We start from the raw sequence: 288,358 nt of genomic DNA on the forward strand, positions 1-288,358 counted from the left end.
CTGGTCCTGGACTTTTGTTTGCTGGAAGATCTTTAATCACAGTTTCAGCTTCATTACTTGTGATTGGTCTGTTCATATTTTCTATGGTCCATTCTTGGAAGGTTATACCTTCTTAAGGATTTGTCCATTTCTTCCAGGTTGTCCATTTTATTGGCATAGAGTTGCTTTAGTAGTCTCTTAGGATGCTTTGTATTTCTGCGGTGTCTGTTGTAACGTTTCCTTTTTCATTTCTAATTTTATCGATTTGAGTCTTCTCCCTTTTTGTCTTGATGAGTCTGGCTAATGGTTTACCAATTTTGTTTATCTTCTCAAAGTACCAGCTTTTAGTTTTATTGATCTTGCCTATTGTTTTCTTTGTTTCTATTTCATTTATTTCTGCTCTGATCTTTATGATTTCTTTACTTTTGCTAACTTTGGGTTTTGTTTGTTCTTCTTTCTGTAGTTCCTTTAGGTGTAACGTTCAATTATTTATTTTAGATGTTTCTTGTTTCCTGAGGTAGGCTTGTATAGCTATAAACTTCCCTCTTAGAACTGCTTTTGTTGCATCCCATAGGTTTTGGGTTGTCATGTTTCATTGTCATTTGTCTCTAGGTATTTTTTTGATTTCCTCTGATTTCTTCAGTGATCTCTTGGTTATTTAGTAATGCACTGTTCGGCCTCCATGTGTTTGTGTTTTTTATGTTTTTTTCCCCCTGTAATTGATATCTAATCTCATAGCGCTGTGGTCAGAAAAGATGCTTGATACGATTTCAATTTTCTTAAATTTACTGAGGCTTGATTTGTGGCCCAAGATATGATCTATCCTGGAGAGTGTTCCTTGTGCACTTGAGAAGAAAGTGTAATCTGCTGTTTTAGGATAGAATGCCCTATAAATATCAATTAAATCTACCTGGTCTGTTGTGTCATTTAAAGCTTGTGTTTCCTTATTAATTTTCTGTCCACTGGTGTAAGTGAGGTGTTAAAAGTCACCCACTATTACTGTGTTACTGTCGATTTCCTCTTTTATAGCTGTTAGCATTTGCGTTATGTATTGAGGTGCTCCTGTGTTGGGTGCATATATAATTGTTATGTTTTCTTCTTGGATTGATCCCTTGATCATTATGTAGTGTCCTTCCTTGTCTCTTGTAACATTCTTTATTTGGAAGTCTATTTTATCTGATATGAGTATAGCTACTCCAGCTTTCTTTTGATGTCCGTTTGCCTGGAATATCTTTTTCCATCCCCTCACTTTGTCTTTATGTGTCCCTAGGTCTGAAGTGGGCCTCTTGTAGACAGCATATATATGGGTCTTGTTTTTGTATCTATTCAGCGAGCCTGTGTCTTTTGGTTGGAGCAATTAATCCATTCACACTTAAGGTAATTATCGATACGTATGTTCCTATTACCATTTTCTTCATTGTTTTGGGTTTGTTTTTGTAGGTCCGTTTCTTCTCTTGTGTTTCCCACTTAGAGAAGTTCCTTTAGCATTTGTTGTGGAGCTGGTTTGGTGGTGCTGAATTCTTTTAGCTTTTGCTTGTTTGTAAAGCTTCTGATTTCTCCGTCAAGTTTGAATGAAATCTTTGCTGATCTTGGTTGTAGGTTCTTCCCTTTCATCACTTTAAATGTATCCTGCCACTCCCTTCTGGTTTGTAGAGTTTCTGCTGAGAAATCAGGGGGTAACCTTATGGGACTCCTCTTGTATGTTGTCATTTTCCCCTTGTTGCTTTTAATAATTTTTCTTTAATTCTTGTCAGTCTGATTACTGTGTGTCTCAGCATGTTTCTCTTTGGGTTTGTCCTGCCTGGGACTCTGCGCTTCCTGGACTTGGGTGGCTGTTTCCTTTCCCAAGTTAGGGAAGTTTTTGACTATAATCTCTTCAAATCCCTCTCCCTCTCCCTCTCCCCCTCTCCCCCTCTCTCCCTCTTCTCCCTCTCTCCCCTCCTCCTCTGGGACCCCTATAATGCGAATATTGGTACATTTAATATTGTCCTAGAGGTTTCTCACGCGGTCATTTCTTCTCATTCTTTTTTCTCTATTCTGTTCTGCGGCAGTGTTTTCCACCATTCTGTCTTCCAGGTCACTTATCCTTTCTTCTGCCTCAGTTATTCTGCTGTTGATTCCTTCTAGTGTAGTTTTCAGTTATTGTACTGTTCATCTCTGTTTGTTTGTTCTTTAATTCTTCTAGGTCTTTGTTAAACATTTCTTGCATCTTCTTGATCTTTGCCTCCATTCTTTTTCCGAGGTCCTGGATCATCTTCACTATCATTATTCTGAATTCTTTTTCTGAAAGGTTGCCTATCTCCACTTCATTTAGCTGTTTTCTGGGGTTTTGTCTTGTTCCTTCATCTGGTACATAGCCCTCTGCCTTTTCATCTTGTCTGTCTTTCTGTGAATGTGGTTTTTGTTCCACAGGCTGCAGGATTGTAGTTCTTCTTACTTCTGCCGTCTGCCCTCTGGTGGGTGAGGCTATCTAAGAGGCTTTTGCCAGCTTCCTGATGGGAGGGACTGGTGGTGGGTAGAGCTGGGTGTTGCCCTGGTGGGCAGAGCTCAGTAAAACTTTAATACCCCTGTCTGCTGATGGGTGGGGCTGGGTTCCCTCGCTTTTGGTTGATTGGCCTGAGGTGACCCAGCACTGGAGCCTAGGCTCTTCGGTGGGGCTAATGGTGGACTCTGGGAGGGCTCATGCCAAGGAGTACTTCCCAGAACTTCTGCCGCCAGTGTCCTTGTCCCCACAGTGAGCCACAGCCACCCCCCGCCTCTGCAGGAGACCCTCCAACACTAGCAGGTAGGTCTGGTTCAGTCTCCCCCAGGGTCACTGCTCCTTCCCCTGGGTCCCGATGCGCACACTACTTTGTGTGAGCCCTCCACGAGTGGAGTCTCTGTTTCCCCCAGTCCTGTTGAAGTCCTGCAATCAAATTCCGCGAACCTTCGAAGTCTGATTCTCTGAGAAATCCTCCTCCTGGTGCTGGACCCCCAGGTTGGGAAGCCTGATGTGGGGCTCAGAACCTTCACTCCAGTGGGTGGACTTCTGTGGTCTAAGTGTTCTCCAGTTGGTGAGTTGCCCACCCAGCAGTTATGGGATTTCATTTTATCATGATTGCACCCCTCCTACCGTCTCACTGCAGCTTCTCCTTTGTCTTTGGATGTGGGGTATCTTTTTTGGTGAGTTCCAGCGTCTTCCTGTCGATGATTGTTCAGCAGTTAGTTGTGATTCCGGTGCTCTCGTGAGAGTGAGTGCGCGTGCGTCCTTCTACTCTGCCATCTTGAACCAATCTCTGTTAGCATTCTTGTTCTTGATGCATTGAATCCTTGCTCTTTCTTTCAACTGAGATAAACTCTTCTGCTCATTTTGCTCATCTCTCTCTGTCTCTGTTAAATTAGGTGAAACGGTTGCCTCTGGCGGTCTTGAAGAGGTGTCTTTATGTGGGACGCGCCCCTGGTACAGTTTGTGTGTGTCCAGTGGCTTTGGTGGGGGAGCTGAATTTGACTGGAACCTAAGCCATGTACTCTCTCACCGTGTGCTTAGCAGCTGTCAACTTGGTAGGTGGTGGGGCTTGAGACAGAGGAGCTGGAGCTGGAGCCAGGGGTGGGGTGAGGCCTGCGCTGGCTCAGCTCCCACTGAGTGCTCTTTCCCCTCCCAGTATTGGTACCCTCAGTCCCGGAGGGGACCAGTGTGGACCAAGCGGGGCTGGTGTGTGTGTGTGTGGCGGGGGGGCGGGGGAGCGGTTGGCAAGGGCCAGGGCATGGGGTGTGTGGTCTGGCTGCCGTCAGAGATCTGGTCTGCGTCTGATGCGCTGCCTTGTGCAATTGCCAGTAATGGCTGCCCCTTCCCTGCTCAGATGCCACGTAGGGTTCGAGCCACCACAGCAGTTTGTGGCCAGGCTTCTTCCTTGGTCATGGCAGCGCTCACTCCATTGTGGAGCTGCAACACATGCAGATGCTACTGGAGTGTTAGCTTGGTTCAGGCTGGGGTGCACACTGGGTTGGTCACAGGAAACCAGTCAGCCAGCAGTGCAGTTTCAATCTGCCGTCTCTGCCCAGCTTTGGGAGCCAGTAAAAATCCATGCACTCCGTACCAGCAGAGTTCCAGGCTTCCCACAGCCTTCCAGCCAGCCAAGGAGACTCGTCTTCCTGTTGCTGGACCCCAGGGCTGGGCACCCAATAGGTGGCTCCAACTTCCCACTCCCCAGGGAGGGTGTCTGCCCGAGTGAATCTCCCTTTTCCTCTGAGTCCCCTCCCACGGGCACAGGTCACCTGATCACGTCTCTTCCCTTCCCACCTGAAGAGTCATGGGGATCTTTCTTACAGACTTGGGTTGCACAGGAGTCTTTCTGCCAGTCTCCAGCTAGTTTTCAGTGACAGCTGTTCCACATGTAGATGCATTTTTGATGTGTTCATGAGGGGAGCGGAGCTCTGTGTCCTCCTCGTTCAGCATCTTGATTCGAGTCACTAGTATCAGCTTAAAATGTACTGTTCTACCTCTGAGATGTTTTATGTAAGCCCCATGGTAACCACAAAAGACAAAGAAAGAAAGGGGAAACAGAATATACCACCACAGAGAATAACAAATTTACAAAGGTAGGCAGAGGTGGGGGGGGGGGTGCGTGGGGCACCGGGAGAGAAGCAACAGAAATACAAATCAACCAGAAAGCAAATGTTAAGGTGGCAGGAGTTAAGTCCTTACATATCAACAAATACTCTAAATGCAGATGGGCTGAACTCACCAATCAAAAGGCACCGAGTGGCTGGATATATTTTTAAAAAGACTCAACTGTATGCTGCCTACAAGAGTCCACTTGAGCCTTCAGGACGCATGTAGACTCAAAGTGACAGGACAGGAAGACGTATTCTGTGCAAGTGGAAACCAAAAGAAAACAAGGGTATCTATACTCTTATCAGACAAAACACTTACTTTATGACAAAATGGTAACAAGAGTCAAAGAAGGTCATCATTGTAAATGCTGTAAAGAGATCAATCCATCAAGTAGATGTAACAGTCATAAGCATAAAGTATGTACGCACCCAGCATGGGAGGACCTGAATATGTTAGGCAAATACTAACAGAAATGAAGGGAAACCAGACAATAATACAATAATCATAGGAGACCTCAGTACCACACTTTGAACAAAGGATAGATAACCCAGAAAGAAATTCAACAAGGAAATAATGGACTTGAACCAAACATTAAGCCAAATGGACCTAAGAGAAAGATAGATACCTCTAGAATATTCCATCCAACAGCAGCAGGATACGTTCTTATCAATGGCACATGGTACCCTCTCAAGGACATCATGTGACAGGGCATAAAACAAGTCTTAGAAAACCTACGATGACTGAAATCACATGAAGTATGTTTTCTGACCACCATGGTATGAAACTAGAAATCGAAAACATGAGAAAAGCTGAAAAATCTAGAAATATGTAGAAACTAAACAACACACTCCTGAACAAAGATTATCTCAAAGCAAACGAAAATGGAAACAGCATACCCAAACGCACGGGACACCGCCAAAGCAGTTCAGTGAGGGAAGTTTAGTTAAAAATGCATATATTAACATTTTAACATCACAAATAAACAGTACAACTTTATACCTTAAAGAATTAGAAAAAGAAGAATAAGAGCAAAGTTAACATAAGGAAGGAAATAATAAAGATCACAGCCAAGATAAAAGAAATAGAAATGAGTAAAATGATAGAAAAGATCAATAAGAGCTGGTTTTCCAAAAAGATAAAATTGACAAATCCTTAGTGAAACTAAGAAAAAAAGGGAGAAGACTCAAAATCAGAAATGTAAGAGAAGAAATTCAAATGGACACTAAAGAAATACACAGGATCATAAGGGACTACTAAGAACAAGTATACACCAACAAATTGGACAACCTAGAAGAAACCGGTGAGTTCCTAGATTGATTCAACTTCTCAAGACTGAACCAGAAAGAAAAAGTCTGAACAAGCCAATAATGAGTAAGGAGCTTGTATGAGTAATCAGAAATCTCCCAATACAGAAAACACCAGGACCAGATGGTTTCATTGGAGAATTCTACCAAACGTTTAGCGAAGAATTACCACCTACCATTCTCAAACGCTCCTGAAAAACTGAAGAGCAGGGAGCACTTCCAAACACATTCTACGAGGCCCAGCATTGCTCTGATACCATAGCCAGATAAGGACACTTCAAGAAAAGAGAACTCTAGACTAATACTCCTGATGAACACAGATGCAAAATTCCTCAACAAAATATTAGCAAACCAAATTCAAGAACTTATTAAAAGGATTATAAACCATGATCAAGTGAGATTTTTCCCTAGGATACAGGGCTGGTTCAACATACACAAATCAATAAATGTGATAAAACCACATTAACAGAATGAAAGGGAACAGTCACACGATCATCTCAACAGGTGTAGATAGTGCACTTAACAAAATATAGCATCATTTTAGCATCATTTTATAATAGTAAACAGCTTCAGCATATTGGGGGTAGAAGGAAAATACGTCAACCTAATAAAAGCCATATGCAGTAAACCCACAGCTAAAATTATGCTCAATGCATAAAAAAAAATTAAAGCCTTTAAGATCAGTAACAAGACAAGGGTATTCACTCTCACAAATTGTTCAACGCAGTCCTAGCAGTCCTAGCTAGAGGAATCAAGCAAGACCAAGAAAAGCTATCCAAATCTGAAAGAGAGCAGCAAAATTGTCACTGTTTGCAGGTGATATAATCTTATCTATTAAAAACCCCACAGACTCAACTTTAGAAACTACTGATATAATAAATGAACTCAGTAAATTTGCAAGATATAAAAATCAATACATAGAAATAAGCTTCATTTCTATACACTGAGAATGAAACATCAAAAACAATAAAATGCCTAGGAATAAATTTAACCAAGGAAGTGAATGAAAGATGTACAATGAAAATGAAAATTATAACTTTGTGAAAGAAACCGAAGAAGACACGAACAAGTGGAGGGACATCCTGTGTTCATTCATCAGTTGGAAGAGTTCATATCGTTAGAATTTTCACGCTACCCAAAGCCGTCCATTCATTCAATGCAATCTCTATACAAATCTCGATGGCATTTTTCACAGAAAAAGGAAAAGATCCTAAAATTTGTATGAAACCACAAAAGACCCCAAATAGTGAAAGCAGTGATGAGAAAGAAAAACAAAACCAGATGTATCACACTTCCTGATTTCAAAGTATACTAGAAAGCAACAGTAAGTAAAACACTATGGGACTGGCATAAAAAGAGACACACAGACCAGTGGAACACAACAGTGACCTCAGAATTAACCCCCCACATATATGGTCAACTAATATTTGATAAGGGAGCCAAGAATGTCCAATGGGAAAAGGAAAGTCTTTTCAACAAATAGTGTTGAGAAAAGTTAACAAACACATAAGAAAAATGAAATGGGACACCTATCTTACGCCACTCACAAAAATTAACTTGAAGTAGATTGAATACTCAAATATTAAGACCTAAAATCATAAAACACTTAGAAGAAAACATAGGTGGTAAGCTCCTTGACAGCAGTCTTGGATTTGGCGACAAAAGCAAAAATAAACAGGTGAAACTACATTAAACTAAAAAGCTTCTGCACAGCAAAGGAAACCATCAACAAAAAAAGAGGCAACCTACCAAATGGGAGAAGTTATTTGCAAATTATATATTTGATCAGGGGCTAACATCCATAATATGTAAAGAACTCATACAATTCAACAGCAGAAGAACAAACAATACAGTTTAAAGTGGGCAGAGGGAACCCTTGTGCACTGCTGGTGGGAATGTAAATTGGTGCAGCCACTGTAGAAAACACTATGGAGCTTCCTCAAATAACTAAAAACAGAACTACCATACGATCCAGCAATTCAATTCTGGGTATTTATTAAAAGGAAATAAAACATTACCTTGAAAAGACGTACACACCCCCGTGTTTATCGTAGCATTATTTACAATAGCCAACACATGGAATATCCCATTAATGGACAAATGGATAAAGAAAAAGTGGTACAGGTACTCCCTGCTTTCCAAAAGTTTGCATTATACCACTTTGCTTTTACAAAAGACTTACATCAGTACAGTAATGGCTTTTTTCATAAAGGCGAAAATCTTCTTTGGATTTCTTTTGGTTAGTGAAAATGGGTACTAATGTGGGACTTCTGTAAAAGCGGCATAATTTGAACTTCAGAAAAGCGGGGGATGCTCTTCTCTTTATACCATTTTGCTTAGGAAAGTTTTCACAGGAACGCTCTACTTTCGGATAGCAGGGCAAACTGTGTGTGTGCACGAATGTTATTCAGCTATAAAAAAGGAAATCTTGCCATTTGCGACAACACGGATGGACCTTGAGGGCATTACACTAAGTGAAGTAAGTCAGACGTGGAAAGACAACCGTGTGACCTCACTTACATGTGGCATGTAAAACGAACAAACTCATATGTCAAACACACACAGATCTGTGGCTGCCAGAGGTGGGGATCAAGGGATGGGCAAAATGGGTGAGTGGTCAAAAGGTACAAACTTCCAGTTATAAAGTCAGTCAGTCCTAGGGATGTAATACATAGCACGACAATAAATAACACACGTAAAACAAGGTTATGTACTGATCAGTCAATGAAACTATTGTGACCAGAGGCCCCCAATAATCTAAATTATTTCCCCCTGGAGCACTGGTTCAGTATTCACCAGTTCAGTGTCTGTGTTGATGTTACAGAACGTCACTGATGTGAAGAACAAGAATCAACTATAATTTAAATAACTTAAAATCCAGGTGTTCAGTCACATTAGCCACATCTAAAGGGCTTGATGGCCAATGTGGCTGCCACACTGAACAGATTTAGCACATTTCCATCACTGCACGAAGTGGGTATCAAGCAGTGCTGTTGTAGCGCATTACTCCTCTGGGCCTGGCCACAGGCAGCCTCTTCCTAGCGCCCTGGGGGGCTGTTTCTCTCACTGTACACTGTGGACCTTTATATACAAACATCGCCTTCCCTTCTCAGCTGGAAAGTCCTCGTGGTTGGCCTCTCATACAGTGCACGTCTGTGCCTTGCCCAGGGATCTGCAAATAGTAGTTCCACACAGGAGCTCTACAAGTTCCTGACAACCATGAGTCAGAGGAGATCATCTGAGCCATGTCATGGAGAAGGCAGAGTAGGGCCCTCTGAGAATCAGTACCTCCACTGAAGCTACCAACAAGCTGGCAGAATAATGGCAGAACCAACGTCTTTGGAATGCTGGATTCAGATCAGATACTTACAGAAACCAGGGGAAGATGCTGGGAAAACTCGGTGAGTGCAGTACCACTGTTCTGTGCTTGCCTGCCACCCCAGCTCCCAGCTGCCAGCAGAGACCATGCCCCTAGTGTGGGTTGCCGGTTCTGGGCACAAGGGGTGGGGTGGCCATAGGGACCTTGCTCTTCTAAATGCACAAATGTCGTTGTGCATTTGACCTGTCTGGTAGTGACCTGAGGGGCCGGCACAGAGCCTTCCCTTGCTTTGCTCTTTCAGCTCCAGCCACTTCCAGGAGGCACGAATCAAAAGCATTTAAAGACTACCCATGCTATCCACGGGCAGCTGGGGCGAGCAGCAGACGGAACAACAACCTAGACGGGAGGAGGCTACGGAGGAGGGTCCTTGGGGGAACGAGGGCTTCAAAGGCTGCCTAGTGCATTTGCACGCCAAACCCTGACACGAGCTCAGAAGAGAACTGACAACACTGACACTTACACCACTCCTTGGGCTCCAAGGTGAAAGCTGGAGTGGAGTCGCAGGCAGCCTGGCTGAGCACTGAAGGAGCAGCCCAAAACCAACCTGCAAAGTGTGGGAGGAGATCTTTTTGGTGCTGGGTGTTTAAGGAAATCTCGTAACTATATAAATAAATCTTGGTGTGTTACTCCTCTTTTTATTTATATGATTTAAAAGACAAGTGCATAAAACTAATTATAAATCTAATGTTAATGGGGATACAGTATTCTAAGATGTAACTTGTGATGGCAACAATAACAGCATCAAGTGGGAGAGAGGACAGAGCTGTACAGGAGCAGGGTTTTTGCGAAGCTGTTGGAACCAGTATCAATTCAAACTATATTGTTATCAATTCAGGATGTTAATTATAGTCATCAGAATAACCACTAAGAAAAAACTTAAAAACACACAGAAAAGGAAAGAAGGTGGGAATTGAAATGATACATTAGCAAAACCAAATCAAACACAAAAGGAAACAGTTTTGGAAAAAATTGGGGGGAAAAGATGAAACTCGTAGAAAACAAATGGAAATAAGATAGAAATAGGTACTCCCTAATTTAGAAGTTGCTTTATATTTAAGCAGATTAAATTCACCAGAGGTACTGGCAACATGGATTATAAAAGCATAAGCCAATTATATACTATCTACAAGCGACTCATTTTAGAGCCAAAGTCACAAACAGATTGAAAGTACGGAAACATGTTTTCCACGCATTAATAACCAGTAGAAAGCTGGCATGATATGTATATAGCTGATTCACTGTTATACAGCAGAAACTAACAAACACACCATTGTAAAGCAATTATACTCTAATAAAGATGTTTAAAAAACTAATAAAATAAAATGAAAACAAAACAAAAAAAGAAAGCTGGCATGGCTACTAGTATCAGGAAATAGACTCTTAAGTCACAACCTGTTACAGGAGACCAAAAAGGGGCATTATATACTGATAAAGTCAATCCATTAAAAAGACATCGCAATTATAAAGATGCACACACCAAACAGCAGGACCCACCCCCACCCAAATCCAGGAAGCAAAGCTTGACAGAACTGAAGGGAGAAACAGACCTACATTAACAGCTGAAGACCTCAACACCCCAATTTTTAATACTGGGCACACAGAACATCTAGACAGAAGAATAAGGAAACAGAGGACCTGAACCCCACATACCAGCCAGACCTAACAGACACGCACAGAACTCTCCACCCACGACCACAGAGCACACTCCTCTCAGTGCACTGGAACATTCTCCAGGACAGACCACATGTTAGGCCACCAAACAAGTCTCCATAAATTAAGAAAGATTAAAATCTTACGAAATATCTTCTCTAACCAAATGCAATAAAGCTAGAGATCCATAAAGAAGGAAAAGTGAAAGATTCCAAATGTGTGGAAATTAAACAACATAGTCTTAAGACACCCAAATCAAAAATGAAATCACGAGGAAAATTAGAAAACACTTTGAGACAAAGGAAAACAAAAACACAGCATACCAAAATTTAAGGAATGTAGCAAAAACAATGGTCAGACTTGTTGACAAAAATTCAATCAACAATCAAATGAAGAAAGAAAAAAGGGAATTTTATTCAAGCCAAACTGAGGATTCTGAGAACTGTTCCACCTGTTTAGAAATCCAAGGCACAGTCAGACATTTTTGAGATGAAGGATCGTGTATATAACAATGACATACTGGTATTTTATAGAAACGTCACCACAATACATAGTCCAGGTAAGCACGTACAAAGGAGCAGCGTGTCACCGTGACCCCAACAGAGCTGGGAAAGAGTGCTATTCTTTCAAGAAGTTACACTGCTAGCATCAGAAGGAAAGGAACAGTGATCTTTGTGGTTGAGCGGCCGCTCCACCTTTGAGGAGCTCTGGTTAATGTGCAATGCGACACACACTGCACGTTAGGGGGGCATGGAGGAGACCCGGACACACACACAAGAAGAATTTTTACATCTTTCTTGTCCTGCCTTAAAATATAAATTTCATTTCACCACACTTTAGTGCCTACATTAAAAAAGAAAGATTGCAAATGAGTAACCTAACGCTACCCCTTTAGGAACTAAGGAAAGGAAGAGCAAACTCAACTCAATGCCAGTAAACTGAGAAAATAGTCAAGATTAGAAGCACAGATAAAACAGAGCACAGAAAAAGAGATGCAACAAAACCAAACACTGGTGCCTTGAAGGGCTCAACAAAATTGACACACCTCTTTCCAGACTGATTCAGAAAAAAAGAAAAAAACCTCAAATAACTAGTATCAAAAATGAAAGTGGTTGAGGGTCCGCCTGCCGATGCAGGGGACACGGGTTCGTGCCCTGGTCCGGGAGGATCCCGCATGCCGCGGAGCGGCTGGGCCCGTGAGCCATGGCCGCTGAGCCTGCGCGTCTGGAGCCTGTGCTCCGCAACGGGAGAGGCCACAACGGTGAGAGGCCCGCGTACCGCCAAAAAAAAAAAAAAAAAAAAAAAAGTGGGGACATCATCTACCTTACAGAAATAAAAATGCCAACTTATCAAAAGTTCCTAGAAACATAAATTACCAAAACTGTCTCAAGTAATAGAAAATCTGAAGAGATCTGCAACAAGAGACTTCATCAGTAATAGAAAAAACCTCCCCAAAAGAAAAGGATGGCTTTACTGGTGAACTGTACCAAACCCTGAAAGAATTAACACCAATCCTTCTCAAACTCTTCCAGAAAATATCAGAGAAGGGAACACTCCCGAACTCGTTCTATGAACCCAGCATTACCCTGATACCAAAGCCAGACAGAGAGGCCCCATAAGAGAATTATAGACTAATAACCCTTATGGGCACTGATGCAAAGATCCTCAACAAAATACGAGGAAATGGAATCCAACCTCAGAGTAAAAGGATTTCTCACCATGGCCAGGTGGGATTTGTCCCAGCACTGCAAGGGTGATTCAACATCTAGCATCAGGCTTCCCTGGTGGCGCAGTGGTTAAGAAACTGCCTGCCAATGCAGGGGACGCGGGTTCGAGCCCTGGCCTGGAAAGATCCAACATGCCACGGAGCAACTAAGCCCCTGCGCCACAACTACTGAGCCTGCGCTCTAGAGCCCACGAGCCCATGTGCCTAGAGCCCATGCTCCGCAACAAAGAGTAGCCCCTGCTCGCCACAACCAGAGAAAAGCCCACGTGCAGCAACGAAGACCCAACGCGGCCAAAGATTAAATTAAAAAGAAAATCTAGTATCGAATGTTGTAATATACAACTTTAACAAAGGAGAAAAAACACAGGTTCATCTCAACTGATGCAAAAAAAGTATTTGACAAAATTCAACACCATTTCACGATAAAAACACACAGCAAACTAAGACTAGAAGGGAACTTCTTCAGCACGACAAAGGACATTGCTGAAAACCCACAGATGACATCACACTCACTGGTGAAAGGTGAAAACGTTCCCCTGAGATCAGAAACAAGACAAGGATGCCCTCTTTCACCACTGCTATTCAACACTGTACTGGATGTTCTAGCCAGATCAATCAGGCAAGAAAAGAAGAAAAAATATTCAAATTGGAAAAGCAGAAGTAAAACCGTCTCTATCACAGACAACATGATCCTGTATACGAAAAGTCCCAAAGATAACACAAAATAAGTACTAGAGCTAATAAATTAATCCAGCAAAGTTTCAAGAGAAAAGATCACCACACAAAGGCAGCTGTGTTCCTCTACACCAGCAATGACAATCCAAAACGGAAACTGGGAAACTCTGTAAATACATAATATCTACAAATATACAGCAGCATCCAAAAGAATACTAAGAATAAATTTAAACAAGGAAACTGAAAAGTAGAAACATCAAAAACCAGTAAAAATGACAAAACACTGCTGAAAGAAATTAAAGACAAATAAAAGGAAAGACACTGTGTTCATGGACTGGAAGCCTTAATATTGTTAAATAGCAAAACTACCTAAAGCCATCTACAGATTCAGTGCAATCCCTATCAAAATTCCAATGGCCTTTGCTTTTTTGAAAAGCCAGTCCTTAAATTCTTCAATTTCATGATGTTCAAAGAGAATAAGTACAAACCCCACAGCTGTGCTGTCACTTCAATATACAGACAATATTTCAAAGTTCACAAACACCTATCTTAGTGGAAGTTACTGGTCATCAACAGCACTTCAAAAATTCTTGCAAGTTGATGAAATAATTTTTATTTTAGAAAGTGTTTACAGTTTACATCTTTACTCTTTCCCCACGATTTTATTTTGTCGATTGGAAGCTGTGTGTAGGCGTCCCGTCCTAAGGGAACTTGGAATTTTTTTGTTTTTTTTTTCTTTAAATGTTTCAGCCACGCTGCACAGCATGCTGGACGTCTCAGTTCCCTGACCAGGGATCGAACCCAAGCCCCCTGCAGTGGAAGCATGGAGTCTTAACCACTGGACCACTGGGGAAGTCCCCATAAACGTTTCTTATTAATGCCATAATGCATTCAACCTGTATCTATCAGAATAAGTTTGTCAAGCAATACAATGAAATAATTATAAGATGAAGTGTTTGCTTGTGAAACTGCATAAAAGCTATACACTACTTTGGGAAAAAAACTTTTAATGTTCCTTAGTCTTAAGACTTACTATTTCCCAAAATCATACAAGAGTTTCTAACTAGAAATGTTTGAAAAAACAGTAACAAAAAGCTCAAAGCCCACCTGAAATCGGCTCCGGGTGGGGACAGAGGCCCTTCGAGTGCAGAGGAAGCTGCTTCTGTAACTTGGTCTGGCTGCTCTAGAACGCATGTTTTATCTCCAAATAAGGATTCATTTCAAACAGGGATTTCTTTTATTTTCCTAGAACCCGAATGCTTAGTGCTATCCCTACTTTCATACTTGGAATTTCTGAAGCTTTCCTGAGTCTGGGATGCAAAGCTCTTTCATCCACCTTCCCGTTGTGATCAGAGTAGCAAAAGTGAGTGCTGAGACCAAGGTTTTTCCCTCTCCTAAACACTTTCCCTTCTAGAGAACAGTTCTGTCATAAAATGTCAAAACTAGAAGAGAAAAATGTGAAAGGGAAAAACCTACAAAAATATCCTAAAATGTCAAATACAATCATTTCTAAATGTAATAAGCCATAATCATAGCCTGACCTTATTCCTGTGCTGCTAATATGACTCTCACAGAGTCTCCGGGACGAAGTCTTCCGGGTGTGATTTCCATGGTGCCGTGAGGCAGGTCGCAGAACGCTCACGTGCACAATGAACTACCACAGCTCTTGGTCCGCTCACAGCACTCGCGATCTGCTCCGGTCTTGATTCCGTGCTCTGCACGAGTCTGCCCTTCTACATCCATTTTAACCCTAACCTGATCTATGATTATGGCCTAGTCATTCACCCATGCCAGCATTCACTTCTTCATCATGACCTAGATTAAACTCGGGATACAACTCTGGTGCTTCGGGACGATGAGCCCACTGATTGCCTGCATCAAAGTTTAGGACACTTTCTCCACACGCATGCCCCTTCTCTGCTGACTCCCCAGGACCTCACATCCAGGGCTCCCACCCTTCCCAAGTTCTGCCAAGGATGTTGGGGTCTGTTGCCTGGTCAATCAAGCACTTCACCTGGGCCTCTTCTGAAAGTCCACTGCCTGGCTCCTGGGCACGGATGTTGTGATCTCTGCTTCCTTGCGCTACAGCGATGTAATGCTCAAAGGCAGGCACCTTCTCATGGCCCAGAAGTAACTCATCACTGGAAAAAAGATTAAACAAACATGAAGACACAAACCACACACGATTTTTCCTGTCCAAACCAGACATTCCCTCTCACCACGCAGAATATTTTGTTGCTCATAACCTTAAAGCCAAGAGATTCGATCTGCAGGAAACCAGAACATGATGGATGCTGGGAACGCCTGTCTTCACGTGTCTGTGTGGACTCACTTTTACTTCGCTTGGGTTAGTACCCAGAATGGAACGCAGGGTCCTATGGTACCCCACGTTTAACTCTTTGAGGAACTGCCACACCTCCCCACAGTGGCTGCAGCATTTTACCTTCCCAGCAGAAACACCGAGGGCTTCGACTTCTCCAGCCCTCAGAACAACTCGCTATGTTCCATTTTTTGATTCCAACAGTTCTAGTGGGTGTGAAGTGGAGTCCCACTGCATTTATCTGATGACTAATGATGGTCAGCATCTTGCCATGTGCTTGTTGGCCATCTGTGTGTCTTCTTTAGAGCAACGTCCGTTCAGGTACTATGGTCATTTTTTAATTGGGTGGTCTTTTTATTATTCAGCGGTAAGGGTTTTTTATGTATTCTGTACACAAGTCCCTTAGCAGCTGTATGACTTTCAAATGTTTTCTCCCATTCTGTGGGCTGTATTTTTACTTTCCTGATGGTAAGCACTAAAGTTTTCAATTTTGATTAATTTATCTGTTTTTTCCTTTTCTTGTTTGTGCTTTTCCTGTTATACTTAAGAGTGCCAAATTGTCACTGCCAAATCCCAGGTCCTAAAGATTTACCCGTGTTTCTTCCTAAGTATTTTACAGTTTTAGCTCTTACAGTTAGCTCTTTGATCCACTTTGAATTAACTTTGTATGTGGTGGGAGGTGGAGGTTCCACCTTCATTCCTTTGCCATTTGTTGGAAAGACCACCGAATGGTCTCGGCACCTTTGTCGAAAAACAACTGACCACAGACAGCCTTTTATTGTTAATTAAATGGGAAAGTCCAACTCTTTTTCCTTCTTGTGAATCATTTCTACAAATTCCTGTTTGTTTTAGACCTCAACCAGAAAAATGTGAAAGCTGTGTTAAAGGTAACCCGATTTGCACACTTGTTAATGAGCCGCCACCGTGCTCTCCGCACCTCGGGGCTATGCCGCCAGGGTCCCATTTGTCCTGAAAAAGGACAAGAGTAAGTTTAAAACCTAAACCTCCTCGGGCAGGTAAAGATATTCATGCAACAGTCTAGGAATGCGGTGCAGGGACCCCAGGCAGACTGGGAAGGGCTCCAGAGTTAGGACCTTGCAGGGCGGTGGAGAGGCCGCCCTCCTCAGGCCGTGGCCCTCCATCTGTCAGTGCCGACACCACAGGCCGAGGATAAACATATGGTGTTCATTGGTTCTTCCGGAAACGCCAGTGTGTTGGTGTGTGTTTGTTTCTTCCACAAATAACGTCTTACCAGGTAATAACTGCTGGATTGGCACCTGCTAACTTTCTCTTAGCATGATGTATCTTCTGCCGGGGATACCAGTTTTTTTCAGTTACATTTATTTCTTGAATCCATGATCCTCCTTTTCTTAGCATTTTCTGTTCAAAATTCTAAAGGAAAGGAACATGATTTTTTTTTCTCTGCTTAACAGTATACATGATCACATTCACACAGATTCAACAAGTAACGATCTTAAAATAAACAGAATCTCTGACTGGGGAGGGCGCCGCAGCTTTTTACGCACTCTCACGGCAGCACAGATAACAGTGACCACGACCGTGAGGGTCTTACCCTTAGGCTTAAAGGATCCCTCCCTGTGGAGGCTGCCATTGCTGTGCTCCCTTTTGGGGGGCAGTATCGTGAAGAACCCTTGAGATTTAAGAAAGCACGATCTGTCTTTATGATCAAGGAGGACTGTGTGTGGAACAGATTTTAAACTAAAACTTGTCTCAGAAAAACCAAACCCACCATCACCAAAGGGTTAAAAATACTCTCAAGTCAGTTTCCTCCAAACAAAAGGAACGTCTCATCTGCTTTTCAAGCCAAGCCAATGATCCCAAGTGTTCATTCTGAGAAAGTGCTGTACAAAATAGTAAGTATTTTAGTAATCAACACAACGCGACACATTCCCACCAGGTAACAGGAGATGTGGGTCAATCACAGGCACGCTGTAACAAAGGCACAAAGTGCGAAGAGACCACCGCACCTTCCAGTCAAAGGACGGCTCCTTCACAAACACGTCCATGGCGGTGGTGAGCAGGTCTGGGCGCGAGCGGAAAGCCCTCAGCGCACACACCATGGTGCTGCCCACGAGCCCCGTTTCTTTCAGTGGTAGCATCAGGGTGATAAACTGGCGAGTCAGACGGAAAGGCATCAGCTCAGGGACCGGCAGAAACTACAGAGAAAAGGACGTGTGAGAAGCAGTGGATGCGAGGGAGGGCCCTTCCACGGCTGTCGCTCACGCGTGGGGAGCACACCAGCTCCTGCCACACGGATGTGAAGTCACTGTGCCCACGAGCAATGACACGGCCATGGAGACGGAGACTCGGAGCTTGATGTCAGGGAGGGTGTGCTTCACATCCACGCAGGATGTTTCCATGACGGGGCTTCATAGAACCTCCTACCTTTTTACAGGATCACGTTTCTCTTAGCTCCGATTATCTAATCTATCAGCACACCTTCCACAACCTGTCTGCACAAGGCTGAAACACAGCTGAGATTTTCCCTTTCCACAAGAATGACAACGTCAACGACCATGCAAACCGACTGTATGCAGAGCGGTCGCGGTCGCAAAGCCCCAGGGCAACTCCAGCCCAGAGCGGAGAAGGGCACACTCACCTGGGTGGCTGATCCGAAAGCATGTCCGAAGTCGATCCCGATCACGCCGCCCGTCTCCAAGCTCACCATGAAGTTGTTCAGGTGCCTGTCTCCGATGCCCAAGATCCAGTGGCTGACGCACAGGAGAGCGTGGGAGCTGGCAAAGTGGTTGCGGAGAGCCAGGAAGGCCTCGGGGCCGGTGCTCATTTTCAGGAAGGCCCGCCTGCAGGGGGACAGCCGTGTGGCCTCTGCCCTCTGCCCTCTGCCCCCAGCCCCCGTGAGCAAAGTCGGGAATACTCTTACTTTAAGAGATCGGCCGGCACTTTACTTTCTCTTTTTCTAAAAGATGTGACTGTTTCAGTGCGACTAGCTCCCCTATGATTTAATAATAGGAAATGTCCGATTAGAACGTCTCATGACTGGAAATTTAAACCTCTTTGTTATATTGAAGCTCGAATATCAGATAACAGCTAGATTTTGATGATCTGAGGCAACACTTGCTATGAAACAAAAGTGAATACGCAACTTTGAGAAGAGTGAACTGGTCGGTGCAACACATACTTGAACATGAGCGCGTAGGCCCCAGGGTCACACCTTCCCGACATCCTCCTCAGCCAGTCTCTATACTCAGACGCTGGTGCCCGGGCGTCACTAACAAGTAGGGAAAGAGAAATCAGCATTAGGAAGATGTCCAGGGTTGCTGATTTCAGAGGCAAACATCACCAGGAATTCACTGAAACGTAGTGAAGAGTCAAGGAAAATAGACGTGACTTTAATCATATTTAATATTAGCACTGAACTCCGGCTACTCTGGGTCTAGGATTTCCACACACCATTATCCATTCTTAATCACTCCTCAAGAGCCATGGCTATCTCCTGTTCAAAAGTTCAGGCGCAGAACCACCAGATACAGTAAACGTCCCACTTCACACACAGGAACAAGATGAGCTGACGACGCAGGCATAGGGTCCCACACGCCTGACCCTGGGCGGGACCCCTCGCAGCAGGACAGCACCACATGCAACTTGTTTAAAGCACGTAAATCACTAAAGAAGCAAAATGACCACAAGCTACTTGTTGAAGACAGCCTGTCTGCTTCTGTCATTAAACACTGCCACGCTTGTTTTTTCTTTTAAACCATTTCCAGTATGCAGACACAGACAAAATCCACAGTGAGTGCCAAAAAGTATCTTCTTAAATGACGATGGGTTTGAATTGAATTTGAAAAGCTTGTTTGCAATAATGTTTCACAGGCAAAAGGCAGTGTGGGGACAGGTGGAAACACTGTGTTACTTGTATGTTTAGCCACTTTTGCGTTTGCATCAAAAGTTTTAAGTTTTCCTTAAAAAAAATAAATAATAATAATAATCACTAAAGACAGAACAACTTCACAATATGTTACTTAGTAGTTAAATCCCTTAAGGTGAATCTTTTCTGAGTTGCTACTACGTTAATTTCACAAAGAGACCACTCCATTTCCATCTAAATTCTCTCCTAGTTTCAACCGGATAAAAGTCTTTAGGTTGGAAAACTGCAACATGTAAATTAAGAAAAAAACAGCAATGATCTTAGGAATGGGGGCTTGAAGTGCCTTGTTTTAAAAAGGTAGTGGGAAGTAATGTATACAATTCCATATGTGAAAAGCACTTTATACTCCTTGGACACCTGTGTTTACCGGATGCCAGCCTCCCATCTTACAAGTGGGAGGCGGGGGGCGGGGGCCGTGGGAACCGGGAAGGTCACTTGTGCGAGTGGCTCGGGCCCCCTGGGCGTCAGCACAAGCACAAGTGAGAGGGGGGACTCCTGGCCCCGGAGTGCCGGTGCTGCAGGGGCAGCAGGAACAACTTTAGGCAAAAGACTCAAGTGAATGGAAGTAACGGTAAACACTGCCCCACGTAGCAACTACTGTCCAGGAACGAGAGCGTGACCGATGAGAACACCGGCCCCGCGCAGGCGCTCTCAGGAAGGGGCAGGAGTCCAGTAAGGAGAATCTCCTCCCCCGCCAGCCTAACGCTGGTCCCCCAAACGTGCCAACCCTTGCTTCAAAACGGCTGTAAGCCATGCTGTCCTTAGTTTTCTTTACAGAACAAGGAACAAATTTTTTAAAAAACTTCCTGATTGAAAAATAACATGCTCATCGTAGGAAACCTGGAAAATAAAAAAGGATAAAGGAAAACAGAAAAAGCACCTGATTCATGACCTGGACCTACTCGCCCACCTGCGCCCCCCACAGGCCGGGGCAGCCTCACCTCTCCAGCCTCAGCTGCCTCGTCTGTACAAAGGTGACAACGATACTCACCTTCTTGCTTTTTGTAAGAAATAAATGACTTCATACACATTAAGAACTGAGACTAGTGCCACAGAAAATGTATAATTAAATGTTAGCTGCTAACCTTACTGTTTTATTTTCCTCAAAGAGTCTTCTTCCCCAAAGTTAATCCTTTTTTAAAAATTGTGATAAAATATATGCAACTACTGTTTAGAACCCCGGACTCCATTTCCTTTGTTCACCCATGGAGAGGCAGATTAAAGTACAGGCCAGGTGGCGGCCAAGGGCGCCAATGAAAGGGCCTGAAAATTCAGGTCCCTGGAGGCGGGGTGGAGGTGACCTGTGGGCTGGGGCGGCCGGGCAGGGCCGGGGCAGGGCCCTGGGACTCCAGGTCACCTGGTGTAGGCCGCCTTCTCCTCCCGTGACATGCTGCTCAGAAGGAGTTCCTTCAAGGTGCAGGTGCTTTCGATCCATTCAATTAGCCCCAACCTGAAAGGAGAGAACAGTCATGAACACCCCTGCCCTCGCTTCTCTAGAACACAGTTCTTCCCTTTCTCCACGAGGATGAACATCACGGGCTGAGCAGCGTCTGTGCTGTTGGCCTATGTCCCGTGACACCTAGAACCCGAACCGTCACGGGACCCCCTCCTCCCCTTCCCGACAAAACCCCTTCCAGTCCTGTGCCCCCTGCGCCCCCATCGCCCGCAGGGGGCTCTGCGCACCTGGAGGTCATGGGCACCACGCGGTAGGTGGTCACCTGCAGGCCCCTCTGGCCACAGGCGGCGTCGCGGGCGAGCACCCCGTTCATGACCTGCAGCAGCTGGCAGACGCGCTGGTCCTGCCGCAGGTCCTCCCCGCCCTTCACCAGGAAGGCGTACTCGCGCTCGTCGTGCCCGCGGACCACGATGCGCGTTGGTCTCCTGAGCGAGGCCATCACTTTCACCTTTAAAGGTCAAACGAAACAGCGTTTTCAGATGGGCCCGGGTCTCATCACCAGAGGGGAGACGAGGCCTGGGGCACGCCCTCCAGGGACACAGGAGGGCAACAGAGCAAAGGACAAGCGAGGGCACTGAGTCTCCTGGTCCCTGTTCCTGCCCGGCTGCAGTGCCAAGAGGTGCCAGGTTCCCGGTGACAAGTGAAGAGCTTATAGACACGCGTTCTCGGGGACAAGCCACACACGACATGTCCACTCGCTACAGGCACTTAAGACTCATACGTTTGTCACACACACACACACACACACAGAGAGTTTATTCTTCGAGTTCACTAGGTCCTTCAACATGACTGATGTTGAAAGACTGGACACATTAAGGTCAGTGAATTCCCATCAGAAAACTTGTAACACAACCCTCAGAGAACCCCGTGCGCTTGAGACCGACATGGGGAGTGAGCTGCCTCTCCTGGAACCTGAGGAGCTGACGCCCAGCACCTACCCGCTCGTCGAAGCCGGCGATGCGGGCGTGGTACTCGGGCATCGGCTTCCCTCTGCCGTCGTACTGACCTGGGACAAACCACAGAAGCCTGACTCAGAGGCTGCACCCTGCATTTAAAACACACCCACTGGTCTAACAGGAGGGGAGTTTTAACTCCAAGTTTTCACTGGACGTATTTTTTTAAATGCTGCCATTTCTCAGTTTGACAGGCTAGTGGACGCTGCTTCCCGTTCGGGTGGAGCAGACAAAGGCAAACAGGGACAGCAGCGCCCCAGGCGAACACCCGTGCTGTTTCCAGCGGAGTCAAGCTGCATGTCAGGAGGCTCTGTTTTCGGTGGTTTTTTTGAAACTCATGGTATGTGATGCGCAGCTGTTAATAACAACAAAGGAAACTGTTTCTCCAAATCCCTTTCTCCCCACTGGAATAAGGACCTAAGTGACCACAGTGAAACACTCGGTCTGGCAAATTCCACGGTGAAGACAGGGCAGGTCCTCAGTGCCACTCTAGCGTCCCTCCTGCCGGCACGTCATGTACCATCATCTTGCTGCTTTAGGTGGGACCAGCACACACCCCACAAAGCCGTGTGCAGGCACACCGCGTTTTACTGCACTTCTCAGATGCTGCAGTTCCTACCATGCGCGGGTAGGTTCGGAGGACATTACCAGCTACCGTTATTAGTAGGTGGACGTCTGAGCACTTGTCTTAACCAGGAATATGACTAGACGTTTAATAAGCGTACTACTCACAGTAATTATAGATTTTCCTAATGATGAAAAATATGTGGAATTTAAAATTCTTTTTAAAGAAAGAAAACTGTCAAGATCCCGATTTCACCATCTCAGAATCAAAAGTGCCGGCTGCAGCACGACTCTCCTCCAAGCACCCTCCTGCCCACCCCCGCCGCGCGGTGAACTCACCAGGAACCTCTAGCTCGGCCCTCAGGAACTCCGCCCTGAAGCTGCTCATCCAGGGCGAGCACTCCTTCAGGTTCCCTGGCGCCTTCGAGGCCCTGCTCATCCTCCCAAGCAGCGAGCTGGTGATGCTGCGGAAGTCCTGGAGCCTCATGCCAGGGAGCTTAGAGCCTCCTCTGCCGAAGTGTTCATCAAATTCTTTCCCAAAAGCCTGAAATTAATGATAATTTACCTGAAATATTAATGTTTAGCTGAACTTCTGAAAAAGTTCCAGGCTCACGAATCTTCATAATAAACAGGGGCTCAAGTTGTATTGGGTTTTTTTCTGCACTTTTAACTGACAGTTTCACTCTCCTTGAATGTTTCAACACTCTTAAAGCACAGTAGGCTGCCTTTGTTTTTGTCTTTGTGCGCCTTTGAGAAGATGGAAAGGATGACAGTCAGCGGTGACTTCTGAGCATAAATTCTTAATAAGGGCTTTAAATACATGGGGAAATCCTTTAACCTGTGTCCGTTGTACAGCTGCTGATCTGCACCATCATGACAATGGGAGTAAGTAGGAACAAAGTACAAAATAAAGGACATAATTCAATGGAAATGAACAGCCCAGGGACTGCCCTGCTGGCGCGGTGGTTAAGAATCCGCCTGCCGATGCAGGGGACACGGGTTCGAGCCCTGGTCCGGGAAGATTCCACATGCCGCGGAGCAACTTAGCCCGTGCACCACCACTATTGAGCCTGCACTCTAGGGCCCGTGCTCCACAACAAGAGAAGCCACCACAATGAGAAGCCCGCGCACCGCAACAAAGAGCAGCGCCCGCTCACGACAACTTGAGAAAGCCCGCACGCAACAACAAAGACCCAAACACAGCCAAAACCAAATAAACAAATTTTTAAAAAATGAACAGCCCAAAGTTCTTCCTCGCAGCAAAGAGAAAAACATAAGAAAAAAACACTTTCCCTTAGTGAGGGTCTTTCAAGCCATTATTTTGGATCAAGAACCAGTATAAATAGCATTTGGGTAAGTTGTATTTCTAGAAGCGATTATTATTAGAAGTTCCCTATCCTGGAATATATCAAATCATTCTTTGTATTAGTTTCTACTCAAATATTTATTTAAATTATAACCCTGATATCAAAATTTAAAAAACAAGGGCTTCCCTGGTGGCGCAGTGGTTGAGAGTCCGCCTGCCGATGCAGGGGACACGGGTTCGTGCCGCGGTCCGGGAAGATCCCACATGCCGCGGAGCGGCCGGAGCCTGTGCTCCGCAACGGGAGAGGCCACAATGGTGAGAGGCCTGCGTACCGCAAAAAAAAAAAAAAAAAAAAAATTTTAAAAGAACAAGAAACAAAACTCAAGAGTATTACTAACAGTGACCTAAGGTGTCAAGATTCACCTGATCATCTTTAATTAGAAATGTTTTCCCAAATGTAGAACTAACCCCACATCATGAGCCTGGTATAAATGAAATATAAGCTCTGTTTTAGACAATCCACTACAGGAAAATTAACATATATAAAACACAGTTCTTCCTCGGTCTATAAATGGACTGAAAGTATAGAAACAGTCTGCAATCCTTAGAATGAAGGGAAAGATCAATCCGCATTTCCCAGCATAACCAGCACCAGCACTGATCCAGACGGCACAACGCCCCTAAGGGCCCCCTAGACTGAAACCTGAGGCAGTTCTGCTTTAGCGGATTAATATTTGAATTAACCGACGCAAATTGTGTGCTGATTTGGTGCGAAGCAGAAAGTTCCAGATGGACTGTCCCGGGTACTAGGAAGCAAGCTCTGGACAAACCGCGGCTGCAGCTGTAGGGAGGCTTCTGCCGGGCTCGGCCCTGCTGGGCACGCGGAGGGCTGAGCTTGGCCGGGACAAAGCCCGCCAGGCTGCGGTTTCCAGGGTGGGGCCAACAGGCAGGCCCCCACCCCCCCCCACAGGAAGCTCACGGCGACCCCTCTGCCGCCCTCTCGGTTGGCCCTGGGCCGGCCACGTGCTTAGCACAAGCGGCGTGGCTCAGAACAAGGCCTGGCGAGCCCCAGACCCTGGCCGATTTCACACGTCAAGCCTGTTGAGGCCGCCATCCCTGCTGCCCGCCCGCTGCCCGCCGGGGCTGCTCCTGCGCTGTGACCGCAGAGGCTGGCGCGGCCCCAGCTGGGGACAGGGCGGACGCAAGCGCCTTCCCACCGACGGTTCCCGCTCTGGCCGCGGGCCCGCCGCCCTTCAGTACCTTCTCGGGATGTGGGTTGCCCGCCGGGGACCTGCAGTCACTGGGCAGCAGTGCTGTGAGGCTGACCTGATAGGACATGGGGTCGAACACGCGTCATAAAATGCAGTACGTGCCGAGGTTTAGGGTTTTACTGTCACTTGAGACACAGCCCGGGACACGTTAGGCAGCAGGTAGTCCTGTCTGTTCCCACATTCAGACAGTTAAGGGAAGCTCCCCGAAGCAGGGACGACTCCCCCAGCCCTCCCTCTGGAGGTCAGAACCGTCCCCCGCCCGCGTATCCAGAGACGCCAGCGGTGGGCTCCGCGGGCAGAGGTGAGTGGAGTCAGCCCTGCCCCCGAGTCTGACTCAGGAGGGCGCCCCGGAGTCACTGTGCCTACTGCACAGGAGCGTCGCTCAGTGGACAAGGGACACACAGGCTGTGGAGCAACCCCCAGCACCCAGAGGGGAGGCACCGACACAGGCTGCAGCACGCGAGCCGCCGAGTGAAAGAAGCCGGGCCCCGCGGGACTTGCCCACGCGGAAGGTTGGGCGGGCGCCCGGGGGCCGGCAGAGCGGGGGGCGGCGGGGAAACAGCGAGCCCTCGGGCACCGCACACTGTGACTGCACGCGCGGCAGGGCGTGTGACCTACGTCTCGCTGAAGCACGTGGTACACCCCCAAGGGACAGAGACGCTCCTCTGCACCAGAGACGCGCGACTGGTGAGCACCGGGGCTCCTACACGCTCTTTATAAAGCTTCTTGAGGTTTCCTGAGCAGAAGCGGTTTCACCAAATTGTCAAAACGAACTCAGCGTGACAAACGCAGGAGAGGTGCACACAGGTGCAGACGGAGGAGGCCCACCCCCGTCCCGGGAGTGGGAGGGGCCAGGCGGGGAGCACCGCGTGCGTTCTCTCCCTTCCAAGTCTGGAGCAACTCTGAAACTGGAGCTCACGCTGACGCCACAGCTCTGTCCACACAGCACGTGTCAGGTGGCCCCGTGAACTCTCCGAGCCTTGGACAGAACTAAGTGCTCACAAAATGGTTACAACCTGCGGCAAATACAAACGTTTTCCTGGTCCGATACCCAAATCACTCTGAGGATTAAAAACATTAAACTACACATAACCTTCATATCTAAGAATCTGGCCATGAAGAACAGAATGTAACAGAAACCCTGAGGTTTTACCTGTGCCCCACTTGCCACTGTCTGACCTAACACACGCCATCAATATCTAACAGACACAAATCTAAGGGAAGTTTACAAATTCAACAGACATTTTAAAACCAGAAGTATTAACACACCAGCAAATAGAAGCCCTCGTCTTCATAATGACTGTAACCACCAAGCGGCTGCCGCCCCCCCCGTACCTGGATAAACCTCCTTCGAAAACTCCCGAGACCCGGAGCCTGTGGGTCTCCCAAGGCTGTGTACATTCTCTCATACATCCTCTCAAGGTTCTTCTTATTTACAGGGTTCTTTTCTAGTTCAAGCTTGACGTCCTCCGTCCAGTCCTGTGCAGAAAAAAAGACACGTCAAGTTGGACTGCAGGCAGGTTGCACTGAGCCCATGTCTTACGTGCGGGAAGCTGTTAACGCTACCTTAAAGAGCATCTCAGGGCTGGAGAGCTGCTCCAGAGCGTTAATGAAGTCCTGAACCACTCCTTCTCGATCTAACTTAGCTTTAATCCTACAAAAAATGACCAGGTTTAGGTGACCAGGTTTAGGTGCTCAAACATCTTCCAAAGATCAAGGCCTATAATTTTTATGTATATATAATTATATTTATATATAAAACAATACATAACCAACTACACAGTCTAGGGAAGGAGCAATTTAAAAATTATCTCCAAAACAGATGAAGCACAAAGTGTGTCCTGTATCAAGAGATGAGATGAAAGCAAATTCTCAACATTTTGGCGCCCACGATCTCAAGTTCAAAAGGCCCCACTTCTCAACAAACTTTCAACATTTCTCTTTGCTTTCTTTCTTTCTAAGGAAGCGATCACGCGGCAGCTGCCTCTGCTGAGACACAGGAGGGCACCACAGGGTGGGTGGGTTGCACGGCTGGCCCATCAGCGAGCCGGGATGAGGGCTGTGCCCCCCAGCCTTGTCCCACTCTAAATAATGAGGCAAATCAGCTCTTGACAGAGAAGGGCAACTAAAATGCCGTGCATTTACCAAGTATTCTTTCTGAAGTAAAACACTGCTGCCGGCTCTGGCAACTGTCCTCACTTACAAATCAACTGAAGAAGCGAAAAGGACACCTGGGCAGTTTACTGACTTAACGAAGAAGGGGGGGCTTCCCGGTGATTTTAAATTACAGAACAATTTCAGGAACTGATTCCAAAAAGCATCTCATCTAGTCCGTCTCAACCAACAGATTACTAATGGTTAGCATAACCATCTCATGAGTAACATTTTAAGATGAACTGTGTTTACAAAAGGAAATAAATTCTACAGCAAATAACACACCAGGGCAGATGCACCCAACAGACAGACATCTAGGCCTCCTGCCCTCCACGGCAGCTCTAATTCATCTGAGGACACACATAAGCGTCCCTGTGTCTGCTTTGACCACAGACGTTTCGATAACCTTTCAGCGTTGGATGGACCTAATTTTTCTTGTGTCACCTGGCCACAAAGTCCTTGTTCTTATGGCCAGCAGAAGTGTCTCTGAAGGCGTAGCTTTCACTGCTTATCATGAACGGGTACACGATGGCCTGCGGGTAGTGGTCGGCGATGTCCGCTACGGTGCGCTGGACGGCGACCCCCTCCTCCTTGTCTAGCAAGGCCACCATGTGGCTGACCCAGCCGATGAAGTGCCAGCAAGGAATGGAAGAAATCTGAAACGGAAAGAAGTGAGTGATGAGCGGCACATGCAGCGCCCTCCCTTGCAGAAGTGTGCTGTGTCCAGTATCAAAACATAGCTGTATCTGCTACCAGCACTATAAAAACCGACAGACGTGTAGACAAAGTCTTCTCAGCCCTCTCAGTTCCGACCCACTGGGAACCATCGATTCTTCTGGGCCTTTTCAGGGCGTGTGCACGTGGACCCTTTCTTCAGAAGAGTGGAACTGGAGGAGACTTGCTGTTGCTGGCTTTTCTTAGGTCTGCCTCACTCCTTTTAACAGCTGTACCATATTCTGCTTCATTTCACAAGGGCTCTATGATGAACTTTTAGGGTATCTGCAATTTTTGCTATCCAGATACTACAATGCACAACCCTATGTTTATCTCTTTGTACTTGTGCTATATACCCATAGGAGAAATTCCTAAATGAGTTCCTAAATTCCTTTTTACTTTTAATGTGAACTTTAACAACTGTAAAAAACATTGCTAAATTTCCCTCCAAGATTTTTCAAATTTCCACTTCTAAAAGCGTAGTAGATCGACTACTTTCCAAAATCCTTTCCGACACTTGACGTGATCCATTTTTAAAATCTATTGTCAATCTGACAGTTTTTAAAATCTATTTTCAATCTGAGAAGTGAAAGATACCTAACTTTAATTTGCGCGTCTCATCATTAGCGAGGCTGGGCAGTCAGCGTTTACCTGCATTACGTGCTTTAACCACACGTGCGACGCCCCTTGCTACGAGTCTGTCTGTTGCAGACAGCGGAGACGCCTGCTCTCCATCTCCAGTATGTGTTGCAAATTTTTTCTCCCAGTTTTTTTTCTTAACTTTGTATATAGCATTTTTTTAACAATAGAAGCGTCAAGTTATTTTCCTCTATAGCTCCTGGGTTTTGTCTCTTAACTCCAAGACCATTTTCAGATTTTGCTCAGGTTTTCCTCTAATGCTTTTCCAGGTGTTTATTTCAAGATAAACTCCGCTGCACTTGGAATGCTGGTATAAAGCCAGGAAGGACGGGAGGCTTGGGGGCCCTCAGTGCAAGGCCAGCTGCCCATCTCAAGGGTCATGACAACATCGACCCACCACTCCGTTCGTTTCCACACAAACTCAAAATGCTATTTTTATCATATACAAGTATGATTTGGGGGAAAAAAAGAACCATAACTTACTGAAATATTTCTTTACTTATCTTTGAGGAAAATGCGTGTGTACCGCATTTCATACTGAATTTACTTTAATCTCCTGTGTAGGACCTACTGAAAACCCTCACCTGTCCAAGCGCACAGAGAACTGACTGCGGGCTCGGCGACCAGCACCGTCTACAGACCTGCTGTGCACCCTTTCTAAACTATTACGTCATCAACTCAAAGCCTGGCCCTGTCTTCCAGTTAAACGTCCACGAAGTCGCTAAGGAGCCTTTCTGATAACCCTCCCCTTTTTCCCCAACGCAGCCCCAGTAGAGAGGCCGGGATGGGGTGAGAGCGGGCAAGCGGGACGTGGGGCAGGAGCCCTGGGGGTTCCCGAGATGTGGAGCGTGGGGGGATGGCACCTGAAACGTCCCCCTTTTCTTGCTGCTGAACAGTGACCTGAGCATAAGGCCCCTGGACGTACAGACGCAGCTCAGCCCTGAGGGGCAGCCAGCTCCGGGTGGAGGTCTCACCTCCACCCGTCTCGGTCCTCGTTCAGACGCGGCCTTCGCGTCAACACCCACAGAGCAAAGTGGGTGCATGGGAACACTCCCTTACACGGTTTTCAATGACACATGTTGTTGGGATGGAGCAAAACTCAGTGGTTATGAAAAGCCATTAACACACGCACCCCACACAACACATCTGTTAGTTCGGTCAAGTCCCCTCCGCCCGAAGGAAGACACCGACCTCTCTGGTCATGAGGCCCAGGGTCTCCTCTGGATACAGCTCAACGATCTGGAGGAGTCTGGGGAACTTCAGCCTGGCCTCGCTGGAGTGTAACTTCAGAGCTTTCAGCATTTTGTCCACCACGAGGGCCGGATACGTGCGCAGTTCTGCAGCGTCCAGGACTACCGGGGACAGGAGAGGAGAGACGTGGTCACTACCCACACACAGACACGAGTGGCATACTCAGCGCTGGCTGCTCTCCCCCGGGCTTCCTTTCTAACAACTACTGCAGCTCAGCAGACGGTCTCGGACTGCATGTAAGAGCTCCTCTCTGGGACTTCCCTGGTGGCGCAGTGGTTGAGAGTCTGCCTGCTGATGCAGGGGACACAGGTTCGTGTGGTCCAGGAAGATCCCACATGCCGCGGAGCGGCTGGGCCCGTGAGCCTGAGCTCCGCAACGGAAGAGGCTGCAACAGTGAGAGGCCCGTGTACCGCAAATAAAAAAAAAAGAGCTCCTCTCTGACGCTGATCTCTGCTACCGGGTGAAGTAGTTTGCTTCCTGGGCTGGAACACGAGGGGTGGCCACAGGAGCTGTCAGACACGCGCCAGGGAAGCAGACGGAGGGAGGGACGGAGACGCCCAACTCTGGTCCCACACCGGCCGTGGGGCATGGCCATGTCACAGCCTCTTAAACAGACAAGCCGTCTCTTAGAACACATGCCACTGAAAAACACACAGGAGAGCACAGGACCCGCAAGACCCTACATCTCCGGCGGGCACGCGCGGGGCTCACCGGGGGGGCCCTCCTCCTGCTTGCGGAGCCGCTGGTCACAGAACTCCACCAGCGCCAGGTAAGCCGCCACCAGCCTGCATGCAGGCTCCTGGCCCCGCGCCGAGCACCCGGCCTCCTCCTGTGCTGCCGTCCGCACGGCCTCAGAAAGGTGGTGGAACGCTCTCTGGTACAGGCCTGCCGCAACCTGGAACGCAGAGACCCCGGCAGGCTGTGAGCGAGACCAAGCTTCCTGAAGACCCTGCCCCCCTGGGACCCGTCAGCCACCGGTAAACAGAAAGCCGCTCGAGGGCAGAGCCAGGTCTGCCTGGACTGGGAAAGAGACGCCGGCCCTACGCCATCTCGGCGCCTGAACACCAACACGCGGGGCGTGGCTCAGGAAGGGCTGGAGGCTGGGGACACAAGTGGCGCGGGGAGCACGTGGGAACTCACAAGTACACAGAACCACCTGAGCAGTGCCAACAGAGCAGGTGCTACACAAAAAAGCAGAAAAGCTGATTCTGCCCATAAGCTGGCGGGGCGTCTGAATGGTGGCCGGTGGTGAGATTCCACTAACAAGATTCACGGGAGAACCGTCCACATCAAGCCAACACAGACTTCTCGCTATTAACACTAAAAGAAGGGTGTCATTCAAATAAACAGGAAACACGGGGAGTAGGTCATTTTTCCAATAAGAAACCTGACTGCGTGTAACTGTCGAATGTGTCTTGAAAACACAAAGCGAGACTTGTCATTTCTTTCATGTAGTGGAGCCTGCGCGGTCGAGACAAACACACGACACGAAGCGCTCAGGCTCCCAGCGTCACTACCTTCTCTGCATCCTCTGAACTGGATCCCGAGAGCTCCACGACGCTCCTGGCCTTGCTCTCCTCGATCCCAGCGAGGCAGGTGGGCTCACTACTAAGAGCGTCGGCCATGATCTTGTACGCTGTGCCCACGAGAATGTTATGGTCACGGGACGCCACAACGTTTCTGCTCAAGTAGCTTGATGTGTTCTCACCTGCTGGATTACACACACGCACACAGGATTTTTTGAGAACTGAGTGAGTGACGTAAGTTACAAAGAAGATATTCATAGTGTTCAAAGGTTGTTTTCTATTAAGAAACTAAAAGAAATCTTGAAGGTATAAGAAAATGACTTCAAACGTTGACTCGAGAATCTCTTGAACTCACATTAACGAACAATGTTCTTTGTCACCAGCGACCACGGCCCACCGAGGCTCAACAATTAAAACACCAAATAAACTTTCATTCAAGCATCACCCTTCTGCATTTTGTCCAAGCACTTCTTTGTGTTAACAGAGAACAGAAAGTGTGCTTCCTAATGCATTCGTGCATGTACATCAATAACGCAGATTTTTAAACTGATGCTGTGACCTACAGCTGACAAAGCAACAGAGACCACCGCAGTCCAAGGTCTAGTACTATGTCTGGCCGTGTGGCTCTGGGCAAGCCTACAGCGTGCAGAGGTCGAGAAGAGAAAGGGCCGTCACCCGGCAAGTCCTGCACGCACACCACCTGCTCCTCCAGGAGACGCTTACTTCACAGGGCCGTGACCGACGGCAGCCAGTCATTATCACGAGAACCGAGTGCCGTCTTCACGGCAGCAAACTCCTCCTGCCCCCCCCAGAAAAGCCTATAAAAAGAGCTGAGCAGTCACGGCGTCATTTTCCGATCCTGGGATCAACGTGGAAAGTGCTTCCCCATCCTGCCCAAGAGTCGGGCTCGGGACCAGCGGGAGGCCGCAGGAAAGCCCTGCCGTGCACCTGGGACGTGCACACGAGACCCGGGACCCACACACGGGGTTCCCGCTCAGCCTTACAGGCCACGTCATCACAGACAGAAGAACTGAGGAGGAAAAAGGCTCTCATGGCTAATTGTTTGAGGCAGTTCTTGTATGTAAACATAAAGTTTTCAAAATAATTAAACTGTTACACCCAAAATTTGGCTAAGTCTTAAAGAGAACATTTTAGAACTTCAACTTTAGTTTACAGATGAAGAAACAAAAGCTCCAGGAGTCCCATGCGGTAGCATTACACCCATTAGCATTAGCACCCACCCATTACATTACACAGCACCTTGGCGCCGCATGTTCAACAAATACTTAATAAAAGTTTTACAAATTTAATTCCCAACTGTCAGATAAAGCAGCACAAAGGATACTGCGAGAAGACACACAGCCACAACACAAACTGTGGGAGGAGAAGAGCCTCGTACCCAGCAGGGGCACCGTCTTCAGCGCCGCGCAGAGCTGCTCGGGCGGGCGCTGGGCCCGGGCCCGGCCGTGGCTGAGCCGGCAGTAGCTCTGCACCCACTTCACGAGCCAGTCCTCCCGTGTTTTTGACTCTCTGTGCAGTTCCTTCAGCAGTTTCAAGGCAAGCGAGAAATTATTCTACATGGCGGAAGAGAGAAAGCAGAAAGATGACACAGGAGGATGATGAGAAGTCAAGTCGCTGTACGAGAGGAGCTTCTCGCTGGCCCGCAGTGACCCATCACCTTAGCTTTATCGCGGGGACAGATACACAGTCCAGAGTCTCCGGGACACTCACGCAGTGGGGCACTCACGGCTGCCGTCTGATTCCGGGACTCTGTCATCCGCCAAGAAACCCTCCATCCACAGGCATCTGCTCCCCTTCTGCCCCGGGTCTGCCCATTCTGGACACTTCCTACCCAGGGAGTCAGCTGTGCTCTGACTTTGTGTCTGGTGGTGTGTATCAGAACTTCACCCCTTGCTGTGGCTGCGTAACATGCTACTGCATGCATAAACCACAGTTTATTTATCTGTTTATCTACTGATAAACCTTCGCATTGTTGCCACCTTTTGTCTATTCTGAATAATGCTCTTTTTTCTAATTTCAATGAACATAAAGAATCTGTATACAGATTTCTGTGTGGACGTTAAGTTTTCATTTCTCTTGGGTATATACCGAGGAGGGGAACTGCTGGGTCAAATGGTAACCCTCTGGCTTTTGGAGGAGCTGCCAGACTGATCTCCACGGTGGCTGCACTGCTCACCTCCCTGCACGGAGGGCCGTCCCTCTACTCCAGCCGTCCTGTGGGTGTGCGGCGGGACCTGGCTGTGGTTTGACCTACATCCTCCTGATGACTCGTGGTGCTGAGTGTCTTTTCTTTCCTTCTTTCTCTCTCTCTCCCTCTCTTTCTTTCGCCATGCCACATGGCTTGCGGGATCTTAAGTTCCCCAACCAGGGATCGAACCCGTGCCCCCTGCAGTGGAAGTGCGGAGTCCTAACCAGGAAGTTAGGAAGTCCACTTCCCTGGACCGCCACGGAAGTGCCCTGAGTGTCTTTTCATGTGCGTACTGGCCACTTGTGTGTCTTCTTGTGAGAAATGTCTATTCAGATCCTTTGCCTGTTTTCTCGCTGGGTTGTTTGGCTTTATGTTGTTCGGTTGTAAAGAGTTATTTATGTATTCTGGGTAAGCGGACCCTTACCAGATACACGATTTCCAAATACTTTTTCCCATCATGTGGGTTCTCTCTTCCCTTTCTTGAGTGTGCCATTTGAGGCACAGAAGTTTTTAGTTTTAATATACGTTTCTCTGTTTTTTATTTAGTTGGTTGTTTGGGGATGTCTTTTACATCTAATTCTCTGCTGAGCTTCAAGGACACTGACATCAGTCCTATGCATCCTTGTTACGACCCTTCCAACCACTCAGGCCAAAAGTCCAGCCACCCTCGTCATTCCTGCAGTCTCTGGCCTTATTACATCTGCGTATAAGAGTGTACATTTCACACAGTTCTCATCCCCACCAGCACGTCCAAGATCTTCGATGACCTCCTAGTCTCCAGTCCCTAGTTCTGGGCCACATGCTCTACAACCCACCTCAAACCAGCATCACGAGACAAGCCGTCCGCCCACGGTGGCGTCCACAATTCCCAGTTTCTCCCCTTGGGATTCTGTTTAAACGTATCTCCGTACCTTCCTCTCCTACCACCCCCAAATGCCCCCCCCCATGGGGCCCTCCTGCCCCCTCTTCTCGTGCCCTGCCCCCAGCAGCGGGGAGCACCCACTGCACCCCCGCCCCGGGATGCGCCCCTCACTTCCTGCTGAGAGGCCACATGCACCACCTCAGCCCCGGGCCCCGGCCACTCCCTGCTGCACCCGGAGCTGAGGGGATGGAGGGCGAAATGGCCAGGGCCTGCTGGAAAAACAGCATCTCCTTTTTCTCTGCAGGAAACAGTGAGGGAAGACACTACCTGAGTCCAGAAAGTGGGGAGGGGGCACGACTTGAAACACCCACAGCATCCACAACTTCAAGGAGAGAGCCTGGGGAGACCAGGCGAGGGGGCAGGGCCTCCTCGGTGGAGTATCTGAGAGCATCTGAAGGCCAGCTCGTCCAGAACTGAACGCAGGGAACTGACAGAGTTATTACTTCCTTTATTCACTTAGGCTGCTGTTATGGGAAATATAAAAATTCCTGATACAAGACCCATCTCAAAGAAACACCTATAAATGAGCCTTTAAACCCACAAAACAAATATTAATTATTTGTACTAGAATAATATTCTTTGCTTTATAATAGCAATCAATATAGGGTCATTAAAGCAGCAAGCTCCCCTAGTATATCCAAATATGATTTAATTACATGAAAAATATAATTTAATACAGTTGAAATGCTTATATGCGACTTTTAAGCAAACCGCACTTTTATCAAGAAAGGACCTTATTATCAAATGATAGATTTCCACAAACTAAACCTAAATATAATTTGTTACTACCTGGCAAGCATTCATTTTGTTAAACAAGAGAAAACCTTTTCTTTATAAGTAAAGCAGAGAATAGTCATTTTGAAATGATTAAAAGTGTATAATAAACTTTAGAGGCTTTCTGGAAATTTTTAAGTAAGTATTTCTTCAAGTGTACTTCCTTATAGAGAAAAAAAAATACTAACTACTCAACTATCTCTAAACTTCAGATTTTAAAGAAAAGCTAAGTTTAAAGAACGCCAGTTTTGGATCGTCCGTGCCCCGGGCGCGCCCACCTGCTTCCGTGCACTCTCCACCATCTGCAGCCTCATGGAGAACTTGCAGCTGGCGATCAGAGACCGAGCAGCTTCCTCCGGAGCCTGCACGCCCGTCCCGTCCGCATCCTCACTCACACCACCATCGTCCGGAAGGAGAGTGAGCTTCTCCTCTATTTTGCTGAGAAAGAAACATCTACATGAAACAAAGAAAAATAAGAATTAATGCCGGACTCATAAAAGAAATCTCTGACATTCAGGAAGCTGCTGGACAGCATTCAGACAGAAATTCTACAGTTGTTAAAATTTTGCTCATTTTTTAGACTATAAATATACACTCTCAGAACTGGACTTAACCCCCATTTTAATTAACCAGCTCTTGGAAGATCACTGAGGGTATTTCAACACAATTTTCCAGACAGCATCTACTGCTTCCACCTCCACAAAGTAAAGTATTCACACTCGCAACCTGCTCTCTTAACAAATGGACAGCACACTCCGTGTTGAGTCAACACCATTTTTCTCCTTTTATCTCTGAATCTAAAGTCTTCGTCACATACGTGGACAGTGTCAAGCAGCGGGCAGGTTACCACCACCGAGAACAACGGCTGTATCACATGGACGGCCAGAAGGTTATTCTTATTTGTATCATGATTTACATATTTGACTTGGTTCCCATGATTCTAGTTTCATTATTTTCATTGTCAGTAACACGGACAAAGGACCTGAACATACAAAATTCACCCCAATTAATAACTAACTTTCTGTGCATCTGCGGACTAATTTCAATTTCTTAGAAACACTGTAGCCAGATAAACTAGCAAGTCTCACACCTCTCTTGCTTATTTTTTTCAGTTTTTCCCAACAAGCAGCCTCCCCAGCCACGGATCTGCTCCTGTGCTCCTGACCCCATGACCACCACGCAAGTGCCCACTTCCTTCCCAAGAGCTAAACAAGCAAAGGTGGTGGACCCTGGGTGCTGGGTAAACACCTGGAGAAGCAACGCGTGAACAGGAATGTCACCCTGCGGCGTGAACGAGGGCCTGGGCTCCCAGAAAGTGGGGCAGCAGGGGACAAGGACATGCCGTCACCAGCGAGAAGAGTGCATTCCACTCCACGAGGCAGAGTAGCCAGGAAGTCCCAGAGGGAGGGCACAGGTGAAACAAAGGTGGTATCCGCCATGCTCTTGTGTCAGCCCTTGGAGGAAGGAGCCCAGAAAGAGCCATCTTGGTAAAAGTGACAGAGCCCTGGCTCTGGTGAGGCCACAGGAGGCGCCACAGCCGCCCTTCTGCTGGTGACGGCTAGAAACGGGGTAGTATGCAATCACAACCACCCAGGGGTCTGAGGGTCAGCAAGAGACGGCCACCTTCAAGGATGCGGAGACCAGGAGAAGGTTCTGCCACTGTGGTGAGTGTCCTGCTTTTCTCTGTCTTCTCCCAGTTCTGCCACAAGGACAACCACAACGTGGAGCGTGGCAGCCTGAGTACGAAGACTCTGAAAGAAGCAAGCCCTGTTGTGTTGTGCCCGGAGGAACCAAAGGCTGCAAAGGGAACCCTGCAGGGGAGAGAGTGGACAAGGGAGCCTCTAGCTCCAAACAAGAAGCCGCGTGGGCCGTGGCTACCCCGCGACGGGCACGTGTGCAGGACTGACTTGAGAGCTGAACTGAGACCTGAGCCAGGAGAAAGCGAGAGCCCAGGTACAAGTCTAAGGGGCTGGCTGCTGCAGGGTCAGAACAGCCCACGTCCCCTGGGAGCTGTAAAGAGGCTCAGTCTACACACTTTCTAGGACACAAGCCAAAATTCACCGAAATCCAAAGAACCCAAGAAAATGTGCCTGTTTTCAGTGAAAAGGACAGTAAGCAGATGTCGACTCTGAGATGACCAATAGGTCGACAAAGGTCATACAAGGACCTTTAAACAGCTATTTTAACCATCTCTAAGGGGTCTAGAAAAATACACATGGAATAAACGAAAAGTAGGTATCTCAGCAGAGAGGGAGTGTAAAAAGAGCCAAATAGAAATTTTACTGAAAAGTACCTGGAATAAAACATTCACTAGACAGAATTAAAAGAGGAAACAACAGTGAGTTTGAAGACAGATCAATAGAAATGATCTAATCTGAAGAATAAAGAGAAAAAAGATTGAATGAAAGTGAACCTGTGGGACAATGTCAAAAGGTCTAATATATGTGTAATTGGTATCCCACAAACAAGAAAAATTGGGGCAAAAAAAATACTTGAAGGAACAATAACAGAAAATTTCCCAAATTTGGTGACATATATGTACAGATTCAAGAAGCTTGGAGAAGCTCAAACTGGATAAATTCAAAGAAAACCATACACAGACACATCATAATTAAACTGATAACCAACAATTCAAAAAACAATCTTGACACTGGCCCCCAAATATGACACATTACATATTGGGGAATAACCATTTGAACAAGCATGACCTTCCCTTTTGAAACATAGAGGACAAATGATCCCCCAGTACTCTATACCCCGAGAAAATATTCTTCAGGAATGAAGTGAAATAAAGACATCTCAGGCAAAGGAAAAGCAAGAGAATTCATCACAGGCAGACCTGAATTCCAAGAACTGCTAAAGGAAAATCTTCAGCTGAAGGGAAATATTAGAGGAAAACTTGGATCTTCAGGAACAAATGATAAGCATCAAAAATGGTGAGTGCAGGGCCTTCCCTGGTGGTCCAGTGGTTAAGACTCCGCCCTTCCACTGCAGGGGGCACGGGTTCAATCCTGGTTGGGGAACTAAGATCCCACATGCCATGCAGCATGGCCCGTCCGCAAAAAAAAAAGGAAAGGAAAGGAAAGGAAAAAAGAAAGAGAGAGAGAGAAAGAAAGAAAAAGAAATGGTGAGTATAAGAGACTGTTCCTTGTAAGTTCTGAATCATGTTAGACTATTTAGAGCAAAAATATATTATCTGTTAATATTTTCACTGTTACTTCATATATATATATATATATATACACACATATACACATGAAGTACACACGTCAATATGTCTTTACTGCAACATAAGCTAAAGTGCACACTCATCAGGAAGACACAGCAATTATCAACATGTATGTGCCTAATAACTGATTATTAGGCAAACAGACAATTCTACAATCACAGTAGGAGGTTTTGAAATCCCAATCTCAACAGCAGATGGAACTAAACAAAAAAATCACTAAAGACATGGAAGATCTGAAAAACACAATTGACCACCTCGATCTAAATGAAAATTATAAACATTCTGCAGTCCAAGAACTGCAGAATACACAGGATTTTCAAGTGCACATGGTATATTTACTAAAGTAGACCATACACTTGGTCATAAAACAAGTCTCAATATATTTAAAAAGGCTGAAACCATACAGTGTGTGTTTATAACCACAAGGAGTTAATTCAGAAATCAATAAATAAGAGACACAGAAAACTCACTTCTAACTATTTCATGGATCAAAAACCATGTGCCACAACTACTGAGCCTGCGCTCTAGAGCCTGCAAGCCACATCTACTGAAGCCCGCGCACCTAGAGCCCGTGCTCCACGACAGGAGAAGCCACTGCAATGAGAAGCCCGCGCACCACAACGAAGAGTAGCCCCCGCTCGCCACAACTAGAGAAAGCCTGTGCACAGCAACAAAGACCCAACACAGCCAAAAATAAATAAATTTTTTAAAAAAGCAACATATTACATCATGAACACAGCAAAGACAAGTGATGTCACCACACCACAAACAGCAAAGATAAGTGACATCATCCAGATCATGACACAGGTCATTCTCGACCTTGGTCCCCCTCACAGGAAAACCAACCAACAACTCTCAAGGACAAGACAGCACTGGGAAAATCCCACAACATGGGGATGAGGTGAAAACAGCCCCACACCCCAGGGACTGGGAGGGACCCCACTTGAAGGGTCACTGGGACCGCAGCCAGGGCCCCCGAGTCTACGGTTTCTCCAGTGGGAAGAGGAAAGCCCAGGGCTGTGGGTCTCACCTCCCAGGCATCGCGGGGCTCAGGGTATGACAGAAGACGGGGTGGGGCTTACAGCTACCAGGGCTGGGATCCTGCCAGGCAGTCCCAGCAGAGCCCGAGCAGAAATGCTGACCAGTGGCTTCACGTGCCTGAGCCGACACGGTGGCCCAGTCTGACCAGGGAGCTGGGCAGGACGCGCGTCTGCCCGATTCAGGACCCAAACAACGAGCCTTGCTGGCCTGCAGCGTGTTCTGCCCTCTGCCTGGGCAGGGAGCTAATTCACAGCCCCACCCACCTGACTGGGAAACCCAGCCGGAGCTCGGGGTACCTGCATAGCCCACCCTGCGACCCTGCTCACAGCAGCACGTGCTCAGAGCGCCTGCCGGTGGACACAGCCAGGACTCCGGCCCAGCAGTCCAGGGGCTTGGCTCACGGTTCTGCTCCATTTGGTTCCCAAACAAGAGTCTGGCCAGCCGGGGGCCTGCATGGTGGCCCCTCGCGCACGGGCAGGGAAACCAACCTGCCGAAGAGCCTTCAGCTCGCCTAGCCGGGGAACCTCACCAGAGCACGTGGGGAAACCCCACAGCCCAGTGCACACTGGTGCTGGAGCCTCTCCCTTCCCGTCTGCAGAGTCAAACCGGTGGCCTGCCTAGCCAGGGAATTCGCTGTGCGGTCCCGCCTGATCTGGGTCCCCAAACGATGAGTTATGCTGGCCCTGGGGCCAGCTTGGCTGCCTCCCCCAACCCCCCGGGGCAGTACCCCACCTACTGCTGAGCATAGCACCCAGTCCCGGCCACCTAGGAAGCCTGACCAGAGAATGCAGGCAACACAGAGCCATGCTGCAGCTGCGCTGGGGCAGGACCCCAGTCCTACCCAACTGTCCTGGGCCAGCGGCACCCCGACCCCCAACCTCAGAGCTCAGGCAGCAGCCTCACCCCAAATACACAACAGCAGGTCCCACCTGCCCAAGGAAGCTACCAGCTGGCACGTCCAGAGCCCCAGGCTGAGCTGACTGGTGAAAGACTATCTCTGCAAAGTCTGAACAAGACCATTTACTCAGATGCGTAGATACCAACGTAGGGAACCAAGGATCACGAAAAATCAGCTAACTGTGATGCCACCCAAGGAGACTAACGAAGCTCCACACCTGACCCTAAAGAATGGAGACCTGTGAGCTGTGGACAAGAGTTCAGAATAACCCACTTACAGAAGCTAGTGAGCTACAGGAAAGCACAGACGACTACGTGACATTAGGAAAACAATGCATGAACAAAACGAGAGTTTAACAAAAAGACAAAAACCATCAAAAAACAGAAACAGGAATCCTGGAACTGAAGAATTCAACAGAGAGCTTCAAAAGCAGATTCAACCATGCAGCAGATTCAATGAAATTATCCAGTCAGGGGAGCAAAAGAAAACAGAATGAAAAAGAGTGTAGCAGCACGTAAGAGAAACAACACACCCATTATAAAAATCCCAGAAGGAGAAGAGATAAAGAAAAAGACAAAGTACATTTAAAGCAATAATGGTTGAAAACTTCCCTAACCTGAGGAGAGATATGGACACCCAGATCCTTGAATCCCAAAAGACCCCAACAATACAGGGGGCCAGGGTTCGATCCCTGGTCAGGGAACTAGGTCCCACATGCTTGTGGCAATTAAGAGTTCGCGAGCCACAACTAAGGAGCCCACGTGCTGCCACTAAGGAGCCCTCGAGCTGCAACTAAGAAGCCTGCCTGCCGTAACTAAGGAGCCTGCCTGCCGCAACTAAGGAGCCCAACTGCCGCAACTAAGGAGCCCACCTGCTGCAACGAAGACTCAGTGCAACCAAATAAATAAATAAATATTTGGAGGGAAAAAAAAAAAGAACCCAACTAGGTTGAATCCAAACAGGGGTACACCGAGACACATTACAACTGAAGTGTCCAAAGTCCAAGACAAAGACTTTTGGAAGCAGCAAGAGAAAGGCGACATGTCACACAAGGGAACCCTCCCACCCTCCACCCAGTAAGACTATAGGCAAAGTCCTCAAAAGAAACATTTCAGGACAGGAGAGAATGGGGTGATACATTCAAAATATTGAAAGAAAAAAAGAATTGTCAACCAAGAATACTGTATCTGGCAAAGCTGTCCTTCAGAAATGAAGAAGAGATAAACAAAAGCTGAGGGAGTCCATTACCAGACCTGCCTGCCTTACAAGAAAGCTAAAGGGAGTTCTTCAAGCAGAACTGTGATGTTAATTAACATCACAGAAACATATGAAGTTAGTATATAACTCACTGGTAATGGCAAATATAAAACCAAAGTCGAATTCTCTAATATGGCAGTGGTGGTATGTAATTCACTGACAACTCTAGTTTAAAACTTAAAAAACAAATGTATTAAATATAACCATAACTTCAATAATCTGGTATTGGATGCATGATATAAAAATATGTAAACTGTAACATCAATAACCTAAAATGTAAGAGGGATGAGGACACAAAAGCATAATAAAGTTTAAGAATGTTATCACAGTTAAGTTGTTATCAGCTTAAAATCAGGTGTTACAAGATAGTTTACGTAAGCCTTGTGGTAAACACAGGAAAAAACTATAGTAGTCACACAAAAGATCACGATAAAGAAGTCAAAGCACACCAAACAAAAAGTCATCCATCAAATCACACAAAAAGAGAACAGGGTAAGCAACAAGGGGTAATGAACCCACAAAACTGTCAGAGAACAATTAACAACAAAAATAGTAACAGTAAGCCTTACCTACTGATAATTACTTCAAATGTAAATGGTTTAGATTCTCCAAGCGATTAAAAAAAACAAGATCCAGGGAGTTACGTCTCGGTCCAGTGGTTAGGACCCCCAGCACTTTCACTGCCGTAGCCCAGGTTCAATCCCTGGTCAGGAACAAAGATCCCACAGGCCATGAGGCACGGGGCCGGAAGAAAAAAGAAAAAAAAAAGATCTCCAACGATATGCTGCCTACAATACACTCACTTTCGCTCTGAAGACACACTGACAAGAGTGGGAGAGATATTTCAAGCAAATGGTAACCTAAAAAAAGCAGGGGTAGCTATACTATACCAGACAAAATAGATTTTAAGCTAACAATGGTAAAAAGATACAAGGAAGGTAATTACATGATGATAAAGGGGCCAACTGCCAATCTGTCAAGAAAATACAACGATTGTAAATATTTATGCACCAAACAACGAAGTACCTAGGTATATAGGGCAAATACTAATAGAACTAAAAGGAGAAATAAACAGCAATACAATAATAGTTGGGGGTTTTAATACCACTGTCAACAATGGACAGATCACCCAGACAGAAAATCAATAAGGAAATAGCAGATTTGAACAATATTATAGACACACACACACAATAAAACAGAAAAACAACATGATCAGTTAAATAGATGCAGAAAAAGCATTTGGCAAAATTCAACACCATTCATGATAAAACAAAACTTTCAGAAAATCAGTACATGAACAGCAAATAACCAGAAAATACAATGAAAAAAACAACCCTCCGTTCACAACAGTGCTGAAAAAACCATACATACTTAGGAGCAAATCTAACAAAAGACAGCTAAGATCTCCAGATGGAAAAAATACAAATCTTTGAAATTAAAGAGGACCTAAATAAACGGAGAGACATACCATATTCATGAATTGGAGAACTCTACACTGTTAAGACAGCAATTCCCAAAGTTGATCTAGAGGCAACAAAATCCCAAACTCTGTTTTTCTTTTTTCTCTGGTAGAAATTGATAAGCAGATACTAAAATGTATATAAAAATGTAAGCAACCTAAAATAAACAAAGCAGTTTTCATAAAGGAAACAAAGTTGGAGAACTCACCCTATCTGATTTAAGACTTACTATAAAGCATCAGTAATGAAGACAGTGTGATACTGTGAACAGATATGCATATAAATCAAGGAACAGAACAGAGCATTCAAACAGACCCACAGACATAACCGTCACTGACTTCCAGAAAAGGTGCCAAGGCAATTCAGTGACACAAAGTAAGACTTCTGAACAAACGGGACTGGACAACTAGCTGTCCATATGGAAAAAGTGAACATGTATCCCTACCTCATACCATCTACAAGAATTATCTTCCACTTGGGGCTTCCCTGGTGGCGCAGTGGTTGAGAGTCCACCTGCCGATGCAGGGGACGCGGGTTCGTGCCCCGGTCCGGGAGGATCCCACATGCTGCGGAGCGGCTGGGCCCGTGAGCCATGGCCGCTGGGCCTGCGCGTCCAGAGCCCGTGCTCCGCAACGGGAGAGGCCGCAATGGTGAGAGGCCCGCGTACCGCAAAAAAAAAAAAATCTTCCACTGGATCATAGACCTAAATGTAAGAACTAAAACTACAACATTTCTAGAAGGAAACACAGGAGGATAATTTTGCAAGATGAGCCTGGAGGGACTTCCCTGGTGGCACAGTGGTTAAGACCCCGTGCTCCCAATGCGGGGGGGCTCGGGGTTTGATCCCTGGTCAGGGAACTAGATCCCACATGCATGCTGCAACTAAGGAGCTGGAAAGCCACAACTAAGGAGCCCACCTGCCGCAATAAGACCCGGCACAAGGCTGGTCTGGGCTAAAGTCATCCACAGACACAGAACACGGAGGAGTAGGTCTCATCAGAAGCAGGATACAGGCATGTCTCAAAACATCTCCCACACTGCTTGTTAGTTGCAGAGGAGAAAACAGGGCTTGTACACCAGCAAGACCAGACATAGTATTAACCAGGCAATCAACACTGCTACCACCAGGAAAAGGCAGGTGGACACTCTGCACTTCCAGATGTGAAACCGCAGGACAAATACTCCACGTCAGTGGCATTCTGGCCATGGGTATTTCACCTGAAGATAATCAGGAGGACACACAGCCAAACCCAAACTGAAGAAGACTCCCCAGAAGTGTCAGTGTCATGAGGACCTGTCCAGATTAGGGGAGACCAGAAAGATACATCAACTAGATGTGTACATGACTCTGCACTGGATCCTGTCTTAAAAGACAAATTGCTTTAAAGGACGTTAATGGGACAACTGCCAGAACTGAAATTGAGGCTGTAGATTAAAATGAAAACAGAGAAGCTACTACTGTACTGTGGCTCTAAGAATATACTCTTCTTCTTAGGAAAGGTACACCGATAAACAAAGAGGTAAAGAAACAGATGTATGCAACTTACCCTCAAATGGTTCCGAAAATAAATATATGTATGTGGAGAGAAAGAAAAAAATGCTAACGCGGCAACATGTTAAAAAATGTTAAAAAAAAAAAAGTGTATCTGGGTAAAAGGTACACAGGAGAGTTCTACTTTTCTTGTAACCTTTTTTATAGGTAAGAACTTGTCTCAAAATAAAAAGTAAAAAATTTGAAAAATAAAAAGTATAAAAAGTAAAATTTTAAAAAGCTGTAGTATCAGAGGAAACAGGGTCCAACGGCAAGAATGCCAAACGTGGGATCACAGTCCTTCAGTCCTACTGACTGTGTGTTTTTGAATAAAATAACTCACAACCGCTCTGGCTCTATTACCTCTTCTCCGACACATATAGTTAATACCTGCCTAGGATTAACCAGGGCCGTTACAGGTGAGGAAAAGAATCTCAGATCCGGCGAAGTGATGAATACAGCACGTAACAGAGCTGGGAGGTAGGAGGTGGGAGTGTCAAAAGTCCAGGTTATAATAACAGAATAACAAGAAGTTGTTAAGCAGTATCTTCTTTGCCGCCATGTCACTCGCCCACATTCAGCCCTGAGACAGGAGCAGAGGGGACGCCCCTGCCTTCTCTCCCCGCCCAGCACGGAATGGACCAGGGCACAAAGACGCACGGAGAGTACTGCCAGGACAACCTCAGTGCAAACTGGCCCACGAGGCTCAGACCCCACATTTGTCTAAACCACAGTTTGGGAGAAAAGCTATTCTGGCAACTTCAAAAAAGAAACCACCTTCAACTCAGAAGGCTCAGCATCTCACCGATTCGTGATGATGTCATCCCAGACGTTCATGGGGTCCATTTTAGCATCCGGGTATCTGCTTGTCCAGGTTTTTAGAAGCCTCTTAAGGGGAAGGTGAGATGACAAATTGCCTAAAAATAATATCAGAGTGTGACTATGTCCACGGCTCAGTGACCAGACCACCTTACAAAGCGCAGCTGTCAAGTTTCTTGTCCAAATTTAAACGTTTTGTCTTATCTTTCACAACAGGAGCAAAAGCTACCATATTTTAAATATTCTGGCATTAAAACTCAATTTCTTCGGGCCATAGAGGGAAGATGAGGAAATAAACATACACAATTTTTACATTTAGCACAGCTCCACAATCCTCCATCCACGATTCCAAAATCTAAAAAGCACTGAAAACTGACATGTTTTTCACAGAGTTGCAGCCAATTTTCCTGTGTGCAAAATCTGATCTGAATCATCACAGGGCAACTTACAGTCTGTGTATGCCACTCGTGGCGACACCCACCCAGGCGGTGGACAGCCATCAGTCGTGGGCTGACGGGCCACTGCACACAAGGCCCAACCCAGTATGCACACTAGGTCGCTGGAGATAACCCCCAAAAGACCTGGCCTCGAGGGCTTCGGTAAAGGGATTCATGATAACCCTCCCTCATGAAATTTAAATTTCACACTGCTAATGTTTAAAGCTTTAGTTTTCTTTCAGCTTAAATCACAGTCCTGAGCTCAGAATCTGGATCCTTCATGTATTAGCTTAGGCAAGTTATTTAATCTCTGATGCCCTACAAAACGAGAAGAAAGGATCTACATCTCATAAGGCTGTTATAAAAACTAGAAAATATAGAGAAAAGAGATCAACGTAGCTCCTGGGATAGTACATTGTTAATAATAATGTACTTGAAACATCATTCTCCAAATTTAAAACAGAGAACAGCTAGGTAGATAGTTCTGAATACCAATTCTTATTAGTACTCTGAAAAGCCTACAAAACTGAAATTCAGATTTACAGTCAAGACGTTACCTCTGACTCTGGGTGGCCTCCCATCAGCACCAGGATAAAACCTACTCGTCGGCGGCAGAAAGGCCTTCCAGGTCCGGGCATTGCCGCCCTCGGCCTCACCGTACCAGCTGGCACCCAGGACAGAAGCTCTGGCACCTCAGGGTCAGGCCGGTCCTCTGCGAGCTCCTCTCTCCCGACCACGCCCAACTCGGGGTCCTGCCGGCCGGGTGCTGTCACCCCAGTTTCTCATGGGGCCCTGGACCTGCCTCTGTCTCTGTGGGTGCCATGCATCAGACCACTACTCCTTGGAAGCTTCTCCAGTGCCCAGAATCACGCTTGACCATGTTAAACACTAACCTCAACAATCCCAAATACATACATTTGTAAAATAAACCCAAGGCAGTTTCTAACCCATACAGTAAGAAACATGTACTATCACTAGGCAAACAGATCAGAAGCCAAAGCTCTTCCGAAATTATAAAAGAAAACCAAGGTAGGTATAAACTGAACGTTACCTTGTTTGCTAACAAAGCTGATGAACTCCTGGATTTCTATGAACGTCTGCACAGACTGCAACTTGGTGAGTCTACTTCTGTGTAAGAGGACATCAATACTAGCATAATTCTGAAAGAAGTTAGTTAGCACTGGTTACAAGTCAACTTACTGCATTAGATTTTAACACAGTTCTCAACATGAAACAGCAGCTACCCTATAAACACATCAGTTACACAGGACGTCTCAGAGTGGTTAATAATTAGGTCATGGGAGCAATTAACAAATGGTGTAATTTTCTTTTTTAATTTAGGTTTTCAACTGCATTTCAGTTCAACAAAATCAATAAAAGTAATACAATCGGGTACTGCTGCCTCTATTTGCCACCAATTCTTAAAAATCACAACATCCTATAATGTAAAACTGCCAACTACAGAAGCCAATCTTTCTTCTTCGATAAACTTCGAGTGTACTACTCAACCTCAAACACATTTGAAAAGTAGAATAAAGACAGTGACCGTCCATATATGGCAACGACAGATGTTCACAGACTCTACACAAGACACGGCTTTCACAACAGAACGAGCCGACACCAAAGGAGAACACAGAGCCGGGACTGGCGGGGCCTCTGCTCTCAGGCGCTCGTCCACAGAGAAAGGAAACCCCAAGGGGACACAAGACGCGGAACTTTCTAAAACAGAGAAAGGCACTAAAAGGCCCCAGCACCAAGGCCGGTGTGCACAGGCCTCAGGGGAACAAGGACGCGAGGAGGGTGGGCCCGTCACGCGGTCGGTCAGGGGAACCTGCTGCTGTGATTCCCACCCAGGAGTTTACCGATGTCAGAAAGGTCACAGAGATGGCACACCCCCGGCTGGGATGTCATATTACCTGCAAAAACATCTGAATGCAGTTTCTGATGTAATACTCGGCCCTGTCGACGTCATCTTGCAGGAGGTAGAGGAGACTCAGCTCCTGGCTGTAGCGGAGCTCGAGCAGGGCCCTCCGCAGCTCCGAGGTCACCGCCTCGTCCACGAAGGTCAGCAGGGCCTGGTCACCCTCCCCACGGAGCAGGGACTTGAGCCTGCTGCGGATCATGTGTGGCAGGCAGGTCTCCTGAGGAGCAAGAATCTCATCACCACGGCATCTCTGGTGTCATTTTATAGGTCCAGGTGCCAAAGTGATGGTGCTTAATGCTTCAAATGTTAAAGCACCTAAGGCTACAAATTTTAAAACAAGTTCATCTAAAGTGGTTCATTTTATAACCACAAAATACATAGGAACACGGTCTACAGAAAATGGCAACTACTTGTAGCTGAAAGACAACTGGACGTCTGGTACAAAGAGAGGGACCTCCAGGCACAGCCGAGGAGAGCAGTGCGGACGGGCCAGGCGGGCCCAGCGAGACTGCAATGCCGCGCAGACACAAGAGGAAATGTTCTCCTGGTGGTCACGCCAGGGATGCTGACGTTCATTTTTAAAGGCCTCCGCTCACTCTGAAGGCTGAGCTAAAAGCGGTGAGCAGTTTATTATGCAGTTTGGGGGGGTGTCTGGTCGTATAAATACCCTAATGCTGCACAACTACTGCCCTGTTTTTGAACACTTCTAAACAACCTGACTAATGAGAGCACACCTGACCATCTAAAACATTTATTTCCGTGACCTCAGACATGACCCCACACACCTGATAGAAGGGTTCACTCCACATCCTGCTGAGATCTGGGGCACCCTCGCCGTCAGCACTGGCCGTGGAGCAGTACGCCAGCGATTTCCATTCGGCAAGCTGGTTGTAACACTCGAGGGATGCAAGTTCCCAGAAGTCCTTCTCGGCTTCCGTGGGCTCACCGTCTGCCCACTCTTGTTTATTGAGGGCCTGGTAAGATTATTTTACAAAGTTGCAAACAGTACAAATGAAAACATTTGCACTGTAGGCTGTGTAACATTCGTACTAAGAACAACCATTTTCAGATTTATGACAAGAGGAGAAAAAAGGGAAAACAGAGTAACTTGAGTGGAATCTAATAGTCAAATGAGTATTAAAAACCCCAGCCAAGAGGGAACCACGTCTCTGGGAAACTTAACAATGAAGCCAGTGAATAAGCTGAAGACTTTAAATGACCCATAATTTGATGTAAATACTGTAGATTATTTACTACTTACAGAGCTCTTAGAATGAAAATTAGAAAATAAGACGTTTACAGAAAATTGCAGAAGATTCCACCACCTGGATCTCTCGCACAGGCCGCAGACCTGAACTCCAAGTATGTACCTGCTACACATCCACACTCGGCCACCGGTAGCTCAAACACAAACCTGAACTTCAGTCATGTTCCCAAAACCAACTCTTACCTACCTCTTTATAAATTTTTTACTTCCTGAATGAACACAATCTACTCAAATGGCAATTACATAATACCAGATACTGAAGTAACATCTTACACTTTTATCGTACTTGGTAAAACATGCTTTCTTTTATTCAGTGATGTTTTCTTAAAAAGAGTAAGGGATAACAATACTTAGCTCACATGCGGTTATTATGAAGCCATTTTCTGATGCTAATCTTTGTGTAAATTCTAAGGAATAAAAGCTGAAATACTTGAAGCTCTAAATTCTAAAGCTAACAATTTTTCCATTCAGAGAACAAAAGTGTTTAAGCAACTAGCACTTGCTAGAGATCAACTTTACCTCATTATACAGCCGCGCAGCTTCAGAATAATCACTTCTCGCTTCTGCTAGTAACGCGTCCTGTGTGATCTGCTTTGTTCCTATCTCACTGCTGAAAATACCACGGAGGGTGTCATACTCTCCAATCGACCTGTACAGCCTATAAAACAAACCAAAAGAAAAAAAAAAGTCCAAATCAATGAATGCCCCAGTACTTTTTAAGTCTTTACTCTAATGAAATGATATTAAATCAAGATGTCATATGTTATAATTAACCAAAAAAGATACGTTATTCTTGTTTTGTAAAAATATGAAATCTTCGAAGTTTTGAAGTTACCATTAAGTTTTACTACTTTAGCCGTACTGAAGGCAGGAGTGACTCTACAGCGCATTTAAAGTAAAATCTGAAAATTCCAGGTTTACAATGCGTACGCTGACTCATTAAATGCGCCTGTTCTGTGTTAATTCATTGCTGAGACACTGCTCTTATCTGTGGTAACCTATCTGAAATCCTTGTCTAGTCCTAAAATTTGGAATGTAGTTAAGAACCCCAAAGCAGGTAAATTAGTCCTGGTCCTAGAGATGCCACGTTTTACTCCACGTTCTATGGTCTTCTCGATTCTACTGACAGCCTGGACACGGGCTAGAGCATTCATCTCTGCCGTTAACACAAACCTGCTGGTCCGTCAGCCAAGCTCCCCCTTTAAGGTAGTCTCAAGTGTTCAGTAAGTTCGTTCCCTTCTCTCTAGAGACTTCTTCCCACCTTCTGAGTCTCCACACAAATGTCCTCTCTTCCTAACCCTGCAGTCGCCTGACCACCGAGCTGAGGACCACTCCCCTCCTGGTCTTCCTGAGTTTGGTGCTTCCCTGGGTATGAAATTTCACGTGTTTATTACATCAAAAAAGCCCCACGGGTTCTCTTTCAGAGCCCACTGACTCCAAATTTAGACCAAAAAAATCTAATAGCTATAGCTCTCTTACTGCCCTGCTCATGGGGAGTTAAAGGTAACAAAATCAGAGGCAGAGGTAGGGAGGTGGGAAAATAGCCCACGGCCCAGGAGTCCAAGAGGAGACGAAGCTACCAGCATTCTCCAGGAATTCAGAAAACACACCAGCCTTAGGTCCACCCTACACTGGCCCCCGGTCCCTGGACCACATACGCTGTACCGTGGTCAAAACAATGATGTGGGACTTCCCTGGTGGTCCAGTGGCAAAGACCCCGTGCTCCCAATGCACGGGGCCCGTGTTCAACCCCTGGTCTGGGAACTAGATCCCACATGCATGTCGCAACTAAGAGCGGGTTCGCATGCCACAACTAAAGATCCCGCACACTACAACGAAGAGCCGGCACAGCCAAATGAACAATTAAAAGTAAATAAATATTAAAAAAAAATTCTGTTTGAAAGGAATGCACAAACATAATATAAAAAGTGTGAGGAAGCATTAATAAAGCTAGAAAAAAAATGTTTAAAAGTTTAGGCCCTTAAAAGCTGTGTGCTTCGTTTATCCAGACAACACCCAAGACCCGAGACTCTGCCCCCTGAAATTCCCAAGCGCACAAGGCGTTACTACTGCCCATGGCCATGCCAGACACAAGAGGGTAAGAACGCCCACGGGCAGAAGCAGCCCCCGCAGAGGCCCTTCCTCCTGCCCAGGGTGCCGCCCGCGCCGCTGGCGGTGTCTAACCCGCGCTGTGCTGCTGCCGCCACCCGGCGCAGCGCCTCGCTACCCACCACGGCACTCAGTTCAGAGAGACAGGAGCGACCATGCAACAGCGGCGAGGCAAGAAACCCCGCTCTCACTTCCACTCTTACACCCAGAACCCGAAGACCTAAAAACCAGTGTTACAGAAAAGAAGCGCAAGTGAAATTTCACCCGAATCCAGCATCCTCAGAATTAGGCACTGGCTTTCTTATGATAAAGCCTCACGTAACCGAAACAGAATTTGTTTTTCCCAAATAAACGAAGTAACTGTATCAGATATATCGGCCTCGGCCCCAGCAGGGTCGGGGCCCAGGCATACCTGGCGAGCTCCATCCATCTGCCAACGGTGGGGGAGAGGCCGGGCCTGCCCCGAGCGCGCTTGGCAGGAGGCTCCTGGGGCAGCAGGTGCAGCAGCGCTTCCTCCAGCAGGTGGATGGCCCCCGGCTGCTGCAGGCCCGCCAGGCCGGCGCTGCCGACCACGGCCGGGTCCAGGCTCAGCAGGTCGGTGTGTCTGCAGCTGACCTCCTGCGAAGACAGACACAGCAGCCCTCTAGCCCACGGCTCCCCAGCCACCTCTGCCAGCGAGGACCTCGTTCTGCTAAGCACGAAGGTCTGACATTCGTGGTGCAGAAAGCACAAGCTCCTCTGTGTGATTCTGTTAAGCCTTCCCCCACTTGCTCAGAGGAGGAAATGATCTCTCCTTACTGCACACTTCCAATCCAGGATTAATTGAGAGCAACAATGTCACTAGCGGACAGTGAGAGTTTTACACATTTGCTGTATGTCCAGACCACAACCGCAGCTTCCCGGAACGTATACCCTGGAGAGACGAGGAGAGCATCTGAGACACAAAGATCGCACACCCAGTCACTGCAGAGTAGGTGCGCTCACCCCCACTAGCTGGCAGCCTCCTCACGTCTCCCCACCCCGGGGGCTCACGTGCTCAGCAACACGGAATGGAGGGCTTCGGGAATTATCATGTTGACCTTTACTTTGTAACTCTCAATTTCAGAGTTCTGTATACGCAAAAATAACGAAAAGTGAGCCCCAAACCAATAGAGAGAACAGTATGGCTAGTAGGACAGCATCTCATGACGACAGACCTGCGTCTGCATGGACATGTGGAAGGGCACCTGCCTCCCGCCCTGCGAAGCTGCTGGGCCCGGAACCCTCACTGAGACTGACCGGCTACCACCGAGCCAACTTGCATTCGACACCAGGGGTCTTGGAAGAACACAGATTCTCCAAAGCAAGCAAACAAACAAAAATGCTTGTCACTCTTAGCAGGAGCTAGTGGTACAGGAAAGAAAATCCAAACAAAATTCTATTTCCATGAACAACACAGCAGGACTTCCCTGCTGGCGCAGTGGTTAAGAATCCGCCTGCCAATGCAGGGGACACGGGTTCGAGCCCTGGTCCGGGAGGATCCCACGTGCCACGGAGCAACTAAGTCTGTGCACCACAACTACTCAGCCTGCGCTCTAGAGCCCGTGAGCCACAACTACTGAAGCCTGTGTGCTCCAGGGCCCGCGTGCTGCAACTACTGAAGCCTGCACGCCTACAGCCTGTGCTCCGCAACAAGAGAAGCCACTGCAATGAGAAGCCCACGCACCACAACTACTGAGCCTGCGCTCTAGAGCCTGCACGCCACAACTACTGAGCCCGCGCACCACAACTACTGAGCCCACTCACCACAACTACTGAAGCCCGCGCACCTAGAGCCCGTGCTCCACAACAAGAGAAGCCACCGCAATGAGCAGCCCGTGCACCTCAACCAAGAGTAGCTCCCCGCTCGCCGCAACTTGAGACAGCCCGCACGCAGCAACAAAGACCCAACACAGCAAAAAATAAATAAAATTAAATCTTTAAAAATCAAAATTACTTCGGGATAAAATGTAAAGAGAAACTTATTTTGAAATACCGGCTGATTCAATATAACTTCTCAAGTCTTGTCTTTGGCATCACCAGGAGAAAACCAATGAAGGAATTCTACTTGTAAATTATAAACCAATAAAAATAGAGTATATAAAAACAAACAGTATTAACAGTTTCACGCTACAACAAAAAAGTACGAAGTAAGAATACTAAGTACTTCATCTCCGGATTTATTACCCAATCAGTTTGCAAACCAAAGCTACTGATAAATAACACTAAAGAATGTAATTTTTAAATTACTCCAGGGAGGTAACTAGTTACAAAAATACTGAAATGAATCCAACGGATTTTCTATTAGGGACTTTTGTAACGATCCATGGTTTGAACAGCAAAGAAAACATTTCTTACATGAAAGAGTAATCTTCCAGTAAGTGTGTTTAGTCCTACAAAAGTCTGTCTACACTAGTTCTCTGCTCGAAGAGCACAGCCTTCAAAGCCTTCTCTGAGGGCGGCCTCACAGCGCCCATGACAGTGCACAGCCCACCCCGGCCGAGAGGCGGCCTGCCGACCTGCCTCTCCTCAGCCTGCACCACCCCGGGCTTCTGCATCACTTGGCCCTCGTGCCCTTCCGCCTCTGCCTGTTTACCGCCTGGCCCGAGCCCGCCTGTGCCTCCGTCCCCTGCCCACAGCCAGGCACGGGCTGCACCCATGTCCCCAGAGGCCGGCAGGAGGACTGGGCGCCGCGCGACACGCAGGTGCGAGCAGAACACTGAGGGGACTGGCTGGTTTAAGACCTGAACAATTTTATGTCAAGTTTGATTTCATCACTCCATCATATGTAAGTTTTTTTTTAATACAAATAAATTGCGTCTAACCATCTGGGAGGAAGCGGCCCCATCACAGGACACGTGCTCTGTTAAAACCCTCCTTTCAACTAAGAAGCCAACGGAGTCGCTAGATGCCGGCGTGTGAAGGGCGGGAGACAGTGCGCGTGCGGCCTCACCTGGATACAGGACACAAGCGGAGGGAAGAAGAGGAAGGTGGTGCTGAGCAAGTGAGTGAAGTCCTGCAGCAGCTTCTGGGTGGCGCCACGCCTCTCAGACGCGGTCCTGTGCTTGTCCGTCTCCTTCAGGATCCCGGAGCACAGGCTGCTGAAGAGCTGCTTCGCGACGAGCGGATCCCTCTGTAGGACATTCCGGAGGAGCACAGACCGGGGTGACTCACCCACAGCACCGGAGCCGAACCCAAACACACAAGCCGCTGCCCACACGGCCACGCCGACAGCCGCAGCCGTCGACGGGGAGGATTCGGAACTTAACCCAGCACATCTGTTTGACACGTCTTATAAAAGGCACGATGGCACGGATTCCGGACCCAGAGTACAGACTCAGAAGCTGGCTCAAGTCCTGCGTGAGTCTGGACCTGCGGGTCCCTGCCCCGGGCCAGGGGGACACAGGGCTGTCCCTGGGGACTGACAGCAGCCTGGAGACATTGGAAAACGGCCCTGAGCTTAGACGACAGGCCAGAGCCCCGTCACCGTGGCCATTTAATCCCTTGACGCCAGCAGGAGCCGCCTCCGTCCTGCGTGGTGGGTGGCCAGACTGACGGACACAGCCCGTCCCTCCCGCTGTCCCCGGGCACAGACCCCAGTGCTGAGAACGGCTCCCAGCAGGCAGCGTCTACATTTTTAAAATGAAGGCATGAAAGCAAGAATAAATAAAATTTTAAAATTATTCTGTTTGGTAAAAGCTGTTTCTGAATAAAAACTATAATTTGGTTTTTCTTTATTTTATGTTGGTCATTACTCTATTTTAGGTAATGTATTTGTCTTATAAACAGTCATAATGGTTCTTATATAAAAGTTTAGAAAATACGCATCAGGAAACAAGAAGAAAATAAATATTGCTCGTCGTTACACTCCACAGAGACGGTTACTGCCAGGTGGGCCTCTCACTCTGCTACGTGGGGTCCACTTAGTCTGTCAGGGGGCTTCCACGTCTACACCCACTGACTCTTGTGCACAAATTCCTTCCTCTACACGTGAATCTGCACGTGGGACAAGCGGCCCAGAACCTCACACACACACACAACAGTGCTGCAGCGAAGTGGTGGGACTCGCGCCTCTGTGATCTGGTCACACTGGGGGTTCACTCAGGTGCTCCGGTGACGTGAGCCGTCCCCATGGAGGGAAGCTGGGGGAGGGGACGCAGGACTTGGGCTATTTTTGCAAATTCCTGTCACTCTGTAATTATTTAAACAAAAATCTTACCAAGCAGTAATGGGCTACACAGACATAATCTATCACTATCATCAACATTAGTACTGCCAGTTAAGTGCTAAGGCATCATGTTTCAGCACCTATAGCATAGTCATATATTACATGATATATATGATACCCTTCGATTATAAACAGTACTTCAATTAAAGTCAAAGAAACCTTAATCAGACTTTGCAGGGATAAATATCCTGCTTCTGTCAGAGAATTCAGTGAGAAAACTTCACTCACTCCCAGTACACTTATCCCCTAATGTCTGAGAAAAGTACTCCCCGTCCCCGGCTAATAAGAGAATTACCAGAGAAGGATACTGATCCCACTGTCGCTCTCTCGATCCTCCCCCGAAAGAGGATTTTGTATAATCAATGATTTAAGTGACTTAGCAACTTACACACTGTTTCATTCCCACTGACATTACTGGTGAGAAAAACAGACTCAGTGTGTGACTGGCACACAGAGACACTGGGCCCAGAGCAAAGTGTCTCGATGGTACCCCGTGTCAGGGTCTCACAGAGCTAGGAAGCGGCAGAGCCATGACTCGGGACAAGGCCCTTCACTGAGCCCACCGTGTGGGACAAATCAGCACCTCTGCCCTGCACAGAGGCAGCCCTGCGAGCATGAGGTGGGTTCCAGCACCGACCTGGGCCACTGCCTGCAAGGGGGTGATAAGGCTGCTGTGCGGAATCTGGATGTCAGGAAGGTCTCCACGACGGTAACTTCTGTACAGGATGACGTGGGCCTCGTGCTTCATTTTTAACTCACTCTTCATCTCCTATAGTCGTTAGCAACGGAGGAGGATTAGAATTCTCAGTTAAGAATACCAGTAGCCGGCTTCCCTGGTGGCGCAGTGGTTGGGAGTCCGCCTGCCGATGCAGGGGACGCGGGTTCGTGCCCCGGTCCGGGAAGATCCCACATGCCGCAGAGCGGCTGGGCCCGTGAGCCATGGCCGCTGAGCCTGCACGTCCGGAGCCTGTGCTCCGCAACGGGAGGGGCCACAACAGTGAGAGGCCCGCGTACCGCAAAAAAAAAAAAGAATACCAGTAGCGTGTGAGCTATGAAACTGTCAGCGCCCACCACTAACAGAAAAGTCAATCAGGGACTTCCCTGGCAGTCCAGCGGTTAAGACTTTGCCTTCCAATGCAGGGGGTGCAGGTTCGATCCCTGGTCCCACATGCCTCGTGGCCAAAAAACCAAAACAGAAAACAGAAGCAGTATTGTAATGAATTCAATAAGGACTTTAAAAATGGTCCTCATCAAAAAATCTCTTGCAAAAAAAAAAGTGAATCAATGACAATTTCTAACCAAGACGGTTTAGTCACTACGCTTTACCAGTCTGGCAAATGATAAATCCAGAACAAAAACCACTGTCAGATGAACAGTGAAGATTATTTAAATATTTATTACAAAGAAATCTGAGTTTCTCTGAAATCAGAGAACTTGATTTAAAACTTTTTAAAGCCATAAACGAGAGGCTGTGTTTCCAGTCTGACAAACCTCGCGATGAGCCCCACCCTGCCGGCCCTGCTCTCCCCACACGGGGCCCACGCGACGCTGCCGGGAACGCACCTCTGCAGCTGCTCCCTCCGCAGGGACCGTCTCTGCGGAGCCCCCCGCCCCGGCCTCTTTAACAGGCTCCCCAGCGTGCTCATCTCCTGGTTAGTTTCCGGTGCTGCCCCTGCTTTCTGTCTGCTGTACGCACCGGACCACAGCTCTGCCATCAAGCACTCAGGTGACACGCCCCCAGCTGGCGAGCACGCCCAACACCGAGCGCGGGTCATCCCCACCCTCTCCCTGAGACCCTCGGGGGTCAGCCCAGTGCCTATGCCCCCAAGCCCGCTCCTGGCTCCCCAGAAGCCCAGGCAGGATTCAGACTGAACGAGGGGCTCGCAGCTCAAACGCCTCCGGTGGAATGGGGTTGGCGACAGGCCTGAAGTGTTGCATTAGTTGCGCTGGTTGCCACAGTTACAGGGATGAGAGGGAGGTGAAAGCACGTTTTCTTTCCACAGGAGACCCAGGGGAACCATTCGACCACCCCGTGCTCAAATTTGGAAGTTAAGTGGCTGAGGATTTAAGCTGAGTTAGAACAAGACAGGGCTTTCACTCACAATCTGGCCCTGTAACAGCTGGGCATCATCACTGATCTGTATCTCGCACTGGAGCCAGGGCTACAAACTCTCCCGTCACATCCACATTTTGAGGAACGTCCAGCCACCGGTTCGTGCCACACGCGTGGCTGCAGCGGGCAGCTCAGCCCCAGCCCTTCTCCTCGCCCACCCCCGTGGCACCTCCAGCAGCACACCCCCTGCTCACAACGGCTTGCTGGTCCCGAGCTGGGTCAGGGCTCCGGCCTCGGCGTCGAGAGGGGCTGAAGCTGGGAGGCGGGACCCCAGGGGGACGGGCGGTCCCGTCTCCACCGTGTGGAGAAAGCCCGTCTGTCCAGAGAGAGCAGCCCCCGAGGGGAGGGCGGACCAGAGCAGCTCAGGGGACCCCCAGTGGGCTGCCGCCACAGTCGGACTCTAGACCGACAGGGAGCCTGTGTCCTTGGCACACGTCCTCTGACAGACAACAGCCATTTCTGATCAAATGCTAGAAAGAGACACAAACCTTCTCTCGCTTTTGCTCAGCCACACCTTTCCTGGCATAAATCAAACTCAGTTTTTCTCGGTCCTTTAGAAACCGTCTGCGTAATCGCAATATTTCTGCCCGATTGTCTGGACCTGAAGAACAGAAAACAGGCTGGTTATTCGCGGCCGACTTTGTCCTCCTCCCCAGAATCCCTGACACAAAAGCGAGGCTGTCTCTGAGCTCCATCTTTTACCTCCCCTTAGTTTTGTTCTCAAAACAAAGCCGCACAGGAAACCGCTGACCACTTCGGGGAGCTGGCGAACAGCAAGTCGTGCCGCCTCGGTGCCGACCGAGGGCCGTGCGGAGAGAACCGGCAGAGGCCAGACAGCACCCGGGGACAGCGGAGGGGGCTCGGGGACGCAAGGCTGGGGCAGAAACCCTGGGGGCTGTGAGGACTCCTGGAACCCGGGGCCGCCCCGGCACCAGGCCCTGGGCCTGCAGGCAGGAGGGTGGAGATCTGGCCTCTAGGGAACCAACCAGCACAAAAGGGGGGCTTCTGAGCCATGGTGGAGGCCAGTCAGCACACACCCAACATGCAGCTACCACTCCAGACACTGTTTATCGCCCTGGCTGGAACACAGCAAAAAGCCGAAAGTCACCAGTCGCTTGAGGAAAGCTTCAAATAGGAAAAACAGAACCAAACTATAGCAAAACAGCAAAAGCTGAAAGCAGGCCGTCTAGGAAAGAAATTCAAAAAATGATCATTTATCAGAAAGAGCAGAGTAGATATTGCAACAGTGGACCGATGGGATGTTCAGAGACCAAAAAGGCTCATGGAAACTAAAAACAGGATGTCATCACTTGAAAGTATAGGTTAGAAGATAAGGTTAAAGACATGCCCCAGAATACAGAACGAAAAGGGTAAAAACGGGGACTTCCCTGGTGGTCCAGTGGTAAAGAATCCACCTTCCATGGCAGGGGACGCAGGTTCGATCCCTGGTCGGGGAACTAAGATCCTACATGTCGGGGCGGGGGGGTGGGCAACTAAGCCCACGCGCCTCAACAAGAGATCCCGTGTGCCTCAACGTCCCACATGCCACAACCAAGACCCAACGCAGCCAAAATTTAAAAATAAATAAATAAATAAAATATATTTTTTAAAAAGGGTAAAAACAGAAAATTGGATAATCCATTAGGTCTGATAGTCAAACAGAATCCCAAAAAGAGAAAACTGACACTTGGAAATCATCATCAAAATCATCCACGGGAGAGGACGGAACCCTTTTCATAATGGAAAAGAACACGAAAAAGAACGCATATACATACATATATATGCGTAACTGAATCACTCTGCTGTACAGTAGAAATTAATGCAACGTTGTAAATCAACTATACTTCAATAAATTTTTTTAAAAAATAAATAAAATAAAATGTCTAGAGCAATGAAAAACAAAAACAAAACAAACAAAAAAAATCACCCAAGCAAAAATATTCCAGAACCGGAAACAGGAGTTAGCAGCCTGAAAGGGCCTTCCTCAGCCCAGGAAAATGGACTAAAACAGACCTGCACCTAAGGACCCTTTTGTGACGTTTCCTAAAACTGGTCTTAAAGAGAAGATCCTGAGAGCATCTCCAGAGTAAATATCCTGTCCTCACAAAGGACCATGACGAGGCCACACCAGGCTCCTCAGAGCCCAGAGCTCTGTCCCCACAAGCACCAGTGCCTGCAAAGCAGTGAATAGCATCGCGTCACAAGAGCCACCGTGCTGACCCCTACCCTGGAAGGTCTCCGGGGAGGTGCCCCCCAGGAGGACCAGACCGAGGAAGGACAGTCCGGGGCCAGCAGCCTGGACGCAGTACTCGGAGGCTCAAGGGAGATTTCACATAGACAACAGCTGTGCAACTCAGAGGACACTAGGGGACAAATATGTAGAAAGCCAAACATCTAAAGAAAATAGTCATGTACACAAGAAGCTGCTCCTGTAACTTTGTTTGAAATAATGAGCTAAAAGAAAAAAAGAAAAGGAAAAAAAAGGAAAGGGGAAGAAAAGAAAAAAAAAAACCCTAAATGTCCATAAACAGAGTATTGACAGTCTCTTGCATATTCATTCTACTGAATCCTATGCAATGATTTAAAATAAACTTGTGCTATGTGTATCAATATGGATAAACAATACTGAAGAAAAAGTGTGCATGTAGAAAATAGAAACATTTTATAATATTTTATAAAACATGCAGAGCAATGCCTTACTTTTTTATGAATATAAGTTATGAATAAAAGTACATAAATTATCTGTGGAAATGAGCTACACAAAATTCAGGATTGAAGATTACCTCTGGGAAGATTATGGAGGGGAGTGAAATACAATTTGGGAGAGTTTTTCTTTAGGGTTTTTTTTTTAACTGAAGTAATTGTGGCAAAAGTTAAATTTGGTAAAGGCTGGCTGTGGATACAGGGATGTCAAATATATTATTTTTATTTTGTCTATATCTGAAATATTTCATAATTATAAAAATATAAATATGAAAAGAAGTCTGTTGGTTTAGAAACCTGAATGGCTGACACCTGGCAAATAAAGTTGGTAGAAGTAAAAAAAGAAAAAGAAAACAGTCATACACTCAATACCCTGTGATAGGCCATAACGGAAAAGAATATTAAAAAAGAGCATCTCTGTGTGTGTAAGCGAGTCACTGTGCCGTACAGCAGAGACCGGTGCAACACTGTAAATCAACTACACTTCAATAAAAAAGAAAGAAAGAAAGAAAGTAGCCACTAATACCCAGGAAAAATTACTGCACAAGAAAGGAAAACAGGCCCACGTGACCCCAGCTCAGGCGTGAACTGCTCAGGCACGTGCGTGAGCCCAGGGCTAGGGCACGCGCTTCCCACAAGTGGGTGCGGGGCGGGCGAGGGCTGGGGACGCAGAGCCAGAGAGAGTGACTGAGACCCAAAGGAAAGGGGCAATAAAAACGCCAACCGGAGCTGTAGAAGCCGCACGAGAGACCTGGCCGAGGGCGGATGCCATCGCTTCCCGCGAGTCTGGGGCGGCTGGCCTGTCTGCTGGCTCCCCGCCTGAGCCGGGGCTCCTTCCAGGGCCCCCAGCCCACCCCGTCAGCCTCCTTACCTGCCCCCGCCCCGGCCCCGAGCTGACCGCCTGTGTCCTCACTCCCCACCGCCCAGGCCTGGCCTGACCCCTCTCCACCCCACCCGGACCTCAACTCTCTGAGGCTCAGCCTCTACATCCTACCTCCTCTTGTGACCCCTAAACTTCCAGAAAGTCACTAAGCGACGGGGCTGTGCCCACTTTACTCAACCACTTTCTGGACCCCGAACCGTGATTCCACAGTGCTGGGCGCCACGCGGGGGCCGGGACGCGGGGACAGCCATAGGCTCACGGAGGCGCGCGTTTCAACACACCTCGGCGACCGCCTACCTTTTGCTCCGTTGTCCACCTCGTCCCCTGGGAGGCACAGCCTTTTCTTCCCGAAGTCGGGTCCCACTGACTTCGGGGCTGCCCTGCGCAACCCCTCAGGCCTCTTGTGGGCAAACAGCAAGGACGAGGACGAGGGCGAGGACTCGGTGGCGGGGGCCGAGCCGTCCCCCAGCGGGTCAATGCTGCCCCCCGTCAGCCAGTGGCAGGAGCCTCTTCCCCCTGCAAACAGGCGTGACAGGCGCGTCAGGGCAGCGGGGACACGCCGGGGACATGCCGCTCGAGAGCAGAGGCCGCCGCCTGGCAGCAGCGACCAAGACGGGAGCCGGCCAGGTCCCCGCGGGAAGACCCGGGCGGCGGGCTCCCGTGTCCTCAACGTGAGAAGCGGGAGACATGTCACCTGCTCCTAAGAATGATACTGTGTCTGCGACAAGGTACTAAGGTCCGTGATTTCTAGCATCAGTGTCGTAAAAGTTCCACACTAACTGTCCAAATCACTCCTATTTCTAGAACCAACAGAATGTGAAGAAATCCCATGAAGGAAAAGCACTGAAGAATTTACATAAAACCACTTGGGGATTTCACTCTACAACTTGTACTCTGCTGATCAAAGGAACCAGCTGACTCATTTGAGAAAGGAAAGTTTAATGAACTACAAACACAGTAGATGAATTTGGTTCAGCTCTGCTTTGCTTCTGAGGTAATAAGGGGTTTTAAACATGATGCACTAAACGAAACCAAAACGTATATGTACTAAGACTTTTCCTGCTTTCTCCAATCAGAAATAACCCTTTTCTTCCCTTTCTTGGCTGTGGTGGACACAGGACGGCCATCGGACTCCACGCTTCCAAGCGCCCAGCATGCCTGCTGGCTGAGCAGCCGTCCCCACCTCCACCCCCAGGACTGTCCCCACGGGACTCCTGCCCCCGCCCACCCCCCGAGTCTGCCCTCAGGAACTCAGCCCCCCTCCTCCTTCACGTCTTCTGGGGGGGCCCTGCTGCCCCGACGGCCGGCGCCCCGCGGCAGACGCGTTACCTGCACTCTGTGTGGGTGTGAAGTCGAGCTGCTGCTGGGTGGCCCGGACCTGCCCGGCCAGCCCCCGCCGAGCCGAGAGGGGCCCATCCTGCGTCCGGGTCTGGAGCGCACTCTGGGAGGCCTGGGTCTCCAGGAACATCGGAGTGAGGACCGCGCTCCGACAGCGCCAGTCGGGATCAACAGAATACTCCTGCACACGAGAGTTTCAGGTGAAGCAGTGGCCCTTCTCAGCAACACTCAAGTGCTTTATTTAAAATCTAATGGTCCCATCAGCACATACGTACTATAACTTCGTGTGTCTCCGTGAGAAGTAGCTTAAGAACCTTTTCAAACTGAGTTTTAACGGAACAGTTATCTGCCAACTAGACAAGCCCATCAGTACTGGGGAGGAAAAAACCCTTTCCTACTCCTCCGCACTCTGCATCCAGAGGCTCACTCCCACCCTCGGGAAACGCCTCAGCTCCTCTGAGCACCCAGACCCCACCTGGTGCCCAGACCGCCAGGCACTGGGGACACGGGGGTGGCAGGGCGGGCTCTGCTCCAGGAGCTCTGAGTCAACGTGCAAATCGCCACCGGGGCTGCTGGGCCGAGGCGCCAACGGGCATCTAGGGGGGTGGCGGGAGGGGAGAGAGGAACAGCTACGTGGAGGCTGAAGGGACGAGGGTGCGCTGCGCGCAGGGTGACGCACAGGCGGTGTCTCAGGAAGAACGTGCGTGGATTCCAAATAACATCAGGAAGCCAGCACGCTGGTCGTCAGGGCAACGCCGACCAAAGCACAGCGAGACATCACCTCGCACCTGTCAGGATGGCTGTCATCAGAAGGGGGCCCTGTGCACTGCTGTTGGGGCTGTAAGCTGGTGCAGCCACCGTGGAAAACAGTGTGGAGCTTCCTCAGGAAACTAAAAATACAACTACCATACAATCCAGCAATTCCACGCCTGTGTATTTATCCAAAGAGAACAAAAACACTAATTTGAAAAGATACAGGCACCCTAGGACTTCCCTGGTGGCACAGTGGTTAAGAATCCGCCGGCCAGTGCAGGGAACACGGGTTTGAGCCCTGGTCCGGGAAGACCCCCCATGCCGTGGAGCAACTAAGCCCGCGAGCCACAGCTACTGAGTCCGTATGCCACAACTACTGAAGCCCGCGGGCCTAGAGCCCGTGCTCCGCAACGAGACACCACCGCAATGAGAAGCCCGCGCACCACAACAAAGAGTAGGCCCCACTCACCGCAATTAGAGAAAGCCTGCGCGCGGCAACAAAGACCCAACGCAGCAAAAAAAAAAAAAAAGATACAGGCACCCTAACGTTCATAGCAGCACTATTTACAATAGCCTAGACATGGGAACAACCTAAGGGTCCATCGCCAGATGAATGGATAAAGAAGATGTGGTGTACGTACACACACACACACACACACACACACAGACACGCACACACAATGGAATACTGCTCAGCCCTGAAAAACAATGACATCCTGCCATTTGTCTACAACATGGATGGACCTTGAAGGCTACATGAAATAAGTCAGAGACAAAGACAAATACTGTATGGTCTTATTCATATGTAGAATCTGGAACAAAAAACAAACCAAGCTTATAAAAACAGAGAGCAGACTGGTGGTGGTGAGGGGTAGGGGGTGGGAGAAATGGGTAAAGGGGGTCAAAAGATACAAACCTCCAGTTATAAAAGAAGTAAGTCCTGGGGTGCAATGTACACATGGTGACTACTGTTAACAACACTGTGCTGCATATTTGAAAGCTGCTGAGAGAGTAGAGCTTGCAAGTTCTCATCACAAGAAGAAAATGTGTAACTGGGAGGTGACGGATGTTAACTGGATTTATTGTGGTGATGACTTTGTAATACATAGAAACACCGAATCATTACCACATACACCTGAAACTAATCCAATGCTATACTTCATTTATACCTCAATTAAAGAAAAGAGAAAGGCGTTTAACACTAGTGGACAATGTCTGCTGAGCAACAGGCAGGGAAAGCTCAGATCACAGGGGTGAGAGCTCACCTGAAACTCACACTCCGACAGAGGGTGCTCGAACACGGGACTGCGGAAGTCGGGGCTCACGCTGGTCATTTCAAGCAGAAAATCTGTCGCTAAACTTAAGAAGCGCACTTCTATCTTCGGAGAATATAAGGAATTTAGGGCCAGCAAGCGGTCCAAGGTGTTTGACGGCAACCTAGTTTCATGGCTCCAGAAGTTCCGAATCATTAATCTGAAGGGCAGAGAGGAAAGAAGAGAAGGAGGCCTGTACGTGTGCCCGGCAGGGAAGGCATCTCCCGCCGCCCCCCCCGCCCCCGCCCAGAGCTCAACGCAGGGCAACCATAGGCAAAACTGTGTCAACAGGGTAAGCTGACTTACAAACAATGTATGTGCTGAAGGGGAGAAATATTCCAAAATGTTAGCATTATTTAGCAAGAGGTGAAACTAGGTGATGTTATTCTCATCTCTCTTACCTGGGAAGTTTTCCAAGATGAGAATACAACATTAGATATATTGAAACTGAGAAAACATTGAAAGAAATTACATATATAGTCCTTCATTGCCTTGCTAATAAGACAATTCACTCCAAAAGTCACTGCTATACAATATTCAAAACATAATATGAATATAAAATATTCAAACTATTCTGGTTAAAAACCAGATTAGGCTTTATAATTTGTGAAGGTTTAAGAAATCCAAATACAATTTTTAATGAATTAAAAATTCCAGCACAGTTAAAAGTCAGTTGATATACAGAATCATACAAAAAAGTCTACACTGCTCCTTATGCAATGTAATGTAATTAGCCCTCGGGGAGAACAACTGTCCTCTCTCCACGTGTGATTACACTGTAGCATCCTCCAATTTCCAAGGTTTCAAACATGTCATCCGATACTGATACATACAGTGAGATCTCACTCTGGGTTAAACGGGAAACAATAACCCACTTTTTATTACAGATTTCTCATCTTGAAATGCTGTACGTCACGGCACAGTAGAGAGAGTGTGAACCCACGCCACTTTTTTAAGGCTTTTATGTTAAAGTAACGTGTCAGGATTTTTAGGTCTTAATATGATTTGAAATACATTTTTATTACACATTATGGAAGCAAGAGGCAGAGAAAACGCTGATACTGCAAATGTGCTTCCAACAACTCTGAAAGACCCCACACTGGCCAAGAACGAGACCCCCTGAGTATGCCCGCCCAGCCCAGCTGTTGCAGGAGGAGCACATACTGAAGGCCGGGATTCTCGTCGGTCAATCCTTGGATCAACACGTCTTTCGCCAACTTGAATACTTCTTGGGAGTCATCATCTGCCTGGCTCTCTGGATCTCTGAGAAAAGTAACAAAACGACAAATCCATTGATGCTCCTTCTGTTGCTTTTGTTCAACCCCAAGAGCACTGTCCAGAATTGAAGAAACAAAACCTGCCTCTTCCCGCGAACTTCCAAACCCGCCCTCCGGCACCTGCACCCTGACACGGGCCCTTGGTGCGGCTGGGGGAACAGGGCCACAGAGACCCCATGAGGAGTGGCGTGGTCGCAGCCCCAAAGGAGGAAACAACCCAGCAGCCCCTTTCCTTAATCTTGTCAGACTGTAAAGGGATAACTATGGAAACAAGTTACACTTTCAGCTCAACCCATAATGCCACGCTCTGAACATTTCCCACAGGTAACACAAAATCAATTAAGGTAAGGATATATTTCAATACACTAAACTTGTTTCAGTTATTAATGACATATTTTTAAATATTTTATCATTCATCTTAATCGTTCCAGACTGCTAAAGGCACCCAAACGGTCCCCCAAAGACAGCGCCGTAAACTGTCAGAGCGGAGCTCACCGGTAGTTGTCGTGAACCCACATGAGGATACTGTACATCTGCTCCCGGCACAGAGCGGAGGGGTGAGACAGGAACTCCGCCACAGGGCTCAGGAGTCCCCGGAGCTCCACGGGCTTCAATCTTGCCATCAGCTTGTAAATTATGTCCAAACACACTTTTTGTCTCTCGTCGTCTCTACGGTAAGAGGGATTTTTAAAAACACACAAATTCGACAGTTGTTATTACTAGACTTTCAGATATGACAGGTAACTTTTTCTTTTTTGTGATGTTCTGTGTTTCAAAATATGATATTAGGGCTTCCCTGGTGGCACAGTGGTTGAGAGCCCGCCTGCCAATGCAGGGGACGCGGGTTTGTGCCCCGGTCCGGGAAGATCTCACATGCCGCGGAGCGGCTGGGCCCGTGAGCCATGGCCGCTGAGCCTGCACGTCCGGAGCCTGTGCTCCGCAACGGGAGAGGCCACAACAGTGAGAGGCCCGCGTACCGCAAAAAGACAAACAAAAAAATATATATTATAGGTAATACTACACTTATATAAAAATTACATTCTTGAAAATAATTATCGCGGGCTAGATTATTAAAAGTAAATTAACAACATGGTATCTTGCCTGGATCCTAGAATAGAAAAAGGGCGTCAGTGAGGAAACTGCTGAATGCAAATAAAGTCCAGCCTTGTTCACAGATATGTACTAACGTTAACTCCTTGGTTGTGACGAACTCACCGTGATTATGTAAGACGGGGAACCTGGTGAAACGTGTGTGGGAATCCTACGTACTATCTCTTACCTTTTCTATAAAAATAAAATTATTCCAAAATAAAAAGTTCATTTTCAAAAACCCGGCGATGTCAAACAAAATAAGCTAAACAGAAAGGATGTTATGATTTAAAAAAATGGCTTCAAGTGCTAGTCACGCATTGGCGTGTCAGGCAGGGGGTTAAGTGCAGCCTGGGTCCTGACGGGGTGCACACCTGCTTCCTCGTGTGTCTTCCTGCTTAAATAAGCACCAGCTGAATGCTCTATACACAGCAGATACTTAGTAAGCACTGAATGGAGAAAATCAGGACACAACGACACGGTTCATCACTATGTAAAAACGTGCACACAGGCAAGACGAGAAAAGACGCAGATGCAGAGGGAACACACACCCACGTAGCGACAACCTACAAGTGCCTTGAGTGGAGGGGAACGGCTGAGCAAAGGGACGTTTTACGAGCCAGCTGCATCCGAGGACGCACTCACCTGTGCCTCATGAGCTGCGCGAAACCCCTGCTCTCTAACTGCAGGTACAGGTCCGCCCTCTCGTCTGCACAACACAGCACCACCTCCAGGCAGAGCGTCTTCATCACGCCGTGGGCCCGCGGCAGCAGGAGAAGCACGGAGCTCATGAACCTGGGCAGCGGGCAAGGTCGGTGAGGAGAGGTGGCGCTGAACCCCGCCACCACCCCCCATACCCCCCCGCCCCGAGGCAGGAGCAGGGAGGCGGCGCCGACCCCCACCTGTCGGCAAGAGGAGGGAAGCTCTTGGCGGCTCTGTTCAAGCACACGATAAATTTGTCCTCCGCCGTGTGCTGATGCCGCTTCAGCTGCTTTACCACCATTTCACACACAGACTCCTCCAGCGTCTGAAAGATTAAGCTTTGTCTCAAATACACACCAGGTGGGAACTTCGGTTAAGTACAGCGGCACAAGGTGGAGGCCCCGGGGGGCTCTGAGCACTGGGCACCTCCAGAGGCTAGGGGGCTGTGGCCACATGCCAGGCATCAGAACGATCAAGATTATACTTCCTTCTGACACCAGAACGCTGCCAGCAAGTCATTTGAGAAGCTGAATGAAAACCAGTGACTCAACGGTGCTTAGTGTTCACGTCTCTGGTCAAACCAGTTTCAGAGAACTCGAGCTGCACGCGCCCTGCCCATCCCCCTGCACCTGCCTTCCCCCGCCACAGGTCCCCAGCTCCCCCACAGCCTGTGCCCACCAGGGAGCAAGTGCCCAGCCATAGAACACGGCACCCTGACGGCATGGAACAATGAGGGAGCACAAGGGGTGCTCGGGACCGGAGCCCACGGTCCAGGGGCCAGGCTGGTCAGTGGTCAGAACACGAGTGACCCCTACTTCTGTGTTCCACTCTGCTTTCCAAACTTCTACACTAAATCAATGATGCCATTTTATATTCAGAAAAGAACTATGTAAAACAAGAGGGTTTATCATTCCCATTAAGTTGAAATTTAAGTCATGAGAGATCAAGCCCGGACTCTGCCGTAATGTGCTCCACCCATGGTGAAAATTAAGCGTATTATGTAAATTGAAACCCACCATTAAAGGACATTAGAATCTTATCGTTACAAGATTGTGAATTTGAATACGTTTTTATTTTACAAAAATAGCTAGTAGTCCCAAAAATAAATTATAAGTGAAGTTTGATTTTCTTGGTGGGGGGAGGGCGTTCTATTTCCTTTTAGCTTAATTTAATTTTGCTAAATGTTCTAAATCCAAATAAATGCCTTACTGGTGAAATGGGCAGGGGTCCAATATACTGTGGGCGGCCTTGGTGCCCTCGGGACGCCCTGGCTTCTCCCAGGTCGCTCCTCGCCCTGGCTCCTTGCAGGAGGGGAGGGGACTGGAGACAGGAATTTGGGGACCACGAGCAAAGGCAGTTCTCAAGCCGTGAGGCCGGGGGAGCAGACACGGCAGCGAAGGAGAGGGCAGAGTGTCCTGCAGGCAGTGACAAAGGGCCGAGGACTGGTCCAGCGTGCCGTCCTGGGCAGGCTGCAACCCGGCGTCCTGTCACTGTGGGGGACAGCTCTGCAGGCCCAGCATGCTAAGCCACGGGGGACAGACACACGGTAGTAAGTCACAGCCTGCCATTTCCATACACGGCCCATGCGGTTCTACGCACGTCTTCATGATAACTTATGGAGAATGTGTGCCATGCTTAGAGACGCAACCAGGCCCTTCCCACAGTTGTGCAGAGTGGGCAGGGCAGAGATGGAGAGCCCTTCCCTGAGAAGCCCTCTCCTACCCAACAGCTACATTACGTCCAAAAGTACAAGGGGAGGGCTCTACGCGTTTACTTCGCCTGAACCACAGCAAGGCTCTACCAGGGCAGTTTCTCCAAAAGGGACTCCTGAGGCCAAGTTCAGAGGAGTGAAAGCTGCTTACATACTCATATCCTGATTTTTACAATAAAAAGAAAGTTACCACCTTTACATGCTTTGCCAAGTTTCCAAGAGTCCAAAATAAAAAAAAATCACGTCTTTTTAAAAAACTGAGCACTGTACATAGTAGGAAAGAGAGTAAAATCATAATAAATCCAGAATGCCCACTTTGGTTTCCTAGTGTAGAGGCTACAAGTATCAAGGGCCATGTCAAGTCAAAACTGAAAAACAAGTATTTATATAAAAGTGCACAACACACTCACCTTTTCTTTCCCGGTAAGGTATCGAAGAATAAGTCCCAGAACTTCTGCTGCTGCCGCGTACACCTCTTTATATTTGACAAAGGACATGTTATTGACCAAAGGTTGGAAGTATCTACGACAAATGTAGAAAGTAAGTAAGCATACCACCACCCATCCCATTGTCTGACAGAAGCGTATCACGACTTCACTCCCCACGCCCAGAGATGAATGGCACCTGAACAGGGGGCCCAGAACACCTGTGCGGCTCCAGGTGCAGAGGCATAGAAGCTCTGACACGGCCGTGGAGGCTCGGCCTGCCGGGCCTGCAGTGAAATCAGCTGCGACCTGAGATCTGACCCCGTTAGAAGTGTCTATACCACAGGAGAAGGACATGCAGAGACTCGGGGGTGGGGGGATGCTCCCCAGCCTCATGACAGCAGGACGTGAACTCAGAGAAGTCACTTGTCCAAAAAGTTAACCACTTCCCGTTGACCCTGTGTTGGGCCACACGTCCATCCGTGACACCAGGCGACTGGCGCCCCCAGTGCCGCAGAGGCTGACCCTGGAGGACCAATGAGAGAGCAAGAACTTCCAAAGAGACGGGAAACGTCGGCAGACAGGAACTCGACCAAGCAGCCAGCTCTGCACGGACCCCAGCTCCTCTCTGTGCAGTTAGGACTGTCCTGCTAAAGCCCCTCCATGTGGACCCCCCGGGCGATGAGGGGCCGGAGGCTGCAGCGGTGGCAGAGCCACAGTGAAGGGCAGCAGGGCCCGGCCACCTGCTTCGCGGTCATGACCCTGACGTGAAGCTCTCCAGAGCTCATGCTGCTTTCAGGAATCAAGGGGGAAAATGTCGCTTTAGAAAATAACAAAAAGAGCTAACACCGTGTCTGCCAAAACTGCGGGAAAAAATTACACTCATTTTTGAAAACTCACTTCCCTCATTCACTCCACTAACATATTTCTTCAAAATATTTTTAACATGGGTCCGAGTCCTTAAATTTACCAACATTAAACAATATTCCAGTCTCCAGTCCGATTCAGGTACACGCTAACCAAAAAAGAAACAAGCCGAAAACACGGTACTTACTTTACACTTTCTATGCCACATTTTGGGTCGTATGGAGGCAAGTCATTGGCCATTACAATTCCTAATAACTGAATTCCTATGGAATTGTCTTTAGAATTAGGGTCTTTACTGGAAAACTTTTCAAACATTAACCTGAAACATGAGCATAAAGGAACAGTATAACTCGTCACACATAAGAAGCCGGAAGACAAACATAAAACTTTCTGTGGCTAATTTTCAGGGTAAGAAATACTCCTTTTCCCACCCTCTTTGTTCACACCAAGGTTACTGTGCCTTTGCAACACAGGCACTAAGTACTAATTACCATTTAATTACTGGTCCTAATCTCCCCTCGGTTGACACCTTTCGGCAGTTTTAGTTTGCCCCAGGTTGTGCCGGCAGGAATCACCCCTGGGGGGCAGTGAAGGGCAGGGTAAACCCCACACCTGCAGACGATGGCCGCCCAGAGGTGCTTCTAGTAAGGAACGCGGAGCCTGCATTCATTAGTGGCAACATTCCACCTACCTGTAGATTCCACTTCGGATCACATTCCTCCTTCTACCCATTCAAGTAATTTTCACTGTAATCATCGCGCACAGCGTGCTAGGTGTAAAAGATCTTTAAACGACATTGCAAAATCTAGTAAATTTATACCTGTAAGGGATGGATAAACAATCCTTCCAGCACTCAACAAGCGTCTTTATAATTTCAAGGTTATGTCGAAACACAGCTCTTTTTTGATGAAAAACGTGTTTCATTAGAAAATGAAGCAATCGATTTGCTAACACTTCATCTTTGGGGACCCCCTAAAAAGGTATAGAAATTCTATGTAAATACGTAGCACTGCATTCTGGGAAAGCATTTTTTGACCCGAAAGTCGATTTATAAAAGAAAGCTGGCATTCAACGAGGAGTCTGCTTCATGGTTAAAGCCACCTGTGCGACTGTAACTCGAAGGCTTTACCTAGCGGGCCTCCACCCAGCAGGCGGAGAGGCCACCAGGGCCCTGCAGCACCCCTGCCCCCACCAGACACTCGTACCCTCCCCAGGGCCTCTGCTGGGACCTCCCTATGGGGAAGATGCCCCCCACCCACCCACTGCGTTCCTCCCAACCCCAGGGTCCCACCAAACTGCTGGAGCCTTTCCGCTGAGGGGCTCCCTCTACCATGAGATGACACCCACATCTGTGCTGGCCCCCTGACCCTTGACCGGGGAGGCTGTTCCATGGGGTACAGGGAATGGGTGTCGTGGGGAGGGAAGACGCGCTTCCTCTGGTTTCAGCCTCTTGCTCAGACTACTGCAACGAGTGGTGAAAGGTTCACTGTGACTTTCACCCTGGCTGGTGCTCTAATCAGTTATCCTGACACCTGGCAGCTCACTCTCCTAGCCCAGCTGAACGCCTGACGTCTGAATCAACCTCTTTCAATGGCTCCTCAGTTAGACTTGGTTTGCTGCGAAATGAGACGGGCACATCCCGACACAAACACGTGGGACAGCTCCGTGGACACACGTTATGTTTAATTAGGACCATTCCAAGACATCTTTCCATGAGGACTCTGGACACTATTAGTGCTGATGTCTTTAAGCCAGCGGGCAGAGCTCCAGCACACAGACCCACACTGCGCCAGGACTGGCCGGTGCCCTTCTCCAGGGGCACCTCCTTAGCAATCTCAGCCATCACAGGCCACCGTCACACTCTGGGAGTAGGGAGGCTGGCAAGACGAATGCCAGAGGCTCATGACCTCAGTCAGAGGAGGCGTTTTCAGAACCTCACACTCAGGGTCTACAGACGTTTATTTTACACGTACTTTTAATAAACCAATGATCAGTTTCCAAGTTCCTAGCAAGTTAAAGCAATGAGCAAAACAGCACAAATACCTGATAGCTTAAAACTAAAAGCAAGGCTGGAGGAATTAACGAAAGCAGACCAAACAAGACACAACTGAGGCAGTAAAACGAAGCCGCCTGGGACAGCAGCAGCGCAGACAGGCATGACCCAGGCTGGAAACACCGAGGACGGACAGGAGCCTGGATCACGCCCAGCGCTGCTCCGGGAGAGGACACCAAAGACGCATCTGCTCTCACCACAGGAGTTGCTACTCCCGTCCATGAAAGAACCGTGGCCACGATCTCAACCACCATGTAGTGGATCCCGCCCCCAACGTTGTTTTCAGAGACCACCAGCTGCAGCAGGGGGCCGATCCAGTGCTTCGCGTGAGGCCGGAAGACCTAGGTGAGAGTTCAAAGGTCACATGTCACAGGAATGCCCTGAGTAACCAAGATGTGAGTTCAGGAACATCATTCTACGTTACGACTCGACCTAAATTCAAAACAGGTGTAAATGCCAACAAGTATGCTGCTTAATTTGATTAGATTCTCACCTGAAGTCTTTCCTCATGGGTCCTGAAACCACAGCTCAAAGGAAATGGATTCTTATAGATCTGCTCTTTGCTTAAAACCCTTCTGCTATACCTACGCTCGGAGAAATAAAAACGAAGGCATTCTACACCAACCTCTCCCCATCTGAGCAATATGCAGCCCTGGAGGATCCTACTTTTACCGGCTGCAAATGCACAGGGTAAATTAGAAAGGAGAATATAAAAATTAGGTGCATGAGGCTAATTTGTTTTTTCATTTCTTCCCATGCTGTAGAAGTCGTTCTGCTACATCCTACACACGCCCAAGATCTCTGAGATCCTAAGCGTCTCCATACACTCAATTCCATTTAATCTATTTCAGAAATTGCAGACTGAAGCGTAACTCAGACTAGCAACCTTCTTCCCCTCTGCCACCTTCTTTTTCCAAATGTTTTCTCATCTGCTCTCACAGCTTAAATCTGTGTGGTCACAAATTGTTTCTGCTCATGTACTCCATAGGTGTAAAAAAAGTTTACACTCTCCACGTATGTCTACTGGCTTATTTATAAATTTAAAATATAAACTTCTTTCCTATATTATTAAACTGTAAGAAAAGGACAAATTTAAGGCTCAAGCTTTAAAAACAGCTGTAAACACAAGTTCTCATCTTTCGTTCCACAGGACAATGGGCCCCCGCCGTTCCCGAGCTCTGGGAGTGTGCGATGCTGCAGCGCCACCTGCAGTGATTCCAGAGGCACCCCATGCCACACGTGTAAGCACAGCCTAGCAGCCCCCTTATCGAACCAAAAACCAGACACCAGCTCCCTTCTGCCAGCCATCAAGTCAGCACCTACAGCAGCACCAGCTGGAAATCATGTGTGAACCCCAAGTACTGTGGGCTGAACTGTGAGCCCCAAAAGGATGCCGAGGTCCTCCTAACTCCCCGTATCTGTAAATGTGACCTTATTTAGAAACGGGGTCTTGGAAGATCGTCGAGTTAAAAAGAAAGTCATCAGGGTGGGCCTTAACCCTAAGTAACAGCGTCTTTATGAAAAGGGAAACTTTTACACATGAGGCAGGTGTGCACACTGAGGGAGAATTCTCGACCACCCACAGGCCAAGAGATGCCCGCAGCCCCCAGCGGCTGGGAGAGGCCCAGTCACAGCTTCAGCAGCAACCACCCAGCCGACACCCTGGCCTTGGGCTTCTGGCTCCAGCGCAAATGGGCTCATGGTTTCTGTTGCCTGAGCCCCGCAGCTAGAAATCAAGTGTTACCCTGAGGGAGGGGCCCTGCTGCAGCCCCAGGCCAGGCCTCTTCTCCGCTCGAGGGCCTTGAGGGCCTTGCCGTCTGCTGCCTGGGAGGGCCCTCCTCTCAGCCCCCTTCAGCGGCTCCCTCTGCCTTTGCACAGCCCCCTCTCCAACGGATAAACACAGCAATGATATGCGTTACCGGGAATCTTTCCCCACTTTCTTTGCTGCTGTAAACCAGGAAGGCTGGCAGCCATAAGAAAACTGCCAACACATATACTTCCTAACACAGGTCACTTCTAACTCGAAAGAAGTTAATTTACGTGTTTTACAAGAAAATGATAGAAGAATGATGCTGCGCAAATAACACAAGTTGGCAAACTGATTCAGAGGATAACGCCATGCTCTGACCCTTTACATCTTTCTTCACTGTGGGTATTTTTTTTAAGTAGATGCATGTAATTGCAAAGAATTTTTAAAGAAATCATAAATTACTTACTTCCTCTGTATTAATAACAAGCTTGGCTAAGAAGAGACGGATATTTAATGATACTGATGGATTTCCTAGTTTGTCGTGAAGAAATTTCATCCATGGAGGAAGACTTCTTGGCACTGAACCCTGAAATAATACACTCAAAATTACTTCAGTTAAAAAAAAAAAAAAAAAAATTACTTCAGTAAGGAAGTGGAACCAAACAGCTTCGTATTTTGACACTATGAGACAACAATGACAGGGCAGGAGACGAGTGACAAGACATCACGTGTCTGAGACGGAACCCGGTTTAGGCTTCGATGTGAACCACTCGCTCTCAGCGTGACAGGGCGAGCAGTGGTGAGCGAGACCGGGAAGATCAGTGCGCCTGCGAACCCACACTACAGCCCCGGCTCAGCCCAGGCACCTCTTCTGGCCGAGTGGCCTGCAGCCTCTGCATGTGCCGGACCAGGGCCGCCATGGGGGCCATGCACTCGTGCCGATTTAGCTCGTCCATCTCCAGCTCCAGCACGTCGCCTGGGACCTCGGGGTCTGGACGCTCCTGGGGAGGGAGAGGCCGGTGAGGTGGCGGCCCACAGCGCGCTGCTCCGAGAAGAGCTCTCACGCAGGGGACCTCACGTCTCCGCGTGTCCTCGGGAAGTACCCCATCCCCCCGCCCCCGGCCACACTGGCTCTCCTCCAGGCTCGCGCTCAGGTCAGGGTGTCACTGCAGACACTGCTGCTTCGGACCAAGTTCAGTCGTGTGAGTCCCGACGGGCCCAGACCCTCTACATCTTGAGAGCCGCAGCCTGCATCATTCTTCGTTGCCACTTTATGTAGGAAGTAGAGCTACTGAAGTAGAATTATAGAATAAATTTTTACCGATTTTTCTCAGTACTTTGAAAAACTTTGTAAACTCCTTAATTTGCCCTAAAATTTCAATCAATAATAGAACAAAACTTTTAAAACATTCTTGATCCCTTTTAAGAAAAAAGAGCAGGAATAATCATTTTATAAGTGTGATGCTGAACTGAGGTTTTACATACACGTATGGTGTATTTCACACACACACAACTGATCTGGGTGGTTCCTAGCACAGATCGCTTCCAGGAAAGAACAGCGTAAGAAACGCTGAGAGCACAGTTTGGATAAAGGTCGGCCTAGGCTACTAAATGCTTGTGGAGAGTGGGCAGAAAAAGGAATAAAAAAGGCCCTAGTGAATTCCGTCATTCTGTCTGCCCTGGTGGCAGTAACTACTCCAGAACATCTCCCAAGACGGACAGCCCTGGACACGTACTCCTCTCACAACCTCCGTGCCCGTGGTGTCTGGCCCCAGGCGATGGGTAAAGTCTACAAACTGGGGCAGAAGAGAGAGGCGGGGTGTCACGGGTTAGTGACAGCAGGCTCACTCAGCACCGAACAGTAACCGACACACAACCAGGGTCACGGGAGATGAGAGAGACAGGCGCACCCAGCAAGCCCCCCGGAGAGGCGGGAAAGGAGTGCATGGCCACGGACGGCCATACCTGGGCCCACTCAGCACGTGGGCGGCCAGAGCCACCGCCACGCGAGGGGCCGCTCACGGGGCAGGCTGCCTGCAGAGCTGGCACGGGGCAGGGGGTGGGAGGCGGGGTGGGTTGGGGGGGAGGGTTCCCTCTGAAAGAATGACCAGCGTGAGGTCAGCCCAAGCTAGAAACGGAGTGCTGTGCCGGAAAAGCGGCTCTGTGAGCTATGGACGACCCCGCGAGCTGCTGGACCCCGGAAGAGAGACTGAGCTCAACCTCTCAAAGCAGCCGTCAGACCCAGTGCACCCCCTGCCCGTCACCAGAGCCCACCCTTCAGGGAGGAGGCTCTGCTCAGGCCGGGGCACTGACAGCAAACACCCCTCCCGGGGGCGGGAACGGACAACAGTCAGCCAGCGCGGTCAGCTCTCTCAGGAGGGCCTCACGCAGCTCTGATGCAAACACTGACCTGACCGCGGGAGGAGCCCGGCTAACGTGAACCCGCCCTGCATGCTGGCGGGGTCAGACGCTGAACCCCAGGACGAGAGGCCGGCGCCCTGCCGCCCCGAGGCTCCCCTTGCCCCCCAGACAACAATGTTCAGTAATCACCCGTCTCCAGAAACGGCCGGCGGTGGACTGAGGGTCTTGGGAGCCATACGAGTAGCTCTGAACTCCAGTACAAAAGTCGAACTGACTCATCTCCTCACTCAGGCTACTGTCTGCCAGATATGACAAGGAAGACATATAACACGGGCCGCCTGAAGCAAAAAAAGAAGGAACTACATTTACTCAAACTAGTAAGAAATGGGTTTCTCTACGCTCAAGTGATACCCGGATACCTGCACCGAAGGCGTTCATCAAACCTGCGGCTCTCACTCACCACCCGGATCCACAAGCAAAAGAGCCTGGGGGGACCTCCTTGCACTCTGTCCCCACTGAGCAGTTACTCTCTGCGGCAAACAAAGGCATGAAGTCGAACTAGATCCAGTTTTTGGATGTGATGCTAACAGAACTTCTTGCACTGAAAATTCTGATGATGTACACTCTGCCCATAAAGCCTAACGTAAATGCTGCAAGAGATACTGCTGAGAACTAACTAATTCAAAGTATGTAAGGGACTTAACTGGTCCAGATTTTATCCTCAAATCAAGAAGAAAGAAAAAGCTATGAAGAAAATGAAGCAAAAAATTGAAACTAGGAGCGTGTGGAGGGAGAGAGAGTTGATTCTAAACCGGGAGGCTAGGAGAACTTCCTTCAGAGGAAGGGGCCATGCTGGCCTCTGGGGCCGAGATTAGTCCACCTAGGGGAACAGCACAGCAAACGCCCTGGGGCGCAGGGAGCAGACATGGGTATAGCGGGGAGGTGGGAGCCGATGGGAGGTTTGGAGGAGAGGAGGGGCAGGATGGGACTGTACTTTCACACAGGGTTCTGAAAGTATCTAAATAACACACAAACATAATTCAAACACAAGCAAATAAATGCAGGTCAATCTTGCTTTTGTTAAAAAAGCGTACCACATCTGAGCCCCCTCTGGCCACCTCGAGATGTTTCTGTGCTGTTAAAGTTTAACTAACTAACTGCATTTCTTTCAAAGTACAATTCCATTTGCCACTTGAAAATAAAAATTTTCAAATTCAGTTTCAACGTTGGGGTATTTAAAGTATTGTCTATTTATATAACAAATACCAACTACTGGAATCTTTCTCATCATTTTAAAAACGTCCTACCTGAGTCCCCATTTGCTGCTTCCCTGGCTTCTCTCCTAATTTCAATGTACCTCTTCTTTCTTTCCATAGGAACCTATTAGGCAAAAACAGACAATTTAAGATTTCTTAGAATCGTGGTCACATATTTCCTATTTTAGTAGCAATCTGGCAAAAATCACAAATATTAACTTTTAAGCAAAAACTTTAACCAAACTTAAAAGCACTGAAAACCCCCTACAAAGACAGGCGGGCGCCCTTCAGGAAGGCCCCCCACCCCAGCCGGGTGCCAGGAGCTGGTGCCCCCCTCGGGCTCTGGGACCCGCGTGGGCTGCACCCCTCCAGCCACAGGCCTGGGGACCCACCGTCTGCACTTATGAGCCTCAGCTCCCTGGACGGCACAGTCATAACAGGTCACAGCACCTCACGGCTGCGGCGGAGTTCACAAGTAATGCACGGTTAAGTGTCTGAAGGCTTAACGGACGTGTGTGTTTATTATTTCATGTCTTTAGTTCTTTGAACACAGGCCTAGAAAGAACTTGCCAGTCTTGTTCCAAAAGGGCTCAAGGCGGGAAGCAAGCACTGGCCTGAACCTGTGAGCCACCAGGCAGATTACGAGGGGCGGAGGCCAGAACACCAGCCCGCCCCCCAGGCCCCGCTCGCTCTGCCCACCCTCCCGCCCACCGGGCTGTGAAAGGCTGCTGCCCCCCAGCCTCTGCTGAGCTCGACTGAGCCTGAGCTTGGCTCCTTTGCCAGAGCATCTTCCCCGCAAGACGTCTGCTCCCGGCGCCCGAGATGTGCCGACCCTCCCACCAGGGCCCCTAGGGCCTAACCCTGTATCGGGGTGGATCTCAACATCACTGACCAGAGGAACTTCAGAAAACAACTTCAGGGATGTGTCCTAAGAGCTCCTTTCAGTGGCATTTTCTCTCCTTTACAAGTTGAGGGAAAACCCAAGTCATGAACAATTTTTTGTAGTTGCCTGAGATTGTATCTCCGGTCAAACTGTAAGAAGCTGCCAGTGTTTACAGTGTACAGCAGACTTGAGTACTGGGCAGTTAATGTTCAGCGCAATGTGTGTGTTTCTCTATAAGCATTTGCTAAGTGTTCGTAGCCTGGAAACACCACGAAAACTTTCACTCACCTCCACTTCTATGGGAAACGTGTAGCAGCGCTTCAGGTCTATCAGATTTTCAAAAATGAGCAAGTTCTGTGAATGCAAAGCCCCACATGAAGATGCCTGAGTGCCAGGTGGTGATGCCGGGCGCTGACGCCACCCCGGGGTCCCGCCCTCCGCGTCCGCATGCAGGGCTGGAGGAGCACACCCACCGCGGCTCGGGCGGCGCAGACCCCGGGCAGCCCGGCCGGCAGTCAGGAGGGGCCTACCTTCTCCGGCTTCTCACTGAACAGGAAGCCCTGGTAAAACTTGAGCTCGGTGAAGACACAGCGGATGGCAGCGATGGCGCAGTTGTAGGCGGCACAGTGGTACAGCCGCCTGCGCTCCAGCAGCTGGGCCTCCCCCGCCATGTTCTCCGTGAAGGCGTCGTGGCACAGCCTGCGGGCAGCCGGGCGAGTGTCAGTCCATCCAGGGGGGTGAGCCGGCCCCACGGGCGCCCACACCCACACCTACCGGGGCTGCAACAAGCCGGGTGGGCAGTGGCCCAGCCTGAGGGGCAGGAAGGGCTCTACCAGGCGGGGCCTGAACTGACCCTGGGGAAGCAGCATACGGGCACTGTGAGGGCATGGAGGGGTGGCAGCGGCGGAGGCAGGGGTGGCTGCCACACCCAGGAGCCCGGTCTCGCCCTGCCAGCTGCGGCCAGCCACCGTGAGCACGTGAGCACGGTGTGCACGTGAGCACAGTGCAGTCAGAACACGGCCACCCCACATCTACGCTGCTGCCAGCTGCTCCACGGGGCCCAGGAAGCCGGAGCAGTTACTGCCCAGCCCTCGAGGGGAGAAGCCTGCCGGCCCCTGCTACTAGGACGCGGTCCCTCTGAAGGGCTTCAGGCTGGGAAACAAAACAATCAGGTTCCTGTAACATATGGACGGTCACTCTGGCAGCAGGGCTGAGAGCGGCAGGCCTCGGGGTGGGGAGACTTATTACGCAGGAGGCCACTGAGGCGCTTCACCAGCAACCCCAGTGCCACACGAGCCACTGGTTCCAGGAGCCCCGCGGACATAATCCACCAGCTCTGGGGCCGGCAGGGTGTGTGCAGAGGTTGAAGAGATTCAGAAGGAAAAATAACACGACCCCCAAGACGCTCATGGTGACAACGTCATCCACTGAGGAGGACATGCGAGGAGAGGGTTGGAGGAGCTGAAGGTGAGCCTGCAGAGACCTGGCACACCGGTGCCCGACACTCAGAGGAGCCTCACCAGAAGGCCGGCTTCGGAGGAAATGGATCTGACTACTCTGTGCGTTACGAAACGTCTGCTTAGAAGTATGTGACACTCCTTTAATTTTGAATGACAGAAAAAATAAAATACACTAAATCCCTCCTTACTGTGAATCATACCACTAGAAACATATCAAGCTATTGAGGGAGAAAAGACAGTAGGAAAAAACAGTAAAAGAAAAAGCTTTAATCTGCATAGAAGATGTGTCTAGGATAGAACGTTACCCAATAACATGCTGAATTAACGTCCATCTAAGTAGTCTGTACATAGGAAAACTATAAAAATTCGTTTAAACATTTATTCACATTATATACATGCATAAAAATATACGCATCACAGATATTAACAAATTAAATACAATCCGAAATTAAGTAAACCCTTACTTGATGAGGGTCTTTGTAAGCTCATTTCCTTCTGGGACACGCGAGCCGTGGAACACCTGATTAATTTTAGATTCCTTGGAGTGAACATCACCTTTCGGAAGACGAGAGTACATCACATCGAGCAGCTTATAGTAGCCCATCTTCTTGGTGATTTGAGTATCAAAGGAAGATTCATTCAGCTAAGAAAAGATAACATGAAAAGTATTTTACTGACTAAATGAAATTTAATACTCAACGCCCTTTACACTGAAAATAATTTTAACAAAGATGTTAAACCACTTCAACAAGAGGTAGCCCAAGAGCTAAAACGTGGATGTAAGTGTTGATGTGTTCTACTTAGTGTGGCAGCAAGTACTGACTTCATCTCAGTGAAACTCATTTGGGACTTCTGGGCCTCCAAAGCTGTGAGAGGATAAACTTGTGCTCTAGGCCACCAAGCTTATGGTGATTTATTACGGCAGGTTAAGGAAACTAATACACATTTTGGTACCAAGAGCTGGAGCTCTACTGCAACAAATGAAAAAAATACGTTAAGTGGCTTTGGAATTGAGCAGAGGGTAGAGGTAGAAAAAATTTTTGCCATGCATGACAGAAAAGGCCTAGCTTGCCCTGTAGAGACCACTGTTAGGAAATATCGACATTAAAGGCACTGCTGGCGAGCACTCAGAAGGAAGTGAACAGAAAGCCAATGTTGTCTTAGGGAATGCCCGTCAGCATAAACATATTTTTATTAGAAATATGGACATTAAAGTAGTTGCTGGTGAGGTCTCAAAAGGAAGTAAGTACCAGATTTTTGGAAACTGGAGGACAGAGGATCCTTGTTAGGCGGCTAACAAGAAAACTTAGCTGAACAGTGTTCTGAAGTGCAGAAAGCAGAACTTGCAGGCTGTGCACTTGAACACTGAGCTGAGAGGATTTCCAAGTAAATTTGCTGGAGGTACTGCCTGGCTTCTCCTTTGCCGCTTATAATAGAATGTGAGGTGTGAGAAATTACTTGAGACAAAAACAGTCAAGCAAAAAGAACCAGAACTTGATGACCTGGGAAGTTCTCAGCCCGTGCAGACTGCAGAAGACGCTAGCGTCAGGAGACTGGCTGCTGGGAAAGCATGCTTCGGCGAGAAGCCTGAGGGCATGGCTGAAGAAACGAAGCCTGTGGCTCACGGCTGCGCTCGGCCACCTCACAGAAGCCACGCACAGGGAAGGGACTCTCCTATCTCACAGAGGGAATCTCCAGAATAAGCATGAAAGAGACAGAAGGTTTCTGAGAATGTTACACCAGATGAACTGAAAGGGACAGAGACAAAATGAAATGGAAAAAAGGATGCTGTACTCCCCAAATTCTACAGGCAACAGACAGACAAAGCTACTCAGCTGCAAACACCTGCTAACCTTCAAGAAAAAAGAAGAATGACTCCAAGGATGGAGTCTCTGCCCAGAAGGCAGAGCACCAGGCCACAGAGCATTATTCCCAGGTCTTGAAACCTAATGGATTTGCCCAGCCGGATTTTAAACTTGCTTTGGAAAACAGACTCCTTCCTTCCATTTCTCCTATTTGGAACAGGAATGTCTATAATTACCATCCTATGCCTGTCCCACCACTGTGTTTTGGAAGCAAATAATCTGTTTTCTAGTTTCACAGGTCCAAAAATGGAGAGAGGTTGGCCCCAAGATGGATCACACCCAAAACCTACCCATATCTGGTTTATATGATTTAGATGATGAGATTTGGGACTTTGTGCTAATAATATTTAGATGAGGTTTTGGACTTATAAGTTGATGTTGTAATGGGTTTAGACTGTGTCAGGCTGAATAAAGCCCCAAAAAGATACCCACATTCCAATGCCTCAGACCTGTGACTGTTACCTTGTACAACAGAAGGGATGAGACAGGTGAAATGAAGCAAAGGATTCTGAGAAGATTATCCAAGTGGGCCCGAAATGCAATCATATTTACAGGCAGGAGGCAGAGAGAGACTAGACAGAACTGCGGAAGCTGGAAGCACCTAAATGTCCATCGACAGAGGAGTGGATAGAGAAGCTGAAGCTGTGGTGCACAGATACGATGGAATACTACTCAGCCATGAAAAGAATGAAATAATGCCATTTGCAGCAACACGGATGGACCCAGACATAATCATACTAAGTGAAGTCAGACAAAGACAAACACCGTATGTATCACTTATATGTGGAATCTAAAGTATGACACAAATGAACTTAGTTACAAATCAGAAACAGACTCACAGGCACAGAGAACAGACTGGTGGTTACCAAGGGGGAGGGGAGGCGGAGCGGATAAATTGGGAGTTTGGGATTAGCAGATACAAACCACTACACATACAACAGATAAACAACAAGGACCTACTGTATAGCACAGGAAACATTCAGTACCTTGCAATAAACCATAATGGAAAAGAATTTGAAAAAGAATAGACACATGTACATGTATAACTGAAACACTTTGGTGTGCACCTGAAACTAACACAACACTGTAAGTCAACTACACTTCAATAAAAGAAGAAAAATGGCGGACTGTTTAAAACAGAAGAGGAGGACGACGAAGCCAAGTGACCTGAGAAGCACGGGAAGGGGCACCGTGGCCACGAGCCAAGGGGTGCTGGTGCCTCTGGAGGCTGTTGGCAGGGTGAGCAGTCTCCTCCCCAGAGCCTCCGGAGCAAGTGCAGCCCCAGGAAACGGTTTCTGATTTCTGGTCTCCAGAGAAGATACAGATTTTCTGATTTCTATTTCTATTCAGGTTCTGATTTCTATTTCTCCAGAGAAAATAAAGGCCTGTGGCTCTAAGCCACATCTGTGGTCCCCTGTGACAGCAGCCTGAGGAAACTAACGCAGACACCACGTGCCTGCAGGCTGAGACCAGGACATGGAAGCGACGCTCCCTGAGCTGCAGACGCCCCTGACTGAACACATGGCAGTTTCTAACGACACTGACCATGGAGATCTGTCAACTCTTATTAACATTCAATTTAATAACAGACTACGATACCTTTACAAATCTGGACTTCAACACATCAATGGCATCCACCACAATGCTGCTAAAGAAGTCTCTCAAAGCACTCAAGTCACAGTGCCACAACAGAGTGAGGAGAACGCGGTCCACAGTCGCTTGGCGGGTGACGCTGGGAAGGAGGTCATCCCTCCTGAACATCCCGTACACACTATCCAGAAGCCCTAACTGTGTTGCACATGAACTCCTAAGAAAAAGAGAAAATTACATGCACATTCAGGCTTGCAACAAATATTTCATGACGGCCTACTACATTCCAAGCAAAGTGAACGCCAATGACTATGAATCAGAAAAATACCTTTAAAGATCATATGTATAAAAACCAGGAAATACAAGAAGCATTTTTACATAGGTCATGTTATTTTACTCATCCCCAGAAATCCTCATGCCTATTTAGACATTAGGAAAAAGAATTTTTTTCATTTACTTTCAATATGGTCTTTCTGGAAGGCTTTGGAAGAGACTCAGCCTCGACACCATCATGTATCCCAGAACCTGAAACTCATGAATCCTGATCAGACAATTCCAGCCTCTTCCTCAGTAATGAACCACCATTCCTACTTGCCAGGCAGAGAGAATTCAGCTGGCCCTTTGTAACACGGTATATGAATGATCACCTATACGATTCCATCTATACATCTATTAATTAAGAATAGCGTTAGCTATTCTTAATTAGCGTTAGCGTTAGCTTAAATAGCGTTAGCTTCCCCGCCTATAAAAATAAGAGGTTAGGACTGAATGATCATTAAAATCCTTTCCAGTTCTAAAATCTCGATGCTCAGAAGTTAGCTATGACCCAGAGCAAAAATACTGGATTTGAACGTCATTCAGTCACAAAAATTTGAGGTTGCAGGACACCCCTAGATCTACATGGGCTCTGCAATATTCATCTGGACACTGTCCTAGATTTCAATTCTCTCAAGGAGCATCCTGCTTTGAGCACAGTGGAGATGCACAGCCCTTACACAGAAACCTAAAGGAAAGAGGAGGAAAAGGAAAAGAGCATAAATGGGCCAACAGATGGGTTTACTGAAAAATAAATGCAAATGAGCATTAAATATATGAATATATGTTCCATTTTACTCATAATAAAAGAAATACAAATTAGAGCAACACTGAGAAATCCTTTCTCCCCTATTAACGCTGGAAAAAATCCAAATGTTTGACAATATACTCTATTGGCAAGACTGTGATGAAACATACTTTCATCCACTGCTGGAAGGAATGCAAATAATACAGCCTCCAAAAGGGGATGTGGTGATATCTAGCAAAGTCACAAATGCATTTACCTTTTCACTCACATTTACAAATCCACTCCAAAGCTACACTGGCAAAATACAACATGACATGTGCACAGGGCTATTCGCTATGCCATTATTCTCATCAGCAAAAGACTGACCAAAAGCCCATCAGTAGGGGCTGCTTCAAAATACTTGGTACTTCCACACAGTGAATAATTACACAGTTGTTTAAAAAAAAAAAAGGAAAGCAGAAGATCTCTACGTGCTGATTTAGCATGATCTGCAGAAAACATGAAGTAGAAAGAAAGGTGAAAGGGCAGAAGACGATAGGAGAGGGAAGCAAGGCTCCTGAATGTAGCGCATTACGTACTTCTAACGTTCGAATCACGTATGTATTTTACATATTCAATAAGAAAATTAAGTCAAAAAAAAAACACAAAAACTTCTAAGATCTGAAAATGAATTAAAGCATACCTAATGAATTGGTATAATAACTGCACATTGAAAAACACTTTCAAGTGATTCTGGAACACAAAATTTGACTGTATATCCTCAGAGAATATATTCTAAGTAAATTATAAATAAAATTTAAAATGTTAACTTCTTCCAGCTATGATTATTCTTAGTAGTAATACTGGTAGTGTTAGTTTTGAAAATATTTTATGTGTATTATAGGATAAAGCAATTAAATACTGGTGAAATGTTATTAAAAACAACACTGAACAGAAAATAATTAAAATCTACAATGTAAGGGAAAAATAATAAAAGTAATAAAAAACCCATAACGTTAAGATTGAAAGGAAAGTATCAGGATATTTTTCTTTTCCTTAAAACAAACAAAACTATTCCTCAGTACAGCACTAACCAGTAGTAGTGCTATAACCCAGTAGCACTAAGTTCGCCGAGGACCCAGCCTGTGGTCTCTAGGTGCCGTTTCACGGGGCTCTCTAGAGAAACAGCTTGACTCTGGGTCAAGGTGAGCCTGCGGTGATCTGCTGAGCCAGAAGACATGTATAAGACATCAGAGATTAAGGAAGGCTGCCCAAGAACCTAGGAGCCGGCCGCCATGGACTCCCACTGCCACAGATGGGAACGGTGTGAACATAAAAAAGAATAACAACTGCCACTGACTGAAATTTACTTGTTTTGTTTTTAAAAGTTCTAAAACTGAAAAATATTAACTAATTTTCACAGAGACAACTGTAGCACTGGAGTAAGTTTTAGAACTGGGATGTGGAAAATCCTCCAATTTTGTCTCTCTTTTTCAAAATTGTTTTGGCTGTTAAGGGGTATTTTGCATTTCCATATAAATATTAGGAACTGCCAGTCAATTCCTGTACCCGAAAAATGAGGCTTGCTGGAATCTGGATATGGAGTGCATTAAACCTAGCAATTTGAATAGAACTGCCATGTTAACAATATTGCATCTTCCAACTCATGAGCATGGACTATCTCTCCATTTACTTAGATCTTTAATTTTTTAATTTCCTTCAGCAATAGGTTGTAATTTTTGCTGTACAAGTCTTGTGCTTCTTGTGTTAAGTTTATTCCCAAGTGTTTTATTCTTTTTGGTGCCATTATGAATGGTATTACATTTGTAATTATAGTGTCAAACGTTCTCTGTTCATAAACAGAACTACCACTGACATTAGAATACTATGTATTCTGAATCCGACAAATTTTCTATGATTGTTTATTGGTTCGAACAGTTTCTTGTAGATCTTTAGGATTCTCTGCCTTGTGCCATCTGTGAGTAGAAACAGTTATACTTCTTTCTTTCCAAGTTGACTGCCTTTTATTTCTTTTGCTTGCCTGACTGCAATGGCTAGAACCTCCAGGACTATGTTGGATAGAAAACAGACGTCCTCGCCTTGTTCCCAACTTTGGAGGAAAATTCAGCCTTTCACTATTAACTATTTTGTTGGCTACTGGTTTTTCATAGATGATCTTTTGCAAGTTTTATCATCGATGAGTAAATGAGCACTGGATTTTGCCAAAACTTTATCTGCATCTACTGAAATAATGCACTCATCGTTTTCAAGAACAGAGATGATAATCTCCCACAGAAATAAAACACATATGGTTCCTGGAATCCCAGACGAGGAATGACTCACTTTCTGGCTATCTTCCTGAAAGTGGATTGAAATAACTCTTCCATAACATGCTGTTGCTCCCGACAAAGAATTTCTGTCATCAGCTCCAACAACACGGGACTCTGCGATAACTCCAATGCATCCAGAAGCTAGAGAAGAAACACACACCAATAATAATGACGATGATGATGATAATAATTGCATTGGATTTGTTTTTTGACAGTTCAAATAAAAAGGGAAAGCAAATTATAACAATTTCACAAAGATTAACAAATGCTAATATATGTCATTTTTGCAGCTATGGAATGCCTGGCATATAACAATGTTCGTTAAATATTTGAGTTTTGATTCTCTCAAAGTTTTGCAGATATTCTCCCTCCAACCGTGTTTGGGGCCCTCTCTTCACCTCCACAAGGCCTCTCCTCGGCTCTGGGCCCTCTGGGGGCGGCAGCGTGCGCCCTTCACACCACCCTCACTGCACAGCACACACACTCCAGGCTGTGGGTCCAGTGTTCTCATCTCACCTCCCATCTTCCATCTCCATGTCCTTTTGCTCTACTCTCTAGGAGACAGCTGCAATCTTATCTTCCATTTGGTGAAGGTTTTTAAATTTTTCTTTTGTGTATTTAATTTCCAAGAGCGCTTTCTTGTTCTAGTTCATGCACTTGATATACTGTCTCTCCTCTCTGAAGCTGCTCTGAACAGTCTCTTCGACGTTCTTATCTCGACTTGTTGCCTCTGCTCCGAGTTCCTTTCTCCTGTTGGTTTACACCTTTCTTAGACTGGAATCTTTCTTCAAAGGTGCCGCGACTGTCTGCACTTGCATTTACGTTAAGGGAAAGTACTAAAGATCTACCCAGAACCTTTGTGGACGTGACAACCATCTGCTGGCAGATTGCTGGGGAGCAGGAAACTCAGATGGTACCAGCATGATGGTGCAGAAAGAACACACCATTCGACAGAGAAATGAGGAGGTTACCATGTCAACCAGGCCACCAGATGCGAGGTCGCTCACAAGGGGACGTGCACGACACCTGCCTCCAGGTGTGGGGTTGTTGCCAGAAGGGTTAGCCTGAATCTCACAGCCAAGCTTGAAGCCTAACTTCCAGTTTAGAGGAAACACAGAGGGTGAGGAAAGCCAAAACGCACCTCAAGGGAGCAATCAGACAAACAGGACAGCATCCGAGAGACGCGCTCGGGCTACTTCCAAAACCCAGTGTCGCAGAGAAATAAAAGGGATGGGGGTGAAGCAGTCCTGGATTTAAAGATACCAGAGACATGACATTCGAGCCAATCATTAATTAGATCCTGGTTTGAAAAATCCAGCCAAACACAGGGACATCTGGAGAAACGTGACCGTGGACGAAACAGCACAGGGTCTGAGAGCAGCGAGAATTTTCTTGGGCCTGGTATCAGCGTGGTGCCTGCCTCTCAGGAACTGCTGCTGAAACATTCAGGAGTGAAGCACCAGGATGTCTGCAGCTAACTCGCAAGCGTTTCAGTCAGAACACACACGCACACACAGACAAAGCAAACAGGACAAAAAGTTAACTGCTGAATACAAGAGGCGGTTATATGGATGCTTGTTGACTATTCTTCCAACTTCTCTGTATGTTGGAAAGAAAAAAGTCACATCAGGGTAGGGAGGAGAGAACCCATGTGGATGGGTGGTTTGTAAACAGCCTTTCCATGTGGCTGCGTGGCTTCTGTACAGGATGGTGACTGGGTCCCACAGACCAGAGACCCAGGAATGAGCTGGAAACCTTTTAAGGCTAGACTCAGAATCACAAGCATCACTTCCACTGCATTATTTTCTTGTTACTAGTGAGTCCTTAAGGACAACCCATATGCAACAGGAGAAAAATCAGACTACGTTGCTCAAAATGCATGACGTCTCTTTTTTCCCCATGTGACGGAAAGTCACACCATAAAAACATGTGGACGGGATACACTGGTGCAGACATCCTTGGAGAGTATGTGTATCTCTACCCTGGCACTTATTACAGTGTGTTTTAATCATCGTTTCTTCCTTACTTTACTATAAGCTCCTTGAAAACAAGACAGTATCTTTATTATTGTTGAGTCCATCACGAGTATGGGCGACCACCACCTACCCTCTCTCCAATGGTGATTCTCTCGTTTTCCCTACTGGCTGGCCCCTGAGTTTTAGCTGAGTATACTGCTGCCCAAAATAAGAACATTCACAGTCTCACTCGCTTGTATGTGGCAAGTGGGTTATCAGCAGAATTAATACGTGCAAGGTCTGGATTAAGCCCTTAAAGGAAAGGGATGCTCTCTCCTGCCCTCTCCTCCCTCCTGTTGGCTAGAACGGACAAGATAGGAGCTGGATCAGCCAACCTGGACAAGGTAGATGCTACGTGTGGGGGACAACAGAAAAGAAGAAGGTAAAGGAGACGGGGTCCCTGTAGAGGATCTAGAACTGTACAGGAGGGATAGAACCTAGCTTCTTGGCTAAGCCCCCGGTGTTTCGGGAACTTACGCTGTATATTAACTAAGTGATACCCACTAGATATTTCTCAAATGACCACTAGTCAACTAAACTTCAGAAACTGCACCATAGGTGATATTCTATTTTTTAGCTCTCTTCGGTATTATTCTTCAAAGCTTATACATTACACATAAAATATTTCACAATTTTTAAATGGGAGAAAAATTAGCCCCAAAGGATTCAGGTACACATCGGCCCCCACAGACAAGCTTTCAAAATGAGTTAAAATGAATCCTTCGAGTTAGAACACTCTCTGACTCTGAATATTTCACTAACTTCTTTTCACCAAGAAATGTTAACAGGAAACAAGCAGTGCTTAATTTTAGTTGCAACTACTAAAAACTAACCTTTTTCATACAGTCCGCGTAGTTATTGTATCGCAGAGTCCCCGGGGGAAACTCTTCAGACTTCATAGGGAAATTAGAAACAATGAACTTCCCGAGAACGTGCTTCAGCTCCTGCAGATGGCCTCCAGTGAGACTGGTGAAGAATGGGAGCAGAATCACAGCCTGGCCCTGCAGAGCGAGCGCAACATGAGACTGGCTTAGGGATTCCACACAACGAGTGCAACGACTGCTTTCTAAAGACTGCGCCAAGAAAGCACCACACGTGTGCACTCCGGGCCCACTTCAGGACACCTCCTCGGCAGCGTCAAACCCACCAGCAAGACGCGGCCTGGCCCTCGGCTTCCACTCTCGGGCTCGCGGGCTGAGGCAGGGCTGTCCCGTGTGAGCACAGGACAGGGCAGCCTGACTCTGCGTGTGGATCTCCTCTGCAAACGCAGCCTCTACTAGAAGCGCGCTGCCTGAGTTCTGTGAGAAAAGACTATTGTGAATACCCTACGGGGCGACTGCGGAACTCAGGGCTTCAGAGCACTCGGTGTGCTTCCTTCCTCCCTTGGGTAGCAGGTCAGTTCCCAGACCTCCTCATGTTGAGAAATGTGAAACCTGACTAATCACATACAGCAGAAAATTCCAAAGAAATACCCTCATGATCCACTACAAAGATGGTTTTCAGGAAGGCCACACTTTACTGGAGTGTAAAATCTAATTACTACAGGACTTTAAAATTACAAAATCTGTTAAGTTCTTGACCCTAAAAGTAAGAGAGATATTTTCTGTTATTAATTAACAGAAAGATGACTGAGGGCCACAGAAGCTGGTGACAGGTACCCGGGCGTCACTGTGCTGGTCTCTCTGCTTCTGAATATGTCTGAAATTTTCCATAATAAGAAAACAGAAAATATCACAAATACACAAAAATACAGAACAGGAAAAAAAATGGGGAACATAATCTGAAAAACATCTTTTCAACCACTTACCTTTAAATGTAGACCCAAATTCGGATCAGCAAGTAGACTAACATACGTTGTAAAAACTTCTGGGAATGCGCTGTGATTTGTATTAAAAGATACAGATGAATCAATCTAAAGGAGGGAAAATGAAAACACATTTCTACATTATGCCTCTAATTTCCTTTAATACATTTTTCCGTTTTTAAATTTCAGAAATGACCTATACATTTGTTCTTGGGCGTCAACAGCATTTCAACAATTCCTGTTCTGAAATATTTTAAAACTATCTGCTAAGACAATGCACGTAAAGCTACACTGAGAAGATAAAGAATAAGAAATGAAAATGAGAATAAAAGATAATTACGTAAAATAATGGAAAAGTATAAAATATAAAGTAATCAGCAATTGTCCAAGTTATTTTTTATTTGTCAAACCAATGAGCTTTTCAAGAAGCCTCCACCGAATTTTTAAAGACATAAGCGACAGACGCAGCTACATTTTCAAGGTCTCTCAGAATACCTGCAGAATTTTTGCCAGCAAGGTCAGCACGGCCATTTTGCTGTCCGGGGCAGCATCCCTGGCCCACCACGGGCCGCAGCTCCTCCAGCTCTGCAGGATGGCACCCACCAGTTCCAGGCCTTGGTGCTTCTGACTGGCTCGGTCCCGGAAGCTCTGATCCAACAGGCCATTCAGAACGGCGCTCACCTGAGACAGCGCGGGGTGAAGCAAGAACTCTTACCATCAAGGCTGACAGACACGCAACAGAATTTACTGTCATTTTTCAAAGCTATTCTTGGAAAATGAAGATGCTATTCCTAGAACAGCTGTTTACTTCACAACTCCTCATATCTGAAAACAGCACTTTAACATGTAAATTTTCCCACAAAGGCATACGGTGGTCCCCTTTATGAAATAATGCTTAAACTGCTATCTGTTGTTTTCTTGGTCGGGGCCATTCTCCATGGCAGGGGAAATCAGCTCTCTCTGGTCACTATCACCACCAGATGCACTCACACATGCACACACACACAGGCACGCACACAGGGACACACACACGCTTAGAAACAGCACACACACACATGCACACACGGAAACGCACAGAGTGAAACACACACATGCACACGCACACAGGGACACATGGACATGGGCACGCAAGGGCACAGGGAGGTACATGCACATCTCCTGTCCTACTGCCTTCCCAACAGTGATCTCCTAAATTCGGTTAGATTAATTCAATATTCCTGCTGTTGTGACAGGTAGCTCCGCTCACAGATGATCCGAGCTGAGTACTAGCACACATTTCCTTCCTCACATAACATTTTGATCTCCCTGAAGTGAGTACCTGACGCTTGAACAACTCGGGTTTGAACTGCGTGGGTGCACTTAACGTGGAAACGCGCACTACGGCGCCGCGCGGTCTACAGGAGGGGGATCCGTGGACACGAGGGCCGACTGTACAGACAGTTGTACGTGGACGTTCGCCTGGCAGAGGGACAGCACCCCAGCTCCCCCACCCCTTACCTGTTCTCAACGTGACTGTCACTGTTGTCATCAAACTCTCCCAAATTCACTACGTCTCCTCTAGACGTGCAAACGCATCAGGGAGGCTGTGAGCCATCTCTGGGGCACCACCTCGGGAGGGTCAGGGACACCAGTCCGGGTCTTGAGTGGAGGTCACCACCCCCCGCCCCCAGGAGACTCGTCGGCAAACTTCCCGGACCCCACGCCCTCCTTTTTCCCAGCTTCTGCTCCATCTCAGTGGAGAACTTCCCCCGGCAGCTTCCCAGCAGGAGGAGCACAGGACACAGACCCCCATGGGGACCTGGCACACCTGAAACACCTGCACTCGGCTCTCACTCATAATCGTTAATCCTTCCCACTCAGGTGAGAAGTACTCTTTCCGAAACTGTGCACGAAATCTGGCTCACTGTCTCCCAGGCTGCACTCTGCTGTTGCAAAGACAACCGTCATCCAGGTTCCTGATACTTTTGAAAGACCTTTGGGTTTTTTCTCTTGTAGAAACTTTTCAGCATCTTCTCTCCTGGGGAACCCCCAAGGTTTCAAATTTTCAAGAAGTGTGCTCCGTGTGGAGCTGTTTCCATACAATGCACTGGACATTCGATGGCCTTTTCCATCTGGAACTCAGAATGGTCATTCCTGAAACGTTATCCATGAAGCCTCTACTTGGCTCGTCCTCTGTCAGGGGTGGAGGCCATGGAGCTGGACCTTGTAGATAGATTCCAAGTTTCCTCATCGCTTCTCCATTTTCTGATTTGTAACCTTACTCTACTCTCCTTGAGAGTTCCTGAATTTTATCTTCCAAATCCACTTCATCCTTAATTTGTGATGTGTATGTTTAATTCACAAATTTTCTTTCTTGTTCTCTGATATTCCTTCTCAATAGCGATTCTTGTTTCACGGATACAGTGCCTTCTCTCACCTCTGAAGTTTCTTTCTTCTTACACCCCATGTCACTGAATAATCTCTGTTTCAGGTGCCTTTTCCCTGCCCGTCCTTTCAGAAGCCCTTTCCTGAATAATCTCTGTTTCAAGTGCCTTTTCCCTGCCTGTCCTTTCAGAAGCCCTTTCCTGGAGCGCCTGGTGCTTCACAGTGGTCGGTACGCACTGAGGAACGGACAGAAGCGTGAGCAGCGGGCAGGGCTCACCAGCAGCGAGGACACTGGAAGTAGATCTAGTTGGGCTGGGATAACGGTATCTTGATTTTCTCTTAGGCTTTTCAGCACAGTCTGAAATCCTGCCTGAGGGTGTATCTAGCTGACTGTGTTCTGAGAGCCAAATTGAAGAAAATGGCCTAACGCCTCAAGGTTCAGAACTTGGACAGGCTTTCACTTAATTCCCCAGAAGGTATCCTTACATCACAAAGGATCATAAAAAGACCACTAGGAACAATTATACACCAACAAACTGGACAACCTGGAAGAAACAAATAAATTCCTAGAAACAAACAACCTACCAAGACTGAATCATGGAGAAATAATCTGAACAGACCAATTACTAGCAAGGAGATTGAATCAGTAATCAAAACATCCCAACAAACAAAATTCCAGAATCAGATGGCTTCAATAGCGAATTCTACCAAACAATCAAAGAAGAACTAACACCTTCTCAAATTCTGCCAAAGAAGTGGGCGGGGAGGGGGGCACGGAGGAAGCACTTTCAAACTCATTTTACATGGCCAGCGTCACCCTGACACCAACACCAGACGAGGACACCTCAAGAAAAGAAAATTACAGGGAAATATCCCTGAGGAACACAGATGCAAATATCCTCAACAGAGTGTGAGCAAAGCAAATTCCGCAGCACATTAGAAGGGCCGCACCCCGTGATCAAGCGGGGTTTACCCCAGGTGCCAAGGGTGGCCCAGCGTCTGCAAATCAATCAAGGTGACACACCACAGTAACAAAACAGAGGTTAAAAATCATCGGATCATCTCAACAGATGCAGAAAAAGCATTTGACAAAACTCAACGTCCATTCATGATAAAAACTCTCAACAAACAGGTATAGAGGGAATGTACCTCAGCATAATAAAGGCCATATATGACAAGTCCACAGCTAACATCATACTCAACAGTGGAAAGCTGTAAGCGTTTCCCCTAAGATCAGGAAAAAGACTAGGATGCCCACTCTCGCCACTTTCATTCAACACAATTTCAACATAATATTGGAAGTTCTAGTCATAGCAGTCAGACAAGAAAAAGAAATAAAAGGTATCCTTTCACTCAGAAAAAGCAGAACAGTCTCTATCTGGAGATGATAGGATATATAGAAAACCCTCAAGACTACCAAAAAACTGTTAAAACTAATCTAAAAATGTAGTGAAGATACAGGATACAAAATCAATATACAATTATAACATTCTACATAATAGTATGAATACATAATAGTTCTCAAAAAGATTTGAGAACATGAATAAATGTTTGGATAAACTGAGAGACATACTATAGAAAACATGGCTTAATTTTTTTAAAGAGGTCACCTTGGTTTAAATATGCTCTATACACATTGTATCACCACTCAAAATCCCTGTATGTTGTGGAGAGGGCTGTAGGAAACTTGGCAAAATGATTCTAAATTTCACTTTAAAGAAAATGTGTAAGTATAGCTTGAAGAATTCTGAAAAACAAAAATACTAAGAAGGAACACTGCCTTACCAGATGTTAAAGTGTATTTTAAAATTGCTGAAATTAAAACAACGTGGTACTGGCTGAAAAACAGATAGGTAAGTAACAAATTAAACAACCTCCGACCTAAATTTGTATAGAGATTCGGATCTGAAAAAGTTAGAAACTTGAATTAATGAGGAAAATATCCATTTGTGAATGAATGTTTGTCCAATATATATCTATTTAGGAAAAAATATTTCTACAGTGCTGTTTGCATTACTTCCATTTGTTTAAAAAAGAAATTATAAAAGTAACAGAAGAAAACATGGGCAGATAGATTTTAGGGATAATATTGGGATGGAGAAAGGCTTTCTAAGTATGACATGAAAAACAGATCAACTGAAAAGAAGACTGGTATCTTCTTTAACTATAAAAAACCAAATACTTCTGTACGGAATAAACACTCCAACTGAGAAAGACAAATGGTCAGTAGGAAAAAGGACTTTCTGCATACATGACAGACAGAGGTCTGCTACACTTAGTATACAAAAATTTTACAAATTAATAAGAAAATACAGGGCTCCCCTGGTGGCGCAGTGGTTGAGAGTCCGCCTGCCAATGCAGGCAACGCGGGTTCGTGCCCTGGTCCGGGAGGATCCCGCATGCCGCGGAGCGGCTGGGCCCGTGAGCCATGGCCGCTGAGCCTGCGCGTCCGGAGCCCGTGCTCCGCAACGGGAGAGGCCACAGCAGTGAGAGGCCCGCGCACCGCAAAAAAAAAAAAAAAGAAAGAAAATACAACCCAAGAGAAAAATGGCAAAACACAAAACTACGGCATATACCAGAAACACGCTGGCTGCTCAAAAAAAAATCAGTGTGAAACCAAGATCAGAAGAATTGAGGAACTAACGTTAAACTTGGGGATAAAAGTACAAAGTGGGATTCTCACCACTGGAGTAGTACAGTGCTTTTGCTATGGTTCAAAGCATTTCAAACTTCACTACGTTGCTTAAAGAAATACCTAGGTTATATACTCGATTCTAATCTTCACTAAAGATGTTTCTTTAGAAAAAAGGTATCTTTACCCTCAACTATGCCCAGGGTCCCCCAGACAAGAGGGTCTGCGCCTCCAGCCTCCTGCACCTCGCAAGGACAGGGAGAGCCCACGGGAGCCGGCTAACAGTCACCCGATTCCCCCACTGCTCCAGGCCACCTGCACACCAAGGCCTCACTGCAGCCTTCTCGGACTCTGAAGTCTGTTACTGCTTGTCCTTTTGCTTTCTAGCTTCCAAAATATTGTCACTCTTGTCTTTTCTCCTTTTCTGTATCCTTTAAGACTGTGCTTTCAAAAAAACAAAAAAACAAACCACACTGTAGAGGGATCTAGGGAGGAGGTGGCGATAAATGAGTATGGTTTCTTCCCCGTAAGTCTGAAGAGCTTACAAGCTCGAATGCTGTATTTCCTGAGTGTTGTGGGTCTACTGCAATTTTATTTCAAACTTCTAAAAATACAAATTTCTAGCGCAATCTACAAAATCTTCCCCTACAAGAGACAACTAGCACTGCTTGGAATAAAAGCTTATTAACTCAGCAGGAAATTATGCCTCTCCCTTAGAATGATCATTCCAACAGTTAATTTTTGATTGTCTACCGACCAAGTTAAATTTCAAAATTTTGTGTTTAGCAAACAAATCAACTATATATTAAATACTGATCTGGAATTCCTTGGCGCAGTGGTTAAGAATCCGCCAGCCAATGCAGGGGACACAGGTTCGAGCCCTAGTCCAGGAAGATCCCACACACCGCGGAACAACTAAGCCCACGTGCCACAACTACTCAGCCTGTGCTCTAGAGCCTGCGCGCCACAACTACTGGAGCCCATGCACCACAACTACTGAAGCCCACGGGCCTAGAGCCCGTGCTCTGCAACAAGAGAGGCCACCGCAATGAGAAGCCCGCGCACCGCTACAAAGAGTAGCCCCCGCTCACCACAACTAGAGAAAGCCCGCACACAGCAATGAAGACCCAACACAGCCATAAATAAATAAATAAATGTATTAAAAAAATATATTGATCTGCACAGGTTCAATCTGAGGGGGCAAAGGGACTACAGCAGGAACACGTGGGAAATGAGGACTCAGCCTCGAGACCATGGAAGCCATGAACAGGGAGGACTGCGGCACATCAGGACCAGCCGCGGCCGGTGGGAATGAAAAGGCAGGCCGGCCTTTCCAGGGATGGAACCCGTACCCCCTGCATTTGAATGCGAAGTCTTAACCACTGGACCAGCAGGGAAGTCCCTCACTTTGTTTTACTGATGTATTATTTCAGGCATACAGCAACCCTTTTATAAGCATTACTAAAGAAAATACACTGTATTAAAAGGAAAAACCCATTACCATTTTGGGATTATCCACAGACGATTTCATGAGCTCCGATACAGCAACATCTAGATTTTTCAACAGTTCAGTGTTGATTGTTTCTGAGAACAAGCTGTAGAAATACTGTCCATGAGAGAAGCTGATGATGTTCCTCTGGGACCCTCCTGAGGATGGCATGGACACCACCGCCGTGTCCAGGAGAAGACCCACCAGGTGCTCACACTGTAAAGAGGAAAGAGAAGGGCTGTGGCACACGACTCCCCGGGCGGCTGTGAGCTCCGACAGCAGAGAACAGAGTCAGCAGGGGCCTGGTCCTGGGAGGCCTGGGTTGGTCTAACTGTAGGCGTTCAACATGGCTCCACTTTCCAGGTCTTACTTTGGGCGAGAACTCTCTCCCTGACCCACGTGTCTCCCAGTGCTCCACAGAATCTCGTGGCTGTGGCTTTGAGGGGAGAGTCTAGGAAGGCTGAGGATTGTTTGCACTCAGTGGACAAAGGGGCACGAGAAGGGGAGGTGGGTGCACTGCGGAACCACAGCTAGAGAGACTGTGAGGCCAGCCCTGCACAGCTCAGAAGGCCCTGAGCACTTTGTGGGGTGTCTGGAATGCTCCTCCAGGGCCTCTCCCACATCAGCCTCTGAAGAGTTGCCCAGGATGGAGGAAGCAGAGGCCACTGTGTCAACACAGGTCGGCTTTGCAGTCACAAATTGCTCTCTGCCTGAAGGCCTTTTGGAAATAAACTGGGATAGACAAAACTTCAGCTTAAGAAGGTCATTCTACTCCTTTTATATTAAAAATAAAAAAAAACTTTTAGAAAGTCATCTCTGGTAAATCAGGTAAAGTCCTTTTGCAGCTAGGAAGTTACCCAGCTAAATTCCCGTTTGCAGAGACACTGCATGTGAGTGATGCCCGACATCACTGGGACCGCACACGTGCACACAGCTGTTTTTCCTACCTGTCCTCCACAAGCAAAGGCCAACTCCAGAAGTCCATTGGCGAGCCGCTTGCAGCTGGGGTCCAGTGAGGGCAGGCACTGCCCTTCGACTCCAGGTGCGATGCTTTTATAAACCAGGGAGAGAAGCTTTGTGCCGAGAGAATGCGGCTGATCTGCAGACTAGAATAAAGCAACACTGAAATACCCAACAGTGAGGTATGACATAGAAAAACACAATCTCACACCTTTCATTAATACAAATCCACGCTCACCAACACTGACCACTGCCTTCCAACTGTCAGGGACACTTTCACGCACCTCTGACTCCCGGCCACACAGGCACAAGAGCAGCTAGTGCCTAAAGGTCTTCAGAAGGTGCTGGAAATATTCAAGTGGCCTTTATTTTCATTTTACATTAATAAACTTTTACACTTACTGTCATATTTACACTCTAGGCAACACTGCCATGTGTGGAGCAAGTATTTCTCTAATTTCTATCTCGGCATGCTCTGTACATTAACGGATATTTTAAAAAGGCTATAAATAAATCGACAAACTGGCATAATGAGCTAAGAGAAATGTACAACAAACTGGCACAGTTACCTGCGATGGCGCCATAACATGCAGAAAGCCAGCCCCGTGAAGCTGCTTCCAGGCCGACACGACAGACGCCAGCTCGGCCCGACTAGCGTGAGCGTCCAGGCCATAAAGGTCAACAGTGCAGAGCTCCTCAATGCTGGCCGTGCAGGGAAAACAAAAGGAAGCCGGGTGAGTGCCGGTCTCATGACGTTACGGGACACTGAAGACTGTGTGCGTCCTGCTGCAATGTATTTACTAGCTTCCCGGTGCCCCAGTCCGCCGCAAGGTCCTGGACAGCAAACCCAGGTTAAGCAAACTAGGGTGCGTGCCAATGCCGCAGGGACCACTCGGTGCCACCCGCAGGCTGTCTGCTGCCCTGAGGGCTAAGCCATGGAGGGGCCTCTGTGCCCCGCCCTCACCCCCACCCCGCCCCGAGGCTGCCCTGGAAGCCCCACCTCCGTGTCGTGACCTCCTCCCTGAGGCATGCCTCCAGCGCAGCGCAGTGCGGGGACGTCTTCAGGGCCTTCAGAAGGCCCACGCACACACTGGGGAGGTGGTCCATCACCGGGAAGTCCCCGACGTTGAAGCCCACGCTCGAGGGAGCACACAGTGTTCTCACCAGGAGCTTCGTAAGGTCTGCGCTGCACGAATCCTTCCCAAGGAGCTGCACAGACACACCCATCGGTCAGCGTTGGGACTTTCACCGCAGTGGACGGCCCAACAAGCAGGAAGGATGGGGTGGGGCTCAGACAGCACACAGTTCAGGCTCTGCGGTCCCTAGGTCTCCGCCGCGTGGACCTGACTGCCGTCACGGCGGAAGAGCAACCGTGGACCACACGTGGACAGGAGGGCCCGGAGGTGCCCCAGAGAAACCTTCACAGGGTGGCGCCGTGGGCTTCCAGCCCTGGCAGAGGCAGGGCCTGGCGCATAGTAGGCGCTGAGCGGGCACTGACGGGATGCGGGTCTCAGCCTCACAGACACATTTAACAAATGCTGGCTGATGCGCATTTCGTCAGGCAGATGCTTGATCACAGCATAACACACAGTAGCCAATAAACATCTAGGAAAACTGTGTCTTATGTGCACAGTGAGAATCTGAAGCACATGCAGAGTTTTATCATTATTTTCAAGAAGAGACAACTCCTATAGCAAGGGAAAGTTCTAAGAAGGCCAGAACCACCAGTGGGTAGCCAAGCACAGGCCCCTTGATCAGGGCAGCGGGCGGGCCTACCTTCCAGCTGTCTGGGGAGGTGCCAAGCAGCGTTGTGGAGAACTCCAGGACCCGGACCACCACCGTGCATTTGCTGTAATTGTATCTTTCTGCCTCCTGTGGGCTGGGTCTGTCACCTGCGGCCCCGGCACCAAAGCACTTTTCTGCCGCCGTGATATCATGCAGAGCAATGCTTTCTAAGAAGAAAGCCACTGCTTTCCAAAGTGAAGACTGTGTTTCAGCACCTAGAAAAAATTGTATTAAAATGTTAACATACACTTCCTTCTAAACCCACTAAGATTAACGTGAAGTTCCGTCTTTGAGTATAGGTGTGATATACTTTCAGTCAAAATTTTAAAAGTTTTAATAAAAGCTGAATAAAACAGCACTTATTTCTTCTCATTTCAAAACACCACCTGAACAGAACTCAACTGCAGACTCGTACAGTAAGAACACACCTACGGAAGGTTAGGTCTTGGCTCTCAAACACTACCATGGGACCATAAATTAACATGATCTTTCTGAAGGGCTATTTGCCAAATCGTACTAAAAGCTTAAAAACACGTGCACACCAATTTCTATCAAAGGCTTAAAAGCTCATATGCTTTGATCCAGCACTGAAATTGTATCCTCGGGAAATAATGGCAGAATTGCAAAGATGTGCTTTGAAGATGTTAATTTTAGCATTGTTCTTAATAATAAAAAAATAGGAGCAGCCTAAATGTCCTTCAGAGGGCAACGGAGAGACACGCCACGGCAGTGGCCTTTACGCAGGAGGCTGCGACTGGCGTCCTATGGGATCAATTTCAGATCAACTCCCCAGCGGGTTTCTCCCAGAACTCGCGAGTGTGAGACACGCTCCGCCACAGGAAGGACGGACATGCTGTTCTCCACTCCGCAATCCGAGCACAGCTCACCGTTCTGGGGTAAAGGCAGGGGACACGTGACAACAATGGTGCACAAGCCAGGGGAGTGAACAAAGGTGGCGGCTGGTTAGGTCCTCTAGGGGACGGCTTCCAGGTCTTTGTTCTCCTTAGATTTAAGGAAGGCGATCAAACTGTCAACTGACAGGTCATTATGTATTCAAAAAACTGGGAGAAAATGTGTTCAGAACTGCATTCTCAAACACCAGAGACCCTGAACCCAACAGGCCAGGGGCCGTCTGACTCCTCCCAACCCCGTCACCTCTGACAGGCCTGCGGAGAGAAGAGCAGGCCCTCTGCTCAGACGCCGCCCCGGCTGGAACGGAGACCCCCCCCCCCCGTCCCGCCCCCCCCCCCAAACAGTCATGCAAAGAGCACAGCCCATTCTGAGGGCAAGTCTGAGGCTCCGCCCACAGTACGGGGCGGCAGGAGAACGGCCAGCTGCTCCGAGAACCCTGAAGCAGAGAGCACACCTGCCAGGCGACAGCCAGCTCCAGGTGCTGCTTCCCAGGGGACACCATTCCCAGAGCCAGCGCCTGCCCTCGTGGGCCACCGGGGCCCCCAGGGGGACAGAGCCTGCCCAGCACTCACATCCCACCCGCCTGACGTCCTTTGCAAACAACACCGTCACTACCGCACTACAACAGAGAAGCTCCAGGGACAGAAAGATGCGAGAAAACTAAAGACCCGCTCCACAGAGACATGGCACAAGACCAGAGGGCCTCAGGAAAACCTCAGAAGGTTACTTTGCACAAGGGTCACTGAGAACCTGTGCACAGGGCAAGAAAGCAGCACAGACTCCGGGCGGGGAGCCCCCCACCCTCACTGTGAGCTCGGAGACGCAGGCAGAGCTGAAGAAATGACACCCCGTGATCCTGTCCAACCAAAACCCCACCCATCTTGGCCCCGGCATGGTTCCAGGCAGAGCCGGACGGTGCTGACCCAGGGAGGCTCTACCCACCCAGGAGCTGGGCGGCACCAAGGGTCCCTGCGCCCAGGAAGGTGTTGTAGCACTCCAGCGCAGCCAGCAGCGCGTCCATCCACTGCAGCGTGGCACGCAGGCTGAACGGCCCGCGCAGCTGGCGGAGGGTGGGCTGGGTGAGGATGCCGGCTGGCGGACCGCAGGCTCCTCCGCCCTCAAATGCGTTTATGAGGAAGGAAATGCCTTCCTTCTGGATCAGGTCTCTCAGCCACAGGGAAGGGGATTTGTTGCCTTAAAAGAGAAATAAGATTAAAACACACATATAAATCACTTTCATGTAGTTAAAATCACTTGATCTAATCACTGTACCTAATTAAAAACAGCATCTCCCAATAATAAGAAACAAAAATTAAAAGTGTGGTATGTTAAAAATGTAATCAGACCAGAACAAGACAGGCAATATCACAATATTTCAAATAGTTTTCCATAAATGTCCCACATAAACGACCTACCAGTGCACTGAAATTCCAAAATGATCCAGGATAGTCTTATTTTAACCACAGCACTCACAACTTGCTCACTGTACTTACTGTCAAGAAAGTATTTCCACCAAAAGCCATTCTCTTCAGTTTCTTTAAACATTATTAACATAGTCGGATACCACCTGAATACCTATAAACTTCATACTCTTTCTCTTGCCTTTTTTCTTGAAAGTCATTATTGCTTTTTTTACGGAATAAACACAGAGCAGTCAGACACTCCAGCCCCTCTGCCTGTGCCACTGGCAGCCGCGGGGACCAGGCCTCGCCAGGCTGCTTCCTCGTCCACGGTGAGACGCACACAGTATCTACCTCTGAGGTTGTCACCAAGGCGAAGTGAACTGAAGCAGTTAATATCTGAAAAAGCACTTAGAATAGCATCTACCACGTGGTAAGTGCCGTGCTTATTAAATAAAAGAGTCAAATGATCTGCTTTTGAAAAGATATTTTTCTTTTAGGTATTAATCATTTTCTAAATTAAAGAAAAAAACATTAAAGTGTATTTTGTATGCTCTGAAATCAGTGGCTGTGAAAAGGTCAAGTCATTCTGACCCTAATGAAGGTACAGAAGAATCCAAAACAGTAATGTAATTCTGATGCAAAAGAAGAACTGGGGGCTTCCCTGGTGGTGCAGTGGTTAAGAATCCACCTGCCGATGCAGGGGACGTGCGTTCGAGCCCTGGTCTGGGAAGATCCCACGTGCCACGGAGCAACTAAGCCCATGAGCCACAACTACTGAGCCTGTGTCCTGGAGCCCGTGCACCACAACTACTGAGCCTGCGCTCTAGAGCCCGTGAGCCACAACTACTGAAGCCCGTGCGCCTAGAGCCCGTGCTCCACAACAGGAGAAGCCACCGCAATGAGAAGCCCGCGCACCACAACGAAGAGTAGCCCCCACTCTCCACAACTAGAGAAAGCCTGCACGCAGCAACAAAGACCCAATGTAGCCAAAAATAAATAAATAAATAAATTTATTTTAAAAAAAAGAAGAAATTTTTTTTTACTGTGTCAAAAATACCTCTCACAAGCTATATAAGTAAAAGACTAGTACCATGTTTTCAGGGGTTGTTTTAGAAGAAATATTAAACTTTCCATTATTTTCACTAAGAAGAAATGAATAAAACTGTAACCATGAGTGAAGAACATACTATATTTAAATTCTACGTCGAGTGCTAGCTAAGAGCGGCAGAAGAGGACGTGCAGAAAGGAAGGACCTGGGAAGACAGGTCTAGAGGGAAGCAAGACAAGTGGAGGATTGGGGGGGGGCCCTCCCCACTGTGAGGTGGTCTCTGTCTCTCTGCCTCTCCACCCAATCCGCCCCCACTCCCCGGTGTCGGCATCGGAAGGCCCCGACACGCAGCGGGGACACACCTGCACCTGTCATAACGTCCCATGGGTCTGGGTGTCCACATACCCGGCCCGACCACGCACACGGTACTACTGCAGGACACGGGACCTTGAAAATCACAGGGGCAAAGTCAAAGAAGAGGGCAGACACCCCACTGGAAGACACAGAAGAGGTGAGTCACGGTGGTAGCAGGGCAAGGTTCACCAGTACTCAGCATCCTGTGCTTACTAACAAAGACCACTCTGAGAGGCAGAGCGCTATTACTTCCCTGAAAGTATGTAGCAGGCAGCTACGAAGAAGAGCAGCGGAAACGTCTGCGATCAGCCAAGCTGACGCCGCTGGAACCGCGGGGCCTGCAGCCAGCAGTGCTACCTCCGCAGTCTGGGCCTTAGTTTCCTCTAAAAATAAGGAGAAGATGCCCCGCCCTCCATCCCATCCACTCTTCACTGACTTCGTTGTGAGAATGACAACAGGTAAAGCAAACTTGTTAACTAAAAGCAGTAAGCGTATATAAAATACTAATAATGTTTTTAAAACAATTCTCTAAATTAAAAAACACAAATATACATTTCTACCATATACGTAAAATTATAGTCTAGTATATATTATAGTCTAGTAGATAATTACATCCTCTGTATTTATATGGTATACGTAATGCATAGAATACATGTGAATACAATCACAACATACAGTATGCAGAATATATAGTATTTAACATAACGCATTCCACAGTATACATCATGTTCGGGCATAACACATGCAGCACCCTTCTAAGTCTCAGAATGACATGCAGTCATTTCCACCTGCTGCCCCTGAAGCAGCCCCGCAGAGGCCCTCCAAGCCCCTTGCTCAAGAGAACCAGCTCACGGTCCGCTGTGTGCGGGCACCTCCTCACCCAGATGCACATGCCCTGGTTCTGGACTAGTGCCCAGTGCACGTGAAGGGGAGCCAGGGCCAGAGTCTGTCCTGGGGCACAGCTTCCCCATGCCTGAGCTACCGAACCCCACACCTGAGCTACCAATACATTTATTCCTGAGAAATTTAGAAATTGTCTCAAGTCTCTTAAGTAGTTTAATGGTTTAGTACAGTAACGGCTGAAAAGCATAGGTCCATTGCTTTCCTTTAATACCAAATGATCTTGAGATCATTCAGACTTAGGAGTCTGGCAACTCCTTATTAATTACAGGCCAAAAAAAACAACTGCATTACTTCATTAACTATTTTTTTAATATATATAACTGTTTTTTTTAAATTTATACTTGGCTGCATTGAGTCTGCTGCTGCACGTGGCTTGCTCTAGTTGTGGCGAGCAGGGGCTACTCTTCCTTGCGGTGCGTGGGCTTCTCATTGCGGTGGCTTCTCTTGTTGAGGAGCATGGGCTCTAGGCATGAGGGCTTCAGTAGTTGCAGCACGCAGGCTCAGCAGTTGTGGCTCGCAGGCTCTAGAGCACAAGCTCAGTAGTTGCGGCACACGGGCTCAGTAGTTGTGACTTGCGAGCTCTAGAGCACAGGCTCAGTAGTTGTGGCGCACGGGCTTAGTTGCTCTGCGGCATGCGGGATCTTCCCGGACCAGGGCTCGAACCCGTGTCCCCTGCACTGGCAGGCAGATTCTTCACCACTGCGCCACCAGGGAAGTCCCGCTTCATTAACTATTAATAAGATTTCTAAACCTTAATTGAATATCGTGTTAACTACTATGGTCATCCAATCCTTCCTTCTTTCTTTTAAGTGGGACAGAAAAGCAAAGATGCGGAATAAAAGGTACTAGGAAATTCTAAGTTCACCTCTTCTGTATCGTCTAACATCAAAAGCATTTTTTTCTTTTCTTCTATAAATCTTTGGAAATGTACAGCCATAATTCATCACCTGTCTTACAAATGATCTGTAATGATTATTTTTTGTACTTTGTATGTATTAGAACGTACTTATTTTTTATATTTATTAGAACATATTACATTTATCTAAATAATGGAAATATCATGTTTTATATAAGTGCGTCTCTAAACTACTAGCAAAAGTCATTTATAGGGCATAAAGACCATCATACCTGGCAACAAAGGAACAAACTTATAAAAGAGTTCTATGGACTTGTGTCGACATTCTGTCTGGGGCCTCCCACAATTGGAGAAAAGCCACTGGACCACGTCTGATAAACACAAGGGTGCCGTAGGTGGAAAGCCTCTGCATGGAGAATACATGTATTTAATATTCACACTCCAACATTCAGCATTTAGCTGGCCCCAGAGTCTAAAAACCATACATTCAATTTTGCTACCCTGATACATGTAGAAACCATATTTAAAGGCATTCAATTTATTTTTAGTGTATTATCATTAGAATACAATCAAAACGTCACAGGTGAAATAGGTCCTAAATGCTGCCTTCCTTTTATTTTTTTAATTGAGGGAAAATTAAAAAGCATTTCTTAAAAGATCAGCACCAAGTCTTTGCATGTTCCCTTTTCAATGCACTGTAAACTGAAAGGGGGTTTAGGTTCTGAAGTAGTGCTTCTCAAACTGTGGTCCCTGGACCAGCTACATCAGTATTAGCTTGGCAGAAAGGCAAATTCTCAGCCCCACCCTAAACCTACTGAAGCCAATTCCAGAGCAAGGCCCAGCGACCTGTACTGTATGTAACCAGACCCCAAGGTAATTCTACTGCTCAAGTGTGAGCATGAATGACCTGGAGAGATGTCATACTCGCGGCAGAATCTGGAAGAATCAATTTTAAAACCACAGAGGGAGTATTAATGTCCAGTCTACAGGCTATGCTTCTGCAGAGTGGTGGGCGCCAGCAGACACCAGAGCCCCCAGACCCCTGCACAGACCTGGGGGAAGAGGCATGGCACACCCGCACCCCGTCTGAGAAAGAGACCTTGCCGGGATGGAAATGGGAGCAAAGACTGGAAACCACTGGGCAATAAGCCAGCCTTGGTTTTGAGTGGCTTTATTTCATAATCTGCAACCTCATTCTGTCAAAATCCTACTATTTCAATATTTTAGTTCTTACATTTCAAATCTACTCCATAACAAACAGCTCATGCAGATTCCAAGCAAATAATTCCACACCAAATTCGTATTCAGAATTAGTGCAGACAAATGTCTCAGTTACAAAGCTAATTTTCAAGTGGTATCCACTATCCCAACCAAGATGACACCTTAAACAAAGCACTTTCAAACATAAAACTTTTAAGTTACTTTGGAAAATTGACTCTTTATACTTCCACAAATTCCTCCTGGATTCTCCTGTGTTAACTGAGAATTAGTTTTATGTTCGGGGGAAAGAAAAAGAAAAAGGAAGCAACATCACCTACCGGGGACAGCGTCGCTTCTTTGCTTTGTTTAAAGAAATGTGCTTCTTCTCGACGATGCGCCCCAGGTGATCGATAGCATCGCAGCATTGCTGAACTGTACCTGCTCTCAACACAAACAGAGATTGCTGAAGGAGATCTACAGCTGATCATCATTAACAAAGTAGTACTACAGGCTTATTGGCCTAGTTTTGTAATTAAAAAGGTGATTTTACAAAAGAGTGTTTTTCATCCCTCAAAATACAACACTGCACATCCAAATACAAAACCCATGTTTAAGATCGCAGGACAGCAAGGCACAGCCTTGCGTACAGGTCTGAGATGGAAGGACTCTGCAGGTGTTACAAAACCCACAAAGCAGGCCAGAGCCCATGCACCCCACTGAAGGCTATTATTTCAGGGGGTCAGTTCCTTGACCCGCACTTTTCTCATGTAGGTTAAACTATATTACAGTTAATAATACAGCCACTGCAGGAGAAGAAGAGAAATAAAATAGTAAAACCATCTACAGGCGTCTAGGGTTATTCAGGAAAGGGGCCTCACACAGCCTATTTTGACCTCTGTTACCAAGGAAGTTTTCTTTCTACACTTTTTAACTATGGCAGTGATTTTTTAAAGAGTAAAATTTCATCTACGCCTTTTAACTATGGCAGTGATTTTAAAAGAGTAAAATTTCACTTGTTGAGAAAATTCCCCTATATACGATGTCAAGATAAGGCAATTTTAAGCTAATGACGGCTGACGGCAGGACTGAATTTTAAGTGTTTTTGCTCATGAGTAGGGCTATCACCATGGAGGACAACAGAGCTTCAATCTGTCAAAAAATGAGAGACACCACCATTTGGCAAGTGAGAGGGGGTCCCCACGGCACCCGCTGCGAGAGCCACATCAGGGTCCACACGCCCCGGGCCAGACGCCCTGCAGACTGAGCGGGGAGATGCCAGGAAGTTTTCCAGCCCCAGAACTCCTGGGTAGTCCCGACAGCTTCTGGACAGAAGTTAACTGCAAAGACGATCATTTATTACTCTCTTTGCCACTTCAGCATATTTCTGACTTAGTATTTTAAAATGACGTCTTAGTTACTGTCAAAATAGCCTTATTACAATTCTGTAAGGAAACCTACTTTCTACCTTCTAGGTGTCATTAGTGAATTCAGAGACAAGGGCCAGCTTTCTTTAGCTCGTGTCAGCTGTGCCCTTTCACTGGAGCTTCACAGCAGGGCTGCCCCACCTGCCCTGGCCAGGATCCCTGACCAACCAGGGGTCAAGCTGAGTGGATGCCAGGGGACACGGCGAGTCGTAGAGGAGGCACTGAAGCCTCTTGTAACAAGCGGGTTTGAGGCAGCAGAGGGCCCCACCTCCCCTTCACTTATCACCCTAAACGGGGATGTGAGGAGAAGACAGCACCTTATGAGGGGGTGACCCAGGCCCCCGCATGGACAGGCTCGCTGCGCACACACAGAGAGCCCGAATGGGACCTACCCAAGGACCTCTCATCCGCATGTGCTAAGGCCAGGCTTTCCACGTATGTAACCAAGGCTTCAAACACAAACTGTTCTACCAGAGACTCTTCCTCCCTGAAAAATAAAGAATATTGAGCCTTATCTGAGAAGACAATAAAACAGAAACAATGACGGGAAAAAGTTATGTTATTAAAGAATACATACCTTAATGAAATTTGTCTTTAAAAATGCCGCAAATCTTTTAAAACATAAAACCTAAAACACTTCTGAAAGAAGAAAACCTGGTCAAAAACAGACCAAGAGGCACGGGCTTTTTTACTGTTACAAGCACCCTCCTCACCTGTGGACCTGCTCACAGCACATAACCTAAAACCTAAAGCCACTGTTCTGACCACACTCCACACACCTCATCAAAATTACATGTAGCAGAAAAGAAGACCTGGTACTACGTCCACATTTTTTTAAATAACGGAATTTTAAAAGTTCTCTACCGGGGCTTCCCTGGTGGCACAGTGGTTGAGGGTCTGCCTGCTAATGCAGGGGACGCGGGTTCGGGCCCTGGTCTGGGAGGATCCCACGTGCCGCGGAGCAACTAGGCCCGTGAGCCACAACTACTGAGCCTGTGCGTCTGAAGCCTGTGCTGCGCAACGGGAGAGGCCACAATAGTGAGAGGCCCACGCGCTGCGATGAAGAGTGGTCCCCGCTTGCCACAACTAGAGAAAGCCCTCGCACAGAAACTGAAACCCAACACAGCAAAAATAAATAAATTAAAAAAAAAAAAGTTCTCTACCTATCCAAAAGTAAGTTAACATCAACAGTCATCTCTGGGCCTTTTACAAGCATATCCGCCACATGTGAACAACTACCTGGACCACAATATCTGTGGACCAACCACTGACGTCACACTCATGGGTAGGTCACAGGCACAGGCCAGCCTCTCCCTGGAAAATCTGTTCCTCAGTGACACAGGACAGTGAATGATTAAGCACACAACGCCAGGCAGGGGCACTAAGGCTCATGGGCGCTCTAGCTGTGTGACCAAGTGCAGGGTCACTGCTCCACCTCTGAGGTGGTGATTTCCTGAAACAGGACCAGAGTGAGGAACCAGCAGGCGCTGGAGGGTGGGGGGGACTGAGAACAGGACCGCACACCGCTGTTTGGTTTGGGAGGACTATCACCCTAATTTTTTAAATTTGAATCCTAGAGGGGGACCCACAAGCTCCAAGTGCCCGCCACGACACCCCACCACACACCCAGATGTGACACTGACACTAAAGGGCATCGCGCTGTGGGCCACGAAGGCGGATGCAGCACAGGAGTCAGAGCGAGGGGCCAAGGCTCACCTGGAAGAGCGACGTGCGGCCAGACCATAGAAGGGGGGGTTGGGGTCAGAGTCCCAGGCTGGCTACAGTAGCTTGTATCTTAGATGCCAAAACCATTTGAAGTAGCAAGGAGGAAATGACATGACCAAATGATACTCCAAATCCACGATCCCCAAGGAAAGCTCTCCAAAACAGTTCACGAGCTTGCAGGATGGAAGCACCCTAACTTGTACTTACATCACTCAACACACAATCCCTCGAACACGGTTCCCTCGGGCATCATTTCTCAAAGCCACCCGGAATGTAGTCCAGCAAATCCGAGCATCCGAGAAAGACGGCAACAGGGGAAAGGCAACAAGGCCCAACAGGACGGAGGGGGGAGCGCGCGGGCGCACAGTCGGGTCAGACAGGGTGGGCGAGTGGGGCGGAGAGGAGCTCTCCACCCCGACAGACCCAAAGGAGCCAGGCCCAACGACCCCCTGCGTGACGCTGCCCTCCAGCCCAGGTTCAGCCTGGACTGTCGACTGCGCTCACTGACCCCACGAGAGAATTCTGCTCTGACCTGCTCCTGACACCCAAGTCAGGCCACTGGGGTCTCAGAAGCAGAAACTAAAGGGCAGTCCACATTCTTGGACGGTACTTCTCCCCAATGTCAGTTGTGGGTCCACTTCACACATTTCTAGAGAGCTCGGCTTCCCAGGACTAACGATGGACTTTGTCAACCTAATTCCTTGGACCAGGCTCCTGTCCTCTGAGAAGCTGAAGCCAGTCTCTGTTCAGCAGTTTCCCAGGATCCTTTACCTGACAGTGAAAACACTGACCCAAACTCCCCTGGCCGTGTCTATGCCTAACAGCTGCTTTCCGAAACCAAGAGCACACCGATTAGGGTACATACCAATATACAGAGAATGAAACAAAACAGCAAAGCAAGGGAACAAGTGACATCCAAGTCAGGAGAAGGATTACCTTAGGGCAGGGCGGATCTAAAATACTGATAATGCTCCACTTCTAAAGCTAGGTGGTCAATATGCGGGCACTTCTGTTGCTATTATTATTATACAACCTTTACACATTTTAGGGCTTTCAAATTGAGGCATAACTGACATACGTTGCATCAGTTTCAGGTGCACAACGTAGCAGTTCGCTATTTGTACATGTTACAAAACCATCACTGCAAGCCTAGTCAACATCAGTCACCACACCTACTTACAACATGTTGTACCCTGTGATAAGAACTTTTAATGTCTTCTCTCTCAGCAACTTCCATATATAGGATACAGTGTTATTAACTGTAGTCATCATGCTGTGCATTACTCCACCAGGACTTACTTCTTTTATAACTTAATTTATAGCTTTTGATCCCCTTCACCCATTTCTCTGAGCCCCCAGCCCTGGCTTTAGCAACCGCCAATCTGTTCTCTGTATCTATGAGCTTGTTTGTTTGCTGTTGTTGTTTACAATTTCATATATAAGTGAGATCACACAGTGTTTGTCTTATTCTGTCTGACTTATCTCACTTAGCATAATGCCCACTAGGTCCATCCATGTTGTCACAAATGGCAAGATTTTCTTCTTTTTTATGGCTGAGTAATATTCGTGTGTGTGTGTGTGTGTGTGTGTGTGTGTGTGTGTGTGTGTGTGCGTGTGTGTGTGTGTGTGTGTGTATTAGATGTTCTATATCCATTCATCTCTCAATAGGCACTTAGGTTGCTTCCATGTCTTGGCTATTACAAATAATGCTGCAATGAACATGGGGGTGCATAAATCTCCTCAAATTAGCGTTTTCATTTTCTTCGGATAAATACCCAGGGGTGGAATTGCTGGATTGTATGGTAGTTCTATTTTTAATTTTTTGAGGAACCTCCACACTATTTTCCACAGTGGTTACACAAATTTACATTCCCGTCAACAGTGCACAAGGGTTCCCTTTTCTCCACACCCTCACTAGCATTTGGTATTTGTAGACTTTTTGATGACGGCCATTCTGACCAGTGTGAGGTGATACCTCATTGTGGTTTTGATCTGCATTTCCCTGATGATTAGTGATGTTAAGCATCTTTTCACATACCTGTTGGCCATTTCTATGTCTTTTTTGGGAAAATGTCTTGTCAGATATTCTGCTCATTTTTCTAATCAGATTTTTTGCCATTGAGCTCTCTATATATTTTGGATATTAACCCTTTATTAGATATATGATTTGCAACTATATTCTCCCATTCAGTAGGTTGCCCTATCATTTTGTTGACCGTTTGCTGTGCAGAAGTTTTTAGTTGGATGTAATCCCACTTGTCTATTTTTGCTTTTGGTGTCAGATTCAAAAAATCATCCCTAAGACCTATGTCAGGAAGCTTACCAGACCTATGTCAGGGAGCTTACCACCTATGTTTTCTTCTAGGAGTTTTATGGTTTCAGGTCTTACGTTCAAATCTTTACTCCATTTTGAGTTAGTTTTTGTGAATGGTGTAAGACAGGGGTCCAGTTCTCGCAACACCGTTTATTGAAGAGGCTGTCTTTCTCCACTGTGTATTCCTGGCTCCTCTGTCATAAAATTAATTGACCATAAGTGTGTGGATTTATTTCTGGGCATTCTGTTCTGTTCCAATGATCTATGTGACTGTATTTCTGCCAACACCATGTTGTTTTGATTACTATAACTTTGTACAGTAGTTGGAAATCAGGAAGCGTGATGCTTCCAGCCTTGTTCTTTTTCAGGATTGCTTTGACTTTTCAGGGTCTTTGTGGTTCCATACAAATTTTAGGACTGTTTGCCCTATTTCTGTGAAAAAAGCCATTGGAATTTTCATAGGGATTGCACTCAATCTGAAGATTGCTTTGGGTAGTGTGGAAATTTTAACAATATTAATTCTTCCAATCCATGAGCACAGAATATCTATTTATTTGTGTCTTCTTCAATTTCTGTCATCAATGTCTTACAGTTGTCAGTGTACAGGTCTTTCACCCCCTTGGTTAAATTTATCCCTAGGTATTTTATTCCTCTTGATACAGCTGTAAATGAGATTGTTTTCTTTTTCTTTTTTTTTTTTTTTTTTTTGGCTGCGTTGGGTCTTCTTTGTGGCTGCGCGTGGGCTTTCTCTAGTTGCGGTGAGCGGGGACTATTCTCTGTTGCGGTGCGCAGGCTTCTCACTGCAGTGGCTTCTCTTGTTGCAGAGCACAGGCTGTAGGCGTGCAGGCTTCAGTGGTTACAGCACGCAGGCCCTAGAGCACACAGGCTTCAGTAGTTGTGGCTCACGGGCTCTAGAGCACAAGCTCAGTAGTTGTGGCGCACAGGCTTAGTTGCTCCGCAGCATGTCGGATCTTCCCGGACCAGGGCTCGAACCCATGTCCCCTGCATTGGCAGGCAGATTCTTAACCACTGTGCCACTGGGGAAGTCCTGAGATTGTTTTCTTAATTTCAATTTCTGATTGTTCATTATGAGTACATAGACAGGCAACAGACTTTTGTATACTGATTTTGTATCCTGCAATTTTACTGAGTTTATTAGTTCTAACAGTTTTATTGGTGGAGTCTTTAGGGTTTTCTATCTGTAATATCATGTCATCTGCAAATAGTGACAATTTTACATGTTTTTAAACATTCTTCTATACACACAGGTTTCACAATTTAAAAAACTAAAAGGAAAAAACGTATCAAAATACCAAGGGCATTTTTCACAGAACTAGAATAATTTTAAATTTTGTATGGAAATACAAAAGACGCCAAATAGCCAAATCAATCTTGAGAAAGAATAACAGAGCTGGAGGCATCACGCTCCCTGACTTCAGACTATACTGTATGGTAATCAAAACAGCACGGTATTAGCACAAAACAGATGTATAGATCAATGGAACAGAGCAGAGAGCCCAGAAATAAGCCCACGCACTTATGGTCAATTAATCTATGACAAAGGAGGCAAGAATATACAATGCAGAAAAGACAGTCTCTTCAATAACTGGTGCTGGGAAAACCGGACAGCTACACGTAGAAGAATGAAATTAGAACATTCATTCTCTAACGGCATACAAAAAAATAAACTCAAAATGGATTAAACACCTAAGCGTACGACTGGAAACCTTAAAACTCCTAGAAGAAAATACAGACAGAACACGCTCTGACATAAATTGTAGCAACGTTTTCTGTCTCCTAAAGCAAAGAAAACAAAAAGAAACAAAGGAGGCCTAATTAAACCTAAAAACTTCTGCACAGCAAAGGAAACCATCAACAAAACAAAATGACAACCTACTGAACGGGAGAAAATATCTGCAAATGATAAGATGAATATAGGGCTAATATCCAAAATATACAAACAGTTCAAACAGCTCAGTATCAAAAAAACAAAGACCTGAATAGACATTTTTGCAAAGAAGACACACAGATATCCAACAGGCATATGAAAAGATGCTCAACATGGTTAATCATCAGGGAAGTACAATCAAAACCACAATGAGACATCACCTCACACGTGGCAGATGACTATCACCAAAAAGACCGCAAATAACAAGTACTGGCGAGGATGCGGAGAAAAGTGCGCCTCATGCGCTGTGCGTGGGAATGTAAATTAGTGCAGCCACTGCGGAGAACAGTGTGGAGATTCCTCAAAAAACTAAAAATAGAGCTACCATACAGCCCAGCAATTCCACTCCTGGGTATTTATCCAAAAAACCCAAAAACACTTATTTGAAAAACTACATGCACCCCACTGTTCATAGCAGCACTATTCACAACTGCCAAGACATAGAAACAACCTAAGTGTCCATCAACAATGTGTCCAACAATGGATAAAGACGATGTGGTAAGGGACTTCCCTGGCAGTCCAGTGGTTAGGACTCCGTGCTTCCACTGCAGGGGGCACAGGTTAGATCCCTGGTCAGGCCGAAGAAATAAATAAATAAAAGATGTGGTAAATATATACAATGAATGTTACTCAGCCATAAAAAAGAATGAAAATAATTCCATTTGCAGCTACATGGATGGACCTACAGAGTATTATGCTTAGTGAAATACACCAGATGAATACTGTATGATACCACTTGTATGAGAACTCTAAAAAATAAAACAAACATATGTATATAACAAAACAGAACCAGACTCACAGATATAAAGAACAAATTAGTGGTTACCAGAGGGAAGGAGGAGGGGCAAAATAGGGGTAGGGGACTTAGAGACACAAACTACTATGCATAAAACAGATAAGCAACAAGGATATAATGTACAGCACAGGAAAACAGCCAATATTTTATAATAACTATAAATGGAGCATAACCTTTAAAAATTGTGAATCACTACACTGTACACCTGAAACATACATTTTACATCAACTATACCTCAACTAAAAAAATCAACACAGTGGCTTCAAACTCCAGTCGATTTTTTTTTTCTTTGCGGCACGCGGGCCCCTCACCGCTGCGGCCTGCCCCCCGCTGCCGTGGAGCACAGGCTCCGGACACGCAGGCCCAGTGGCCACGGCCCACGGGCCCAGTCGCTCAGCGGCAGGCAGGATCCCCACAGACCGGGGCACGAACCCACGCCCCCTACATCAGCAGGCGGACCCCCAACCACTGCGCCACCAGGGAAGCCCTCCAGTCGATTTTCATACAAACGTGCACATGCCCACACACATGCAGAGACAGATTCCTATCCATCCAGCTATCCTCTCTCTATCCATCTACCACCGATCTATCCATCCATCCATCTAAAATCTATCTACTTATCATCCACCTACCTCTCCAACCATCATCCACCCATCCATCCATCATCCATCCATTGTCCGTCCACCCATCCATCTATCCACCCATCCATCATCCATCCATCCATCCACCATCCATCCATCTATCCACCCATCCATCCAACTAAAATCTATCTACTTATCATCCACCTACCTCTCCAACCATCATCCACCCATCCATCCATCATCCATCCATCTATCCACCCATCCATCATCCATCCATCCATCCACCCATCCACCCATCCATCCAACTAAAATCTATCTACTTATCATCCACCTACCTCTCCATCCATCATCCATCCCTCCATCATCCCTCCATCATCTTATTTTCACAACTGCTCCCCTCATCACTAACCCAACTGCCAATTCCTGAGAGAAGCTATTCTGACCAAATGAGGTCAGATTCCTCATTATAAGGTTCCTTCGTAATCATGTACCACTACTTAATTTTTTTTTTCCCATGCTGCACAGTAGTGGGATCTTAGTTCCCCGACCAGGTATTGAACCCGGGCAGCCGGCAATGAAAGTGCAGTGTCCTAACCACTGGACCGCCAGGGAATTCCCTGTACCGCTACTTAAAAGCACTAATTCCAGCTACAGATTTTACCTTTATCTTTGTGATTGGTTGAATATTATCTACCTGTCTTTTTAAAATGCAGCCCTCACGAAGGGCTACATCTTTGTATCTCCAGCATTTGGCATGATGCCTGGCACATAACAGTCTGACCTAGCAAACAGTACTAAATGAACAAACGAACAAACACTACTACAACCTTAGGTCAGGGACTATCTTGTCCTTGGACTGTGAAACCACCCCGTCACTGGTGTCCTGGCCCTCAGACCCACTCCCCACACAGCTACTGGCAGGAGAATTTGGGGAGGAGTCTAACCGTGCCGCTCCCTGCTCCCACTATCCAGGACTCGCTGTCTCTGGAAGTGGCCTTCACATCTTAACTCCACAAAGAGAGGCTTCTGGCCAGTCTCATTTCACTCCCTTCCAAACCTCAAACTCCACAGCAAGGAGTAGAAAATGACTTCGTCTCCGTACATACTGTCCTCTTATCTCTGCCCTGTCCCTCTGACCTGAAATGCTTGGGCCAGTTTCCACTCATCCCCTAAGCCTCATCCCAAGTATAAATGGAACAGGAGGCCAGGAGGTACAGGAGGCCAGGAGGTACAGGATGCCAGGAGGTACAGGAGGCCAGGAGATACAGGAAACCTCCCCTAACCTACTCAAACCATGTCAGACACTCCTCTTCTGTGCTTCAAAAGACTGTGTATTATGGCTCTTGTTGCACTTTCCAGACTGTGTACTATTATGCTTCAATGTAGATCTCAACACGTTCTGAGCCTCTTCTTGAATGCAAACATCATTTTAATTCATTATTTAATCCCCAGAAAATAGCACAGCATCCAGCATGTTAACTATTTACTAAATGCTTGATATATGACTACATGGATACATAAACAGTGAGTCACTTTACAAAATCACTATTGAATATTTAGAGATCTTAGACCGCATGCCGTAACGAAAAGATCCCACAGGCACCAACAAAGATCCCGTTTGCTGCAACTAAGACCCGACACAGCCAAAAAAAGAAAAGGAAAATAAATAAATATTTAAAAACAAAAAAAAGAAAATTTAAAGATCTTTACACCTTCCCTGTCAGGTAACTTACGTACCTGAATTCCCTGTAGATATTATTAAAAGCAAGTGATGCTCCCAGTCTCTTGAAAGCATTGGGGTGAAGTGCAAAGCTGTACAGTCGCTTGAAAAGTGATTTGGTGTTTACGGGACTGTTTTCCTGCTGCTGCGGTGTTGTCTGCTTAATGGACCATTTGAGGAATTCTTGAATACACCGACCACAAAAATCTCTTAAAGTACTGTCAAAGGGGTCCACAATTCCATCCTGAAACAAAGCATAAAATGACAACTGAATACCTTGGTCTGCCTCTGAGCATAAATGAAGTATGTTATGAAAATTAATTTAGAGCACTATTAAGAAAAAAACAGACACTAGTCAAACCAATCTGTCTAGAATCTAGACTCTAATAACAAATTCCTTGTGACATAATGAAGTTTCTTCTAAACAAATTAAGAAACTGAAAAATACATGAAAAAAAGAGAATACTTTAATTGTACAGCAACAAAGCAGACTTTCCTTCCCCTGAAGAAACACAGTGATTATATCCTAAAAACTTCTGTTGATTCTACCTCATAACATTATCTGAAATGCTTTATTTATTGAGGATAAATAGAGTAAGACCCTTGCAAGTTTCAAGGAAACTGTAACGCTACACAAAGAAAAAATCATAGAGGTGTGGTTCTAAAAGTAGGACCTTCTATCAGAGCAGTCTCCAGAAAGGCACAGTCTCTAAATACTTGAAAAAACAGCTAAGGAAATTTGAGTGCTTTTGTTTCTCTCTTAGATCCACAAAGGAAAAGTTTAACTTGAGAAAGTACACGGAAACTGAAATAAGGGGATTCTTTCTAACATGCCTGGTTCCTTGCTACATGCAAAATCTTTGATCACAGTGCAAATTAGAATTCACGGAGATGATGGTAATGCACCGCGGAAACGGGCAGAGGAGCGGACAGCAGGGACACAAGTGCACTGGAGTGCACCAGCCTCCACCTCCGCCTTCACCTTTTCTTTTCTTTCCGTAAACCCTCTCATGTTACATTTCCATTCCCACCTGCTTTTTTCCTGAAGCTCTGACTTAAGCTACCTTCAAGGATCAAAAGGGGAAAAGGAACAGCTAAGATAGAAACTTCAGAACAGAAACATTAGAATAAATCCGTCTGAATAAAATAAGCCACAAGTTAAATTTAATTAAATGGATCTGTCATAGACAGGTTTCACACTAGACACTGCAGGGAATTAAACCACAGGTACAATGATGTCATCATCCTAATTACAAATGTTCAGTAACTCCCACTGCCCACAAGTGGCAGCCAGTTAGGCAACCTCTGAGAGGGAAAGGAGCTGTGTTAGTAACTACACACACAACAGGGGCAACAGGGACAACAGGGCTGGCCTGGGCAAACTGCAACAGATAGTGGTCCTACATGCAGCGACACACCTCATTTCAAACTTAAAAGAAAGTGACCCACAGATTCAAACAAATCAGTCTGCAAAAACATGGGATTAAAGGATGTTTGTTTGCACAAACTTGCTATGTGTTCAACTGGGCATTTTTTTAAAAAATTTATTTATCTATTTTTGGCTGTGTTGGGTCTTTGTTGCTGCACGCGGGCTTTCTCTAGTTGTGGCGAGCAGGGGCTACTCTTCCTTGCGGCGCATGGGCTTCTCGTTGCGGTGGCTTCTCTTGTTGCAGAGCATGGGCTCTAGGCACTCGGGCTTCAGTAGTTGTGGCTCGCAGGCTCAGTAGTTGTGGCTCGTGGGCTCTAGAGCGCAGGCTCAGTAGTTGTGGCACACGGGCTTAGTTGCTCTGCGGCACGTGGGATCTTCCTGGACCAGGGCTCGAACCCGTGTCCCCTGCATTGGCAGGCGGATTCTTAACCACTGCACCACCAGGGAAGTCCCTCAACTGGGGATTTTGATTCCAAAGTCAGTATATGCCAAAACAAAAGTACGGGTTGAAATAATAGGTAAATATAAATTAAGATGATATTTAAAGAAATCAAATGTAGTTATTTGCACGAGTTCAGAATATTAAAATCAAATCAGTGTGGAAAGACAGTAAGGCTTTAGCCGACCTCACTGCCTCTGCCCGCAGTGAGCCAGTGACCCCACCCTAACAATTCCACCTCTGCTGTCTCAGGATAGTTCTATGTACACGGTGAACTGCGATGTCTAGGAGTTTTGAGTTGCTGAATCTGAATGCAGGAGAAAACAGAACCAGCTCAAAAAATTCCTTTTACTCTGAACTAGTATACTATAGTTAAAAAAAAAAAAAAAGAGGATACTGCAACTCTGATAGAAGTCCAAGAACATTCTTATTCACCCTTTCCACCCTCAACACACACACACACACACACACACACACACACACAGCCTTAATGTAGATGAAGTTTGTCAAATTTATAACCATCCTCCCAAAAGGAACAAAACAAAAACATCTATGTGCTTGTAGCTATTTAAAAGTATCCCTTAATAAACAGCACCTTGTTCATTAAATGCCATCTCACCAAAACAAAAGAGATGATCCAATCTAGCTAGATGTTACATTTTGATACCTTGACAGGTAGCTTTTCTCAAAGTTCTGAGTATTGATCACATATAACCAGTTGATGGGAATGGCAGGACAGGAACCATTACTCACCAGTATTGTTTCTAGTAAGGCAACAGTGTCCTGACTCTCAAATTTCTTATTGTTGGTGAACCAGTGAATCAGCTGCATAACTAGAGGTTCATACAGTTGCCTTGGCACCTGAAGGAGTAATAACATCAGAATTTACTTTTTTCATGTAAATTTTATATCAGAGACAGTTCCATTTATACGACAGGAGCAAAATTAAGCATAATACTACTGTGGTTATATTAGTTTCCTTCTCTAGTTAAATTCTGTGACGAACATGGTCTAACTTCTTCCTAAGAGTCCGGCAAAGAAAAAATACGCATCCCCAAACTTACTGTTCCTCTAACGAGGAGGGCAATTAGGGTCGACAGTGATGGTATTTATCATTCATCCTGATTAACCTGATCCTGAGCTAAACAGAAGGCATTCTGTTCACAACCCCGTGGGGACAAAGCAGAAAGCCAGGTCAGGGCTTCCCTCCGCGCAATAGTTGAGAGTCCGCCTGCCGATGCAGGGGACACGGGTTCGTGCCCCGGTCCTGGAAGATCCCACATGCCGCGGAGTGGCTGGGCCCGTGAGCCATGGCCGCTGAGCCTGCGCGTCCGGAGCCTGTGCTCCACAACGGGAGAGGCCACAGCAGTGAGAGGCCCGTGTACCGCAAAAAAAAAAAAAAAAAAAAAAGCCAGGTCAGCATCCTCTGCATAGAGACTTCCAGGCTGTATCACAGAACAAGAGAAGAGGCACCTCCCCCTCGGCTGCCTGCCGAGAAAGAAGGGAAACTAGTCTTTACTCCGTGGAGATGCGGGTTCTCACCCTAACCTTCTCAGATGTAAATACAGTCTCTCCAGGGCCCAGATAGCCCTGTGGGTGTCTGGCTCCTACAGTCTAGGGTGGCTCCCAGGCCTGGAGAGTTTTACTGTCCTTTTGGATCAGAGCAATTTCCTGAGACAAACGGTTATGCATCTAACCCTCATTCTCTATGAACAGTAAATGTTCACAGCCCAAGTGAAGGGGAACATTCCCGATCTTCATGTCTCACAAGGCTGGCCCTACAGGAGCACTGAGAAATCCAGGGGAGTTCTACTTCCCCGCTGATACTCAGCTTAAGAACAAAGCACGTGGTACGGACACCACATCAAAAATCACGTGAGGGAGGTCCCTGGCAGTCCAGTGGGGGACCATGTACTTCCACTGCAGTGGGTGTGGGTTCCATCACTGGTCAGGGAACTAGGATCCCACATAACGCCTGCTGCGGCCAAAAAATAAAATAAAATTTAAAAATTAAAAAACAACAACAAAAATCACGTGAAATGTCTGGGGCTCAGACTAAACAACAAGTTCTCTTACACCTGGGTATTTCTCCAAAAAATATCTTTCTAAACTTTGAAGCAACTTTTAGACTTAATCAAAGTAAAAGAATCTTACCTTTTAGTTTGGAAATTTAACCTGGTCTTAAAGCATCACTTTTTTTCCCCCAAAAGAATTATTTTGTATTCTTAGAACATAAATTATATATATGTACACACACACCATTTATAGAACATGTAGAAAACCATCCAACTACAATCCTACATCCAAAAGGTAACCACTGTTAACATTCAAAACCACTGTTAACTCAGTATATTTATACACATTTAAATATATGTATACACGTGTGTAAAAATACACACTTTTGTAACCACTTTTCTGCCCCTTAATTTTGAATACTTTTCATGTAAATACATAAGCTATATCAGTATCTTTATTAGATGCCTGCTATCTCATATATGGATAAACCATGATCCAGTTACCCAATCCTGTTGTTAGAAATGCAGTATTTCTAGTTTATGTCTGTCTTATACACACCACTCTGAACACCTCTCTGGACAAGGGCTGCTGTCCACACTCCCACCTGCCAGGACTCACAAGCCCCTTTCCCTACAAGCTTGGCAGCACTAAACACTGCCAATTTTTAAAATATTTGACAACTGCTGCAATCCATACCATTTTAATTTGAATTTCCTTATCTACTAAAAAGGTTGAATATTTAAAACATATTTAATTGGCCATACGTACTTCTGTGTTCACGAGCTGCCCACTTTTGTTCTCTATCCATTTGCCCATTTTAAAATCTTATCATCTTCAGCACAATGTGGGAAAAAAAAAATTTCCCTACATCATGTATATGTCAAAACTGTGGGTTTGTGCCATTCAGTGGTTTTAAATACTTATAAAGTCAGAACTATCAACACACTAACAGTTTTCTTCCACAGATCTCCCTTCAATACCTTGTATGAAAATTTCCCTTTCTACACAAACTGTATGGAAAGACACCTATAATGTAATGATAAAATCCACCCAAGCAGAAATCACATTTTACATAAAAGAAAGCATTTTTGAATGCTATAATCCTTTTTATCTGTAAAACAAAATTTATATGTATGCTTATAAAAAATTTATATAAAATTTATACGTATGCTATGTTTTACAAAGATCTAGGAGTATATTCACCAAACTTTCGGCAGAGGATACACTGGCTTTTCCTGAGGAATAATGGTGGGAAAGGGGTGATGACATGGAGGTTCACTTTTAGCATCATATGTTTCTATATTAATTAGTATATTTTACCAATGAAAAAGACCATCCCAATCCAAAGACACAAACAGACATGCTATAATTCATCACATTTTTCTATAATATTTTTAGAGTTTATTTTTCCTTCTAAATCTTTTTAATTTGAAATTAACCTCTCATGTTAGTCAAATGCTATAATAGAATTTATTAAATGTTCCATTTCTCACTAACTTAAAAAGCTCCTTTTACCACACATACAGTATTTATGTGTACACATGGGTCCACTTGCCAACTGCCAGACAGTCCCACTGACATATCTGTGCACAAGTTCAACCCCATTATAATTAACGTGACTTCTTCTTAATATCTGTTAGGGCAAGACACCCTTCAGTACCTGACCCTGCCAAAATTTTTCTTGGTTAGGCTCTAGCAATTATTCTTCCAGATTACTTTTGACGTTCAAAATGAAATTAATTCTGGGCTTTGCTGGAACAATACCAAACTTACTGAACGATTTGGAAAGAGCTCGAATTTTTTCAATACTGGTTCTTTTTTTTTTTGGCCACGCCACCCAGCTTGCGGGATCTCAGTTCCCTGACCAGGGATCAAACCCGGGCTACCTGCAGGGGAAGTACCAAGTCCTAACCACTGGACTGCCAGGGAATTCCCTCAATATTGATTCTTCAGGTACACAGCACTTTCATTTTATATTCATAAAATATATGTTTGCCTGGCACACTAAAGTTTATTCCTAGATGTTTTATTTTACTTCATTTTATTTTTACACTGCGCCATGCAGCTTGCAGGATCTCAGTTCCCCAACCAGGGACTGAACCTGGGCCATACCAGTGAAAGCCCAGAATCCTATCCACTAGGCCACAAGGGAACTCCCCCAGATGTTTTATTATTATTACATTTTTTGATGCTGTTATGAATGCTATGTTGTAAACACATTTTCCAAGTGGTCAAAGCTACAATAGAATATAAGACATATTAGAACACTGATATATGAGAATTCTATTTTGTAATTCATCAGCTTTCTCCTTTATTAATTCTTAGATTTATCAGTTGATACTCTGGGCTTTCCATATTTTTTTAAAACTATATTCAAAATAATTTTTTTCCTTCCTTTCTCCGACATCCCTGACCTCAGGGACCTCATGGCCTGATGAGAGACCCAGAGGTTAACCAGTGCAAATTAACTTATGAAACACAGACGAAGCCATTCTGAGCAACCACTCCATGCACAGGCCCGGGTCGGGGCTGGAGGTGGCTGTGAACAGGCCACGCCACGTCTCACCCCAGCACCCACCTCAGCCGAAGCACGAGGTGGCATCACTGCATCACGGCTGGGCAGGATTTGGCTGTGATATTCAGGTAAACATTCCTCATCATTTTTTTAAAGACAAAATTAAACGATTCCTGATTTACCAAAACAAAATACCTTCTTGGCCTATATGAAGAGAATCGTTGCTTATGAAACCTATTTCTGTGGTAAATTTCCAGTTTTACCCCAAAATCCTATTTAATCATGGTGCATTTTAAGGCACTACTGGATTCGTTCACATATATACTGAAGGATATTCCATGTATATTTATAGGTGAGTTTTTCATTTAGTTTTCTTTTTTATGCGTGCACCCTTATATCAGGGTTCTGCCAGCTTCATAAAATAAAGAATCTGAATGTCTTCCGTGTCCCAGCAGCAAAGGAGAATTCTGTCCAAAAAGCCCCGAGGAAGAGATGACCTGCTGACATCTCCAAGCGCCCCCGACTGCTGGCCACGGCCCCTCCTCTCTTCTTCACCCCTAAGTGACAGAGCCGGTAGTAAAATCAGCCTTAGGGGCTAGACTCTCGTAATTAATTCCTTAATTCCTTAATTAATTACTCTCCTAACTTAATTCCTTAGGGCCTATCCCTGAGGAATTAAACCAGAGTCGGAAGGGCAGCAGCCAGGTAGCAGGTTTTCAAAGACCCCAGAGTGGTCCCAATGTGCAGCAAGCTTTGACCATCACTGAACTAGACAGGACTTTTTAAAAAAATTCTGCAACTGTTTCAAACTCAAAGTCATGCACTTACCTGATCTACATCACATGCCAGTCGAAGCAGCACAGGAAAAGTGCGCTTATAGAGCTGGTACATGGGTGGGGGGCCCAGGCCACTGTCAGGCATCTGAGTGGCTTTTCCCAGCATAAACATGACAATGCTGTGCAGAAGTTCACAGGCCGCAACCTGAAACAGGCCAGGGTGGACTTAACAAAGGTTAAGAGCATTTTGAAATGCTACACAATGTAGCCCTTTAGAAAGGAAACCTTCTGCAGCAGATAACTATCCCACCCAAAATAAATGAACGGCAAGTGGTACTTCTTGTGTAAAGTTCATGCTTCCGTTCACTTTGAGCTGGAGCCAACAGTGAAGAACTGAGATTTAAAAGATTTAGACATCAGGACTAATACACTCATAAGAAACATATCCATGCTGCCGTAACACAGAACTCTGCTTCATGTGTTAGCACATTTTCAACTGTCACTTTCAGTAAATACATTTTTAAAGCACGAATTTTGGAAATGTACAGATTAATATAAAGACTTGAGATAATCTGTTTCTAATCTCCCAGGTTGAAGAGAGAATCAAGCACAGACTAAAAATCACTTTTCAATGCCCTTTGTACTATTTTCTATTATGAGGAGTTCTGGTATATTAATGTTTTGCCAGGTTATCATCTATTATTCAGATAATTTATGTTTAACTTCCATTTTCCAAGGACACGTACTTCTGATAACTGAACAGTTTCCTGATTACTATACTAGAGAAAATACAAAATCCGTGAAACACAATACGTGTTTCCTAATGAATACACGTCTAACCACAGCAGGTGATCAGTGAGTACTTTGGTTTGTCTGTCAGCGGCCGAGAGCGCCAGCTCTGTGACACGTGGCAGGAATGGGTCCAGGTGGATGATGGGCTTCATGTCCGCGAAGGGCACCGCGAAGCCAAGCCTCCTCTCTCTGTCCCAGGCCACACAGCGCCTGGCTCTCTCCTCGGGGGACACTGCTGTCAGAGAGATGCAGAGCGCTTTCGGTCAGTCCCTCCTCGCTCCAGGACAGCCCCTGGCTCACCCCCTCCTGCTCTGTTTACCACACGTGTACAAACCACTACACACTGTTTCTGAATTTGACTTAAAGGCAAACTATTTTTAAACAAGTCTAATAGTCTGCAATGTTTAATTTCCAATTTCAGTAAGAGTTACTCTTCTGTGGAAAAATGATAAATGAACAATACTTTAATTAAGTATCTCCTCTTTATAGCACTTATTTTCCTAACAGCGGTTCTGACTTCTGAAATGCCAAAATCACCAATACATTTAATATGAAATTTTAAAGGTAAAAGTACCAATTTTTACTAATCAAACATGCTAATTCCGGGCTTCCCTGGTGGCGCAGTGGTTGAGAGTCCGCCTGCCGATGCAGGGGACACGGGTTCGTGCCCCAGTCCGGGAAGATCCCACATGCCGCGGAGCGGCTGGGCCCGTGAGCCATGGCCGCTGAGCCTGTGGGTCCAGAGCCTGTGCTCCGCAACGAGAGAGGCCACAACAGTGAGAGGCCTGCGTACCGCAAAAAAAAAAAAAAAAAAAAATGCTAATTCCAATCAAAAACAACTTAAATTATCCAAATATTAAGGATATCAGGTTAAAAAAGGTAACTTTGAACTCCCGACACAATGTTTAATATAAAGGTACATCAAGCTAGATTCTGCCTCAAAAAGGAAAAGACACCAGACTCCAGTGAGCGAGCACAAAGAAGCACACAGGCTGCAGGGCACAGTGGAAGTATCCACTCCATCAGGCAAAATATGGCTCTTCATAATCTTACCTGAAAACACATAAATGATATATAGGAGAAAATATCAGAACACACCATGACCTGTATGCATCCAAATACATCCATGGGGTTGATGTGCTTTAAGGAAAGGTCACCTGTTATGAGGTTTTTGCTGATCTGTCCCCCAAGACGGCCAAGCACTTGCACAACCTGAACCCGTATTTCTTCTAAGGACAGCGCTTCATGCTGCAAACATGGTGACAAGTTAAACATTAGAGAGAGTCATGAGCTGAAAGAAAAACTGCTCTACCACCCTCTCCATTGTTGACGCCTCCAATGGCTCATTATATCCTACACGGCACTGCAGTTAATTTTATTTTAAATTCATGAAAAGAAGCCACATCTCTTCCAATTTTGCAGTTCTGTCCGTTTCCTAGACCATCGGTTCCAAAGTTTTGGCAAGAGCCTTCACACCCTTAAAAAATACTGACGCTCCCCAAAGAACTTCTGTTTATGTAGGTCGTATTTACCAGTATTTATCATAAGTTGAAACTTAGATATTATTTAAATAGTTATCATTTTATTTAAAAACACTGAACCCATGACATGTTAACAAACGATATGCTTTTAGGAAAAGTAACGATATATTCCAAATAAACAACCTCAGGCAAGTGGTACTGTTTCCCATTTTCACATTTGTGACAGACTTGCTGTTGGGCTGTAACTGGAAAAGGAGGAGTATTTTAGTAGTCTTTCTAGATAACTGGGGTTTTTCTCTGATACGGCTCCACAACTGCAGTGGAAGTTTCTTAAAGGCTGGTCACAAAGCAGACTCTGAGACCACAGCAGCGAAGACTATGGAGCCTCTACTACGTTAAAACCCACGGGCTTATCTTGCTCTCTGTGGATTTTCACCCACACGCAATTTGGGAAGATAACGTACTGTTCATCTGACAACAATGGTTCCCTGGGTCATGCAGATCTTCCACATGTTGATGCATTTCACTGTACATGTGAAAACATCACAGTCGTTAAGTACTGAGAAGCTGCCCAGCTCATGATGGTTACAAGTCTTGCAAAATTTTAATTTTCACTTAAAAGCTTGAATTGTGTCACTGGCAACCAATACTCTCAGAAGTTTTCTTTGAAGTGACAGGCTCGCTCTCTGTCTTGGAGAAAACGCCTGCGAGATACTGAGCAGCCAGGCTGTCTACCCCAGTAAACGGTGTTCACAAGGGAAGGGCTGCTCGGCGCACCCCTGCTCCAGCACACGGGATGGCACACAACGTGTGCTCAAGGGTCGAGGCTTAAGGAGGCGTTAGGGAACCAACGCACCACCCACCACTGCACAGTGCAAACGTCGACGCGTGAAAATACTGATAGTTCTGGCCTTGCACCCGGGGACCCCAGGGCCCACCTAGGGAAATGGGGTCCTGTGTCTGTAAAGAAATGTGCAAAACTAGAGGCACGCTCAAGTAACTTTACCTTCCTTTACTTATATGTGATAAGATAATTTAAAACCTTTAGACACCATTTCTAGTTTCATCCAGGTCTCCCAATCAAAAGCTGTCAAAAATATCGAGATGGGAGGAACTTTCCCTAGAGCTTGCAATATCAGTTCTAGATATTAAAAGTTTTTCAAATTTCCTTTTTCACATCATACTTAAAAATATTTTCCCTACACTAACTCAATTTTCTCTGTTTACATCATTTTTATCTGTCACATTATGTGCCACATCTAAAAAACTGGTCTCAAGAAATTATCACTGGAAAAAAAACATAAAACCTGCCATGAACTGAACTTGACAATAGGTATTTCAGATTTAATCAGTAAATGAGTCAATCTTACGTATCCATAATATCACTACTGCAATTGCTTATTCCAAACAAGAAAACAAGACAATAAACCCGTTAATATAGTTTACATTTTTACTGTAAATATATATTGAAATTATTTCTATATTGTACTCTAATTGATACGTAATAACAACTAATATTTTAAGTGAAGACTTTTCCTTTTCACGAGCATTAGAATCTGGTCTCTCCGTTATTTAAGGTAAAGAAGATACAAAAGATTTCTCACCGATGAAACGTTCTTTGCCCTTTTCAGATGCTTTAACACATCTCTAGTAAATCCTTTCTGGGCGGCCCGAGAGAGTGCTGACACTTCCCAGTTATTCCTGGTCTCATCTATCAACAGTAAACAAAAGTCAATTTTAAAGAGCACCATTCATTTATTTAATTAATACAAGGGAAAACACACTACACTGCTATAGAAAGACATTAAAATGCTAAAGTGAGATTAAAAATGAAATTCCTAGAACAACAATATTAACAGTGGTTATCTTAGTTTTAAATACCACTGCTGACTAAAAGAAACACAGTTCCTTGGAGAAGTGGCTGACTCCCAGGCTGGGTAGACTGTGCTGGTGAGAAGCGCCAGGAGGGGGCACTGCTCAGGGAGGGGCACACTCCCACGAGTCCCACACAAGTCACATCTGGGACAGGCTGTGCGCAGGTATCAGTGGGAGCAGGAAAGGGCTGGACCCACTGAGAATATAAGGATCCACAAGCCCCTCCTGACAGGCAGAAATAATGGGTGAAAAAAGTTGCTTCTCACCGCAGAGTGCCGACTAGATAAAAGGGATCATGGAGCTGGGGCACCACCACTGTGCCACTCCTACAGTAATAATCAACTCAGAAGAATCACCAATGGACAGACACTAAAACCATCACGGGGAGACATCCCTGAGGAATCAGAACACTTACAGCTGTGAAGGAGCTGCCATTCGACAATCATAAACTTCTACAGAACTTGCACGTTTAGCACAAAACTTTCCCTCCCGAACCACTTCATGGTAAGGTACCAATCTGACGCCACCGCCCCTGAACGGTGCGGGTCCTAAAGGAGCCGGTCCCACGTGACAGCCACACCACAGCCCAGATGAGGGTGCCAAGCTGCAGACGCGTCCCCCAATCACCCCCACCCCCAGTCAGGCTCCACTCGGCCCTAACAACGTCTCAGCTTAGAACCACAGGTTACACTTAGTTGTCTTGTCGTTTTCATCTCCTTTAAGGGAAACAGTTCTTCAGTTTCCCGGAGTTTCATGACTTGGACATTTACAAAATTAGATGCCTCCATCTGGGTTTGTCTGATGTTTTCTCATGACTGCGTTCAGGTTATAGAAACCATTTGCAGCGTCTCGCTGGTCCTTTATTAATAAAGCCCTTGCACCTGCTCACTTTCTCTCAGTGGAGTCACACTTCTCCCAGTGCTGAGACAGCCTGGGAGGACCCTCACAGGGGCTATACCCCAGCACGCCTCTCCTGACCCCCAGAAGTGACACCCGCTGACGGCAGAGCCTGACTCCCCTCTGCTTTCTGTTTCCCATCTGTGAGTCTGCGGTGCAGGTTTGCTGCCCATTCCCCATGAGCTAGGCCCCGGGTGGGAACAATCACTAAGAACTGGGGTTTTGGTCTTGGACCTTCTGCAGGTGGATATTAGAAATCTACCCTCTGGTGGCCCCAGATGAAAAGAGGATCTGGTTTTTATTTAGTCTTTATTAAAATGTTTTGGAGCTCAAATTAGTTAAGAATTTTGTACACTGGGAAAAACAACTCTCTGAGATGTGGACTGGTCAAGTGTTTTTTATCTGTCTATGACTCAAACTGTGGGACTGAAGCCATAAACCCTCATGTGTCTGCGTGTCACCTAAGCCCTGAATTGAGAACAACCTGACTTCTCCTTGTGAGTGTGCTGTTCTCCTGTATTTGGAAAGTATTAAGAAATTAGATTATTAAGTCTCTTAAAGGAGCTCTGTTCTTATTTATACAGATAAATAAGCTTATATAAAATGAATATTCCTAAAATTATCTGAAAATTTAAAAATTGGACTTATAATACTTTAAATGTGCCAAACTTTAAAAAAAATGCTATAGTCACTAACTCAGAAGCATTTCAGAAATCCATATTCACATAATAAAGGCACATCTTCAGTAAATGAGACAAATTTCATGATTTTAGTTTAAATAAATGTGTTTTCCTATCAGGGTTAAGTACAATACAAGCATACGTCTTATTCTACTTGGGTTTGTTTTTCCTATACTTACTTACATACTTATTATACTTATCCAGGCTTACAAAGCCAACAAGCTTTGTTATTATGGTACAAGACACACAAAATAACACCACCAACCGTCTGCAGAATTTTTTCTTCATCTCAAACAGCCCTACATAACTTTTTTTTTTTGCGGTATGCGGGCCTCTCACTGTTGTGGCCTCTCCTGTCGCAGAGCACAGGCTCCAGACGCGCAGGCTCAGCGGCCATGGCTCACGGGCCCAGCCGCTCCGCGGCATGTGGGATCTTCCCGGACCGGGGCACGAACCTGTGTCCCCTGCATCGACAGGCGGACTCTCAACCACTGCGCCACCACGGAAGCCCCCTACATAACTTTTAAGATCATGATAAATGCAGTAAGTTTATGTTCAACTAAACGGAATCACTGGACAAACTTTTTACTTCCCCAGTAATTACGTTTTGTAGCATGTCAACTGGAAGATAATTTCTATGATCTGCAGCCTTGAAACCTTGGACTGAGTTAATTAGTAAATCATCATTGAACACCCACGTAATTTCTAAGTAAAACAGAATACCGAAACACTGATTGCTAAGCAACATTTTTTTTCTTTCTTTTTTTTTGGCTATGCCGCGCAATTGGTGGGATCTTAGTTCCCCAACTGGGAATTGAACCCAGGCCCCCCTGCAGTGGAAGCGCCAAGTCCTAACCACTGGACTGCCAGGGAAGTCCCACTAGGCATCATTCCTAAGTCTGTGTGCTCTGCTTCCTGCTTTCTAGGCCGTGAGGAGATGAGGCATGCTGCGTGTGGTACCACGCCGGATGGATGCGGCTGCAGGTGGGTGTCACGTGTGCTCACAAGCTCCGAGCCTGAGAAACTCCAAGACCTCAGCAGACGCTTCTCAAAACCATCCAGTCCGCGTTTCCTCAGTCCAAGAGAAGTCTGGCAGAGAGTTGTAACTGATAAGCGGATGAGGCTGCAGTAGAAGTAGGAGGGCACGCTTCTGACTTTCAGGCAGGGTGAGCTGCTCTGCTGCTCACGAAGCAGCGAGTCTCGGCTTCTTGGTGTCCGGCCGTCTTTCCACAACCGGGACTCACTAAGAGCTCACAGATTTTTGCTTTTGTGGGTTACAACTAGCAACAGTCAGCATACTGGAAGCAGAACCTACTTTTGTAAAGACCTACTGATCTATTTGAAGACTGCATGTTAACACACACGACACCTTAGTATTCCTCTGAAAACAGCTGGATCTCATGGACTCCCTGTGAGACCCGCTGTTTCAAGTTGTGTCAGTGGGTCCCAGAACATGACAAAACTTGGAAAGGTAACACCTGAGTCTGAGAAGAGGCTATGAAATGTGTTACATTCTTAGCAAAGTTCACTCAGTCTTAAAGGACGTGCTTCTCTGCCTTACTGATCAATGCCTTTGTCTGTAACAGGCAAAGTTACTCTTTACTTTCTGTGGAATCCACAAGGGAGCAAGGCTTGAATCTTATCAGAAGCACTTTGAGCGAAAGGCTCAGGCCTTGCACCTCTGTCAGAAGCGGCACAGAGCGGCACTGGGCTCTCAGCAAAGCACATAAGGAGGCGTGCTGGCCACTGGCCCCACTGCTGGCCAGCAGGCTGACGACTGTCTGCCAGGGTCTCCACTGTAAAGCTGCCATCTGCACCCTTGGTGAGTAACATGTGTTGTGGGGTGAGGTAGGCAGGATTTTAAGGTAGCCCCATGACCCTCCCCAGTGTTACCCCTGTGACTGTGTTTCCTTACAGAACAAAGGCAGGTCTAATCTAATCACACGAGCCTCTTAAAAGCAGAGTTTCCTCCAGCGGATGCAGGAGGAAGGGGCACAGCCTCAGAGCCTAAGGATTCAAGGTGCACCGCTGACTGTGAAGGTGGAGGGCCAAAGGTAAGGGGCGGGCCAAGCCAGGACCACCAGCCAGCAAGGAAATGGGGCCTTGGACGCCGCCGACACCCTGCATGAACCTGAGGGCCCTCCCCAGAGTGCCCGGAGAAGGGCCAGGCCGGCCCAGCCGGCCCCGAGCAGAGGAGCGGCTAAGCCCACCTAGGCTTCTGACCCAGAGGACGGGGAAACGACAGATGGTGTTTCAGCCGCTGGCCCTGTGGTGACTTATTACACAGCGAGAAGAAGCACACGACGAGGCTTTCCGTCTACTCGCTGACTTGTAACTGTACACACGCAAGAGTCCTACAAGATTCAGTGGATCTCGATCTCTTTCTGGGACACTCTGCCTCGATGCTCAGATTATCCCAAGTTGGCCCGTGACATTTCCCATCATTCTTAGAACACTTCCTTGATTTCTGCATGTTTCAGAAAACATAATATTCTAGGTTCCTCTTATACTTTCCCTGTGCAGGCTGGAAGCAGCCATTTCTCCAAAGCCACAACCTGGGGACTGGTTTTCTCGCTGCTACAAAGGTACCACTAGCCCCAGGCAGCCCCTTCCAACGGACAGAAGGACAACAGGTGTGCACCTTGCACGTTCCACTTCACCCACCCACACAGGTGTGCGGGCGCCTGTGCACGTGTGCAGAAGCAGTGAGGCCCGGGACGGGAGGCAGGGCCCTTTAGCTCTTTCTCCCTCTCCCCTCATTGTCCTTGATCCAGCTGTTAATGTGGCTGACGTCCCGTATGCCGCCCTCCTCGCCTGCTTGGATACCCTGCCCCCCCGGTGCCCACCCTCCTCGGCACCGACCACTGGAGGAGGACCTCACTGGGAAGACGGCCACTCGCAATCAGAGAACGGAGCGGCTCCTGCTAACCACAGGCCCGTGGGCATGACCGTGACGGCACCACCTGCCATTGGTCCTGGGGGCCCCTCACGTGAGAGGACATCAGACAAGCCCAGCTGGAAGGACCTCCTCCCAAATCACGGCCCGCAACCTTCAACAACATCAACGTCATGAGAACTGTCCCACACGAAAGGACGCCCAGAGGCACGACAACTAAACGCAAGGCCCAGGCTAAATTCTGGCCCCGGAAAAACACAGCTGGAAGCACGGCTACGAAGGAATTTAATGGGGCAGCCGAGCCATGTGCACACGGGCTGCAGAGGAGGAGAGTGAGGCATCCATGTCACCCTTCCTGACCTTGACCACGACGACGCTGTGGTCACGCACAGGAAACACACATCGCAGTATTCAGGCATACACGTCTGTGATGCCTGCAACTTACAAAAGGTTCGGGAAAAAACATCACTTATAAACACGCACACATATTATCACACGATACAGAGAAAGCACATACAGTGACAAAGCAAGCGGGACACAATTTAGCTGCTAAACCTGCAGACAGAGCAGACAGGAGCTCTCTTCACTATAAATGCCACTGTTCTGGAAGTTTAGTATCGTATCAAAGAAAACATTACTAAAAACAGTCTTTCAGGTTGTGGATTTTCTGCTGTTAGTTTACTTACTCTCTGCTTTTCCCTATCTCCTAATTACCTGGAGAACGACCATTTCTCAATAACTAAATTCTCTGCTTAAAGGATCACAGTAATGTCCCACATTAACTGAAAAGAAATACAAATATTTTCAATGAGCTCACTGACAGAACTAAATTCAAAAGAGCAAATGAAAGGACCACAAAGATACCTACTAACAGACACATTCAATTCCTTTAACCATGTCCACGTGTGTTCAGTGAACTACTCAAATAGCAGCACTCCTTATAAGAAGTGAATTTTAAAAGCCTAAATAAGAGACAAACATCAACTAGTTTTTTTTCCCTAAATACTTATCCCGAAACTGTGACTCTTTCTTCATGAACTCTGAATATGCACTGAGGTGTCATAAAAACCAGACACAGTGAATGAAATTTGTCACACACTTTTCATTTACGGTTTCTAAACCAACAGTATTTGAGCTGAACAATAAAATAATGATTTACGTAGATGGAATTTTACGAACTAACACTTGATTTTCTACTTTGCTGGCAGGGGCATTTCAATTCTTACCAGTATTTCAGGGTTCTTCTCCAACATGAACCCTTCTTTTTGCTCATCTGATCACAATGTCCATTTCCACTCTGGTTCAAGGAAATTTGACCCCCCTCAATTCTATGTAATACTGTTCTTGGCTAGTACAACTTTGGCCTGGGGACTTCCCTGGTGACACAGTGATTAGCAATCCACCTGCCAACAAAGGGGACATGGGTCGAGCCCTGGTCTGGGAAGATCCCACATGCCGCGGAGCAACTAAGCCCATGTGCCACAACTACTGAGCCTGCGCTCTAGAGCCCGCGAGCCACAACTACTGATGCCCCCGCGCCTAGAGCCCGTGCTCCGCAACAAGAGAAGCCACTGCAATGAGAAGCCCGCACATAGCAACGAAGGGTAGCTACTGCTCGCTGCAACCAGAGAAGGCCTGCACACAGCAATGAAGACCAACGCAGCCAAAAATAAATTAATTTTTTAAAAACCTCCAATCCATTAAAAAAAAAGAAAAGAAAAAAATTTTGCCTGGCCAGATGAATTTTTTCTTTGAATCTTTTCCCAAACCTACTTCTTGTATGACAATTCTTCTGAACTAACATTAGTACTAAATCAGTTATATCTGAAAAACCAATAAAAAATCAGGTGAGATTAGGTCAAAATACAAAATTACTATTGGATTTCCTTATAGTTTTAATTCCTGTTTGATTTGTCAAACAAAAGTGTCTTTGCAAGGCAGTATGTTAGAACCTATAAGGAGCTCAAAATATTTAACACTGACTTCTTGCCCTTGGAAGATTTTATAAATCTTGGTAGGATATAAGTGACTAAAATAAAAAGTAGGTTTAATACCTCAGTTATACTTCTTATGTCCCAATTATATTGAAATGAATTGGGGAGATCACAAAAATATCAAACATATTTTGAATATGTTGGGTTCAAATTTCAGAAGTTGCAAAAATGAAAATACGTAGTCTTATTATAGGTATTACATTGCCATTTTAAGATACATGTCAAAATTCTTCTAAACCTTACCTGATAAGGCTGAAGTTTTCAGATATCCATCAAGGCTGGGTAAAATGTCCTTATAATAGGGCTGAATTACATGTTTGCCGATGTAAACTGACCATTCTTCTAGGGCATTCAGGCCGACTTCTGCCAATGGGGTATAGCTCAGGCCCAGTTTAAAAGCCATCTGTATGTGAGTACAAACAAGGTAATGAAACACAAGGAATATGAGATTCAAAGAGGGTTTCTAACGGCAAGCCTTTCCTCTGCCAGAACCAGACAGGCTGGAGGGAAGGGTACACTGAGGCCCCCTCAGGAAGGCCTGCCGGGGGGTGTCACTGCACACCTGCAGCACAGAGAGGGCTGAATCCTCACCCCCCACCCCCAGGGGCCCTCAGAGAGGACCAGCCAGGGTCCCTCCCCAAAGCTGCTCAGTGGCAGAAGCAGAACATGAACCAGGGTGTCTGACGGGTGAGCGCCTGCTGGGACTGCCATGCTTTCCAGGAAACAGGACACTGCACAAGAGATGCGTCTGCTCGGGACGATGCACCCACCTGCAAGGCAGGGACATAGGCTCTGACATCAAGTTCGATGATGTCGTGTGGCAGGGACAGGACAAAGGTCAAACAGGAGGCCAGGAGTTCATCTTTGTACTGCTTCATTTTAACTGACACCTTAGCAAGAAAGACGACAAGAACATCAGTGCTGCACACCTGAAGAGAGCCTTCAATTTCACAATCAACTACAAGAAACCCTATTCGCAAATAGGGAAAATGATCACGGGGCCTTTATCTCACACAGCCACGTTCATTTAAAAAGTAAGCACTGATCTCCAGGAAAAGTTCATTTGTTGAGTACTTAATTTCCATTATGTGGAAGAGCTAAAGAATCTATTAACTTTGAGTTGTCATCACTCAATTTTAAGAAACCTCAGGGGACTCTGGAAGCACAGAGATATCCTCTGTTAGTGATTTTAACCCCTTAATCCCCACATGGATTAAGCAGCCCATTTTTAAGTAATTAGATCATTTATAGGATTTTTCTCAACATACATTTTTTTTAAACATCTTTATTGCATTATAACTGCTCTACAATGGTGTGTTAGTTTCTGCTGTGTAACAAAGTGAATCAGCTATACATATACATCTATCCCCATATCTCCTCCCTCTTGCGTCTCCCTCCCACCCTCCCTATCCCACCCCTCTAGGTGGTCACAAAGCACCGAGCTGATCTCCCTGTGCTATGCGGCTGCTTCCCACTAGCTATCTATTTTACATTTGGTAGTGTATACATATGTCCATGCCACTCTCTCACTTCGTCCCAGCTTCCCCTTCCCCCTCCCTGTGTCCTCAAGTCCATTCAATTTTAAATAACCCATGACAACACTGGATAAATCACTTGAAAATTACCTCTTTACCAAATTTTGCAAACAAAGCAAAGCAAAAAGACTTTTCTGGGTCCTCAGAAGACTGTTTCTGACTCTTTGGACCAACACCCTATCAAACAAAACAGGGAATTAGTTCAGTGAATGATAACCAGGTAATCCTGTGTCCTAATCCGGCAGTTCCCAGCCTTCCTTCCAAGGGGAACCCATTTTCATGTTGCTCAGGCCTCATGCAGAGGGGAAGTGAAATCAGCCCTGAAAACGTTTCAGGCGGAGGCCAGCGAGAAACCGAGTGGGAGGTGGGGGGGCTTGCTGGTCAAGACCCAAGGCCTAAGTCTGCTCCCTGCCCCGGGGTTCTGATGCGCACACCTGTGGGCTGAAACACTGCTCACGCCCAGAGCCCCCAGACACAAACCCAGGTCCTCTCCAACCTCACGTGCCACCAGATCCCCTGGGCGGCCTGGGCACAGGCTGCTGGGCGGCGGCCCAGAGCTCCTGACGAGGTGAGCCTGGAGAGGGTGTGAGTGGTGCTAGTGATGCCGGAGCCCCAGCACCCAGCACCCCATGAGAGCCCCTGCAGAGCCAACGTCATCAGCCAGGTGTTGTAAATCAAAACAGAAAATGCTACTGGTTAAACTTTAAAGAGTGTCATCCAATTGCCACTCACATTATGTCTTTCAAAATACAAATAAAATTAGTAGACTTTAAAACTGCAATATGCTATCATGTTGCATTTTAGAAGGTATTTATACACACTCATGCAACCTAAGAAACACAGGAATATTCAGTGTCCTTCAAAAAAACACTTACCTCAAAATATTTTATTTTCTTGGCATTTCTCACAGCAATAGATAGCAATTTGTAGAAACCACTAATGAATGGCAACCGTGTAGACTGCAGAATTAATTCATATGCAAAGGAGTATACCCATGGCTCAAAAAATTCTACATGTTTCTCAGGAAGAATCTCCCTGTAAAAACAAATGTAAAGCTCAATGTAGAAATTCTCATCATGTACTATTTTTATTCAGCTTTGGATATAAGAGACATAATCAAAACAAAATCATAATCTATGATTCCATTATATATCATTTTCAAGTATATCTATATTCTTTGTTTTCCCCACCTGAGGACCTTTTAAATGTATTTTTTTAAATAGATAAATCTCAGCTGCTACATTTAAATATATTTTAAGTTTCATACAAGCAATTTTAGATTTTAAGTCCTACCATTTCATTTCTTATATCTACATAAGTGATTTTCCTATATTACAGCCAATAATTGATAATTTCCACTCTTGAACAAATAGCATTTTTTAAATACCTGCAAAATTCCACCAGGTTGATGAAAGCTAAAAAATCTTTAGGTTTAGCAGGATGCAAGTTAGCAGCTGGATCTGAAGTCGGGCTCACCCAAAGGCCAGCAGCTTCATTTTCATGCTTAAAAATTAATGGCACCAAAAAAACACTGTTAACATTCAATCGTTCAACAAATGACTCAGCAAGTGACTCCACAGCCAAGGCCTGAGTCTTTGAGGAAGGAATGCAAAACTGAGGAGGTACAGACGGGCCTCGGAAGCTCACAGTAGGATCAAAATGACGGGACCACAGAACGCGTGGCACGGGCGGCCACAGGGGACACCGACGGGGGAATAAAGGTGCACACACAGAGAGACAGGGTAGGTGGGGACTACAACTTCTCACAGGAGCAGTGGCGCCGGACAGAGGCAGAAGCTCACAACACAGAAAGGGTCAGTAACGACGTGTAGCTTTCAAAATGAGAAACAGAGGGACAGTTACAACTATTAGGTAACACAGAAATATTAACATGTTCAGTCTGTGTTTCAGATTCAGGTGGAAATGTCAAGGGCAAGGCTGGAGTCTAGACCCATTTGGGAAATGTTAATCTCAGAGGCGACAGCTGACCCGGCGGACAGTGCAAGGGGAGCAGAAGACACAGAGACTAGGACATGTGCTCCAAAAGCAGGTGTGTGGCCGACAGTCTCGGGGAGGCCCTCTGGGCATGTTTATGAAATTATTTTAGACGTAAATAAATAAAAAGCCTTAAAGAGCAACAGACCACCCCCAGTGTCCCCTTCTCGTGTAAAGGCATCACGAGTGCAGCCAGGCTGACGAGGCCCAGGGCCCACCTCTGCCCCTGCAGGAACCCCTGACCAAGTGGCCTCGGGCTCGGCCATGGAAGCCAATAGGCAAAGTCGACTGAAGGAACCATGGGCTCAGCAGCGAACTGAGTGTGTTCCACAGAGTCCACGCCCACTGACTCTAGCTTCATCACCTGAGTGTCTTATGATGAGGACTCCTCAGAGCGGACAGCAGCTCTGAGCCGGCAGCTTCACGCCAGGTCCCATCTTTGAGCCGGCCAGGAAAACTGCCTTAAGAACACAGGAGCAGGGAGTCTTCCCTGTCCGCCCTGGCCTACCTTCTACTCACTCCAGAGCACAGAGCTTGGAGCCTCCTCGGGTATCAACCAGAGGAACGCCAGGTTTCCCGATCCTACTGCAAAAGGCCACCTCTACACTAAGTAAGACTTGACTCTGCTATTGCTGAGGAATGAGTAACAATCCTAACAACTTTTTCCAAAGAGTCGCTTTAACTTATTAAACATATAAACTACTATCTAGTAGTTCTGAACAATCTAGTACAGAATATTTTCTACGCATTAGGCAATGCAAATAAAAAAGTATCAAGGACACATATTAATGCTAATAAACCAATGTCCTGCGATGTCCACAGGTGTGAGATTTGCTCATACTGCAGCAGCAGAGGGAGTTAGTACAAAAAGGATACAAAATTATTACTGACAAGCCCTTCTAACCTCTTGTTCCCCAACACTCTGCTTTTCCAGTGTAAGATCCAATTTCTCGATAATCTTCAAAACTGATTTTACAAATTCATCATACAGCAAACGATTCAGACTTGGAAGGGAGGAATTCACAAAGAGAAATGCTTCATCTGCTAAAAGAGAATCCTTAAAATAAAGAAAATAATAAATTTCAACATACTGTGCCAAAAAGTATCAGTACCAGTATTAAATAAGCATTATGATACATAAAGATGTGTACGTATATTTAGGTATTATGGAAACTCCTGTGTAAACTATAGCAGATTTACCTCAAAGTTTTCAAGCTGGAAAATGTAGATTCCTTCCTAAATTATTAGGACAATACCATTTCAGTCAGATACGACTTACGCAGTCATGTAACAAACACAAACAGTAGTAAATGAGAAGATTTAGGCCAATCCTTGTCAAAGTATTTACCACATTAATGTGTGTGTGTGTGTGTGTGTGTACACACATCTGTATACTATACATGGTGTGTCTATGTGCAATTGCACATGCATGTACATACGCACATATACACGTGTGCACATATAAATACGCATGTACTCACAGATACATGCATGCATACATATGTACAAATATATATCTATTCTCAGAATGGATTTAAAGTATTATAATCTATTATTTCTTTAAAACTGAAATATTCTACCTTTCCAAAAATATGGACCAATTACTCTGCCTTTACTCAAATAGTCTATGAAACTTAACCTCAAAATGTATCTAACATCACATATAAGAAAGCATATTTTAGGTAAAATTATTAACACTGTTATACTATTTTACCTCAATAAGAAAAACTCCTAAGATTTTTCACAGGATAGGAACCATCTATTGACAAACACTGCTTTTCCTAGTCTATGAATGCTTTGTCAAAGACCATGTTAAACGGTGGCCAGAACCTGGCTTAGAGCAGACACCGCTGAAACACCTGCCAGAAACGTAGGAGGCATGATTCTGACCGTGACAAACAGCCGTGCACCCATCTCCTTTGTACCTACTACATCAACCAGATTTACCTTCAGCTTTAGCAAATAAAAAGAGCACAGCTCTCCCGCGGTGATAACACTGCCTGCCATGTTCTTTTTATCCACCAGCCTGGGTCTGTCTGAAAGAACAACTCTGCACCAATTACACTCTGTATGCTGCTTCTTTGCTGAAACGAGGACTCAGCTATGGTAATTCATTAATTTTAAATGAGTTCTATGATTTTGTTCTTTTTATTTGATTTTTTCAAGTCTCACTTTAACTATCCTAACTTACACTGTTTTAATTTTTCATTACCTGAAGTACTTAAAAAAAAAAAGCCCTATTGAAAGTTAGTAAAATATACTTCTGAAGTAATTCTTAGGTGTAAAACTATGGAAACTAGTAAAGAGGAACTAAAGTACTTCTGTGGCTTTAAAATGGTCGTTTTTACCATCATCTGGTCACAGCTCAGGAGATTTCTAAAAAGATCCAAATAGTCTCTGTAGGTGGGCACCCGCCATTTGCCGGTTCTAGCTTCCCCTGACAGACGACAGTCCTCAGACTCGGGCTCAGCACCCTGGTGGAAAGACAAACATCCAACACTGAGGGCGGATCGGAGAACAGCAGCACTGCTGCACTTCTGCTTTCTGCTGTCAGAGTTCTCTAAGCTAAAAGAGCCCCCCCAGCTGCAGACCCTAATTTGCTTGAGGAAGATAGTATATTATGAAAGCATAATAAAAAGGCTGGGAAAAAGTCACAATTTTCTAACTAGGACTAAAACAGTGATGCACTAACGAGTGTTTCAAAACAATATCCAAGGTATGTGTTATGAATAATTTACCTCAACTTCTTATACAGAGCTCTCATCTCATCCTATTTCCTGTTAACTTAAAGTAACTAAGACATGCCTCCCATAATATACCTAAGCATTTTGTCCTACAGCTTCAAGAGAAAAAGATCCCTTTTTGTAAAAATGTATTTATAGTAGTAAGGTTATGTTTAAGGATGTCTCATAACCATCACCGGAAAAAGTACTTAGGTATTACAGCCTATACTTTCAAAATGTAGCTAATGGCTAATAACAAAAAAACCACTTTTGTATATTTACAGACTAAAAACTCCAGCAACATCTTTAGCTTTCAAGATGACAAAAGACTAACTTTCAAATCATACATTCAGAATTTACCTTTTGAAGGATCACTGGTTTAGAACATATTCTGATTAAACCTTGATGCACTATAAAAAGAAAATGAAAACAAAAAAGAAAAATACACTGAAAAATATAACCACTCAATTAAAATGACAGCCATTATCTTTTTGACCATAACTTACCTCTCAAATTTTTCTCTAAGTTTGGTAATATCTTTAGTTTTAATTTTTTTTCTTTTTTTTCTTTTGTTTTAAATTTTAGACTATTAAGATTCAAAATCAAAAGAAAGAAAAAAAATTCAAAAAATGGATAGAAAAAGGATATTTTGGTCCACCAAAATATTAGGAGTTCTCCAAGAGGCATCAAAAGATACAAAAGAATTTGGCAACCAGATGTTCTTTATATCAAACAACATGTTAAGTATTAACCATTCATCATCCTCAAAACAAGTAAATTCCAAACTCACCCATAGTACTAATGCAATTCCAGAGAACTGGTCCTTTTTCTGCCAAGGCCAGGAAAACTTTCACTATGGCTTTACAACACACCAACTGCATTTTTGGACCGTACTGGGGGAAACTGTCTATCTGCACGACCACGAGGTGCTCCAGAACTGGCATGTGCACCTCAGGAACCTGCCAGAAAGGAGAGCACACGAAGAGCGAGGGCAGGCAATGAATAACTACAGGGACCATACAGACAGTCACAGTAAACACAATGCCATTAGACACGTATCAGATGAATGAAAAACCAGGATTATTACCTAATCTGCTAATTTGTTGCTATAATTATCTAAAAAAAAATCAGAGTAACTGTCTAAATGATACTTAAGGTGCAATTCTACCCCAAGCAGCAATCTTAATCTTTTAGAAAGATAAAAAGTAACAAATAATTTTTCCTACTTTGGGAACAAAAAGTCAAGTTTCATGACAAAAACCGTACCGATACAAAATACTAGCTAAAAATGTCACCTTGGGGACTTCCCTGGTGCTCCAGTGGATAAGACTCCGTGCTCCCAATGCAAGGGGCCCAGGTTCAATCCCTATTCGGGGAACTAGACCCTACAGGCATGCCACAACTAGGGAGCCCGCCTGCTACAACTAAGGAGCCCACGTGCCACAACTAAGACCCGGTACAACCCAATAAATAAATATAAATAAAGATATTAGAAAAAAAAGGTCACCTTGCCCACAATGTGCCCCTACTGAATGCATATTAACTCCTGCTACGCCATCAAATTACCTGAAGAACGGAGGTTAAACAGTCACAACTGTACTCCTTTTAACCAACTATCTCACTCACCGTATCAAGGTGAAGCAAGACACTGGCAACAGACTGGAGGAAACTGGGCATCTGGTAGACGTGGTCCTCGGCCGTGTCTGTCTCGGTGAGGAACAGCTGCCGGCAGCGCTGAACAAGCTCCACGAACATGAAGCCAACGTCTTCTGCGTTTATAACCTTGCAAGGCTTTAGGGAAGGAAAACAAGCCTCTGTCAACCTTACCAACTTCAAAATAATGGTGTTTAAGGTGTCGTGTTAAGCCATGTTGTTATAAACTGAACGTTAACAAGCTTTTTAATGGAGAAGAAATGCAGATATAAAATACAGTGTATGTTCTACAGATGCTTTCTGAAATATCTGTAAGTACATTCTGCACAGCTATTAATACACAACACACCTACTGAACCCTGTGTTCTAGGCACTGGGAAGACAGTAGTTATCAAAGACAACTGGGTGCAGGCCCTCCCCAGAGGCCAGTCGCCCAGAGGAAGGGACAGACCCAAACCACGGAGGCACAGCACACGGCACCCAGAGGCACCTTCCTCACTCACGCACCCGGCTGTGCCGTCCTCCGCCCGGCCGCGTGCTCCCGAGGCCCCTTAGACTTCGGCTCGAGTCCCTCCTCCACGAGACTCTGGCCCCTGTATCTTTGCCGCGTCCTCTCCCTTCCTCCCTGTTGGCCATGCTCTGGCTACACTACGTCACCACAACCAACAAGTCCCAGCTGGCCAGACCTCAGGGTCTGAAGCTGTGAAGCCCAGGCTCTCAGTCACCTCTGAGCCTTCTCACACACTGTTTCTTCTGCCCTAAGTACACTGAAAGGAGCCGCAGAGACAATGGAGATAAAGGTTTATTTTTAAGGGGAAAGGATCATCTGGAAACAAATGAGGAAGCACGAGGGAAGGAGCGAGGAGTGGTGTGGAGCGCTGGAAACAGACACACAGACCCTACAGCAGGGAAGCAGCCCTGGGAGGCAGATCTGCAGAGGCAGGGAGTGACGCCCTCTGTCGAGTGGAAGCACCCAAGGCGACGGTCAATGTCCCTAAACAGACCTCACGCAGGCACAGGGAGGGGCTCTCGCTAGCGCGCCAAGCATCACCACCAAACTGCACCTCATCAACAACAGGCAGCGTGGCAGTGGGTAAAACGTGCTGTTTCTCATCTTCAGGTCGGAGTTATGTCTTGGTTCTGTCAACTGTTCGCTGTGTGCCCTTTCACGAGTTACCTAATATCTCTGGGCCTCAGTTTCCTCACCAGTAAAGTGGAATCATATTCCTAAAAGCTTGTGGGAGAGTTATGAGTATTTGAGATAATACACATACAGAATCCTATTACAGAGCAGGCACTGAAAAAAACAAGTTAATAACAAAGCAAGTAAGAACAATATTTTCACAAGTGTGAGATGCTATTCAAAATACAATAAAGTACATTCCTTTAAACACTCAAGTGAAACTAAAAAGACAAGAGTAAATTAATGGGCATACCCCTGCAAAGAGTCCATATCCTCGAACGGCGATGGACAAGTCCTTGCTGTTTGCGTCCACGTTTCTGATGATGCCATAGAACTGCTCCATGAAGTACCGCAGCTTACTTCTGTGCGTCTCTGCGTTGTTCGCTACCATAAAAGAAAGCTGCAATGGCATAATGTTTACTTTAGAGACACTTCTACGAAAACAAAGGAATCTATCCAAATGTGAAAAGGCTAGAACTGCTGAGTAAGACATTATCAATGTGTTGTCACAGTTCCACAGTTGTTTTTACTCATAAAGAACCATTTCTTCCATCTGCTTGCTTAGTCTCCAACAGCTTCAGAAAAGGCACTTTCTCAAGTAAGCCTTTATTATACGTGATGCTTTTACTAGAGAAAGGGACTGAAAGAGACCAGGAAGATGCAGGAAGACGTTTGCACAAAACACAGGCTCCGGACGAAAGCTCCCTGATGAAGCAGAAGGCATCTTTAGACTCATCTGTGACTCATGGTGACACAGAGCTGGGCAGCCCAGCGGCCGGTGAGTTCAGTCACCAACAGACTGGGACCCACAGGAGAGAACATGGGGACGGCTCAAAACTAAAAATCAGAAAGACAAGTGTCTTATGTGCCTTTCTGAGTACAGGTTTTTTACCTCCTTAGGTAGGTTTATTCTTCCTTAGGTAGGTATTTTATTCTTTTTGTTGCAATGCTGAATGGTACTGTTTCCTTAATTTCTCTTTCTGATCTTTTGTTGTTAGTGTATAGGAATGCAAGAGATTTCTGTGCATTAATTTTGTATCCTGCAACTTCACCAAATTCATTGATTAGCTCTAGTAGTTTTCTGGTGGCATCTTTAGGATTCTCTATGTATAGTATCATGTCATCTGCAAACAGTGACAGTTTTACTTCTTTTCCAATTTGTATACCTTTTATTTCCTTTTCTTCTCTGACTGCCGTGGCTAGAACTTCCAAAACTATGTTGAATAGTGGCGAGAGTGGACATGCTTGTCTTGTTCCTGATCTTAGAGGAAATGCTTTCAGTTTTTCACCGAGAATGACGTTTCCTGTGGGTTTGTCGTATATGGCCTTTATTATGTTGAGGTATGTTCCCTCTATACCCACATTCTGGAGAGTTTTTATCATAAATAGGTGTTGAATTCTATCAAAAGCTTTTTCTGCATCTATTGAGATGATCATATGGTTTTTATTCTTCAATTTGTTAATGTGGTTTATCACATTGATTGATTTGCGTATACTGAAAAATCCTTGCATCCCTGGGATAAATTCCACTTCATCATGGTGTATGACACAAACAGATGGAGAGATATACCATGTTCTTGGATTGGAAGCATCAATATTGTGAAAATGACTATACTACCCAAAGCATTCTACAGATTCAATGCAATCCCTATCAAATTACCAGTGGCATTTTTTACAAAATTAGAACAAAAAAATCTTAAAATTTGTATGGAGACATAAAAGACCCCAAAGAGCCAAAGCAGTCTTGAGAGAAAAAAAAACGGAGCTGGAGGAATCAGACTCCCGGACTTCAGACTATACTACAAAGCTACAGTAATCAAGATAATATGGTACTGGCACAAAAATAGAAATACAGATCAATGGAACAGGATAGAAAGCCCAGAGATAAACCCACACACCTATGGTCAACTAATCTATGACAAAAGAGGCAAGAATATACAATGGAAAAAAGACAGTCTCTTCAATAAGTGGTGCTGGGAAAACTGGACAGCCACATGTATAAGAATGAAATTAGAACACTCCCTAACACCATACACAAAAATAAACTGGAAATGGATTAAAGACCTAAATATAAGACCAGACACTATAAAACTCTTGGAGGAGGGCTTCCCTGGTGGCGCAGTGGTTGGGGGTCCGCCTGCCGATGCGGGGGGCCCGGGTTCGTGCCCCGGTCCGGGAGGATCCCACGTGCTGCGGAGCGGCTGGGCCCGTGGGCCGTGGCCGCTGGGCCTGCGCGTCCAGAGCCTGTGCTCCGCGGCGGCGGGGACCGCGGCAGTGAGAGGCCCGCATACCGCAAAAAAAAAAAAAAACTCTTGGAGGAAAACATAGGAAGAACACTCTTTGACATAAATCACAGCAAGATCTTTTTTGACCCACCTCCTAGAGTAATGGAAACAAAAATAAACAACTGGGACCTAATGAAACTTAAAAGCTTTTGCACAGGGCTTCCCTGGTGGCGCAGTGGTTGAGGGTCCGCCTGCCGATGCAGGGGACACGGCTTTGTGCCCCGGTCTGGAAAGATCCCACATGCCCCGGAGCAGTTGGGCCTGTGAGCCATGGCCACTGAGCCCATGCGTCTGGAGCCTGTGCTCCGCAGCGGGAGAGGCCACAACAGTGAGAGGTACCACAAAAAAAAAAAAAAAAAAAAAAAAAGAATGGCAAACCACTACAGGAAAAAAAGATCATCAACAGTCACCACGGAAATTCAAATTAAAATCACAGTAGGGTAACACTGTACACCCATCAGACGGGCTGAAATTAAAGACTGGCAATACTAGGTGCTGGCAAGAACGTGGGGTGGCTGGAACTTACCGGTGGGGATGGAAAACGGTGCAAACGGTTTGAAAAGGAGTTTAGCAGTCGCTCATAAACTGCAACCTATGCCTACCATGCACCCCAGCAAAGCCCCTTCTAGGTGTCTGCTCCAGAGCCATGAGAACAGTCGGCAAGGGTGCTGCTCACCAATGCCCTCAGCTGCTCCCGCTACAAGAGCCCCCGCAGCCCAACCCCTGGTAGCCATGCGTCTGCTGCTGCATCTGGGACTCTATTTCTGTTTTGTGGATGGGTTCATTTGTACCCTTTTTTAGATTCCACATGTAAGTGCTATTTTATGAAAAAATAAAATAAAATAAAATAAAGCAGTAAAACGCCCCAGGAGTCCCTACAGGAGCTGTGGGATATGCCTACAGCAGGACAGCAGCTGTGCCCCAGGTGTGTGAGGACTCCCAATGCCGCTCTTCAGAATGTCCATCAGCGCCGCCCCAGCCAGTCTCATTCCCACCACCAGCCCACCCCTTGGGTGTTTCCAGCTGCCACTGGGCACTCAGAACCACAGCACCTGCTCCTTGGCCAATGGAGACACCCAGCCACCTGCAGGCTCCCCCTGCACCCACACCCCGGCTGGACCTGGACCCCAGGGCAGGTGGGCTCATCTCCGTCACGAAGCCACAGAGACACAAGCATCTTGTCTTAACATGGCAGCTGACGCTGACCCCCACCCTCACTGGGCCACCGGCTCCAGGGAGCCCTGGCCTCCCAACCGTCTCTCCCTGCTGCCACTTCTTCTATCCAACCTTGGCTCTGAGGCCCTGATCCGATCTGGCATCTTCTGAGCTTTCTTCCAGACCTGCTGCCACCCATGCGGCTGATGGATAAGCATGCTTTCTCTTTAAGTACCACGGAAGCTAATGGATCAACTTGTATTTACTTTTCAAACGTTCACGCACAAGATTGGAATTTAATTTTTTGCATAGAAAGAATTTTAAACAGTACCTGTTTCAGGAAAGATTCCAGAGCTGAATATGCAGCTTTTTTCAATTCTGTATTTGTGTGGCTACACCATTTTGACAGTATTTCAAATAAGGAAACGTAGTTGTCCAGGAGGCAGGTGCTAAACTGAGATGCATGCAGGGTAAATATGGACAGGCCAGCTGCAAATGCAAAATACATCACGTTTAAAATAAGACGACAAAGGGCGGAACAAAGAGCTAAGAAAAAGCTTCAGGCACACGTCAAATTAAAACTGTGCTCACAAAGGAGGCTCCAGTGGTCCCCGAGACCTCTGATGCCTCCATCCTCCATCTGAATCGACAGGCCCGTGACTCCCAAAACAAAGGTCGGAAGTAGGATCAGGGTTTATTCAGATAAAGTCAGAATCAAACAATCTGGATCCCCTGAGAGTTGCTCTGAAGAGATTTTTTTCTGCAATCATGTGATCTAAGTGTGACCATCTCAACCAGCGCCCAAGAGGCCCCGTCATAACCACGTGGGAGCCTCACAGGTGTCATTGCACTGACTTTCACTCACAGTTTAAGCAAACATTCACTCAATGCACTAACTTAATAATCTGAAACATTCCACCTCATTAAATAAAGGATCTTACCCAAAGGCACCGCGTATCTCTTCAGATCAATCTATTAAAAAAAAAATTTACCATCAATGTTTGACAATCACAAGGCTCAGCTAAAAAGAATTAGAGGAACATTAAATCTCACCTGAGGACAGATTGCCTTTAGTGCAAAATCAAAAATCTCCCTTGAAGTCTGGGGATCTGGGGAAAAACAGAAAGCAGCCCTGTCACACAGCATAATCGTATCATCTGACCAAGCTCACAAGGTATTAAGACTAACAGCTCTGTTTCAGACAGCACGGCCTCCTCCTCCCTCACCTGGCTTCATCCAACGGACCCTTAAACACTCTGTCCCGCTTGTGCTCTGACAGCGACCGGCGCTGCCTGTGCTGAGCTGGACTCTGCTCTGGTCTCTTGGCATCAGCCTCCTCCAGAGGAGCCCCCCTCAGGCATCCTGCGGGCCTCTCTGCCCAGGCTCCCGAGCTGACCCTGCCCACACACACAGCTGTACACATCGTGTCTCGGGAGGCTGCCAAGGCCGTGTCTTGAGATCTCCTTTCTCCCACAGGACCCAGTCCTATGTGGTGCACGCACGCTAAGTGTGGATGCTGCACAGCGGCCACAGCTACACACGTCCAGGACGAAAAGCCAGGTTCTGGCCTGCAGCTCAGTAAACAGTGGACGGACTTCAGCTGCTCACTGCCACCAAGAATCATGGCTCTCGGCGCTGCACTAACGCACACCTCAGCCGAAGCAGGCAGGCAGACCTCATAAACATCAAGGCCCAGACCTGTTCCTCACAGAAAAATCACCGCGCGGAAGCCCCTCTCACACTGACCCCGCATTCTATGCGACCTCACCCCTCCCCAGCACTCTGCAGCAGGCAGCCCAGCTCTCGTGACCCCGACCACAGCCGGCAGCCTGGACGCCCGGGAACCCACTGCTCCCGCTGCCCGGAACGTCCTCCCCAGCCCCTCCCCAGCCGGCCCCTCGCCACCCTGCAGGCCTTTGCCTCTCGTCACCTCCCCAGAAAGAACCGTGGGCTGTGCACCTCCTCCATCTCTCCATGCTCCAGATTCCCACCCACAGCACCCGGCGTGCATGCACAAATGAACCCTGAAATCTGCGGAGCTTGTGCTCCTCGTCTGTCTTCTCACCACGCTGAGCTCGCGATGGCAGGAACCCGGGGATTCCCATGTCTGAGCCCAGCACCCAATCCATCACTCTTCAGACAGAAGACACCCAGGAAAGACGTGCTCTATGAACAAATGTATTAGTACTGAGTACTAATACTAACCGCCTGAAGTTACATAATCACAGCGTGACCATAAACTGCAAATTTTAGCCTCATACCAAGGCTTAAATCCCAGTCCTGCCACGTGCTGGTTACATTAGTTTCCTGTCGCTGCTGTAACCAATTATCACAAACTCAGAGGCTTAAAACTACACAAACTTATTACCACACAGTTCTGGAGGTGAGAAATCTGAAACCAAGATCACAGCTACAAGTAGAAAACTCTCTGAAAACGCCCTGGGACCAGCAGGACAGACCATGCACAGCTGAAGGCAGAAAGGAGCACCCACGCAGAGGAGCCGGCGCAGCGTGGCCTCTGCTCCCCCAGCACTGCGACCGCAGGGTCCAGACCCACATCCGGCTCCCCAGCTGGAGACCCTGCACCCGCATGACGAGCCCCCAGAACATCCGGAGAGCCAGGGGACTGCAGGGAACGAGAGCCGCTCCCCCTGAGGCCCACAGCACAGGGGCTGCAGCTCGAAAAGCGCCTGGGTCTCCTCTCCCATGAAGGAGTGGCATGGACTCACTCCAAATCGTGTGCCAGAGGGGCAGGACTCTGCTGGCACGTTCTCAGGGTCCCCAGGGGCTGGCGGGCACCAGATGCTAGCTGTGGGAGCCCTGCCCTCCACCGAGCTGGCTGGGTACCACCAGCCCCTTTCTGACTCCCCATCTTACCCGTCAGCCCCGCTCACCCCACCCGGTTTCAGCTGCGGACCCACCATGGCCTGCGCTCCTCCCAAGCAGCCCCCGCCCCACCAGTCCTGGTGCGTGCCCTCGGCCGGCACCAGAGCCCCTCCAAATCCACCCCTGCCTGGCCAGACACCTCTGGCCAGCACCAGCATCCCCCAACGTGGCTCCTGCCCCAAGGGCTGGCCGCACACACCGGAGCACCAGCAACAGCTGCATCCGGACCTCAGAGCCCAGCGCACACGGTAGCGCACGGGAGGCCAGCCTGGCCCGGCCACACAGGGGACGCTCCTGGGGCACCCGGCTCCAATGCAGTCTGGGGGCACTGCACTACCGGGCCCCACAGGGCACCTTCTATACCAAGACCAGGAAATGCAGCTGACCTACCAAATACACAGAAACAAACACACAGAATCAGGCAAGATGAGGAGCCGAAGGAACGTGTCCCCTCCTGCCCTGCTGACGGGAAAGTAAACTGCTGCAGCCACTGAGGAAAACTGTGCGGCAGCTCCCCAAAACTCAAAAATAAAACTACCACATGATCGAACTACAATCCTGCAGCCTGTGGAAGGAAAACCACATTCACAGAAAGACAGACAAAATGAAAAGGCAGAGAACTTTGTACCAGATGAAGAAACAAGACAAGACCCCAGGAAAACCACTAAATGAAGTGGAGATAGGCAACCTTCCAGAATAAAAATTCAAAATGACAGTGAAGATGACCCAGAAGCTCAGAAAAAGAATGGAGGCAAAGATGGAGAAGATGCAAGAAATGTTTAACAAAGACGTAGAGCAATTAAAGAACAGATACCTAAAAGAATTAAAGAACAAACAAACAGGGATGAACAATACAGTAAGTGAAATGAAAAATACACTAGAAGGAATGAATAGCAGAATAACTGAGACAGAAGAACGGTAAGTGACCTGGAAGACAGAATGGTGGAATTCACTGCCACAGAACAGAATAAAGACAAAAGAATGAAAAGAAATGAAGACAGCCTAAGAGACCTCTGGGACAACATTAAATGCACCAACATTCACATAATAGGGGTCCCAGAAGGAGAAGAGAGAAAGGACCCGAGAAAATATCTGAAGAGATTGTAGTCGAAAACATCCCTAACATCGAAAAGGAAACAGCCACCCAATTCCAGGAAACGCACAGTGTCCCAGGCAGGATAAACCCAAGGAGAAACATGCCGAGATTCATAGTAATCAAATGGACAAAAATTAAAGACAAAGAAAAATTATTGAAAGAAACAAGGGAAACCAACAAATAATATACAAGGGAACTCCCATAAGGTTAACAGCTGATTTCTCAGCAGAAACTCTACAAGCCAGAAGGGAGTGGCATGATATATTTACAGTGATGAAAAGGAAGAACCTACAACGAAGATTACTCTACCCAACAAGGATCTCATTCAGATTCGACGGAGAAATCAAAAGCTTTACAGACAAGCAAAAGCTAAGAGAATTTGGCATCACCAAACCAGCTGTACAACAAAGGCTAGAGGAACTTCTCTAAGTGGGAAACACAAGAGAAGAAAAGGACCTACAAAAACAAACCCATAACAAATAAGAAAATGGTTATAAGAACATGCATATCAATAATTACCTTAAGTGTGAATGGATTAAATGCTCCAACCAAAAGACACAGGCTCGCTAAATAGATACGAAAACAAGACCCATATATAAGCTGTCTACAAGACACCTCAGACCTAGGGATACATACAGACTGAAAGTGAGGGGATGTAAAAAGATATTCCATGCAAATGGAAATCGAAAGAAAACTGGGGTAGTAATACTCATATCAGATAAAATAGACTTTAAAATAAAGAATGTTACAAAGGACAAGGAAGGACACTACATAATGATCAAGGAATCAAACCAAGAAAAAGATATAACAATTATAAATATGTATGCACCCAACATAGGAGCACCTCAATCCATATGGCAAATGCTAAATAACAACCTTGAAAAGAGAAATCAACAATATCACAGTAATAGTAGGGGACTTTAACACCCCACTTACACCAATGGGCAGATCAAACAGTAAATAAATAAGGAAACACAAGCTTTAAATGATACATTAAACAAGAGGGACTTAACTGATATTTATAGGAAATTCCATCCAAAAACAGCAGATTACACTTTCTTCTCAAGTGCACACGTAACATTCTCCAGGATAGATCACATCTTGGGTCACAAATCAAGCCTCGGTAAATTTAAGAAAACTGAAATAATATCAATCATCTTTTCTGACCGCAACTTTATGAGATTAGAAATCAATTACAGGGAAAAGAAACATAAAAAACACAAACACATGGAGGTTGAACAATACATTACTAAATAACCAAGAGATCACTGAAGAAATCAAAGAGGAAATCAAAAAATACCTAGAGACAAATGACAGTGAAAACATGATGATCCAAAACCTATGGGATGCAGCTAAAGCAGTTCTAAGGGGGAAGTTTATAGCAATACAGGCCTACCCAGGAAACAAGAAAATTTTCAAATAAACAATCTAACCTTACACCTAAAGGAACTAGAGGAAGAACAAACAGAACCCAAAGTTAGTAGAAGGAAAGAAATCATAAAGATCAGAGCGGAAATAAATGAAACAGGAACAAAGAAAACAATAACAAAGATCAAGAAAACTAAAAGCTGGTTCTTTGAGAAGATAAACAAAATTGATAAACCTTTAGCCAGACTCATCAAAAAAAAGAGGGAGAAGACTCAAATCAATAAAATTAGAAATGAAAAAGCAGAAGTAACAACAGAAACGGCAGAAATACAAAGCATCGTAAGAGACTACTACAAGCAACTCTATGCCAATAAAATGGACAACCTAGAAGAAATGGACAAATTCTCAGAAAGGTATAAACTTCCAAGACTGAACCAAGAAGCAATAGAAAATACGAACAGACCAATCACAAGTGATGAAACTGAAACTGTGATTAAAAATTTTCCAACAAACAAAAGTCCAGGACCAGATGGCTTCATAGGTGAATTCTATCAAACATTTAGAGAAGCGTTAACACCCGTCCTTCTCAAACTCTTCCAAAAAACTGCAGAGGGAGGAAGACTTCCAAACTCATTCTATGAGGCCACCATCATGCTGATACCAAAACCAGACAAAGACACTACAAAAAAAGAAAATTACAGGCCAATATCACCGATGAATATAAATGCAAAAGTTCTCAACAAAATACTAGCAAACAGAATCCAACAACATATTGAAAGGATCATACACCATGATCAACTGGGATTTATCCCAGGGATGCAAGGATTCTTCAATATATGCAAATCTATCAATGTGATACACCATATCAACAAACTGAAGAATAAAAACCACATGATCATCTCAATAGATGCAGACAAAGCTTGTAACAAAATTCAACACTCATTTATGATAAAAACTCTCCAGAAAGTGGGCACAGAGGGAACCTACCTCAACATAATAAAGGCCATATATGACAAACCCACAGCAAACAGCTTTCTCAATGGTGAAAAACTGAAAGCATTTCCTCTAAGATCAGGAACAAGACAAGAATGTCCATTCTCACCACTATTATTCAACATAGTTTGGAAGTCCTAGCCACAGCAATCAGAGAAGAAAAAATAAATAAAAGGAATACAAATTGGAAAAGAAGTAAAACTGTCACTGTTTGCAAATGACATCATACTATACATAGAGAATCCTAAAGATGCCACCAGAAAACTACTAGAGCTAATCAATGAATGTGGCAAAGTTGCAGGATATAAAATTAATACACAGAAATCTCTTGCATTCCTATATACTAACAACAAAAGATCAGATAGAGAAATCAAGGAAACAACACCATTCACCACTGCAACAAAAAGAATAAAATACCTAGGAATGAACCTGCCTAAGGAGGTAAAAGACCTGGTGTCAGAAAACTATAAGACACTGATGAAAGAACAAAGATGACACAAACAGATGGAGACATATATCACATTCTTGGATTAGAAGAATCAATATTGTGAAAATGACTACTACACCCAAAGCAATCTACAGATTCAATGCAACCCCTATCAAATTACCAGTGGCATTTTTTACAAAACTAGAACAAAAAATCTTAAAATGTGTATGGAGACATAAAAGACCCCGAATAGCCAAAGTAGTCTTGAGGGAAAAAAACTGAGCTGGAGGAATCAGGCTCCTGGACTTCAGACTATATTACAAAGCTACAGTAATCAAGACAATATGGTACTGGCACAAAAACAGAAATATAGGTCAATGCAACAGGATAGAAAGTCCAGAGATAAACACACACACCTATGGTCAACTAATATATAACAAAGGAGGCAAGGATATACAATGGAGAAAAGACAGCCTCTTCAATAAGTGGTGCTGGGAAAACTGGACAGCTACATGTAAAAGAATGAAATTAGAACACTCCCTAACACCATATACACAAATAAACTCAAAATGGATTAGAGACCTAAATGTAAAACCGGACACTAGAAAACTCTTAGAGAAAAACATCGGAAGAACACTCTTTGACATAAATCACAGCAAAATCTTTTTTGATCCACCTCCTAGAGTAATGGAAATAAAAACAAAAATAAACAAATGGGGCGTAATGTAACTTAAAAGCTTTTGCAAAACAAAGGAAACTACAAACAAGATGAAAAGACAACCCTCAGAATGGAAGAAAATATTTGCAAACGAATCAACAGACGAAGAGCATTAATCTCCAAAATATATAAACAGCTCATGCAGCTCAATACTTAAAAAAAATGAAAAACCCAATCCAAAAATGGGCAGAAGACCTAAATAAACATTTCTCCAAAGAAGACACACAGATGGCCAAGAGGCACATGAAAAGCTGCTCAATATCACTAATTATTAGAGAAATGTAAATCAAAACTACAATGAGGTATCACCTCACAACAATTAGAATGGGCACCATCAAAAAATCTACAAACAACAAATGCTGATGAGGGTGTGGAGAAAAGGGAACCCTCTTGCACTGTTGGTGGGAATGTAAATTGATACAGCCACTATGGAGAACAGTATGGAGGTGTCTTAAAAACTGAAAACAGAATTACCATATAAACCAGCAATCCCACTACTGGGCATATACCCAGAGAAAGCCATAATTCAAAAAGACACATGCACCCCAATGTTCATTGCAGCACTACTTACAATAGCCAGGTCATGGAAGCAACCTAAATGCTCATTGACAGACAAATGGATAAAGAAGATGTGGGGGCTTCCCTGGTGGCACAGTGGTTGAGAGCCCGCCTGCCAATGCAAGGGACACGGGTTTGTGCCCCGGTCCGGGAAGATCTCACATGCCGTGGAGTGGCTGGGCCTGTGAGCCACGGACGCTGAGCCTGTGTGTCCGGAGCCTGTGCTCCGCAACGGGAGAGGCCACAGCAGTGAGAGGCCCGCATACCGCAAAAAAAAAAAAAGAAAAAAGAAAAAAGATGTGGTACATATATATGAAATATTACTCAGCCATAAAAAGGAACAAACTTGGGTCATTTGTAGAGACGTGGATGGATCTAGAGACTGTCATACAGAATGAAGTAAGTCAGAAAGAGAAAAACAAATATAGTATATTAATGCATATATGTGAACCTAGAAAAATGGTACAGATGAACTGGTTTGCAGGGCAGAAAGAGATAAAGACAGAGAACAAACGTACGGACACCAAGGGGGTACAGTGGCAGCGGGGTGGTGGTGGTGGTGGGATGAATTGGGAGATTGGGATTGACACATATACACCAATATGTATTAAATAGATAACTAATAAGAACCTGCTGTATAAAAAAATAAAATGCAAAAATTCAAAAAATAAATAACCACCACAGGATCCAGCAATTTCACTTCTGTGTATTTACCCAAAGAAAACGAAAATACTAATTAGAAAAAATATATGCACTCCAGTGTTCAAAACAGCATTATTTACAACAGCAAAAGATGGAAGCAATCTAAGTGCCCATGGATAAATGAATGGATTAAAAAAAAGTGAATAATTATGTATATATACATATTTGTAGGAATACTATTCAGCCATAAGAAACAAAGAAGTCTTGCCATCTGCAACTACATGGATGGGCCTAGAGAGTATTATGCTAAGTGAAGTAAGTCACACAGAAAGACAAACACCACGTATTTGTCTCACTTATATGTGGAATCTAAAAAACAAATGAACAAACAAAACAGAAACAGACAGATACAGAGAGCAAACTGCATGTTGCCAGAGGGAACAGAGGTGGGAGGATGAGTGAAACAGGTGAAGGAGATTAAGAGCCACAAACTTCCCATTGTGAAGTAAGTCAGTCTCGAGGATGTGACACACAACATGGGGAATACAGTCAATAATATCATAATAGCTTCGTTTGGTGACATATGGTTACTAGACTCGTCGAGGTGATCATTTCCAAAGGTATTTCATCGTCAGATCACTATGCTGTATGCCTGAAACTAACATAATATTGTATTGCAACTATACTTCATTTAAAAAAATAAAATAGGGAATTCCCTGACGGTTCAGCGGTTAGGACTCAGCACTTTCACTGCCAGGGCCCGAGTTCAATCCCTGGTCAGGGAACTTAGATGCTGCAAGCCATGAGGCACGGCCGGAAAAAAAAAAAAAAAAGGAAAAAATAAAATATAACATAAAGTCAAGGTGTCATCAGGATGTGTTCTTTCCTAGAGGCTTTCAGGGCTACCTTCACCTGACTCTAGAGGCCGCTCGCTCTCCTTGGCTCCAGGCCCCTTCTCCATCCTCAAAGCCAGCTTCTCCCGACACAGGGACCATGCAGCCTCCCTCACCCCTGTTTAAGTACCTTTGTGATCATACTGGGTCCACCTGGATAACCTCATGTCACAGTCAGGTGATGACCAACCTTAATCCCGTGTGCCACCTGACTCCCCTTTGTGATATAACCTAAGTCACAGGTGCTGCGATTAGAATGAGGACGTCTTTGGAAGCCATTATTCTGCCCACCTTGCTACTTGAGTGACTTTGGAGAAGTTTCTTAGTTCTAGTTTTCTGATCTATGAAAGAAAGATATTATCACCTACCTTAGTGAGTTATTTCAGGAATTTTCCTTGCAGTATGAATAGAATAATCTTTAGCACACAGTAAATAAGCAGTAAGTGCTATTATTTTTCTTGTTCACCAAACCTCAATTAATATAGGAAGCAAGGACAAAAAGAAATAAGCAACATTACCTGCCACCACGGTCAAGTGACAAAATAAACATACAACCTGGTAGATTAAAAATACGCCACAGGGGCTTCCCTGGTGGCTCAGTGGTTGAGAGTCCGCCTGCCGATGCAGGGAACACGGGTTTGTGCCCTGGTCCAGGAGGATCCCACATGCCGCGGAGCGGCTGGGCCCGTGAGCCATGGCCGCTGGGCCTGCACGTCCGGAGCCTGTGCTCCACAGCAGGAGAGGCCACAACGGTGAGAGGCCCGCGTACTGAGAAAAATAAATAAATAAATAAAATAAAATAAAATAAAATAAATAAATAAATAAAAATACGTCACAGAAAGTGCTGTCACAGAGAGGACTACAGAAGCCCAAGAAGTTACCCACACAGGGGGAGCATAAAGCCTTCAGAAAACAGATCTTTGAGCAGGAACCTGACAGGGTGGGAAGCTGGCCACAGACATGGATCCAAGAGAGAGGAGACCGAGGAAGGGAAAGCAGGTGGAGCTGCGCCAGTGTACCGGGTCAGAGGCAACAGAGACGGGGTGAACAGGAACACTAGGTGGAAACATCTGGAACTGCTGTTTTCACAGGCCAAAATCACTGGATACTGGCAATTTCTTAAGTTTCAATTTAATAAAAGCAAACACATGCTGGAGGTAGAAAAATTTGGCAATTATCTGAACAAAACACGGTAAGGAAGGGCAAACAGATTTTTTTCTTGTGAAGAATTTATGGGGTTTTATTTGTCTTATAAAAAGAAATGAATTTCCTAAAGCTTACAATGCTGTCATAGCTAGATTATCCTCTAAACTTTTAATTTTGAGATACTATAGAACACTACTGACGGCTACGTAGAAAATTGTATTAAACACAGTTTAAAATCAATGGGTAAGGATGTCCCGCATAAGAATTACAAAATGCTAATGAAGGAAATCAAATCAATGCTAATGAAGGAAATCTGCGCTAAACAAGCGAAGAGGTGCACTGTGCTCTTGGACTGGAAGATTCAACGTGGTAAAGATATCAACTCTCCCCTAAGTGATCTACCGGTTTAGCACAACGACCATCAAAATCCAAGCAAGGCTTTTCAGACACAGACCAACTCATTTTAAGACTGACGTGGAAAAGCACAGACTTTATAACACCAAAATGATTTTTAAAAGGAAGAATAAAATGCGAGGACTTAATGGCACCCGACATTTAATGCTCACTATATAGTTATATCAAAAAGACAGTGTGCTGTTGGCAGGGGAACAGACACACAGACCAACAGAAAAGAGAACCAAGGATTGACCCACACAAACTATTTTCTACACAGGCACGCAACAATTCAGTGACCTGGCAACGATCTCCTGGAGATGCCACCAAAATCACAGGCAACCGAAGAAAAAACAGATAAACTGGACTTCATCAAAATAAACAACTTTTGCACATCAAATGGCACAATCAACAGAGTGAAAAGGCAATCCATGGAACAGGAGAAAATATTTGCAAATCATGTATCTGATAAGGAACTGATATGCAGAATATACAAATAACCCCTACAACTCAGTAACAAAAAGTCAAATGATCTGACTCTTTAAATGGGCAAAGAACTTGAACAGACATCTCTCCCAGGAAGAGAGAGGGAGTGCAACGGGCACTTGTGAAAAAACGCAACACCATCAGCCATCAGGGAGATGCAGTGAGATACCACCGCACACCCACTACGATGGCTATGATCAAACAACAGAAAACAACAAGTACTGGTGAGGATGCAGAGAAACTGTGCATTGCTGGTGGGAACGTAAATTAGTGCAGCCCCTGTGGAAAACACTAAGGCGATTAGTCGAAAAATTAAATATAGAACTACCACATGGTCCAGCAAGCCCACTTCTGGGGATATACCCCCAAAATGAAAGCAGGGACTTTAGGTATTTGCACACCCATTTTCCGGCAGCATTATTCACAAGTCAAAAAGTAGAAGCAACCCAAGTGTTCACTGAGAGGGGAGGAAGGAGGGGGAGGGGAGGGGGGAGCAGGGGGAGGTGGCTGTGGCCATAAAAGGGGAGCATGAAGGATCCTCCTGGCGACGGGCTGCTCAGTATCCTGGCTGCCATGGTGCATACACGAGTCCACACCTGCTAAAACTGCACAAAACTAAACCCAACACACAAATGTGTGCACACGAAGCATGTGGAATCTGAGCAAGGCCCACAGATTTTATCAGGCTGTGCTATCGTGCTACAGCTATGACAGACGTCATCAGGAGACGCCGGGTGAAGGACACATGGAATCTCTCTACTGTCTCTCCCAGCCGCATGCGAATCCACACCTGGTATAAACGTTCAAAAACATACACAGTAATTCATTTTAGACCAGTAGCTTCTGAATAAAGAAACTCAAGCACCATCAAGCGATACCTTCTTCCATGGATTTAGTGAAGTTACACAGAAGCGAAGCCAGTCCCTTCAGACACCCTGCCAGAACCGGAAGTTTGGGCTCTCTCACTGTTGATGTCATCTGAAAGGAGAGTTTTAACACGATATCATTAAAAGAGAAAAATTCACCAGATATATGTAAGCAGAAAAGAAGATCATAAAGTTTATCATACCTGGGTCTTAAGTTCACCCAGAAAAGCCCGGAAGAGTTTATCTGAATTATTTACCATCTCACTAGGATGAACTTCGCCTAATACTCCTAGGAGTTCATATATCTTTTCTAAAACTGAAAGATAAATTTTAGACAAATTTAGGCCTAAAATCACTTAAATAAATTAAACAAAAATGCACAAATAAGAAAATGAAAGGATGTTCAGTTCAAAATAATTTCACGATAAGCCACACAAAATATCTAGTTTTATGTACTGAATCTTCCGTGATATGTTTTATGCAAATTTATTATTATAAACTAAATTACATTTGACACGCGTTGTGAGTTTTCCATTAAAAGAAATCTTTTGTAAAGATTACAATTTTTATAAGACTTCACACATTGTTTCTTGTCTCCATTTTGGTTTGTTTTCAGTAAAAAGAATTCATCTGTAAAGCACATAAATACCATGGCAGAGAAAACCTACGTTTTATGCTAATAACTGTTTAATTTGTTAAAATATTTTTTTAAATAACATTTAAACACAGCTCACCTGTATCTGGTATTTTTGTTTTCAATGCAAGCTCTCCATAGAACTTGCTAAATAACTCTCCAACTCTAAATTCATCCATGAGGCTCGAACTTCTCAAAGTCTGAAGTAACTGAAAGAACACAAGGTAGCCGAGTGTACAGAGGCAGCAGCAAAAAGGCTTCCATCTACCGCACCTGCTCACACACAGCGGACCTCCACACCCACGTGTCTCTAGGGCACTCACTCTCCGCCTCTCAGGGCTCTTATCCAGCCACGTTATTTGGGAGGACGGGTTGAGGTGGGTGGTGAAAACACAGGGGCTACAAAGGGGAAGGGGAGGTAGACTTAATTTCACCTTCCCAAGAAAGGTATACTATGACTAGACACATGTTCTCAGAGACGTATTAAGACAAGGACCAACAAGACCCAAAGAAATTCTAAAAGAGACACACATCTAAACAGATACCTAGATGAGAGTGAGCCCAATGACCACTTACACAGAACACACAGACCCATCCCAGTGTAAGGTTTTAGGAAAACATTCAAAGACACAATGAGATGAACTTTCGCAATTCTTAGCAGCGGTTAGGTTTTCACAGTAAGGGTAAGAGTAATGGAGGGGCAGTCAATTCCTTACACTCCGCGCTACCTTCCCTTCATACCCCTCACAACCGAACTTCTCCCTTTGCTACCCAGAAGGGTGTGAGGGCAAAATACCAAGGTTGTTATTGGGTGATGGCTGGGAAACATGCATCTTCTCCACACATCAATGTGATTCTACAACATCTCTCACCCAAAACATAACCCAAAACTCCGATTTTCAGCTCAAGATATATATTTAATAGAAAACACATGCGCTTAGAAATGTTTTAATTACCTTAATAAGAAGTTCTAGGGCTGGAATTTTACACTTAGCAGCTTTATCTTTTGTATAAACACTGGTACAAGTATTCTAGGTTTTAAAAGGAGACATAACAAAATCATTAATAAGACCTTAGTTCTTATAACTAAGACTTAACAGCTAAAACTACGCCTGGGAGGAGCGATATATTACAATTTAATACTTTCCACAAGGGCCTTAGCTCATTAAATTTTTTAAAAAATAGCCACTTAATTTCTAACACAATCAAGCAAAAATAAACTCCCCAACAAGAAAGGCAGAAATAAAATTAAGTTTAACTTAACATCATAAGTTAAGAGGGACATTGGTATATAACGAGGTATGTTTTTTCCCCCTTACCTTAACATCGAGAGAATAATGTGTGACCTTCTGGCCAATTTTCTCTAAGAAAACACATAAAAACTTTAGGGCTTCTTCTCTACAATCACGAAACTATAATTAAAAAATAAACATTACACAAACACGGCTAAGAAAAAAAGTCACCTCAACATGAAGGAATATACTAGAAGAGTAAAGTGAAAATCTTCAACTTACTTCGTCAACGCTAAGTGATTTCCGAACAAATACAAGCAAACCAAAATCTTTGGAAAAAACTAAGGACGTGTGTAATGCTGGAAAAAACAAACAAACGAAACAAATGAGAGGGCTGCCAAGGCACTCCATAAAGCCACCCTAAAGGTGCTGCTTGTTTCTCAATTCAGTCTCTCAAGCGATAAAACACTAGCCTAAGGCTGCCGTATTTTGACAAGGAAAATGGGAAATTCTAGATGTTCCACAGCAATGAGGTAGGCAGAATAATGGCCCCAAAGATGCCAGAACCCTAATTCCTAGTGTCACACCTGTGAATATGCTACCTTTACATGGCGAATGAAAATCAGGTTGCTAATCAGCTGACCCTAAACTGGTGAGCACCCTGGGCCATCAGGTGGGCCCAATACAATCACAAGGGCCCTCACAAGTGGGAGAGGGAGTAAGGAGAGGGAGTACAGGAAAGCAGGACAGATTCCAAGCATGTCACTTGACCCTCTGCTGCTGGCTTTGAAGATGGAGGAAGGGGGAGGGGGGCAGCGTAATCCAAGAAATGCAGGGGTCTTGTAGAAGCAAGGAACGCCAGCAAGGAAAAAGGGACCTCAGTGCTGCAACTGCAAGGAACTGAAGTCTGCTAACAACCTGAATGAAAAAGGGAAAGAATTCTCCCTCAGAGCCTTCAGAAAAAGGAAAGTGGCCCTACCTGCTGCCTTGGTTTCAGCTTGATGAGACCCGTGCTGGGCTTCCAACCACACAACTATAAGACTGACAAATCTGCGCTGTTGTAAACACCAAGCCAGTGGCACGTTTTAGCACCAACAGAAAACTAGTACACTCCCCTATAATCTCTCAAGTGAAAGGACACACCCTGAATATGCAGAGTGAACCTGGGACTGCTTTACGAAACGTTACTAAAGGAACAAAAGTGAACTCCTAGAACTCAGACTAGAAAGCATTTACACGATGATGCTGCTGTTCGGTCATTAATTTCCCCATTAATACACCCCTGACAACATATAAGCACTGCACAGCATCTTCTTCAAGACTTTGCTTACTGTATTTCTCCACCTTATTCAACAATGACTTTCTTAGGAAGAAAATCTCATCTACCTTCTAATTAAGCGGACACAACATGAAGAGTCTGCTTACTTGCGGCTTTAAAAGGGAATAACACTGGGACTTCCCTGGTGGCGCAGTGGTCAAGCATCCGCCTGCCGACGCGGGTTCGAGCCCTGGGCCGGCCCGTGCGCCACAACTACTGAGCCTGCGCTCTAGAGCCCGCGCTCCACAACAAGAGAAGCCACCGCAGTGAGAAGCCCGTGCACAGCAACGAAGAGCAGCCCCCGCTCGCTGCAACTACAGAAAGCCCGCGCGCAGCAACGAAGACCCAACGCAGCCAAAAATAAACGAAATAAAAAAATAAGATTCACTTTCTCTTTTTTTAAAAAAAGGGAATATCACAGATGTTTTCACGCGATGACACATTTAAAAATGCTGAAATGAGGCACTTTTGCTGCAAAAGTGAAAGTTCTCATCTAGGTATTGCTAAAGAATTAAAAGAACAGCATGGCTTGCTTCTCAGCAAACACAGGGGTTTGGAAAAGGTGCTGGTGGGTTTAGGCGACACTGAGGTGGAAGAAAATACTCTCCTCTCGTTGTCCCTCCCCACCGCGGATAGCAATGATACCAAATTCGGGTCATTTTCACCACCTTTGGTTTTAAAATACCTTTCCTCCGCCGTTAAGAAAAGAAGAAGCTGACAAACCACTTTTACACACATCACGAATTCCGACCAGCCCGTTCAAGCACCGCCCGAGGCGCCCACGCCGGACCCGCAAGGGCTGCCGGGCTACGGGCTGTCGGAAGCCCGGAGCCGTACCCACCCAGCAGCGCAGGGCCGGAGCTCAGCACGCACTCCTGCCCCAGGCCCCGCAGCAGCTGACAACTGGCCATCGCCGCTCCGCAGCGGTCGGCCGCGGACAAGGACTCCTGTAACTGAAGCAGAGTACCCCTCACGCCAGACCCGGCGTCCGCCATGACGCCCAGCAACACCCACGCGTGCGCACACGACACCCGGGCCTTAAGTGCCTAGTGGAACGGGGCGGGGGCGGAACTTCCGGTGCGTGAGCACAACTGTCCGGGCCCGGAAGTGCCCCTGAGGCAGGGGGCGGGGTCCTGCGAGGGGCGGGGCCTTAGCGGGCTGAAGGGAGCGGGGTCCTCGGCGAGTGAGCACATCCGGCCCGGGCGCAGAAGTGCTCCGGGGGCGAGCGCGGGCGCGAGCGCTGGAACCTTGTCGAAGACCATCGCGGAGGGAGCCCTCCCTGCAGGATCAACGGCTTAGACGTGCATTAAGATAGAGGCAGGCTTATGAATGTGTGGCCCACAGTACACTTAGCACAATACGTCAAAACTCGGGGAGAATCAGGAATCCAACCGCTCGACCTCCGGAAATAGATGCGGAGGACAGGTGGCGAATTGGAGTTGACTTGAGTGCCCGAGGCAGAAAGAAACAGGCTACGGCTCGGGTCGGGAGCCACAGCTAGCACTTGATAAGGAGGGCCGGGGGCGGGGGGGGTGTCGTTTGGATTCCCAAGGAACACAGGAGCGGCTCCTCCTTAGGCACGCCCTGTAGAGGCCGGCCCCCGAACGCTGTCCGGCGGCCTCCGCAGATTTCCCGCGAAATCGCATTCCGGCTTTGGACAAGACCACCGGAGCGGGGGAGCCCCGAGCGAGTTGTGCGTCGGTGTCCCGCGAGGCGCGGGGCGGCCGTCAGGTCCCCCCTGCCGCTGCACAGTGGTGCCTCCCGGAAGCGGGGCTGCGCGAGGGCGCTGCTGCGATTGGTGGGCCGCCGCTGGGGGCGGAAACAACGGTGCCGCCGGCGGGAAACCTGGCCCCTGCTGAAGCGGAGCGGGAGCGCGACCCTTAGGTGGGGCTGGGTCCGGCCGGCTCGGGAGGCGGGGGTCTGCCGGGGTCGGCGGTGCTGGGGGGAGGGCCGAGGGGTGGGGGGCCGGAGCGAGGGGAGACGGGCGGGGGTCTTCAGGGAGCGCCCCCGCGAGCCCGCGTCTCTGTCGCGCAGCCCGCCATGTCGTCCCCGGCGTCCACTCCGAGCCGCCGCGGCTCCCGGCGGGCCGCCCCCGCTCAGCCACGTGAGTGTCCGCGTACGGCCGTGCCCCGCGGGGTCCTCGGGGAGGCAGGGCGGGCGGTGCCGTGTCAGCCCCGTTCGGCCCCAGTGCCGCCCGCGCCGACGCCGCTGTGCCCGTTCCCCCACAGGTCAGGACCCGCTGTCGTCGGGAGAGCCTCGGCCGCTGCCCGCGTCGCCCGGCGCAGAGCCCCGCAGCCCACCACGCGCGCCGCCCGCAGGTGCGCTGCCCGCTCGGGCATGGGGGGCCCGCAGGGCCGGGGGGGCCGGGCGGGGGGAGCGGACGTCCCGCAGGGGTCCTCGCCGTGCTCACCCCCGTGGACGCGGTCCCCAGCCGCCCCCTTGGACCTGGACGTGAGCTCGCCGCTGACCTACGGCACCCCCAGCTCACGGGTGGAGGGCACCCCGAGAAGCGGCGTGCGCGGCACGCCTGTGCGGCAGAGGCCCGACCTGGGCTCGGCGCGGAAAGGGCTGCAGGTGGACCTGCACTCGGACGGGGTGAGTGCGGGGCCGCTCGGGGCGCGGTGGGCCGCGCGAGGTGGGTCGTCCCCCGCAAACCTGCTCCCGTCGCCTTTCCTGTGCAGCCGGCCGCAGAGGATATAGTGGCGAGCGAGCAGTCTTTGGGCCAAAAACTCGTGATTTGGGGAACAGATGTAAATGTGGCAACGTGCAAAGAAAACTTTCAGGTGAGGTTCCATTCCTCGGGGCTCCGGAGATGAGGGGGAAAGTACTTGTCACCTCCATCCACGTGACCCCGGTATTTAGGAGCAGATCTTCACGTGGCTCAGAATTGGTGGTGTCTTTTTCAGTTTTTAGGAAAAAGAAAAACACCTACGTTTGTCTCCAAATTCTGACACCGTTCCTAGTTCCTAGTTTCCTTTTTTTGAAGTATAGTTGACTTATAGTAATGCGGTAGTTTCGTGTGTACAGCAAAGTGACGTACAGCAAAGTGATTCGGTTATACTTCTCTTTCTGATTATGTCCCATTATAGGTTATTATAAGATTTTGAATGTAATTCTTCGGGCTGTACAGTAAATTCCTGTTGCTTTTTTACTTTACAGCTGGTAGTTTGTGTCTGTTAATCCCATACTTCTAATTGATCCCTCCTTCCCTCCCTCCCTCCCCCCTCCCCCTGCTCTTTGGTAACCATAAGTTTGTTTCCTGTGTCTGTGAGTCTGTATTGTATATGGATTCATTTGTGTTACTTTTTAGATTCAACGTGAAAATGATATATAGTATTTGCCTTCATCTGACCTATGTCACTAAGTATAATATTGTCTAGGTGCACCCATGTTACTGCAGATGGCAAATTTCATTCTCTTTTATGGCTGAGTAATATTCCATTATGTGTATACATATACAAATCTGTATATATCACACGTTCTTAAGCTAATTGTCTATAAATGGGCACTTGGGCTGTTTCCAGGTCTTAGCTAACTTGAAAAGATGAGTGGCCCCCAGCATTCATAACTTTTATTTTGAGTAGTTGCTGGTTCCTAACTGCATTAAGCTTACTGTTTCTCTCCCCACGCTAAGAGATTTCTTCAGCGTTTCATCGATCCTCTGGCTAGAGAAGAAGAAAGCATTGGCATAGACGTGACTGAGCCTCTGTACATGCAGCGACTTGGGGAGGTAATGAAATACACTAACCTGAATATTCAAACTAGGGGTTGAAATGGTTAGCAGGATATAATTTGTTTGTTCTGCCCTGTAGATTAACGTTATTGGAGAGCCGTTTTTAAACGTAAACTGTGAACATATAAGATCATTCGACACAAATCTATACAGACAGCTCATCTGCTACCCACAGGTAACAATTTGCCGTTGAACTTGGGGGTCTGCAGTAAACATCTAGAAGATCTGCAGGGTTTCTGGACAGTAGAGTTTCCTTAGTAACAGAGAATATGCCTCCAAAGCACCTTTTGGGGGGCGGGGGTTGCCGCATGGCATGTGGGATCTTAGTTCCCCAACCAAGGATCGAACCCATGCCCTCTGCAGTGGAAGCGAGGAGCCCTGGCCACTGGACCGCCAGGGAAGTCCCCCCAAACCTCTTAAAACCATGTTCTGTCTTCTTTAAGATGAACACCTTTCCACACGTTAACATTAGAAATCGGGGTGTGTGTTACTGTTGACGGCATGTCATCGTTTGGTTGGCAGCGTTTTTTAGTACATAAAACTGGTGACTCACAATTGACAGCTTGTTGGGTTTGATGACTTAAAACATATTAAACAAAAACACACACACCTGCCTTCTCTAACAGGTTGTGTTAACCATACTGCAGTTTTCTCTGGGCTTAAGCTCAGGCTTTATCAACAAAGCATCAGCTACGTTGATTCTAGCTTTAGGCTTTGGAGGCAGGCAGACTTGGTTTTAAATCTTGATTTTGCTGCTTAATAGCTGTGTAACCTTGGTCCAGTTCCTCAGCTTCCCAGAGGCTGTTTCCTTATCTGCAAAATGGGGAACAGGTGTTAACAAGTTGGAATAATTATGATTTAACCCATTTTGATATCATTCTGTTATGGAAGAAAAATAAGACCTGAAAGTATGAGCTTCTGTTGCCAATTAAAAGCCTACAGTCATGCCAGCACATCCTGAAGGCACGATTATATGTCTTATCTCATTTTTTTTAATTAATTTATTTATTTTTGGCTGCATTGGGTCTTCATTGCTACGTGCGGGCTTTCTCTAGTTGAGGAGAGCGGGAGCTACTCTTGGTTGCGGTACGCAGGCTTCTCACTGCGGTGGCTCCTCTTGCTGTGGAGCACGGGCTCTAGGGGCGCGGGCTTCAGTAGTTGTGGCTCGTGGGCTCTAGAGCGCAGGCTCAGTAGTTGTGGTGCACGGGCTTAGTTGCTCCGCGGCACATGGGATCTTCCTGGACCAGGGCTCGAACCCATGTCCCCTGCATTGGCAGGGGCATTCTTAAGCACTGCGCCACCAGGGAAGTCCATGTCTCATCTCATTTAACTCTAGTGAGAAGATGCAGAGGTGAGAGATTTCAGTGTGCCCAAGGGTTTACAAATAGCATGTGTGATTTTATAGGGTAATGCTTTTGGATTATGCCATATTCTTTTTGTTTTTATGCCTTGCTAACATGAATTGCTTTATTAGATTTAACCCTAAGATAAAAATACAAACACAGCTTGGCACCGTTATACTTGTTTTTAAAGGAAGTTATCCCAACTTTCGACATGGCTGTCAATGAGATCTTCTTTGACCGCTATCCTGACTCAATCTTAGAACATCAGATTCAAGTAAGACCGTTCAACGCATTGAAGACTAAGAATATGAGGAACCTGAATCCAGAAGGTAATATTTTTTTCCAATTTAATGAGATGTAGTTGACATATAGAAGATAACGTTTGTAATAGCAAGAGAGCACATTCCGTGAAAGTCACTTCATCAAGGAACTTTAAAGAAGTTGGTGACAGCGACGGTGGCGGACTGTGGGTTGACAGGAGCCAGTTGCAGGCTCAGTTACCCCATATGCTTCTGAACCCACCATACCTTTTTAACTAAACTGAAATTATATAAAAGATGCTGTAACTCTTGATACTTTTCTATCTTAAGATGAACTGATCCAGTTATGATAGTTTTACAGTTATTTTACTAAGAAGGCAGTCCCTCAGAATCAAAGTAGAAGACAAGTATAAAATGTGATCCGTGCCCTGAAGCATAAGGAGGAAATCTAGTCTGGAAAGGAAGAGAAGAGGCAGAAGAACAGAGCAGGAGTGTCTCAGCCCAGGGAGAGACGGAGCATGCTGGGCCCCAGTGGGAGGACTTTGTGGTGAAAGATTTGGAAAGCAGACTTGAAACATCCTATTATGTTATTTATTGGGGGAAATGCTGTCAGGGGCCCCGGTTACTACTGGGACAGGTAAGTCTCTGAACCCTCCACGTATAGTGGGCGTGACTATGGAGAAGATTATCACGAGTGCGTGGGCTGTGACAGCCACTTCACAGGTCCGGTCGTCCCCAGGCAGCCTCGGGTCGGCCTAGCTCGGCAAGGGTCAGTAGACTTAAGGGGTTGAGAGGGAGCACACTGGTCACAGGAGGGACATCCCAGGCCAGAGCTGAGGGTACCCAGCGAGATGTTCGTGCTCTGGCCGTAGCGTCTCCCTGTGACCCCCGCCATCCCAGCACCTCCATTCCTCCAGTGAGGTTCTCCCAGGCTGGACAGCAGAGCCAGACCCGCCCCAGCTGGCCTCCAGCTTGGGGAGGCCCACGCCCAGCCAGGACGAGCTGCCCTCTCCCCGCCTTGCAGACATCGACCAGCTCATCGCCATCAGCGGCATGGTGATCAGGACGTCCCAGCTGATTCCAGAGATGCAGGAGGCCTTCTTCCAGTGCCAGGTGTGCGCCCAAACGGCCCGGGTGGAGATAGACCGCGGTCGCATCGCCGAGCCCTGCGTGTGCGAGCGCTGCCACACCAGCCACAGCATGGCGCTCATCCACAACCGCTCCGTCTTCTCCGACAAGCAAATGGTGCGTGGCCCCTGCCCCCCTCCACGTGCCCCATCCTCATTCTGCCCCAGCCAGGTCCTCAAAAGCCAGGTGTAACTTGTCCACTCATGCAGCCCTGAAACCATGCTTCCTGGTGGGTTGAGCAGCTTCATTCCTCCTCGGAGAGCAGGTGTGTTAGAGGGCGAAGCTGGGCACTCGGTGTGCCTGAGGCCCCAGCCTTGGGCCAGCAGCACTGCTGTACCGCCCATGGGCACCCGTGCGCTGTGTTCCACGCTTGTCATAGGGGAGGAGTGCATTCTCCAACTGAATATCTTAAGTTCAGTGTCATTCGTGATTTATTAAGTCAAATTTAACACGAGATGCTTCTACGGGAAATACTTAAGATTGTAGAATGTAAGAGTGTATACATTAAGAACAGTAAACGCCGTTTGATTAAATTCTGACACTTGGCAGTTCTACCACGGGTAAAGAATGGGCTGAGAAGTTTTGCCAAAGTTTTTCTCACAAACTATTGCCTAGGGAGTTCGACCTTGTAGCTCTTTATTCATGAAAAATTTTAAGATGCAGATTAAAATGCCAGAGAAAGGCAGAAAACCATTTATTTACTGCGATTGTAATGGTATAAAGTATGCATAAGGAGTGAAGAATTTTTTGATTTGTTTTAGTGTTTAAGCAATCTTAACTTTAAGTGGAGAGAATGAGTTCAAAGTATAGGACAAGAGATAGTTTCCCTTATTGGGAGTCACTAGGAGAACACTGACGCGTGTGAAAAGCGTCCACTTCCTTGCTGATGGAAGGGTCATCGAGGTGAGAAGCTTTCTCCGCATGTGGGCACCAGTTCCTGGGCCTGGGTGCTCCGAGGCTCTGCCGGCAGACTCGCTGCCGTCCTCCGGCTCCTCCAGGCCGCCTCGGGGCCCTTGCACTTGCTGTCCTGTCGCTGAGAGCACGTGGCCCCTCCCTGACAGCCTCCCCTCTGCCCGGTGGTCACCTGGTTTGAGAACGGCCTTCCCTGCCCTTGACGGTGGGAAGCGCAGCCTCCACCCCGGCCCCTTGCTCCCTCCTGTCTTCTGCCACCACGCCTGGCACTGCCAGGACTGTGTGTGTCCCTCCGCTCTGGGGCAGAGTCCCCAGCACCCGGGACGGAGTGCTGTGGGTGAGTCGATGTCACCAGGAGGACAGGCAAGAGTTTGGGAGGCACGGTGACCTGAAGCACGGGGGGTGCTTCTCCACCCAGAAGCGCACTGGGGGCAGCGTCCAGAAGGAACTAGAAACGCAAGCCGACGCGGATGCAGACGTGCCCGCCACAGCCTTAATACGGGGAAAAACAGCCCTGGCATCCCCGCCCCCACACGGGGCAGCCTCTAAACGAACAACCGCCTCAGAATGCACGCCCTGGGTTTCCAGAGGTGGAAACAGAGCGAGGTCCCAGGGGCAGCAGAGGCGCTGCTGTCGGAGTGGCAGGGTGGGCAGAGCTCTGGGCCTATCCTGAGGCATCTGCCCCCCACCCTCTCAGATCAAGCTCCAGGAGTCCCCTGAAGACATGCCCGCGGGGCAGACGCCGCACACGGTCGTCCTCGCCGCTCACAATGACCTCGTGGACAAGGTCCAGCCTGGGGACAGAGTGCACGTCACAGGTGAGGGGCTCCAGAGTCAGCCCTGTGACCTGGTCGGGGATGCCTGGCCTGGGGCTGCTGTTCCCAGCGCCTGCCTTTGACCTCCGACATGGCCCCTGCCCAGACGGTAGGCTGTCTCCCTGTTATTGTCTGAAATAACTTGTGAGCGACCTTCAGTATTTGAGCTCTTCAGGTTTCCTTTCTTTCTAGGTTTTTGGTACGGGATTTAGGTACTTTCTTTCAGGTAGTTATTGGTAATTCCTTACATTCGGTTTAAGAGAAATGAAACTTCTGTTTCAAACTGCGATGCATCGAACACAGAGGTGAGCAGGTGGCGTGTGGAGGCAGTGGTCCCGGGTCAACCTCACTGGCTCTGCTCGGAGCCCCCCGGAGCCCTGCCTCCCCTGTGCTCCAGGCCGAGGTCGGGCAGGTGAGAGTGTGTCCTTTGTGCCCTCAGGCATCTACCGAGCGGTCCCCATTCGCGTCAATCCCAGAGTGAGCAACGTGAAGTCTGTCTACAAAACCCACATCGACGTCATTCACTATCGGAAAACCGACTCGAAGCGTCTGCACGGCCTCGACGAAGAAGCAGAGCAGAAACTTTTTTCAGAGAAGCGTGTGGAATTGCTTAAGGAGCTTTCCAGAAAACCAGACATTTATGAGAGACTCGCTTCCGCCTTGGCTCCGAGCATTTATGAGCATGAAGATATAAAGAAGGTAACAGACTGATGGGCTTCTCACTTGTGGCTGGGCTTGAGAGCTCTCGGGTCAGACAGTGTGGACACCCCGGAAAGGATGAGCCTCGGCCCGTTGGGCCAAGCAGGGCCCGCCGCCTGCCTTGGCTGTTGGTGCTGAGAATGGTCGGCATCCTCGTGTCGTTTCCAGGCACAGAAGCCGCCATGGGGTGGGTGGGGTCCGGGCCCCTATGGCATCCGTGCCCCAGAGCTGACTCGCAGCCGCTCCCGTCCTCTGATCTCTTCATTGTCGCCCTTTGTCCATCTGAGCACTGAGATCTGTCTGTCTGTCCGCCCGTCCAGGGAATCCTGCTTCAGCTCTTTGGCGGGACAAGAAAGGATTTCAGTCACACAGGAAGGGGCAAGTTCCGCGCCGAGATCAACATCCTGCTTTGCGGGGACCCAGGGACCAGCAAGTCCCAGCTGCTGCAGTACGTGTACAACCTGGTCCCCCGGGGCCAGTACACGTCCGGGAAGGGCTCAAGCGCCGTGGGCCTCACCGCCTACGTCATGAAGGACCCTGAGACACGGCAGCTCGTGCTGCAGACCGGCGCCCTGGTGCTGAGTGACAACGGCATCTGCTGCATCGATGAGTTCGACAAGATGAACGAGAGCACACGCTCTGTCCTGCACGAGGTCATGGAGCAGCAGACGCTCTCCATCGCCAAGGTCAGTCGCCCGTTCTGTCCCGGCGTGGACACAGTTGGGGTGTCGGGGGGCTTGAACCTCAGCATCTGTGGAACCTGCAGCTTGGGAAACTGGCCAACACTTCTCCTGTTAGGTCCCAGCTCCGTCTCAGTATTTTCCACAGAATCCTCTTTCCTCCTTTGTGCTGTCCTAACTCTCTCATGTGTGGTACTCGTAGAACTTGAGTTTGTCCTAATGCAAGGGGTTTGGTTACTGAAAAAGACGCAGTCGCAGCAAACGTTCATCTACAGCTCGGTCCTTGGCTTGACTCAGCGCTCAGGGCTGTCCCCAGGGGGACGCCTGTGCAGAAGTCACCTGTGCTGGGTGACGTGGCTCGTGGTGACGGCGGATCCCTGGCAGAGGGCACACGGGCGGAGGTGGCTCACAGTTCCTGCTGGCCTCGGGGCGAGGTTTCTAACCACACTGTCCCTCCACCAGGCTGGGATTATTTGTCAGCTTAACGCCCGCACCTCCATCCTGGCAGCCGCAAACCCTATCGAGTCTCAGTGGAATCCGAAAAAAACCACCATTGAGAACATCCAGCTGCCCCACACGCTGTTGTCAAGGTACGAAAACACGTTTTCATAGAATAGATGGTCTCACTTTGCTCATCTGTGGAACGTTCAGGGTGAGCTTGAGAAGGAAATACAAGGCAGAGCCCAGCTGATGTCGTAAACTCTTCAGGCCAACACAAAGCCTGCACATCTGCTTGGTCACGGGTTTTCCAGGCAAGGACGGTGTGTTTTTCTGCTCACCTTGATGCGTACTTGTTTTTTGGAGCAATTAGGGCCTTTCACCTTCATCCTTTCAGAAACCCACCTCTCGCTGCTCTCGGTCTTAAAGCTGCTGTAGAGAATCAACAAAGTGCAGAGAGCGGTTTTACACAGTAGATAAGGGTCTGAAAATTAAACTTGTGGAAGGGGAGTCACGTAGTCCATACTTTTTCCTCAAAGATAGATATGTTTAGACTTTGATTACTTGACTGTTCTAACAGATAGTTCCTTCTCCCCAAAAGAGTTGAATGTATTTTCATTCGTATCTTCCGGTCTTCAGAATTACAGCAGCGTTTCCCTTGGGAGCATCTTGCTTCTGGCTCAGCTTTCAGTGCCCGGTATTCCCGGGCAGAAGGGGCCTGCGGGGCCGGGGTAGGGGAACCGGAGGCCCGGGCTCCTCAGGCCGCCTGGGCAGGACACGCCTGCCTCCCTTGCGGACCCCGGGGTCCACGCACAGGTACGTCGGTGTCCCAGTTGGGAAAACTGTTCACGATGTTTTCTCAGGTTTGACTTGATCTTCCTCATGCTGGACCCTCAGGACGAAGCGTATGACCGGCGTCTGGCTCACCACCTGGTGTCCCTGTACTTCCGGAGCGAGGAGCAGGCACAGGAGGAGGTCATGGACATGGCGGTGCTCAGGGACTACATCGCCTACGCGCGCAGTGCCGTCCTGCCGCGGCTGAGCCAGGACGCCAGCCAGGCCCTCATCGAGGTACCTGCGGCCCGGAGCGCAGCGGGGGGCTGCTCAGCCTCTAAAACAGCCTCTGAAACTTCTATGACTGTCTTCCCTCCTGTGTTGCAAAATCGACTTTTCCAAATGTAGAAAGGGGAAAAGGATTCATTTCTACACATTGTGCACACTCTTTTTATATTTAAATACTTGTAAGCACAGTGTATTTAAGACCAGGATACCTGAGTTGAAATATAGGTGATGCTACTTAGTGACCTTGTAATTCTGGTCTCTGGGCTGCATTTGCTCGTTTCTAAAAAATTAAGTATTTTAAGTACACTTCTTAGTACCTTTTAAGTGGGCAGCAGTGCATGATGACATATACCCAGTAGACATTGTGACACTAAGAAGGTTCCTGGTGCTTTGATGGGCTTTACATCCTGACAGAGCCCTGAAGATGCTCAAGTGAAAGTTACAAGTGATAACGCGGTTTTCCGTCTCTGTCATCTTGAAGGAGTTACACCATCCATATATATGGGTTTAGACAATTTACCTCCTGCGTGTTGCCCCGCTAATCCTTGGCCTGCTCCTCGCAGGGGTGTAAACAAACAGACCAGAGTCCTCAGCTGCCCTTCCCAACGCCGTGTCCTCTGGGTGCCGGGCTTCGCACACCCTTGCTGCCCGTCCTGAAGCTGCACCCGCGCCTCCCCCAGACGAGGCTCGAGGCCCAAGGCTGCACCCGCTCTCGCTCCCCTCAGGACCTACCTGCCCAGGGGGTTATTTAACGGGAGCCCGACTGGCCAGAGTCCAGGCGCGACCCTCAGGTCATCGTGTGAGGAGTTGGCGTGTCCCCTGTCTCGCCAGGCTTACGTGGACATGAGGAAGGTGGGCAGCAGCCGAGGGATGGTGTCTGCGTACCCCCGACAGCTGGAGTCGCTGACCCGCTTGGCCGAAGCCCACGCCAAGGTGCGGTTTTCCAGCAAGGTGGAGGCGATCGACGTCGAGGAGGCCAAGCGCCTGCACCGGGAGGCCCTGAAGCAGTCGGCGACCGACCCGCGGACGGGCATCGTGGACATCTCCATCCTCACCACAGGTGGGGCTGCGCGGGCCCTCTGAGCACGTGACGGGGGTGCCGAGGAGGTAGATGTTGGCGCACGTGACCTGGTCCTGTCCTGCCCGCCCTCCGGGCACCACGCCCCTGGAGGAGCGGTTCTTCCCCAGCGAGCGCGGCTCGCTTCTGTGCTCATTGCCTGGACTGTCTCAGTGGAAAGGAGCAGCTATAAATAAGCTCTTCAGAAACTGGGAACAGAATTCAGAACTTGCTCCGACTGTCCCCTAACCTTATTTGCTGACATGACTAAACAGTTTTTTTTTTTTTTAAGAGTATAGTTGATTTATGACTAAAGAAATATTAATGGAAGTTTGAAACACTTTTGCTTCCTTAGAGCAAAAACGTCTTCACTAATTTCTTTTAAATCAGGAATGAGTGCCACCTCTCGTAAACGGAAAGAAGAGTTAGCTGAAGCTTTGAAAAAGCTTATTTTATCCAAGGGCAGAACGCCAGCCCTGAAATACCAGCAACTTTTTGAAGATATTCGGGGACAGTCTGATATAGTAAGTGTTTATGTGTATATTTTGTTTAATAGAGTTTTCTTTTCCCTTGATGCTGCTTTAAAGTTTTTTTCTAATTTTTTTCCTTCGTTTGTAGTTTAAGTAATAAATTGTTTAAGTAGTTACAGATAAAGAAGAGAAGTGAGATCACCACCCACCATCAGGGAATGATTGCGATGAGAATTTTGTCGGGCTTTCAGTTTTCTGTGTGGATGTGGATGCATGGTTTTGAGCCGTGTCAGTTAGTACTCTTAGCTTCATCTGTGACGCAGAATCCACTTCACGACTTACGCACTTTATTTACCTCATGCCTCCCCCGTGAGTTACTTAACCATTTGGTGGGCACTTAGAGCATTTGCAGTCTCTTGCTGTTACAAGGAAAGCTGAGTTCATGGCAAGAGCTCTGCTGGTCGGGTCCAGCCTTGCCTGCTGCCCTAACGCCCTCCCTTCCTGGCCCTTGGCAGGAAACGTTTGCCACTCCCAAGACGGAGCGTTAAGACGTGTGTACAGCCACCAGGAAGGAAGGAGACTCCGGTGGTTCTTTAACTTGGAAACCATTGTGTCTCTAAGTGGGGAGGGCAGCTCCACGTGTCCAATTCTTTTTCTCTTCTCTTCCCCAAAGGCAATCACCAAGGATATGTTTGAAGAAGCGCTGCGTGCCTTGGCGGATGATGACTTCTTGACGGTAACTGGGAAGACAGTGCGCCTGCTCTGAAGCCCCACGAGCAGCGCCGGTCACCGCCCCGCCGCCGGCGGGAGAAAGAGCCTCAAAGTCATTACTTGGCTGCATAAAAATTTTCTAACCGGGGTTCCGTTTTCTAGGGAAGCGTGTATGTTCATCTTTTTAACATTTTAAGTGAAGAGCACTGTGCCAGCTTATGAGCATGATATAGTACGACTGTTTTCTTCAAGTGCCGTTTGTTTAGCACCAGGTTTGAGCTGTGTGTAGGCACAGACAGCAGGGTGCCATCTTCTCTGGAGACAGCGGTCTGGGTCATGGTTTTGTGCTGGACTTTGTCGTGGCCATCGGAGATGCTCGGGTGCTCACATCCCTCCTGTGGGGAGGTGCACGCCAGCGCTGTCCCCACTGAGTCCTCAAGGCTTGTTCTCTTGGCTACATGAGGCTGGAAATGATGGGGTTCCGTGTCACTGCTTTCTACTGCTTCACCCTAATATGTAAAACTTTTTCCTCAATAAATGATAGAATAAGTAATACTTGGTTATCAGGCATTATTTTTCATTAAGAAAAAAGCTTTAATAAACACTGCTTTCATGGAAATTCATGACAGTAAGTATTTTGTGTAAGTCATAAACTCACTAAGATATAACACATTTCATCTTATTCAAAAGTTATTTCAATTCTAGCAGTCATTCTCATAAAACCACCATAGGCTGAAATCTCAGGTGGAGGTAACTATGGTAACAAGTAATCCCTGGAACATTCAAGTCTCCATGAGTTTGGCCTTTTTTAGAATCAACATTCATTAGCAAAGCATTCATGGAAAGTGATAGATCTGAGTGTTTGAACAGCCTTAAAATGCTAATGTGGGCGTGGGATTCAGAGGTCATCTGAGCAGCTCCGGCGGTCCCCATTCTGTCCTGGGGGTCACGGTGCCTCAGCAGCAGTCAGGCTGGGGCATCACCAGAGGGTGCGAGAGACGAGTCTGAAATGAAAACCGCTGAATCTTCTGAGTAGAACTCTGTCCGGTGTGTGTGTGGACGCTGCTCACGCTTCCAGAATTGGGCCGAGAAGGGAGACCGTTGGGGAGAGGAGTCTGAGGCCACGCGCTGAGCGGTTCCCAGCCCGAGTTGCTCAAGGTGGCTGGTTCTCAGGCCACTGACGAGCTGTGGACAGCACACACTACACCGGGGCCCACAGTGTGCAGGGCGTTGTGAGGCCACGTTCCCTGAACCAACTGGGAAATGCCCCGGGGCCACGGCGAGAGCTGATCTTCCCCCCAAACTGCATTCTGAGTAAGGTCATAACAAGAGTGCCTTCTTGCACAATTACAAGCTAAGTGAGAGAGCACTGCTGCAGACTTCCCAGGTGGTCCAGTGGCTAAGACTTCCAGGTTCCCAATGCAGGGGGCCCGGGTTCGACCCCTGGTTGGGGAATTGGATCCCACATGCATGCCGCAACTGAAGATTCCCACACACGGCAAATGAAGATCCCGCGTGTCGCAACTAAGACCTGGCACGGTCAAAATAAATACTAAAAAAACCCAAAACAAACAGCATTGCTGCCATCAGGTTCTGGAGCTGCTTCCTTTACACAGTTCTGTAGATCATAGACGAGTGATACGGGAAATAAAGACAGGCTTTCACCAAAGTGAACCCTCCGCCTGCAGTCATGGCTAGAACATAGGAAGTTAAGTGACGAGTATGCTCAGTACCCGAACCTTCTGGGGCGCTCTTATCTGGTGACTAAGATGCTTTCCCCCTGAGGTAACACAGTAGTGATATTTTTTTAAACCTTGTTATTCAATACCAACATGGAACTTACGGCTGCAAATAAAGTTTGATTTTACGGGAATCTGAGTTGAATTAACATAATGAGGCTTCCGTTATGGTGGATCTAAACTTACTCAATTGGGCGCATTTCCGGTCACTTGTGGAATTGCGACGTGGTCTGGGGGGGCTCCGAGAGCCAGGAGGGGCTCATCCTGTCAGGGCAGAGCCGACAGATGCCTGTTGGGTGTCTGTAGGCAGCGGAGCAGGAGAGGAAGAGGGTGAGTCACGGGAGAGCTCTGCCCTTGGAGGCCGAGCCTCCGCACTTACCCTCAGGAGTATCGGGGCAGGAAAGACGGCACCTTCCCCGGCACCTTCCCGTTTGTAGAAGGTGGTTTGTTGACACAGATGTGGGCTGCCCAGGCCAGATCCTGGCTCCTCTTCCTCCCAGTCTTCAGTGCTTACGACTGGCACATGGTCAGTGCCCGACCACGTTCCTGTGAACAAAATAAGTAGAATGTAGGTTTTTCTTATGAGGACAATACAATTCAGCTCAATTCCTACAAATATATGTTTGAAATGTTACAGTATAATGTAATTGCATTTGAATTTTTCCCTCCAATTTTGACCCTGAAAGATACCCAGACCTGCTAGTTGGAGCAGCCTTACCTGATTCACACACATACACAAGCCACTGTACTCCCAGTATCCATCATAAATATAACCAACTCCACCCGAGGAATCACACACCAGCAAGAATGAAGAAACCCAGAAGGTAATGACTCACTCTTAGCACAAGGTGAGGAAATATTTAGTTTAAGAAAGTGCTGTTACTTATTAAATTTGAGGTCATTTCTTAAAATGCCTCTGCAATTTAATTTTTTAAACTTTTTGAAATAAGTTTCAGGCTTACAAAAAAGGTTAGTAAAATTCCCATTTACCTTTCACTCAAATTCCTTTGTTACATTTCCTCGAACCTGCTTTTATCATTATCTATAAAGTTTTTTTAATTATTCGAGACTAACTTATAGACAGGATGCCCCTTTACTTATAAATACTTCCTAAAAACCATGTATATCCTAAAACAAGTAACCTTACTTTATATAATAACCACAAAATAATTTCATAACGATCGAAAAATTAAGGGATTTCCCTGGCTGTCCAGTGGTTAAGAATCATGCTTCCACTGCAGAGGGCACAGTTTCGATCCCTGGTTGGGGAACTAAGATCCCGCATGCCGCGTGGTGGCACGGCCAAAAAACATGAAATAATTTTTTTTTTAATTAATACTGTTACCCAATCTACAGACATTCATATTTCATCAATTGTCTCAATGATGCTCATAGCAAAACTAAAAAAATACATGTTTCTGCTTCAGGATCACAAGCCACATTTTTAAAAAAAATTTATTTATTTGTTTGCACTGGGTCTTAGTTGTGGCAGGTGGGCTCCTCAGTTGAGGCTCGAGGGCTCCTTTGTTGCGGCATGCATGTGGGATCTAGTTCCCCGACCAGGGCTCGAACCCAGGCCCCCTGCACTGGGACCGTGGAGTCTTACCCACTGCACCACCAGGGAGGCCCCACAAGTTGCCCTCCTCAGCTGCCCGCTGCTGCCTGGGCCCCTTCAGGGCTTCCTACAACACCTGCCCCATGATCTGAGCTGCGACCCTTTCCTAAAGGGGCCCCTCCCTAACCACCTGCCCCAGAGAACAGAGCCAGCGGCCACCTGTGCCGCTCTTATTGTTACCCTGTTTGCTTTTCAGCACTTATCATGGTGGGAAATTGTCTCATATATGTATTTAAGAGTTTGCTGTTAGTCTGCTTCCATTAGCACAGAAGCTCCATGAAGGCAGGGACTTTTTCCAAGGCAACTACAAATTTTCCAGATAAAAAGAGAAATCTATAAAACCTCATGGGCCCCATGATCATTGCAGCATTATTCACAGTAGCCAAGACATGGCAACAACCTGTGTGTCCATTGATGGATGAATGGATAAAAAAGATGTGAAATTTTATATATATATATATATATTTATATATATGTATGTAACTATACACACAATGGAATATTATTCATCCATAAAAAGGAAGGAAATCCTGCCATTTGTGACAACATGGATGGACCTAGAGGGTATTATGCTAAGTGAGATAAGTCAGACAGAGAAAGACTAATGCTGTTATGATCTCACTTACATGTGGAATCTAAAAACAAAAAACCTCAGGGGTGTTTATCCTTTGGATTCTCCTCTCACTGCTCTCTATTGTTGCAAATGTCAAGTTATAAACTTTAAAATCTGTTTCCCTTTCTTCCCAGGCTTTATCAGCCTCTGCAGAGACGGAGCGATGGACTCCGTGTTTTATTTAACAAACACGCCTCGCTCAGCCACGTGCCGTGTCCTCCCTTCCCAGCAGCCCCGCGGGGAAGTGCTGCTCCCATTCCACAGGCACATCTCTGCGGCCCCCAAACTGGGAGGGCTGGAGGAAGACACCGGTCCAGCTCTTTCCCCCGCGAAAGAGAATCCGCTGATGCAGCCGCCTCCCCTTGGCGGTGTCTCCTCGCGCTGAGGGCTGAAATGCAGGGCCGATCTCTGCAAAGGTAGGAGGCTGTCTGCCGGGAAGGCGCAGCCTTCCGCAGCATCTGTTCCAGAACCACCTGGGAGCAGTGGGACAGGTGGGCCCTGCTTTGCCCCAACAGAACAGCATCAGCCCTTACATGGAAGCATCTGATTCGGCGACGTTTTCGGCTTGTAACGTTCAGCAGCCCCTGACTTCTCTCCTGCTGCTCAGACGCCTGGGCTTCTGGCACAGGCTCTTCGACCTTCAGTGGGATTTCACAGGCAAAGTGTGTGATCTGATGGCTTGAAGTACTGTGAAGCCTAAACACACAATCTCACAAAAATGAAAACAGTCTTTCCTTAGTTGGAAAATTATATTGTAACACAATATTATATAACATACAGCATCTGTGCTAAGGCTTCCTATAAGCTATCTGCTGTGATTATTTCGAACAGGGTTTACAGTAAAAGATCCCTGAAAACTGTTTCTACCTGATAGATACATTCTGAACTTTTGAGGAACCAGAGGGCCAAACTCAAGCTCGGCGATGTGTATTTTAAGTGCATGAAACCTCTTCCCCCTGAACCATGGAGCTTTGCAAAGGGCTAAAGCGCTAGAGAATAATGATTTAATTGGCAACATGCTCCTCCTCAGGACTTTGGCATTATTATAGCAAAACCACATTGGACTCAGGAATAAACTTTAATGACTGTTTCTTACAAGACTCCTGTAAATTAAAAAAGGATACAGTAAAGGCAGGCAAAGAAGTAGAAATTATGGTCACAGCAGAAAGCTTCAGCACCAGGCACAGCCCGTCCTTGGTTACTCAGTAACCGTCGCCAAGCGTTGATAACATCGCTCCTTGTGACCCTACCCAATCCTCCCAGCTGCTCTGTCCCAGAACCTAAACTTGCCGAATTATCCCAGCTGGCACTGTAACTCTGGAGTTTGCTGTCAAAATGCAAAATATCTGGAAGGACTTATACATCAAAACACTGTCAAATGTGAAATTTTGCTCAGAATGAATTTGTAAGTGAGAAGGGCCTTCAGAAGAAAAGATGCCAGGTTGGCGAATTATCAAGCGTGTGAAACACCCTGCTCACTTATTCTCAGTATCAGATTTCCAGACTGTAGATAATCCTACACAAACTCAACTTCTCATGGATAAAGAACAGACAGTTCCATGAAATAGGCTTTGACTGTGGGGTCCAGGTGCTTTCCAAACTGTTGATTTTACACATTAATGATTCTTTTAGAACAAGGTTAATGTCATGGTAAACTATTCTGTTGCTTAATTAGTAGCTGTTATTAAAGAAAATAGAACTTCATCCACCAAGGAAAGACTGATTCATGTTGTTGATAAGCCCGTGTGTTTAAAATAATAATAATTTGCTTTTACATCTTGTGCCCTCTGCATATTAACAACTAGATATGAAGGTTGCACAGATATATCAAATTTTTTATTGAGGTACAGTTGATTTACAATATCATTTTACCTTCAGGTGCACAACATAGTGATTCACAATTTTTAGAGGTTATGCTCCATTTATAGTTATTATAAAATACTGGCTATATTCCTGTGCTGTACAGTATAATGCTAGCCTATTTATTTACACACAGTAGTTTATGCCTCTAACTCTTCCATGACCCCTACTATGCCCCCTCACTGGTAACCACTGGTTTGCTCTCTACATCTGTGAGTCTGTTTCTTTTTTGTTATATTCACTAGTTTGTTTTACTTTTTAGAGTCATATAAATATCTGACTTATTTCACTCAGCATAAAACCCTCCAGGTCCATCCATGTTGCTGCAAATGGCAAGGTTTCACTCTTTTTCATAGCTGAGTAATACTCAATTGTCTGTTGAACGACACTTAGGTTGCTTCCATATCTTGGCTATTGTAAACAATGCTGTAGTGAATATTGGGGTGCATGTATCTTTTTCAATTAGTGTTTTGTTTTCTTTTCAGGATATGTACCTGGGAGTGGAATTGCAGGCAGCTCTATGTTTAGTTTTTTGAGGCACCTCCAGGCTGTTTTCCACAGCAGCTGCACCAAGTTGCACTCCTACCAACAGTGCACGGGGGCTTCTTTTCTCCACATCTTCACCAGCACTTGGCCGTTTGTTGTCTTTTTGATGACAGCCATTCTGACAGGTGTGAGGTGGTGTCTCGTTGTGGTTTTGATTGCATTTCCCTGATGATTAACCATGTCGAGCATCTTCTCATGTGCCTGTTGGCCATCTGTGTGCCTTCTTTGGAAAAATGTCTCAGATAAACTTAAGATGAAATATACATCAAAGAGGAGCAAAATAGAATTTTTTCCACTTTGTCCAACTCCAACGCCACTTAGGAGCAGAGCTCTTTGCCCCTGAATTTCAGATAATACTACAGACGCAGAAGCAGCAGCTGATCCGTGCGGGCAGCAAGGCACTCTCCTTCCCTGACTCTAAGGACAGAGCAGCATCTCTTCCTGCAGAAACAGCTTCCTGTTTGTGGGACCTACCACGTGCAGTCCTTCAATGACCCCCAAAGCTGCTTAGTAGGACCTTCATTCCTCAGGCTGGCAGGGGCCCGTGTCCAGCTCCCCAGCTGCTGTGGGCTGAATGTTGAGTCTCCCTAAAATTCCTACATTGAAGCTTAATGCCCAAAGTGATGGTATTAGCGGGTGGGCATATGGGAGGTGATTGCAGAGCCCCACAATGGGAGTACTGCCCTCATAACAGAGACCCGAGAGCGACCATCCCAAGAGGATACAGTTGGCTTTCTGCAACCCTGGGAGAGGGCTCTCACCAGCCCCTGAACCTGCTGGCGCCACGATCCTGGACTTGCCAGCCCCCAGAACCATGAAAGATAAGCTTCTGTCGCGTATAAGCCACCCATTCTCTGGTACTTTATTTTGTGATAGCAGTCCAAGTGGACGAAGGTGCCAACCTTCCTTCAGCTGCCCCCCATTCACCTCTGGGTGTGTCATGCTCCCCCTCACTTGGTGCTTCTGCACAAAATGCCTTCTCTGACCAACTCCCACCTGTTCTACAAAATCAGGAACCTTCTCCGGTCCTCCCACTGCCCTGCATCCTCCTCTCTGGGACGTTTGCTCTGCAGCACCGTGCTTTCTGTACCTGCTGCTGTGGGTCTCATCTTTCCTCCCCAGGACCCAGTGCAGGGCCTGAGTGCTTGATGGAAGTGGAATAAATACATAAATACGACTGGAATGCCATGAGCTCTTACTGAAATTCACTGTATGGAATATAAATAAAGCTCCTTGCTGTTGGTAAAATTTTTTAAAAGATATAATCAAGACACTGAGACAGATAAAATGACAGTGTCAAAGGTTTTAACTTACTAGTTAATCAGAGAATCAATAAGAAATTACGACTGGGTCAAGTAAAAAATGGAAGAAAATTGGTATTAATTTATAAACTGAAGCAAAATGGGACTATACACAGGGAATAATCTATGGGAATCACTGGACACAATTTGTATTTCTATGGACAAAAATCATGGCCATTATTACCAGTTTTTTACAAATTAATGAGTTGTAAAATAGCTCAAAGACAGAAAAAAGAGCAGAGAACCTGCAGAATCAGGTCACCCAGACAACGTTTCCTTCACATACACCCAGTGCACTTCTCAGTTCATTTCAAAGTCTTTTACAATTTTTCCTTTTACTTCTTTAAGTCTGAAACTGTCAGAAGCATTAAAAAATTTCAAGTGTTGGGACTTCCCTGGTGGTCCAGTGGCTAGGACTCTGCACTCCCAATGCAGGGGGCCTGGGTGTGATCCCAGGTCAGGGAACTAGATCTCGCATGCATGCCACAACTATGAGCCTGTGTGCCACAACTACAGGCCTGCATGCCACAACTACAAGCCCACGTGCCACAACTATGAGCCCGCATGCCGCAAGTAAAAAAAAAAGAACGATCCCGCACACGGCAATAAAGATCCCACATGCCACAAATAAGACCCAGTGCAGTCAAATAAATAAATGAATTAATATTTTTTTTAAAAGTTGTTTAAAAAAAATTTCAAGTGTTGTATAAATGGCAAGAGCAGAGACAGTAATCGAAACATCTATTTCAACCATCAGAAGATACACTTAGTTCTGAAAATAGCATGTGAAAAAAGTACTCTACTTTAGATCAAGGTGGAAAAGAGAAAGCAAAGAGTGAAGTCACTGTAAGTTCAGAAGTATCTAAAATAATTAGACATATATACATACACATTACCCCTATGAAAGCCATTTATGAACTGGAAATAATCTAAAATATGTTTCATAAATCCTGCTGACATATCTTCAAGCATAAAATTATGGTTTGAATGGTAAAAAGAGGCTCTGTGCAAACCAACATGATGAGTGTCCTCAACTGTGCACGTTGAATTCTTAGACAGACAACAGGCAGGAGACGTCATTTGTGCTCAAAATTAGAGCACAGTCCAGTGACCTCACATGAGCATTCACAGCCTCCTGACTTGCCAACAAACAGACTATTCAGTTAGTTCTCGGGTTGTAAGTATTCTGTACGTGTGGTGGCTGTGTTTGCTGTCAGCCTGGTCAAGCTGGAACTGTGTTTCGTGGAATTCCGTTCCCTGGATTGTCTGGGCTGGGCTGGCCCAGGAGGCGTCTGCCGGAGACCAAGGGGCAGTAAGGGAGCAGCCGTTCCGTCAGCAGGTGCACTCCCCCCTGGGCCCAGAGCTGCCTGCTCACCTGTTGGCGGAGGAAGGCCCCTCCCCCAGGAGCAGCTGTGAGCACAGCCCCGATGGCAAGGGCACCGCCTTCCCTGCAGGTCCTGGCAACGCCCGTCTGCCCAAGCTGCTCTGCTGTCTGCTGACCTGCAGGGACACCACTGTATTTCCATCTTAAGGCTGCGTCTTCCAATCCATGAGCATGGGCTGACTTTCCATTTATGCATGTCTTCTTTAGTTTCTTTCAGCAATGTTTTCAACACTGCTCAGCGTACAAGCTTTTCTCCTCCTTGGTTAAATTTATTCCTATTTCTTATGCCATTATAAATGAAATGGTTTTCATAATTTCCATCACAAATTGTTCACTGTTAGTGTATAGAAATGCAACTGACTTTTGTGTGTTGATTTTGTATCCTGCCACTTTGCTGAATTAGGTTCTTAGTTCCAAAAGTTTTTTTGTGTGTGGAAGTTTTAGGATTTTCTACAAGATCATGTCATCAGCAAACAGAGATAATTTTATTTATTTTTTTCCAATTTGGATAAGTTTTACCCCTTTATCTTGCCTAACTGTTCTAAAACTTCCAATAATGCATTAAATGGAAGCAGCAAAGTGAGCAACCTTATTGCTGATCTTATGGGAAAAGCTTTCAGTCTTTCACCACTGAGAATGTTGTTAGCTACAAGTTTTTCATATGTGGCCTTATGATCTTGAGGAAGTTTCCTTCTATTTCTAGTTTTTTTGAGTGTTTTTATCACGGAAGGGTGTTAAATTTTGTCAAATGCTTTCACTGCATGAATAAGGATTACAATGTGATTTTTTTCCTTCATTCTATTAATGTGGTGTATCATGTGAACAAACTTTGCATTACTGGAATATAACCCAGTTAGTCATGGTGTATAATCCTTGTACTATGCTGCTGATTTCAGCTTATGGTATTTTGTTGAGAATTTTTACATCAATATCCATAAGGGTTAATGGTCTGCCGTTTCCTATTCTTGCTGTCTTTGTCTGGCTTTGGTATCGTGTAATGCTGACATCACAGAATGCATTAGAAAGTGTTCCCTCCTCTTTAATTTTTGGGAAGCATTTGAGAGGATCGGCATTAATTCTTTAGATGTTTGGTAAAATTCACCAGTGAAGCCATCTGATCCAGGGCTTTTCTTTGTTAGGAAATTTTTTTATTACTGATTCAATCTTCTTACTGGTTACAGGTTTATTCAGAGTTTCTATTTCTTCATAATTCAGTTTCAGGAGATTGTGTGTTTCTAGGAATCTGTCCATTTCCTCTAGGTTATCTCATTTGTTAGTGTACAATTGTTCATAGCAGTCTCTTACAATCCTTTCTTATCTCTGTATAATCATTAGTTATATCCCCACTTTTATTTCTGATTTTAGTCATTTGAGTCTTCTTTTTTCCTTAGTCAGTCTAGCTAAAGTTTTGTCAGTTTTGTTTATCTTCTCAAAGAGCCATCTTCAGATTTCATTGGTTTTATTGTCTTCCTAGTCTCTATTTTGTTTTCCTACACTCTAATCTTTATTGTTTTGTTCCTGTTTCTTTCCTCTGTTAGCTTTGGGCTTAGTTTGCGCTTCCTTTGCTAGTCCCTTAAGCTGTATAATTGGGTTATTAATCTGAGATCTTTCTTCTTTTTTAATGTATGTGTTTACAGCTATACATTTCCCTCTTTACACCGCTTTCACCACATCCCGTTAAGTTTTGCTATACTGTATTCTCAGGAAATTAAAAAATTTCCCTTGTGATTGCTCTTTTGACACACTGGTTGTTTCAGAGTGTATTGTTTAATTTCTACATATTTGTGAATTATCCAGTTTTCCTTCTGTTAATGATTTAAGTTTCATTTCATTGTGATAAGAAAAGATACTCAGCATGATTCCAATCTTTTAAAAATTTGTTTGACTTATTTTGTGACAGACAGTCTATCCTGCAGACTGTTCCATGTGCATTTGAGAAAACCATGGGTGATGCTGTTGTTGAGTGAAGTGTCCTACTCGTCCACGTATTGTTCAGTCTTCTATTTCTTTCCTGATCTTTTGCTTGGTGGTTGTCTCCATTATCAGAAGTGGTGTACTGAAGACTCCAACTGTTATACAGAACTGTTATTTCTGCTTTTAAGACACAAAGGAGGAGCTAGTGATGTAAACTTGATGCCCACTCAAAGAATGAGGAAGAAGGTGGTCTTCTCCCCCTCCCCACTTTTCCTTTGATGGTAAAAATGTAGCTCACTTAGTTCTCAGGGTGGAGCCCTCTTGCCTGCCCACTTGTAGCCTTCACAAGTGTCCTATACTAATCAGATCCACTGCTTACCTCCCACTCTGTCCCTCACTGAATTCTTTCTGTGCTGGGACATGAAGAACATGAGCTGCATTAATTCCTGAGACCAGTTGTGTGGTTTCAGTTGGAATGAGAAGACTGATGATTAATATTCCCCCAACATGACCCTGTTACCTCATCACCAGTCAGAAGAATGTCCATGAGCTGATCCCACACCCTGCGACCCTCACCCCTAATGTTGCCTTAAAAACCCTTCCCTGAAAGTCCTCAGGGAGTTTGGGTCCTTTGAGCACTAGCTGCCTGTTCTCCTTGCTTGGCGCCTGTGAGTAAACACTGTACTTTCCTTCACCACAACCAGGTAGATTGGCTTTGCTGCACATCAGGTGAACAAACCAGAGTTTGGTTCAGTAACATAAGGATTAATTTAGGCTGATTATTTTTTTTAAATATTTTTTTGGCTGTGTTGGGTCTTAGTTGCAGCACGTGGGATCTTTGTCGAGGCATGCGAGATCTTTCATTGTGGCGTGCGGGTTTTCTCTCTCTAGTCGTGGTGTGCAGGCTCCAGGGCGCATGGGCTCGTAGTTGTGGTGTGCAGCCTCCAGAGCACGTGGGCTCTGTAATTTGCAGCATGCTGGCTCTCTCACTGAGGTGCGCAAGCTCAGTAGTTGTGGCGCATGGGATTAGTTGCCCTGCAGCATGTGGGATCTTAGTTCCCTGACCAGGGATCAAATCCGTGTCCCCTGTATTGGGAGGCAGATTCTTTACCACTGGACCACCAGGGAAGTCCCTAGGATGATTATTTTTAAGGCCCAAAAGACTCAGGAAGAACCTCTGGCCTTTCCCCTAACTGCCTAAAGATATAGATAGAGGAACTTGTTCTAGGAAGAGTCCTGGAAGCAGACAAATGTCCAAAATTAAGAGAATGGCTTGATAATGTGATAAATATTTTAAAGCCTTTAAAATTATAATTATGAAGATTGAGTGGAAAAATATTTTTTACTGAAAGTAGTAAATAATATATAGAATATAAGAAGAATTATAAAAATGTTTATCTGAAAGGTGTATAAGAAACTAAAAGTAGGGACTTCCCTGGTAGCACAGTGGTTAAGACTCTGCGCTCCCAATGCAGGGGGCCCGGGTTTGATCCCTGGTCAGGGAACTAGATCCTGAATGCATGCTGCAGCTAAGAGTTCGCAAGCCACAACTAAGGAGCTGGCGAGCCACAACTAAGGAGCCCGCCTGCCACAACTAAGACCTGGTGCAACCGAATTGAAAAAAAAAAAAGAAACTAAAAGTGGATGTGTTAAAGAAATAGTCATGAATAAATTATTACAGAATTATTAACAAAATATTTTATGTTGCTATCTCTTTTCTTTAAAAAAGAAAAAGAGGGCTTCCCTGATGGCACAGTGGTTGAGAGTCTGCCTGCCGATGCAGGGGACGTGGGTTCGTGCCCCAGTCCGGGAAGATACCACATGCCGTGGAGCGGCTGGGCCCGTGAGCCATGGCTGCTGAGCCTGCGCATTTGGAGCCTATGCTCCGTAATGGGAGAGGCCACAACAGTGAGAGGCCCGCATAGCACACACACACAAAAAAAAAACAGAAAAAAAAAAAGGAATTTACATATCTAGGAAATTTATGACTTTATGTCAGATCCTCCCTCTCAAGGAGTTCTATGTAACCCCGAGTCACCTCCCTACTTTTAGCATATGCAGTTCACATTATTTCAGTGGTTGTCCGTTCTTCCCAGCTATGGACTTAAAACTTCAAACATTACCAATGTTCCTCAGAATCCCCTTCATAGAAAAAAAAAAAACAAGGGAGTAACAACAAATTCCATCTGTATTATCTTGGTTTTCATTATCTCCTGTTTATTTAGATTTAAGAATGCTCCAGCTGCTGAATGTGAGGAAGAAGAATGGACCCACTGAATGTGGACTTAACACCATGACAACCAGTCAGTATTCTAACAGGAGGAGGAGAATTGAGAGCGCCGACACGTTAATCTTGGCACTGTCGTGAAAACGCTTACTTACGGGGTTCTGGGTTTGAACAGTCAGCTCTCAGTACACAGTGAATAATGAGTCTACTTTCACCCTACCACTTTGCCTGCCAGGACACTTCAGAAAGGATGCACTCCGTCTGGGGGTGGCTGGAATGGATAGCAGAAATTTGTAGTCCTTCCCCTGGGAGGTTGCTCTAGCAGAGCACAGCCAGCAATAATCCCTGTCCAAATCCCAGGTGATGGGATCTGATCAGCCTGACTGAGAACAGGGGAACCTCTAGAGGTACTGGCAAGAGACTGCAAGAAGCGGGCAGGGATGATGTTCAGCTGAGATGTACTGGGAGGGAAAGAGGTCCAAGTAGAAGCAATGGCCAGTGACAAGACCCTGGAGTGGTTGTGAATCTTCATTGTTGGAGGGATAGTGAGGAAGCACACGGGTTGGGTAAGAAAGAGCGAAGAGGAGAGGAGTAGGAGGTGAAGATGGGAGATAAGGGAGCAGGCATGGGAATAGACCATGTAGAGCCTTCCAGGCCATTGCAAGAACTTCAGCTGAGTATGACGAAAGCCACTGGAGAATTTTTATTTTAAATAGTTTTTTTTTTTTTAAAGCAGTCTAGGTTCATAGCAAAACTGAGTGATTTCCCATATATGTCCCTCCCCCACACATGCATAGTGTCCCCCATTATCAACACCCCTGACCAGATGGTAAACTTGTTACAATAAACCTACACTGATGCATCATAATCACCCAAAGCCCACAGTTTATATTATGGTTCACTCTCTGTGTTGTACACTCCATGGGCTTGGACAAATGTATAATGACATGTATCCACCATTATAACATCATACAGAGTAGTTCCACTGCCCTAAAAGTCCTCTGTGCTCTGTGTACTCATCCCTCCCTCTCCCGTAACTCCTAGCAACCACTGATCTTTTTATTGTCTCCACAGTTGTGACTTTTCCAGAACGTCCTACAGTATGTAGCCTTTTTCAGATTAGCTTCCTTCACTTAATATACAGTAATATGCATTTGTTTCTTCCCTGTCTTTTCATGACTTCATAGCTCATTTTTTAAAGCACTGAATAATATTCCACTGTCTATATACTGTACATCACAGTTTATGTATCCATTCACCTACTAACATCTTGGCTGCTTCCAAGTTTTGGCAATCATGAATAAAGCTACTATAAACATTAATGTGTACGTTTTGAGTGAACATAAGTTTTCAACTCCTTTGGGTAAATATCAAGGAGCAAAACTGCTGGATTATATAGGAAGAGTATATTTAGTTTTGTAAGAAACTGCCAGACTGCTTCCAAAGTGACTGCACCAGTTTAAAATTTTTATTTATTTATTTACTTACTTGGCTGCATCGGGTCCTAGTTGTGGCATGTGGGCTCTTTGTTGCTGTGTGTGGGATCTTCCTTGCTGCAATGCAGGATCTTTAGTTGTGGCATGTGAACGCTTAGTTGCATCATGTGGGATCTAGTTCCCCAACCAGGGATCAAACCCTGGCCCCCTGCGATGGGAGCACGGAGTCTTAACCACTGTGCCACCAGGGAAGCCCCGGATGCACCATTTTTCATCCTCACCAGCAACAAATGAGAATTCCTGTGGCTCCACATCCTCACTGGCATCTGGTGCTATCAGTGCTCTGGGTTTGGCCATTCTAATAGGTGTGTAGCAATATCTCATTGCTGTTTTAGTTTGCCTTTCCCTGATGACATATGTTCAGCATCTTTTCATGTGCTATCTGCCATCAGTATTTCTTCTTTGGTGAGGTGTCTGCTAAGGTCTTTAGCTCACTTTTCAATCAGATTGTTTGTTTTCTTATTGTTGAGTTTTAAAAGTTCTTATAATTTGATAAGAGTCCTTTATGAGATGGGTCTTTTATAAATATTTCTCCTGTCTGTGGCTTGTCTTTTCATTCTCTTGACAGTGTTTTTTTGCAAAGCAGAAAATTTTAACTTAAGTCCAGCTTATCAGTTCTTTCATGGATGGTACCTTCAGTGTCTTACCTAAAAAGTCATTGCCAAGCCCAAGGTCATCTAGGCTTTTTCCTATGTTAACTTCTAGGAATTTTATGGTATTGCATTATATACTTCAGTCTGTGATCCATTTCAAGTTAATATTTGTGAAGGGCATAAGGTCTGTGTCTAGAATCTTTTTTTTTTGCACCTGGATGTTCAGTTGCTCAAGTATCATTTGTTGAAAAGACTACCTTTGCTCCATTGTATTGCCTTTGCTGCCTGTCAAAGATCAGTTGACTCTATTTATATAGGTCTATTTATGGACTCTCTATTCTGTTCCATTTATCAATTCTTTCACCAATACGATTTTGTCTTCGTCACTGTAGCTTCGTAGAAAGTCTTGAATTCAAACAGGGTCAGTCCTCCAACTTTGCTCTTTTCCTTTAATATTGTGTTGGCTACCCTGGGTCTTTGCCTCTTGGTATAAACTTTAGAATCAGGATATATACTGGGATTTTGATTGGGATCACACTGAATCTATAGATTAATTTGGAAAGAACTGACATCCTGATGATATTGAGTTTTCCTATCCAAGAACATGAAATATCTCTCCATTTATTTATTTCTTCTTTGATTTTGTTTATCAGAGTTTTGTAAGTTTACTCAGATAGATCTTATATGTAGTTAGGTTTGTAACTAAGTAATTTGGGGGGTGCTTATATTAGCACTGTTTTTAATTTCAAACTCCACTTGCTCATTACTGATACATAGGAAAGTGATAGACTTTTGTATGATAACTTTGTATCCTGCAACCTTTCTATAATTGCTTATTAGTTCCAGATTTTCTTGTTGATTCTTTCAGATATTCTACATAGGAAATCATGTCATTGGCAAACAAATAAGTTTCTTTCTTTCTTCTCCAGTACAGTGTTGAAAAGGAGTGGTGAGAAGGGGCATCCTTGTCTTCTTCTTGATCTTAGTGGAAAATCTAGTTTGTTACCTTTATCATGTCAGCTGTTGGCTTTTTGCAGATATTCTTCATTAGGTTGAGGAAGTCCCCTCTATTCCTATTTTACTGATAACTTTTGTCATGAATGAGTGTTGGATTTTATCATATGCTTTTCTGTATCTATTGATATGATCATGTGGCTTTTGTTTATAACCTACTGATATGATGAATTACATTGATTTTTGAATGTTGAAATAGCCTTGCATCCCTGAGATAAATCCCACTTGGTTATGGTGTGTAATTCTTTTTATACATTGTTGAATTCTATTTGCTAATTTTTTTTTTGTTTTTTGTTTGTTTGTTTTTGTGGCACACGGGCCTCTCACTGTTGTGGCCTCTTCCATTATGGTGCACAGGCTCTGGACACGCAGGCTCAGCGGCCATGGCTCACGGGCCCAGCCGCTCCGTGGCATGTGGGATCTTCCCAGACCAGGGCACGAGCCCGTGTCCCCTGCATTGGCAGGCGGACTCTCAACCACTGCGCCACCAGGGAAGCCCTATTTGCTAATATTTTGTTGAGGATTTTTGCATCTATGTTGAAGAGATAGATTGGTTTGTAGTTTTCTTTTCTTATAATGTCTTTGGTTTTGCTGGTAGGGTAATGCTGACCTCACAGAATGAGTTAGGAAGTATTCCCTCTGTTCTATCTTCTGAAAGAGTTTGTAGAGAATTGGTATAATTTTTTCCTTAAATGTCTGATAGAATTGACCAGTAAAATTGGTGGGCCTGGTGCTTTCTGTTTTGGAAAGTTACCGATTGTTGATTTTGCTTCTTTAGTGTATAGGTCTATAATATATAGAGAGACCTATGCGTACTATTTTGTCTGTAAGCTTTGGCAAATTGTATCTTTCAAGGAATTGGTCCATTTCACCTGGGTTGTCAAATTTGGGGCATAGATTTGTTCATAGTCTTCCTTTATTATCCTTTTAATGTCAATAGGATTTGTAGTGATGTGCCCTCTTTCATTTCTGGTATTAGTAATATGTGTCTTCTGTCTGTCTTGTTAGCCTGGCTAGAGGCTTATTGATCTTTTCAAAGAACCAGATTTTGGTTTTGTTGATTTTCTCTATGGATTTCCTGTTTTCAATTTCATTGCTTTCTACTCTTAATTTTTATTATTTCTTTACTTCTGCTTACTTTGGATTTAATTGGCTCTTTTTCTGGTTTCCTAAGGTGGAAGCTTAGACGACTGATTTCACTTCTCTCTTCTTTTCTAACATTGCATGCAATGCTGAAAATTTCCCTCTAAGTACTGCTTTCACTGTATCCCACAAATTTTGACAAGTTCTGTTTTCATTTTTTAAAAAGCTTTATAGCAATCCCAGGAATTCTCTGGCATTACAGTGGTTAGGACTCGGTACTTTCACTGCCAGGGCCTGGGTTCAATCCCTGGTCAGGGCACTGAGATCCCACAAGCCTCACAGTGTTGCCAAAAAAAAAAAAAAAAAAAAGCTTTATACCAATCCCTATCAAAATACCAATGGCATTTTTCACAGAACTAGAATAATTCTAAAATTTGTATGGAATCAAAAAAAGACCCTGAATAGCCAAAGCAATCTTGAGAAAGAAGAACAGAGCTGGAGGCATCACACTCCTAGACTTCAGACTATACTACAGAGCTACATTAGTCAAAACAGTATGATGCTATCATTCAGTCCTCACCCATCAGTTGCTGATGAGGCAACTAAGATCTACAGAGGGCTGCACAGTTAGATAATGAAGACAGGATTAGTCCAGGTCTAACAATTTCCATTAAATGAGCTGTGTGGAAACACCAGTGTATGCGAGTGAGGTTTCCCTTTCTCCTGGACTGTCATCTGTCTCTCTGGTTTCCTCCTCTGTCCCTAACCCAGGGTCCACAAGGTAAAGGCACTTACAAACACCACTGGCTTACCAGTAGGCTGATGTACAGATGCTTCTGCCAAAACAGTGAGTCCAAATAAACTTTTTGACAAAACAAACACCAAAAACAGTATGAAATGAGCACAAAAATAGGCACATAGATCCATGGGTCAGAATGGAGAGCCCAGAAATAAACCATGCATTTGTGGTCAATTAATCTACAACAAAGAAGGTAAGAATATAACTGATTACTGTAATTGTACATTAGCTAATCTTACAAATACTGAGTAACCATTACCATTGCATCAAAAACCTTCACTGACTCCCAAAATATGTGTAGACTGAATTACACACTTCTAAATGATACCGGAGACAAAGATGAAATCTCAAGAGAAATTTACAAAGTTTTCTTTTTTTAATTGAGGTATAGCTGATTTACAATATTATATTAGTTTCAGGTGTACAACATAGTGATTCTAAATTTGTACATTATATGCCATTTAAAGTTATTATAAAACATTGGGTGTATTCCCTGTCCTGTACAATATTTGTACCTCTTAATCCCCTCCATCTTCTCTCTCCTCCCTCCTTCTCATCACTGGTAACCACTAGTTTGTTCTCTACATGTGAGAGTCTGTTTCTATTTTGTTACATTAATTCTTTTGTTTCATATTTTATTTTATTTTATTTGTAGTATGTGAGCCCCCACTGTTGTGGCCTCTCCCGTTGCGGAGCACAAGCTCCGGATGTGCAGGCTCAGCGGCCATGGCTCACGGGCCCAGCCGCTCCGCGGCATGTGGGATCTTCCTGAACTGGGGCACGAACCCGTGTCCCCTGCATCGGCAGGCAGACTCTCAACCACTGCGCCACCAGGGAAGCCCGGTTTCATATTTTAGATTCCACACGCAAGTGAAAACATCAGAATATTTGTCTTTCTCTGTCTCGCTTCATTTAGCATAATACCCCCAAGTCCAACCATGTAGTTGACAACGCTAAAATTTCATTCTTTTTAACGGCTGAGTACTATTCCATTGTGTATATATATTCCACGTCTTCTTTATCCACTCATCTGCTGATGGGCACTTAGGCTGCTTCCACACCTTGGCGACTGTAAGAGAGTGTATTAGTTTCCCGCTGCTGCAGAACAAATGATGCCAAAATGTAGTGGCCGAAAACAACAAACATGTGTTATCTCATTTTCAGAGGATCAGGAATCAGGCAACCTTTACCTGGGGCGCTCTGCCTCAAGGACTCTAGCAGAGTGGCCCTTAAGGTGTTGCCTGGGCCAAAGTGTCACCTGAAGACCTGAGTGGGGCTGATCTGCTTTCGAGCTCACCTCGCCATGTCTGTTGACAGGATTCAGCTCCTCAGGCCGTTGAACTGAGTGCTTCACTTCCTCAAGGTTAGTTATTGGCCAGAGGCTGATGTTCCTCGCCATGTGGGCTTCTCTGTAAGGTAGCTGTCAAGATGAGAGCTGGCTTCCCTCAGAGGGGGCAAGAGAGCAAGGTATGCAAGCTAGCAGTCGTTTTTTACTTTCTGTTTTTTTCAGGGGCCTCACCACGCGGCTTGTGGGATGATCTTAGTTCCCCCACCTGGGATCCAACCCGGGCCCTGGGCAGTGGAAGCGCCGGGTTCTAACCCCTGGATGACCAGGGAAGTCCTTGCAATGTAGTCTTCTTAAACAAAATCTCAGAAGCAATACCCCATACTTCTGTCTTATTTTATTCTTTCTTTTAAAATTGATTTTTATTGGCGTAGAGTCACTTTACAGTGTTGTTGGTTCCTTGCTGCACAGCAAGGTGAGTCAGTCATACGTGCACAGATACCCACTCTTGCTCAGATTTCTGTAAGACATGGGCTGCTTCACGAATTTGCGTGCATCCTGGCAGGGGCCACGCTAATCCTCCCTGCTCCGGTCCAATCTTAGGGTATGTGCCGCCGCAGTGGACACTGCCTTATCTTATTCGCTGGAAGCTGGTCAGTTAACACAGCTCCCACAAAAGGCAGAGGGATATTAAAGAGCAAGGCATGAGGCCAAGAGAGGGCCACCGGGAGCCGCGGCAGAGGCTTCCCATCGCAGAGACCAAACCGAACAGCGCCCACTCAGCCGCTTCATTTTAGGGGGTGTGGCTGGGACCAAGCACTGACACCCCCTCCACGTTCAGAACCGAGCGGAGGGTCTGTCTCCTCCCCAAGCCTCCGCAGAGTGCAAGGGACGGGTAAACAGGGGTGCAGGACGGAGAGCAGCAGCCCACCCAGCAGGCCCACCGCCCGGCCACAGAACGAGCCCCACTCATGCGGGCCGGGGCGGGGAGAGGTCCGCGCGCCCCGGGGACGTCGTGGCCTCGGGGGTCGTCCCGGTCGTCCCCGTGGCCGCCCGAGCCGCGTGGGCAGCTCCGCCCTCTGGACGCAGTGATGCTCCCCAATCACTCACAAGCGGAAGGAACTTTCTAGACTCAGGCACAGACTTCTATCACGTTTCTCTCGCGAGCCTATCTCAAAAGAAAGCACGAACAAGGTGGTTTAATTCTAGCGGCTCCTTAAACTTTTTGTCACTCCTTGAATCATTTTCAACGGAACCGTCAACGCCCCTGTCTGGTCAGGGCCTCATTTCCACACGCACTTCGTCGAACTCCACACAGACGCCACCCTCCCCCACGACCGAGGACGACCCTCTGGGCGACGCTAGCGCACCTGCTCCGACGCACGCCTATGACGTCAGAGCCGGCGCGGGCTCTCGGAGCACGTTCCCCGCCTGGAGCATTCTGGCCTCGCGCTCTTCCTCTCTGTCACGGTGACTGACTCAAGCCTGTTCCCTGAGCTTAACCTGCACCCTCGCACTCTGATTTGGCGGGACCGTCCCAGGAAGCCGGAAGCCGGAAGCCGGAAGCCGCGGGGCGGGTCCGCGTTGACGCGCCGGAAGCTGCGGGGCGGGAGTCTGGGGCCGGAAGCCGCGGGGCGGGCGGCGGCGCTCCCGGAGGTAGCGCGGACGTTGCGTGCGTCCGGGCGGTGCGTCGGGCTGCAGGAGAAGATGGCGGTCTCCACAGGTCAGTACCCTGCCGGGCCGCCTGCTTTTCCATCCCAGCCCTCGCTGCGCCTCTGCGCACAGGTGGCGGCCGGCCTGGCGGTGTGGGAGAAGCCGGAGTACGGGCCCCCGGCCGCCGGACTTTCCGCGGAGCGCAGCCGGAGCAGGGAGGGTCCTGGCGGCCGTCGGGGCGGCGGTCGTGCCCGCGCGTCGGCTGCGTGCCTGGGGGCTGGGCTGGGCCGGGCCGGCTGGCCCGGGGCTCTGGCGGGCGGTGCGGGAGCGAGGAGGGGAGCCCGGGCGGGCCGCGTCCACCAGGGCGCGCGAGGCCTCGCGTGAGGGTCCTGGATGGAGCGGGTCCGACCCCCCGGCTCGCCCTGACGTGGGCGGAGGACAGGGCCATTCTTACCGACTGAATGCGTGTGGTCTTTCTTTCGCTAGAGTGAAAAACTGAGGTGCAGACTAAATAGAAGCAAGGAGCTAGGTGAACGCTAATTGAAGAAAAAGCGGTTTCTTAGATTAGCTGTTCCGCTCTTCTCGTACTGAATAGTTTTAGTTTCCTCTGAGCACAGACGTTGAAATTCGGTATTAACACTAAGGTTTTAGAAATTTGACCATTACAAAATGTTAAAGGGGGACAGTTTTATTACTTAAAACGTTAAGACGTATGGTCTTTAATTTTTCTAATCATTATTGAACCGTGGCTGTGGAACAGTGTGGTTTTGTATTTCATGCCATCATTGCATAATAACACGAATTTTCAAGTCTTTGTGTACTTACGTGGAAGGCTTCGGTGTATGTTGTGATGGGTATTTTTAAAGTAGTGCCGTTCTCCCTTCATTTTAATGAAGAATTGCGTCTTTTGTATCGCATCTTTATTACGTACAGGTGTCAGGATAAGCTGTTTAACGATTTTAGCGTTGGGGAGCTATTTCGATACACTTGAGGTCAGAGCTAGCTAGTAAAGCGTGGATGATTTAAAAAGTGACATTTTAGTGTTAAAACTTTACTGTCCTTGCTATTTGAAATCGAGTGTGCTTGTGCATTAAAACTCCATGTCTTTTTAAGAGTTGTGCTTCGTACCTGAAGGTTCTTGAAAATTTAGTAGTAAAGTGGTGCGTTTCAGTTTGACTGATAATCTTCATTTTGTGGATTTCACTTTTTTATTTAAATACAATTTTTCTCCCCTCTAACGTTGTACCTGTGAGAGAGTGTGGAAATATTTTGAAAAGACCAATGATTAGATTATGTTAATGGCAGGTGCCCTTTGTTAACCACAGTGAGTCATTTTTGGAAGTTGACTATGAATTATAAAGAAGTTGCTGAGAGATTACTAGCACGTTTATTGTACATTGGAAGCTTGTATTTTCTAGTTTATATTTCAGCATTCTAATTGTTACATTTACGCTGCTTTTAAATTTATGAGATTTGAAACCTGAGCATAATCAGAAAGAATATCTTTTAGGCAGTTAGTTGATGTTTTCTTAAATCACTGAAATTTGTTTCGAAACTGTTGTTAAAAATTGCCTTGGCGAATTTCATATACCGTTTATTCCTTTTCTGTGCTTTACAACATTGACACTATCGTCCAGCTTGGGGAGAGGGGAGTGCAGAAGCAGTTCTGGACTATGTTTCGAAACTATTTTTAAATTATATTTTCTCTTAGTTCTACTTTTGTATTGTTTGCCTCTTGGTAGCAAGGGAGGGAAACAGTACCCGTGTATATGTGAAATAAATGTGATAAAGCTTGAAATTTTAAAATTAGGGTGTACTGTACATGTTTTTTTGTTTTGTTTTTTTGTTTTTTGCGGTACGCGGGCCTCTCACTGCCGTGGCCTCTCCCGTTGTGCAGCACAGGCTCCGGACGCACAGGCCCAGCGGCCATGGCTCACGGGCCCAGCTGCTTCGCGGCATGTGGGATCCTCCCTGACTGGGGCACAAACCCGCGTCCCCTGCATCGGCAGGTGGACCCTCAACCACTGCGCCACCAGGGAAGTCCCATGATTTTTTATTTAAGCCAAAATAATCTTGATAAAAATAGCTCTTTAATAGTCCAAAAAGAAAAAGACACCTGACATATTTTTTAAAATTTTAACTAAAGCATTATATTTTAACTTGCATTTCCTAAATCATATGCTTTTAGTCTTTCTGTTACTGGAAGAAAAATTGGCAGGAAGAATTCTAACTAGACTGAGACCTCTAAGCTGACCGATACGATACTTTGCCATACCATTTGGTCCTCTTTGTTATGCAGTTGAGTAAACTGAGGCCTGAGGAAATATAAGGTTTTACATAGTTGGTTAGCAGTAGAGTCCAGATCAGAATCAGGTTTTTTACTCTCAGTCTAGTGCTTTTTCCATCATGAGCAATTATGAATTTGGAATAATCCTGAAATCAGGAATCTTACTTCCTTTTAGGCTTGAGAGTGGCTTTCATACTTCTCTTCCTAGCAGAATCCTTGTTTCAGACTGTCAGATGCTTCTCGTGGACAGAAGTAGGGCTGTGGTGGAGACCCCACTGGCTAGGTTCCTCTTTCCCAAGAGACAGTCACCTCTGGGGGTCAAGATGATTTCATAGGACACGGCTTAAGAAACACGACTCTTTGGGATAGAAATTTGTTAGTATATTTAGTACCTGTGATTCAAAAATTTAATCACATCTCAGCACTAAAAGAAGTATTAATGTTAGATTAAAAAGTGTGGTAAGTCTACGTAAGCCATATAGGTGGAAAACAACCACAGTGAAGCCTAATTACCTTTTTCAGAAGTGGGAAGCATTATGTTTACTGGAACAGGAACTGGGTTGGCTGTGTTTTGATTCCCCTGCTGCCCTGGTAGATTGCCATGCTAGGCGTGCAGTGAGTCTCATAAGCCTTGCTTTTCCGTCCCTTCTATGAAAAGTTTGGACTACATGATTTTGTTTGTTTTCCCCATCTTCAGGATGAAGATTTGTGGATATGGGCAGAACTTGGGAGTAGTAATAGAAGAAGAGAACCTGGAAATTAAACAATACAAGAGCTGAACTGTAATAGTCCAGGGTATTTCCCTCTTGAGACTTTAATAACAGGCCTGGTAGATTTGTCTATGTGAGTTAGGAACCTGGGTGCTCTTGACGTATGTTTGCTCTTGATAATATCGTCAGGCAATACAACCTATCAGCAGTCCTCCCTTTGCATGGTAGTTTGGGTGGCATACTGAAACTGTTCAGAGCAATCTTACTAAGTGAGAAAAATTATGATGATTCTGTGACCTTTGAAAATGTTTGCTGAAACATTGAAAATTCCTGGGGTTACAAGCATATAGAAAAAATGGAAAAAATAGTAAAACTAACATTTGTTTAGTACACTGTAGTTTAAACGTGAGAGATTAAGAACTAGTGTTTTTGGTTATAAAACGCTTGTCAAGATTAGTTTGAACAATGCTTGCCTTATCTTTTTATCGTATAACTTATGTGGAACAAGTATCTTTTCTGTGCTTTGGTGAATTGTCATACTCCAGAATTTGGATCTGCTTCCAGTATTTTGTCATTTGTGCTTTCAGTGTTAGGAAATATCTCTGAGAGTTTCTTTATTGTGAAGTTTTTCACTTCCTCTGGGACACGGTCATCCTTTTCCTACATCTCCTTTCCTCATTTATGTCAATAAGCTCATGTTCACAGAATTCCTCTGCCTGCTTTTCCGGAGTCTCTCCAATGTTCCCACGGTCAAATTTCTTCTGTGACTCTCTTTACATTTGTTCAGATTTCACTTCCCGTGTTGCCAGTTCTTGTTTCTTTGCTGGACTTTCACCTTTGTTGGCTATTTTTATGGACTGTCACTGGTAGACAAGGAGGCAACTCTATTCCATGCTTTGCTCTCTGTTAACTGAGTAAGAGATGCGCAGTGAGCCTCAGGTACACACTGAAAGCTGTGAAGTGCTGGCTGCTGGTCGGGACTGCTCGTCTGTCACTCACATGGTGACCTGTGGACTGAGGAGCTAGCAGCCACGTGTGAGCTCTGTGCGCGTACTCATTGCGTACCATGGAGACTGGAGTCTGAACCCTGTTGTTGGGGGACTGGTGTCTCGCTAAACCGTGGTAACTGAAAGTCACGCGTGTGGAAACCATGAAAAGCGGAGATTGCCCATATGTGGAAACATCCACTTAGCAAGTATTTGGGGAGCTGTTTGACGCAAAACTTCAAAATGGATGTGAGGTATGTAGACTAGAACAAATGGAATGAAATCCGGTGTTCAAAAGTTTGTTTCAGGGGCTTCCCTGGTGGCGCAGTGGTTGAGAGTCCGCCTGCCGATGCAGGGGACGCGGGTTCGTGCCCCGGTCCAGGAAGATCCCACATGCCCTGCGTGTCCGGAGCCTGTGCTCCGCAACGGGAGAGGCCACAACAGTGAGAGGCCCGCGTATAAAAAAGTTTGTTTCAAAAGTAGTTAACTGTTTTAAAAGAGCAGATGTATTTATAAGTAAATCTTTGAGATATTATTGTAAGATGGGACTTCAGGCCTGGGTTTGGAAGTGTATTCTTGTTTACACAGTCTTTGCTGACTTGTGTAAGAGCAGATGTTATTTTCAGTTTAAGTTGGAACTCAGCAAAGTTTGAAACTACAGAAGGGGAGAGAGGTCCTTATGGCTTGTATAGGTCCTTATACATATATGGGAATAGTAGTGCTCATGGAAAGTACATTATGAATCATTTAGGCTCTAGGCAAAGTATATTTTATAGATGAGCGCTATCTAGATATGAAATGACTTTCACAAGATTACTTAGCTAGATGCTGAGTCCAGAGCTAGTTTCTTGATTACAGGTTCTTTGATTCTGCTTCTGTATCACGCTGTGTTCTATAAACTTTTTGGTTGCTTCATGTAAGTGGAATCATACAGCATTTGTCTTTGTGACTTATTTCTCAGCATAATACTCTCTAGGTCCATCCGTGTTGTCGCAGATGGCAAGATTTCATTCTTTTTTATGGCTGAATGGTATTACAGTGTATTTGTGTGTGTGTGTGTGCACGCACGTGTGTGCACCTTCCACATCATCTTTATCCATTCATGTATTGATGGGAACTTACGTTGCTTTCATATCTTGGCTATTGTGCATAATGCTGCAGTGAACATAAGGGTGCATATATCTTTTTGAAATAGTGCTTTTGTTCTCTTCGGATAAATAGCCAGGAGTAGAATTGCTGAATTGTATGGTAGCTCTATTTTTAATTTTTTGAGGGCCTTCCGTACTGTTTTCCATAGTGGCTGCACCAATTTACATTCCCACCAACAGTGCACAAGGGTTCCGTTTTCTCCACATTCTTGCTAACTTGTTTTTTGTTGTCTTTTTGATGACAGCAGTTCTGACAGGTGTGAGGTGGTGTCTCATTGTGGTTTTGATTTGCATTTCCCTGTTGATTAGTGATGTTGAGCACCGTCTTTTCACGTGCCTGTTGGCCATCTGTGTGTCTTTGGAAAGATGTCTTATTCAGATCCTCTGCCCATTTTTTAAATCAGGTTGCTTTTTTGGATGTTGAGTAGTATGAGTTCTTTGTATATTTTGGATATTAATCCCTTATCAGACGTAGTGTTTGCCAATGTCTTCTCCCATCCTGTTGGCTTCCTTTGTGTTATGTTGATAGTTTCCTCCACCGTGCCAAGCTTTTAGTTTGATATAGTCTCATTTGCTTATTTTTGCTTTTTTTTCCCCCTTGCCTGAGGAGACATCCAAAAAATTATTGCTAAGACTGATGTCAAAGAGCATACTGCCTAAGTTTTCTTCTAGAAATTTTAAGGCTTCAGGTGTTACATTTAAGTCGTTGATGGATTTTGAGTTTACTTTTGTGTGTGGTGTGAGGGAGTAGTCCGGTTTGATTCTTGTGCATGTAGCTGTCCGATTTCCCCAGCACCATTTATTGAAGTCACTGTCTTCATTGTATGTTCTTGTCTCCTTTGTTGTAGATTAATTGCCCACATAAGTGTGGGTTCATTTCTGGTTTGCCCGTCTTAAAAAATTTGCGTTATTTGTCTCTTTATTGTTGAGTAGTAAGAGTTCTTATATATTCTAGATACAAGTTCCTTATTAGATGTACGGTTTGTAAATATTTTCTCTCTGTAGGTTTTTTGGTTTTTTTGATGGTATCCTTTGAAACCCCAAAGTTTTAAATTTTGATAAAGTCCAATTTATCTATTTTTTTTTACTTTATTAAGATGAAAAGTCTGGCTTTTGGTATGTACTTCATCGTCTACCTGACTCTGTTTTAAAAACATCATGTTGACATATGTAAGTTCTAAGTGGTGGTCTGGTTATGATTATTATACAGGATTACCACATGACAGAGGGTAGGAGTCTAAGCCCTGCCTTGCCAGGTGTGAGGTTTAATGTTACATTAACAGAGTTATATAGCCAGATAGCAGGCATGCTTCAAGCAGTTTATTCTTTGTAAGTATGTAATTATGCCATAGATTTTTTTCAGTCTAGTGACTGGAATGTTACTGAAAAGTACCAGCAATGCATAGCTTGGTTTGTTATTCATGGTAGTGTCACCTGCTAACTAAATTATCGGTTACAGCTTACTAAACAGTATTGATGTAAGTGGTTGTTTCCTGAGAGGATATACTTAAGTTATTGAAAACTTTTAAATTTTCTCAAGTGTTCACCCTGCCAGCAGTGACTTGGCGGGATACTTCCTTTGCTTCTAACTGCAGCTCCCTGTTGCCACAGGAGAGCCCCTGTACCCTGTAGGTGGTCTCCAGGAGGGAGAGAGGGAGGTGTGCCAGTCCTCACTCCACTTGGAAGTTCCTGCTGGAGAGGAAGCAGAGTATGTTGTGGTTCACCTAGCTTTCTGCCACTCCCGAGCTTATTCTCAGGGAGGCATTCCTTCTGAGTTCTGAAGTAAACATTGCTCGCAGGTTTCCTGGAGAATATTAAGTAACTCGGTTCTCCCTGGTTAGTCTGCCTCATTGAGATAGCAGTAGTGTTCTGAGCAAAATCTCTTGAGGTAGCTTATTGCATTTGAATGCGTCCGCCTACATGGTTGTCCTCACCCATCACCACCGCCAAGATGCTGGGGAAAGGATTCAGTGTTCAGAATCGGCATCACCTGCTTTAGGACTGGCCCGTAAGTGTCGACAGAAAGGTTGAAAGTAAGCGTCTGCCATAAACGCACCACGTGTTTATTGAGTGCCTCCGATGTTGTCATTTCCTTATGGTGCAGTTTCTATGTGAGTGATTTAATAATGAGAAAACAAATGGCTCAAGTAAAATCTAGCTTTCCCCTTTGTGTATGATGATGTTTTACTTTTAAATTTTGTTTTGAGTTTACTTTTCTGAAGTGAAGCGGTACTAAAAGGATATTTTGTGTTCAAATACTTTCATTAAATAAACACATGAAGCTGCATATTTTCTCCTTACCTGAGTTAGTATACAGCACATAGGCTGTAAGAAGAGTTGCAGAATTTTGGGAGAGTGGCTGGGGACAGAGTGGTTTTGGCTGTCACCTAAAGAGTACCAGTAGCATGGTTCACATTCTACTGCACATAATGCAGCTTCCATACCACGGGTTCGAGGCACTTTGCAAATCCTTTAAACCAGAGGATTTGTGTTTGAAGGTATAGTACAGATGCTTCAGATGTACGTTTGATTTGAAATTTTTTTCAGATTTATTTTCATCTGCCATATTTCATCAATTCTAAGACAAATTTTAATATCTGAAATGGATATATGGCTTCAAACAGTGATTTATTCCTATGATTTGGGGGCTGACTGTGTGGTTTTGCCAGTCTCCCTTCACCTGACGGTGGGCTGGGCCTTGTGCCCAGGTGCCTTGGTTCTAGTCCGCATGGCCACTCCAGGTGCTCTGTTTGGACTTCCTCGCATCCCAGTAGTGTCTGGGAGGTCAGAATTTGTATGGTGGTTGGCTTCCAAGAAAACCAAACAGAAGCTATAGGGCTCTGACGAGGCTCATCCCAGCCCAGAACCGCACCAGCATCACGTTCTGTCGAAACAAGTGGCAAGGCCAGCCCAGAGTCGGGGGGAGGGGAGTAGCCCTGGCCTCTGACCAGGAGGGCGCGTGCCTGGAGACAGGAGACAGGTTGTTCACAGCTGGCTACACTCCCTGTGCTTTGTTCTTGAGGGTGGATTTCACAGACTGGAGTATAAATCAAAGTGTATAAATATTTTAAAATTCTTGTTATATTTTGTCAAATTCCCTCTTCAGCAAGGTGTAGTCAATTTCCAGTGATGTGTAAGGATGGATAAATGTAGTCTATCCACTGTCTTGCCGGCATTGTGTTTACTGTGCTTTTAATTTTATTTTTTGATGGGAGTACAGTAATGTCATTTTTTTTTTTTTAAGGCTGCATGTTTTACTTATTTTCTCTTTTGGTTCATTTTCTTTTTTTTTTTTTAACATCTTTATTGGGGTATAATTGCTTTACAATGGTGTGTTAGTTTCTGCTGTATAACAAAGTGAATCAGTTATACATATACATATGTTCCCATATCTTTCCCTCTTGTGTCTCCCTCCCTCTGGTTCATTTTCTTGTTGGATTATCAGTTGTATTTCATATCTGTCTATGAAATACATATTATCCATTTACTACTTCAGTGTAACTGGTTATTGATGATATAGAGTTTTAATATTTTAAAAATCAACTTAAAATTTTTATACCCTATGTTTATTACTTTTTCCCTTTTGCTTTTTTTGCTTTTTGTTTTTGACTTCTTAGGAAAGGGTCATGTCTGATGTTCTGAAACAGTCCTCCAGATGGAATTCAGGAATCCTAAACTTGGGAGGAGCTTTAGGAATAACGTGGTTCCGCAAGGGTTCTGAAGCTGAGGATGGAGGTGGGGCAGAGACCTGGGGACAGGATTTCTCCTTTCTCTCCAGTCCAGCCGGACCCCTCCTGAAGTAGGCTTCTATGTGCGGGTCAGTGAGCTGGGTTGGGGTGGGCTCATGTAGTTTAGTCCCGCATTTTACATCAAAGTACGCAGAGTGGAAGAAAAAGACACTTTACCCAAAGTCACCTGTCTAGTTTTGTGATAGAGCAAAACTACTGCTTTAGGAAACTTTCCTGTCGCTTTTGTCATCTAAATGCCTCTCATACGCTGTGATTTCTGTGTCTTGCTGCCCTGATAGGCTGTCGACTCCATGAGGGCTGGGACTGTCAGTGTGAGATCCCACGGCCTAGCACAGTTTCTAGCTCGTGCTTGATGTTTAGTTTTGGTTATTGGAAATAAATAAAATCACAGAATTACAACAATAAAACGAACCACATTTTTCTTAGTGGAGGCATTTAACGTTTTTTTCCCTGATTGCTCTTTCATCACAGCCGATGTTGTTCTCCCCTCTGCCCTCCTGTCCTTGAAGTCTGTGCTTAAACCCCTCCCTTGGTCTTCACCGCCGCAGGTGAAGTCTGAATTTGCAAGCACACCTGCCCTTCCAGGCAGTTTCTGGCTCTTTGCTCATTTATCCTCAACTGCCAGGATCTCCGTGATGTTACCAGTTTCCTCCCAGAGTTGTACCAGTTTATGCCAACCTCAGCAGTGAATGAGCCTCCATTTCTACATCTTCGTCAAACCAAGTATTGCCAGACTTAATATTTGTCAGTCTGGTGGAGAGTCATTATGGTTTAATTCATGTTTCCCCTGATTACTGTTGAGGTTGAGCACCCTTTTTAGATGTTTATTGTACATCCCTGTTTCCACTCCTGTGAACCTCCTTATTCACTGTTTTGTTTTCCTCGTTGAATCATAGGATGAATTCTTTGTATATTTTGGATGCTGACATTTCCTGGTTATGTTCCTCATAACAGTTTGTGGCTCTTTTGTCAAGTTGGTTTTTAAATTTTAGTCAAGTTTATCAATCTTCTGGTTTGTGCTTTTTTAAAAGAAATCCTTTCTTATATCCCAAGGTCGGAGGATATCATATATTTTCCTAAAGTCTTATGTTTTGCTCTTCACATTTAGGCATTTAATATGCCTACGATTGATTTTCATGTATGCTGTGAAATAGGGATCGAATTTATTTTTCCATGTGGATAAAATTTTCTAACATCATTTACCGAACAGTCCAGTCCATTCTTTCCCTATTTTTTTGTTTTGAAGTAATTTCAGATTTACAGAAAAGTTACATGAACAGTATGAGGAAATCCTACCCCATGCTAATTAAGATTTTTGCATGTGCTTGCGTGTGTACTCTCTTTCCCTCTTTCCCCGCCCCGCCACAGACACATTTTTTTTAATGAACCATTTGAGAATAAGTTATAGACATGCCCCTCTTCGCTGCTAAATACTTCACTGTGTATGTACTGAAGTCCAGGACGTTCTCTTACTTGACAATATAATTATCAAAATCAAAAAATTAACTTTGATACCGAACTTTTATCTCTGGGCCCTGTTCAGACTGCCAGTTTTCCGCTAATGTTCTTTAAAGCAAAATAATTACATATATATTTTTCTGGTACATGATTCAAGATTGGTCTTCTTTTAGTGTGGATTCCTGCTGACTCTTCTTTCTTTCTTTCTGATGAGGACCATTTTAAAGTCCTTATTGAATTTATTGCAGTGTTGCTTCTGTTCTATGTTTTGGTTTTTTGGCCACGAGGCGTGTGGGATCCTAGCTCTGGCCAGGGACCGAACCTGCACCCCCTGCTTTGGAAGGCAAAGTCTCAACCTCTGGATTGCCAGGAAAGTCCCCCTGCCGACTCTTAATGCTGCCTTTGTTGCGTATCCTGTTCTCATACACGCGTGTAGCTGTCTGGGGGCTTTTCTTTTTCATTAGTTTGTCGATTCTTGCACTGACTCCACATTACCTTAATTACTTTCTTTGGCTGATGGGGAAGTCTTGATATCTAGGGAAGTTATCCCCTCTGTTTTCTTTTTCTTTAAAAGTTTTCTCCAAACTCCTGCTCCTTAAGTTTTCCATAAGAATATTAGGACTCTTTGTTCTGTTCCAAGAACAGTGCTATTGGAATTTCAGTTTAAATTGTAAGAATCTGTGGATTAGTTTGAGGAGAACTTATGTATTTGCAGTGAGTTTCTCATGTAGGCAGATGGCTCTGTTTATTCAGTTTTTTGACATTCTTTGCTTATGTTTTTTAATTTTCCCCACTGACGTCCTGAATATTTTCACCTACTCTCTCCCTGAATGGTTTCTTTTATGTTGCACCTGGAGAGTTTCTTCTTCAAGGAGACCTTCCTTGTCTGTTCTTTGGGGTTGGTTGTCCTTCCTAGGTGTCCCAGAGGATGTTTTACTTTGTGTTGTTCTATCTCTTTAACTGTCCTCCTCTCATAGACTGTAAACTTCTTGAGGGCAAACAAAGGTTTTGGTCCTCCTGGTATCAAGTGCCTAGCATAGTAACTACATCCAGTAGTCAGAGGTTTATTGAGTGAAGGGATGAATTAATGTAGAAGTAATGGATATGATCAAAAAGGTTTCCCAGTGCTTTGATGCCTAATGCATGTTCCTCTACATGTGGTGTTTTCCTAATTTTGTTTCATCCCATTAAGGAAGAAAAGAATGTTAAAACCAAACAAATAATTTGAGTCTTAAATTTCTGAAAAATTAGAAAATATTATTCACAGAGAGCTTTTATAAATGCTTCTGTCAATATATAATTTTAAGCAATGCAAAATCAGAAGGTAAGTCCCTATTTCTTAGACTTGAATTTTAAAACTCTCTTTATGATGTTTTTGTTTATATAGTGAATTTCAACAATGTGTATATTTTGAAAAATATGTGTTTTAAGTCGTACACATTCTGAAGTTTCCCTGCTTTCTTTTTTATTTTCTGAAGTATGCAGTATACAGTAATGGAAACAGTTGTACTCATGCTGAGAAATGTGAATTTCACTTTTGACTCAGCTACTGGCTTGCCATGATCCTGAGTGAGTTACTTCATGTCTTTGATCTTTGTGAAAATGTGGATATATCTGCCCATCATACCTCAAAAGATATTTCCCTTATTCAGTTAGATGACTGTATGGGAAAGTACTTTGAAAAATATAAAATGACAGTTATATTATTTCCCTGGGTAGGGAAATATTTGCCTTCGCGCACACCCAGGTGTGTGATACATGGAAAGGCTCTTTTTACCAGCGTTCAGAGCAGGATTTATTTTTGGCAGTTGCCCCCACAGCTGGTCATGACGTGTTCCTCCTCCCATCAGATTTGCAGGGCCAGGGATGTGCGTGCCATCCAGGACTGAGGGGAGGGAGTGAGAGTAATGGCGGGCAGCTTGGGCTTTGAGACTTGTTCCCTCCTCGCCTCCCCCACTCGCTCTCCATGTTTTCAGGGTGAACCTTGCAAAATCACTTTCTGTTGATCACAGAGATGCCTGAACATCAGCAGTTTCACTCATGTGGCCCAACCTAGTAGTTTAAGCCTTAATTTTCTTACTTAGTGAAATGGTGATGTTAAAACAACATAAGGTAAAATTTAATGCTTCTGCCCGTAAAGCTTTTAGCAAATGTCTGTCACATAGGAGGTGCTCAATAAATATGTCCATTTTAACTAAGTCAGCCTGCTGGGAGTTTGCGGGGACTCCGAACTCCCAGAGTGGGATGGGAAGCAAGCACTCAGATTACAAGTGGGACTGTTCAGGAGTTCCATCTTAGCAGCGTGCCTCCTCAGGTGTGTCGAAGGGTGCCAGAAGCCCAAGCGCCTAAGAGAACTCTGCAGGGGCAGTTACGCAGCCTGGCCGGCCCGTAAGCTGGGCGCCCCGACACTCCCTCCCCTAACCTACCACCGCCACTCTGGGCGTGTAGTGCGGGGAGCCGGGGTGTTCCTGAGGACCAGCTACCTAGGGCTGGAAAGCAGATAAGATGGAAGAAATTCATTCTGTTTGTATGGGGGTTTTCCTTTCATTTCTGTAGGTGATGATGATTCACCTGGTCAAATAGTGTGAAAGGGTGCCCAGTGAAGTCCTGCCCACCCCGTTCCCCAACATGACTAATATTATTCGCCAGGACATTTAAAAATGGTACTTGATTATGCTTATATAGAAACATGTTTGTAAGTGAGGAAAAGAGCAAGTTACAAAATTATGAGTCATGATATCATTTGGGAAAAAACACAGAAACCATATATTACTATATATCGAAAGTAATCTGGAAAGAAATAACACTGAAATGTTCATAGTTATTTATTTTTGGGTTTTCTACATCCCAGAGTGTAGAACTGGAATTCACCTGGCCCTCTTCAAAACTATACCACCTCATCTTTTTTTTTTTTTTTTTTTTTAGTGTTATCAGAGCTTTCTTAATTTAGATGGTTGGTTGCAAAGTGATGTTAAATTTGCTTTGCTGTCATTTCTTATGTTTGTGTGGATAGATTGACAGATTTATTACTGTTTAAGGTTTTATTTGGGCTTTTTTCCTTATAACTGAAAAAAGTAAAAATATTTATGAGTTATAATTGGGAAATCCATGTTCCTAATAAACAGCATTTCAAGACTCATTCTAGTTTTTATTTGGCAGTGTTTATGCCTTTACTTTTGGTATTGTGGGAATTAAAGTTACATTATTAGGAATCGGATAGCCTTGAGATTAAAAACTGGAAGCATGTTTTCTAGGTTGTTTGCATTCAGCATTTTGCTTTTGAATAATATTATTTTGGGTCTTACGTCTTATGAATGGAGGTTCATTGTAATGTAGTAAGGAGGAGACTAGATTAGTGGATGCCTGGAGACTTGGGTTTTTGACTTGGTTTGGTAACTAACTGGTAGATAAGTGACTTTAGGATTATCACCTAACTTTTCCTGGTGAGAATTTTCTTTTCTCTAAAGAGTTAGGTTTTGGACTGGATGGTCTCTGAGGATTTTTTTCTTTTAATGAAGATCCCAGACTAAGGGATTAAAGTATTTAAAACTATTAAACAACTACAGTAATAACAACAACATGCACACATATACACACATAGGAAAAAGGCAAGCAGAACTAATAGAAGGCGGCTCAGACATGGCAAGAGATCCAGAGGGCAGCTTATGTACACACTGCAACACTCACAGACCAACATCCCCATCTCGTGGTGTTTTCTCTTCACAGACATTAGTGCTTGGTTGAAATAAAACCAGAGTACTCTAGCCCTGAATTTAAAAATATAGCTCACTGGTGTTTGTTTTGAGTCTTATACTTTAAAAACAAAATAATCTTAGCTGCTATAATCTTTTAAATGTTAACATTGCCAATAACTGATCCATTAATCTTAGAACTGTTTCCCCAAAATGCAGCATAGAGAAATGGTGAAAAGTTTAGCAGTCACTAGGTTTATCACTTTTATGGCACTTATGTAAAAAGAAACATTACTTTTACATTGTTTACTTTGTAGTTTTGGATGCGCATAAAGCTCACCTGACTGAATTGTTAATAAAAAGGAGGCAACAAAATTCAACACAAATTTAGAATTTTTCTTCGGGAATGACTTCATAATGGTAAGGGTAATCAGGGTCCTTTAAGAAGCCTTTAAAAAGCAAGTCAGTAGCAATAGATGGTGGAGATTCTGACTGTGCAGCTGCAGGGAAGAGCAGTTGTCCCAGTGTTATGTGCATAGAAACCTAGCGCTCAGGGGACTGTTTCCTGGGGGCCAACCTTCAGGACTGTACAGAGAGCTTGAATTCTCCCAAAACGTAGATGGAGGCGAATGGAAGTTTTTTGTAATTTTATTTAATATGGACACTAAACTGGTCATAGTCAACATTTATTCTGTTTAAGATAGATACCTTGTTTAATTTTCACAGTGGTTCTTTGGAGCAGAAGCCACCGTGGTCTCCCTTTTATAGATGAGAAAACGGGGCCGGGGCCCCTGTCTGGGAGGCAGCGGCACTGGGAGCTGGCCTTTGGCAGCACCCACGATGCTGCCGGGATGGCTCGCTGTATAACCCACCGGTTAAGAGAGTGACTTTGGTCTAGAAACTGGGTTTTAATACTGGATCTGCCGCTTGTAACTGTGTGACCTTGGGTAGGTCACTTACTCTTCCAAACTTCAGTTTCTATAACTGTAAAATGAGTGCTTTTAGGATCAAATGGGATAATTTATTTAAAATAGCACACAGTGTACCCTAAACAAATGGTTATTACTAGTTATTGTAGTTGTGATAATGAGTACTCTTGTTTTTGTGATTTATAACAGCCCCATATTTCTGTGGCCCAAGATTTTCAAGCCTTTTTTATGAAGCACAGTACATTAAGTGGCTAGTTTTTTTTTAATATAATTTATTTTATTTTTGGCTGCGTTGGGTCTTCATTGCGGTGCGCAGGCTTCTCATTGCGGTGGCTTCTCTTGTTGCGGAACACAGGCTCTAGGCGCACGGGCTTCAGTAGTTGTGGCTCGCAGGCTCAGTAGTTGTGGCGCACGGGCTTAGTTGCTCTGTGGCATGTGGGATCTTCCCGGACCAGGGATCGAACCCGTGTCCCCTGCATTGGCAGGCGGATTCATAACCACTGCACCACCAGGGAAGCCCCGTGGCTAGTGTTTTTAAGTTACAGTACTTATTGGCTTTCCATTATTTGTCCAGAAGCATTACTACAAATTAGTAACTGAAAGAGATGTTTTAGTTTCAGCAAGAGAGATAAGTTATACAAAATGACAGTCGCCTTAAAAGAGACGTCACTTTTTTTCCTGCCTCATGATTGTCTGTGTGCTTGCATGTGAGAGGGAGGGAGGGAGGGAGAGAGGCGGTGCTCCAGAGCCAGAAGGAGAGGGTCCTGATTTTTTTCAAGACTTGTGCAGTGGGCCTGGAGGGTGTTTCATGCTAGATGCTATTGAGAACACAGAAAACCACAGGGTCCATCCTCTAGAGAGGCCAGGCCAGTGATCCTAGGATAGGTTGTGATAAAGTGCACAAATCATGGTTGGTTCCAGGGGTTGGAGGTCAGAATGGTGGCAAAGACCAGGTTCAGTGAGAGTGAGGGAGTAGGGACCGTGAAAGGCTGGGGGTTCTAGGCAGAGAGGAACATTTCTGTGGTAAGACTTTAGAAATAAGTAGAATGAGGAGGTCTAAAGAAGTGGAGGTGTGAGAAAGGCTGTTGGATTGTGAAACTGTTGCTGGGTTGGGCCCAGATGAGAAGGACGTGTCTTAGGAAACATCCAGGAGGCTGGCTTTCCAGCCTCCAGCCTGCTGACGGGGGAGACGGGGCCCCCTGGTTATTAGGCAGCCAGCAGACTGGCTCAAGACCGAGGGTGGGGTCAGCAATCTCAAAATAGTACCTCTTAGTGCGTTTTTACAGATGGAACATAATTCTCTTCTTTGAAGATTACTGGAGAGTACATGCTAATGAAATGGAGCTTTTATGGACTTCCTGGTCACGCCTGTTTATTCGATGTCGTATTCTTGGCTGAGGAACAGGAGTCTCAGTTATGGAAAAATAATGACTTACGATGATTCCCTTATGATTGATTTATGTCAGTTTAAAACTGATTGCTTAGGAATTTATATACATGTTCTGTACTGCTGTTAATGTTTGGAACAGTGCTTTCTTTAGCGTTTTCATTTTGAAGGGTTTTTAGATTCAGCATTTTGGGGGGCAGAATGCTTTTTAAAGGGAATTTTGTCTTTTTGGGAAATAATTTTTAAAGGTTAATTTGGGAAAAGCAGAATTTGAATATGTGTAGCCCTTATAATTATGAGCTTTTTACATTTACATTGACATTCTTTTGTATAGGCGTTAAAGTTCCTCGTAATTTTCGCTTGTTGGAAGAACTTGAAGAAGGACAAAAAGGAGTAGGCGATGGTACGGTTAGCTGGGGCCTGGAAGATGATGAAGATATGACACTTACAAGGTGGACAGGCATGATTATTGGGCCACCAAGGGTCAGTGCTATAAATTACATATTTTTTTCTATTAATATTTATTGTCACTTTAGAGTAAGCATTTTATTTTATAATATTGATATTAAAATAAATAATTATGATAACTTTAACTGAAACACTTCCTCACCTTTTACTTATTTTGTATACATTTATTGATGCTTGATTTTCTGGAGGATTGGGGGGAAAAGACCGATACAATCATTGCTGCCAAAGTGTTTGCAGTTGAGTAGAGGAGAAGAAATGAACACAAATGATAGATTCTGAATATGGCAGAGAAAGTTCACTGCGGGACTTTAGAATATGTTTCTTCTAGCTGGAATAATTGAGGAAAGCTGAACAGTGGAGGAAGTTGCCTTTGGAATGAGCCTTAAAGGACTGGCTGGTAGGATTTCAGAAGGTGGTGATGGGGATGGAGAACATTCCAGATAGAGAGGAGAAAAGGTGAGGAAATGGAGGGGTATTTGGGAAGAGCAAAGAGTGTATTTTGATGTAACATGTTACTAACCCGCTGTGTGTGTCATCAGGGTTTCTAAATTGGTTTGTGTTGAGTGCACATTGCTGTTGGCCAGTGACAGTTGACTCGCCATGGAAATGTTCTGGCCTCCATGTTTTCATCTATAAAATATGTAGACGAGGCTGATTCTTGCATGTTTTCTAGCATTGCTGGCAACAGACCTGTTGTTTTATTCTTAGGTCTTTATCAAGTTTATGACTTTCTATTTTTACTCAAAATCTTTTTCAGACTCTGGGAAATTTTTTTCTGCGTTGCATTCCTTACTCAAAGGCCCCATTTACTGCGCACCCTGCAGTGACTCTTGGAAATATGTATTGTATGTTTTTTGACTTGTTGGAAAGAACACAAATATGAAGGTTTTCTTAGTCTTTGGTTTTGTATATTGTTTGCTGCCTGTGATGGGAGCATTTCAACTGTTTTGCTGTTAGGTAGAGTTTAGATTTCCTCTTTATTTTTTCTAAAAGGAAAATGGTCAGGTAATTAGCAATGTTAACTTTAGAGAATGAATTAATGTATGTTTTGCATTTTCTGGTATTCCTTTGCAGAATTTGTGCACTCTGCTAAACTAACAAGTTCCCTCTTCCCTCCAGTGCTCTGATTTTTCCATAAGACATGTGAGGAAGGAAATAAAATCCTGATGGTTAGAATTCTTGATGTTTTATAACTTGGTATTTGTAATGAAAACCTTGATTTTCACTGCCTGTGAACAGTATCACCATATGGTCTTTTTGGTAAAAGTAAGTGCTTATAATAATGAGCATTCTTATCTAATGAACAGCTTGAAGATTGGACAGTCTGAACTGGGTGGAGTATACATTCGAAATGATTTACATTTGGTTTTTCTCCAGTCGCTACTTCTAAGAGACTTTAAGAGTGTTTTGGAGTTTGTGCATAAGACCCCCCCATGATTTTGTGGGCTGCCCTGTAACCTAGTTCACAAGTCTCTCTCACCCGGTTGGGGTCATCAGCAGGACCCCCGAACTAGCTGTTTCCTGGTGTCACTGAACCACAGGAAGCTCGCTGGGTTGCTGTGCCCAGTGGGAGCCAAGGCTGCTGTAGGGTCGGATGGGGCTAGGCCTGCTTGCAGGGGGCACAGAGACAGGATGCTGCCCCCTGCCGCTTTCTGCTGGTGGGGGTTGTCTTGGAGCCCCTTCCCCTTTCTGTGGAGCGGGAGGCACCCCTGAGAGGCCCTGTCCTTCCAGCCAGGCTTTCCAGCCAGGCTTCCCCGCCTGCTGAGGCCTGGGGGGCTGGGTGAGAGTGGGCGGTCCCAGCACTCATTCAGCTGCTCAGCTGCCTTTTAATAAAACCTGCAGGGGCGGCATCTCGGCTTAGTTGGTTTTTCTTTGGAGGGTGCCAGATTCAGAACAATTTTGTCCCCAGCTTTAGGGTAACAGGAGAATTCCTACCTCAGCATTCTGTTACTTGGTTAGTTGTTTCTCGGTTTTTTATATGTTTTTTATATGTTACTAAGATCCCTGGTTTTTTATGTTTTTCCACTATTTATTTGGATTTATATAATTAGCGATTTTGTTTTTCCATATATGTTTGTGTATTAAATTTTCTAAGCAGTATTTTTTAGCATTAGATGTTTAGTAACATTTCCAAGTTTCCTTATATGTATACTTTAGAAGTTTTGAGAATTAAATGAATTAATAATTAGACAATAAGAGAGTATGTGTAGTACATAATTAATAAACATTAGTTCCTTTTACTACTCTCTTTTCTGTCACTCTTTTGTTAGACAACAGAAAGACTTGGCTGTTAATTTAAAATTCAAGGGTGATGAAATTAATCAAAGGTACCAAAAGTTAGGATGTTTAATCATTGTAGGCTAGCTTAGATTGAGGTATAATTTGCATATAGTGAAATGCATAGATATTATCATGATTTTCAACAAATGGAGCCTGTTACCCGCACCCATGTCGAGATACAGAACATGTCTGTGCCGCCAGAAATTCCCTGTGCCCCTCCCCACCCTGCCCCAGTCACTACTCCCTACCCCCTAGAGTAGTCTTGTGTGTTGTAGGACTTCGTGCCAGTGGAATCGTGCAGTGTGTGTGCTTAGAGGCCCGCTTCTTTTGACTTGGCATATAATGTCTCGGGATCAGCTGTGTTGTTCCAAGAAGTGGGTAGTGGTGTGTTTCACAGAGATGCCACAGTGTGCTTATCGCTTCTCCTGATCACAGTACTCCCTGCCCATTACAAGTAAAGCTGCTGTGATTACAAGTCTTCTTGTGAACATAGGTTTGTTTCCATTTCTCTTGGATAAAATGCCTAGGAATGGAATTCCTACTTGGTAGGGGAGGTGTGTGCTTATTTATCTTTATAAGAAAATGCCATATTGTTTCCAAAATGATTATACCATTCCCTACAACCAGCAAAGTATGAGAGTTCTAGTTGTTTCCATGTACTTTGAGTATTTTTAACAGTATGGAATTTCTCAGGGGCTATTTAAGAAAAATTTTTTTTCCTTTTATTTCTTTTTTTATTGAAGTATAGTTTATTTACAATGTTGTGTTAGTTTCAGGTGCACAGCAAAGTGATTCAGTTATACATACATATCTATTTTTTTTCAGATTCTTTTCCCTGGTAGGTTATTACAAAATATTGAGTATCGTTTTCCCTGTGCTCTACAGTAGGTCCTTGTTGGTTATCTATTTTATGTATAGTAGTGTGTATCTGTTAACCCCAAACTCCTAATTTACCCCTCCCCCTGCCACTTTCCCCTTTGGTGACCATAAGTTTGCTTTTTATGTCTGTGAGTCTGTTTCTGTTTTGTATATAAGTTCATTTGTATCATTTAAAAAAATTATTATTATTTTTAACGCAAGTTTTGTAGAGAGGCTGCTGTGCATGTGATTGGAGAACGACAGACCAGATGATTTCCTTGACCTTTAGTCCTGTTTAAACCTCTCCAGGTCCTGGGCATGTTATTAATATATGTTTGCTGTTAAACTTGGATGAGTTTTATCCAGCTGTTTCTTTTTTAAAATATTGAAATATATAATAATATATGTATAAGATTGTTGTATACATTTTAAATTACGGTAGTTTAATAACCCAGACCTGACCTCCACTTGGGAGAACTCTTACTTAAGGGAGAGGAAGCTGTGGATCAGTTGGGGTAAGTGAAATCTATAGATGGTTAACTTCTTTTTTCCCATGTTTATACAGGAATCAACAGGTATGAAATTTGTCACTTCCATTTATTTTTTTACTTTCTTGTTTTAATTGAACACTAATAAGTTTACCTAGTGAACAGAAGCCGTAAGGATAAAGAAGAGTTAATTATAGGCATGAAAGTAAGCCTTGAAAAATCTAAAAGCATTAAGTCTGGTAGCTTTAAAATGGCTGTTTTATAATATGGTAATGTTCAACTTCTCGATTTAGAAACCCTGTTTTTAAATGATGTGGAAAAATAAAAGTTGGGTATTGTATCTCTGAATTTAGATAATGGAATTTAATGGACAACAAAATTAATGAAGTAGTAATGTAAATGTAACTAACAAGAGGCATGAATTAATTGTTCTAGTGCTGGACAATGGTATAATATGGTGTTTATACCAGAAGATATATTGATTGCTGTATAAATGGGGTAACCATATAATTTATTGTCCAGCCAGACCCTTTTGAGAATGAAATGAAGTATTATTAATAATTAATACAGGAGCAGTAAGAATAAACAGAATTGTCCTGGAAAAATGGGAACCTTTATATATGTGTGACACAGGTCAAGCCACAATATGGACTTTTTAGTAAAATCTGAATTTAAGTGGTCTGTTTTTTCCTTTTAATTTGTTATAGGCATTGTCTGTGCCACAAAAGCAAGTTCTGATCATTTTGATATTACTTTGTAGAATTATTTAATTTTGTAAAATCTCTACTTTTAAGTGTGCTTGCTGCCTTTTTTCTAGCCATATAGATCAAATAAATGCGTAGAAAAGTAAATTCTTGATCATACAAGTGGTAATATTAAGTACATTTATATTGTACTTTCCCTCTTGATTAGCACTTCAATATTATTATTATTATTTTTGCCTTCCAGACAAATTATGAAAACAGAATATATAGCCTGAAAGTAGAATGTGGACCTAAATACCCAGAAGCACCTCCATCAGTTAGATTTGTAACCAAAATTAATATGAATGGAGTAAATAATTCCAGTGGAATGGTAAGTTAAAATAGTCATTTTATTCTTACATAACCTATAAATATATAGTCAGGAGAATGTTAAAACAACAACAACAAAAGGACCTTTGTTTAGCGGAAAGTCTAAAACAGTTTATCTCATGTTGTTTTTCTCTTTTGAATGGACCTTTCCTTAAGAACCTTTATGTACTAGCCTAGATAGAGGTGAGGGTTTTATTAATTGCTTCAGTAGTCATATTTCAGCTGAATCCTTGTTTGGTGATAAGAAAGTCATTATTTCTGTTTGAATTAACATTTTTCTTTAGGGTTAAGGTACATTGGTGAGATTAAAAGGATGGATATTCATGAAGAGGAGGTTTTTCTTTGAGGAACAAGTATGTCTGTACGGGAACAGACAGTCGTGGTTGAGCATGGTTGTTTAAAGCAAATAAATCAAAATGATGTGCTCTGCCTGACTCACAGAAGGAAGTGAGCGGAAATAATTTCCAGTACGAGTCTTAGGTTCATACGAGTACTAGAACTTGAAGCGAAGGCTCTTGAGGTGCTGTGTTGAGAGCACCCTCACATGCAGAATACGTGTTAGGAAGCATGATAACGTGATGATAGTAGCATGAACATCATCTGTCATAGGAACAGAACGTTACCTTAACTTCTGTGTGCACCTACTCATCCCGTCCCTGTGTTCCCTTTTCCCAGCAATGGTAATTAACACCTGGAGCATTTCTTTTGTGTTCTATCACTTTTTCTTTATAGTTTTAGCCCAGGTGTCACATCTGTACAGCTAGCCTTCCTTCCTCTCTCCCTCTTTCCTTCTCTTCCGTCCATCATCCATCACACACCATGAGTTTATACCATCATCTCCAGTTCTGTTCCAACACTGCAGGGTGTTTTTCAGATTTCATCCTTTCTATGCTTGTAGTTCTTGCCTTCAGCGGTGAGAAACCTGCTTTCTGTTGCCCAGTGTGTTTACCTGCATGTGCTCAGTCCCCCTGTGTGAAAGCACACTTCCAGCAGCAGGCTGGGTCCTGGACACACAGCTGGCCGTCCGGCCCCCACCCCACCCCAGGGCTCCAGGTGGGCTGGCTCCTCCCTGCTGGGTGCACCGGACAAAAGCATGACCCTGACTGGAGGAGCGCTATTGGGCATCTCAGCCCTGGACCTGCTGGGCCACTCCCATACCTCCCTGCGTGCGGTGCGTGCGGTGCGCCAGCCGGTGCTGGGCCCTGAGAGGCCTCCCTGCCCTGCCTGCTAGGGCATCAGTCCATGGACATTGTACAATGTGTTGATGCGTTCAGGTGTATAATCATCTTATCTTGTGGTTTCTATCTTTACACGTGTTTCTTGTTTCTTGCCTACTTTTGAAATGGCCATTCTCGATTCTTTTCATTGTTTCTGTTCTTCCAGTGGTTATTCTAGAAATTACAGCATGCATGCTTAACTATTTCTGTGTCAGTAATATTAGGAGATGTGATGGAAGGAGGATTACGAAACAGTTTGAATTTACAGAAGGGATATTGTTTAGGGAATTTCTTTTATGACATACAACTTTGCCTTTATGAGGAAGACATTTTTGTGAAATTTCTTTACCAGGAATAGCTGTTCTTCACAACTGCTGGTTTGTTTTCATATTATAGACTCTGCAAATTAGGTAATTCATAGTGAGTTCTACATTGTTGTGGGAACTAGGAAATTCAGGATTAAATTTCAGACCTGCCTTACGAGCTCATCTGATCTCATTTTGGACATTATGCGTCCTTCTCTGCCTCTCCTCCTTAAACCCTCTAGCATTAAGGTCTGTTAGTCTTTGTTGAAAATGTAACTCGAGTCCGATTTTACTTTTCTCCTTACGTTGCCACCGAGTGAATGTTAGCCATCATCTCTTGTCTGGGCCCTGCACAGCCTCTCTGATTCTCCTGCTTTACCTCCCCCAGTCTTTACAAAGCAAGCAGCAGAGGGATCTTTCTGAGGCACAGGTTGTGTCCTGTCGCTTCTGTGCTTTAAAATCCCGCAGTGGCTTCAGCCACACGTGCACACTCTCTGCCCTGGCTCCCTGGGGGCTCACGGTGCTCGCGGCCCTGCACACCTTTCCTTTCGCCTCAAGACCGTTGCACTTTCTGTGCTTCCAGGGTGGACATCCTTACGGACTCTTTCTTCACTTCGCTGTGTAAGTGTCACTCTCAGAGAGTTCTGTCCTGACTCCCAGTCTGAACTGTGTCTGTTTTGTTACTCTGCTACAGTCACTCTTTTATTCTTCCCCTTTGTAGCAGTTACTATAAATTATCATTTTTCTCTTTGTTTTTATTTTTGGCGTTTTTAAAAGAATTGTTTCTAACACACAGGCAGGTTTTAGAGAATGATGTAACCAACATCCTCCACTTACCCTCCTCAAATCTTAACCTTTTTGTCTTATTTGTAACAGGTCTTTTTTTAAAGAAAGACTGCATTATACAGAGTTAACTTTGTGCCTTTCCCGGTTTCCCCTTTCTCTTTCCTCAGAGGTGGTTCCATCTCAGATTTGGCATTTATCGTTTCATGCATGGTTGTACTTTTACTGTGCACGTTTGTGTATGCTTCTATGTTGTATCCCTTTTGTGTGCACTCATATGTCAGTGACTTTTTTTTTTTTTTTTTTGCGGTACGCGGGCCTCTCACTGTTGTGGCCTCTCCCGCTGCGGAGCACAGGCTCCGGACGTGCAGGCTCAGCGGCCGCGGCTCACGGGCCCAGCCATTCCGCGGCATGTGGGATCTTCCCGGACTGGGGCACGAACCCGTGTCCCCTGCATCGGCAGGCGGACCCTCAACCACTGCGCCACCAGGGAAGCCCAAGCTCAGATTTTTTAAGATAAAAGTTTCTCCGTTAAATTGCTGTAGAACTCTCTAAAGGCTACTCTGAATTTCTGTGTTTATCTTGTGGTGGACCAGTAAAAATCAGTGCAAGGCCTTGGGCTGTTCCGTGAAAGGTGATTTCAGTGGCCCTGCTCTAGGACGTTCACGTACAAGTAGGATGTCTGCTGAGGTGGGGTCTGGGTGAGGCTTGTCTTCAGCTTGACTGACTTCCGCCCGGGCTCTTCCAGGGTTGTCCATGTCTGTCATGCTCACTGTGTGTAAGTGCCAGGACTGTCCATCCCTACCAACGCTTCATATAGTCAGGCTGGAGTGGGGACCTGGAAGCAGAGAAATTAAGTCCTGGTTTAATTATTGGAGCGTAGGTGTTTGTATAGAGTGACTGGATTAGGCATCAGGTTTTCTTTTGATTGATATTCATTGTGGTTTGATTTGCATTCCCCTAGTTAGGCACCTTTTCACCTGCTTATTGGCCATTTTTTTTTACCCTCTTTGGAGAAATGTCTATTCAGAACCGTCTAAAACGACAAGGATTTATTGTCTCACAGTCTTTGTGGGCTGGGACTGTGGCCCAGGGCCTTTCACAGGGCTGCAGCCCACATGCCAGCCTGTGCTGTGGTCTCTGCTGAAAGCTCGACTGAGGAAGGATGCAGCTCCGGCCTCACTCACGTAGGTGTTGGCAGTAGTCAGGTTCTCAGTCAGCCTTCAGTTCCTTATACACTATAGCCAGAGGCCACAGAGCAGTTCACAGCACAGCAGCTGGTTTCTGTCTGCAAAGCAGGGGAGTGAAAGCAAGAAAGAGCAGGATGGAAGCTGGAGTATTTTTGTAGCTTAACGTCAGAAGTCATATCCCAGCGTTCTGTCCAGCCCACACTCCAGGGAGGGGTCACATAGGACGTGAATGTCAGGAGTTGAAGATCTTCGGGAACCATCACAAAAGCTGCTGTCTTAGTTTGACTGCTGTCACAAAAAGACCATAAACTGGGGCTAGTTTGGACAGCAGAGATTATTTCTCACAGGCTGGAGGCTGGGAAGTCTGAGATCAGGGTTCCCACGTGATTGGGTTCTGGTGAGGACCCTCATTCTGGGCTGCAGATGACTGACTTCTTGCTGGGTCTTCATGGGGAGGACAGAGCAAGTTCCAGTCTCGTTCTCTCCTAATCCCATCGTGGTGGCTCCACCCTTGGGTCCTCACCTAAACCTATTGATAATTACTTCCCAAGGTCCTCAGCTCCTGGTACCTTCCCGTGGTGGTTAGGGTTTCAGCGCATGAGTTTTGGGGGACACAAACATGCAGTCCATAACAGCTGTCTACCACGATCCACTTTGCCCACATTTTAATTGAGATATTGAGCCTTTATTATTAAGTTCTAAGAGTTCTTAGTTTACTGAACAAGAGCCCCTTGTCGGGTATATGATTTGCATGAATTTTGTTTCATTCTGTGGGTTGTCTCTTTGTTTTCTTGATGTTTTCAACACAAAAATTAAAAAATTTATATAGCCAATTTGTCTACTTTTTCTTTCATTGAAAGTATTAGTTGTTATATCTAAGAAACCATTGTCAAATCCAACGTCACAGAGATTTACTCCTGTTTTTTTCTAAGAGTTTTATTGTTTCAGATGTTAATTTAGGCCTTTGATCCATTTTGAGTTAAGGGTCCAGCTTCATTCCTTTGCATGTGAATGTCCAGTTGTCCCAACACCATCTATTGAAGGGACTGTCCTTTCCCCATGGTTGACACACTTGTCAGAGATCTTTTGACTGTACGTGCATGGATTTACTTCTGGGTTCTCAGTTGTATTCCATTCCATTGATCTGCATTCTCAGTCGTTTTCCATTCCATTGATCTGTATGTCCATCCTTGTGTGAACACCACCCTTTGTTTTTGTTTGGTTTGGTTTGTTTGTTTGTTTTGGCCACCTGCGCGGCATGCGGGATATTAGTTCACTGACCAGGGATCGAACCCGTGCCCCCTGCAATGGAAGTGCAGTGAGTGCAGTGTCTTAACCACTGGACCGCCAGGGAAGTCCCACACCCTTCTTGATTACTGTAGCTTTGTAGTAAGTGTTCTTTTTCATATTGTTTCGGCTATTCTGGGTTCCTTGCATTTCCATATGAATTAAAGGATCAGCTTGTCCAGCTCTGCAAAAAAGAAAAGAAAAGAAAGGGCAGTTGAAATTTTGATAGGGATTGTGTGAAATCTGTAGATCAATTTGAGGAGGATTGTCAACGACTTTAAGCGTTCTGATCCATGTACATGGGATATTTTTGTCAACAGTTTTTTTTTTACAGTATTCAGTGTACATGGCCTACACTTCTGTTTCTTATCCTGTTGTAAATGGCATTGTTTCCTTGAGTTGATTTGCAGATCATTCATTGCAAGCACACAGATGAGGTTTTGTTTGTGGATCCTGTACCCTGCAGCCTTGCTCTACTCGTTTATTCCCTCCAGCAGTTGCAGTTCCTTTAATGGCTGCCTTAGGATCTGTGTACAAGGCCACGGCATCTGCGCATAGAGATGGTTTCACTTCTTTCTTTTCAAAACCTTTAATTTCATCTTCTTGCCTAGTTGCCTGGCCAGAGCCTCCAGTTCAGTGTTGAGTAGCAGTGATGGCAGCAGATGTCCTTGTCTTGTCTTATCTCAGGAGGAAAGCTTTCAGTCCTTCACCATTGAGTGTGCTGTTAGCTGTATATTTTTTGTAGGTGCTCTGTATTGGGTTGATATACCTAGTTTGTTGAGTGTTTTTATCATGAAAGGTTGTTGGATTTTGTCAAAGCTATTTTGTGTCTGTTGAGATAATCATGGTTTTTGCTCTCTGTTCTGTTAATATGGTGTATTACATTGATTGATTTTTATATATTGAACCAACCTTGCCCTACTGGGATAAATCCCACTTGGTTGTGGTGCATAATCAAATTCTTTATATGTTGCTCAAGGTCAGCCATAGGTGAGAGTTTATGGCCTTCTCAGGTCTTTTGAGCCTGTACAGCCCTGCACATGTGTGTCTTCTAGATTCACAGGTGTGTGTTGGAACTTTTCAAAGCCTCACTGGACATCTCATTTCCCAGCTTTCCTGTGAAGTATTTGGTCACCTTCCTGCTTTCCTCTTACCACCTCCTCGCCCAGCAGAGGTGTAAACAGTTTAAGCAATTTCTTTAATTTAAAAAATTTTTAATTTTTTATTGAAGTATATAGTTGATTTACAGTATTATATTTGTTTCAGATGTACAACATAGTGATTCAGTGTTTTTATAAATTATACTACATTTAAAGTTATTACAATATAATGGTTATCTTTCCCTGTGTTGTACAGTACATCCTTGTTGCTTATTTTGTACATAGTAGCTTGTGTCTCCGAGGTGTCACACAATTGACACTGGTTATTTTTGGCAAACACCAGGTGGAGGGGTGGGCCGGGGACTAGGTGGTCCTCCGTGGGTGAGTTCTGAGGTCAGACAAAGAGAAACCCCATGGGAGGGGTTTTCCAGGGAACTTTCAGGCAGGCCGAGAGATGGCAGGTACCTGGGGGTGAGGCTTTGAAGGAGCTCCAGCCCCATCCTGCCAGTTTCCTGCAGTGAAAGATGAATTTAGCACAGTGCGGAGAACACACGGGAGAGAGAGCTCTGAAAGCAGAGGTCAGGGTTCGCAGTTCTTTCCTTAATCCTGGTGGAGGTCATTGCCCAGACTTTGGGTCGTGGCATTGGGAATGGAGAGAAACCTTATCAAGACCTTATCAAGAAGGAATTGGTAAATATGTTTACGTGTAGTTATTTTATATAACATTTGTTTATTTCTGATGACCGAAGTTCCCTACACGTTTACAGAAAAGCACCACACGAAAAGGACACAATTTTTTAGGAAACACCTGTTGAAGAAGGAATATTTTCCCTAAGTATTATATGAACCAGTAGTTTCATAATGTTCGCTTTGTGAAAATAGAGCCAAGCTATGAATTTTTAGAAGTACTTCTTATCAAAGTGCGTCTAGTGAGTTGGTGGCCGACCCCGCTACACTCGGCAGCTGACTTTCCTCTTCTTCCCCTCCTTTCAGGTGGATGCACGGAGCATACCAGTGTTAGCAAAATGGCAGAACTCATACAGCATTAAAGTTGTACTTCAAGAGCTAAGACGTCTAATGATGTCCAAAGAAAATATGAAGCTTCCACAGCCACCAGAAGGACAAACATACAACAATTAATTTTAGTGGATTTAAAACTTGTCTTAAATCAACAACCTTCTATTCATGTTAATGTCTTGATTAAATATCACAATGCAAAATACCCACACATTAAGTAAGATAATTCCAGCTGGTAAACATGACCTGGACATCTGTAAGAGTATATTTAATATATGTACACCCATTATGTTTTCAGGTAACAGGAGGAAAATTCAGCACAGTTTTTTTTCTTGTTAAGGCACCGTCATTTAAGCATGAACCTGGAGTACTCAGAGTGGAACTCAGGTTTCCAGGTGGAAGAACAGCAAGAAGTGTCAGATGGCTGTGCAAGCAGATGTGTTTCTGAAGAGAAAGCCCAAGAAGGAAAACCCAGAATGGCGTGCTCTCGCTTAGTGAAAGAGCTTCCGTTGAAGTGGTCTAAAGTGGCAGGTACAATGAATATTGTCACAAAACGTGTTCATTTTCGAAGCGGTGTAGGTGCTGACTACTAGTAGTATCAAAAATACGTTCAGGATTGTTTTGATACCTGTATTTATAATAAAATTGTTGTGGGGAGGTGGACGGATTTCCGTTACAAGCTGTTCCTGGGTGTTCCATGTACCAGACGCGGTGAAGAGTTGTTTACAGTCTTTGTTGGACAAACCATGCATTTACATTTAAATGAAATCAACAAAAAGGAAATAGATATATGGATATGTGATTTTGAGATTAACGTTAGTCTTAAATTGTAAATAAAATGTGGAATGTGTCCTCAGAAACTGTGCCATTTCTGTTATATTGATGTGGTATGTATACAGTAACTTGCTGAGGTAGCAGAAATTGGAATTATTGTAGCCTTCCCCTATACACACCTTTTATTATTTATCCTATATTGTATACTTCTTGCAAATTGGAATTTGTGGAGTATTTAACAGTACAGATTACCTAATAAGTTTAATTTCTTGTTAGGAGAAGGAGGAATCCCAGGTATTATGTTTTGAAGTTGATTTCACCAGAAATATTGTTAAGAAAGATGTTTGAGTTCTAGCAGTTTTTATAGAATTAGAGATCGCAAATTATCCAAACATACGTTCCAGTTTTTCTTCATAATATCTGCCCCCAGTGCTCTTCGCACTAACTGGGGTTAGATTTGTTCACTTATCCTTTGCTTTGGCAGCTACATAATTCTGAATTGAAAGTCCACCTGTGCTCCGCTTTACCAGAGTGACGAGGCTTTCGGATGCCGTTTTTCATCTCACAGCGCTTGGGTGTACTACTTTGTTGAAAATACTTCTCTCTTATGGGTTCTGTTTTCTGAAGAAAATAGTAAGGTGGTCATGTAACAAGGACAGATTTCTCAACCCTGACATGTTTTTATCAAGTGCATTCAAAGTTAAAGCTCTGAGCTACCTTTTCTTGGCCAGTAATACTTTAAAGTCAGTGGCAGTTTATCTAAATTTGCTAATTTCAATATGGCTTTTTTTTTTTTTTTTGGCGGTATGCGGGCCTCTCACTGTTGTGGCCTCTCCCGTCGCGGAGCACAGGCTCTGGATGCGCAGGCTCAGCGGCCATGGCTCACGGGCCTAGCCGCTCCGCGGCATGTGGGATCCTCCCGGACCAGGGCACGAACCCGTGTCCCCTGCATCGGCAGGCGGACTCTCAACCACTGCGCCACCAGGGAAGCCCTCAATATGGCTTTAATTATCAAAGATGTTTAAAGTGACACATAGAGAATGTATACATACAAATTAGTGCATGTGTAATTTATTAAAATAGGTTTGAAATGAACTATTACCTTGGCATACATTCTTAAAAATTTTAAGTGGTTGAGATTAAGTGGAATTACACTGATATCCTATGTGAGAGTGGTGGTTCCTGACAGTCTAAATCGGTCTCTAGTGACCCCTTCCCCACTGGGAGAGCGTGTCCTGTCATATGTGGGCGCTGATAACCATCTGAGTGCTGTACATTGTTTCTACAGTGGTGGGTTGAGAGCCTGGGCACCTTGACCTCTGGTCCACTCTCCTTTCCCCGCACCCGCTGTTGTGAAGGACTCCTCCCCACAGGTGTGTGTTGCCTTCGAAATTTGTTTGAAAGGCTAGCAGGTGAGACTGTAGGGGATGATCATGTGTTAATAAAGATTGCAAAAGTAAAATATTTGTCCTGTTAGGTCAGTGTTATGCTTTAATGGTTTTAATTACTAATTTTCAGAATCCCTCATTTAAAAATATTTTTTCTAGTATTTTAAAGTAATGGCATTTGTTGTTACAGATTTATGTGTGACTTTTCAGGATTTTGGAACATAAACATTTATAAGAGGTGGTCAATGGTATTTGAGTTTTTTGGGTGTAAAATTTTTTTAAAAATTATAATTTTAAATTATCTTTTTAAAAGAATTTATCACACTTCAAATTTGAGTAAGTGCCTGGGGAGTGAATTAGTTTGACTTGCATATGGTTTATTAGTCTGGATTACTTAATATCAATTCATTAATTTAGCTTCTTCCCACTAAGTATATATTGTTATTGATGAATATGCATGAAATTCATATTGTTTTGAAAATTTAGAGTACATGGCTGGAAAATATCAATGTGTTTCCCACCCTGGATTTGGTGTGAGACCATGTGGGCGGCTCTGGAAGACGCATCGTGAGGTATAGACTTTGGTCAAAGCTGTGCTCACTCTTCTCGTGGGTACACAGCCGTGCTTGCATGTACACGTTAAAGAGTGTAAATGCAGATGATGCTGTCTAGTGTCATGAATAACAATTTGGGGAGTTATTTAAGGAATTTTTTCCCCCAGATTTTCTCGGTAAGTATATTTTTTAGACATATATGTGAAGCATTATAGTATAATTAATTGCTGGGAAGGATCTAAAAGGCACTGATTTCACTTTTCTGGGAAGTAACAATATGATTTTCCAGTAACAACTTGATTGGCTTTTGGTTGTGTTCACAAAAAGATTGCAGCTCCGAAGATTTTGGAAAGCATTTGTATTTTGTATATAAAACAGAAACATTATGAAAAGCAGTGGATGCAGCGTATTACAGGCTTGATAGGAGCGTTAGCAGTTAATTCCTACCCAGTACTGTGTTTATTGACAAGCAAAATGTATGGAAATAGAATATCTTTTATGCTAAAATTAATATGCCTCTTTGAAGTTACTGAACAGTAGATGGAAATCTTATCATAGGTCATACTGAAAATATTGGTTATTTTAAAAGTATAGTGGAATACTGAAAAGATACACCATAAGTATTTTCTGAAGAGAAAATTATCGAGGTATTTGATGACACAGAAAATAAATGACAAGTCAAAACTGTCATCCTGTGAAATAAGGGAGTTTGAGGGAATCATGGAGTGAGTACGTGATTTTAAAGAATCACTGGATGTGAAGAGGTTGCCCATTGTGTTTACGTACATCTCTAACGGGACATTCTCACCTAAAAAATTCCTAAAGGTCCTCTGCATTTCATTTTTACATGTAATCTAAAGATCAGTACAGAATTTTTTCTGCAACTTCGTTTATGAAATCAGTGATAAAAGCCAGATAGATTTCACTTTCTTAACTTAGAAACATTCCAGGAATCATCCTTTCTCCAGTGGGTAGCTGACCAGATACCATGTAAGGATTGTGCAGTGGCCCCTCTGCTCCAGATGTAGACTTACCGTGTGAATTCTTTTATCTTGTCTTAGTTGAGTACTGAGCAGCTGCTTACATCTGTCTGAGATTTTGGCAGCCAAAAGATTATACAAAAGTAAAGGTAATATTCCACCTCCAAAGGAAGACTAATCTCTGGCACTAAGAAACCAATGAAGTGAGAAACCCCGTGGTCAATAAAGAAGCAAATCTTTGAATTCATTGAGAGTGAAAACTGTTCCTTGTTTGTTCAGTGCAGTTGAGTAATTAAAATATTGTTCAGAGATTATGGGGAAACATTAAACAATGGAGTGTGTGTATTCTTCCTTCATCTGATATAATAGCTTTTTTTTTTTAAACAAGCTTTTAACAATAGATAATTTTACAGAGTAATCTGGAAAATTAACAGTGTAATGTAAAGTGAGGTTTCGACAGGACACCTACATTAAAATGTAGTAAGATTAGTTATAATACTTAATGTCACGTTTTTTGGGTCCAAAGACTCTTCCAATCAACAAGCATGGTAATTGTGAGTGCTTTATTACACAGGGTGAGACTTTATAGCCTTTGTAGTTTGTCAGCCCTTAATTTGAGGGAAAAAGGTAGATTTTCTCCACAGTGGATAACTGACAAAGAGAAATGTATTGTTTTACTGCTTCTCAAGCCACATTGTCCAAATAAGTAGTGATTGCCAGATGTCCAGATTATATCCACTATCATAAATTATCTTTTTATTGCTGTAATTTAAAAAATCATCTTAGTACTCAAGTAAAAGTAATTGAGTTCACAAGAAAAGTAAAATATCTAATTGCCTGGGTTTCTTAATCTTGAGTAACATACGGACTTCTTTAAGGAGAACAATAATTCTTTTGGACTCAGTATTGTCTTGAATTATTTTTGTTAAAACATTGTTTAATGCATAAAATTGTATCAATGCAAATGTATAAACTTCTTAGCTCTATAAAATTATAAAGCAAATTAACACAATTACATAGTAATTAAAATGTAAAAGACTTTAATATTGAGGATGTTTTATTGAATTACTCTCTACTTGAAATGTAAATATTTTCGTCTCTTCTTGGCTTTTTGTTGTTGCCATGTCTATATTAGAGTGTGCGGCTGGACCTCAGATTTTTCTTACCTTTTCTCTCTTGACAAACTGGTACAAAAAACCTTTGTTGTGTTATCTGACCTTCATTTGGTATAAATACAGTTCCCGCATTAGGTCCCCCTCTGTTCTGTTCTGTTAACCAGAGAACTAAAATTCCTGAGTCTTGATTCAACTTTGAGACCACAGTTGTCTTAAACCCTTGATTCTTGAGAATTACTGTGCTACTCACTTTGCTGTGTTTGTGGCCCTGTATAGAAATAAAAATGATTTATGATTGGTGATGGTAGGTAAACTGATATAGTAAGATCATTTTAAATTTGGGTGACACATTTTAATCCGTTAGGTTTTAAAGCTTAGTGCTAAGAGGTGCTGAATACATTTATTGGTTTAGAAAATAAACTGCGGTTGAAAGTGGCTCCTTTCTCCATTTGTGCCTCTGTACTGTCCATCGTCCTCTGGTGAATCTCCCGCACCTGTCATCTCTCTAGCTCCCTTCTATCAGCCTATGGCCACTGCTGTTCTTACGTTCTGTTGCTCTTTGAGTGGATCCCTTTAAACCCCTTTTCCCCATCATTCTGGATGTGGTCCCCTCACATCAGCCCCAACCATGAATTTGAAGACTGCTTATGAGAGGTAGCTCGCCCGCTTGCTGTGCTCTGGCTCCTTCCTGCCTGTGCCCTTTGTTTACCACCTGTGCCCTCACTACCTGGGTCCTCTCCAACCTTCTCTATCCCTGATTTGCAGATCTTCTCCTCACCTGTCACCGTTGTCCTCCTTGACACAGTGTCCTTGTGTGTGATATTTTTGCTTCATTTGCCTCTGAGAGTTGATGTCCAAGCTGCCCATCACAGTAATAAAATTTTAATATTATTTATAAATGTATTCTAAGCATTTAATATTCTTTGAATTTAAAAATATCCCCAGAGTATATTTTTTGAAGCTAAACATCAGAATTTGGATGTTTTCTTATTTGAGATATTTAAGATTATGAGAAATACCATTTTTGAAAACAATGTATTTGTCTACAAAGAAGTGTTAGAATCATTTATTTGTATTAAAAATTATTAAAATGACTGCCAGAAACTAGGTGACTTTTTATGCGATGCAGAATCTACTGAGTTCTGCTCAGCAGGCAGGTTGGAGTGTTTTCTTCAACCCTCCCTGTGTTAAGTCCTTGTGAGACTGCTGCTTTAGGACATAAAGGTAGACAATACCATGGAGGTGATAGGTAGGCGCCAGTTCTGTCAGCCTTGGTGATCGAGTGGGTGACAGAGTCTGTGGTCCTCCTCTGGGGCTCCTCACTGGCAGAACCCAAGCGCCGTTAGCAATGAGGTTCTAAGCCGAACCGGGTCTGTAAATTGATCAACGAAGAGCAGCAGAGAGGAAGCTGATGGAAATCCTAGGGCCCTCCACCCCGTGGCTTTGGACCACTTAGCCCTGTACCCTTCAGTTCCTTCTGAGAAGGTCATGCTTACCCCATAGAGTTGTGGTGTCATGAAACAATATGAATGGTTTTAATCACAATCAGAATGATTAATCAGTAAGTGGTAGCTTTTAAAAATGTTATTAATCGAAGAACATTCACTTAAATTATGTCAAGATATGCATTTGCATCAGGTCTGTCCTCCTGTGTAAAGGGTGGGCTAACTTTCCAAGAGGTTACGTGAGGTCATATAGGAGGCTTCATTAAGCCGCTTGTGCTTTCTGGACGAAATTAATTTCTGCTCCTGGTTGAAGGCAGACAGATGGGCTTCTGGGTGCTAGTGAGACCTGGCATGCCTGTCACCCCTCCCCTGTCCAGCTGGGTGCAGTGGCCCTGGTGGATCCACCCCTGGATGGGCACCAGTCCTGCCCTCCCACAGTCATGAGTGTTATCAGTGCATTTACGATTGTTTGCATTGTTGTTCTGACCAGTGCACGTTACAGGTGGTCCTGGAGGTGGTGTTGGTGTAGTTCATTCACGCACTCATCTCACACAGGTGGGGCATACACCTCGCTGGCCCACCAGAAACACACACCTTGACCTGAATCTCAGAGTAGCCCTGCGGAGGCTGGACAGTCCCCCTTTGAGCTGACTTGGTGTGAAACGCTGCCGGGCTCCTTACGGGGGAGGTGGTGACCAACACCTCAGTTGCATCCTCTCGTGCCCCCGGGGAGGGTGCTTCCTGGAGCCGAAGCTCTGCTGCTCCCAGTGGCCCGCTGTATCCTAGCCTGGAGGTGTGGGGCCCAAGGCCAGCAGAGCCAGGAGAGGAGGTTCTGTCATACCTACACGTTCCTTGTTAAGTCGAGATGTAAATGACATACCATAAAATTCACCTTTTAAACTGTTCAGCCCAGTGGTTTTTACCATATCCACAAGATTGTGCAAACATCACCACTAATTCTAGAACATTCCAGAATGATGGCTATTCGGGCTGTTTCCGTATTTTGGCTGTGATAAGTAATGCTGTTACAAACATTTGTATATGTTTTTATGAGGACATATGTTTTCATTTCTCTTGGAATTGCCAAGTCATAAGGTAGCTGTGTTTAGTCATTTGAGGAGCTACCTGGCTGTTGTCCAAAGTAGTTGTGCCATTTTACATCTCTACCAGCAGTTCTCCACATCCTCACCAGCACATTATTGTTTGGCTGTGATTCTAGCCATCCTAGTAGGTGTAAAGTGGTATTTCGCTGCGGTTTTCCCCAGTCACTAATGATGCTGAGCATCTTTTTACAAGATCACTGGCTATTTGTGTATTTAGAGAAATGTCTACTCAGGTCCTTTGCCCATATAAAAAATTGGTTTATTTGTAGTTTTATTGTTGAGTTGTAAGAGGTCTTATATATTCTGGATATTAGACCTGTATCAGATCTATGGTTTGCAAATATTTTCTCCTGTTCTCTGGTCTGTCTTTTCACGTTTTTAAAAAATTTATTTACTTACTTTTGGCTGCATTTTTGGTCTTTGTTGCTGCGCGCGGCCTTTCTCTTGTTGCAGCTAGTGGGGGTTACTCTTTGTTGCAGTGCGCGGGCTTCTCGTTGCGGTGGCTTCTCTTGTTGCGGAGCACGGGCTCTAGGCTCGCAGGCTTCAGTAGTTGTGGCTCACGGGCTCCAGAGCGCAGGCTCAGTAGTTGTGGCGCACGGGCTCAGTAGTTGTGCCTCGTGGCCTCTAGAGCGCAGACTCAGTAGTTGTGGCACACGGGCTTAGTTGCTCCATGGCATGTGGGATCTTCCCAGACCAGGGCTCGAACCCGTGTCCCCTGCGTTTGGCAGGCGGATTCTTAACCACTGCGCCACCGGGGAAGCCCCTCTTTTCACTTTTTTTGATACTATTTCTTTGATGCACAGATTTTTAAATTTTTATGCAACGTAATTTTTCTGTTTTTTTCTTTGGTTACTTGTAATTTTGATATTATGTCTAAGAAACCATTGCCTTGTCCAAGGTCATTGTGATGGTTAGTTGTGTTAGCTGGGCTAGGCTGTAGTAACCAGTTACTAAATCAAACACTAATCTGGGTCCTTTCAAGATATTTTGTAGATGTGATTAACATCTACGATCGTTGACGTTAAGTAGAGGAGCTTGCCCTCAATAATGTGACGAGACCTGATCCAGTCAATTGAAGGCCTCAAGAGCAAAAACTGAGGTTTCCTGGAGGAAAGTAAGTTCTGCTTTAAGACTGCAGTCAAGTCCTGCTTCAAGACTGCAGTCAAGTCCTGCCTGAATTTCCCGCCTGCTGGCCTGTCCCCACAATTACTTAAGCCAATTCCTTAAAATAAATATCTATCTCTGTGTCTTATTCTTTCTTTATCTGCCTATCATTTATCTATGATCTCCTGTTGGTTCGTTCTGATACAGTGACAAAAATTTACATCTGTGTTTTCTTCTAAGAATTTATACTTTTAGCTTTTACATTTAGGCCTTTGATCTGTTTTGAGTTAATTTTTGTATTTTTGTATGTATAAATTTTGCACGTATATATATCCAGTCATCTCAGCACCATTTGTTGAATGGTCTTGTATGCTTGTCAAAAATCAGTTGACCATATTTATATGTTTTTTTTTTTAACATCTTTATTGGGGTATAATTGCTTTACAATGGTGTGTTAGTTTCTGCTTTATAACGAAGTGAAATCAGTTATACATATACATATGTTCCCATATCTCTTCCCTGTTGCATCTCCCTCCCTCCCACCCTCCCTATCCCACCCCTCCAGGCAGTCACAAAGCACCGAGCTGATATCCCTGTGCTATGCAGCCGCTTCCCACTAGCTATCTACCTTATGTTTGTTAGTGTATATATGTCCATGCCTCTCTCTCGCTTTGTCACAGCTCATCCTTCCCCTTCCCCGTATCCTCAAGTCCATTCTCCAGTAGGTCTGTGTCTTTATTCCTGTTTTACCCCTAGGTTCTTCATGACATTTTTTTTTCTTAAATTCCATATATATGTGTTAGCATACGGTATTTGTCTTTCTCTTTCTGACTTACTTCACTCTGTATGACAGTCTGTAGGTCCATCCACGTCTCTGCAAATGGCCCAATTTCATTTCTTTTTGTGGCTGGTTAATATTCCATTGTATGTATGTACCACATCTTTATCCATTCCTCTGTTGATGGACATTTAGGTTGCTGTCCTGGCTATTGTAAATAGTGCTGCAGTAAACATTGGGGTTGCATGTGTCTTTGAATTATGTATGGTTTTCTTTGGTTATATGCCCAGTAGTGGGATGGCTGGGTCGTATGGTAGTTCTATTTTTAGTTTTTGAAGGAACCTCCATACTGTTCTCCATAGTGGCTGTATCAACTTACATTCCCATTTTCATCCTTTTTTTAAAAAATTTTATTTAATTTTATTTATTTGGCTGCGTCAGGTCTTAGTCGCGGCACGCGGGATCTTCATCGTGGCATGCGAAATCTTTTGTTGCGGCGCATGGGCTTCCCTCTAGTTGTGGCGCTTGGGCTTAGTTGCCCTGCAGCATGTGGGATCTTAGTTCCCGGACCAGGGATGGAACCCGTGTCCCCTGCATTGTAAGGTGGATTCTGAACCACTGGACCACCAGGGAAGTCTCTCTTCCTTTTCTTATTAAAAAAAATATTTTTTTGGAGATCTAGATTTTACTGTGAGCAGTTATAGCGATTGTCAGGTTTTGTACCAATTATTTCTAGCAGTAACAATTCATTAAGAATTGGATAAAAGACCAGTTTGTATTTATGTTTTAACTAATCCAAGGGGGAATATTCTTGAAATGCTGTGTTATCCAGAACTGGTCCATGGGATTTTGTTCCTTCAGTCCTCAGTATACTTCTGAGCAGTGCATACTAACTTTCCATGAACTTGGTGGAGCTAATAAACTGTGGAGATCCAGTTGTTTCTAAGAGTCCAGTCAGTCTGAAAAAGCTACATACTGTATGATCCCAACTGTATGGCTTTCTGGTAAAGGCAAACAGTAAAAAGGTGAGTGGTTGCCAAGGGACTGGGGAGTGGCAGGGTGGTAGAGGGACGCCTAGGCGGAGCACAGGAGGTTTTTACGGCAGTCATACTGTCCATAATGGTGGAGCCACGTCATTGTGTGTTTGTCACAGGCCATGAAATGTACAACACAGAGTGAACCCTCATGTAAACTTTGGACTTTAGTAAGTAATAATTAGGAGTGGTTCATCAGTTGTAGCAGATGTGCCACACTGCCTAAGGCAAGATGCTAGTAATAGGAGAAACTGGGCTTCCCTGGTGGTGCAGTGGTTGAGAGTCCGTCTGCCAATGCAGGGGACACGGGGTCGTGCCCCAGTCCGGGAAGATCCCGCATGCCGCAGAGCGGCTGGGCCCGTGAGCCATGGCCACTGAGCGTGCACATCCAGAGCCTGTGCTCCGCAATGGGAGAGGCCTGCGTATCACAAAAAAAAAAAAAAAAAAAAAAAAAAAAAGGAGAAACTGCAGGGAGAGAGGAAGTACACGGGTATTGTCTGTACATAAAAGTCCTAAAATTAGAGAAGAGAGATTGCAGGGAAAAATATCAAGTGTTTATTATAGTAAGATACAAATAATAAAACCAAACTTTTAGAGAGTAATTTTTTGAGATCCTTGTAATGTACGTGAGATTGATGTCTGGGAACTTCGCAGGTGAAGTCAGCAGTGGTAGAGACATACGTATTTTGTGGGTGTGTTTTAATTTGTATGTGAAGGTATGGATTTTCTGAGTCACCGAGTGCAGCAGAGCTGCACCCTTGGCCACCACAGTAGCTCCTTGGCAGGGAGCCAGTCAGGCTCGCACAGTCCGAGGCCACAGCCAGGGGTGTGGGGTCCCCCAGCTGCATGTCCCCAGAGCCCAAGGCAGGAGTCCTGTACGAACCCTGCCCCTTGGGTGTCAGGCTGCAGAGGAAGGCGTGAGGTTACTGCTGAAGCCAGAGCTGACTGGGTTCTGGAATCGGGAAGTGGCAGAGACAGTAAGAATATAGAGGCAGATAGCACGCTATACTGCTTGTCACGGTTAATAGCCTGGGCACTGTGTACTGTTGACCTTAGTGGGGAGTGGGGAGTGAATTGGCAGTGCTCAGGGTGAAGGGCCACTTAGAGAAAACCTGTTTTCTCTGTCCTGGTGGAGTTTGTAACAGCTGACAGTGACCACACTGACTTGACAATAAGGCTGACGCAAGGCTCCCAGAGAGAAATCATCTTGACATAACCCATCTTCATGTGTTACTTTCCAGAAAAGCTGCTCTGCTGTTTACAGGCACATGTGCTATCTTGGCCCTCTGGGAGCAAAAATTCGTTCACTTGACCAGAGGAGTTTTGCTAGTAGGCAGTTTTCTAAGAGAAATAGGACATTTGTTTATTTGTTTTACTGTTAGTTTAGCTAAATAAAAGCTGACAATTTGCAAACAGCAAAGTTGTTTCGTATCAGATACTTTATAGTTGTAAAAATGTGCAGACGTGTTTTATTACAATTGTCTGTCGTCATGTAGCACAGTAGAAACCAGGGAAGGGAGTCCAGACTGGGCAAAGCCAGTGTGTGTGTAAGAAACAAGGTGTCCTGAAAGATTAATTACAGGCCAAATTCACATCCTCAGAGCATTTAAAGGCATTCCCTTTTTGACTCTGAAGGAGCACGGGTACCAACCTGGGTACCTAGAGCCCGGCTCACTTCCTTCCTAGCTCTAAGTTTGCTGGCGGAAGATCGAGGTGGATTCAACAGGGGAGCGGGGTGGGAATATGAAAGGTGAAGCCAGCCTTCTCCAGAGTGGAATGGGCCCAGTGGGCGCCCAAAGTGTCTGGTTGACCTTGTCAAGGGTGGTGTTGCAGCTGGAAGACTGACCTTGCTGAGCAGAAGCCCACGTTGCTGGGCCCACGTACAGTCCTCACCCACTACAGTGGATGCTGCCTGCACACACCCACTGTCTGCACTGAGGTGGTGATGGCAGGCTAGCTGACCATTCTGTCTGCTTGGGTGTTTGGGCAATGTTCTCTGCTGGGCATTAACCTGTGATCAGTGATCTTCACGCCTTGTGCCCGCTCCCAGAGGTCCATCTACACGCCTCTCCTGACCCCTTGTCTGTGACCTCCCGTTGTGCTCCTGCCAGGCTCGTCACCGGCCAGCGGGGCCCTTTGTCACTTCCCATAATCTTTTCAACAGAAGATTCTGGAACGATTGGTTACCCTTATGCAAAACTTCAACCCATACCTCACACCTAGAAGAAAGTTAATTCAAAATGGATCATAGAACGTGAAACCTATCAAACTTTCAGAAGAAAAAGTAGGAGAAAATCTTTAACTTTTGGGTGGACTAGGCAAAGTTTTCTTAGATAACAAACCAAAAGCAGGATCCATAGAACAGAAGTTAAGAACTGAACTTCACTGAAATGAATAACTTATGCTTTTTGGAAGACTCTGTTAGAGAATGAAAAGACCAGCCATAGACTAGAAGAAAATATTTGCAAGTCACACATCTAATTGTGGTCCCCCAAAGATGTCTGTCCTCATCCCCCAAACTTGTGAAGATGTAATGTTACAAGGCAAAGGGGAGTCAGGTTGCAGACGGGATGAAGGTTGCTCATCAGCTGACTGTGAGATGAGGTTATCCTGGTGGGCCCATTATGATCACAAAGGTACTGAAACGTGGGTGAGGGAGGCAACACAGTCCCTGTGACAGGAGAGGCTGGCTTTGAGGATGGAGAAGGGGCCCGAGGCCAAGGAGAGCGAGCGGCCTCTAGAAGCTGGAAAAAGTAAGAAGACGGCTCCCTTAGAGCCTGCAGGAAACCTTGATTAAGCCCTCCCGAAACCTTAATTTTAGCCAAACAGTGAGACATTTCAGGCTTCTGACCTTCAGAACTGTAAGATAATAAATTTGTGTTGTTTTAAGCCCCTAAGTTTGTGGTGGTTTTGACAACAATTGGGAACTAATACACATATAAGACGTTAGTCCAGAAAATATATAGAACTCAAAACTTGCCAGTAAGAAAACAAACAACCCAATAAAAAGGCAAAAACTGAACAGACACTTCAGTAACAAAGAAATACAGATGGAAAATAAGCACATGATAAGATGGTCAACATCATTAATCATTAGGGAAATGCAAATAAAAACCAAATTGAGATACCGCTGTACACCTGTGAACGTCTTGAATTAAGATGCCCCAGGTGTTGGGGCAGACGTCAGTGAACTGGAGTTCTCATACGTTGCTAGTGGGTCTAAAATGGTGCATCTACTTCTGAAAATAGCTTGGCGGTTTCTTTAAAAGTTAAACACACATCTGCTATCTGACCTAGCGTTCCCATCCCTAGGTATGTACTCAAGACAATGAAAAGCATATGTCCATACAAAGACATGAATACTCAGAATATTTGTAAGAGTCAAAAGCTGGAAACACCCAAATGTGTATCATCAAGTGAATGGGTGAACAAACTGTGTGTAACACCCATATGGTGGAATGCTATTCAGCAATAAAAAGGAATTTCAAAATAATCAGGCTGAGTGAAAGAAGACAGAGTACATATCATATGATTTTATTATATGAGGTTCTAGAAAATGCACTAATCTATCTTGACCACAGACCGACGGTTGCCTCGTGACGGGAGCATGAAGGAACTTGGGGATAATAGACATATTGTCTTGATTGTGGGGTGGTTTCATGTACGTACATGTGAGATTTACCAACTCGAACAACTCAGATGTGTGCTGTTTAACTTTATCCTCAATAAAGCTGTGAAAAGATGCAGAAAGGTTGAAAATAAAAGGAGGAAGACAATGCAAACAGTATACAAAGACAACTTGCTGAAGGTAAAGCAACCTGATCACTGGGAAACATCAACATCCTACATTTATACCCAGTTAAGCATAGCCTTGAAATAGGCACAGAAAAAAATTACAGAAAATTATAGCTCTTTACGAAAACAAAAGACATTCACGCTAACATATATCTCTCCCTGCAACCGATAGCACAGGCCATTAAGTTTATGGAAGATTTGAACATGACTAGCAAATGACCTAAAGGGCAAATGTAGAAAAGTGCACCCACCAACTGCAGGATAAACACTCCTTGGAAGCACCTCTTTGCCACTGAGTGTGCTCTTCGAGCACCGTGGAAATCATAACAGAATGATAGCCAGAGAATGATGAGATTAGACACTAGGTAACACTTGTGTAAATAACTGATGGGTGAATGGAAAAATCACAATGGAAAGTGGAAATATTTTGAGTTGAGTGATGACTAAAATACTACAAGTTAAAATCTGAGGGATGAAGCAAAACATTGCTAAGAAGAAAATATAGATTTAAAACATGTAAATTATGAACAGGTGAAATTTGATCATCTCAGCATTCATCTCAAGAAGTCATAGAAAGCAAAATTAAACTCAAGGAAAGCAGAAGGGAGGAAATAAAGATAAAAATAGACGTCAATAAATGAGAAAATAGAACCAACAAATCTAAGTTTGGTTCATTGTTAAGATGTCTAAAATTGGCAAGTCCTCATAAAGACATAAAAGGGAAGGCACAAATAATATTAGAAATCAAAAAGAAGAAATCACCAGAGATCATGTGGATAAAGAAGATGATAAGGGATTTATGAACAACTTTATGCCAAGAAATTTGAAAACAAAAAAATTCTTAAAAAAAACCTTGATATCTACCTCACATTACGGAAGATTTAAATATGAAAGCCACGCAAATCTTGGGATAGGAAATGATTTCTTAAACGTTACACAAAAAAACACCATCCTTAAGGTAAGAGATTGATAAATTTTATCTATTATGATTCTGGTTTATTAAAAGATACCATTAAGAAAATGAAAAGCCTGGCCATCATCAAAAAGTCCACAAATAATAAATGCTGGAGGGGGTGTGGAGTAACGGGAACCCTCCTACAATGTTGGTGGGAATGTAAATGCCACTATGGAAAACACCATGGAGGTTCCTCAAAAACTGAAAACAGAACTACCATATGAACCAGCAGTCCCCACTCCTGGGCATATATCTAGAAAAGACGAAAATGCTAATTTGAAAAGATACAGGCACCCCAGTGTTCATAGCAGCACTAAATAAATAGCCAAGACATTGAAGCAACCCAAGTGTCCTTCGACAGATGAACGGACAAAGGAGATGTAGCTAAATAAATAAATAGAATATAACTGCCATAAAAAAGAATGAATTATTGCCATTTGCGGCAACATGGATGGACCTAGAGATTATCATACCAAGTGAAGTCAGAGAAAGACAAATATATGTGGAATCTAAAAAACAATACAAATGAGTTTATTTGCAAAACAGAAACAGACTCACAGACATAAAAATCAAATTTATGGTTACCAAAGGAGAAGGGCAGGAGAGGGATAAATTAGGAGTTTGGGATCAACAGATACACACTACTATATAAAATAGATAAAAAAGATTTACCGTATAGCAGGGAACTATATTCAGTATCTTTTAATAGCCTGTAATGGAAAAGAATCAAAAAATATATAACCGAGTGTACTGTGTTGTACACCTGAAACACAATATTGTAAATGAACTATACTTCAATTAAAAAAAAAAAAGGCAAGCTGAGTAGATGTTTGCATTGCAAATACTTAGAAAAAGAACTCAAATCTATAAGTAAAAATCCTATCAAATCAGTAAGAAAAAGACAACCCAATAGAAAAATGGGTATTAATCAACAAGTCACAAATGAGGACATCCAAATGGCCAAGAGAGTTATGAAAAGGTGCTTAACGAGTTATCACTGATACTTCCAGAGTGGTCAGAATTAAAAAGGGTGAGGTTGCAAAGCTCCCAGAAGTCTTACCCGCTGAGGGCGGGAACCCGCTGAGGGCAGAAGCGTGAACAGTCCCACTGGAAACTGCTTGGCATCATCTGTTGAAGTCAAGGCTACACCTACCCCAAGTCCCAGTCACTCATTCCTAAATATAAACCCAACAGCCGGGGAACAGGAAGGGGGGGAGGCGTGCATGGCGGCTGAGCCCTGGGCAGAAAACACCCTGTGGTGCTTTCCTCCAAACTGTGCTCGGCACACACAAGAACGTGGATGAAGATACAAAAGTGTCGAATGAGAGAAGCAGGCCAGGAGTGCACATACTGTGTGATTCTATTTATGTTGTTCAAAAAAAAAAAACCAAAGCTGACCTGTATTGTTTGACTCGTGATTATGTGGTAAAACTCTAAAGAAAAGCATGAATCTGGTTGTCATGTAGGTCAAGAGACGGTCATTGTGAACGGAGAAGTGATAATTCACTGAGCTGTAATGTTTGTTCTGTGTACTTTCTATGATTTTGATGTTTCACGATAGAAAAGCCTTTTTGAAAAAGCCTCCAAAGGGTTTTATTCAATTAAGAATTTACTTAATTCTGCACAGGTGCAAACGTAGTTGAGTGCTGCGTCTACGACGGCAAGCGTGCCACCTGTCCTGGTGGGCGAGGGATGGTGTGTGGTCACTGTCATGGGACGGTTTTCCCTAGGAGGCCACGGAGGCTGAGCAGGGGTCATCGCTGGGAGCTCGAGGGCGTGCAGGTGCGAGGCCGAGCCCTCACTGCCGCCTGCATGTATTCAGCAGGTGTTCACGAGAGGCTGCGGATACAGATGGTGCCGTGGCGCCGAGCGAGGGGCGGGCAGGTGCAGCAGAGGGTTTTGGGCATTTCCTGACCCTGTCCCCGGCCGGGTCGGCCGCTGTGCCTCAGCACAGCCCAGGCTGGGAGGGGAGGTACACGTCGGGTCCAGGCCCAGCCGATGCTCCAGAAGAGTGGCCAGGAGGTGGGGGCCGGCTGCTCCGGTACCCGTGACCTGAAGTTTGATTGAGGGGACGCTGATCAGGGTGACTCCCCGTGGCTTAGACCAGGGCCCAGAGGAAGCGTCGTGCTGAGAGCCGGCTCTGCCGGTGTTCTCCAGGCTTGTGCGACCTAAAGGTCTTGAGCTGCTTCCGCAGATGCTTTGCAGTCAGGTGGCCTGCCGAGAAGTTTTATTTCTTCCAAATAGGGACAAACACAAAGTGAAGTCAGTGCTTTTGGGTATGGGGGTAAGGAGGACACAGATAATTAAATGCAAAACAGGGATCGCTACGTGGATTAACTGCCACGGCTTAAGGGGAGCTCAAGAAATAAAAGGGTTTTTTGGTACTGTTCTTCCAAGGAAAGAATTTGTAGTAATTTAATCATGTTCTGAAATGTTAATTTGAGCCCACTCATCAGACATCAAACTCATTTTAACAGATCCATTTATTAAATATTAGTACGTGGTTTCTAAACACCATTCTATACTTAGAAAATAAAAACAAAACACGGGCTCCTTAGAGACGCAGAGAAGATCCTTTCTTGTTGTGTTTACATACTTTAAAGCCACATAAGTGTATTTAAAAGCCTACTATCGTGCGTTATTTGCTTTTCCATGTCAGACCGTACTGGTGCAGCCCGTTCTGTAAGGGGCTCGATGCTCTCAACACACATTCAGGTCGAGTTTTCATTCTGTCCATTGCTGGCAAAGCTGTAAAGAGTAAATCCGTGCAGGTACCTTCACACGCGTGTGTGGCTGTGGAAGGGGCTCCCGTGGAAGTTCATGTCTCAGGATGGACCTGAGTCCCTCACGAGTGGGGGCTTTGGGCTCCTCTTCATGGCCGTCACCTTGGGGGTTTCTTCTGGGTATTCCCCTGTGTTTTTCTTTTTTAATCCTTTGCTTGTGTGTGTGTCTTTTTTTCATAGTGATTTGTAGGAACTGTTTATAAACGTATGGCTGCTAATCCACTGGTTTGACGGCCCTCCCTCTGCTGGCATCTGGTTGTCCACCAGACCTTAGCTGTCTGTCCAGCCCAGCATTTTTCTCTGACCTCTTGGTCCCACTGTCGCCCAGGTTTCCCCTCACACGGAGGATGGAGCGGGTGGTAGCTCTCCGGTTCCCACTTCCCAGGGCTGGCCCTTCCAGCCAAGGAGCTCTGTTCTCACACGGTTAGTTTGGTCACATTGTGGCTAAATGTTGGGGTGAGGAATAAATCCTGCTTTGACTTGAATGCGGACTCCTTTGTGGGAGGCCTGTGTCTGACGTGTCTCAGGCTCCGCGAGCCGGGGAAGATGGGTCAGGTGATGCGTGTTGTCTTCGCTTTCCGCGGGGGTCCCGTCCAGGAGGAACCCCAGCCCCTGAACTCTGTCCAGGATCGGGTTTCATCTCCTTGAGGACCAGGGTCCCTGGGCCTGGAAGCAGAGCAGGACTCGGGCCGTCGAGGGTGGATCCACAGACTCACCAGCGGCCCTTTCTCTCTCTCCACGCAGCCTCTGAGTTCAGGATTAACCCGCATGCCCGTGCTCTCCGCAGACACCTGTCCCCGCCCGCTGGGCGCCTGGGGCACCGGTGATGCCGCCGCCTGAGGCCCGAGACCCCCCCCCCCCCGGCCCCACACTGTACCTTCTGAGGAAAATGTTGTCCTTTTTAGAATTCATAAACACCATTTTGGTCTCTTTTTGCTTTTTAATGGGGGTTACAAGAAATATGGCGTAAAGCTGGGAGTGCCGCAGGGTTAGGCCTGGCGCAGGGGTCCCGGTCCCTGTGGACACTGGGCCCTGGGGACCGGGAGGGGCCTTCCCGCTCACGCACCTGCCACCTGAGCCCGGGGGGTGACAGCTCTCGGGCAGGGGGTCCCGTTTAGTGCTGTGACTTGGAGAGCCTGACTCATCCCCCGGCGTCCCGGGGAGGAGCAAGGACACGGCAAGGTCACGCTGTCTTCACCACCGCCCCTGGGGCTCAGGAGTTGGAATCTGAGCTGGGGGAGGTCTTGGGCCCAGGTTTCCCGTCCTGGTGACCGGTCCCTGGGCTGAAGGTCGGGCCGAGGTCACGAGGATGGCCCCGCGGGGAGGGCGGTGACTAGGAACCAGCTGCAATGGGGGCGAGGGTTTCCGAAGCTCTCAGGGCACCTGTTCACACATCCAGACTGTTTCTGCGTTTACTCTCAGGCTTGTGTGGAGCCGACAGAAACACGAGGTCTCAGGAACAGGCTTCAAAGTATGACGTGAATGAAACATGCCTTGTTTTAACAACTCTCTTAGTTCTTGTCATTGTAAATACTTGAGGGAACTTTTTTCAAACTGAGTTTCATCACATCTGGAAGCGGATTTCTTCTGTGTGTTAGGGGGCTCTTAGGATCAAGCTACTTTGAGAATGTGGAGGAGAAAGGTGATCTGCTGGAGTGGTGGGATGGTGAGTTGAAAGTTACTGTCATTCATGTTGGTTTTATTAGGGCAGGACTAATAAGACTGACGGCTTGAGAAATTGCGTTTTTCTTCTGTTTTAAAGGCAAGCGCTTTGTCTTGGCTGTATCAGGTGAGAATGTAGATCATCCCCCATAGTCTCCCTAACCCCCATGCTCCACATCATCTGTAACATTTTTATTTAATACTCAACAAAATATATCTAAATAGAAAAATGTCACTTTCATCGCATAACAAGTACCTTGAGACTTTTTCTCTCAGGTTACATTTAGTATTAATGTTTGTTAAGTTCTGTTTGTCTCTTAATATGAAGTTGTGCTGTACTGGAATGTATTCCATAGAGGGGGTAGGATTTTCAGCAATAATTTAACCCTTTTTTCTTTTTTTAAAGAAGGATATTTATTTATTTTTGCTGTGTTGGGTCTTCGTTTCTGTGTTTGTTTCTCTAGTTGTGGCAAGCGGGGGCCACTCTTCATTGCGGTACGCGGGCCTCACTATCGCGGCCTCTCTTGTTGCGGAGCACAGGCTCCAGACGCGCAGGCTCAGTAGTTGTGGCTCACGGGCCAAGTTGCTACGTGGCATGTGGGATCCTCCCAGACCAGGGCTCGAACCCGTGTCCCCTGCATCAGCAGGCAGATTCTCAACCACTGCGCCACCAGGGAAGCCCCTAACCCTTTTCTTAAGGCTTGTATGACATTGTGTTAACTGACAGATTCATTTTTGTATCAGAAAAGTGACAGTATTGATGTGCTTTTAAAATACTTTATATATGATTTTAAAAATCGAACTCATTATTTTCCAAATTACCACAGGAAAGAACACTTTGTGATCGGACTCAGTCAGTCAATGCTTGGATTTCAGGAACTTTTTTTGAGTTGGAGGAGAGGTATTTGTGTTTTGTTGACGTGGACATTTCTTTGAAATATTTTACTGTATTTGACAAACTCATACATTGTAAAGTTATCCATCCTCTGCAAACACCCAATTTCCCCAAAGGGTTTTACCAGAATGTTCCCACTTCCCAGCATGCGAATACGTGGGAGGGGATGAGCAGAGGACATTTTATATCGAGGAATGATTTTCTTCATTGTTTTATTCCTGAACGTGAGGCTTTTCTCTGTGATACCTACACCCTCCCTGGCTCCACAGGGCTGTCTGGGAGTCAGTGCAGGATAGAATCCTGTGCCTGGACGCACGTCCAGCTCTGTCCTGTGTCCACTGGACCAGGAAAGAAAGCGGGGACACGCAGCGCACTGCTGGGCAGTGGGGGCGATGTGGACCCTCAGACTCTGCAGCCCTTTCCGCCCACCAGTGCCCTTGGCTGAAGGAGGCTCCCCTATGGCCTCGATGTAAGTGGAATAGAAGCTAGTCTTTGTCTGTCTGAAGATTCTGAGGTTGAGTGTTAAATTCCTGGGTAAAAATGATGGAGACTGTCCGCCAGGAAAGCGTGTCTACACGTCAGCGGCAGCAGCAGCGACAGCGCAGGAGTTGGGATCCTCTTCATCCTTCACTGGGTCACGTGAAGGGGGAGCAGCTTAGACATCGCGAACAGCACTCCCGTTTCTCGGATGAGGAAGGACAGTCCTGCGTTTCGCAGATAACAGTGTTTTAAATGAATTATTCCCTTTTAGGGGAATGTTGGGTGACTGGAGCCCTTTGCCCTTAAACAAGGCCATGGGCCCCTCTGCCGACACCCCGCCCTCCTCACCCCCGGGCCTCAAGGAACAGGCCTCCCTGTCCGGCTCCTCTCCTTGCTAAGGCCTCTGCGTCTGGATTCCGACCCTCCGTCTAGGGAGACAGCTTTTCTAGAACAGCAGGGTGTTGACAGTCGAGTTCTCACAGAGCAAGCGTCCTCTGGACACCAAGGGTCCTGTGAGCAGTTCTAGTCTGTGGACTTGGTCCCCAAGGCTGCAGGCACCGCTGGGAAGTGCCCACGACCCCGGGGAACCCTCGTAGGCCCAGTTCTGTGCCCTGGATTGAGACTGGGAAAGAGTCCAGAGCCACGTTAGAGAACTTTCGATTCTTCTCTAAGTCCCAACTTTCAGTCCCCAGGAAGCATTCTTAGGACCTGGGCTCAACCTCGCCCAAGACCAGAGGGTTCGGGAAGATGCCTTGGGTGTTTGCCTCAGCCCTGACGTATTTTGTTGTTGCTGGAGTGGGTATTCCTCCAAGATACTCACTGTATTAGACACACTCCCATCGTGGTCTCTGCTTCCCAGCACAGCCTGGGCTCCAGGGCTTCTGCTGGCAGCTTGCGGTGCCCTGGGCTGTGCAGCCACCAGCCCCGGGGTGGGCCCACGGGCAGTGACCCCCAGGCAGGGCCAGTGGGGGTCAGGCCACCGCGTGGAGGCCCGGGCCGACGCCACCCCCGGACGCCCGTTGGCCTGAGGGGCTGGGTGGTCGTTTAGCGTTGGCAGTCGGGTCTGAGAGCGGTGACCCCGGGTGACGCCCTCAGGCCCGCCCTGTGGAAGCAGCGTGGCACACACGGTGTCTGCGGAGGGCTCTGAGGCCGCCGGGGGACAGAGCCTCCGGACTAACCAGCCGCGGCACTTCTGCCCACAGGAGCGTCTCCCTGGCAGTGATGCTCAGGCTCCGGGATGGACCCCTTTCCCATGCAGGGACGCTGACCGAGCGTGTTGCATCGAGTGAACACATGGGAGGCCCGTGGGTGGTTCCGGGAAAGTGTTTGTCGTTTTCAGTTTTGCTATGGAGTCTCTGCCCCTGGAGAACCGCCACCCTGTCCTGGGTGGGGCTGTCAGCCCACAGGACCTGGTGGAAACAGAACCAGGCGTCTAAAGGGGGTTGAGTTCTGTGTTTGTTTACGCGGTTGGCTGATTTCAGTGTTCAGAGTCACGTGTTTTCGGTTGTGTTTTTAGAAAGCTTCAAGGTGCTTACTTGATTCAAAGGGAGATTTCAGCGAATGCTGTCACTACAGTGAAATCAGGGACCTTTTCTCTGCTTTGTCATCTTTTTACAGAAGTCACCCTGTAAAGTTTATTGAGCTGTTTCTGCCCAGGAATAGCTGTTCGGTTTAAGCTCCGGTCCTGTTGGTGTAGCTCTTGGGTGGGAGTCCCTCGGCACAAGGCCACGTTGGGGGGGCTCGGAGCTGGTAGCCCTGCCCCTCCTCGGGCCGTGGAGAGGGCTGTCACTCCTGTAGAGGAGTTGGGTGACGAGCTTTTCCCCCGTGTGGGACGGGTTCCTCTCCGGTGCCAGCAGCGCTTGCAGGGGGACCATGTGCGTGGCCGTGACCTTGGGGGTGGTGGTTTGCCCCTGGACTCCCCGTTCCCTTTGAGGACTCGGGTCCCCGACGCATCTGTGATTAGGTGTCTCCCTCGTGACCCTAAACTTTGCAGGGACCAAGGTCTGGTTTGTCAGGGGTGTTGCAGGCTGGACTCCACCTTGTGGGTCTGCCTGCCTGCCCGCCCCCGCCCCGCCCCGGGAGCAAGTTGGAGGGAGACGTCTACACTGCCTGCACCAGGCCGCTGTCCTCCCCTGGCTTTGAGTCATCAGCAGAGGGCAGTACCTACCCTCGTAAAGAATGAAGGACCCAGTTCTGCAGGAAAGGCCGCCCATTCCACGTGGACAGATGCATCCAGATGGAGCTGGGGTGTTGCTGGTCTCACCTGCTCAGAAAACACCGTGCGGTTACACTCACTACGCTAACCTGCGGACGTGGGCCTCTCCTCGCTAACCCTGTCTGCAGCTCTGGAGGGACGCCGCAGTGTCTCCACATAGAAACATGGGTGAAGCGCAGAGGGATCACACCAGGGTGGCTGAAGGTGGTCCTGAGGTGCAGCAGGAGGGTCCTGGTAAGTGAAGACTCTGACTCTCTCTAAAGGGTGGCTCAGACAAGTAGAGACCTGGGGGCCGCCCGCCCAGCCTGCTGGTGGCCAGGCTCTGAGGTCGGAGTGGGATCGGCTGGGGTGATGGGGGGACACCAGCCGCCATGGGGACTAAGCAGGCAATGTGCCGGTCGCTCTGCCTTCTCCACGCTTAGGACGACGCGTGCCCTCCTGTCCGGACGCTGGTCCCGGTGGCTGGGAGGGGACAGGACCACCCATGGGGGCCCTGACCCGTCGGCCTTCACCCTCGCCTCCGTTCCAGTAACGCTTCTCACCTGGCTCTCAGTTCTCTTCCTTCCACGTGTGAAAGAGGCCCAGAGCGGGGGGAGGGGAGGGTCCCTGACCCGCTGGGCATCTCAGCTCTGCAACTGAGCTGTCGTCGGCGTGGAAACCGGGGGCACTGCCTTCCTGCCCCTTTAGCCGCGCTGCAGGGGCCCGGCCCGCAGGTCTGAGTGGCCAGCGCTCGGGTGGGCCTCGCGGGAGCCCTTCGGGTGCCAGCCTGGCCGCACCGCGTTCCCCATCGGGAGTGGCTCCGGGGTCTGGGAGCCGCCCTGCCTGCTGTGTCCCTGCCCCTGAGCCGGGCTGAGCACCGCCCACGGGGACAGGCCTGGCTTCCCACGTGGCGGACACGCCGCGAGGCCGAGAGTCAGCCAGTCGTGTGACATCATCAGTCACCCACATGGACACGGACGTATCTGGTTTTTCCCTGAGAGGACGTTTATGTCTTTTTATCTGAAGCCCAAGTGTGCCCGAGGCTCTCACACCATTTTATAAACGGGACTAGTTCCCTCCGTCTCCTGCACATGCTCCCCTGTGTTAATTCAGTTCCCAGACGTGACAGTCAGGGCGCAGCCCCGCCCGGGTGACACGGCCCCAGGTGCCCAGCCTCCCCCCACAGCTGTCCGCACACCTCTGCGTGTCGTCCACACTGCCTGCTGAGCACGGAGCGAGGTTTTCATTGGTATCTTTTCACATAGAAAAAATAATGAATTTGTCTCCGATCTTTCAAAAATGCCCGAGCTGCTTAAGCAACTGACACACACTTTGGGCCTCCGTGCTTTTATGTGCAAAGTGAGGAGATGGGCTTCAGATCTTCTCGGGACCCAGGGGTTCAGTACCTCCCTGGAAGGGCTGTGGGGAGCAGGGCTGAGCGCCCAGGGCCCAGAGAAATCCCGCGTTTGCCTCTTCACACTTGAGCATCCAAGATGTTTCCCTGGAGAAAGGAAAGTGACTAGGTGGTTTCTGACATTGTATCAACATGCAATTAGAATGCTTTCTTAAAAAACTGAGGTGAAGTTCTGTACCACATCATTAACCATTTAAAAATGGACATTCAGGGGCTTCCCTGGTGGTGCAGTGGTTGAGAGTCCGCCTGCCGATGCAGGGGACATGGGTTCGTGCCCCGGTCCAGGAAGATCCCACATGCCGCGGAGCGGCTGGGCCCGTGAGCCATGGCCGCTGAGCCTGCGCGTCCGGAGCTTGTGCTCCGCAACAGGAGAGGCCACAACAGTGAGAGGCCCAAGTACAGCAAAAAAAAAAAAAAAAAAAGGACATTCAGCAGCATTTAGTACATTCACAGTGTTGTGCAGCCACCACCCCTACTTAGTCCCCAAATACTTCAATCACCCCAGAGAAAACCCGGCCCACCAGCAGGCACTGTCCGTTGCCCTGGCAACCACCTGAGCACTTTCTGCCCCTGTGCCTTCCTTCACCGGCTCTGGATGTTCCGTATAACTGGGGTCATGCTGTATGAGGCCTTCTGTGTCTGACTTCCTTCCCCTGGCACCATGTTCAGGGTTCATCCGTGCTGTGCTGTGTCAGCCCGTTATTCCCTTTGTGGCTGAGTGATACTCCACCGTATGGACGGACCACGTTTGTTATCCGTCCGTCCGTCGAGGGGCATTTGGGCTGCTTCCATCTTTGGATTACTGAGAGTGCTGCTGTGAACACGTGTGCACAGGAGTGTCTGCCCGTTTCCAGTTCTCTGGGGGCATCAGAACTGCAGTTTGCAAGTGAGTCCCTTGAGGGAGGGACCTGCGCATTTTGCCGGGTGCGTTGCCCAGCGCAGGACACGCCCTTCTCCACTGGCTTGGTGCGTGCCCTTTAATCCACATCTGCCTCAGTCTCACTACTTCATTGGTCCTTTTTGGAAGGATCCTTTTGTGTTTCCAGTTACCAAATTTGCTGTCTTGTAGAAGTGCTCCTCTTAGCTGATGTATTTCCCCCAAATGCCTCACATTTCTAGTCAAGTTCGGAACTGTTTAAAGACAGTGACACCACCTAAGTTACTCTGGCCAGAGTGTTGGGCACACAGACCTCAGTCCCTCCAAGCTTTGGACACCTTGTCTTGCTTTCTTCTGGTAACTTGACCTTATTGTTCTTCTAAGCAATGAAAAAAAAAGGTGGCTCAACAAATCTGGTGACTATTCGGACACTGAGTTTCAAGTTTCAGAAGCTCCCTTGGTTTCCTGTTTGGTCAGCTTGGAGGCCACCAAGGCAGAATAGAAACAACTGTTACAGACGCTCTTTCACATATTTATGGACGATTGTTTCTTGGGAGAGAATTGGAACCTCTCGGATGCACTCGTACTGGCGGATTTACTCTGTCCCGTCCTCCGTTCTTCTCTTAAGAGAGAAGTGGGAGAGGAGAGAGGAAGACTCGAGGACCCGGGGCTGCTGTCCTGAGAAGGTACTGGGCTCTTTGTTTTCCAGGGCTGCCGCCAGGCGCTATGAGGGTCTGACCCGGACGCACAGCGAATTCACAGCCTGTCTGTTTACGTGCTGCCTGCGGTCCCCACCAGACAGGAGAGGCGCCAGCAGCTACTTTCACGAGAGGTCAGAGGGCAAATGGCTGAGAAAGGCCACCTGACAGACCCCGGACCCCTGTGCCCACGCAGAGCAGATCAGGGAGGCCTGGGGAGGCCCGGACCTAAGAGGGGAACTTTCCCGCTGGAGACGCAGCCGGGCCGTTAGGAGGGCAGGGCTTTAGGACCCACAGCCCCGGGGGGGTCCCCCGCCCTCAGCTGGGAAAGGCCCGGCAGCGAAGAGTGAGGTGGGGGGCAGTGGGGGGTGACCAGAAACAGACTTCTGGGCCGTAAACTAACTGGGTGACCAGAAACAGACTTCTGGGCCGTAAACTAACTGTAGGCCTCTTCCCCGCCGCAGCCTTGTCACCTCCAGCCCCTCGAGCCGGCGAAGAGCCAGTGGGGGGGCTGGAGATGCAGCCTCGCGGTCAGCTGCCCACAGCGGTGGAGGGCACCGGAGGAGGGTGGTCCTCACCCGACGTGTTCTGTCTCGGGGTGCTGCCCCATTCCTGGTCCCCTCACCGGGGGCAGCAGGCCCTTCTGGGTGCTTTCTGCTCTGTGCCCACCATCTTCCCCAGCACCCAGCCTGGGGAAGGAGGCTGAGAAAGAACCCGAACCACTGTTGTGTGGGTCCAGGTGTCCCAGGGAGTTGCTTCCTTTCTACACCTTTCAGAGTCTTTTGTTTGTTTTACAGATAACGCCCAGGATTTGGGGCTTTCCTTAATGGGAGGGATAGGAAAAAGTATGTCTACTCCTTCTTTCTGAAAGAGGAAGTCTTAGAAAAGGGTTTTTAAAAACTGAATTTGTACCCAAAAGTCTTACTAATCTCTGCAATTAATTATGATTATTTACCTGTAGATTCTTTGGAATTTTCTATGTAGACAACTCTTATCATTTGTACATATGAATAATCATCGTTTTGTCCTTCCTTTCTACTTCTCTTACCTTTCTCTTTTTCCAGCTGTGCTGTGCTGTCTAAAATTTCTAGTTTGGTGTGGTAGAGCGGGCAGATCTTATTTCCCATCTTCAATTAAGTATCAATTAAGTGTCTTGTATGCTGTAGGTTTTTTGAAGAGACCCTTTATTGGATCAAGAAGTTTCTAGCATGTTCAGAATTTTATTTTGTTTTAAAATCATGAATAGATGTTGTTTTTACGAAAGTTTCCCCAGCATTTGTAGAGATGATCATATACCATTCTGTTATTGGCTGATGTGGTAAATTACGTCAATTGATTTTCTAATAATACATCAATCCTACATTATAGTTATAAACCCGTATTATCTTTTATCTGAAGTAGTTTGTGTAGCCTTCGAATTTTTTATCCCTTTAATGTTTGCTAGAGCTTGCTGGTAAAAACTTACAGGTCTGGTGTTTTCACTATGAGAAGATTTTGAACTGTTCTTTCAATCTCTCTCTGCAGGCTATGTGGGGTGAATCAGATGGAGATGCTCACATCACTTTTCACTTCAGACGTCCAGCCCCGAGAAGCTCTGCCCACTCTCCCAAAGCTCGTGTGGAAACACAAAATAGGGTAAGTGCTGGAAACGGAAGCTTTACCTCTGTGTGACCCCTCTTGGTTTCCTCTACTGGGGGCAGAGCTTGACTGAGGTTAGGGCTGACCTCCCTTTCCTAGTCAACTTCTGTAACCTAGCAATGTGCGTTCCAATGGTGCTTTTGTTCTAAGAAAATTCTACCAGAGCAGAAAAGTTCGAGTTCTCAACACTATAATTTTCTTTTCATTTCGGGGGTTCCTAACTCCTTTCAAAATAAGAACTGCTTTGAGAGTTTTATCAGCTATGGGCTGCTTCCTAGAAAAACGCACACACATACACAAAATTCTGCATAGCAGGATTGATCACTGCTGGGGCTCCAAGGCGGCTGTGTGTTTCCTGTTCTCCCCCTTTCTCAGCGGGAGTGAGGTTTTATTTCACTTTGGCATGCTGCATGTGTTAAGGGGGAAGATAGATGTCTAGGTCATGCATTCATAGGTCTCTGGGCCCTGAGAAGCCACACCTGCACCCGATGGCAAGGATGTCACCCAGGGGTGCTAGAGTTAAAGCTGATGGGGTGGCAGGTGAGTCCTCAGGGCTGCTCTCCCATGGGGAGGGGCTGCGGTGTTCGCTCTGTTGGAAGGGGGTGGGGGTGGGTACCACTCATCCCCTGGCTGTTACACTGTATTCCTGCTTGTTAGATATGCTAGTTTTCCTCCCGACAAGCCTCTCACGGTGGGAAGCTACACGTCACTGCATGTGTAAGCTCAGGAGTGGGCGTGTGATGTGCTCTAGCCAGTGAAGTGAGGACGGAAGTGCCCCAGACAGACGCTTTTGCAGCGGGCCTGGGATCACCCCCCTTATTCTTTACCACGAAGTTGGACGTGCTTTGGATGGCGGGCTCCGCTGGCCTCAGTTCTGGGGCAGGATGGTGTGGAGCACGGCTGCAGCCAGTTCATCCCTGGACGAACACGTGGCCGTTACTGAAAGCCACTGGGATTTGGGGCTGTTTGTTGCTGCAGGAACATTTGTTTTTTATGAATGACACATCCTTCTTCTTCAATATCCAAGTCACTGCATTTCCAACTTTGCTGCCATGCTCTGCGCTCTGGGGACAGATCTCTGATCTCCGCTGACTGCCATCCACCAGGCTTCCTTGCCTTCAGCCGATGGGAGGCGCCGGCAGGATGTTGAAGGGCAGAGGCGAGAGAGCTTGGGCGTGTGTTCCCGGCTCCCTCCTTGCCAGGCGAGGCTGGAGACGCCTGTGTTTCTCTCCCTAAGACCTTGGCAGCCTGGTCACTGCGCCTCCCCGTGTCTTCAGAGCCCCCTCCTCTTCTGTGTCCGGTCACATCTTCTCGTTTCCCTTTGCCTCATCTCTTCACGGAGCTCTCTTGAGTCGTCCCCAAGCCCCGCCGGGCACGCTCGGGGCGGGTGGAGCAGGTGGGAGCGAGGGCAGAAGCCACCCGCACTCCCGGGAAGGGTGTCCGGGACGCCACCCCTGTCGGGGGAAGGGCCGGCCCCGACAGCGTCATCTTCGTGTGTATGTTACACCTCTGAGGACGTTTGCTGCAGCGATGAAATAGTCACAAATAAACGTTTGCCTGGAATTTGCAATCATCCTCGTGGTGTTCTGAGTCCTGAAAAAGGGTCATTATCGCAAATTCTCAGGAAAGGAAACCGCCAGTTTGGGCACTTAATGACACACAGGCCACCTGGAGTGCCCGCGCGTGGGCGGTGTTTACCGCCGTGGGAGCAGAATGTGAGCTGGCCGCTGGCCTCCGACGTCCCATCTGCTCCCCGAACCTGTCAGTGCGATGAGGTTTCACCCCCTTGGTTGTCTTCTGTTACGTGGCACGGTGGACCTTGAAATGAGGAGACTGGATGATCTGGGTGGTCCAGAGCTGGAGGTGCTGGGGTACCTATGCTGCTGGCTTCGGGGGCCTGGAGAGGGGCTGCCCCCCTCGTGGGTGCTGGGCCGACTGGGGACCAGCGAACCCACAGACACGGAGGGCAGCCTCCGGCGAGGAGCAGCCTGAAGGGAAGGATGCCCGTCGTCCTTTCGGACTCGGGACTCTCCTCCGGGCAGCGAGCCTCCACGGCCCCCGCTCCCCACTCGGGGCCACTTGGGGCGTGGCACCCGCCGCTGAAGAAGCCCGACAGGGGGAGCCGCGCTCTGAGAAACTGAGGCGCACCTGGCCTCTGGGTCGGACAGGGTGTGCAGCCTCCTGTCCTGAGCTCCGAGCCCTCGCTCAGGGGGTCCAGGCCATCGGCCCTTTGTCGCCGCGATGGCCCTTCCGCAGGGAGAGGCTGAGCCTCGCTTCAGCCGGTTCTCGTGAGAGAGGCTCGCCGTCTACACTGGCGAAGTCACTCGGAAGTCTGCGTCCTGCAGACGGCGGGTGGGTTTGTGAGGTTCTGGAACTTGGCATTTCTGACTTTTCCGGCTCGGTAGCGGTTTGCACTGTTTGTGCACGTGGCTCTTTTGGACCCGTGCTGTGTCAGAGGTCTGCAGGAAGGGGCTCGTTTGAATCATTTGTTCGGATTCGTGTGTGTTGTCTGGTTGGTGGCAGGTCTTTTAAAGACGGTCTGATGCACACACAGAGGCCTCGGACACGGCCCAGGCACGTGAGAAATTAAAAATCCACAGTAAAAACAAACAGAAGCGTGACTGTGTCAGCTGTACGAGTGGGATCTGGGGCGGAGTGATTGGCCTGCTCTGTGGAAGCACACGTGGGCTGTTGGCTGTGAGGTGGAACCTCGCCAGATGGCAGTCACATCAGGACGGCTACCAAACAGGAGTGAACCACGCACGTCGGTTTGATCTACCAAAGCAGTTTGCAGTGATACAGTGTTTTCTTTTCTTTTGAAAAAGTAACGAAAGCCATGTCACCCCCAGAATACTACGATTGGCTAATCTCTCGCAACTTTCTTGACTGTTCTTGGGAAGGAGAGCTCCTCTCTTGAAAGACCCCCTTTCCTGCATGAAGCCCGGATAAATCGCCACCATCAGTGAAAGCACAAAAGCGCTTTACAAAGAAGCTGCCTTGGAGGGCCGCTGGTGGCGACGCGGTCATTCCCCAGCCCCTCCTCTGTGCAGGGCAACCGGCCGTCTCCCCAGCCGCGTTTTCTAGTAGGAGAAGGAGATTCCAGGCCGCAGGAAAGCTGACAGGGTTGGGAAACCAGTGGTGGACTTGTAGTAAGTCTTGGAAATACATTTATATCCTGGAAACGTTTCTGTTCACTGAAACTCTTTCAAAATGATGTGGCTAAAAGGCTGCCACACACGTGTAATTGGATGTAGGGAAACCAGTCCCGGGACCATATAGGACTGTCAAGGAGTCAGTTCTGATGGCGCGTGCTTCTCAGGTGGAGGCCCGGAAACTTTAAAAGGTGCTGAAGAAACTGTGGGGTGTTTGCATAACCTTGGGGTCGTGAAACGTTTGCTAAGCGAAACACAAAACCCAAAAACCGTCCAGGAATTGACGGACAGGTCTGACCGACAAAAACAAAACAAACCCAAAACACAAAGCACTGCTTATTAGTGAGAAACACCACAAAGTTAAAACACCAGCCAAAGAGCAAGAGAAAATATTTGCCACACACAGTACAGAAAGAGAGTTACAGTCGTAATGTTCAAAGCGTTCACACAAACCAATCAGAAAAGGGCAAATAACAGAAGGAAGGGCAAGATAAACTCCCAGAAAAAAAAAACGAACGACCTACAAATACTGAAAAGATGCTTAAGCTTCCAGGTAATTAGAGAACTAACTGTAAATTAAAGATTCAGCATGATGCCATGTGTGACTGGTTAGATCGGTGGAAATTAAGAAGATAGAAATTATATCTGGGGTTGGTGGGGACACTCATATCCTGGCCATCACAATTTGGCAGGATCTAGAAAAATTAAAAATGTACATTTTTGACCCAGCCATCCCATGTTTGGAATACAGCTTGTGTGAATACTTGCATATGGACACGAGATGAACAAAAACTTAACTGTCCCCTGCAGGGTTACACAGTGAACGTTGGAATCAACCTCAGTGTCCGTTAGAGAATAGGAAGCAGCTTTCAGTGCACACATATATCTTATGAAATACTATGGGGCACTGCAAAATGTCAATTAGAGATATAGATGCAAACACAGAAGATTCTCTACTGTATATTCAGTGAAATTCTTATTTACCTCAAAAACAGCACCCCAAACTGTAATGCACAAAGGATCTGGCAGCTGTAGGTGCTCAGTAATTGTTGAATGAAATGTGTGTCAGTGGACGGTGGGCATCTGGGTGCGCACAGCCGCCACCCAGGGATGGGGTGGAACCCTTTGCACCGCATGCACTTCTGTGGTTCTCACGTTTCTGCTGTGAACGTTTTAAAAAAGTTGTGCCCTCCCAGTGAAGTGCTTTCACTGCAAAGATGGCTGCGTCAATGTGCAATATTAAGTTGTCTTTTTGGTAGCTTTTTAAAGTAATGGTGCCAGTGAACTCTGAGCAAATGTTATTTATTTCCCGTACCTCGGAGCTGGAAGGGTTGGGGTTAGGGTGCTGTTTCCTACTGTCTCCCCTTCCTCCCCTGCTCCCAGAGTGCCCTGAGGTCGTTTTGCTAAGATTCCTGACAGCTTCCCGGCCCCTGGGAGTGGCACGGGAGCTTCGAAGCAGGATCGGGAGCTTCGAAGCAGGATCGTCGGCTGCGTCTCTACCCTTCTCGAAACCTTCTCTTGCCGTCCTCAAAAGCCCACATCCTGGTTTCTGTCTCTCTGCTGCTTTTCCTGTCCCTTTGCTGCTACTCTTTCCTGCTCTTTGGGTGTTAGTTTTCTTTAGGATTTGTGTTCAGACTCCTCTTACTTTCTGTGTTCTCTACACCCTTCCTGCATGACCCCATCCACTCTCATGGCTTAAATCCAATCTACGTGCTGTGTTTCCAGCCCAAACTGTTCTGAGCGCCAAGCCTGGGCCTCCAGCTGTAACCGGCCGCCGTCACGTGGGTATGTCAGAAGTATGTCAGATTCAGCGTTTTCAGAATCGGACTCATTTTCTCCGAACCTGGACCAGGGCTCCCTTCTGTAAGCCCTGCTTTATGACGGGCAGCCCCCTCTGTCTGTTCAGAAACCTGGAATTTGCCCTCGATTCGTCCCTTCTGTCGCATGTCGCATCCAGTGGGAGATGAAGCCCAGCCCGGCCTCCGTGACTGACAGCTTGTGAACCGGCCTATGCTGTGCTCTCTGATCCCGAAGCCGCCGCCTTGGTTTAGGCCACGTGCTTGGCCTGGACAGCGGAGCGGTTTTCTCAGCCTTCCCTCTGCCTCTGGCCTTGCTTCTCGGGAACGCTTTTACTCCTTCCGCAAACCCATAGGTGGCTTTTCACTTGGTTCAGGACGAAGCCCAAGGCTCGCCCCGCCGGGCGTCTGCATCGACTACCACCCGCGCGCCCTGCCGTGTCTTTGTTGCCTCCTCACCTTCACGCAGAAGATACCGCGGCTCCCTGACAGGCCATGTTCTCGGGCCACGCTTGTTCGTCCAAGGAGGCTTGTTGAACAGTTGCCAAGCGCCAGGCTCTCGTCCTCGTGCTGCCCCGTGAGCGGGACCGTGTTCCCGGTCGGATTCTCATTAGAGAGACCCCGGCTCTCTCGCTCGTCCCGAGGGGGGCTCAGCACCAGGTCTAGACGTGGCCCCGACCAAGGCCATGGGGCGCCCGGAGCCGTGAGCAGGCAGGTCCTCGTGGAGGCGCCCGCTGTGTGTGTTCTGTGCTCGCGGCGCTGGAGGCTGAGACAGCGCACGGCCCGTGGGGTGAGGGCTGGCGCCTGAGGCCCGGGCAGGGGTGAGGTCGCCTTGCTGGACCCGGCACAGCTGCCTGTGGCGTCGGTGTTTTGGCCACTGCGGGGGAGCCTTTGGAGTCCTGAAGGGACAGTTGGACTGTCACTGCTGCAGGGAGAGGGCTGCGGGGCGTGGGGACCCCTGGGGGGCTCTGTTCTTATCTGCTTGGTTCACAATGTCTGCAGGGTGTCAGCGGGAGTGACAGGGTCCAGCTGTGGGTGGAGCCGAGTGGAGGGACAGGGATAGAGATGCTGGGGGTCCCAGCGGGCGGGGGGTGGAGGTGGAGGGACAGGGATGGAGATGCTGGGGGTCCCAGCGGGCGGGGGGAGGGGAGGGAGCGGCCAGAGGGGGGCGAGACCCGGGATCACCGCACCCACGCCACGGGTAGAGCACTCAGACCTTCGGAGGAGAGGGTGGGGAGAGGACAGCAGCGTACAAACAGGCAGGGGGCAGAGAGAACGAGGGGAAACGGGTGTGCGCGTGCGTGTCAGTGCTTCCAGATGCTGCTGAGATGCACGGTCGGCAGCCACAGATAACAGGCCACAGCGCTGGGCGTCCCAAGGCTGCAGGTGACCTTAAGGTTCTCCGTGGAGAAGTGGGGTGTGGGGCAGAGAGTGGACGTGAGCAAGCCCACACAGTGTGCAGGTCCGGGTCCGTCTGGGATGCAGCGCCCGGTGACATGAAGAAGACACCTCGTGGGGAAAGCTGGGAGGGAGAGGCCTGGCGGGTCCTGGGAGACGGGCCGAGGTCGGGGAGGCGGTCCACCTGCGGAGGTTTCCAGCTCCCCACCCTCGTGGAACTGCTTCTAATCATCCTGTAAGCCCCATTAGGCATTGCTGCCCCAGAAGCCTTTCTGGGTCCTTCCAGGCCCTCCCTGAGCTTCGCACACCTGTCACAGCGCCTGACACAGCGCCTGACAGCGCCTGGGCGTCCCCAGCATGGCTTCGGGCAGTTACCAGGTGCTCACGTGTGTGCAGGTCACCTCAACTCTGTTTCTCCTGAGATCCTGAACTCCTTGGGGCCAGGGCTGTGCCAGTGCAAACCCATTCGCTGCCCAGACACCAGGTTAGCTGGGTGGGGAGTGCACGGGTGGGTGGGCCCGCACTCGGAGTGAGCGCCCGGGGTCCCCACCGCACAGATGGTGTGTTTGCTCTCCCCACTGCGTCCTAGGCAGGGCAGGTGTTCGCAGGGCGCCCTCGTCCCAGGGAGTCCGGGGCTCCTGTTGGCTCCTCCCACCCTTGTGACATGACATAGGTTGGTCATTTGTGCTCTGTCCTCATTTTTCCAAATTATTCTCGTGTGAATGCCCCTCCCCGCACTTCACCTGGCCTCCCTGGGATGTTTCCAGCTTTGCTACGCCTTTCTTGGCGTGCAGAGCGTGGGCAGTAGCGAGGCAAGTGTGTGAGGGTGTTATGCAAGGTTGAGATTTCGCCTTGGGTACATTATGGAGAGATTGGTCAAAGGAGCAACTTGTAAATGAATTATGCTCAGTGTATCTATTTAACGAAGGCAACCTGAAGGACCCTCTGACCCTGCAGGGACCAGAGGCACATCCTCGGCCTCCTAAAATGGGATCACGTCTCTGCTGGCCCACGATATCCTGAAGGTTGCTCTTCGTGCCCAGTTTTCTGATGTTGTGGAGGCCCCTGTTGTGATCCCGAGGTGCCAGTTCGGCCAAGTGAAGACAAAGAGACATTTCAGTACAGCCTCCAGACGTTTATTTAGACTCAGAACTGCCTCTCCAAATTCGCGCACTGTGTAACTGCAGATCTTCGAATGTATTTCTGTCACTGGCTCCCATAAGCCTGTGTTGTAACTTCTCTTCTTGTCCTGGGGAAGGAGTTGGGAAGGGCTTAGTTGTCTTTTTTGCCCCTTCCAGAGAACTGCCAAAATATTTTGACTCTCGCAGATGAAGTCAGTTTTAAATTGTGCTTCTCCTGAGGCTCGTTTGGAAGAAGACACAGCAGTTCTGAGAAACCAGCGGTAGGGCTGCCAAGTTGCCGTTTCCCTGGCCACGGCTTCGGCTTCCTCGCCTTGGGGTCGGTGAGAACCAAGCCCGTCTCCGCTGCCTGGAGAGGCTGGTCCAGCCCTTGGCCTTGCCCACCTAAGGCCTCTCCTCACCCGGCATCCTGGCTTCAGTTCGCTGGCAGCGGTCCGGGTCCAGGCCAAGCGTCTCTGTGGAGCCCGGGTTCTGCCGCCGCCTCTGTCCTTCCCAGGGTGCCCGGCCCTGCTGGCTGGGGGCACCTGGACGGCAGGGCTGTGTCCGGCTCTGGCTGGTCACACACGAGCAGAGGAGGTCAGAGCCGCCAGGACAGAGTGGCCGAGCAAAGAAGCAGAGGCCTGACCTGGAGGCCGGACGGCCCTCGCGGGGCTGGGGGGGGGCGACGGTCTTGAAGGAAGTCTGCTGACGTTCAGGAAAGGGGAGGGAGGCCTCGCGGTGCCCGAGGTGTGGTCACCTGGTTTCCGACACAGGCAGGACACGTGTCCTCACACCCCAGACACACCTCTCGCTGAGAGAGAAACACACCAAAGCCCAGAAAGGTTAGATGCTGTGCACAGGGGCGGTGGCAGAACTCGAGGACAGACCCCTCCAGACCCCCCGGGAGCCCTTTTCCCGTCTCACCCCTGCACTTCACATCTCTTGGTTGAGTCCTGACAAAAGAGTAAAATGAAGTGTTTTGATTAAAATTTCTCATGAATGTCCTTTGACAACAAAGTAATTTAAGTGTGAACACGAGCAGTCTCGTGGGTGAGCCTCTGCAGGCTGGGGGCCATGGCACTGTCCACGGGGCTGCTCTGCACCCGTCCCCTGGGCTTGGCGCTGGGAACAAAGGGGGAAGGTCACTGTTCACTGTCTCCTGGGGGCAGGTCCGGAAGCGGGTCCTGGGTGCTGGGTGCTGGCACAGAGTTGGAGGGTTGGCAGAACGTACCAAGAGCGTATCAAGTAGCAAAAGTAAAAGCACTTCAGTGTGTTTTGTGTAGTGTTTCCTCTGTTTTGGTAAGAACACAATACACGAGCAGTATGAGCTACAAAATGCAGATTGTGTAATTTCTGTGGTTCCACATATGAATTAAATGCTCCTCTATTTGCAGGTAAAACTGGTATTCCACAATAAAAGGTAAGCAGTAAAATCCACGCGAATGATCAAAGTTGTAATGTTTGTTTACCTAGAATAACTTTAAATAGTAAATAACAAACATCATGACTAGTTGAGAGGGAGACTGTGGACAAAGGAAAAAGGTTGCCTATTTTAGTTCCTTTCGTGGCATCTTCCTTTTTCACCGGGGGTCTGCACAGTATGGAGCTGGCCCTGAGTGGACGGGTTTGCGGAAGGAAGAGGAGGCGTTTATGTTTTGTTTGTGGACGTGTTGATTTTGAACTTGTGCAGTCTGGCTTTTAGGAAAAAATGTCTAGATTTGGGAGCCAGCAACAGTGTAGTTGGCAGTCAGGACCACGGGCTGGGATTATCCAGACCGCCTGTGGAGGGTGTGAGCCCGAGGCGGTGGAGGGTGTGAGCCCGAGGCGGTGGCGCAGGAGCGGGACGCTGCCCTGGTGCGTGGCCCACGGAGCAGATAGCGCGGGCAGCTGGACAGTGAGCCAGGGGCGCCCTGAGAGGCCGCGGGTTCTCTGTCCAAGACTAGACTCTGCTCTAGTCTTTTAAGCAGGAAAAGAAGGATCCCTGAGTACCCATGGCCTGAGTAAAGTATCGCCCACCCATTCCAGGCAAGGAGGTAACTTCCTTCAGTCACCTGGAAGTGACCAGACTGGAGAACATCATCGGTTGTTACTAGAAATTCATTTGTTGCTGGACACTTAGGACGTTTCCACGTCTTGGCTGTTGTGAATAACGCTGCTGTGAACCTGGGGGTGCGTGTATCTCTTTGAGATACTGATTTCGTTTCCTTTGGTAGATCTGCTTTTAATTTTTTGAGGAACCTCCATACTGTTCTCCATAGCAGCTGCACCAGTTTACATTCCCACCAGCAGTGCACAAGGGTTCCCGTTTTTCCACATTCTCACCAATACTCGTTATTTGTGGTTAACAGGTGTGAGGTGATATCTCATTGTGTTTTTCATTTGCGTTTCCCTGGTGATGAGTGATGTTGAGCACCTTTTCATATACTTGTTGGCTATTTGTGTGTCTTCTGTGGAAAAATGTCTATTCGGTTCCTTTGCTCATTTTTAAATCAGCTTGTTTAAACATTTTTTTGGCAGTTGAGTTGTATGAGTACCATATATATTTTGGATATTAACTCTTCATCAGATATATGGTTTGCAAACGTTTTCTCCCATTCTTTATGTTGCCTTTTCATTTTGTAGATGGCTTCCCTTGCTTTGCAGAAGCTTTTTAGTTTGATGTAGTCCCACTTGTTTATTTTTGCTTTTGTTGCCTGTGCTTTTGGTGTCATATCAAAAAACATCATTACCAAGACCAGTTTCAAGCTTTTAATTTATGTTTTCTTCTAGGAGTTTTCAGATTTCAGGTTCTACATTCAGGGGTCTTTAACACATTTTTGAGTTAATTTTGTGTATGGTGGTCCAGTTTCATTCTTTTTCATTTGCATGTGAATATCCAGTTTCCCCAACCCCATTTATTGAAGAGGGTACCCCTTCTGCATTGTGTATTCTTGGCACCTTTGTTAACAATTAGCTGACCATGTAAGTGTGGGTTTATTTCTGGGCTCTCTATTCTGTTGCATTGGTCTATGTGTTTTTATGCCAGTACCATACTGTTTTGATTAATATAGCTTTGTAAGATGAATGGATAAAGAAAAGGTGGTATATATACACATTCAACAGAATATTGTTCAGGAATAAAAAATAAAGAAATCCTGCCATTTGCGACAACATGGATGGACTTGGAAGACATTACTCTAAGTGATAAGCCAGACGCAGAAAGACAGATATTTTTTTGACCTAACTTATATGTAGAATCTAAAAAAGTCTAACTCATAGAAGCAGGGAGCAGAATGGTGGATGCCAGGGACAGGGGATGAGGAAAAAGGGCACAAACTTTCAGTTATAAGATGAACAAGTTTTGAGGCTCTAATATAAAACATGATGACTATATTTGATAACACTGTATTAAAAAATTGAAATTTACTGAGAGTAGAACTTAAATGTTTTCACTGTAAAAAAAAAACATGTGAGGTGATGGCTGCGTTAATTAGCCTTACTGTAATAATCATTTCACAATGTATACACATGTCATCACATTGTACACCTTAAATATATAGAATTTTTATTTGTCCATTATTCCTTAGTAAAGCTGGAAAAAATATGAAATGCTTAAAATACACATAAATAAGCCACAAAGTTTTATAAATCTAAAATGATGTCATACCATAGCACAATTAAAAAATGATTTTATGCTTGTGAAAAATGTTGTTATGAACAAATAGTATATTAGGCAGAAAGCTTCTTCCCCCTCACTCGACTGAGGACGAATGTGAGCCCCCCCAGGAATGAACTGATGTCTGTAAAACTCGACCCAGCACAGGGCTTGACCCACGGCAGATGCTCAATAAATGACAGTTACTTTTGAGTGACTTGCACAGGGTTACATGACTATCGGTGCAAGACAGGGCTGGAGCCAGGCACCCCGTTTCTGTGCCATGCAGCATGACCTTCCTGGTTTGCTGAGGCTGAAAGGGAAAACAAGGTTGAGAAATCATGATGAGTAATACGTTAACCGCACACTTTAGAGATTGCCAGGAACTCTTATTTGGATCATAGAGGTTAGGGACACAGACTCCAGAATCAGATTTTCTGAGCTTAAGTCCTGACTCTGTTGCTTCCTGGCTATATGTTGTTGGGAAAGTTACTAAACCTCTCTAGGATCAAGTAGGTCATCTTTATAACAACGATAGTAATAGCACCTACTTCAACAGATGAGAGAGGTAATACTTGTAAAGTTCCTAGAAATATTGTTCAGCACAGAATAAGGAAATAATTAATGTTAGTCATTGTTGTTACTATATTCATTATTTCTTTTGTTCCTTACCCCATCCAGTGAGATAGGCAGGGTGTGTATTATTGCTCTCATTTTGCAGGTGGTTACATAACTTGCTCAAGGTCGTGAAGCCGTAAAGGAAGGGCAGTCTCCTGACTCTTAATTCAGTGTCACAAATATTTTGGTGTTTGACTCTCTAAAGACAAGAGATAGATGGTGTGTCTCACTAAGGTGAGAGTAAACACAAAGTGTCGAGTGTTGAGTTTCCTTCTCTTCCAGGAACCATGCCCTCCCCGGGCCATGAGTTCCAGTTTCTCTCAAGCTGGGTGAACTTTCTGCTCGTCACGTTGTTCCTGCCAGACTCAGTCGTGAAACTAGTGCCATAAGTTATACCCTGAAAAATGGTATTGTAGTCAGATAATTTGGGAAATAGAGCTCTAAGATTCCTATCTAGAAATTCTAACAGTGCGTGTCAGTAAACCATAGGTTGAAAGTCATGTGGAATTTCATTAAACCCGGGGTTTCTCTGAGTTACTTGTCCACAGGACTCTGTTCCACGTTACGTCTGTTATTATCCTGCTAAACTAGTGCTGAGTGGCGTACACCTTGGGAGAAGCAGTAGGCCTGATTCACCTCGTGTGCTGGAACCCAGATGTGCCTGTTCATCCAACCGGCCGTTCATTCTGTGAAAGGTTGTGGCCAGTCTACCACGTGCTGCTGGGTGATGCGGGCATAGTCGCCGATGATAGGACACTCACAGCCTCATGGGCTTTCCAGGCACTGATAAGTAATCAAATAGAGTAAATGTACAGTTAGGAACTTAGATCAGAATTGCAGAGAACTATGTCCTATGGTAATTCTCCACAAAGGAAGTCAGTATATATGAGAGGGCAGGGGAGTGTTTTGGGAAGAGCGAGCCTTCTGGGCAAGAGAGGAACGTGGGCAGAGGAAGGCTGGTGGAGGCCGTGGTGACTGGAGCACGAGGGTGAGGTCGCGGCACTTGGGGTGGGGTGGGGCACGTTGGAGTCACCTGGAAGGCCTTTAAAGCTCCTGATGTCCAGGCACTGCTCCAGACCAGTTAAATCCATCCTTAGTGGTGGGATCCGGGCAGAGATATTTTTTAAAAGCTTCACAGGGACTTCTGCTTCCTGGAAGGTGGAGTAGGTGTACTTTCCCTTATTCCTCCTGTTAATTGCAACTGGGTATTTCAAAGGTGGCCTGATGACGAGTCAGGGCCTCCACTGTGGCCCAGTGGTCGCGAGCACCCTCCCTTGGTGTGGTGGAGACAGTGAGCCAGAACTCCCACCCCTCCAACAGCAGTGAGGACCCCTGCCTGCCGTGGGTGTCCATGGTAACCAGGTAGGGAGCCTGGGCTTCTAACTTTGTCTCCCAGCAATCGGACAGCACCCCGCACCGGCCCCCCTCCCCGGCTGGGATGGGGTCAGAGACGCCCAGCTGAAGTAGAGGCTCCCACAGGACCCAGGGGCTTCAGTAAAACATCATTCATCGTACCAGCTACCAGATGATCTCAAAGTGAACGGAAAATCAACGTGTGGCAAAACCAAGGTGATAAAGGTGTTAGAGTTATCTGTCAGGTGATGCCAGCAAGATGGGGGGCTGGGAATCCTGCCCAACTCCGCCCCACGCCCCACCCATCCACACACACGGATTCAGCAGCACACGGGCAGATTCCCTTTTAAGAAATCTGGAAACTCATTGAGAGGCTTCTGTACCCTGGACAAGTATGAAATTGGCCACCTCAAAGCTGGCAGGGAAGTTTGAGACATCCTTGGGCCATCATCCCTCCCTGAACCCTGTGCTGTGCAGGAAGAAGGGACCCCCAGCTCCCAGCTGCTTCCCGCAGGGGGAGGCCTGGCGCAGATGTCCAGCTTCCCTGGGGCTGCCGGGCCTGGCTTCTGTCCTGCCTGCCTGGGAGTGTGGATGGGACCAGCATGCTCCAGCTGCCTGGGCGCTAGTGAGAAGAAGGTTTGGGGTTAGCATGAAGGTTCAAGAGGCCCCCAGAGTCTCTGGCCAGGCTGGTGGCCGAGGGTCCTCTCTGTACTCTGGGTGCGGTCGGGCTGCGAAGACCAGGAGAGGCGACTGTTTTTTCTAATTCCAGATACCAACCAAGAGAGTCAAGGAGAGTGAAGAAGCAGGAACATGTGTCCCCAAAAGAGGACACAGATAAATCTTGCCGTCCGTAGCAGAGCCGTGCCAGAAGGTATTGTCACAAAGCAGCTCTAGGGTCTGCGGAGCGCCCCGAGTGGTGTGGGAGGCTGGCGGGAGTGAGGACCTTCCGGCGCTCACAGAGGATGCTCAGCGGCCGCCCTCCTCATGCCGACGGCATTTTTATAACCAGCTCTCACCAGTGGTTTAATGAATAAGATGAATGACTTAATTACTCATGCAGCTCTCATTCAAGCTGTCACTTTTAAAATGGGGAGAAATCCACTTTTACCGTAAATTGGATAAACGGGGACATCAGCCTCTGGAACTATTGTGGAATTTTTCCTGCACATTTCACATGAAGCACAACAGAAAAGATTTAAAGATAAATAGTGGGACTAGCCTTGTTCTGAGTTGGCTGGGTTCCTGTCTTCCCCGTACTCTGAGCCTCCACTTGACTCTGAAAAATGGAAATTATAATACTTGTTCTATGTACAGGACGGTTGTGAAGGTCAAATAAGATAACGTGTGAAAATGCTTTGCAGACTATAAAAGTCATCTGCAGAGTCAGCTTTGCAATATCAGATCCCAGTTTGCATCGTGCATTTCCTTTTCTGTTAGTTACTTTCAAAGAATATGTCTGGAAGCGTATCAGAGAGCACGCTCAGTTTCTCAAATCCAGATGCATTTATTTTCTCATCATGCGGAGAAATGGCGTCTGATCCTTTACTCTCGCTGGGAGGGCGCCAGAGGGGTGCTGCCCCTGCTGTGTGTCTTCACCGAGGGATGCAGTGTGTGCGGTAGGGGCTGTGAAGAGTGATAGGGTCAGAGCCAGCCTGCAGGGACCCTGGGGCTGATTCGGGAATTTAGTGCAGAAGCATGTTGGGCTGGATGGGGGAAGGGAGGAGGGGAGGTTGTGTGTGTGTGTGTGTGGTGCGTGCATATGTGAGCATGTGTGTGTGTGTGGTGTGTGTGTGTGTGAGGTGTGCTTATGTGAGCGTGTGGCTGTGTGTGGTGTGTAGTGTATACTTGTGTGTGTGTCCCTGTGCATGTGATGTGTGTGTGGTATTGGTGGTGGACATGATCCTGTAACTTAATTGAGCACTGAGACCTTAAGGCTTAGGTACCCAGATTCGTTTCCGGAAGGGTCCCCGTGATGGGCACACACGCCTCTGCCACTTGGGCCGTTGGCGGCCCCAGCACGTTGCCTTGGTGACTTTCGCCGCATCAGTAACTACCGTACAGGGTCGGGTGCCCCACAGCCCAGGGCTGCCCAGGGAAGATGCCCAGGTCTCTGGGGGGCATCAGGAAGGCTGCTCAGGGCAGGACCCCCACCCCGGGGAGGAGCTGGTCCCGTGGCGACTGTCACTCCACCTCGAGGCATGTGGGGAAGGGCGAGGGGGGGAAGAGGGGCCGGGTCCGCAGGCAGCGGTGGTGAGGCTGGCCCGCGGTGGCAGCGCCAGGTTGTGGGACAGAGGGAATGAGTGGAGGGGAGGGTGGGCGGCCCAGCCCGGGGTCCTGCGCTTGGGAGGTGGAGGCTGGAGCCCAGCTCAGAGGCTGCGTTATCAAAACACTCTTAAACTGCTCCATTGCCCAACTATTTAATTTATGTTTGCTAATCCGCGTTCTAAATCTCCTTCTTTCTGGTGGGGGAGCTTTGAACAGACAGAAACCGTTTGCTCAGTCCTGCGGCACTGGATACAGGGCCCTGGGGAGACCGCAGCCTCATTTTTATCCTGACTTGAACGCTCACTGCAGTTACTGCAGCATGTTGACTCCCGCAGTGTTTGGTGAAGTATTGAGGTTGGTTGAATAATTTTCTCTGGCTGAAAGGGTTGGCTCTTAGGTACCACCTAGGTTCCTAATATCCTTATGAAAATGCACGAGAGTTTACTGTACAGCTGTTAATTTTTTAATCAAGAGACTTTGTTTTTATTTTTTATTTAAAATAGAAAAAGCAGTTTGATCCCTTGTGGCCTGTTTGCCAAACATAACTTGTTTCCAAACTGCGATGATCTTGGAGCTGAACGACCACAAACAGTGTTTGGAACCAGTAAACTGTATTTATTTTTAGCTTTTAAACAGCCAAATAGTTTGCCCTCAATTTTCAGAGGAAAAAAATTCCCTTCTGGGCTGAAGCTCTGTGCTTAGTGTCTCTGTGCCTGACTGTTCCCGTCCAGGCTCCAAATCATGGAAACAGAGGTTCCTAGTGATTCAGCCTTAATAACAGTGCTGGTGCTTATGAAATACCAGTTCCTGAAATTACAGCAAAGGATGTAGTTAGACTGGCCAAGTTTAGACAAGCCCATGAGACCACAGCCGCAGCACACGGTGTGAGCCGCACTGGGTCAGGGCAGCACCCCTCTGGTCGGGGTCCGTGCAGGCGTGCTCTCCGTGATGCTGGGTGCGTGGACTTACACAAGACTTGCGCAAACAGGGCCATTGGTCAGAGCAGAAGCACTGCATGTCCTGAGTAGTCCTGAGCACCGTGGTCTAGACCCGTCCACGCGTGTCCATCCTGCAGCCGTGAGAGTGGGTGGGGACTGCAGGCTGATTTATCTGGGGACGGATGAGGCTGCGTTTACTCATGGGTGAGTTACCCCATCTCTCTGAGCCTCGGTTTTCTCATTTGTAAAAGTAATAATAGTTCCTGCCTCATAGGGCTGTTGTGAAAAATAAAGTGTAAGTCTCTCCGGAAAGTATCAGGCACATACGCAACTATAAATTGCTGAGTATTTTTACTTCTGTTGTATCACACATCTTTTAGTTCAGGCTAGCGTACTTATTTCTTGAAGGCTTCATGCAGAAGACAAGGAAGATCATGATTTTGAGCTTTAATGGTCCTGCTGGCCTCTTCCATGACTCAGAGAAACTTCTTAGCATCTCTGGTTCAACTTCAGCACCTGCCACATCATCTTGTCTGGAATTTGGGCGCTGAGCGTCAGGGTTCTGAGGGCTCCCCTGCAGGATGGCCCCAGCTCTTCTCATTTCTAGCACCAGGGCTTGGTACCAAGCAGGGGCATCTCCTCAGGGGCACCAGAAGGAGAGCCATCTGGGAGGTTCTCATCAGATGCAGAGGAGCAGGGACCCAGCAATGCCACTGGGGTTTCCATGGCTGCTTCCTGTTGTGACCGGGAGACCTCAGTGTGCTGGCGTGCCCTGCAGGAGATGCAAGGGACTGAGGTCAGGACCCAGGCTCGCCGTCTGCCAGGGCCTGGGTGACTGCCGGGGCTTGGCCTCCTGCTGGCCCCTGGGCTGCCGGTCTCGGCCCGAATGCCGGAGCCTCTGATGCTGCCTGGCCCGGGCCCGCCGCGGGCAGAGGCCCAGAGGCAGGGCGGGTGCGGTTACTGGAGTCACGCAGCTCCTCCTCTCCCGGAGCCTTTAACTACCCCGAGAACGATCCCAGCGAGCTGCTATGACTCTGTTGCTGCGGCTGCAGCTCCAGCAGACTGTGCCCCGGGCAGCGTGTCAGCTGCTGGGCAGGATGACACGGCCAAAGCCAAAGTCGCACAGCTCGCGGCGGGGAAGCCATGACTCCGGGTCTGCCTGGTTCCGACTGGTCAGGCCTTGAGCGAGGTGGTCGGGACCCCCTGCTCGGGGAAGCCCCGTCCCTCGTGGTCCGAGCTCTGGGTCTAGGGCTGCCCGGCCCTGGGCGCAGAGGCGTCTGTGGGAGGGTGGCCTTCGTGTCTCAGTTGTGTGAGTGAGCATGGTTGTGCACTGGTGATACACAAGCTCTGGCTTTCCTTCTTATTTTCCCTTTTCCTACTCTTGAAAATAAGAGTAAAGACAAGGATTTCGTCCTGGCAGCGTCCGCTGTGGTCACCCGAGTTCCACGGTGGAGGTGAGACCTGGACCCTGATTTTCAAAGTCAACAGAGTGCGTGTGTCCGAACACGTGTGTGCATGGTGTAGTGTGTGTGTGCATGTATGCGTGCACATGGTATAATGTGTGAACACGTGTGAACGTGTATGCATGTGTATGGGTGTAATGTGTGTGCACGCGTGTGTGTGCGCCTGGTGTAAAGTTTGAGTTGTTGCCTGGCCCCTGTGGTGGTTCACGTTACATGTAGTAAATACGTGTCTCTTAATACAGCCAAGCTGAGGCGCGTGGGTCTCCGGGGCTGTGAGGTAGTGGCATCTGGGTCGGATAAACAGCCCACGGGAAGGGGAACAGCTGGAGTTTGGGAAGACAGACCTCTTGAAATTGGGTGGGAGAAGCCAGTTTAGAAACCCCTATGGAGCCCCTGGTCACGTCCCATGGCCCCCTGTCCTCTGGGACCTCTGTCAGCAGTGCATCGGGTACGCCTTTGTCTGCGTATCTGTGTGCACGGTTTCCCCAACATTTGTTTTCTGCCTTGAATTACATGAAATCTCATCCTGTTGTAGATTTTTCACAGGTGTATCTACATCTTTCTCTTCAAGTCCTTGGAAACTAGTCGTGTATGTCAGGAATGTCTCTGATTGGTCACGACCCTTTCTGTCCCTCTTCAACGCACAATTATTTCCTGTCGCTTTCTGGGATTAGCTCCTGTGAATAAAGGGTCTCTAGTGTAAAAGCAGAGTATTTACCTGAAGAAAACAAATGTGGATGAAAGGTGAGGTGGGGACCTTTCCCGCCGGACCATCGGTGTTTTACGGCGTCTGCGGTCTTGCTCTGGACGTGCAAGGCTCGTGCCGTCTTAGGAGCCCTGGGAAGGGGAGTAGTAGTCGGTTTCCGCTTCTGGTTCGGACCCTCCTCAGCTCCAGAGCAGACAGACTCCTGAGCAACTGCAGAAGTGCGTGCGCCGCGCTGTGGCCGGGGTCCCGCCTTGCCTGACGCCGGTCCCTTGGCTGAGGGCGGGGCGTGGCGGGGGTGGGAGGGGCCTCGGTCTGGCCCCGCCCCGTACCCTCTTTCTGGAGGACGATGTCCCGGGTTGAGATTCCGTGTTGACTGCACGTGAGGTTAGAACCGGCCATCATTACGAAGGCCGAGGGGACACTTCTGCTCGTGCCCTTTCCTGTGCCTGCGACTGAACGTCAGATTCCAAGGCCTTGCTCCTGCCAGACCTTTAGGGCTGAGGATTTGCCGGAATTTCCCACGCACCCCTTCTCCAGAGTGCGCGCCCTCCCCCGTCCCTCCTGCAGGGGCTGTGGAGCCGGCGGTGGGCAAGGGCACTCCTGCCAGCCCCCCCTTCCCACAGCGACTCTGGGTGACAGTCGAGATGACCCACCATGCACTACAGCCGATGGCATGTGAAATGATTCTGTACCATTATTTATTCTCGTCGTGGGAAAATAGTTACGTTTGTTTCAGGAAGGCCTTGACATCTCTTACAAATTAATTTTTGTCTTTTATGCAGAAGACTATGTTTTGTTTTCAGTAAAGGCTTAAACTGGAGCTCATAGCTTGGCTCTCTGCTGTGACATTTGAGACTTGAGAAGTATAAATATTTTTTAAGGATATAACCAAGATAAGAAGAGTGCAGTTAAATGCACCATTAATGCTAGGAATAAAAAAACTAGAGAGAAAAACACTTAATAAATCTTCTAATTGTTTGTGGTGACATGTGTCTAAAGAGCTTTTCTTCAGCCTTGACTTGTTTTATTACATTTGATTTAGTCAAAGCTGCATAGTTAGCCTAACCAAAGTGGGGGGAAAAAAAACACTGCAAAGGACATGATGAAGAAAATGATTTTTTATAAAGCAGGCTTGAGGGACTTCCCTGGTGGTCCAGTGGTAAAGAATCCACCTTCCAATGCAGGGGATGTAGGTTCGATCCCTGGTTGGGGAACTAAGATCGCACATGCCGCGGGGCAACTAAGCCCGTGTGCCACAGCTACTGAGCTCACACGCCTCAATGAGAGAGACCACGTGCCGCAAACTACAGAACCCATGTGCCCTGGAGCTCGCATGCCACAACTTCAGAGCCCGTGTGCTGCAACTACTGAGCCCGTGTGCTCTGGTACCCAGGTGCCACAACTAGAGAGAGAAAGCCTGCACGCCACAACTAGAGAGAAGCCTGAGAGCCACAACTAGAGAGAAACCTGAGCAGACTGCGTGCCATAACAAAAACATCCCTCGTGCCTCAACAAAGATCCCATGTGCTGCAACTAAGACCAGATGCAGCTAAAAAAAAAAAAAAGAAAAGCAGGCTTGAATAAAAAAAAAGACAAAATAACGTCATTTGCAGCAACACAGATGGACCTAGAGATTCTCATACTGAGTGAAGTAAGTCAGATAAAGACAAATATCATATTATATCGTTTATATGTGGGATCTATAAAAAGGGTACAAGGGAACTTATTTACAAAATAGAAATAGAGTCACAGATGTAGAAAACAAACTTATGGTTACGGGGGGTAAGGCTGGGAGAGGGATAAATTGGGAGATTGGGATTGACATATACACACTACCATATATAAAATAGATAACTAATAAGGACCTCCTGTATAGCACAGGGAACTCTACTCAGTACTCTGTAATGACCCATATGGGAAAAGAATCTAAAAAAGAGTGGATATATGTATATGTATAACTGATTCACTTTGCTGCACACCTGAAACTAACAATATTGTAAATCAACTCTACTCCAATAAAAATAAAATAAAATTGGACTTTTGACTAAAAGAAAAGAAAGCAGGCTTGAAAAAATTCTTTTCATTATAAGAGAAGTTTTAATGCATAAGAGTTTGCTTTGATGCAAATATCTATTACAATTTTTTTAAAATAGAAAGTGGTTATTACATTGTATGTTCATAATAAAGAATTCAAAGGCTACCAATGAACAGAGAATTAACTAGGTCAAACCAAAAAAGCAGTCAAAGTGGTTCTGTTCCCAAGGTCCAGGAAATTTGAGAGAACCACTTATGACAGCTTTCCATTTTGTGGTCTTTCAGCTTAACCTCAAATTACAGCTCAGAACCAACATGGAAAGTAGAGCAGGATGGCTAGGAGGAGGGAAAGGGGAAAAATTAGGAATAACAACTACCATATTCTTGCAACTTATACTATTGAAAAGTTTTATGAATAATCAGGAAAACCAGGATAGAATCTGAAAAACTTTTTAAAAAGTATTTCTCAAAATGTTTATTTTATGCTATAGAGTTAATTATTGTGGCATCATATTATCACAGTTTCCCACTGCTGCTCTAACAGATTATCACAAACTGAGTGGTTTCAAACAACACAGATTCTCTTACATTTCTATATGTCAGAAGCCAACAGGGGTCTTCCTGGGTATCCCATCTGGGAAGAGCTGTGTGTTTTGAGGGTAGTTTTTAGTCTATTTCTCATTCATTCATTCTTCCCCCACATTGAATGGAGATGTTCTGTGTGCCAGGCACCACGTTACCGAGGGTTCTGGAAGCACAGAGATGAATGGGATATACTCGAGGACCATTGCCTGTTGATGGGGCCTGTGAACACATTATTTCCCTGGAGGTTGCAATAAATATTTGTTGAACCCTTGTTCTGTGCTCAGCACTGCTCTAGGTGTTGGGGATACAGCAGAGAACAAAATGGACATTTAACGTTTCTGTCTTCATAGAACTTACATTGTAGTCAGCAGTTACAACGTGAGGCCACAGGACACTGCCAGGTTGCCTGCTTCTGTCGGGAGGGGTTTCACAGAGGAGGCATCTCAACTTAAATGATTAGTAGGTCTGCCTTCTGTCTCTGTATCTGGCCATTCTGGACATTTTCTATAAATAGAATCATACAATATGTGGTCTTCTATGGCTGGCTTCTTTCATGGAGCATAGTGCTTCAGAGGTTCATTTATGCTGTGGCATGGTACTTCATTCCTTTTTATGGCCGAATAATATTGTATAGATTTACCACAGTTTTGTGTATCCATTCATGAGTCAATGAGTGTTTGATCTGGTTCCACATTTTGGCTATTTTGCTACTGCTACTATGAATATTCCTGTACAAGTTTTTGTGTGGATAGATTTTCAGTTCTTGTGGGTATACACCAAGAGTGGAACTGCTGGGTCATGTGGTAATTCTATGCTTAACATTTTGGGGAACTGCCAGACTGTTTTCCAAACTGACTGCACCATTTTGCATTCGTACCAGCAATGCACTGAGACCCCAGTTTCCCCACATCCTTGACAACACTTGTGATTGTCTGTCTTTTTCATTTTAGCCATCCTAATGGGTGTGTCGTGGTATCTCATTGTGGTTTGATTTGCATTTCCCTAATGACTAATGCTGTTGGATACCTTTTCATGTGCTAATTGGCTGTTTGCATTTTTGCTTTGGAGAAGGATCTATTCAAATCCTTTGCCCATTTTGAAAATTGGGTTATTCATCAACTTATTATTGCATTCTAAAAGTTTTTATATATTCTGGATACATGTCCCTTGTCAGATATATGATTTGCAAATGTTTTCTCTCAGTCTGTGGGTTGTCTTTTCACTTTCTTGATGGTGTCATTCGAAGCACAAAATTTGTTGATTTTGGTGAAGTCTAGTTTAGCTATCTTCTCTTTTCCCAGTTGTGCTTTTGATGTCAGACCTAAGAAATTACTGCTCCGTTCAAGATTATGATGATTTACTCTGATGTTTTAACAGTTTTATAGCATAATCTCTCATACTTAGGTCTGTGGTTCACTTGAGGTAGTTTTTGGTGGATGGTGTGAGATATGTCCTATTATTTTACCTAACATACTACATGATTTACTTGATTATTATGTTTATTGTGTATTATTGTGTATAGATGCTTTCCCATAGTAACTGCTTTTCCCCTCTTTGTTGCTGTTAGATCCTCAGTACCTAGAACTTGCTTAAAGTAAGTGCTCAGTCAGTATATATTTAATTTCTAAGCGACAATCTATGGGTAACAACACGGTATTTTAGAAGAGGGGCTAGTAATAGTGCCAGGAAGGAGAGTCTGGCTGTAGTGAGAGGTTCTTATGAAGACCATTTGTTGCTCACTGAAGGGATTTATCTTGAACAGGAATCAGCAACTCAGACAAAGCCCCGGTGGAGGTACAGATTTCTGGAGGATAAACTTGTTTGGGGAAGAGGGCTTTTATCTGGTGGATTCTTTGTTCCACATTTATTTGTTTGAGTTTTTTTGTTATTTGAGTTTTTATGGATTCATTAATACATACATGGATGGAGAGGGTAAGAGTATGGTACTCATCTTACTATACCGTATAGCTTCCTGGAAATTCTCTGAGGGGTATCTCCTTTAACTATAATTGACAACAGTAGAACCCTGAAAACTGGGTATTTTTCAAAAGACCCAGGGGATGGTATGCAAATTTTTCAGTTTTCCAGAGATGGACAATTAACGATTAAAGTTGATCTGTGACATTCAGCCGTTGTTTTCTGTGTATAAGGATGTTGGGGAAAGGCTTCCAGGGATAGAGAGGGGAGAGGCACATGTTCTCTGCCCTCAAAGAGCTCAGTCCCTTGAGAGAAGTATCTGCTGCTGTGATGCCACGCAGGGTTTGCTCATGCACAGAGGAGGTATAATACGTTATTGGTATTTGTAGGATGAAGAAATACAGTCTTGGAAGGAACTCGAGAAAGCTTTCTGGAAAGTTCTTATTTGAGATGAACTTTGAAGAATGAGTAGCGTCACCTCCACAAAGTGGTGAAGAAGTAAGCGTGAGGATAAGGACCCAGTAGGGCCGGTGTGAGAGAGGCCTGTGTGTGTGTGTGTGTGTGAGAGAGGCCTGTGTGTGTGTGTGTGTGTGAGAGAGGCCTGTGTGTGTGTGTGTGTGTGAGAGAGGCCTGTGTGTGTGTGTGTGTGTGAGAGAGGCCTGTGTGTGTGTGTGTGTGTGTGAGAGAGGCCTGTGTGTGTGTGTGTGAGAGAGAGGCCTGTGTGTGTGTGTGTGTGTGTGTGAGAGAGGCCTGTGTGTGTGTGTGTGTGTGAGAGAGGCCTGTGTGTGTGTGTGTGTGTGAGAGAGGCCTGTGTGTGTGTGTGTGTGTGTGAGAGAGGCCTGTGTGTGTGTGTGTGAGAGATGCGTGTGTGTGAGAGAGGCCTGTGTGTGAGAGATGCCTGTGTGTGTGTGTGTGTGAGAGAGGCCTGTGTGTGTGTGTGTGAGAGATGCGTGTGTGTGAGAGAGGCCTGTGTGTGAGAGATGCCTGTGTGTGTGTGTGTGTGAGAGAGGCCTGTGTGTGTGAGAGAGGCCTGTGTGTGTGTGTGTGTGAGAGAGAGGCCTGTGTGTGTGTGTGTGAGAGATGCGTGTGTGTGAGAGAGGCCTGTGTGTGAGAGATGCCTGTGTGTGTGTGTGTGTGAGAGAGAGGCCTGTGTGTGTGTGTGTGTGTGTGTGAGAGAGAGGCCTGTGTGTGTGTGTGTGTGTGAGAGAGGCCTGTGTGTGTGTGTGTGTGTGAGAGAGGCCTGTGTGTGTGTGTGTGAGAGATGCGTGTGTGTGAGAGAGGCCTGTGTGTGAGAGATGCCTGTGTGTGTGTGTGTGTGAGAGAGGCCTGTGTGTGTGAGAGAGGCCTGTGTGTGTGTGTGTGTGAGAGAGAGGCCTGTGTGTGTGTGTGTGTGTGTGAGAGAGAGGCCTGTGTGTGTGTGTGTGTGTGTGTGAGAGAGAGGCCTGTGTGTGTGTGTGTGTGTGTGTGAGAGAGGCCTGTGTGTGTGTGTGTGTGTGTGTGAGAGAGGCCTGTGTGTGTGAGAGAGGCCTGTGTGTGTGTGTGTGTGTGTGTGAGAGAGAGGCCTGTGTGTGTGTGTGTGTGTGTGAGAGAGAGGCCTGTGTGTGTGTGTGTGTGTGTGTGAGAGAGGCCTGTGTGTGTGTGTGTGTGTGTGTGAGAGATGCCTGTGTGTGTGTGAGAGAGGCCTGTGTGTGTGTGTGTGTGTGTGTGTGAGAGAGAGGCCTGTGTGTGTGTGTGTGTGAGATGCCTGTGTGTGTGTGTGTGTGTGTGTGAGAGAGGCCTGTGTGTGTGTGTGAGAGATGCCTGTGTGTGTGTGTGTGTGTGTGTGAGAGAGGCCTGTGTGTGTGTGTGTGTGTGAGAGAGGCCTGTGTGTGTGTGTGTGTGTGTGAGAGAGGCCTGTGTGTGTGAGATGCCTGTGTGTGTGTGTGTGTGAGATGCCTGTGTGTGTGTGTGTGAGAGATGCCTGTGTGTGTGTGTGTGAGATGCCTGTGTGTGTGTGAGAGATGCGTGTGTGTGTGTGAGAGAGGCCTGTGTGTGTGTGAGAGATGCGTGTGTGTGTGTGAGAGAGGCCTGTGTGTGTGTGAGAGATGCGTGTGTGTGTGTGAGAGATGCCTGTGTGTGTGTGTGTGTGTGTGATGCCTGTGTGTGTGTGAGAGAGGCCTGTGTGTGTGTGAGAGAGGCCTGTGTGTGTGTGTGAGAGATGCCTGTGTGTGTGAGAGATGCCTGTGTGTGTGTGTGTGTGTGAGAGATGCCTGTGTGTGTGTGAGAGATGCCTGTGTGTGTGTGAGAGAGGCCTGTGTGTGTGAGAGAGGCCTCTGTGTGTGTGTGAGAGATGCCTGTGTGTGTGTGTGTGTGAGATGCCTGTGTGTGTGTGAGAGAGGCCTGTGTGTGTGTGTGTGTGTGTGAGAGATGCCTGTGTGTGTGTGTGAGAGATGCCTGTGTGTGTGTGTGTGTGAGATGCCTGTGTGTGTGTGTGAGAGATGCGTGTGTGTGTGTGAGATGCCTGTGTGTGTGTGTGTGTGAGATGCCTGTGTGTGTGTGTGAGAGATGCCTGTGTGTGTGTGATGCCTGTGTGTGTGTGAGAGATGCCTGTGTGTGTGTGAGAGATGCCTGTGTGTGTGTGTGAGATGCCTGTGTGTGTGTGTGAGAGATGCGTGTGTGTGAGAGAGGCCTGTGTGTGAGAGATGCCTGTGTGTGTGTGTGTGTGTGAGAGAGGCCTGTGTGTGTGTGTGTGTGTGTGTGTGAGATGCCTGTGTGTGTGTGAGAGAGGCCTCTGTGTGTGTGAGAGATGCGTGTGTGTGTGTGTGTGTGTGAGATGCCTGTGTGTGTGTGTGAGATGCCTGTGTGTGTGTGATGCCTGTGTGTGTGTGAGAGAGGCCTCTGTGTGTGTGTGTGATGCCTGTGTGTGAGAGAGGCCTCTGTGTGTGTGTGTGTGTGTGTGAGATGCCTGTGTGTGTGAGATGCCTCTGTGTGTGTGTGTGATGCCTGTGTGTGAGAGATGCCTGTGTGTGTGCATGTGTGAGATGCCTGTGTGTGTGTGAGATGCCTGCGTGTGTGACACTTGGGATGCCGGCCACTGTCACATGCTAGGAATCACCTTTAAATTTTAGCCAGACGTTGAGGGTTTTCTAGGAAGATGCCTCCCTCAGAGGTGAGACCTTGGGTCTCGTCAGAGACCTGTTGGAAGGGTATGTTGGTAGGGACTCACAAATGTCTTAGGACGAAGACCCTTGAGCCTCCTTTGAGGCTACCAAAACCGAGGTCCAGCTGAAGAAGCCACGTTTCCCGAGGGAGGTGTCCTGGCCTGGCCCTCCTGTCCCTGTCCCCAGGGGCTTCCGGGTCCCTCGTGAAGGTTCCGCCCCAGCGTGTGTTATGTGGAAAGCAGGGAGCCCTGAAGGGCAGGCGGGCGGGATTCACATCAGCGCCTCTTCTGCTCATTTCTATGTCCCTGCGCGGGCTCCCCCGGTGGCAGGAGGGGGCAGCAGGCATCTGACCGCAGGTAGGAAGCTCGACTCTGCGAGGGGCCTGGGCGGAGAGGGGAGCCAGCCCGCAGGGGAGGGTGGGGCTGGAAGGAGGTGACGAAGGACAGGTGCCCAGGGCGGGGCTGTGGCGGCGTCGGGGGTGGGCAGCGGGCTGCAGTCCCCGAGGCCGGCAACCCTGTTGGGCTACGCGGCCTGCAGCTGCTCCAGCCCTGGTCCAAGGGGAGTGAGTCGGGCACTTTTCAGCTTCCTCTGCTATGTCCTAGGCCGTGTGATGGCCTCTCCTGGGATTGAAGGCAAGCAGAGGGGCGGGCACAGCACACAGCCTTGAAGTACCTGCGGGGTCACCCCGACGTGGTCAGCGCTTCTCCGGGTGGGGGGCTCCCTCTGACCCCGGACTCCTCTCCCGGGGCTCCCTGCGTTTTCCGGTACCTTCTCACGTCTGCAGAACATGTAAGGAAGAACTTCTCTTGCGAATAATCTTCCTTTGAAAATAGCTTGTATGTTGGGGTTCCCTGAAAGCTAGGTGCGGTTCCTTTCCTTTTCCTTTTGATGAAGGAGCCGACTGGGGCAGCACCAGAGAACAGGAAACTGTAGTTCTGAGGGGCTGGGAGGGCATACGGTGGCTGTTCAAAATTTAGAACATTGGTCATCCAATCTGAAGGCTTTACTGTAAATGGTGTATAAATGTGCAGCTTAATAGAGTTGAAACTGGGGACTGAGGGCTTAAGGGAATTCCAGGTAAGGTAATTCCTTCTTGGTGGAATGTCGTATGAATGTTCACAGCCACCTTCCAGAAGCTATCTCACCCTGTAGTCTCTCTCCAAAGACAATAATAATTTCCAGTCAGCAGAGCAGTGATTTAAAACATGATATATAAATAAGTCATTACAAGCTAGACCAAGATCGCTGGCTGAAATGCACGTTTCCTTAAGAAAATAGACTGGGAAAACTTTAAATAAAATACTTACCAGTCTTTTTAATGTTTTAATTGTTGGTTTGGTGCCAGTGTTTTTTTTCACTAGACAAACATTCAACCGTTAAAAATATGGTACCAGGGCTGTGCCTGGATGCGGGCCAGTAAATGTTTACAGGGCACCGCCGACGGGGCAGTGCTCCCAGGGTGGTTACGAGCGCGTTGCCTCGGCTTTGCGTTTTGAGGAGTTACAGGGCTGTCTCAGCCTTAGCTCCCCTCCCCCTTCCCCCGTTCTCTCCACTCCCCCCTCCCCCTTTCTTCCACGTGTTTGTTGAGTACTCACCACATCAGAGCAAGGAAGGTAAGGCCCCGCCTCCTTGGAGCTTACCTTCTGGAGAGTGAGAGAGAAAATTGGGTCAAGAAGTACATTCCAGGGCTTCCCTGGTGGCGCAGTGGTTGAGAGTCCGCCTGCCGATGCAGCGAACACGGGTTCGAGCCCCGGTCTGGGAAGATCCCACATGCCGTGGAGCAACTAGGCCCGTGAGCCACAACTACTGAGCCTGCGCATCTGGAGCCTGTGCTCCGCAACGAGAGGCCGTGATAGTGAGAGGCCCGCGCACCGCGATGAAGAGCGGCCCCCGCTCGCCACAACTGGAGAAAGCCCTCGCACAGAAACGAAGACCCAACACAGCCAAATAAATAAATTAATTATTTTTTTTTAAAAAGAAGTCATTCCAGACAGCGAGTGATGCTCTGATGACAAGGGGTGTAGAGAGATGGGAGCCTTCCCCAGGTAGGCGGTGTGGGAATCATCCTCGTGGAATGTCCTGGAAGGGTTTCAAGGCTGTCCAGGCTGCCCCTCGAACAAGGCATGGTCTGCGTGAGGACAGCCCCCCCGATTTCTCCTCTGCCCTTCCTGCCACAGAGCCTGGTTTACTTCGGGGACAGGTGTGTCCTTTCCCAGGTGGTGGAGGCCCCTATAGGTTTCCTGGTCGAGAAGTGGTACAGTTATCATCCCCACTCGACGCTGAGGAAACAGACTCAGGGACACCAGCCCCCACCCAGACAGCCGGGCTCCAAGGCGGCCGTGTCCACCCTCCGCCTCGGTCCCTTCACTCTTCAGATTCCTGACGCCCAGTCGCCGCAGGGTCCTCTGCGCTGGCATTTCTCCTGTGCTTATGTGGGGTGACCGTTCGGGACCGAACGGGAACAAAACCACGTCTAAGCGTCTGCAGACGTTCTCAGACCCGTTACTCACCCCAGAATCGGTGCGGCTGGACCGTGCAGGACTGGGGGTGGGAGGGGGCGGGTGATGGGAAGCCCGCATTCCCAGGGTGATGTGGAGGGAAGTTGTGTGCAAATCCGAGACCTGAGTCAGCAGCTGTGCGATTCTGCCCCACGTTCAGAGGGTGTGCTGGTGGGTGACCCGTGGGCCCACGTGATGAGCCGCGTGTGCTCTGGACGGGGCGGAAGGCCAGGTGGGGCCGTGTTTCTGCAGGATCCGCCACATCTGGGTCCTCCTGCGTCACAGAGCTGCGGGAATTGGGGTGACTGAAGTCTCCAGGTCCAGCGCCTGACAAGCCAGAGGCCCGCAGGCCCTGTCGGCACCTGGACGTTTGCATCCTTTGCCTCCCTTAAGAAAAGTTGGGGTCGTGCTATTTCTGAACCACACACTGTGGGCTGCACTGCACTGGGCTGATGATGAAACGTCGCCTGGGCAGTGTGGCTGCCGTCCGGGGTGGGATGCACTCTCACTCAGCCGAGGGGATTTATCCAAAGGTTGTGTTAAACGTCCTCCGAGCAGGACTGAGGTGGGTCCACAAGTCATCTGATTGAGGGGGGCCTGGTCTTGTAGCTGCTGCTTTGAGCTGAGCACACAGCAAAGTTGTTTGGGGGCATTTTATTTAAAAATGGAAATCTCGGGGAGGGTCATGCCCACATTCCCCCCCAATCACTCGGGCCAAGCGCGTCCCTATTCACACAGGGCAGGTGCGCCCTGGGTCAGCTGCTTGCTTTGGGTGGAGTCTAGACCCCTCCTCACTTAACGCACAGCCTTAGTTATGAAGGGCAGCACCGAGGCAGCACATCTGGACCGAATTAGCGAGGCTCCCGACATCGTCAGCTCTCCCTCATCAAGTCCCCGAGGAAGGAGAAGGCCTCCTTTTGTTGTTTATCAATTTGGTTATTATTTACTGTCTGCTCTTCAGGTGTCAGACTCTGGTGACATGAAAGCATAGTTTTCATGATCTACCCTGTGGGTGGATGTTTCTAATCGATACGAGAGAGTTTCCAAGTTTGTTTAGGGGCATTTCAGAGCTTTTACTTTGTCCACTTGAGTTTTTTAAAAAAGAAGTTTATTTATTTATTTGGTTGCACTGGGTCTTAGTTGTGGCTATCAGTCTCCTTAGTTGTGGCATGCGAACTCTTAGTTGTGGCATGCATGTGGGATCTAGTTTCCTGACCAGGGATCGAACCCGGGCCCCCTGCATTGGGAGCGTGGAGTCTTAGCCACTGCGCCACCAGGGAAGTCCCCCCCTTGAGTTTTTATTAGCGCAGCATATGAAATCTTTGACCCGTCTCAACATTTTAAGTAAGGAAGTTTTCACGTCGCATGATGGACTGAAAAAAACCTAAAAGAGCCTAAATGCCTTTAAAAATGGCTTCCTAATATTATATGAAGACATATGAGCTCTTTTAGTGAAGGTGTTTCAGGTAAGCAATTTCGTAATTTGTCTTCTCCAAAGTAATAATTTCAGAGGAAGGTAAGTGAACTTATTTTTTGAACGTTGGGCTATCTAAACGTGCTCCAGTGATGGAAACCCAGGCCATTAGACTCAGGACAGAAGTGAGAGCTGGACACAGCTGAGGGGGACACAGGCTGGTGTGGACAGAGGCAGGAAGGTCTCAGGTCCTGCTCACCAGATGCAGGGGACGCTGTCAGCAGCTGCTGGATGCCATGTCTGGCTCAGGACGCCGTGAGTCATCCAGATACGGCAGTTACCCCTTGGGCCCGAGTGGACGGCCCACCACTTCCGGGACTTCCTTTGGGTTATTCAGTTCCAGAGTTCTTTTCCCCTTTTCTTGGTCTAACTTTTAAATCCAAGTTTTTTATTACAAGTAATAATTCCTTTTAACAGTTTTAGATTATGTATTCATTCATCACATTAAAAAAAGAACTCAAAATTCTTTGCCAGGCAAGACATGTTTGTGTTTTATAGCTTTTGTTCTTGTGGTAGAAAACATGTAACATTAAGTTTGCCGTCTTAACCATTTTTCAATGTTCGGTTCAGTAGTGTTAAGTATATTCACAGTATTGTGCAACAGATCTCCAGAACGTCTTCGTCTTGCAAAACAAACTCTGCCCACTAGACACTTACTCCCCTGCCCCAGCCCCGGCACCCACCGCTCTCCTTTCTGTTCCTATGAACCGGCACTTTGCAGACTTCACATAAATGGAAACGTACAGCAACTGTGCTTTTGTGTCTGGCTAATGTCACTGAGCATGGTGTCCTCAAGGTCCATCCACACTGCGGCGTGTGTCGGGATTCCCTTCCTTTCTAAGGCTGAGCAATACGCTGCCGTGTGTTCAGCCCACATTTCTTTAATCCGCGGCCCACACCCGCCTCTTGGGGTGGGCACGGCCGTGCAGGCATCTCTGTAGCGATCAGGAGGCTGAGAGGCCGTGGTGCGTGGTAGGGCCAGTTTTGTCTGTGGGCCGTTTTCGTGCCCGTTCAGTTCAGTTAGGTCTTATTAACAAAAAAGTCAGCTTCTCGAGGACATTTTGTGCGGAGCGGTCAGCCTAGGTCCCCTAGACGCTTTCCCCAAACAGATCAAATCAAGGAAGCTGTGCTTGGGGACAGGAACTCGAAGACCGGGGCCGGCTCTGAGCAGTGGGTGGAGGCCCACGCCCCATGGCTGCGACACGAGGGCAGGGCGCGGGCGCCTCCACTCCCGCGCCACTTGTCTCGCTGGCGGCGTCAGGCGTTGGCCCATCCACTGCCCATGGGCGTCTTGCTCTGGTGCTGCTGGGTTTCACTGGGCCCTCTGGTAACGAATGTGGTGTTGTCCCTACCGCTGGTGGTCTGCCTGCAGCGATTCCGGGGAGTTTATTCCCGGATTGCGCTGTGTTTGTAAACACTGGCCACTCCAAGGGGGTCACCCTGCGTGGAGAGGATGTCTTTACATGGGTCATTGGGTGGCGTGTGCTGGGACCGCTTGCCTTTCCCGAGCCCCTGGGGCTCAGCTTGGCTGGCTCGTCCCTGGGTTTCACCTCCTGGTGGTCTGAATCCTAAGTTGCTTATTACGGCAGAATTGAGATATGTCTAAATGTTCGCAAAGCGCATTGTTTTGGAAGTTTTGGGTAGAAGAGGGACTTCTCTGTTTCTTTTTGTAATTTAATATTTTTCAGGCCACATGGTCTAGGGGTAGAAATGGTCACAAGGAGAGAAACTCAGTGAAACTTCCTATATATTTTCCGCACAATTACGGTGTGGGTTCTAGTTCATCCCCAATTCCCCAGCTGTTTCTGGGAGTCTCGTGGGCTGGGGTGCTGTGCTCTGAGCTGTCATTTCCCAGTTTCCTGCTCTGGTTTAGGGAGTTCCTCCCTCGGAGGTTCTGGGCCTGGGGCGTTTCTGGGCCCCTCCATCCAGCCTGCCCCAGACGGTTGTGGCCCACATGCCACGTGTAATATTAAAGTTCTAAATCAAAGCAACAGACAGGTACCAAATGTACATGTTCTATTGTTTTATCCTGATAAATGTCTTCATAATGACAAGATAAAAATATATGTAAAGCTACAATTCTTATATGACTGAAAGAAAAATATCAAGGATGAATTTAATTATTCCACATAATAATATGTGGAATAATAATTATTATTATGTATGGGTGTTCTGTAGATGTTTGAATGAATAATCGAATAAAACATACACAATTAATACATAGCACAGGGCTTCCCTGGTGGCGCAGTGGTTAAGAATCTGCCTGCCAGTGCAGGGGACATGGGTTCGAGCCCTGGTCCGGGAAGATCCCACATGCCGCGGAGCAACTAAGCCCGTGCGCCACAACTACTGAGCCTGTGTTCTAGAGCCCACGAGCCACAACTACTGAGCCCGTGTTCACAACTACTGAAGCTTGTGCTCTAGAGCCCGCGAGCCACAACTACTGAGCCCGTGTGCTGCAACTACTGAAGGCCACGTGCTCTAGAGCCCGTGCTCTGCAACAAGAGAAGCCACCACAATGAGAAGCCCGTGCACTGCAACGAAGAGTAGCCCCCGCTCGCCACAACTAGAGAAAGCCCTTGCGCAGCAACAAAGACCCTACGCAGCCAAAAATAAATAAATACTTTTAAAAAATAACACTGATTTAAAAAAAATACATATATATAACACATAAAATTTATTTTCTCTTGCCTAATTTCAGCTAAATCACGAATTATATACATCTAATAAATATTTTTACATAATTTGTGTTCAATTGACAGTAATGCTCTAAATGATTAAAATGGAAATATTTTATAAAAATATAAAACAAGTGTAAAATTATTAAAAATTAATATTTTCATGTTTTTGAAAAATCTTTTTTCTTTAAAATATTAAAGTGCAAATTTTAAAAATGAATATTCATCTTAAATCAAAATTATTGAAATAAAACTGAAAATTTAATTTTCAAAAGCCTGATGATGTTTTACGTACTTTTTGTCATATTTGTATTTTCATGAACATGAAACAATTTGTATTTCTAGCATTAAATGTCATCTCGTTGCTGATGTAAAGAATTGGTATTATGCTCGTGTGTTGTGTCTAGACCAACATGCATACGTTTACGAGTAATTTAAATGGTTTAAGATTGCGAGCTGTTTCTCAGTCACTGTGGTTTCTCAGCAGCGGTTGTGAGTACCATGCTGACATGTGGACCCCTCAGGATCTGTGAATAGACACCACAAGAAAAGCAAGAGAAGGGGCTCTTGGCGACCTGGGTGCTGCTGGGAATCTCTGCTATGTAAGGGTCTGCTGCGTTTATGCTGAGGCAGGATTGAAAAGGTAGGTTAACTTTCCACACGTGTGTGTAAAGTGTAAAGCGTTCTCACATCCAAGTGTCCCCCCTGTGTGCAAGGGCAGCCCCAAGCTGAGGGCAGCGGTCCAACCCGCAGACCGGCACAGCACCTGGACACAGCTGCCCTTCGTGCTGAGGTTGGTGGGCTGGAGCTGGGGAAGTGGCGACTGGGTCTGGCGGCACTGCATCCCTGGGGGACGGCGCTGGGCTGGACCTCGTGTGAATGATGTGGCCTCGGCGCTCGTCCTTCTTCAGTTTGTTTGCTGTTCACGATGGGCAGAGGTGGGTGCAGGCCCCTCTTGCCTGGTCTAGCTCCTGAGCGCTCGGTCTGAGGCTGTGCCAGAGTGGGGGAGGGTCTCCCTCCTTGACTGGTGTTTCATTCCTTTATAGACCAGTGTGGACGTGTGCCCTTGATGTCCTGAGGGAGTTGGACGAAACAGCTTTCGTTTCTACTTGGTCTGTGTTTCATTCCTCTCTCCCTGGGAGTCAGACATGAGCTGGGGAGCGGAGTGGAGGTACTGTGAGTAGCGTACATCGCTGTGCTGTCTGTACTCAAAGAAAGCTCACCTTCAACGTGTACTCGCTAGATTTGGGCCACCTCTGTGGACCTTGACTCTCTCCTCTCTTAAGAAGAAATCTTTCTTGGGCATCTTGACTCCTCAGGCAAATATCCCCCATGGGCTCTTCCATCTGTCTTCCCAAAATACACTAGACACCCACCCTAGAACTGCCTGATATGTCGCATCACATTTATATGCTGTTATAGCAATGGAAACCAGAGAGCATATAAACCAACAGTCTGGCATCCATGTAATATTTCTTTAATAAAATTCGTTAGAATTCTTAGCTTCGGGGAAATTTTCATTGTCTGTCTTCTTTTTCCTAGTGAAGGGATCTTTATATTCAGTATTAAGACTTTATATGTGCTATTTTATTTAATTTTCATGTTATCCCTGCAAGATAG

General features: G+C 46.3%; 3 protein-coding genes and 2 long non-coding RNA genes across 17 annotated transcripts; 3 read left to right on the forward strand and 2 right to left on the reverse strand.

Annotated features, from left to right (window-relative positions):
* The first annotated feature begins 290 nt into the window (after window positions 1-290).
* Window positions 291-23,054, forward strand: LOC117203340 (uncharacterized). Of its 4 annotated transcripts, none has more exons than XR_007472566.1 (3): window positions 291-3,032; window positions 3,361-3,519; window positions 8,991-10,790. It is a non-coding gene; the product is annotated as an uncharacterized LOC117203340 (long non-coding RNA). The 4 variants fall into 4 exon arrangements; XR_007472565.1 differs by lacking the exon at window positions 3,361-3,519 and having other exon boundaries at window positions 291-2,764; window positions 2,872-3,032; XR_007472567.1 differs by lacking the exons at window positions 3,361-3,519; window positions 8,991-10,790 and adding an exon at window positions 22,130-23,054.
* PRKDC (protein kinase, DNA-activated, catalytic subunit) lies at window positions 13,895-164,497 on the reverse strand. 5 transcript variants are annotated; one of them, XM_033437691.2, is made up of 86 exons: window positions 164,305-164,493; window positions 162,428-162,504; window positions 162,233-162,325; window positions 161,870-161,944; window positions 161,014-161,122; window positions 160,483-160,595; window positions 160,292-160,391; window positions 148,861-148,916; window positions 148,749-148,779; window positions 148,139-148,296; window positions 144,621-144,767; window positions 143,158-143,322; window positions 142,322-142,490; window positions 141,892-141,941; window positions 141,157-141,282; window positions 139,713-139,865; window positions 138,201-138,316; window positions 137,689-137,848; window positions 136,904-136,990; window positions 136,049-136,168; window positions 135,522-135,681; window positions 128,541-128,647; window positions 126,613-126,703; window positions 125,527-125,687; window positions 124,716-124,868; window positions 120,110-120,217; window positions 117,506-117,732; window positions 108,797-108,891; window positions 107,319-107,418; window positions 106,053-106,186; window positions 102,159-102,410; window positions 100,296-100,519; window positions 99,520-99,728; window positions 99,089-99,221; window positions 98,507-98,665; window positions 97,572-97,775; window positions 91,570-91,755; window positions 91,078-91,182; window positions 90,104-90,271; window positions 87,269-87,396; window positions 83,893-84,100; window positions 80,893-81,071; window positions 79,499-79,667; window positions 79,257-79,322; window positions 78,137-78,209; window positions 77,019-77,167; window positions 75,335-75,469; window positions 74,935-75,054; window positions 72,916-73,059; window positions 71,486-71,637; window positions 70,853-70,984; window positions 69,784-69,895; window positions 67,863-67,987; window positions 67,606-67,755; window positions 66,367-66,540; window positions 65,759-65,857; window positions 64,547-64,754; window positions 62,520-62,709; window positions 61,488-61,706; window positions 58,093-58,205; window positions 56,129-56,260; window positions 54,217-54,396; window positions 51,658-51,863; window positions 49,656-49,794; window positions 48,655-48,843; window positions 47,862-48,086; window positions 46,997-47,105; window positions 45,495-45,606; window positions 35,552-35,726; window positions 32,768-32,942; window positions 31,360-31,553; window positions 30,554-30,737; window positions 29,783-29,943; window positions 27,683-27,894; window positions 26,651-26,738; window positions 26,420-26,563; window positions 22,847-23,051; window positions 21,929-21,996; window positions 21,218-21,438; window positions 20,892-20,984; window positions 18,788-18,877; window positions 18,530-18,601; window positions 18,248-18,449; window positions 17,616-17,804; window positions 16,880-17,019; window positions 13,895-15,448 (listed from the first exon to the last, which is right to left on the reverse strand). In XM_033437691.2, exons 1-86 carry the CDS (start codon window positions 164,456-164,458, stop codon window positions 15,244-15,246), a joined length of 12,390 nt encoding a protein of 4,129 aa, XP_033293582.1. In that variant the 5' UTR covers window positions 164,459-164,493; the 3' UTR covers window positions 13,895-15,243. The 5 variants fall into 5 exon arrangements, 4 of the variants coding, with proteins under 4 accessions (XP_033293582.1, XP_033293581.1, XP_004275077.1 ...); XM_033437690.2 differs by having other exon boundaries at window positions 31,360-31,550; window positions 125,527-125,690; XM_004275029.4 differs by having other exon boundaries at window positions 125,527-125,690.
* Window positions 164,498-165,033: 536 nt separating this feature from the next.
* On the forward strand, window positions 165,034-177,318 carry MCM4 (minichromosome maintenance complex component 4). The gene is made up of 17 exons (XM_004275028.4): window positions 165,034-165,347; window positions 165,498-165,567; window positions 165,692-165,781; window positions 165,895-166,058; window positions 166,145-166,246; window positions 167,098-167,193; window positions 167,276-167,371; window positions 168,730-168,868; window positions 169,824-170,044; window positions 171,537-171,657; window positions 172,094-172,353; window positions 172,674-173,039; window positions 173,496-173,623; window positions 174,335-174,542; window positions 175,365-175,593; window positions 175,981-176,114; window positions 176,734-177,318. Exons 2-17 carry the CDS (start codon window positions 165,504-165,506, stop codon window positions 176,824-176,826), a joined length of 2,511 nt encoding a protein of 836 aa, XP_004275076.1. The 5' UTR covers window positions 165,034-165,347; window positions 165,498-165,503; the 3' UTR covers window positions 176,827-177,318.
* A 17,991-nt stretch (window positions 177,319-195,309) lies between these two features.
* Window positions 195,310-197,838, reverse strand: LOC125961626 (uncharacterized). Its single transcript, XR_007472563.1, has 2 exons — window positions 196,146-197,838; window positions 195,310-196,024 (listed from the first exon to the last, which is right to left on the reverse strand). It is a non-coding gene; the product is annotated as an uncharacterized LOC125961626 (long non-coding RNA).
* UBE2V2 (ubiquitin conjugating enzyme E2 V2) lies at window positions 197,817-231,553 on the forward strand. 6 transcript variants are annotated; one of them, XR_004486073.2, is made up of 5 exons: window positions 206,636-206,759; window positions 214,574-214,722; window positions 219,282-219,407; window positions 226,282-226,836; window positions 230,083-231,553. XR_004486073.2 is itself a non-coding variant. In XM_004275027.3 (4 exons), exons 1-4 carry the CDS (start codon window positions 197,948-197,950, stop codon window positions 226,426-226,428), a joined length of 438 nt encoding a protein of 145 aa, XP_004275075.1. In that variant the 5' UTR covers window positions 197,817-197,947; the 3' UTR covers window positions 226,429-231,045. The 6 variants fall into 6 exon arrangements, 5 of the variants coding, with proteins under 5 accessions (XP_004275075.1, XP_033293586.1, XP_033293588.1 ...); XM_004275027.3 differs by lacking the exon at window positions 206,636-206,759 and adding an exon at window positions 197,817-197,963 and having other exon boundaries at window positions 226,282-231,045; XM_033437695.2 differs by having other exon boundaries at window positions 226,282-231,045.
* The last annotated feature ends 56,805 nt before the right edge of the window (window positions 231,554-288,358 follow it).

This window comes from Orcinus orca, chromosome 17 (genome assembly GCF_937001465.1).
Source record: "Orcinus orca chromosome 17, mOrcOrc1.1, whole genome shotgun sequence".
Lineage (NCBI taxonomy): Eukaryota > Metazoa > Chordata > Mammalia > Artiodactyla > Delphinidae > Orcinus > Orcinus orca.

Bases quoted from the DNA above. Each gene is read 5' to 3' on its own strand.
- PRKDC (XM_004275029.4), bottom strand. From the start codon at position 164,458: ATGGCGGACGCCGGGTCTGGCGTGAGGGGTACTCTGCTTCAGTTACAG. The intron at 69,896-70,852 runs GTAAGTACCGTG...CATTTGTCGTAG, and splicing joins TGTGGCATAGAAAGTGTAAA to ATACTTCCAACCTTTGGTCA. The intron at 27,895-29,782 runs GTCGGTGTCTTC...TTTCCGTTTCAG, and splicing joins TGGGCCTCATGACCAGAGAG to ATTTCTTCCATTCCTTGCTG.
- MCM4 (XM_004275028.4), top strand. From the start codon at position 165,504: ATGTCGTCCCCGGCGTCCACTCCGAGCCGCCGCGGCTCCCGGCGGGCC. The intron at 168,869-169,823 runs GTAATATTTTTT...CCCGCCTTGCAG, and splicing joins GAGGAACCTGAATCCAGAAG to ACATCGACCAGCTCATCGCC. The intron at 172,354-172,673 runs GTAACAGACTGA...CCGCCCGTCCAG, and splicing joins AGCATGAAGATATAAAGAAG to GGAATCCTGCTTCAGCTCTT.
- UBE2V2 (XM_033437695.2), top strand. From the start codon at position 206,651: ATGTCTGATGTTCTGAAACAGTCCTCCAGATGGAATTCAGGAATCCTA. The intron at 214,723-219,281 runs GTCAGTGCTATA...TTTGCCTTCCAG, and splicing joins TGATTATTGGGCCACCAAGG to ACAAATTATGAAAACAGAAT. The intron at 219,408-226,281 runs GTAAGTTAAAAT...CCCTCCTTTCAG, and splicing joins TAAATAATTCCAGTGGAATG to GTGGATGCACGGAGCATACC.